Source organism: Emys orbicularis, chromosome 19, assembly GCF_028017835.1.
Source record: "Emys orbicularis isolate rEmyOrb1 chromosome 19, rEmyOrb1.hap1, whole genome shotgun sequence".
NCBI lineage: Eukaryota > Metazoa > Chordata > Testudines > Emydidae > Emys > Emys orbicularis.
The window spans coordinates 4,377,956-4,614,997 of NC_088701.1; the positions used below are offsets into that span (position 1 = coordinate 4,377,956).

General features: G+C 49.1%; 1 protein-coding gene and 1 pseudogene across 1 annotated transcript; both read right to left on the minus strand.

Annotated features, from left to right (window-relative positions):
* Positions 1–15,089: 15,089 nt before the first annotated feature.
* LOC135891771 (complement C3-like) lies at positions 15,090–169,479 on the minus strand (annotated as a pseudogene).
* A 5,844-nt stretch (positions 169,480–175,323) lies between these two features.
* LOC135891510 (complement C3-like) lies at positions 175,324–229,455 on the minus strand. Its single transcript, XM_065419054.1, has 40 exons — positions 229,385–229,455; positions 225,246–225,438; positions 221,915–222,077; positions 221,180–221,250; positions 220,078–220,172; positions 219,014–219,096; positions 218,763–218,853; positions 218,171–218,273; positions 217,957–218,077; positions 214,758–214,873; positions 211,024–211,170; positions 210,077–210,289; positions 208,645–208,839; positions 207,548–207,709; positions 206,267–206,396; positions 205,459–205,530; positions 204,255–204,455; positions 203,505–203,616; positions 201,491–201,576; positions 201,202–201,341; positions 200,249–200,461; positions 199,196–199,262; positions 198,610–198,696; positions 197,709–197,912; positions 196,003–196,078; positions 194,132–194,291; positions 192,501–192,596; positions 191,080–191,208; positions 189,436–189,633; positions 187,727–187,885; positions 186,328–186,478; positions 185,261–185,312; positions 184,951–185,038; positions 182,777–182,866; positions 182,213–182,318; positions 180,609–180,698; positions 178,655–178,741; positions 178,025–178,108; positions 176,942–177,077; positions 175,324–175,465 (listed from the first exon to the last, which is right to left on the minus strand). Exons 1-40 carry the CDS (start codon positions 229,453–229,455, stop codon positions 175,324–175,326), a joined length of 4,980 nt encoding a protein of 1,659 aa, XP_065275126.1.
* Between the last annotated feature and the right edge of the window lie 7,587 nt (positions 229,456–237,042).

A 237,042-nucleotide genomic window follows, 5' to 3' on the forward strand; every position in this document is an offset into this window, starting at 1 on the left:
AGGTGCTGGCCACAGATCAGAATGGAGGGGCACTGATCAATACCACAGTTCAGGCCTAGCATGGAGAGGGGAGGCTGGAAGTCAGGACTCCTGGTTTCTGCTCCCAGCTGTGAATGAGGAATAGGTTCAAATGGGTTAAAGCAGGGGGGCCTGGGAGTCAGGACAATTGGGTTATATTCCTAGCTCTGGGAGGGGAGTGGGATCTACTGGATTACAACGAGGGGGCAGGCTAAGAATCAAGACTCCTGGGTTCTGTTCCTGGCTCTGCCTTTTGACTCTGTTTTACTTTGGGCAAGTCCTGAGATGTTTCAGTAGAGAAAGGTTTCAGAGTGGTAGCCGTGTTAGTCTGCATCAGCAAAAACAATGAGGAGTACTTGTGGCACCTTATAGACTAACAAAATTATTTGGGCATAAGCTTTCATGGGCTAAAACCCACTTCATCAGATGCACTGAGTGGAAAATACAGTAGGAAGATAGCAGTACTGCTATATATATCTTCCTACGGTATTTTCCACTTCACGAAAGCTTATGCCCAAATAAATTTGTTAGTCTATAAGGTGCCACAAGTACTCCTCGTTGTTTCAGTAGGGAAAGCGGTCCCAGTCCTCAAGGGAGCCCCAGAAGGGTGGATCTCTCTGTCTATCCAACTCACTTGGATTGTAAAATCTTTGGGGCAGAAACTGTCTCTTAGGCCAGGACTCCGCTACACTCTATTAGGGAATCTACGCTGCTGGTAGCAATGGTGGGAGTGCTAATAAAGACAGGGCACCAGCATGTTCAGCCACCCATCATCTACACCTGCTCTGTATGTTTGCACAGCACCTAGCACAAAGAAGGCCTTTGGGTGCTACTGTCAGGTAACATAAAACTGATCAAAGGAAATAATAATGTGGAATTAGCCTGTGGAACTCATTGCCACATGATAGTCCTGCTTCAGGACATAAGACAATGGGTGTTAAGAGGTAATGTCCCCCCTGGGCAGGCTATAATTGTCCACAGTAGAGTTTCTTGCACCTGGCTCTGAAATGTCTGATCCAGTGTGGCAGTTCCTGTGCCCCTAAACAATACATGACGGTTGGCATCTTCAAAGCCACGTAGGAGATTCAGACACATTTTAATGGCAGATGGGTATCAAAATCCCTTTGGTGGCTTTGAAGCTTGAAACAGCAATTTGCACAGGCACCGGTTAACCGATCGCTCTTCACCTGCAATAACCCTGTAATCCAGTACCTGGTCTTTTAGAGGTTAACCTCCTTGATGAACCAGACCTTCAGATCTCTGGGCCAGATCCTCCGCTGGTATGAACCCGCCTCGCCCCACTGAGATCACTCATCTCAGAGTCTGTTTTTTCCTTCCTCTGGGTAAAAGCAAACCAGGGAAGGGTTAATGGGGGAGGGCAGGTTATCAGTAGGTTTCCAGAAACATGTTTCTTTTCCTGGCAGTGGTATTTGGACAGGGCTTCAGTCTGGACAATATCCAAAGACATCCAATTGCAACATATTTACTTACAGCTAAACAGCCAACTGGGCTTACCTAACAACGGGTGTCACAAGTCGGAGCGGTGACAATGCCATATGGCTAGCAGGGCCAAGGAGGGCTCAATAGAATGGGAGAGGTGAAAGTAAAAGCAACATGGTGTCATGCTAAGGCAGTCGCCTGGGACCCAGGAAATCTGAATTCTCTTCCAGGCTCTGCCACTGACCTGCGGTGTGACCTCTAGCATTGCCTCTGGATGATGAATCTCTGGGACAGAGCCACTGCCTCTTTCTATGTGTGACCAGTGCCTAGTATGCTGGGCCCTCGAGGTGCTAATGCTATATGAATAATAAATACAGAGCTGGGCAGATGCTGCCATCACTAGCTCCATTTAAGACCCGAAGACCATATCCTCAGCTGGCGTAAACGGCCCAACTTCCATTGACTTTGTTAGAGCAATGCTGGTTTGCACCAGCCGCGGCGCTGGCCCCAAATCCGTGTGTGAGCCCAAGGCCCAAGACTTGAATCTACTGTAATAATCAGCCTCGCCCTTTGTTTTACAAGCAAGATTTTAATTTTTCCATTAGGGTGACAGGGAGCAAGTCGTGTTTGTGGCCTGGTATTAGGGTAACGCCAGCTGAGATTGGGGGCCCACTGTCCTAGGCGCTGTACCTACACACAGCAAGATGCAGTCCCTGCCCCCAAAGTGTTAATTTATACACTCAGGGTCAGATCACAGGCTGGCCTCAGTGGAGTTACTGTATTGAATGAGTATTGAGTATTGAATGGAACAGGTCCTCAACTGATGTCAAGCCGTTTACCCCCACTCCCGTCAGTGGAACGACACTGATTTACACTGGCGGAGGCAATATCTGGTCCAAAAGGCACAGATTTTCACGAGACCAACTGATCATCCAGTCTGACCTCCTGCAAAGCACAGGCTATTGTATTTCACTCAGTTCCCCCTGTATTGAGCCCAATAACTGGTGACCCACTAAAGCATATACCTTCCAGAAAGGTATCCGGTCTTGATTTGGGGGTGAGTATACAATAATAATCCATAATCCACACACCAGCCTTGAAAATTTATTTTAGCAGGCGGGTAAAATGTCATTAGTTGCCCCATTATCAATGGGCAAGTAGATTTTGTGCTCTCATTAATGAATATTTGTATCACAGCAGTGCCTAGAGGCCCCAGCTGAGATCAGGGCTCTGTTGTGCCAGGCGCTGCACAGTAACTTAGTGAGGGACAGCCCCTGCCCCAGCTGAGATCAAGGCCCCGTTGTGCCAGGTGTTGCACGGATTCATGATGAGAGACTGTTTACAATCTGAATAAGGAAGACAGAGAACGGCTGGACCATGACCACTCTGCCAAGCTGTACTATACAGTAATTCTCTGACTATTCTAGGACTGGTGGGGGATGAGTGGCCCTGCAATCTTGCCCTTTCTGTCCTAACAATGACTTCCCAGCAGTGGAAAGAGGATTATTAAGATAAGAACATAAGAAGGGCCATACTGGGTCAGACCAATGGTCCTAGTCCAGTATCCTGTCTTCCAACAGTGGCCAACGCCAGGTGTTTCAAAGGGAATGAACAAAACAGGGCAATTATCAAGTGATCCATCCCCTGTCGTCCAGTCCCAGTGTCTGGCAGTCAGAGGCTTAGGGACACCCACAGCATGGGGTTACATTGCTGCTCATCTTGGCTAATTGCCTCTGATGGATCTATCCTCCATGAACTTATCTAGTTCTTTTTTTGAACCCAGTTATAGTTTTGGCCTTCACAACATCCCCTGGCAATGAGTTCCACAGGTTGCCTACATGATGTCTGAAGTACTGGTACTTCCTTTTGGTTGTTTTAAACCTGCTGCCTATTAATTTAATCGGGTGACCCCAGGTTCTTGTGTTATGTGAAGGGGTAAATAACACTTCCTTAGTCACTTTCTCCGCACCAGTCCTGATTCTATACACTTCTGTCATGTCTCTCCTTATTCAGTTCTTTTCCAAGATGAAGAGCCCCAGATTTTTCAATCTCTTCTCATATGGAAGCTTAATTCCTTAACCATTTTTGTTGCCCTTCTCTGTACCTATTCCATTTCTATTACACCTTTTTTGAGATGGGGAGACCAGCGCTGCAAGCAGAATTCAAGGGGTGTATTTCTACTTATGAAATGAAGTATTTGATTCATTTCAGCGCATACTTCTGAAAGGTCAGAAAAGGAACTACTGAAAAATGTAATTGGAAGTCAAGGGACTAGGTAGGAGGAGGAGTCCAGGCTTTTCCCAAAAACTCTTTCTGGGCCCCATTTCACAAAGCCTGCACTCATGTGCACACTAAATCACTGCTCTACAACACATCAAAACAAAGCTCTCAGTGAGATCGGAGCGATGATGAAAAGTGAAACGTGAAAACACAAAAGCTAAACAGTGCGACTTGGAAAATAGAAAGAAATGTCATAACAGTAAGTTTAGCCTGAGGCGGCCCCCAGGAACTGCAGTTTAAGATCTGCACTTTATACTATTTGCCACAAGTTGCTACAGAAAGAACGTAAAAGAAATGCAGCGTGCCCAATATGTGCGATTTGCAGAATTAGCGAGCCACCTTGTAGCTGCTGCGTGAAATATCCGGGGACTGCACGCTTCTAGGCACACTTGCTGAATTTCAGACACAGGCTTCTGGAAAATTCCACCTTTCACATTGAATAATTTAATATTAGATAGATTCAGATGAACATGGCCCTGACCCTCCAACCCACAGACAACCTGCACATGTTATTGAACAAACACATGGATGGACTGTGATTTCGGCTGTATAAAGAACTGGGTTCAATACTCGAGTGAGGAAGGATTTATTGGGCAACAGGTCCCTGCTGCAATTTTAAAACAAGGGGGAACATGAGAAGGGGAAACCTATGGGGATTTTCAGTGAAAGGCAGTGCCTTAGTACCAGGGGCTAAAAGCTGCTGTTACTGTGCTAAGAGTAAAGCTGGAAAAAACCCATTAGCTTTCAGAGGAGTAGCCATGTTAGTCTGTATCAGCAAAAACAACAAGGAGTCCTTGTGGCACTTTAGAGATTAAAAAATTTATTTGGGCATAAGCTTTTGTGGGGTATAACCCATTTCATCAGCTGCATCGAAAGCTTATGCCCAAATAAATGTGCTAGTCTGTAAGATGCCAAAACGACTCCCATTAGCTTTGCTACATGCTTCTGATTTGCATACCAATTTATTTTGCAAATTGGTTTATTGGCATGTCATACTACTATGTTTAACTGCATGCCCCAGTATTTGCAGATCGGATTATTTGCATGCCAGTTTGCTAGCAGCTGGACGGCCTTACAGCTCACCCGCTGTTTTAGCTGTGTCAGTTGGGAAACACACAACATCTCCGGCTACTTCAGAGGTGGGCAAACCAGCGGCTTTTCCTGAACAAGTGGCGGCCCAAGTTTGAGAACCACTGCATCAGACCACACTTGCCTCTCAGTGCTGAAGCTAGAACCCAGGAGTTCTGAGTTCCAGTATACACAGCTCTCTAACCACTAACCCCATTCTCCTCCCAGTGCTGGGGATAGAACCCAGGAATTTTGAGTCCCAGTATATAAACCACTCTAACCATTAGACCCCACTCTCCTCCCAGGGCTGCTGATAGCATCCAGGAGTTCTACGTACCAGTATCCACACTGCTCTAACCATTAGACCCCATTCTCCTCCCCTTGCTGAGGACAGACCCCAGCAGTTCTAAGTCCCAGCTGAAGGTCAGGGTCCGCAAGGATTCTAAAAATTAATACTGGCCACTCCAGGCTTGTATTAAACTTCCAAGGTTACAGGTTTTCTCTGACCTTGGATTGGTAGATGCTGCCACCACCCAAGTGCAGAATCCCTTTAAGAGCCCAGGAAGGAGCACTTGGGAATTCCTTCCTGTGGGGTACCCTCAAGCCCTTTCACACACCCCTGGGTGTGAGCTGATAAATTAAAAAAAAATCAGCTATTGCACTAGCTAATTAAACAACATGCACAAACCTCTTAAGACACAAAAAATTAATTCTGTTCTTAAAAACGGTACATTTTATTTAAAAAAAAGGGAGAAAATACATCTGGGAACTCAGGCTATTGCTAGATTTTAAAAGAGCAACTACAAGGATTAAGCACCAAGAATAGCTTTCTTGAGCTCCAGCTTAAAGGATACAAGCAAAACAAAAGCTCCAGGGTTAGCACATAGGAATCCACAAGCCATAAAGAAATAAAAAGGATAAACCTAATCATGTCTCCCTAGACATTTCCTGATCTACTTACATATCTGGGGTTTTACATGAGTAGTTTCTAGGTATGATACTAATGATTTTTCATACCTGGCCCAAGCGTCTTACTGCATAGCTCTGCCCTGTCTGCCTCTCCCCAGGAGAACAACAACAGAACAGACAAAAGGGGAGTTGTTCCAATTTTAAAAAGTTCTAGCCTTCCCATTGGCTCTTTTGGCCAGGCTCCCACTCACTTCCTTTTACCTATGCATAGCAGTGAGACTTATTAACCCTTTACAGGTAGAGCAATTAGAGAACAGCTACAAAGAGGGATTTTATAGCTACTGGCTGTCCATAAAAGGGGGCTACCCCCACCCCTCTTCATTTATCACAACACCACTCTAACCATGAGCCCCCACTCTCCTCCCAGTGCTGGAGATAGAACCCAGGAGTCCTGAGTCCCAGTATACACACCACTCTAACCACTAGCAGGGCCGGCGCTTCCATTTAGGCGACCTAGGCGGTCGCCTAGGGTGCCAGGATTTGGGGGGGCGGCAATTTGGCGGCGGGGGGTCCTTCCGCGCTCCGGGTCTTCGGCGGCAATTCTGTGGCGGGTCCTTCACTCGCTCTGGGACCCGCCGCTGAAGTGCCCCGAAGACCGAGAGCGCGGAAGGACCCCCCCGCCGCAGAATTGCCTACGACGACCGGGAGCGCGGAAGGACCCCCGCCTAGGGCACCAAAAACCCTAGCGCCGCTCCTGACCACTAGACACAACTCCCCTGCCAGAGCTGGAACAGAACGCAGGAATCCTGACGCCCAGCCCTTTTGCTCTAACCTACCCCACCCCCTACCCATTTAAGATACAGAAGAGGCAACTACTGAGTTTTCTTTTTCTGGGGTTTCCTAAGAGGCCGGCATGCCCCGCACCTCATGTCCACAGAGATTACAAGGAAATTCCAACATGTTGCTACACTGGAAGGTACGAGGCACTTCCCCCACTCTCCCCCAGATACCCTCCCATTCCTGAATCCATGTCAGCTCTGGCATTGCCAGTTCCTGTCAACCCCGCACAATCCTTGATTTCTTCACTATTTACCCAGGATTGATGGGAAATAGAGGAATTTTTACTCTCAAACGTATTCAGAGATTTCTCCAAATCTGAGGTTCATCGCTTTGGTGAGGAGGATTCTGGGAACCTGTGAGCAGATGGCACCCCCAGCCTGTCCAAACACATTACACACGGCCAATTGCACTCCCTTCCTGGAAGTTGGCTTTATTAGCAAACTAATAACTATATACACCTTTACCCCAATATAACGCGACCCGATATAACACGAATTCGGATATAACATGGAAAAGCAGCTCTCTGGGGGGCGGGGCTGCGCACACCGGTGGATCAATGCGTCAGCGTGTCTGGCTCTGACACGCTGCTCTGAGTAGTGTGTTAAGGGTGCCGGGCTGGGGCTGAGAGGTTGGATAAGGGGCAGAGGGTCTGGGGGTGGGGGGTCAGGGGACAGGGAGCAGGGGGAGTTGGATGATTCGGAGGTTTTGGGGGCGGGGAGGTCAGGGGATGGGGAACGGGGGCGTTGGATAGGGTGTGGGAATCCTGGGGGTGATTAGGGCCAGGGGGTCTCTGGAGGGGGTAGTCAGGGGACAAGGAGCGGGGGGGGGGGTTGGATGGGTTGGGGGTTCCGAGGGGTCAGTCAGGGGGCGGGAAGTAGGTGGGGGTCGGACAGGGGGCGGGGCCAGGCTGTTTGGCGGGGCCAAAGCAAGTTCAATATAACGCGGTTTCACCTATAACGTGGTAAGATTTTTTGGCACCCGAGGACCGCATTATATTGGGGTAGAGGTGTACCAGGCTTCCGAGGCCAGCTTCCTTTCCCCAGGGTTGGCTGTTTCTCAGGTTCCCCGGTAGGATCGCTGTGTCCTGGGCCGCGCTGACAAGGGGCTCTGCAGACGCTGAACCCCTGTAAAACTCAGGCCTTCATAGCTTACACTGGGCACCCCCAAAAATGGAGGCATTCAGAATTGAAGGCTGCTTTTGCTATTTTGGATCTGAGCATCTTGGCTAATATCACACAGTAAGCCCATGACAGGAACAGAACCAAGTGTCCTGCCCCACCCCCTTCTTCTCTAGCCATTAAACCATACTCCCGTAGCAAGGAGTAGAACCCAGAGCCCTGACTACTCATCCTCTTCTTTAACCCATAGATCGCAGTCCCCTCTCTAAGCTAGGAGTAGAACCCAGAAGTCCTGACCCTCAGTTCCCTTCTCTAACCATTAGATAACCCTCCCCTCCCTCAGCTAGGAATAGACCACAGGCCAGTTCTACCCACTCAATCCCACTCTCCCCCCGGAGCTGGAAATAGAACCCAGGAGTCCTGACTCCTTAGTTTTGTGTCTTAACCACAAGATCATCTTTCTTCCCCTTCCTGGTGCTTCCTTGATGTAGAAGGTAAACAAGACCTTATGGCACAGACAGGTTTATCTTGGCAAGTACGATCTCTGTGGATTGTACAGAGCACAATTGTCCCACCCTGCCTCTGTGCCAGCATTTCTAAGCCCTGACTCTGCTCCCTCCCCCTCACTGCATTGCCAGGGAACGGGCAGGACGTGCAGGTTGTTGAGGGGGTTGTCGTTTGGCTGAATGTCATTAAAAAGGTTCATTTCCCCTCCAAATGTCTGAAAGTCATTCTGGAATGGTGGGGGTGGGTGTTCCAGACCTCCCAACAGCCCTCAGGTTCATGGGACTGTCCCACTTTCACACACCCCCAAGCCCCCTGCCTTGGTTGGAGTGAACATTTCCTGCATTCTCGGTCGCCCAGAGGGGAGGGACGAAAGGGGCTGTTTGCCTTGGGCCCCCAGTTTGAGGGGCCCCCAAACTCTGTGGCACTGCGACCTGGTGCATGGGTTTGCAGTGCTGCTCAGGTTTGGCCTGCCCGCCCCTCTGACGCCACCTACGGAGGGGCGAGTGAGCCAAACGTGAGTGGCGTAGTGAGCCCGGGTGCTAGGCTGCAACATCACTCACATTTGGCTTGTCTGCCTCCGTCCAAAGAGGGCGAGTGGGCCAAACACCTGAGTGGCGCTGCGTCCTGCTTTAGCCACCTGAAATGTTGGGGGGGGAGTTCTCTGTGCAATACCTAGATAAAACGCGCCCGCGTTACAAAACCACAGGCACAAGTAGGCAGTGGAATGGACCAGAGAGCTGAAATTGCCCGTCCTGCCAATAGAAGACCTTATCTCCTAGATTAGGGGTGGAGGCACATTGCCAAGGGACGTCCTGTATCCCTGGCTATAAATAGAGACCATCAATCCATTGGTCTAGTACCTTCCCCCAGCAGGAAATTCACTAAGATCATCCTCTTAAAGTAGCCTCTTCTGCTTCCCGACTGAGCAGCAGGGACGCTAACCCACCCCACCTCCCCTGTACTGAGATCAAGTTAGTGCTGGAGGTATGGGAGCTTCTGCAATTATATATTGACCACTGCCCGGGGGTTAGCTCACAACAGAAGAGGCATCCGAACAAAAAGCAGATGTTTCTGGGAGAAGTGGCGTCTTCTAGTGCCATGGGAGGATCTGCTGTCTACCTGCTGGCTGTGTTTGCATTCAGCTTATCAGCCATGTCGCAATGATCAGTGGAGATCATAGTGTATGTGTAAGTGGGGGAATGGTCCCGCTATTGTGGGGAACTTTCCTGGCTTATACCCGACCCCAGTGAGAAGGGCTAGCGAAAGGATCTGAGTCCTCGCTCGCACTCCCTTTACCCAGAGGCCTGCCTGACCTCGAGGGCTCCCCTTCCACTATCCTGTGGGGCAGAGTCCTCGTAACCCCAACAAGGCTGAGCCAGGATTCCTGGGGTGCTCGACCCCCAACCGTGTCATGGTCACTTATGGCAGGGGCTAGGGTGTCCCCACTCCGGGGTGCTCTCTCTGCACTGGATGCTTCCCTGACCCACTGATCACTACATACAGTTCAAAGCAAATACAATTTACTAAACAATCAATTTTAAAAATAAGGAAAACATGGGAAAGGTTAAAGGAAAGCCCGTCACCCTGCTCTGTGGCACAGGGACATCACAGCCAGGGTCTCTGGGATGTCAGGGACGTTCAGTCTGTTCCTCACAAGTCCCAGGCCCCTTCTCAGGCCCTGGCTGTGCTGCAGGGATGCTGTGGGTTGGACACTTGCTCTGGTGGTGGCCACACACCCTCAGGCTCTAGGTGGCAGGACCCTTCTTCCCAGCATCGCCCCTGTCCCGTCGGGGTTATGATCCCCCTCAAAGTCTGGCTTGCAGGGCGCCTTGGCTGGGGGCATCTCACTGCGCTGGGCCTGCTGCCCAGGGTCCCCCTCGCTCCCCCCAGCTGCTCACCACACCCAACTCCAGACTGCCTCAGCTCCAGCTCCAGCTCCCCTCTGCCTCAGCACGGCTGCTGCTGCTGCTCTGCCTCCAGCTCCCTGGGCTGCTTCTCTGGCCCCCCTGGCTCTGGTTGCTACAGCTCTGCCCCCAGGACAGGTCTGCTCTGGGGGCTGCTTCTGTGACTCTGCTCCCAGCTCTGACCTGCTCCCTGGCCTGCTTTTCTGGCCCCTCTGGCTGGCCCGGCCCTGCTCCACAGCTCAACTTGGACTCCTGCTTTCTCCTTAGCTCAGCCGTACGCTGACTGACCCAGGCAACTCTAGCTAACACAGAGGACAAGGATGGGATCCCCCAGCCTCCTGACTCCCTGATTAGCCAGCCTGCCCTGTCAATTAGGCTGACCTGGGGCATTGGCCTCTCCCCATTGTTGCTGGGGACTGTCAGTCTCAGGGTCCTGATTTCCCATCGACCCTTCCCCTTTCTTTTGCTACTGGGAGCTAGCCAACCAAAACACCCCCACTGAGTTTTAGTAAGGGGACCCCTTACATATTTGTGGGAATGGGGCATTTCCCTGAAGAGACCCTGGCCAAGATTCGCAATAGGGAGTTGGGGGCCTGCAGATTTTAAGCGCCCAACTTGATGCGCTTTCAAGGCCTGATTTTCAGAGGGGCGGGTGCTCAATAACCCAAGACCCCTTATAAAGGTGCTGAGTCACTGCAGAAAAGTCTGGTCTTTGGACATGGCACAGCAGTGCCAACGCCAAGCCTTCAACAGATGAGTCAGGCCCCCAAAATCACGGGGTTGGTTGGACACTCACAAGATTTTTATAAAAACAACACACTGGAGGTTCTTTTTATTTATCTTTGGGTTTCTGAGCCTTTTAGGGTCCTGCTCAGGCCACATTTTCAAGCTTTCGTCCCCAATCAGCAGTGCTAGAAACTTCCATTTGATGTCAACAAAAGCCGAGATCCTCACATATTCACAGGACTCGGGGAAGCTGGCGGTTCAAGGGAAACACCAAATCTTGCGAGACTTGCAGTCAAATCATGAGAGTTGGCAACACTGGATGCATGCTCTCAGTTTTGACTCTGCATGTGGGATGGGGCTAGTGGGTGGCTGGCCTGTGAAGGGCTCGAGGTCTGGGGCCAGACAACCCTAATTACTAAGGTGGCTCACCTGAGCAGGGGTCAGCTGATTTCCCTGTAAAGAACTTAGAGCAGCAGGAATGTGGAGAGAGGAGAATTTCTAGGGAGATGGGGCCTTTTGTTCTATTTAATGTTAATCCTACTTCAGTGGGATCAGCTCTGTTGGCTTCAGTCTCAAGTTCAACAGAGTTATCTCTGTTTGTTCTGGATCTAGAGTTCATAGGAACACGTGTAACCACAGGTAAATAACACCGACAATTACAAGAGCGTCTGTCTTTTATTAGTTTTATTAACGTTACCAACAAAGTTATAAATGTCACAGCATATACAATTCCTAGAGATAAGTACCACGTACCAGTTATACCTACCGACATACTCACATCCTCCTAGATGGTGTTAGGGTCTGTTGGCCGGCTCATGGATGGATCAATACGGGTGTGGTTCCTGCGGGAGTTTCCCATAGGAAGCTCAATTTTCCTGCTCTGGGCACCCCTTCTTCTTCTGTGAGTCTGTCTATACCTACATCTGCGCATGTACATGGAAGTGTCACCCCGCTCTTTCTTACTGGTCTGTGTCCCCTGGAAACACAAGGGACTGTTCTCTCAAAGGGGAGCCGAGATAACTCTGAATGTGGATAGTGCTGTAGGTATTGGCATAGAAACAAGCCCCTGTTTCTCAAAGGAGCAGATTCGCCCTCTGCGGTGGCCTGGTGCGGATCTCCTCCCCTCTCCCCCGGTGTGGGGCACAATAAATCGAACTGACAAGAGAGAAGGGTCAGAACACAGAGGTCAATGTCTGAGGGGAGAGAATTACACAGACAGCGACGGGGTAAACGTAAGTGACTCAGAGCTAAATAACAAACCAGCCCAGTGACACAGCAGCTCTGCCCTGCCAGCGTGAGGCTCGGGCCCAAGAATGAAACTAAACCCACCTGGCATTCAGGAAACCTGACCCCCAACGCAGAAACCCCCATTGCTTTCTCACTCCCTTCCCAGCACTTGCGTGGCGGGGTGACGCCCAGGACCTCTACTCCGCAGGGAATTGAAACCCTTGGAGGAGGAGCACTGGGGAGTCCCTCGGTGGACGTCGGGGCGGAAGACGCGGACCAGGAACCCTCTGGATGGTGACGTTCCCCAGGCGCAGGACGGGCAAGATGGTAACGTGTCGTCTTCTTGTCCTTTCACTCCGGGCACGGAGGGTGTTCTTCGCTGACGCACGAGTGCCACAACGACCCGAAACCACACACACGGTCGCTGTGATGGACTGCCCCATCAGCCTGTGACCCCAGCTCTGTTACAGAATCTACGACGGGAAAACATGGTACGATCCGCAGAAAGGCGGGAAACAGTCTGAGGTGATGGAACCTTGGGGATCGCCCAGTGGCGGGAAAAACCCGTTCAGTCCAGTTTTATCCAGACCAGGCTGACAGTGTACAGAAGGTCACAAGATGGAGTCACAAGATGACAGTTTTCAGGCTCCATCTTGGATTGCCACAGTGTCCTTCAAATCACTGATCATTGGGTCTGATACCCACACATAATTTAATAAACCGTGTGTAATGAACCAGAGAACAATACAACAGTCCATACCCAACAGGACCCCGAATTCTATAGGCTGTGTATGTTCTCATTAACATTGGCGTACCACCTTTATCTTGTGGTTAAGGCATGTGTTAGAGACAATATCTGTTGTTACAGCATTTATTATTTAAATTTAAGACCTTATACTTTCACAATATTACCAGTTGATAACTCTTTCCCATAAGTTTTTGGGTTATTTCTCGGTCATGGACTTGCGCCATCATTTCTTGTCTGCAAGGCCTAAAATAGCTAAAGTCTTGCAGTCCTCAGTCTACAGGTTCTTGCGTTTCAGCTTGTCTTACTCATGTCTACTACATAGTTCCACTAAATACTGATCAATCTTATACAGCTTGGGAATATTTTCCAATGACCAGGAGTCATGACTTCTGGGTTCTAGCACTCCTAATTCTATCACTGCCCTGTTGTGGGTGAGTCACATGAGCATAACGTGCCTCAGTTTAGCCACCTGGGAAAAGAGTGGAGCTTCATAGCTGTGAAGTTGTTTCATTCTTGTTGTTACTCCAAGAATTTATTTGGTGTCCATCCCTGTGGTATCTCGGCATGGCACAAAGATTAACTGCAGACGTTTCAGATCTCAGTAAGCACAGGGGGGGAGGGATAGCTCAATGGTTTGAGCATTGGCCTGCTAAACTCAGGATTGTGAGTTTAATCCTTGAGGGGGCCATTTAGGGATCTGGCGCAAAAATCTGTCTGGGGATTGGTCCTGCTTTGAGCAGGGGGTTGGACTAGATGACCTCCTGAGGTCCCTTCCAACCCTGAGATTCTATGATCAGAGCCTTTCATCCCCTCCCGCAGTATGAGCTGACTAGGAGACCGGGGTTGAATCGGATGTGAAAGGCCTGGACTCTTGCAGCTTCGTCTGAAAGGGGCAGGATCATATAGGGGACAAACTCCAGATAAATCCCTGCGGATACCTCTGGGAAGGAAGCTGGCAGCTTTTTACCGACTGTGAAAACAGCTGTTTAGGACAGGAAGTGAAGGCAAATTCCATATGCAAAAGGAACTGCAGGGGGAAGTGAGGGAGATAAAATTGTACCAAAGTGGACACTGGAGCAAACATCCGGACTCTTGTCATAGTGGCACGGTATCTGTAAATACTACAGCATGGCCAGGCCCTCTGATTTCGGCCTTCTTGCTCAAGCCTGGCATCCCGAGCAGCACAGCGCCCCCTTGAGGAGAACACCCGCTACTGAGTCACCTCCGCTGCTTCCTAGCACCATGCTGGGACCGTGGGGTCAGCGCTGACCGCAAGGAGCACCCACTACTGAGTGGAGCTGCAAATGGGGGCGGAGCTGGTGTGGGGGCAGAGTGGGGCTGAGTCGTGCTCCCTCTCAGCCCCAGGTGGTGGGTGGTGCTCCCTGCCATGCGCCCCCCCCACCAAATGTTCCTCCACACACCCCTAGGGGGGCTTCTCCCACAGTTTGGGGACCACTCCTCTAATGAGCCTTTAACACAGTAGTTCTCAACCCATGGGTTAAAGCATGGATGGTAGCGGGGGTCAGCCATATGTTCTCAGCAGGTTCCATGAGTGCAGAGTTAATCAGGAGGGCAATCTGGGAGGAGGTGGACATGTGGAGCATGTCCAAGGGAGACTTCCTCTAAGGTTATCTGGAGCATGTCAGCAATTTGTTTGAAGAGATCCTTGAAGTTCCTGAGCTCATCCCCAGCAGTGGGTGGAGGGGGCATAACATTCTCCTCTGGCGAGAAGGAGTTACAGGTAGCAGGAGCTGCCTCCTGATCTAAGATTACTTCCTCCTGCTCAGAATTCTGTTCGGCAGGGGCATCTGGTGGCGCTGTGGATTTTGGTGGAGAGTGTCTGTGTACCTCCATGGTGCCAGCCGGGTCAGGGCTGAGAAAAGGGACTGTCCCGGCCAAAACGGGTTGTGTGGTCACTCTAGCCACATATAGGTACAGAAGATTCGGTCCCAAATATCCATCCATGCGTACGTATCTAGCCACCCATTCATGCTTGTCCATCCTAACCTATTTTAAGGTGTTTCTCATGCACCCATGATCCTAGTAGCTGGTTACTTATAAAGATATATTGCAGACTATGTAAAGATTGGTAAAAAGTCACACAGCAGGGCAGGGTAAGAATTCAGCCTTTTATATATATAGAAACAATAAGAAGAAAAGAGAGCGAAAGCCCCAAAGAGGACAGGGCTAGCGGCGAGTGTCAGCAGCATGGGGACTCTGAGTGGAGATGTCTCCACCTGAGTGTTATGCTCCGTCTCAGCTCAAACTGCCCCCTTGGGGCTGCTGGGAAAGCTGGGTCCAAGTTTAGGTTGGGCAGCCAAACATGGTCATGGCTTCAGAGAACTCAAGGAATTCCTGGCAGAGGTTCTGGAAATCCGGCTCCTGGCATTCGTCCTCGTTGGGCCACTTCTCGATCCAGGTGTCCTTGCCAATGATGTAGGATAGCCTGGGACGGACAGGCAGAAGGGTGAGCAATGAAGCACCAAATTTGTCCAACTTGTTTGCTCAGTTCCTTAGGGGCAGCCGGGTTTGCCTAAGGGCATGGGCAGCGGGTATGGCAGGCCAGGGGAGGCTGAGTCTCCTCAAACAGCCAGGCGTGGCCCCACTCATGCTCTGCACAGAGCTCCTTCCTGCTTCCCGCCGCTTCCCCCCGGCCACAGCCCATGCAGGCTGCTCCTCTTCACCAAGGGGGCTGGGGCTGGGGCTAGGGCTAGCACGGGCTGGCCTGTGGCTCGGGACTTGAGGCGGTTGGGTGCCCCCGGTGATGGGGCCTCCCAGCACTGGGGCTCCCTGGTGCTCCGGGGCTGGTGGCGCTTGAGGCGCTAGGGCCACAGCACACGGCACTCCTGGGCAGGGGGCACTGGGGCCGCAGCACCTGGTGCTCCAGGGCTGGGGACGCTGGGGCTGCGGCACCCAACGCTTCAGGGCTGGGGGCGCTCAGGTTGGCCGGCCAGAGTGGCCCGGGGCTGGCAGCCGCGCTGGCGGGCTTGGGGCTCCAGCAGGAGGGAGGGGTAGCTCAGTGGTTTGAGCATTGGCCTGCAAAACCCAGGGTTGTGAATTCAATCCTTGAGGGGGCCATTTAGGGATCTGGGGCAAAAATCTGTCTTGGGATTGGTCCTGCTTTGAGCAGGGGCTTGGACTAGATGACCTCCTGCGGTCCCTTCCAACCCTGATATTCTGTAGAGAACAGGCAGGGCTGGGGTCTAGCCTCCCCAAACAGGGAGTTCACACTCCACTATGCCTAAGGGCCACATCTGACTTCCAGAGAAACAGTGGGTTGCCTCCCCTCTCATAGGTCCAGCCCAGAGACTACAGATCCCAGCATGCAATGTTCCAGATACAGCATGAGGATGGAACTTTTAGCCTCTGTGAGCTGCATCTTTGTTGCTGAAGCTCATTTTTAGGTGCAGTTTCTACCCTAATTATTTATATTTCTACCCAGTTTAAACCTAAGTGATTTAAGAACAACTGTGGCTGGATGCAGGGACCATGAAATTGCACTGACAATGTGATTTGTGCTGGTGAAATAGTTGGGTAGCCCCTGTGAGGAATGGTGGTCCAGGGTTAGACTACGAGGTGAACCTGGATTCAATTCCCAGCAACTCCAGAAACTTCCTTTTGGTACTTTGGAGAGGTCGCCTAAGGCCAGTCAGTGGGAGTTAGGTGCCTCAATACCTTTGAGGACCTGGACCTTAGGCTGTATGTGCCTCAGTTTACCCATCCGTTAAAAGAGGGTAATAACGCTGCCCTGCCTCCCGTAGTGAGAATAAATATATTCCATATTGTGAGGTTCTCAGAAAGTACAGTAATGGGGGCCTGATAGGTACCTAAAATAGATAGGGTAATTACTTAAGGGCGTGTCTGCTTGAAACTGACTAACGCAGGGTAACCACAGGAGGCTACTTACTCAGCTTTCCTACGCCACAAGTCGGTGCTGAGTCCCCAGATCAAGTAGTCTTTGTTACGCTCCAGCCTCAGAGACTCCCTGCATTTTATGTGGCTGATGAATTGGCGGGTTTTTCCTTTTGGATTTTCATCAGTTCCTGGGGGGCCGGGGGAGGGTGAAAAAAGACATCACACATAAGAGCAGAGTGAGGAGGAGCTAGTACAGGGTGGAGAGGGATGAAGATGAAAGGAACAGAGAAGAGGAGACTCCTAGGTGTTCTCTTGAGATTTCAGTACAAATTCAGCCCCAGCGTGACTGCTACGATAACCAGTCACTGAAGCTCCAGAAGTCATTAGAGACAGGAAGGACTGTCTTGTGGTTGCGGCACCGGGCTGGGCCTGAAGAGTTCAGGCCTCAGCTCCTGTTTCTGTCACAGACTCCTGGTGTAACCTTGAACAAGTCACTCGATCTCCCTGTGACTCAATTCCCCACCCATGAAATGGGGCTAATAAATCCACCCAGTGTTGATTTAGATTGTAATCTCATCAAGGCAGGGGTTGTATCTGGATATGTCCAGTGCTTAGCAAAAGGGGTCCCTAATCTCAGGTAATACAGATAATTAGAACAGTCATATCAGCTCCCAGTGAGTGAAGCCGCTTTGAGCTCAGTTAGATCCCTGATTACTTTGCCTTTATATTGAGTTATAAAACTCAGCATTGATGAAGAGAGACTCCGCCTCCCCTATAGCAGCTTGGGCCAAAGGACCACCAAGTCTGGGATCTTGACTCCCACAATGGCCAATGCCAATTGCTTCAGAGGAAGGTTGAAAAAGCCCATAATGAGACTGGTCAATTGTGCCAGGCTGACCACAGGGAGAGGTTCCCCCCTGTTATTTTGTCTGCCTCTTCGTGGCATGGCTGCCCAGGTGGGTTGAGCAAATTCTTTCTTGTCCCCTTGTGGCGATAGGTTAATGCCCTGGAGCATGAGACTAGATTAGCCTTGCTTTAGCACTTTCTCTGTCTAAGAGAAATAGCTCTTATGCCGGCCTTTATCCCAAAGGCCATTCAAAGAAATTGCACCCAGATTGTAGAAGGGGAGCTCTTACCTGCTTTAATGATTTCCAAAATTTCCATGGTGTAGTAGTCAGACCCGCCCACTTCTTCACTTCTAACAAGCCTGGTTTTATACACTTAAAAAAAAGGAAGACATACAAAACACCAGTTGAAGGTCTGCAGTATTTTTCTGTAGAGAATTCAGTGTGTAACTGACTCCCCAAACTGGCTGTGAGAAAGATGGTCCCATGATGATGGCAATTGCTGGAGACCGGGGTTCATTTCTCTGCTCCACCACAGACTTGCTGCGTGACCTTGGGCAAGTCACTTAGTCGCTCCATGCCTCTGTTTCCCCTTTTGTACAATGGGGATAATTGCACTGCCATGCCTCACAGGAGGTTGTGAGGATAAACACATTAAAGATTGTGAAGTGTTCAGATACTATGGAAATGGGGGGAAGATAAATACTTAGGGCTAGACTGAATCTTAAACAGTCATCTGATCTTGTTCATTTCTGGGAGTTTAGGGCCCCAAAATCTCATGAGGTTTCTGCCCCAGAAGATCCACACCTTACCCCTGATTCAGCCCCAAAGGCAAACTTTACAATCCAAATCAAATTCCGAACCCTGTCTCTGCGCTCTCCTCATGGAAAAAGACTCAGCAGATCCAAATCACAGATTTACCATAATCCACTCCAGGTTCACAGGCTTCCTCTATTCGTTTGTTCAGTGTGATGGGACCCTCTAACTTCTGCTGCATGAAGCAGTTTTCTATGGGGAAGGAAGATGGGGTAGAGAATCACCAAGGGGGACCATAGTTTCAGCTTTGTTATTAGTGACCCACAGGTGCCCATCTATTTGAATCCTGGGTGAGCCGCGCTAACCCACACAGTGACAGGCCCACCTCCTCTGACAAGGGAGTGGCCATGAAGGCAACCACCTGTCACGTTATGGGGCATAGGCGCCAACGCCATGGGTTCTCTGGGGCTCAAGCACCCATGGAAAAAAAACGGAGTGCTCAACACCCACCAGCCACAGCCTTTCGGTGGGGCTGCTGATCAGCTGTTTGGTGGCTGGCAAGAGGCATTTGGCGAAGAGCAGCTGGCAGGGGCCTCGCAGGAGGGGGCAGAGTGGGGGCAGGAAGTGGCAGAGCGGGGGTGGGGCCTCGGGGGAAGGGGCAGAGTGGGGGTGGAGCACCCACCGGGAAAAATAAAAGTCAGCGCCAGTGCTATGGGGCATGGTAAAAGAAGAAACAAGGGATGGAGGGGTAGGTTGCAGGGTCTAAATGAGGCGATCCTGAGCAGACCGACTCAGACACTCTGCAAAGGAATCAGTAGACGTTGCCCAGAGGAACTCTGCCTGGATGTATGAAATAACCAAGGACCATAAATAGGCCTGGCAATCACAGCTCACTTCCCTCTCTGCACTGATGGATATCTGCCTGGGTCAGTGCCAGGAGGAGCCTGGTCACGGGACTTAGTGGAGCTGCAGATGGGGAATCAAAGGTGATGGGAAGGACAGATCCGGAGACTGAGCGCCTCTCTGTGTGCCTGGCAGACAGCCGGGCTACAGCAAGTTCCCCACTGAACAACGGCCCCACCAATGGGTCTCCACCCTCTTCTAGGGGATCCCCTCCTAAGAGTCAGCAGGGAGTGGAGCCTCCATGGCTCATTCAATACTTGGCCTCTGTGCTGAAACTGACAGCAGGAGGGCTGAGGGGGGCCAGCTCTGGGCATCCTGGAATGAGAGGGCCCAGATATGTTAAAGAAGTGCCTGACTCCATGTCACCCCCCCCCCCACACCCCGAGGCCGGATTCCAACCATTGAAACAGCTGGTATGTTTCCACTGAAGTTTCATAACCCGGGAGGCATATCCCCGTCGGAATGGCTGGAAACCCAGCAACTCCTGCATCCCAGACTGCCCTGCTTCCACGTGTGCAGCCCCACTCCACGGATCAGCTGGCTTGGCCCAGCCCCCAAGGCCCTGATGGGCAGAGAGGAGGAACTGACATTTCCAATTCCCGCTCCCTCCTGGTCACCCGGCTGGCTAGAGAAATTCTGCTTCTACATCCTGCTGCCAGCTCTCCTGCGATTGGCGGGTGGGGTTGCCATTGGAGAAGGGAGGGAGGGACCGCAGGTGAGGGTAGGTGGTCAGGAGGGTGGAAACCCTCTGTGAATGCAGGGGAGGAGGGATAGGAGAGGGAGTGAAGGAAGATATCGAGACTCTGCGGGGGTGAGGGGCAGGCTTCAGGCTGGGAAGGTGGGTCCCAGGGGTTCCTACCTCCTCCAAGGCCCATTCCAGCCCCTCTGGGTTCTGCTCCCTGGCCCGATCCCAGACCCTGCAGTCCCTTCTGGGTCCTTCTTGCCTCCCCTCCCCAGGCGTGCATGATTTAATGTGGGGGTGCATCCCCCACATAATCCACTGAGAGTGCCCTCACCCCGACCCTGGTCCCACCATTCCTGTATGTGGTGGTGTGTAGCAGGGACACAGCCGGCCAAGAGTCAGAGCTCCAGGCTGGGGGACAGACCCAGGGACCATCCTGCCTCTGGCTGCCGTGAGCCTGTATCGCACATGAGAATCACCCAGAGCCCACAGGGAAGGAGGGCCCTGATCGGCGGTGGAGAGGGCTGATGCTGAGGGCCCCTGGGAGTGCACGTTTGCTGATAAAGCTGACAGGGGAGCCCCCACCCGAGATGTAAGCAGAGACAGGACTCTCCTTACCTTCTGCACAGCGGCAGACGTCCCCGTGACAGATCTTATTGAAGAGCCCGCTCTGCTTAGACGGGTGGTAGAACTTGGTGCACCGGTCATCTAGAGAAAGATCAGAGACACGGATCATTCCCCCTCCCGTAGAACAACGGCCACGGTTTACAGCACCTAGGAGACAACCCTGAAGCCCTTACTCAAGCAGAAGTCCCACTGGGTGACCCCGGAGAAGGGAGCAGCAGTCTGTGGGAACGACTTTCTTAGCTATAGGAAACCATCAACTTGAAATGATGGGCTGGTGCTTGTTGGAGACACCCTCTTAATCACGCTAGCAGCAAATTCACCGCTGGAGGTAAAACGGGGGGAGAGGGCAAGTAGGATAATTATTGCCTGTAGTCAGAGGTTCCCCTTATTATTTTGTCTACCTTTGCATGGGTGTGTTAAGGTGATGAGTGTGACCATGTATTTCCAGCATGGAGTAATATTAGAACAGGAGGAAGTGGGAGGTGGCCAGGAAGTCAGACTAGATGATCAGGATGGTCCCATCTGGCCTTAAAGTCTATGAGTCTAAAACCCCTGTGTTCTAATCCAGTAGTTCTCAACCAGGGGGACACATACCCTAGCGGTACCCCAGGGTTATGTTAACTTATCTAGATATTTGCCTAGTTTTACAACAGGATCTAGAGCCCTGCAGCAGGACTGGGATCCCGCAGGGCCCGTTGCCATAATAGCAGGAGTGAGATAAAAATCCAACAAACAATGCAGGAGCGGGTGGGAGTGGGAGTAGATATTGTGAGGCGGGATGGGAGCAGGATTGAAAAAATAGTCCTCATTCGCCTCCAAGAACACGAACACCTCAACCAGCAGCCACCGCTTTCTGGCCTCTCAGCTCTGAAGGCAGCGCTCCCGCCAGCAGCAGCGCACAAGTAAGGGTGGCAATATCATAGCATGCCACCCTAACGTCTGCGCTGCTGCTGGCGGCGGCACTGCCTTCAGAGCTGGGAACTGGCCAGCAGCTGCCGCTCTCCAGCACCAAATGACCAGGCTCACAAGTGAAAACACGCTCCTGTCTCACACTGAAATGTAAGTACAATATTTATATTCCAATTGATTTATTTTATAATTACATGGTAAAAAATGAGGAAGTCAGCAATTTGTCAGTACTAGTGCGGCTGGGACACTTTCGTATTTTTATGTCTGATTTTGAAAGTAAGTCGTTTTTAAGTGAGGTGAAACTTGGGGTACGCACGACAAATCAGACTCCTGAAAGGGGAACAGTAATCTGGAAAAGTCGAGAAGAGAGCGTGAGCTAGTGTAGAGCAGGAGATGGGGATTCGGGACGCTTGGGTTCTATTTCCAGTGGTGGGAGGGGACTGTGTATGCAGAAGCTGTACTTAGAGCTCTGAACTGGCAATCTGCTCCCAGCTGTGCTACTAGCTGTCTAGGGCTTACCTGAGGGCAAGTCTCTTAACATCTCAGTGCATCCCCACTGTGACACGGGAATAATGATACCTAAGTACTGCAGCAAAAGACTGCAAGAGGTAATGATACCAATGTAACCCAGAGCAGAATTTGAAGCCATGGTGCCTTGAATGGTGAGGAGAGCTGCGATCTGTTACCTATGGTGTAATAGTCGTAGACTGTGACGGATGCTGGCTGAATGAGACCAACTTCGAAAAACTGGTGAGCTTTAAACTGCAGGCATTCGTCCTCTGTGTGAGAAACCTGGGTGCGGGGGAAATAACAGGATTGCTTAGGCCGAAGGGTGGCTGGATGGAAGAGAGAGAATGAAAAAGAATAAAAGAATGGGAGATGTTGGGGAAAGAAGAGGGCAAAGAGAAAGTGAGGGAGGTGGAGGAAAGAAGACCTAGTGAAGTCAAAGGAAAGAAGAAGTGAATGACACAGAGAAGCAAATTCAGCCTTAATGTCAGATGCTGCATTTCCCACTGAAGTCAATGGACCTACATCCACATACACCAGCTGAGGATCTGGCCCATTCAGTTGCTCCTAGTGGAAAACCTGAATCTGGGCCAGTGAGTCAAATTCAGCCATGGGTTGCAGTTTGTCAACTTGCTGACGTCTGCGGGGATGCCAGGGTGTATCTGGGAGAGCAGTTTGGCTCAACAGGAACCCATGAAATTAACACAGGATCAGAGAAGCCCCTTGTCAAGTCTTTACCTTGTCCAGGTAGATTATGAGGTTGCCTCTGTCGGACGGGGCTTTGTCGATTTCAAACTTGGAAATGTATCTGTCGACCCCTTGGGAAAGCTAAATGTGAACAAGGAAAAGCAAGAGGCATCATGGGTAAGGCAGCGTCTCTGTGAAAGTCCTGCAGCTGGGCGAAAAAACCCACCATCTTGCTACGTGACTCAGTGGTGTCGCGCTTGTGATCACATCTCCCATGATAGGCAGGGGCGGCTCCAGGCACCAGTGCAGCAATCGCGTGCCTGGGGCGGCAAGCCACGGGGGGCGGCCTACCAGTCGCTGTGAGGGCGGCAGTCAGGCTGCCTTCGGCGGCATGCCTGCGGGAGGTCCCCCGGCCCCCCAGCTTTGGCGGCAATTCAGCGGCGGGGACGCCGGAGGCGCAGCACCGACGGACCTCCCACAGGCATGCCGCCGAAAGCCGCCTGACTGCCGTGCTTGGGGCGGCATAAAACATAGAGTCACCCCTGATGATAGGATCTGCATGGAGGATACTAGCCTGCTATGTATTCAACAGCTAGGGTTGCCAAGCGTCTGGTTTTCGAGCGGAACACCTGGTCGAAAAGGGACCCTGGCAGCTCCGGTCAGCAGCACAACGGGGCTAAGGCAGGCTCCCTGCCTGTCCTGGCTCTGCACAGCTCCAGGAAGTGAGCGGCACGTTCGACTCCTAGGAGCAGGAGCGGCCACAGGGGCTCCGCACACTGACCCCGCCCCGAGCGCCAGCTCCGCAGCTCCCATTGGCCAGGAACTGCGGCCAATGGGAGCTGCAGGGCCGGAGCCTGCGGATGCGGGCAGTGAGCAGAGCCCCCTGGCCACTCCGCCTAGGAGCCGGGAGAACGTCACCGCTTCCAGGAGCCGCCTGAGGTAAGTGCTGCCTGGCGGGAGCCTGCACCATGAACCCCCTCCTGCACCAAAACCCCTTGCCCCAGCCCTAAGCCCGCTCCCACACTCCGAACCCCTTGGCCCCAGCCTGGACCCACTCCTGCACCTCAAAACCCTCATCCCCGGCCCCACCCTAGAGCCTGCATCCCCAGCCAGAGCCCTAACCCGCTCCCTGCACCCCAACCCCATACCCCAGCCCGGAACCTCCTCTCGCACTCTGAATGCCTCATTTGTGGAGCCACTCTGGAGCCCGCACCCCCAGCCAGAGCCCTCGTCCCCTCTCGCACCACAACCACCTGCCCCAGCCCGGTGAAAGTTGTGCTTTTCACGATAAAGGTCCCAGGTTCAGTGACCACAGTGTACGTATGCACAGCGCTTATGTGTGTAATGAAAGAGGTGCCGGGGCTCAAGCAATTTTTTTTTTAACTTTCATAACTGAAGCTGCAAGCCCAGAGATGCCGGGGCTACGAACTGCCAGGCCCAGAGGTTCCGGGGCTCTGAACTGCCAAGCCCAGAGGTGCCGGGGCTCTGAACTGCCAAGCCCAGAGGTGCCGGGGCTGTGAACTGCCAGGCCCAGAGGTGCCGGGGCTGTGAACTGCCAGGCCCAGAGGTGCCGGGGCTCTGAACTGCCAAGCCCAGAGGTGCCGGGGCTCTGAACTGCCAAGCCCAGAGGTGCCGGGGCTGTGAACTGCCAGGCCCAGAGGTGCCGGGGCTCTGAACTGCCAAGCCCAGAGGTGCCGGGGCTCTGAACTGCCAGGCCCAGAGGTGCCGGGGCTCTGAACTGCCAAGCCCAGACGTGCCGGGGCTCTGAACTGCCAGGCCCAGAGGTGCCGGGGCTCTGAACTGCCAGGCCCAGAGGTGCCGGGGCTCTGAACTGCCAAGCCCAGAGGTGCCGGGGCTCTGAACTGCCAAGCCCAGAGGTGCCGGGGCTCTGAATTGCCAGGCCCAGAGGTGCCGGGGCTCTGAACTGCCAGGCCCAGAGGTGCCGGGGCTCTGAACTGCCAAGCCCAGAGGTGCCGGGGCTCTGAACTGCCAAGCCCAGAGGTGCCGGGGCTCTGAATTGCCAGGCCCAGAGGTGCCGGGGCTCTGAACTGCCAGGCCCAGAGGTGCCGGGGCTCAGCCCTGGCACAAATGAAGCACTGCGTATGCAGCCAGAGATGACCTGTACCTGCAGATGGTGGCGGGGGGCAGACTGAGGGCAGCAGTGTCCGTAGATGTTACTGAGCATGCTCAGTACAAGCCAAGCAGGAACTCAGGGCACACTGTAGTTCTGGTTTGGCATTCTGGCTGATTTTATGCTGCTGCAGGAGGATAACACCAGTGCTGGAAACATCCCTGGGTTTGTTTGCCTAATAATCCACCCTCATTTTATACCAGGGCAGCAATTCACTGCAATGACTCCTTCGGGGCCTGGCTTTTCTGTGCAGCCTCTTTTTCTGTATCCACGGTTCTCCAGGCCCAAATAACTCTGCACCATGTAGGTCAGAGGATCTAAAGGGAAGTCACTTTTTAAAAACTCTGGCCCCACTGTACACTGGCCCCCCAAAACTGCCCGCTGGAGATGACATTCCATCACCGACCTGGAGAGAACTGGTTGCGGTTTCCTAAAGCTGTTACCAATCCTTAGAGCTGTCTGGTCTCCCTCCAAGTTTAACCCTGGAGCCTGACTGTTCACCTGCTGCCTTGGATTTTCTCATCTGAAAGCTCCAGCCGAGCCACTGCATTGTTTATTACGTTCCCTGTTCTCAGATTACACTGACGTACTCTCTTAAGATCCTCCACGTCCGGTGAGAAGCCAGTGAGCATAGAGACATCGATGATGGACATTGTGGCATCAACCACACCGAGGAACCTAACGAGGAGAAGAGAAAATACCCTTTTGATCAGAATTCATCACTTGAACATTGATTTTGTGATCGCTCCACCAGCTCTTGTTGCTTTATCATAACTTTTTTGGCCGTTCCATAGAAAAATTCATAGCCCGTCTCCATCTACCCCCTGCATCTGTCCATCTACTCACTGCATCTGTCCATCTATTTATCGTCTATCATTAAAGGGCATTGTTCTCACCTGATGCAGATTTTAATATAGACTGAACGCATTGCTCCTTCCGGCTTCTTAACTAGAAACATTGCAGAAGAGAAAAGAAATTAATATCTCAGTGTAAATTTCATGCCAAATAAATCCTCTTTTGTTTTTTAGGTGTACTAACATGGCTTAGTAATCAAACAGGTCCTACAGTAGGTGTGAGAAATCCCTCAATAAACCTCCCCGCCCCTTCAGCAATCCATAAATAATTCTTCCCGTCCCCTGGCACGCAAACTAAAAAGCCTCTCCCAGCCGGGTGGCACAAACGAAATATAGTCTTGGGTTAGCAGAAAGAGGAGACTGAAACAGAGAGAGCCAGTGGGTGTGAACTTGGACAGCTGGGAAAGTTAAGAACAATTTACAGCTGGCTCCTGTTTCTGTAAAAGTTGTGCCAAAATCCTAATGTGTGGTCATATCTCCCTCTACTGGCCAGCCCTAGCAACTAGCAATCAGCTACTCCCAGCTAAAGGAAATTACTCCTTTAGCCCAAACCACAGAGGCTTGTGTTTTGGGTGCTGAAGATCCTGACCTCTGTCCCATGCTGTCTGGAAATGTGTTCACTGGAAGTTTGGGTCTGTAACCAGACTTCCTGGCATGGGCTCATCTCTACTTTAGAGGGAGAAAATACCCAGAGTAGCTGGCCTGTGTTCCCATCCACATCCGATGCTCCACCTCTGCTGATAACAAGTGCCATGATGAGAGAAGGCAGCATCTGCTCCCTCATTAGTTGCAACTTAGAACATGTAGTAGCTGGAAATATTATTTAGTGCCTGCCCTATGGGTATAATTTTGTAGGACTTGGGAACTGGGAGAGTTTGAAGAAGCGTCACAAAAATACTTTCCAAAGTTAAGAATGTGATTGCAGAGATGGTGGTTGGTTTACACATTGGTGTCAATCCGCTGCTGTCCATGGAGTTAAACTGGTGTAACTGAGCCAAATTTGTCCAGATCTGAGGATTGACAGCAAGCTTCACAAGAGAAAAGACAGGCGGTTACTTACCACCCTGGGCTTCTTCGACCGATACCCTCAGGTCAAACTTCTTACACTGAGAATCATCCTCCCGTAGCTTTGCATTATAAACTGTCAATACAGTTAAGGTTCCTTGTCCAGTCCCTTCTGCCTTCACAGTGAAGTCTTCATTCAATTTGGTCTGTAAAGTTGATCCAAGGTTAATTTTCTTTTGTACTGGACTGACTATCCCTGGTCAGGGCCCAGGCCAGATGACCCCCAGGCACAAGTATTTCACTGTCCCCATCAGAGCTGAGAGTTACTCTGCACAACAGCACTAGTTGGCCAGGGATCTTCCTCCGGCCTTGCAGTGTTACAGACGCCCCAGGCTTCTGGCCTGCCCTTGACCCAGTTCCTGTTCCTGCCCCAGCCATGCCCCAGCCATGCCCGAGCCTTGTTCCAGCCCACTTCAGCCTCGTCTGTGCCCTGCTCTGACCTTGCTCCAGCCCTGTTACAGACCTGCTGCAGCCTGCATCCGCCTCCTGACCCCCCAGGCCCTCGGACTGACTCCAACCTGGCTTTGACCAGTGGCCTGCAACCGGACTCTGACTGCAATCCTGATTTGGCTTGTCTGTGGATTCTGACCCACGGCCTGTCCCCAGACCCTGATTTCAGCATTGCCCTTGGCCCAGTCCCGACTCTACAGCCAGCTCCAACCACCAGGCCTGACTGCCTAGAAGCTAGGGCCTGACAGGATGTGGTGGAATCTCCATCACTTCAAGTCTTTAAGTCAAGACTGGATATCTATCTAAGAGACATCCCACAGCTCAGCTAGAAGTTATGGGCTTGATTCAGAAATTAGTAGGTGAGGTTCTCTGGCCTGTGTCATGCCGAAGGTCAGACGGTCCCTTCTGCTCTTAAAAATCGGAGTCAAAAGTCTGGATTCGTTTGGATCTGGTGCCGGGAATATGAATTCCCCTCCCCCTCCCAAAAGGGTTTGGATAGGAGGTTCTAGTCAAATCCCCTTTCTCTATAATCAGTGATCTGTACTAATCACACAGAGAAGCATGATACCTCTGCTGTTCTGGCCACCAGAGCGTTCTGGTTTAAGATTTTGTAGTTTAGAGGATTAGCACGGCCCGGCAGGAGAATAGAAACGTCCAAATTCAGGTCTTTGTGCTGTGGAACGTCTATCTGGTACTGCGCAAGAGCCTGGAACACCATGATGGTCGCCTAGAACACCAGGAGGAAGACAAGAGGGTTACACCTTATTGTCCTCTTGCGCTGAACATCTGACAGCTTCTAAAGAGACTCTTTAATGAAGACGGTCCAAAAATACAATGAAAGAAAACACCAGGGTTCCACTGGGTGTCACGCAGGCAAAGGGTTATATGATAATATTACCTGGCTCTTCTGTAGTGTTTCATCAGTAGATCTCCAAGTACTTTACAAAGCAGTACAATATCTTTATCCCCATTGTACAGATGGGGAAACGGAGGCACAGGGCAGGGAATTAACTTCCCCAGGGTCATCCAGGAAGCCAGTGGCCAAGCCAGGAATAGAACCCATGGTTAATAAATAAATCGTGCATGGTCAATTAGCTTCCCATTGCCCCAGCTATTAACGGGCCAATTGTCAGCTGGACAGAGCGCAACAAGATAGTGGCTCCTTCTATGTATATGTAACCCACACACCTCCTGGTGGCACCGAGACCACTTAGAGAGAGAGATTATTGCTACAGCCTTGGCTAAGGGCCACGTGGCTTTTAGCTCATGCAGGAGAGGCTCATGCATTTAGCTCCAGAGGTTCCCAGGTTCGATCCCGCCCACCGACGACCGGGGTCTATCGGTATTACAAGTGGGGGCTTGTCCAGGACTCGAACGTGGGACCTCTTCCTAAATGCATAAACCTCTCCTGCATGAGCTAAAAGCCATGTGGCCCTTAGCTAAGGCTGTAGCAATAATCTCTCTCTCTAAGTGGTCTCGATGCCACTAGAGGGAACAGAGCACCATACCCAGGAGGTGTGTAGGTTACATATATAGAGACATCTATGCCACACACAGCACAGTGTTAGGGATAGAACACATGCCCATGACTCAAAAATATAGACCGCTCCCAACCGAGCTTGTAGCATCCATTTAGGTAGAGAAAAGACAAGACTCAGTAGCAAGGAATGTAAAGGGACTTCTCAACTGAGGCTGATGGACACAGACAGACCCTATAGTTCCTAGTGGCCCCCGTACTCCAGGGAAGGGAGGGATATCTGAGGACACTCCATCTTTATTTAGCTATCACTAGCAGTAGGGCTTTTATCCTCTCCAGTGCCTCGTGTAAGCACAATTTAAAAAAAAGAATCCAAAAAAACATAAGCTTACAGTTCTACTTAGAGATGGATTAAACCCAGATCGATTCAGATTAGTCATGATTCAACAATGGCTTTGTCATATGGACTCAGACCGTTGGTCCTACACGCCTGGTACCCTGTCTCCTGACCAATGGCCAAAAAACAAACAAATGCCAGAATGAGTCCAGATGCGCGTGTGTTTCTGCCCATGGGAAGAGAAGGCCCATTGACTCCCCAGGAACAACTCAGTGTCTTAAAGTGAAGCATGTGCTCACACCCATCATCTTGGCAGGATGGAGCCTCTAGTGAGAAGATTCGGTCATGCTCCTGTGCTGGTCTCTGCCTTAGGTTAACAATGGCAAAGACCTGATAGGTCACATTGCCCATCTCCCAGGCAATGCAGAATTGTTCTCTACTGGGCATTCCCCAGGGCTTTCTACAATGACTCAAGTGATCGGAATCCCATCCCTTCTGATGGGAGGCCTTCCCACAAAACAGTCTCGGAAGGATACCCGGGACTATAAGGATCATACTCACTTGGGTAGATCCATATCCCCCTCCGTAGTAGTTCTGCTCTCTCAGCCATCTGACTATGGGACCAGTCAACTCATACTTCTTCATTTTCAGCAAGGCTAGCAAGGCGTACGAGGTGCCCTCAATGTTGAAGGTGCGGGCGTTCCGCTCTTCCCAGCGATTTCCCTCTAGGCAGCAGCAAAGAAGGTGAGCTAAAGGACTCTTCCCAAGGACACCCATTTATTCTGAGCAGATCTGACTGGACCATACCATCACCTGACTCCTTCCCCAACTTTCTGCACGGAGGATCGGTAAGTCGAACCGATTGTTGCCCCTTTCAGGCCGAGCAGCTACAAAGTATTTGGGGTCTTGGAGGATTGTTTCAATTACAATGAGGAATTGGTGATAGCCCTCAGGTACGTTCTCTGGTGTAAACCTGATTGCTTACGAAAGTGCACAGAAAGTCCCACTTCCCTGAGCATGAGAGAAACCGACAGCAGGCAACTTACTTGCTGAGAAATCCCCAAGTCCGCCTCTGAAGTGAGTTCTAGGCCCAACAAGCAATGTCTCTCTCCTTGTTTCATAACACTTCTCCAGGCTTTCAGCTGGTTTCTGCCTCCAAAGCACAGGGTGCAAAACCAACATACTAGCCCCTATGTTTGCAGTCACGGAAACCCCTCAGCCCACATGGCTTAGCTGTTGACCTGCTGTGTGCCTTGGGCAGTCCCTACATTGTTTTTAGCTGTGTCTACTACAGAAAGAGGCTTGATTGCTCCCTCCACTGAGTCTGAAAGAGTGTCTGGCACACCCATTAACTTGAACAAGGGCCTGGTCTACACTTAAAACTTAGGTCGTCATACCTGTGTGACTCAGGGCATGTGAAAAATCTACACACACACACCCTTCCGGAGTGCTATAGCTATGCCAAACTAACCCCTAGTGCAGACACTGCTAAGTCAATGGAAAAATGCTTCAGTTGACCTAGCTACCGTTGACTATGGTGGTGAAGTTCCTACAGAGATGGAAAACCCCTTCCATGGGTGCAGTCTGCGTCTACAATAGGGGGTGATACCGGCATAGCTACAGCACCGTAGCTGTGCCGCTCTAGTCCCTGCATTGTAGACATGGCCAAGGTCTGTGACCGTTTGGGGATCAAAGACCCACCTGGCACCTTTCAACATAACATTGTTATATCTAGACAACAGCTTTGTCCTGCCCTGTTTTAACTATCCCAAACAATGGGGCAAACTCCATTTTCTTAGCGGGCAATATTATTCTATATCCTCTGAAATTCCCCTTTGTTCAGTTTCATCCAGTTACATCCTCTTGACCCACTCTTTTCTCTCTCTTTCTCTTTGGGGTTTACATCCTTTAGATATACGTACAGGGCTCTCCGATTCCTCCTGAGGTCAAGTAATACCATATATCTCTGCCACATCCAGATCTCAGACACATTGGTGTAAATCTGGAGTAACTCCACTCAACACACGAGAGTTACTCTGAATTTACACCCAGCCCAATCAATTTCAAATCTGGCCAAAAGGAACAATTCTATGCCTGTTATTCATTCTTCATAAATTAATCCCTCTCCAACCTAGAATATCAGGGTTGGAAGGGACCTCAGGAGGTCATGTAGTCCAACTCCCTGCTCAAAGCAGGACCAATCCCCAACCTCCTTTGCTTCTCTTCCCTGAACCCCATCCTGACTTGGCCACATCTTTCCAGTACTTGATAAGATGCCCTCATTTACCTGTCGAAGCTTTCATGAGCGCCTTCTCGGTGTCCAGTCTCCCCACCATCGCTAAGGCATAGGACGCAAGAGCCACAGTGTAAGGTCTGACTAGAGACTGGTACCTTTGGGCTAAGTAATCAGCAGCTTTGCTGATGCTGCCTTCCAAACTCTAGGAGGTGACAAAGAAAACAAAAGAAAATCAAACTCGTGAGTTAGGCTGAGGTCTTGGGTGGTGTTAGACTCATAGACTTTAAGGTCAGAAGGGACCATTATGATCATCTAGGCTGACCTCTTGCACAACGCAGGCCACAGAATCTCACCTACCCACTCCTGTAACAAATCCCTAACCTATGCCTGAGTTATTGAAGTTAATCTAACACCAACAGAACCTGGTCGTCGGCAGGCAGGATGGGACCTGCAGAGCTAAATGCATGAGCCTTTACTGCATGAACTAAAAGCCCGAAGTCTCAAGAGCAGACTCATTAATCTCTCGCTAAGTGGTCTCAGTGCCACTAGATGGGAAGAGAACACCACACCCAGGAGCTGTGTGGGTTACATTAAGACATTATAAATTCATGTGGCTTCCAGCTTTATTTAATTTCACAGTGAATTTTGTGCTGGTGAAAGATGGAGGAGGCATGAAGACATGGAAGTGAGATATTTGAAGGCAGCGAAAGGGGACATTTCTGGACCACATGCAGTATGTCATCAGGAGTGAGACCAAAGTCTGTAGCAGGGCCAGCCCTAGCCCAAATGGCACCCCAGAGCATCTTTGGCGTCCCCCCCCTCTATTTGTTACATTTTGAATACCTTATTTTTTATTGCATTTGTAGCCCATTTCACAACTTTGATGCACGATTCACATGCATGATTTATCCACCTCTTCCTGTCCCTGCCCTGCCCCCTCCGCTGAGGCCCCACCCTTCCTCTGTCTCTTCCTGCCCCCACTCCGCCCTCTCCCTCAAAGCCCCCCCCGCCAGCCTGCCACTCCCTCTTCTCTATCCCCTCCCCCTCGCGCTTTCCGCCAGCCGCTTGCTGATCAGTGGACAGCCCCAGGGACCTGCTAAACAGCTGATCGGCAGCCAGCCGGGGCACCCCCTATTTTTTTCCATGGGTGCTTGAGCCCCAGAGCACCCATGGAGTCGGTGCCTAAGATTCTCTTCGTCCCCTTTGTATGTGCCCACCACATCATCTCATCCTCCTCTTTGCAGCTTCTGTCTGATACCACAGACCAGGGCCAGATTTAGGGGCAGGCAATCCAGGCGACCACCTGGGGGGTGCCGGGCTCGGGGTGCTGTTTTTGTTGTTAAAGAAAAAGGGGAAATCGAATGTTTGAAGTAAAACATTTCCGGTATTCCGTATGTGGATTCATTTTTCACTAACCTCCTAGAATGTTCTGGACCCATAAGCTTTGTTTGTATAAGCTTAGAGGAAATTTTTTTTTTATTTGCTTATATATGGCATGAATAAATGCAGATTTACTAGCTCCTTCCCCAGCAAATTCCACATGCCACGGGGCGTGGTTCATAGGGGATGGAAAGATGGGAAAACCTGGGTATGAACATAGAAGTGCACATACGGTGCAGAGATACTCACGTTGACTTGATCCTTGCAGATGTCCTTGGCCTCTTCCAATGCAATAAGCACAAAAGCCGTTAAAGAGACATCAGGCTCAGCACCCTTGTACCCTCCCTAAAGGGAAGCGAAGGACAGATTTGGGATAAGAAAGTCCCCCGAGTACCATGAAAAGAAAGAATTAATCCCAGGCCCTCAGCATAGGAAATTAGAACACATGCTTCCTAGAAAGGTACCCAAGAATGGACTCTCAGTCATGGTTAGACCTATCGCTGAACCTCCCATTGTCTAACGAACACGTGTCGTGCAATGGGCCAGGTTCTGATCTCAGTTACTCCTTTGTCAGTGTGGAGGAACTCCATCCAAGTCAATAGAGACGCTTCGTATTAAACCAGCGTGAGAGAATTTAGCTCACCAGGCCGGTGCTCAGGTCCTACCACTAGCTCCCAGGCAGCTTCCCGTGCGTTAATGGATCAAGCCCCAGTGACATCAAAGACCGAACTTTGGCCTGTGAATCACCAAGACAGCTGCGCTCCTCTGGGACAATGCAAATCACTAAGCCCGGGACGAAACGCATGAGAGGCGAGGACAAGGCATTTTCAGTCGAGGGGAGTTGGCTGGGGAGACAATGCCCAGGGAACATCAGGCCAGGCCAGAGCCTAAGTGTCTTTAGTAAATGCTGCAAAACTATCCCCTTTGAAGACATCTTCCCACCACAAGAACAATACTCACATAACAAACCCAACCCCCTTCTATCTAATAAACCCACACACGGACACCCCCTAAACCCAGATATGGACACCCCTTCTGCCCTAAACCCTAACACTGATACCCCTAACACAGAGACCCCTTAAACCCAGACACTGACAGCTTTAAACACCAGAGGTGCAGGAACAATGTTTATAGTGGGGGTGCTGAGAACCATTGAATCAAACTGTAACTCTGTATATAATGGAAACCACTTGAAGCCAGGGGTTGTTGCAGCACCCCGCGCACCCCTAGTTCCAGCACCTCTGCTAAACCCTGACACCCCTTCAAACCCTAAAACCTAACACTGAGACCCCTAAACCCCACCACTGACACCCCTAAAACTTGACACTGATGCCCCCTAAATCCTGACACTGACACCCCCTTCTACACCTTAAACCCTGACACTGAAGCCCCCAAACCTTGACACTGACAACCCCTTCTACCCTAAACCTTAAAACTGAGACCCCTAAATCCTGACACTGACACCTCCAAAAGCCTGACACCAACACCCCCTTTTACCTTATAAACCCTAACACTGACATGCCCTAAATCCTGGCACCTCTAAATCCCAACCCTGACACCCCTAGCTCCAACAATGACCCCCCCTTCCACTCCTAAACCCCGAACAACAACACAACCAAAAATGATCTACCCCCAACAGAATGTTTACCCCCAACAAGGGAGAAGTGCCAAAGACTCCATGAAGTCCACTAAGGACTAAATAGATACAATCTGGCCCATTGGGCCTGAATCTCCATTCACTGCTGCCCAAGTAACTGCACTGGGTTGTTCCACTGATGGGAGAGAGAGACAGGAGATCAGTCTGTGTGCGCACAGACTTTGGGATGTAGCCCAATAAGATGTCCCTTTGAATTATGAACCAAGAAGTTGCTGTGATGATTGAGGTGGGTAGTGATTGGTGTGTAAAAGTCAAAGGAAACACATACAACCATCTCTCCGTGGGCTACAGGGGCATCTTCTTGGAAGACTCCGTCCGGTTTCTGCTTTTCCAGGATCAGCCATTTCACCGCCCCACAGATAACTTGGTTTTCAATGGGCACCAGTTTCTTAGCCATGGCAAAGACCTTCGCCACGTACGCCGTCAGCCTGAGGGCAGAATCAATCACATCACGGTCACTCCTGCCTTCCCGGAATTGCCTTCAGTGTGAAAGCTGGACCGTCTGCACTCAGGTATCAGTTGAGACATTTCACAGCAGTAAATGGAGTGAGGTTCATGTGGGTCAGTTTATGGTAATCTGAGTGAGCAGGAGCTAGGGAAAATGTCACCGCTTGTCTGGGAAAGCGCATCCAGACACTGCTCCCTATTACGGCTGGCTCTACTTGAGATGTGCCGAGCTCATGCCGCGTGCAGTGGTATGACCAGGATGGTGGGGTTGAGGGCCCGCTGTGGACAGCTGGCCACTGGGAACTGGACTGGAGAGTCATCAAACTCAACTTCACACAAGCCAATGAACAGTCGTCAAAATGGTAACGGTCATAGGTGCCGACTCTGTGGGTGTTCTGGGGCTGGAGCACCCACGGGGAAAAATTGATGAGTGCTTAGCACCCACCAGCAGCTCCCCGCCCCAGCTCACCTCCACCTCCACTCTGCCTCCGCCTCCTCCCCTGAGCGCACCACGTACCTGTTTTTTCCCCTTCGCTCCCAGTGGTTGCGCTGCGAAACAGCTGTTTCATGCAGCAAGCGCTGGGGGGGGGGGGAAGAGGGGGAACGCGGCACACTCAGGGAAGAGGCACAGCTGGGGCAGGGATTTAGGGAAGAGGTCCAATGGGGCAAGGAGGGGGTGGAGTTGGGGCGGAGACTTTGGGGAAGGGGTTGGAACAGGGGCGGGGTAGGGGCAGGGAAAGGGTGGAGTCAGGGCGGGGCCAAGAGTGGGAAAGTTGGCGCCTATGGTAACGGTTAGTCTGAGCAAGCTACAAATTAGCCACCTAAAACTGAAAGGACCTGGAGTTCATTACTAAGGCAGCTGCAGGCCTTAGGGCCACCCTGGGGGCAGTCTGAGCAGCGGCTGGAGCAGCGGCCCAGGAGCAGCCCCGGAGGCCGTTGGAGAGCAGTCCCCAGGGGCCTCGGAACAGCGGGCGGCCGGATGCAGTCAGACTCTGCCGCCGAAGCAGGAGCCAGCTGTCAGCCCCCGGGAATCCCCCAGAGCAATGGCGCTGCAGGGACCCCCCAGAGCAGCAGCACCCCGGGGACCCCCAGATCAGTGGCGCCCTAGGAGCAGCTAAGAATTAGTCAGGGGTGTGACACCCTGACGGGGTATTTCTGGTAAAAGTCATGGACAGGTCATAGGCCGTGAATTTTTGTTTATTGCCCGTGGCCTGTCCATGACTTTTACTAAAAATACCCATGACTAAATCTTTGCCTTATTCATTCCCAATCCCTCAAGCCCTCCGCTCGCCCCACACTGAACTGTCACTGAAATCACTGGGGGCCACATTTACAAGGTATTTAGGCACCTAAAGATGCAAATAGGCACCTAGCGGGATTTACCAAAGTGCCTAAGTGAGTTAGGCACCCAACTCCCATTGACTTTCAAAGGGAATTAAGCCCCTATTCTGCTCAGGTGATTTTGTAGATCCTGCCAGGTGCCTATCTCATCTTTGGGCGTCTTTCCATTGCCATCTGTGGGAGTTGGATTGGGTACTTTTTTCCCATTGTGTGTGTTAACCTTTGCCCTCTGGTTTTGGGCTGGAGACTGACTTGCTCTGGCTCATGCATTGCATGTGTAGGGTCAGGCTAACGCTGATCAAGAGGATGCAAAACCCACTGTCCTCACCAAGTGCTTGATGGCCGGGCGTTGAAAGCAGCATATGAGAAGTCGGGTTTTTTGAAAGCCATCTGCTGCGTGTAACCTGAAACAGGGAGAGTAAGAAGGAGCTGTGCAATGTCTGGCGAGTCTCTAATGAGGACTTTACATGCGTAAGGCAAACTAAGTCAGAGCTGTGACCCCTGCCGTGGCTGTCTGAGTTGTGTGGCTCTCCCTTTTTCTGCAGGCGTCTCTCAGGAGGGACACAGCACAGCAACTCAAGGGAAGCAAAGGCAGAAAGCTGTCTGGTGGGGAAGCCGATTGGCATGGACACTGCCCTGTTCCTCACCAGTATGAATCCTCCCTTCAGGGTGGGAGTGGGGCCAAGTGATTACAGTGTATGGGGACCTGGGAGGTGGGATGCCTGGGTTGTATGCCAGGCTCTGGGAGGAGAGGGTGGGTTAGTGTTTGGAGCAAGGTTCTGTGGGTCAGGACTCCTGGGTTCAGTTCTCAGTTCTGTCACTCATTGCGTGATGTGATGTTGGGCAAGTCACTACCTGCCTCAGTTTCCCCATATTGTAAAAGCTTATGGGATGTGATGTTTGTAGTTCAGATGCCGTACCTAATTTAGACACCCCGCGGTGTAGTGAAAGGGACACCTGTTGAAACCTACCAAGTTCTCTCAATGGTCATGAGATTCTCTATCCTTCCTCGCTACCAAGTGCCAACCTGACACGGATTTGAACTGTGGGTGAGTGGCCTCCACCCCACGACCATCCAGTCCACTGCACAACAGCCATAGACCAGCAATGAACTGGAGCCCAAAAGCCCAGCAGAACTGAAAACGGGGTTGGGCCTTTGTCTGCATAGGAAGGTCTATTCAGAGTTATCATGACTAATGCCAACGTACATTGTGGGAGGGATATTAAACCTCATGCTTCAGGTCTTAAACCAACCTCTAAAGGGAGTAGGAGACCAAATGTGGGAGGCAGATTCTCTCTCTATTTTAGGGGCTTATCCGGACCCCATTCCCATAGTACCGGGGTGCCTCACAATCTTCAATGTAACTACCAGGGGCGCCAGAACAGGTGGGGCCAGGGAGACATGGCCTTGCCCACTTTTTTCCTGCTTTATGGGTGAGTGATGGGGGAGGAGGGGGCGGAGAGGAGTGAGCGGCAGAATGTGGGTGGAGCAAGGGAAAGACCTCGGGGGGAAGAGGCCTACTGGGGCGGGGCCTCGGGGCGGAGCGTGGGTGGACGCATAGGGGGAGGGGCAGAATGGGAGCAGGGCCACGCTCCAGGTGACGGTGGGAGTTTGCGAAGCTCCTGCCATCTACCCTCACAACCCCCCTGTGCAGCAGGGCACTGCGACTCTCCCCATTTGCAGAGGTTGGAAATGGAGTCACAGAGCGATTAAGCGATTTGCTCAACATCACACCCAGAGTGTGTGGCAGAGCAGGGAACTGAACTGGTGTCCCCTGAGTGCCAGGCTACCTCCCTGATCCCTGGACTCTCTATTGCCCAATGTGCTTAACATGAGGTTTCTGAAGCATTTGGTACCAGGCACTCTCCGAGACAGGCTACTGGGCTAGATGGACCTCGGGGCCAGTCCTGTGCGGCAGTTCCTGTGTCCCTAATGCGAGCCTGAAGAGGGATTTGCTGTCTGGCATGAGAAGTACTTACCTCGCATGATCAACTTGATGGCTTCTGCCCTGCGTTCCACCCCGATCCTTTCCCACTGCTCGGTGCTGTCCAGGTAGATGGTGGCGATGACCGGGGGGGTCATGCCGATCATATTCTGTTCCCCACAGCCAGACGGCGTCACAATGAGGTGCTTCAGGTTGGCCCCGTCGATGGAGTTTTCTACAATGATTGTCACAGGGTTTCCTGGCCAAGGAAATAACACGGCGTGAATTCGAGCACCGAGAGCAGGCGCTGGTGGGGACAGAGAGACAGACAGACCTCTCTGCGGGCAGTGGCAGATTGAGAGCTCAATCCTGCACAGTGCTGAGCACACCCAAACCCCATGAAGGTTGGATCCTAACCCAGCAACAATTGATCCGGGCCCTGTGTGCTGACAAGGCCCTGGCAATGCTCTGAGCATTTCTCACCAAGCCCTCCTAGGCTACTTCACTCCAGCCCTGCCAGTGGTAGGGATAGAACCTGGATACTTCCACTCTGAAAGCACCAGCCCTTGCTGGTCAAGCTAAATGGGGTTAAAGGAAGGGCTATTATCCACATTTTACAGATGGGGCACTGAAGCACAGATAGGCTAAGGGTGCTGCCCAAAGTCACCAGGAACGTCTGTGGCCAAGCAAGATCTTGAACTCAGGCTTCCCAAATACTAAGCTGGGCGTCAAACCACTAGGCTATCCTGTCCAGAGACATAGGCTTCCCCCTGGGCGCTCCTTATTTCTTTGCACACATCTCTCCTGTGAGCATCTTGCTTAGCCACATGCCAACAATGACTTTGCTGTATCTTGGCCATTAATGCTCGATAGTGCACGTAGACAGTTGTAACAGAACCAAATGGGTAATCGGTCCACCTCCTGCGAATGTGGCTATCAGAGAAGAATTCATTGCTCCCTTCACTCTGTTTCTAAAGCATAAAACTCTTTCAAATCAGAGGCTCTTGCCTTGGATGCTGACTTTGGTCTCCGATTCTGTGTCTGGAACCCTGTCATCCATATCTGCCGCTTTCACCTTCTCTTCCTGGACTCCCCCTGAAAAGGAAGGACAAGGAGAAGAGACAGTGAAATGCCATCCGTCCAGCCGGCTGAGCTTTGCTGCTGGTTCTTGAATAATACTCTTCAACGCTCATAGAAAGCCCTGCACAATCCACTGATGTGCTAGGGCAAAGGGAGGGAGGGGGCAGCTGAGATGGGAATCAGGAAGCTATGAATACGGGGCAGGCAGAGGTGGCTGCATTTCAGTGGCAGCTGAATTGCTCTGCATATTGCTGATTCTAGTCTTCCGAGATGAGCCTGATTTTGACCTCCATCTCAGCCAACACGAAACCAATCCCTCTGAAATCTCCCACACAATATCGGATGCCAGGGTAGAATTTTTCAGGGAAGTTTGCTGCAGATTCGATTAAGGGTTTGGGTTAGATACAAGGGCTCCAAAAACAGAGATGCCCTCACTTAGATATAGATTGTGGAATTCTTTGAGACCTTCAAGATGAAAGGCGCCACGTAAACGCAATGCAGTGCGGCTACTCACCTGCTCCTTTCGCAGATGGATCCAATACTACAGACATAATTGTTTTGCTCATCCTCATCCCTTCCGGCTAGAAAGGAATGACAAGAGCATAGTAAGCACAGTAGCATTCAGAGACAATGAAGAGCAGTAGGAAAAGGTGAGCGACTTGCTGATCTTGAGATCAGCGTGAATCAGGAGTGACTCCACTGGAAGTCAGCGGTCAAGTGAAACTGAGATCAGGCTCCATCCCAATGAGTCTGGAATCTGACCTCAGGTTAGATGGACCTTTGGTCTGACCCAGTATGGCCGTTCTTATGTTCTTATGAATCTGCCCTACAGAGTCTGGCAGGGCGAGGAAGTGAGAAGCTCAATTCATTCCATCATTGCTCTGTGACCTCCCTGAAGGACCTTTCTACTCCCTGATCTTCAGTGGAGGATCTTCCTTTCACCCAGCATTGCAGTGATCTCCTGGGGCAGGCCAGTGGGACGCCCTTCACAACCCACCAATGCTGCTCCTTTGCTCAGCTCTCTCTGCCGAGTGATATGAGGTTCTCCCTGGGTGCACTGATTCCGGCACCCACTGGTCCAAGGAGCAAGACCCTGGGCCTGAGGAACTGACCCTAGGTCTTTTATATGACGGCTCAGAGGACTGAGTGTAAGATAACCAGGCCAGCCCCAGCCCTGCTGTAGTTGCCACAGGGAAGGGGAGGAAGTGGGATGAGGATGGAGATGCAGGGTGTTAATTTAACAGCTAAAGGTACAGCACCAATTCCAGAAGCCAGCCAATCTAGCCTCCAGCCTCTTGCCCTCCAGCAGACATCCCCCCCATCCCGTCACCTGATACCTACCACAACCTTCAGTTTCTTTTTCACGCCATCAGACACAAAACTGCGCAACACTGCTGCCTTGACCTCAATGTCGTGAGATCCTAGTTGCAGCGGGACAATCACTAATGGCACGGCCAGGGAGGACTTGGCTTTGATGTCAAGGATCTGCTGGTATTTAGCCTTGGAAGTGGATGCGCTGCAGAAAACTGGGTTGTGCAGCAGCTCCAGCCGGACCTGAGAAGAGAACAGAGATTCGTGAGCGGGCAGTCTACTCTGCACACCATGACACTGTAGGGCATTGATCCAAAATGCACCCTCTGACTGGAGTTTGCCTTTAATCTTAATAAATAACAGACAGGACTGTACTTACAACGCACATGACTGTATCCTGACCTCCTTCCTGAGAGGCCCTTCAGGACCCCCTCTAGTTCTGTCCTGCCTCAGAGAGGCCCTCAGCCTGTGGCGTTCCTGAGTGGAAGTAATGAGACCCACCTGGTCTGGCTACTGGTGTGAGTCAGCAGAAAGCTCTGAACCTGGTACCTACTCACAGATTTGAGGCCCAACCAGAGAAGAATGGCAGACAGAAGGGTATTTTTTTATCTCCCTCTATATCATGCAATCTTGCCAGAAGCTGGGAATAGGCAACAAGGGATGGATCACTTGATGATTACCTGTTCAGTTCATTCCCTCTGAAGCACCTGGCACTGGCCCCTGTCAGAAGACAGTATACTGGGCTAGATGGACCATTGGTCTGACCCAGTATGGCCGTTCTTATGGTCTTAACTGGGTGGATTCCATAGCCTGATCCTTCAAGGTGCTGAGCACCCAACAAGGTCAATGGGAGACAAGGGTGTCCAGCCCCAAAGGGATCAGGCCCTAGAAGAACAAGCCTTCCACCATTTTGTTTTGGTTTCACTGTCTGTCAAAGCATTGACACCTCAGGTCCACTGTAGAGCCCCATGAGGCGGTGAGCTTACCGTAATTGTTTGGTCCCGATAGTTGTAGAGAATAGCCCGGATTTCCACCTGCTCATTCCTCACTACAGAGTAGGGCAGCCGGAGGTCGATGAAAAAATCTTTCATTACTGTTATCTCATAGGGATCAGCCACACAGATCCCTGCAATGGGGAAAGACCCAGGGTCAGAGACTGGGGGGCTTATACTTTAGCCCTGAAATGTGTCTGTCTCCTCGATTGTTCCATCTCACTGTGACGTTTCCAAGGCCCATTGTGGCCTGGGGTCTTTTCCCCATTAGGGTGTTCCTCACCTTTGGTCTCTGAAAGGCTCACAGCCAGGACTTCCCAGGTGGTGATGGAATCCTTCAGGAAAATAGGCACCGTCTTGGAAGAAATTCTACATGGAAAGAGAAAGACAGAGTCTTTTACAGAAGGAAGGAGCTAGGACTCATGGACATTCCCCAGCTAAGGGTCTAGACCAAAGGTGGGCAAACTACAGCCCGTGGGCCACATCTGGCCTGCGGGACCCTCCTGCCTAGCCCTTAAGCTCTTGGCCTGGGAGGCTAGCCCCCGGTCCCTCCCCTGCTGTTACCCCTCCCCTGCAGCCTCAGCTCACTGTTCCATCGGCGCAATGCTCTGGGTGGCGGCGCTGCGAGCTCTTGCCGGGCAGCACAGCTGCAGAGCCTCGGCCTGACCCGGTGCTCTGTGCTGGGCGGTGGTGTGGCTGGCTCCAGCCATATGGCGTGGCTGCCTGTCCTGATGATCTGGGCGGCACGGCAGTAGCACCACCAGCCACCAGTGCTCCAGTCTGCGCGGTAAGGGGGCAGGGAGCAGCGGGGGTTGGATAGAGGGCAGGGGAGGTCGGGGAGTGGTGGTCAGGAGGCAGGGGTGTGGATAGGGATTGGGGCAGTTAGAGGGTGGGGAACAGGGGGGTTGAATGGGAGCAGGGGTCCTCGGGGGGGCAGTCAGGAAGGAGAGGGGGGTTGGATGGGGCGGCGGGGGGCAGTCAGGGGCAGGGGGTCCGGGGGCAGTCAGGGAGAAGGGGTGGTTGGATGAGGCAGGGGTTCCGGGGGGGCAGTCAGTAATGCGAGGAGCAGTTGGATGGGGCAGTGGGGGGCAGTCAGGGGCGGGGGCGGAGGTCCGGGGGAGGCCAGGGCACAGGGAGGGGTGGATGGGGCAGGGGACCCGGGGGGGGCACAAGGGGACAGGGAATGGGGGGTTGGATGGGGCAGGAGTCCCGTAGGGGCTGTCAGGGGGTGAGAAGCGGGGGAGGGGGTCGGATGGGGGTGGGGACCGGGCCACACCTGGCTGTTTGGGGAGGCACAGCCGGCCCTCCATACAATTTTGGAAATCCGATGTGGCCCTCAGGCCAAAATGTTTGCCCGCCCCGGTCTAGAACCTTCTATCTTAGGACTGACATCCATGGTAAAGCCTTCTTCACCCAACCACTGAAATATAGAACCATCTCTGAGGAGGAACTCAGTGGTCCAAGTTCTGCACCAGCCACAGGACACAATCTGTTTTAAAAATCTCAAGGGTAGGGATATTAGTTCTAGTGTCCCGGTCTAATTCCAAGCAGGGGAATTATATTCCACTCCAGTGGAGAGGGGCCTGACCCATCACTTCATTTACCTTTTAATAAAAAAAAAAAAAAAAAAAAAGGTTCAGCCGTCCAATTAGAAAGCACCATCAATATCACCATCAGCAACCCAATAACACACCCTGAACAACAAACAGAAATGAGGAATGGTTCCCGAACAGGATAAAAGGCCAATGCTAAACAGCCAGACACCTACATCCATATTCTAGCACCTAAATCAGCAGCCTGGTTTTTCATTAGGGCTGAAGCCAGGGGATACCGCTGGCTGCTCAGCACCTCTGGAAGTTGGGCCAGTTCTTTTAGGTACCTAAATATGGGCTCAAAACTGGAGTAACTGAATGAAATTCTCTGGTCTCTGTTATACAGAAGGTGAGACTAGATGATCTAATGGCCCCTTCTGGCCTTAAGATCTAGGAGTGACTATGAATATGGATCAGCTGCTGAATGCTGGCCCTAATTCATGACAAATACTCCAGCCGGCTCCACTGGGGATCTTGCTGTGGAGAGACACTGACTTCAGTGGGAGCTACACCATACCACGTCTGAATGTGGCCCTTTGATGAATGGGAGTGACACGGCCACATGCTCTTACCCCAGTTCATTTGGTCGCTCAGTCAGCTGCTCCACTTGCCACAGCCAGCTCTCTGGAAACTGGCTCCTTGAGGTGATATCTTCGTCGGACATGAAATCTTCGTCCAAGTCACCTGGGGAATCAAATCACAGACCGTCTGGCTTTGCTGTGACATTGATTGGGATGGGGGCAAACCTGAAAGGATTCGGGGGTTGGCCTGCTCTAGAACTGATGTGAAAGCATCCCTGATTTGACCGACGTAGCCAAGTTTTGATGCTGCCAGCCCAGAAAAGCATGAATTGGAGTTTGGCTTCTTCTCTCCATGCCTGCCTTGCTGTTTCCCCATGAGCTAGCCTTTTCTGGGCTCCTATAACACTGGTATAAGCCACTGGCTCCGTGCTACATATGTGCCCTCTACTGGATATTCTGCAAAGGGTAAGAGCCTACTACTATTCCTAGATAGGGGAGTTACCCCTTTAGCTCAAGTGGTAGAGGACTGTGCTTTAGAAACAAAGGTTGAACCTCAGTGGTGACCTGTGAAGAGGTTATTACCCTGACTCATCTGGGTCCCCATATCAACATGGTGCAACACTAACAGAATTGCTGCCACTGCATTCATGCCCATCTCCCCCATGGGAGATCTGTGAACATGAGCAGGGTTGGCGTGGTCTTATTTCTCTAACAATTCCCCCAGTCTTGCTCCTCTGAGTGATATTGAAACCCTGGTACTTGCTTCTTGAAAGTTCCAAGTGGAGCTCCCGTTGCAGCCTGTCCCGTATGGTCTTGATATAATTGCAGCAGTCGAGGAAGGTCTTCTTGCATTCATCCGTATCCAGGATGTACCCAACCCGCTTCTCGCAGCTGTGCCCCATGGGGTTCTCATACATCCCATCTTCACAGCATTTCTTCAGCTTCCGGTCTTGGTAATCTGCCGCTGAAATGTACAAGCCAGAAGGTCATTCCTACCAAGCTTCTTCTAGTCCTCACTCTCTCTCATTAATTTACTACTAGACATGGCCAAAGAAGGAACATAGGAACTGGCACTCTGCTCTAATCCAGTATCTTGTCTCTAACAGTCACTAGCACTAGCAGCTTCAGAGAAAGGTGCAAGAAACCCCACAGTGGAATTACCTGCCCACAGTGAAGTTCCTTCCTGACCCCAATCAGAGGTTGGCTCATGCCCTGAAGCATGAGGATGTATAGCTTTTCTTAAAAAATCCTATCCTATGGAATGGTGAACATCCTCCTTTTCCATGTAAATGGCTCATCCTTTTTTGAATCCTGCTAGGCCCTTGGCCTCAATACAATCCTGTGGTGGTGAGCACTATGAGTTAATTATGCATCGTGTATGAAAATAGTTCCTTTTATAAATTCTTAATTAGAAACCATTCAGATGGGTTGAGTGTCTCCTTGTGCTTATATGGGTAATGTAACAATGTACCTGTTGTTGTTATTTGAATAGTAGTAGCACTTTGGGTCCCCAGTCATGGCCCAGAACCCCACAGTGCTGGGGGCTTTACCAACACAGAACAGAGAGACGGTCCGTGCCCCAAAGAGCAATTTACCATTCATTATTTTCTATACCTCTATCGCATCCCCTCTATAAATTGACCAGTTCCAATCTCTCCTCATATGGAAGTCTATCCAGACTCCCTCATCTCATGTTACAAGAAATGCAGCTGGCAGGAGGCTGTAGCAGAATGAAACTGGTCACACTAGGGAATCACATTCCTGCTTCGCATGCTTGCTTTGACCAAGGACAGCAAACCCCCTGATTAGTACCTACTTTTGATTGCCTTATACTCAATGAGCTGAACGGAGCGACGTTGGCGTTTTGCTGGCTGGGGACACTCTGGATCTGCAGAAGGAAGTGAGAAACAGAAAATAAAACCCACCCACCGAGTGAGGCCTCACACTCAACTTACTGCCATTTCTGTCTGGATGTAACAGGGTAACTTTCGAACACCGCATCCGGTCAGTTCCCAAATTTCCGAGAATGGTCTATGGCTCAATGAGTGGAACCCCGTTGATTTAGGGGGAAATCAGAAAACCAGAAAAGCCATTTTGCCACATAACATATTGCTCCTTCCTGTCCCGGCCACATAAGACCTGTTGGGCAGATGCTCAGCCAGCCAGGGCAACCAGAAAGAGAGGAGAGAGAAGGAGGCTTCATTCCTTCCTCCTTCCTAGCGCGCTGCCCCCCAAAGCCTGCAGTCTGGGACAGAGAGAGTCAGAGAGAAGCACCAGCCATCTGCCTGTCCCTTCCAGGCCAGGGGGAAGAAAGATACTTTGGAAGTGGGAGAAACCCAGTGGTCTAGAAGAGAAACTCTTTGAATCCCATCCTCGGAACCATCCCATCCTTAAAATTAATCCCTCTTTTAATAGGTGGGAAGCCAGTGGGAATTCAGGACCTTATTCTCATCCCCCACGGTAACCCCAACATTTCCATTCCTAGGCCGTTCCAGTGGGATTTGCCCTGCTAGACTGATGTCCCTACCCCGGGCTCACGCTGTAGGTTACTGTGCCTTGCTTTGCTGACTCTTTCCTCCCTTCCTCCATCGCTCATGGCAACCGTTCAGCTCTATAGAGTGATACCTGTTCTCTGGACTGTGGAAATCCTATTGCTCGTCTCCAGGGCCAATCCAGCATCCGTAAATACCCCCAGATTGTTCTTTCCACTGCCAGCTGTACAGCCAATGTCACTCTTCTCCACGGAGTCCCAGATCTGTGAGGTGCAAACACAATGGTTGAGAGATTATTGTTAACAATGACACTTCCCATTTATACGGTGCCATCCAGCATGATCCCAAAGTATTATACAGGCTGTGACCAGATTCTGGTTTCAGGTACAGCTGTGCAATCTGCAGTAACTCCACTGACTTCCTTTGACTAGCTATGGGTTTGCAGCAGTGTAAATGAAAGCAAAATCTGAGCCGTAAGTAAAGGATTTATTGCAACTCAGTCCCCACTGAAATGCAGCCACCTCTGGCATGGAGCACAACAGCCATTCTGCACCAGCAACACAACCGATTTTAGGAGGAGAAAGAAAGAATTATGCAGCCAGTTGAACCCAGACAGAGGAGGATGTTAGGCAGAGAGAAATTAAATACCCAAATTAGAATTCAGCCAGAGCACCAGGGCCCTGACCCTTGTTGAAAGGGTCACAGGACATTTAATGACCAGAACCTCTGTTTGATAAGTCAGCTGACAAATGGCAGTTTCAGTAGCATTGCGTCCCCTAAAACCTTGATAGGGTCCGGGGACCAGCGCTGACTCAGAAGAAAGCCACCCTCTGTTGAGTCACTAACACTTTTCCCTGCAGCACAGCACCCCCCAATGTTGCACTGGGACATTGGCTTCAGCACTGACTGGGAGGGGACAGCACCCCCTGCTGAGCCCCCACTCCACTCAATGCAGCACAGCGCCCCCTAGCGCCGCATTGGGGCATTGGGTGCAGCTCAGACTGGGGAGGGAGAGCGCCCCCTACTGAGCACACCCCCACTCCCTGATGTACAGCACCACCATGGGCACTGGGGTGAGAACTGCCTCTGAAGGGAGAGCGCCCCCTACTGCATCACCCGCACAGTTCCCTACAGCCCAGCACCATCTGGGTCAACACTGTCCCAAGGGCAGGGTGTCCTTTAGTGTGTCCAGAACAGCTCCCTGCAGTACCCTGGGTTTCACTGGGTGTCTCCCAGCCAAGTACTGACCTGGCCTGGCCCAGCTCAGTTAAAGTACAGTGGAGCTCACACCCCAAGCAGCAGGTCTGCAAACAAAAGGCTCACTTCGCTTTGGGGCGTAGAGCAAGGGTAAGAGCCGAGCTGCATTTCCCGCTATAAAACATTACAAGTTACAACCAACATCTTTCATGCCCCACCTTAGATTGTGTAATTTTGTGTTTTTTGTTCAGAACGTAGACCCCTTTGTCCACGGCCACCAGGCCGACATAAGCTTTGTGGTCTCCTTCCAGTTTGAGTTTCATTGGAGTTCCCGGCTCATGGATTCTCCTGTCTTCGTTGCTGGCTCCTTTCACCACTAGCTGTATGAAAGAGAGTGAAGGGAGAGGTTTTGTTTTAAAGCAGAGGGAGCAGCTAAGAACCCGTCCTTTGCAAAACATGGGAGAAAAGGAGGTAAGACCTCTTGTTCCTTGAGCATCCGAAAGCCTGGTTCTGATCTCAGTGGCAGCTGTGTAAATCTGGAGTAGCTCCACTGACTTCAGAATATGTTACTCCATATTCATGCTGGTGTAAACTGAGAGCAGAATCAGACACAATGTCCATGAAGTCCCTTTGTTCCAGCCATGATGGAAAGGTGACTTTGTCCCTCAGGCAGCCCTGAGAAGTCTACAAAGTTTGAACTGTAATGGATCTGCTCTGTGGGCCTGAGTCTAATCTCACACTGGTGTAAATTAGGAGCAATTAACTGGAGTTACAGCAGCTCAGCATTGTAGTTACATCACAGTCAGGTCCCCTATAGGCATTTGGAGTCACATCTGCTGAATTCATGGGCCAAAAATAAGCATCTTACTGCTGTTAGCCCCAAAGAACGAGCCCAGCCCTGGGAGAGGGAGCTGGAATCAATTCTGACGGCCACCTCATCAGCAAAATGGCTAGTTATGGTGCAGATACAAAGCCAGATACTCAGCTGGTGCAAGTCAGTGTAGCTCCATCCACTTCAATCCAAAATCCACAGAGTCTTTATTGCTGAGCTAGAAGGAACCACAACTTGACTTCCGTACCCCAGAGTGGGTTGACAGCATTGGCTTGTGGGGACTGGGGAACATCTTTGTATGTGTAAACTGATCAAATCTGATTCAGAATTTGCTGGGAAACAGTCAATGAGAAGCCCCACGGTGCCATTTTTAGAGTCCCTTTTGAGAGTCAGTCGGCACTTTCAGGCTAGGAAAAACTCCCTCGTAATGACACCTTCATTGGAATTAACATGTAGAAGGCCAACTTGAATATCAACCTACCGTTCCCATGCAAGTGTCCTGGATGTCCAGCCAGACCGAGTCTGCTACAATCTCCGAATTTCCTACTTGGTAGTAAGCCACGATGCGGAATGAAGGGATGAGGTCTGGAGTGATGGGCAGGGACATGGTCAACAGATTTTGTCCCACCTGCCTGGCCTGTCTTCCTACATGAATGATCTTCCCTTTATTCAGGATCTAACAGGGAAACATGAGACGTGGATTGTTAAAGGCCACAAGGGTTAGCAGAATGGGTGATTCAGATTCCATGAATCTTCCCATCCACCTGTTTTCTACTAGTAAGAGACGGTCACTTGCAACTTTTCAGATAAGCATTTACATCTGAGCGGAGAGAGGAAAATAAGCTAAAATCCATGTGTTGCAGGAATAGGCTGTAATGGCAGTGTTGCTAATATTCACCAAATCTGATTCCCAAATCTGAGTATTGTTTATGTTTCACCAACAGAGACCACCCCTCCTTTCCCCCACCCCATTCGCCAAATATACTTCATATCCGCGCTATATGGCAACTTTATTATTTGATTTGTCCATCTGTAAAAATAACAGCGTTGACCTACTACTCTGTGCTGAAAATGTAGCACTGAAGTCTAGTGTTTAGAACAGGGAACTGACAGCAGGGACTCCTGGGTTCCATCCCCAGCTCTAAGAGGAAATATGCTCTAGTGCAGGGGTCTCCAAACTACGGCCCGTGGGCCGGATCCGGCCAGGGGCTTCCATTTGTCCGGCCCTCCAACCAACAGGGGAGAAGCGAACAGCTGAGCAGGCAGGGGGAGGGGCTGCCGGCAGCCGCTCACACGGGGCAGCAGCACAGCTGAGCTGTGCAGAGGGGTGAGTGGCTCTGGGAGCCAGTGTCCCCCCAAAAGGGGAGCCAACTTAGGGGAGAATCGATGCTGCAGCCGAACAGGCACAGACCCCTGCCTTAGAGTAAAAATACAACCCAGATGCTTAATTACATCTCCAATAAATGGAGTAAAGAAGATGGAAATTAACAATTTCATAATGGTTAAATTTTAACTACAGCACTAATAGAACCAAACAGTATTCGTATGATACAAATGTGTGAGTTTTTAGAAAAAAAATAAAAAAAATAATGTGAAATGATTTTTAATGTATTGACAAATATTTTGTGTGATTTCACAGTACCTGCATCGATTAACTTTTATACCTGATTTAGAATTTAATGCAACACTGACACAGTAGAGTAGTGTTGTTTTTTTAACGATTTTGCATATATTCGCATATATTTGCATACATTTAATTTCTTTCGCAGTTGCTTCGGCCTGCGAAGCCCCTTCAAAAATCTAATATGGCCCTCGTCTCATAAAGTTTGGAGATCCCTGCTCTAGTGCAGGGGTGGGCAAACTTTTTGGGCTGAGGGCCACATCTGGGTGGGGAAATTGTATGCAGGGTCAGGGCAGGAGGTTGGGGTGCGGGAGGAAGTGTGGGGTGTTGGATGGGGTGCGGTGTGCAGGAAGGGGCTCAGGGCAAGGGGTTGGGGAAGAGGGGGGTGCGGAGTGTATGAGGGGGCTCAAGGCAGGGGGTTGGGGTGGAGGGGTGTGGACTACGGAAGGGGGCTCAGGGCGGGGGTTGGGGTGCAGGAAGGGTGCGGGCTGCGGCAGGGGGCTCAGTGCAGGGGGTTGGGGTGCAGGAGGGGTGCAGACTGTGGGAGGGGGCTCAAGGCAGGGGGTTGGGATGGAGGGGTGTGGGGTGCGGTAGGGGGCTCAGGGCAGGGGTTGAGGTGCAGGAGGGGTGCAGGGTGCAGCAGGGAGCTCAGGACAGGGGGTTCGGGTGCAGGGTGTACGAGGGGGCTCGGGGCAGGGGTTGGGGTGCAGGAGGGGTGCAGGGTGTGGCAGGGGGCTCAGGGCAGGGGGTTGGGGTGCACAGGGGTGCAGGGTGCAGCAGGGAGCTCAGGGCAGGGGGTTGGGGTGCAGGAGGGGTGCGAGGTGCAGGCAGGGGGCTTAGGCCAGGGAGTTGGGGGGTGGGGTGCAGGCAGGGTTTGGGCTCCGGCCTGGCACCGCTTACCTAAAGCGGCTCCAGGGTGGCAGAGGAGGGCACCGGGGCCAGGGCAGGCTCCCTGCATGCCTGCCCTGGCCCCACGCAGCGCCGCTCCAGAAAGCGCTGCGGCCCCTGAGGAGGGGAAGGGCTCTGCGTGCGCTGCCCTTGCCGCGCCTCCAGGTACCTCCCCCGAAGCTCCCATTGGCTGTGGTTCCCCCTTCCCGGCCAATGGGAGCTGCGGGGGGCGGTGCTTGCAGGCAAGGGCAACGCTCGGAGCCCTCTGCCCCCCCGCCCGGGGGCCACAGGGAAGTGGTGCCGGCCCCTTCTGAGAGCGATGCGGGGCCCGCAGGGCCACAGGGGGCAATCCTGCGGGCCAGATCCAAAGCCCTGAGGGGCCAAATCCAACCCGCGGGCCGTAGTTTCCCACCCCTGCTCTAGTGAGTGCACGGGGAGAGTCAGGGCTCCTGGTTCCATCTGCAGATCGAAGAGGAAGTATGGTTTAGTGTTGAGTACAGAGGGATTATTGTTAGGACTCCTGGGTTCTATCTCCAGCTCCTGGAGGAAGTGGGCTCTATTGATCATCACAGGGCCTGGAGTCAGTAACCAGAAGTGGATAAGGGGTCGTCCCCATGGCTGACTTTATTTAATTCACACTGCGACAGGGTGCTGGGCAAAGGGTTGCAGCTTCAGCCCTCTGTCACGCCCACTCCTCATTAGGGAAACAAATTAGAACAGGCTGGAGGTAACCTGGCCCTAACTGGAGAGGTGGAGACAGCTGCTACCTAATTAGACTGTGGCTGCATAAAAATCTCAGGGGAAGGAAACCAGGGGAGAGCAGGAGAAAAGGAAAAAGGCAGGGAATGAAAGCAGGGAGGTAGCTCCCCCTCCCTCCTGCCTGCAGACAGTGAGGGTTACTTGTTCATGGTGAAACAGTGGTGGGAACAAGCCTGAGAATAAAGTGCACCAGTGCACCGTGGTTACTAAACCCAGGGTCTCAGAGTGACTTTGTGAACCTAGCAGAGGCAGAAGCCAAGGGGGCCCTGCCGCACTCTGCTACACACACAATGAATATACTGCCTGACGGGAAGAATTCTCTGCTACAGGTTCTCCTTACATGCAGTGGGAATATTAAAGGACAGGTGGAAACTCAGATGATGCTTAAATTCCAGGAGATCCCAGTACCCAGGGACGCAGCACTTACTATGTAGGTGAAATACTTGATCTGGTTCAGAACAGCTGGATTGTTGCTCTTCAGGTGGAAATTCACAGGTAAGTTGTCTCCAGGTTTGAGGTCAGAAGCCGTCACCGCCAGATGGAGATAGTTTTGAGACCCTCCTTGGGACTGATAGGCTTCAGCCACCATGGACTTAGAGGCCTGGCGGTTTGCTGGGAGGTTGGGATGGGCAGTTTTTACCTGCAGGGGCGGTGGAGATAAAATCTTAGTTGAATCTGGGAGTGAGCTTAGGGTCTATAGCCCCTCACGCTGGGTCACACCACGAGCAATAGCAAAGGAAGCTTCCCTGAGACGCCATTGTTGGTGGATTCTGCTGCTAACAGCCATTCTAGGCATGACACCTCAGGGAAACACCAAGTGCCACTTTTAACTGGCCTGTGGCTTCAGCACAGTCCTGCTGGGACTCCAGATTTCTGGACTGTCAGAGAACATGTCCCTGAACAGAGGAGCCTGCCTTGCCCCTTGCAGGAGGGGGGAGATGAATATAAAGAGGGACTCTCTCCTGAAGCGGCCGGACACAGATAGATCCAGTGTTCTCTTGGGCTTTGCAGCTTGAGCCTGGTGTCACCTCACAGGGTCTTCACACTCAGTAGCCATACGCTGTCCACAGGCTCCTTTGCTGCATGGTGGGTACCTTCAGTGTGGCAAGGGGACTAATCTGGACCTGCCTATGCCCATGTCAATGTTTTCTGGGATTTCTTCTGGACCCACGATAGAGCATTGGTTACATGGTGATCGGAGCATCTCCAAAACCAAATGGCATACAGGAAACTGACCCCAGGCACAGGTGGAATGCACAGAGCTCAGTTATCCTCCTGCTTAGTGCATGAGAGGGGAGTGAACGCCACCAACAGGGCATTGCCCTCTGGGTGCATATAGTACTTAGCTCAGCCTCAGTGTTTGAAGGTTACTCACCGTGATGGGAACCTGCTGCTTATCCCCGGGCATGTTTATAATCAGCTTGGCAGTTCCATCTCCCTGGGTCGACGCAGTCGACGGGAATCCTTCGGCCTGTACTGGGACACGGGGGGCTGGGGAGCCATCGGGGTTTGTGACGTAGACCTGAGAGGCACGATCAAAAAGGGATGCATCAAACAAGGGATGCAGCGCTCCCTGCATCCTAACTTCAAATCAAATCGCATGTACAGCATCTCAGGTCCATAGCCTCAAAGGTATTTAGGTGCCTAACTTCCATGGATTTCAATGGGAATTAGGCATCTAAATAACTTTGAGGAATGGGGCCTCAGTGATCTGCTGTATCACACCACAAAATGCACACACATTTTAAAAACTACAAGCATACAAAAATATAAAAACCACAACTTCAACCCTGCTCCTAAATTCAGTTTACACTTTTATATACCCAACAAAACAATATACAAAAATTAATACAATAAATTGATTCATGTAGGCCAGAGAGGAAATTAATGTCACACTAGTCTTTTCTTGTTTTGGCCCCAGGCAAATAAGGCAACTGCCCATCTAACCAAAACACGATCACTGCCAACAAATATTCTGCTTTTTGAGCTAATGAGTCAAAAGGCTTCTGAGCCAAGATTGGAGATAGCCATTTATTTCTCAAGTGGCAATTAACACACAGGAAGTGGATGGGAGTAGAGTTGTTTGGAGTAGTCAAGCCAGGTAGTCAAGACTTCCAAATATTTCTTGAATCTATGGATGCTCTTTAAATAAGGGAGCCAGGGAGACATATTTGTTGCGCTAACATCTGTCGTATCCAGTTGGTTACAAATATCTTCAACTCTGAGGTTAATTAAAGTTTTCACACTCTGACTTAGGGGATGTCTAGGCTGCAGTTGTACGCACGCCGTGCCGGCTGGCTGAGGTGCCCTGTGCTCCTCTAGTGGCACCTAAATCACTTAGCGATGAATGAGTCTACTACAGCCTTAGCTAAGTGCCATGTGGCTTTTAGCTCATGCAATAGCGGCTCATGTATTGAGCTCCAGAGATCCCAGGTTTGATCCTGCCCACCGACAGACCCTGGTTGTCAGCATTACCCAGTCACAGGGTGTGAACGCAGCTCGAGCTGACGTACCCACACTAGCTTTAATCTCACTCGCCCGGGTCCTGGAACGGTGAAGCCAAGGCAGCGTGAGCATCAGCGCGGGCTAGCCCCGTGAGTAATTGTCCAGGGTGGGACTGTATAGCTAGCGCTGCCGCGGTTTCACTGTTCCTGGACCCAAGCTAGGTGATGGAAGCTACTTCAGCGATGTCAGCTAGAGCTCCAGTCGCACCCCGTGACTGCAGTCTAGACATATCCTTCGAGTGCTGACTAGACCTGGGTCTGAACCCCTCAAGACTGCAGAGATCAATGGCCTTGCAAAAGCCAAGGGCATTTTAAAGGTTTAAACCTATTACGCTATTGCTCCAAACATAACCTTGGTAGGCGACGTAAATTCATTCCTACTCTGACACCAACCCTTACATATTGGGCTTTGGCTGATGTACAATATTCAGCAACCTCTGTCCTATGTAAATCAGCTGGGGTTTAGTTAAGAAGATCAAGTATTCTCCCCAAGAATGTATTTTGCACTACCTCTAACGACCTAAGCATAGGCACTGACTCTGTGGGTGCTCCGGTACTGGAGCACCCAATGGGGAAAAAAAAGTGGGTGCTCAGCACCCACCGGCAGGCCCCACTGATTAGCTCCTCCCCCTCCCTCCCAGCGCTGAGGATCAGTTCAGCAGTGGGCAGGAGGTGCTGGGGGGGAGGGGGAGGAGCAGGCAGGCAGAGCAGGGGAGGGAAGATGTGGGGTGGGGCCTTGGGGAAGGAGTGGAGTGGGGGCAGGGCCTGGGACAGAGCGGGGGGTCGAGCACCCCCGGGAAATCAGAAAGTCAGCACCTCGGACCTAAGATCTTTCCAGCCCCAAATTTCCACACAAAATCTGAGCATCCAGGTTAGCCCTAAGCATTCAGGGAGCCTGTGCAATTAAATTACCCCCATGCACACAAGAAAAACAAACAGCTACTTGCATGGATCTTATGGTTCAGCCCTTTGACTCCTTTTTATGTTTATCCCATTCACCACTGTATGTAAAGCAAATATCCAGATAAGAAAGGGACTTAACCTGCTCACTACTGTGGTCATCGATTACACGTTTATGCACCTTTGGTCTGCAGCCAAAGGTAATTGCTTCAGTTCTCTGCTAATTTAGAGTCTTACGCGCCTGCTGACAGAAAAATACTAAATTCCCTTCACAAACCCTTCAGCCCCAGAGGAGCGTGGGACCCCAAACCATATTCTCTGCGGACAAGAGGACTGAGGCTGATTGGTTCCGAATTTTAGGAGCATAATATTTCTCCCCCTGTAATGCAGCCTAACTCGCTGGGAGAAGAATCATTCTGTCAGTGCCACTTTTGAAATTCCCCCACATCCTCCTATCCGCAATGGTCCCTCTGCCCCCTATTTCTGCAAATGCCCCCCCTCTTTGGAACTCCTCACCTGTGCCCAATTCCCCTCTACAGTCAGAAAAGCCTGAAGCCCCAGCAACTAACACAGTCCAGGGAATATTATCCCGCAGTACACGAGTGACCCCAGGGCACATTTTGGGCCAAGCCTGTAGCTAGGTGCCATTCCACACCCTGTATTTGCTGTCAGATTTTGGGCCAGACTCTGCTCTTGTTAGTCTGGTGTAAATCTAGAGTGATTCCATTGCATTTAGTGGAGTCACACTGGAATTAGCTTGCTGTAACTGAGATCGGAATGTGGCCCTTTGTTTCTGGTCTAAGTTCTTATACCACCCTCATCACCCTAGTACTCATAGTTCTCTCCTGTCTATACACCTCAGGCAACAGTGGGCATGATCCAGAAGAAGAGATATTACCATGAGTTCAAAGGGCATCCCCGGCTTGAAGTACGTGGGTGTTTTTGTGAAGTGGATCTGATAGGGAGACGTCACAATGTTAATTCCGGTTCTCTCCGCTTCCACCATGTCGCTGCCTGCAGAGAGAAGCCATGGGTCAATTAAAACTGAGCGAGGCAATACAGATTTTGTCCTTAAGGGTAAAACACAAGGAATAGGCCATGGTCAGACGTTGATTCAGTGCTGCTGATTCTTCTGATTTGATCATGAGTCTCCTGTTTTAATTCCTTGTCTTCAAGCCACAGCTGCTAGAATCACCATATGGCATGAGAATCTCAGCTGTCGTTTAAAAGAAGAAATAAGTTTCTAACCCTCCTGGTTGCAGAGAAAAGCTTGAAAACATGTCCCAAGTGTGATCTAACACCTCAAAAGCCAGGAGGGAAAGAAAAAGCACCCAAAGTTCATTATTTTAAAAAAAAACCTCATGATTTTTTAATATGATCTCTTGATTTTGGGAGTGGGAGGACTGACTTGTGATTTTTGCACATTAGGGGTTGGCATTACTGCAGGACGTTGACCCTGATTCTGTTCTCATGCCAGTATAAATCAGGAATAACTCCCCTATAGTCAGTGGCACTATAGCAGTGAAAACAGAATCAGCCCCTTTCATGCTAAAACTACTTATTTTAGCTTTTAAAGAAGCAACAAGAAAGAACAAAAACAAAGTCTCTGGAGAGAGAGAGAGAGAGCACAGTGTGTGTGTATCTATATAATAAGATTCCAGGACTTTCATTCTGTCCATGTACCACTCTGAAGCCTAGAACGTCTGTTGCGTCTGTGTGAAGTGATGGAAGCAGCTATACAAACAAGAGAAGGGCTCTTTTTAGTTACAATATCACCAGGTTCAATCGTCACCAGGATTTGAAGTCCGTTACAGGTCAATTTTTAAGTCCCCAGCCATTTTGACTTTATCAGGCTGGTGTACAACTCCAGTAAGGCATGTGCCATGCCAAGAGTTCTAGACCATTGTGATATCAGACACAGCTCAACCAACCAATCACCACCTTTACTCTACTACTAATTTGCATTCAGTAATGTCACTGGTTGTTTGGATTACTTGGCCCAATTGCCAGACCCGTGCAATGGCACAGGCTTTCAGCTACTAGTTTCGTCATTAACAAGTTACAGCTGCTCGGAACAGAATGGCTGCTCCCTCTGCAGGGAACGTTTAGAAATCATAGCTATGTAGAGCTGGAAGGGAGCTCAAGAAGTCATCTAGTCCATCCCCCACACTGAGGCAGAAGTAAGTATGCCTAGACCATCCCTAAGAGCTGACCCAGAGCTCTTAGAAATGGAAAGGTGCAATGCACAGAAAACAAAGGGCCAACTGTTTCAAGCTACTTTCGCTGGTGTAAATCTGGAATTACTCCAGGTGTGACACTACACCCCATATTCTTCATAGAAATATTGTTATTATATGATTACAGCATAACTAAGATGTGTTTTATGCAAGATGGGTCTTGTGAGATATCATTGGAAAGGTTATGATGTACTGAATATGATTATCGCATTTGTATGCATATATCATTTTTGTATCTTAAGTTAGGAACATTTACTATACATCTGTACTACAAAAGTGTTTGCACCTGGACAACGCTCACCAGACAAAATGCAAACAGTCTGGCTGGCTAGCTGGATACAAGTCAATAGACTATTAGGGAGAACAATAGGACTTTGAAGAGGGTAATCTCCCATCTTCCTGGGATGCTGCAAATGGACTTTGAGTTATGGCTGCAGGGTCATGTGATTAAGTCACCTGATACTAGACTCCATAATAAAATTAGTACTTTTCCACTGGCCAAGGGTGGGAATCACACTGGAAGACAAAGGATTCCCACCATGTGTAAAACCTATTTAAGGCAGGGAAGTGAGATAATCAGGGTCGGTTCTTCACTGAATCCCCACCCAAGATCACTGATGAAAACACCTAAGACTGATCTGGGGAAGACGGGACTGAACTCAGGCTAGAGTGTGTCTGGCCTGTGAAAGAAATACCTGGAGTTTGAAGCTGCTAGCAAGAGCAGCTTGCCTTCAAAAAACTCTGCAATCTGTCTAAAACAACATTTAGGATGAGAAATTACTGCTTGTAACCAGTTTCTTTAGTATCTGATCTTATGTTGCATTTTTGTTTTGTTTGCTGGGTAATCTGCTTTGATCTGTTTGCTATCCCTTATAAACACTTAATATCTATCGTTTGTAGTTAATAAACTTGGTTTTGTTTTCTCTAAATCCAGTTTGTGGAATTCATAACTGGGGAGCAAAAAGCTGTGCATATCGTCCTCCACATTGAGGGAGGGGGCGGATTTCAGGGCTTACGCTGTACAGTTCTCTGTGCTGTGCAAGACAGTACAATTTTGGGTTTACACTCCAGGGGGGGTGTGCACTTGAGTGCTGGGAAATTCCTTAGCTGAAGCCTTCCCGTGCAGTGCTGATTTCAATGTCTGTCTTTCTGCAGCTGGTCGTGTCCCTACCTGTGTCTGTGCTGGAGGAGGCTTGAGAGGGCCTGGCTCAGCAGAACAGTGTAAGGGAGCCCAGGCTGGTGGAACAGTCAGGCTCAGTGGTACTCCAATACATCAGGTGGCACCCTGGAGGGGGAAGCAACCCTCACACCAGGTTTACCCCAGAGCGAATGAGATCAGAATCTGGCCTGCAGTCTTTAAGATCTGCAGAACCCTACGCAGATAGGGCTTTATGCATCTAAATCAACACCTTGAACTGCACTCGGCACCGGTTTGGAACACCCCGGGAATAAAGCACTTGGCTTTGCACTTATTGCTGATGCTCACCAGATTCTGTCAAAACGGTGACAGAGACATAGAGCGAGTGGCCAACCAGTTCATGCAGGTTGGCGAACCGAGCCCGCAGCATCGCTCTGGTCAGTGTTGCTTCCCCGTCTCCGTCTTCTATCTAGAGAGGGAGAGAGAGTTTCATGACCTCACCCACGCAGTTCCCCAGGAGGCGTGAATCCCTCCCCCCCACAGCCGAGAACAGGAATTACCGAGATTCTCTTGAGAGACTGCGGGATACTCCTCTTCTCATCATCCACCTTCACCCCAAAGAGGACAAAGGCATTGCCATCAAGTTTTTTCCCATATAGGTACCTGCAGGAGATAAGGATTGGTAAGTGATCAGAAACAGTCAGCATGGATTCACCAAGGGCAAGTTATGCCTGACTAACCTAATTGCCTTCTATGACGAGATAACTGGCTCTGTGGATGAGGGGAAAGCAGTGGATGTGTTATTCCTTGACTTTAGCAAAGCTTTTGATATGGTCTCCCACAGTATTCTTGTCAGCAAGTTAAAGAAGTATGGGCTGGATGAATGGACTATAAGGTGGATAGAAAGCTGGCTAGATCGTCGGGCTCAATGGGTAGTAATCAATGGCTCCATGTCTACTTGGCAGCCAGTATTAAGTGGAGTGCCCCAAGGGTCGGTCCTGGGGCTGGTTTTGTTCAATATCTCCATTAATGATCTAGAGGATGGGATGGACTGCAGATGACAATAAACTGGAAGGAGTGGTAGATACGCTGGAGGGTAGGGATAGGATACAGAGGGACCTAGACAAATTAGAGGATTGGGCCAAAAAAAATCTGATGAGGTTCAACAAGGACAAGTGCAGAGTCCTGCACTTAGGACAGAAGAATCCCATGCACTGCTACAGACTAGGGACCGAATGGCTAGGAAGCAGTTCTGCAGAAAAGGACCTAGGGGTTACAGTGGATGAGAAGCTGGATATGAGTCAACAGTGTGCCCTTGTTGCCAAGAAGGCTAACGGTATTTTGAGCTGTATAAGTAGGGGCATTGCCAGCAGATCGAGGGACGTGATCGTTCCCCTCTATTCGACATTGGTGAGGCCTCATCTGGAGTACTGTGTCCAGTTTTGGGCCTCACGCTACAAAAAGGATGTGGAAAAATTGAAAAGAGTCCAGCGGAGGGCAACAAAAATTATTAGGGGGCTGGAGCACATGACTTAGGAGGAGAGGCTGAGGGAACTGGGATTGTTTAATCTGCAGTAGAGAAGAATGACGGGGTATTTGATAGCTGCTTTCAACTACCTGAAAGGGGGTTCCAAAGGGGATGGATCTAAACTGTTCTTAGTGGTACCAGATGACAGAACAAGGAGTAATGGTCTCAAGTTGCAGTGTGGGAGGTTTAGGTTGGATATTAGGAAAAACTTTCGCTAGGAGGCTGGTGAAGCACTGGAATGGGTTACCTAGGGAGGTTGTGGAATCTCCATCCTTAGAGGTTTTTAAGGTCAGGCTTGACAAAGCCCTGGCTGGGATGATTTAGTTGGGGATTGGTCCTGCTTTGAGCAGGGGATTGGACTAGATGACCTCCGGAGGTCCCTTCCAACCCTGATATTCCATGATTCTATGAAGAGAAGCCACAAGAAAACCTATTGCAGAATATTATGGCCTAATGCACCATTCTCCTCTATAGGCCCAGCTCCTTGGTTGGTCTATATCTCCCATGATCCACCATGGTAAGGAGCAGGGGACCATCATGGCTACGGTGCATTATGGGAGTTCAAGACTTAGGTTTCTTTCTGCACTAAAACCTGTGGTTGCTACCCCACTCAGCTGATCCCTTCCACCCGCTCACAGACTCACCTCGCAGTGATAGAAACCCTGAAGTCTTCATTGCCATCGATGTATAAAAACTTCTCAGACGGTTCCAATATGACTTCAAAACTCGGCAACACTGGAGAAACAAGAGGGGAAGAAGAGAAAATTGAGCTTGTAGGAGAGGGTGGGTTGCCAGCAAAGCCAAGCCGAATGGAGAGTCTGCTCCAAGATGGTGTCAGGAGAGTAGAGACAGACCCGCTCCCTGAGCCTGGGCCCGGTGGGTGCTGGATTCTTACCGTACTCCTTAACATCAAATTGCGCACTGAAGGTCTGCTGAGGGGAGTCTTCATACCTGGCCGTGATCTTCCAGGTTCCCAGACTGGAGGAAGGAAATAAGAAGGAACACTGAATGCACTTAACACACACATTTCGCAAGGCCCACCTGGCTCACTTGTTTCTCCAGTAATTTTATCGGCTCCTGAAGCTAAATCTGAGCCATACATGGAACTCAAGCCGTCTTCAGGAAACGACAGGGAACCTCATACAAGTCATTTTTTTCTGCACCTTGATGTTTTCATGAACCAGAACTAGAGATAGGGACTTGGAACAAAACATTTGATCCACAACCCCCTCAATCTTTGGCCAGCAAGGTTTGAGAAATTTGGATCTAAACTTTGTGGCCGGCACTTGTTTCTACAGTCTGCCTGGACCAAAACCCTCAATCCAAACAACCCCAAACTTAAGGAAACTCCGATCCATATCAAAATCAGGCCCCTCGCTCATTAGCTCACTGACATAATTTTCAGAGTAGTTGAGCATTCATAAATCCCACAGAATGGGAGGTAGGGTGCTCAGCACTTTTGAAAAACAGGCCAACAGGGCCTAATCTTGCCTCCACATATTCTGGAATAAATCAGGAGTAATGGCAAGGAAGACAGTGCAGCTTCATTCTGGTGTCTGTGTAGACTTGGAAAGATTAGTTTTTTATCGATACGTGTCATTGATTTCACTGTGCACATGCATACCGACAAAAACACATTTACATCAATAATATCTAAATTTACAGATAGGCAAAGCAAGAAAAATGCAGCTTGAGAACTTACTACAGTTTGATTTAAGTCTTTATACTTTGTGTATTTGGCCATACGATGTTGACAATTTGGGTTTTAATGGCTATAAAGCTTTTTGCTTTTTTCAATCTAAGTGTCTACTGTCATTAAACAAGTATTGTCAGATCCCGCCCACCATGTTTTCCCCCACCTGTGAAAATTTAAAGTGCTAAAAATCAGAATGGGGGATGATAAAAACCCATAATTTATTTTTGCACAACTGAGCATTTGAAGTGATCGAAACTGGAAAAAAAGTCTTACGAATAAACATAATTATCCATCAAAACTATAACAAATACAAATCAAATTATGCCAAGACTGGGTATGTGGCAGGAGAGTTTCTTTTCTCCATGTCACTTGGAAATGCCTGTAGGAGATGATCTAGCTGATGGGCCACACACAGTAACTAGCTCAGGGGTTCTCAGACTTTTGAACTGGTGACCCCTTTCACATAGCAAGCCTCTGAGTGCGACCCCCCCTTATACATTAACAACACTTTTGTATATATTTAACACCATTATAAATGCTGGAGGCAAAGCGGGGTTTCGGGTGGAGACTGACAGCTCACAACCCCCCATGTAATAATCTCGCGACTCCATGAGGGGTCCCGACCCCCAGTTTGAGAACCCCTGAACTAGCTCCACATCATCCCTTCTGCTTCCCTGCCCAATTCCTGCAAAGCTCTGCTCCGTCCAGGCATAGTAACATCAGGGCAATCTACCTGATAATCTCCGGCAAGGGGTGGCTCAGGGAGAAGATGCCTGATTTCAAGGGGGCGGAGATGGGAATCTGCTTGACAATAATGGACTCAGGGGTCTGGAAAGGAAACAAGTTGAGAGTTTAGGGAGAAAAATGCTGTTAATTGCTCTTAACAACATCATCTGCCATGTTTACATTCCTGGGCCAGTGGAGGGTTCTCCATACTTCCAACAATAGCATGTAACAGTCTGGACTCCACTGATTGGTTTGAATTTCTTAACTAGCCAGAGACACGGGAAAAACCGACTAATCTCTCCTGACCTGGCTCAGCGAGGCCACCAAAGAACTCAAGGAAGAAGCTCGGAAGACTGAAGAGCCTCCACGGCAGAATCTTGCAGACGCCAGGCTTAACCCTGAGCTATCTGCAAACCTTGGAGCTACCCCAAGGGCTGTGTCGCTCTGCCAGCCACAGCTGCTCCCCATCGCAAGGCCCCAGCTGGTTATGCTGCTGCTCAGGGCAGAGTGTCAAAGAAAGGGGAAACCGAGTCAAATAGGAACTGAAGGGACAGATGTGTTCTCTCCACTCCCAGCTGGCTGAGGTGAGGAAAACCCCAGGGGATTATTGCCCAGGGGATTGCAGCTGATTTACTTTATTTTATGGACCATAAAGCCCAGTGGAAAGGGCCTTAACAGGACTAACGCCTGGAGCTATAAGCCCTGTTCCTGCCACCACTTTACACGTCCTTCAAAGGGCTCCTTGCAGGGGCTCCTTGTCTTCAGCCTTCCCAGACAAGCACCTGCCTGGCTCTTCCCAAAGAACTCCACGCAACTTTCCTCAAGCGTTAACACCATTGCAGAACCGCGGGACTTCCCCCAAGAGCTAGCTGGCTACCTCCCTAATGACTGGGGGAGAATTTGGACGCCAGAGGTTTGCAAGGAGGGACCTCAGACAATCATTTGCTTTTCTCCTGGCCATACCACATTGCTGCTACACGAATTGTGTCTATGCATCCTCCTCAGTCACAATAAATTGCTGTGCGTTACCCAGACAAGTGGCTAAACCCACCTATCCCCCCACGGGCTCACTCAGAACAGCCACCTCACCTCAAACTCCACAATCACTGTCTTAGACACTGGTTCCAGTTTGTGACCCACGGTGAAGATCCGGTAGAGGACTGAGAAAATAAAGAGAGAAGAGAGGGACGTCGTTAACCGATTGAAACCAACGGGAGTTTGGTGCCTAACTCCATGGAGGATCTGAGCCATCAGCCCCCATCATGGGTTGTTTCATGATAGCCTCTTTCTACAGTCCGAGATCTCCATGGCTTTTTTCTTTAGGGCGTTGTCTTGCTTTTCTCCCCTGTCGCTACGTACCAGGTGGGCGGGCTTTGTCATTGCAGGGACCTGTCCTGCTCTGAATGGGCTGGGATTAGCAGCCCCTATTTCACACAGGCTTTGGGACGGTCGTCAGATGGGGACATGTATCTTGGTACAAGATGGAGCAGAACCAGTCACTGTGATTTCAAAAGTTCCATCGCCCATTCTCAATCCCGTGGTCCACCCATCTTTCAGTATCTAACCCTCAATGGGACATCCCAGCTAGGATGATGGTGAAGGGTGAAATATTGCAAATTGGTGGTGGCAGAGTCTCTGATCCAATTCTCCTCTGTCTTCAACTAGACAATAAGCAAAGCAATATGCACAGGATATGACCCGGGAGCCCTGCTGTAGATATGGCATGACATCAACATCTCCCACCCCTTCCCATTAGAAGAGACCAGGGGAAGGCAGTACCTGTAGACCCGGGTGTATAGATGGTTTTATCCGTCTGGATAAAGATGTATCCACTGTGGAAATGGACCAGAACCACTTTCTCCAGGGTGTGCTGAGGGAACTTAGCCTGGACCACAACATACTGGTTTCGTTTGGAATCTTTCTTTATGTCTTTGGTGGGAACCTGCATGAGAAGAAGAGCATGGACGAGTTCTTCCTGCTTTTATTCACCACAAGGGATGCTCTACACAAAAGACCTTTGCAGAGTTAATGACACTTAAGCTATACATGGAAAGAAATCATGGACTTTTACTAGCCCGTTCCTGCAGCACCTTACACACCTACCATAAGATGGTGGGTCTCCTCACTGGGGAATACCCAGGATGGCACAGTCAGCATAGGTCACCACCAGTGAGTCAGGCCAGACCATTTGGACAGCCCTGTACCCATTGTCCGGTCACCTCCTGTTATATGGAATGTTTGTTAACCAAAGGGCATCCCCTGGTGCCCTGCTGAAGTCAGTTCTACTGCACTGATGTGCTCCTGACGATTCCTACTGTGCTCCCCTAAAACTGTAACATCTTGGGCTAGGTCTACACTGCAGCGGGGTTCCGACCTAAGATACGCAACTTCAGCTACGTGAATACCGTAGCTGAAGTTGCGTATTTTAGGTCGGCTTACCTAGTGGTGAGGACGCGGGAAAGTCGACCGCTGCCGCGCTGCCGCCGACTCCGCTGCCGCCTCCTGCCGAGGTGGATTTCCGGAGTCGACGGCAGAGCGATCAGGGATCGATTTTACCGCGTCTTCACTAGACGCGGTAAGTCGATCCCCGAAAAACCGATTGCTACCCGCCGGATCGGCGGGTAGTGAAGACAAAGCCTTGGAGACCTTCCCTCTGTCCCCCCAACTCTCCATTCCTGGCCAGGACTTTGGATCAACTCACAACGAGAATCCTGCTCCACCAGGGAACCCCACCCAGAAATGCTGCTGTGCCCAGCGCAGACTAGGGACAGGACTTGGCAAGCTCTGAGCAAGTTTCCCAGGCAGTGCAAAAACAAGCCATAGTGCATATGGTTATGTGCCTGACCTCAGAACCTCGGTGCATTGAACGAAGAAGCTCACAAGTCAGCTGAGACACCAATAATTAGCTTTGACGTGTTAACAGGAATTAAGACCAAAGTATTCACCAAAACTCTTGTGACTTTAACCATTTCATTGTCGTCTTTTTTTTTTATTATTTGCAATGGAAAATGCCAAAAAATGAACAAAATCATGTCATTTGCATGTTTTGTTCAGTACAGGTTCTTGTACCACCCCCACCACCGCAATACCTGAGTATCTCCCAGTCATGCTTTAAGCAACGGAACTACTATCTGTCCAATGTTGTTTGATGTCAGATCTCCCTGTGATTCAGTTTATCTATTTAAGTTATTATATGGCCCCTATTAACATGTCAGTATATTATTACCCAAGTGCCTCAATTTTAATGCGTTTACCCTCACAGCATGCCCCTTTCCCTCCCCTGCACAAAATTAAGAAGTACTATTATCTCTATTTCACAGATGGGAAAACTGAGGCACAGGACAATTAAGTGACTTACCCAAGGACTCAGAGAGTCTATGACACAGCTAGAAATCAAACCCAGGTCTTCTGAGTTCCAAGCTAGCACCCTAACCACTAGACCATCCTTCCTCTCAACATTTTCTTCTACCTCCTAATTTGGAGCACCTAGGGTGACCAGACGGCACGTGTGAAAAATCGAGACAGAGGGTGGGGTGTAATAGGAGCCTACATAAGAAAAAGCCCCAAATATCAGGACTGTCTCTATAAAATCCAGAAATCTGGTCACCCTAGGGGCACCTCAGTTTTTAGGTCCACAACGAGAGACCCCCACAGTGCTTATCTGACTAGTTAGCTATACGTCTCCCATCACTAATAGATTCGTAGATGTTACGGCCAGAAGGGACCAACACGATCAGCTAGTCTGACCTCCTGTATAACTAGGGCCCAATCAAATTCATAGTCCATTCTGGTCAATTTCATGGCCCTAGAATTTGAAAATTAGTCAATTTCATGTTCTCAGCTGTTTACATCTGAAATTTCAGGGTGAGGATCCTGACCCAAAAGGGATTCATGGGGGGGGGGGAGGGGGGTTGCAAACCTCTTGTAGGGGAATCATAGGATTGCCACCCTCATTTCTGCACTGCCTTCAGCTTCCTGCAGCTGCAGGAGGTTCCCGGAGGTGGAGGTGGGTCTGATCTCCCCCATGCTTCTGGGAGCACCCCAGCCAGGGGCTCCTAGCTGCTAGTCCCGGCCGGGCTGGGGAGGGACAGGACTTCCTTCTCCCCTGCACGGCCCTCGGGGGGAGATCAGACCCACCTCTGTGTACCTCCCCTGGCTGGGGCGATCCCAGCAGCACGGGGGAGATCGGACCCACCTCCACCTCTGGCAACCTCCTGTGGCTGCACGAAGCTCTGGAGCTGCTGCCCAGCCATGGAGCTTCCTACAGCCAAGGGAGGTCCCCAGAGGTGGGTCTGATCTCCCCCCAGAGAGCAGCTGTGCAGGGCAACAGTAAGTCTCGTCCCTTCCCAGCCCTGAGGGGACTAACAGCTGGAGCCAGGGACATCGTAGAGGCCCCCGTCTGGGGCACCCCCAGCCCTGCCCCTTCTCCTCCCCTCCAATAGCTAGATTTCACAGAGAAGATCTGATTTCACGGTCCGTGATGCGTTTTTCACAGCCGTGAATTTGGTAGGGCCCTATGTATGTAACTTTAGCGCCCTCGTGGCCAAGATGGAGTCTGCTCTGTAGGCAGCTCTGGCCAAGAGAAGGCGAGCGCAGGAATGCAGCAGGAGAAATCCCTTCCACCCCAGGGGCACCTGTTCCAACCCCCCCAGAGTGAACACACCCACCCACAGGAAAAGTACAATGGATATAACAAAGGGAAATATTTATTTACAGAGGGATGAGAGGAGAAAAACAACAAGGAGAAATATAGGGGGGAGCAGTAAAACAGGGTTGCATCCAAGCCGAGGCCCCACGGGCCCAGTGGTAGCATAGTCTGGAAGGGCAGACATCGAGCAATGTGTCTGCACACAGAGTTCAGGAGTCCTGCGCAAAGTTCCAGTCCAGTGGTGAGTCTTGGGTGCTCCTGGTCGTCTTTGGCGCCAGTGAACTTTCCGCCAACAAACCCCTCCAGTGCCCTCTTCTGCCACTCTCTGCAAAGCCACACAGAGCAACCACCTCCCCACTTAACTAGCTGCAGCCTCCCTCCTTGTTCCCAATGCAGAGTCCCAAGCCCCAGTACTCACAGCCCCATGCAGCTCTGGGCAGCCATGATACTGGGTCCAGCTCCCGCCTGTCCTTCTCAGGCGATTCCTCCCTGGCACAGTGCTCCTCCTGGCTCCTGTCCTGGGGTGTCCCCGATCGGCCGCCCTGTCCTTCCCACTTCCCAGGCTTCAGGCAGGTTCTCTCTTGCTTCCTTTGCGAGGGCCTGCGGGCTGCTGCTGCTCTCTCTCCCTCTGAGCTCCAGAGTCATCCCCTGGAGTTTCCCTCCTTTATTCTCACTCTCCCCCGCACCCCTAGGAAAAAGATTTAAAGGGGCCATGCTCTCTAAACCCCAAAGGGGTTACATGGATAACACAGGCGATAGACTTTCAGCCAGCACTTCCTGCTCATAACTTCATGCTGGGCTAGAGTGTGTCTTTTAGAATGACATCCAACCTGGACGGGGTCTGAACGTCTCAGTATTGCAGAGTTGGGGAGCCAAAATACTGGAGGCTCCTAAAATGAGTGGGTCATTGTTGAAAATGATACCCTTTGTTTCACTGGATGACCTGAGGCTGGGGTTTTACCCACCTTTATTACGGCTGTGCCCATCATCCCATTCGCAGGATTGAGGTCGGTTTGGACCTGGTATAAGATGTTTTTCTTAAGCGGGAAGTCCTGCACGATGACTGTAACCGCAATTGGGGCATTGAGACCATGGGCTTCCACCACGACCTTCTCTTCACTCTCCACCCGCAGGACGTTGGGCGTGATCAGGGAGTAGCTGTGAATGGCAAAAAGGTCGATGTGATTAATTCATTCAGTATTTAAAACCCCACTGGCTGCGATTCCCACATCCCCAAGGATGGTTTATACTAAGCTTGTTACTGCGGTTTACAATTTATTATTTGCTTTACAGCAGCATCTTGAAATCCCAACAGCGACTGAGGCACGGTACAAACACAGAGTAAGAGAGAGTTCCTGCCCCTAGGGGTATGTCTACACAGCCGCTGGGAGGCGTGACTCCCAATTTGGATAGACATAGGGCTTGTCTACACTACGGGCTTTTTCTGTCGGTGTAGATAATGCACCATCCATTCCTTCATCAACCTAGCCGCATCTACACCGGCAGTTAGGTTGGCTTAACTACAGCGCTGCTTAAACCCCTGGGCAATGTAGCTAGGTTGACCTAAATGTTAAATGTAGACCAGGGCACACAGGTGCTAGCTCTGATCGGGCTGGTGCCTAAAAATTGCAGCAGGGCCCAAGGTGCACAAAGACAAAGTGCACTAAGGAACTGTTAGTACACATTAACAGTGTCCTCACAGACAGTTAGTGTGCAGTGGGGGGTAGATTTCCACCTCAGTTTGCTGTGAACTAACTCTTCATGGAGACAAGCCCTTCCAAGTCCAGTTGACTTTGCCTCTAAATCACCTAGGCTGTCTGGAAAATCCCCGCTCAGGCAATGGCGTTAAAGCAAGGTTGCTGTCTTCCTGGAGAAATAATTGACTGATTACATCACCCACAGTGTTGTGAATTCACAAGGAAGTAGGCCTGGAGGGAAATAAAAAGTTTTGCTAAATATCAGCCAAGTTGTCTGTGTGTCACTCCAGTAGGAAGGGTGACGCAGGGCCGGCTCCAGGCACCAGCTTGGCAAGCAGGTGCTTGGGGCGGCCACTCCGGAGAGGGGCGGCAGGTCCAGCTATTCGGCGGCAATTCGGCGGACGGTCCCTCACTCCCGCTCGGTGCGAAGGACCTCCCGCCGAATTGCCGCCGCAGATCGTGACCGCGATCGCATCTTTTTTTTTTTTTTTTGGCTGCTTGGGGTGGCCAAAACCCTGGAGCCGGCCCTGGGGTGATGGACGATTGGACTTGAGTTTTTCATACCAGATAAAGATCATATACACACACACACACGTAGGTGAAAAGTTCAGGGCATAATGCACTCCTGTCCCTACTGAAAATTGCTGTGAGTGGATGTGTCCCCCGGCCTGATCCTCTGTCATAAAAGACATTGCTGTTGCCACTTTTCTGAAATGGGATGCCCCGCTGTACACCGATACAGTAGGGGATGCTCTTCCCTTTAAGTCAGTGCTGACCCCAATGCCCTGGCATGGTGCTGGGGGTGCTGCATTGCAACTAGCTAGGTGGTGGCTCAGTAGGGGGCGCTGTCTTCCAACGCTGTACAGATCTGCATGCCTCAGTTTGATGCTAGTGCTGTGCTGGGGGGGGCAGCCCCAGTTTAACCCACATGTACTCAGTGCTCTTGCACTGGGCCCCCATCTCCAGGGGTGCCTGTCCACCCGGGGCGGGGGTGAACAAAGCCTGCCAGATTATTTGTTTGGGCCCATCGAAGTCCAGTTTGGGGCAGGTGAGCCAATGGCGCCAGACCAGAATGGGAACAGAGGCCCCACCCCTGCCGGTGCACTATGGTGACAGCCAATGGGCTGGAGCAGGGAGCCAGGCCAGCCCCATGGGACTCATGTGGGGTAACTGTGGGGTGGGATCACTCTTCAATACCTTCCTAGGTCCTCCCACTCCCTAGGGATAGGACCCAACTCCCCCGGTCACACACTCCCCCACCATTTCCATAGTGCACACAGGGCCCCAGAATTATTTAATCTGGCACTGTGTGGGGTGCTCAGCAGGGGGCGCTCTCCCCCGGCAGTCAGTGCTGGCCCCAATACCCCAGTGCGGCGCTAGGGGGCGCTGTGCTGCAGGGAGCAGGCTGGGGGGCTCAGCAGGGGGTGCTCTCCCCGGCAGTCAGTGCTGGCCCCAATACCCCAGTGCGGCGCTAGGGGGCGCTGTGCTGCAGGGAGCAGGGTGGGGGACTCAGTAGAAGGAGCTCTCCCGTCTGAGCTAGTGCTGACCCCAGTGCCCCTTGGAGAGGGCGATACTGTGTCCTGCATTCCATCAACTGCCATCGTACGGTCTGCAGCCAGCATGTGTGACCCTGTTACGGAGCCCTCTGGAATGCGCTGCCCTTTGCACGGCCTGACCCTGCCTAGAGAGGAGCATGCTGCGCTGGGGAGTCGTCGAGCATGGGCCGTGTTTACTGCTCATCTGCTCCGCAGGCAATACCAGGAGCATCTAAGCAGGGCGTGTGCTTGGTACCAGCCGTCCACCAGAGCGCTGTCAAAATAGACCAGGTAGCCCCTGATGTTCCTCTTAGAAATCCTAGAGATGCAGGTCAGGGTTGAGACCTGGAGTGAGCGCTGCACGGTGGCTACCAAATCTCCTCTCTCCCTCCTGGGGGAACCCCCCCTCCTCCTTTCCTGAAAGTTGGCCCAGGCTCAGAAACAGGTTTCATAAATCTCTGGAACCCTTTGGGGAAAGCTGCACCGAAGTCTGCGCATCTGGCCTGCAGCCCACCGTGGTGCATTCCCAGTGGGGTCTAGCTGCAAAACCCAGCCCCACATCCTGTCTGTCTATCACCCCGAAGTCTGGCATCCGGACAGCAGCTGCTCCAGCACCATGGGGAAGGTGTGAACGTGACCCAGCCTCCATAGGTGAGTTGGGTCATCCTGACAGATCAATGCATCTCTCATGCAGCTTCTGGCTTCTCACTGGCTCAGCAGGCGTTTGGCCTGGCCATAGGGGACAGCACCAAATCAAACCAAACTACCTGTTCCTGCCTCCTCCCTTTTATCACTGCCACCCCCTGGCAACAAGATCCCTTCCCAGCTTTAGGGCCAAGCACATGGGCTATTGGTCTGGCTCTTGGCTGTTCATCTGCCCACCCCAGCACAGACATGAACAGGCCGGGAGGTGGTAACCATGCCAGGCAGCCAATCAGTCAGATGAACAATAGAAGCTTAGTCCAAGATCACACTCGAAACACTCGCCAGACATAGATCTCGCAGCACTTTACAGAGGTAGGTAAGTGTCATGATCCCCCTTTCACAGATGAGGGAGAGGCCGGCACAGAAAAGGTCACACAGCTAGTCAGTGACTCAGCTGGGAATAGAGCCCAGCAGTTTTGATTCCTAGTCACACCACCCGGCTCTAACCACTAGACTTCATTCCCCTCCTAGAACCCAGATGTCTCCCGGATATCCTCCTTGTGAGAGCGTCAGGTAGAACCAAGGAGTTCTGACTCCCATTCCCATGTTCTCGCCTGCGAGGCACATTCCCTCCAACAGCTGGAAATAGAACCCAGGAGTCCTGACTTCCAGTGCAGTGCCCAAGCTGTGGACCACTGTGCTTCGGAATCCCACCAGCCCCTTGGAAGTGAACTGGGTTCTGGTCTGCCTCATGCACCATCAGCAATCCCCTTAGCCAGTGGAGTTACTCCAGTGCCAGTGGAGTTACTCCAGATTTGCACCAGTATACACTGAAAATAGAATTTAGCCCCACTGGGTGTCTTGGCGATGTAGACACTGAGCAAGGAGTTCAAGATGTGGCCCTGTAGAACTTGATTCTGGTCTCTTTTAGGGCCTGATCCAAAGCCCACTGAAGCCAAAGGAAAGACAACCCCACTGATTTCAGTGCATTTCAGGGGGGTGCAACCCCATTGTTTTCAATGGAGTTACTCCCTGTCTACACCTGGTTCACGTAGATCAAGTGAGGCTCAAAATCCAGTTTATTCTTTAAAAAAAAATGCCATCCTCCAAACCCCCAAATTAGCCTCGGAACTGAGTGAGGGAGAAGAGGGTTGGACCAGGTGAGGAGGAGAATTTCTGCAGCCTGTTCCCACTCCACACACAGTAGCAGAGAAGAGAGGAAAATTGAGCTTGGTTTCCATTGGCAGCCATGTAACAAACACAGGTTAATATCCCCATCACCGTGGCAGAAGCGCGGGGTACTTACAGTTGGCTGTGAGAAACAGCCGGGAAGTAGAAAGCAAACACGGCCACCAGGCAGAGAGCAGAGCCCCCCATGGTGAGGACAGGAGGGTCAGGAGAAGGAGCTCCTCCGGGGCTATTTATCCTCAGAGTTGCCTGTAAGCTGAGCCCTCGTGCACACAGCTGGGCGGGTTAGTCAGTGGGGGGGGAGGAGCCCAGGAAACCTGAAAAGTTCAGAACAAACGATATTTTCTTCACTCCCTTGACACAAGGGTTTATTTGTCTTTCCAAGGGGGGAGTTGGAATTAGGGACCTGAGGCTGTGGTTGTGTTTACTCCACGCCAAGGTGCTGGCCACAGATCAGAATGGTGGGGCTCTGATCAATACCACAGTTCATGCCTAGCATGGAGAGGGGGGGCTGGAAGTCAGGACTCCTGGTTTCTGCTCCCAGCTGTGAATGAGGAATAGGTTCAAATGGGTTAAAGCAGGGGGGCCTGGGAGTCAGGACAATTGGGTTATATTCCTAGCTCTGGGAGGGGAGTGGGATCTACTGGGTTACAACGAGGGGGCAGGCTAAGAATCAGGACTCCTGGGTTCTGTTCCTGGCTCTGCCTTTTGACTCTCTTTTACCTTGGGCAAGTCCTGGGATGTTTCAGTAGGGAAAGCGGTCCCAGTCGTGAAGGGAGCCCCAGAAGGGTGGATCTCTCTGTCTATCCTACTCACTTGGGTTGTAAAACCTTTGGGGCAGAAACTGTCTCTTAGGCCAGGACTCTGCTACACTCTATTAGGGAATCTACGCTGCTGGTAGCAATGGTGGGAGTGCTAATAAAGACAGGGCACCAGCATGTTCAGCCACCCATCATCTACACCTGCTCTGTATGTTTGCACAGCACCTAGCACAAAGAAGGCCTTTGGGTGCTACTGTCAGGTAACATAAAACTGATTAAAGGAAATAATAATGTGGAATTAGCCTGTGGAACTCATTGCCACATGATAGTCCTGCTTCAGGGCATACGGCAATGGGTGTTAAGAGGAAATGTCCCCTCCCCACGCAGGCTATAATTGTCCATAGTAGAGTTTCTTGCACCTGGCTCTGAAATGTCTGGTAATGGCCATGCTTGGCCATGACCCTATGATCTGATCCGGTGTGACAGGTCCTATGCCCCTAAACAATACATCATGGTTGGCATCTTCAAAGCCATGTAGGAATTTCAGACACATTTTAATGGCAGATGGGTATCAAAATCCCTTCGGTGGCTTTGAAGCTCGAAACAGCAATTTGCACAGGCACCGGTTAACCTATCGGTCTTCACCTGCAATAACCCTGTAATCCAGTACCTGGCCTTTTAGAGATTAACCTCCTTGATGAACCAGACCTTCATATCTCTGGGCCAGATCCTCCCCTGGTATGAACCCGCCTAGCCCCACTGAGATCACTCATCTCAGAGTCTGTTTTTTCCTTCCTCTGGGTAAAAGCAAACCAGTGAAGGGTTAATGGGGGAGGGCAGGTTATCAGCTGCCTTCCAGTAACAGGTTTCTTTCCATGACAGTGGTATTTGGACAGGGCTTCAGTCTGGACAATATCCAAAGACATCCAGTTCCAATGTATTTACTTATGGCTAAACAGCCGACTGGGCTTACCTAACAACGGGTGTCACAAGTCTTAGCGGTGACAATGCCATATGGCTGGCGAGGCCAAGGAGGGCTCAATAGAATGGGAGCGGTGAAAGTAAAAGCAACGTGGTGTCATGGCTAAGGGAGTCGCCTGGGACCCAGGAGATGTGAATTCTCTTCCAGGCTCTGCCCCTGACCTGCGGTGTGACCTCTAGCATTGCCTCTGGATGATGACTCTCTGGGACAGAGCCACTGCCCCTTGCTATGTATGACCAGCACCTAGCATGCTGGGCCCTCGAGGTGCTAATGCTATATGAATAACAAATACAGAGCTGGGCAGATGCTGCCATCATTAGCTCCATTTAAAACCTGAGGGCCACATCCTCAGCTGGCGTAAACGGCCCTACTTCCATTGACTTCGTTAGAGCAATGCTGGTTTGCACCAGCCGCGGCGCTGGCCCCAAATCCGTGTGTGAGCCCAAGGCCCAAGACTTGAATCTACTGTAATAATCAGCCTCGCCCTTTGTTTTACAAGCAAGATTTTAATTTTTCCATCAGGGTGACAGGGAGCAAGTCGTGTTTGTGGCCTGGTATTAGGGTAACTCTAGCTGAGATCGGGGGCCCACTGTCCTAGGTGCTGTACCTACACACAGCAAGATGCAGTCCCTGCCCCAAAGGGTTACTTTATACACTCAGGGTCAGATCACAGGCTGGTCTCAGTGGAGTTACTGTATTGAATGAGTATTGAGTATTGAATGGAACAGGTCCTCAGCTGATGTCAAGCCGTTTACCCCCACTCCCGTCAGTGGAACGACACCGATTTACACTAGCTGAGGCAATATCTGGTCCAAAACGCACAGATTTTCAAGAGACCATCTGATCATGGAGTCTGACCTCCTGCAAAGCACAGGCTATTGTATTTCACTCAGTTACCCCTCTATTGAGCCCAATAACTGGTGACCCACTAAAGTATATACCTTCCAGAAAGGTATCCGGTCTCGATTTGGGGGTGAGTATACAATATATAATCCATAATCCACACACCAGCCTTCCAAATTTATTTTAACAGGCGGGTAAAATGTCATTAGTTGTCCCATTATCAATGAGCAAGTAGATTTTGTGCCCTCATTAATGAATATTTGTTATTATTTGTATCACAGCAGTGCCTAGAGGCCCCAGCTGAGATCAATGCCCCATTGTGCCAGGTGCTGCACAGTAACTGAGTGAGGGACAGCCCCTGCCCCAGCTGAGATCAGGGCCCCGTTGTGCCAGGTGCTGCACGGATTCATGATGAGAGACTGTTTACAATCTGAATAAGGAAGACAGAGAAAGGCTGGACCGTGACCACTCTGCCAGGCTGTACTATACTGCAATTCTCTGACTATTCTAGGACTGGTGGGGGATGAGTGGCCGTGCAATGAAAGGGTTAATCTTGCCCTTTCTGTCCTAACGATGACTTCCCAGCAGTGGAAAGAGGATTATTAAGATAAGAACATAAGAATGGCCATACTGAGTCAGACCAATGGTCCTAGCCCAGTATCCTGTCTTCCAACGGTAGGCAACGCCAGATGTTGCAAAAGAAATGAACAAAACAGGGAAATTATCAAGTGATCCATCCTCTGTCATCCAGTCCTAGCATCTGGCAGTCAGAGGCTTAGGGACACCCAGAGCATGGGGTTGCATTCCTGGGAATCTTGGCTAATTGCCATTGATGGATCTATCCTCCATGAACTTAGTTCTTTTTTTGAACCCCTTATAGTTTTGGCCTTCACAACATCCCCTGGCAATGAGTTCCACAGGTTGACTGCCTGATGTGTGAAGGATTTCCTTTTGGTTGTTTTAAACCTGCTGCCTATGAATTTAATCGTGTGACCCCAGGTTCTTGTGTTATGTGAAGGGGTAAATAACACTTCTGTAGCGGGGCGGTCACCCCGCTCCGGCTTAGAAAGGGTTAAAAGCCAGCCCTTGGAGGGGGCTGGGGCTGAGAGCCAATCTGAAAGAGGCGGGAGGCAGCCAATCAGAGCTGGCCAAGCAAGTATAAAAGAGGGAATACCAGACCACACTGGAGAGAGATGGGCCTGGCTACCTTAGACAGTGCAGTGCTGGAGAAGGGCAGGAGGAGCTCGGGGAGTTCCAGCCTGGCAAACCCCCAGGCAGAGGTCTTCCTGTCAGGGCCGGAGGAGGTATTAGGGCTGTGGGGAGGCAGCCAGGGAAGGAAGAGGCTGCAGGCCCAACTCCCTGGCCGATGATGAGTGGCCACTTCAGACTGCAGTTTGCCCCTGAGGGAAGGGGCTAGATGAAGACTGGCAGTGGGTCACTGAGGCGAGGTGAGCTTAAGGGATTGGGGTTCACTAGGTGACCCAGAGGAGAAGCCCAAGTGTGTGTGCACTGCTGCGGGGCGGTACCCAGGAGAAGGGGCACTGCAGGCCAGGAGGGACGTGGGGTCTGAATTACAGTGGTGGAGATTGATAATGAAAAGATAAGTAGCGAAAACAGGAGGTGCTCTGAGGCTAGGATGAGCTAATTCCCGAGGTAGCCAGCAGGAGGCACCACAGCAGCGAGTGCGCACTGTGTTACAACTTCCTTAGTCACTTTCTCGACACCAGTCCCGATTCTATACACCTGTGTCATACCCTCCTTAGTCATCTCCGAGCAATGATGAAACGTGAAAACACGAAAGCCAAACAGTGCGACTTGGAAAATAGAAATAAATGTCAAAACAGTAAGTTTAGCCTGAGTTGGCCACCACAAACTGCAGTTTAAGATCTGCACTTTATACTATTTGCCACAAGTTGCTAGAGAAAGAACATAAAAGAAATGCAGCGTGCCCAATACGTGCGATTTGCAGGATTAGCGAGCCACCTTGTAGCTGCTGCGTGAAATATCCGGGGACTGCACGCTTCTAGGCACACTTGCTGAATTTCAGACACAGGCTTCTGGAAAATTCCACCTTTCACACTGAATAATTTAATATTAGATAGATTCAGATGAACATGGCCCTGACCCTCCAACCCACAGACAACCTGTGCATGTTATTGAACAAACACATGGGTGGACTGTGATCTCGGCTGGATAAAGAACTGGGTTCAATACTCGACCGAGGAAGGATTTATTGGGCAACAGGTCCCTGCTGCAATTTGCAAACAAGGGGAAACCTATGGAGATTTTCAGTGAAAGGCAGTGCCTTAGTATCAGGGGCTAGAAGCTGCTGTTACTGCGCTCAGAGTAAAGCTGGAAGAACCCCATTAGCTTTGCGGCATGCTGCTGATTTGCATACCAATTTCTTTTGCATATTGGTTTATTGGCATGTCATACCACTGTGCTTAATTGCATGCCCCAGTATTTGCAGATCGGATTATTTGCATGCCAGTTTGCTAACATCTGGACGGCCTTACAGCTCACCCACTGTCTTAGCTGCGTCAGCTGGGAAACACACAACATCTCCTGCTACTTGGTCTAAGCTTAGCAATGAGTAATGAGCAAGCGATTGTAGTAATCCGGGGGGTCAGCCACTAGAGAGTGACATGACCACACCCGCAATGCCAGTGTATTACATCCTTATTTGTAAGAGTGCAATGGACTGAGAAGGGAAATGACAGCCAGGAGTTGCCCTGATCCTGTCTTCATGTGGCTAATGGGTAAATACCTATTGGCAGGGCCGGCTCCAGGCACCAATGCAGAAAGCAGGTGCTTGGGGAGGCCAACGGAGAGGGGCGGCACGTCCGGCTCTTCGGCGGCAATTAGGAGGCGGGTCCCTCAGTCCCTCTCGGAGCGGCGGTAGAGCTGCCGCCGAATTGCCGTCGATTGCGGTCGTGGCTTGGGGCAGCAAAAACGTTAGAGCCGGCCCTGCCTATTGGTAGGAACTTTGGAGTCTGCTTACAGTCCTGTCTTCCTCCCAGGGCAGTGACCATGTTTGTAAAGGGCACTGAACATGCCAAGTGTCTTCCGAGCTATGTGGGTGAAAAGAAAATTAGGAACCACTCAAAATCAAGAGTCAGGGTTAGAACCCAGGAGTTCTGACTCTCATTTCCCTATTCTAACCACTAGACCAGGGGTGGGCAAACATTTTGGCCCCTGGGTATGGAAATTGTATGGTGGTCCATGAATGCTCACGAAATTGGGGGTTGGGGTGCGGGGGGGGGGGTGAGGGCTCCAGCTGGGGGTGCAGGCTCTGTGGTGGGTCCAGAAATGAGGAGTTCAGTGTGCGGGAAGGGGTTCTGGGCTGGGGAAGGGGGTTGGAGTGCTCGGGAGGAGAGGTGAGGGCTCCAGCTGGGGGTGTGGGCTCTAGGGTGGGACTGAGGATGAGCGTTTGTGGTGCAGGAGAGTGCTCGGGCTGGGACCAAGGGGTTTGGAGGGCAGGAGGGGGATCAGGGCTGGGGCAGGGGGTTGGGGCGCAGGAGGAGGCCAGGGGTGCAGGCTCCGGGAGGCGCTTACCTCAAACAGCTCCCAGAAGCAGCAGTATGTCCCCCCTCTAGCTTCTACATGGCAGCGCAGCCAAACAGCTCAGCACGCTGCCCCGTCTGCAGGTGCCGCCCCTGCAGCTCCTATTGGCCAGGAACTATAGCCAATGGGAGCGGGGATGGCGCATGGGGCGGGGGCAGTGTGTGGCAGCGTCTCCCCCCCGGGCTTAACCCCGGCTCCCACCCCCCACCCCCAAGTTTTCCCCTTCAGCCCCTCTTCTGCCGCTAGCTACAGTAGCTTGAGCCTCCCTGGCCAGTAAATTTCTGCCCCCTGCTCAGACCCTGACAGCCCCCCCGCTGCGATTTGCCCCCTTAATCCTTTTAAACCCCTCCAGAGAGGTCTGATGCCATCACAGACCTAGGCCAGGCTGGCATCAGGCTCTGCCCAGGTTAATGCCATGGAAAGCAGCAGAGGCACCACAGGGACCAGACTGGCCTGGGGGTCTTTTCTGAGACAACAGCTCTGTGCCCACCCCCATGGGGTCTTGTCTTCCTTAGCACAGACAGCTTCGCCGTGTGGCACCATGCTGCACCAGCCCAGAGGGTCCTGGGGACAAGAGGGACAGTACCAGCTTGTTGGGGCTCCGGCGGGAGAAGACACGGCGTGGGCATTTGATGTGAAGGTGTCCTGAGCACCAGCTACGCATGTTGAGCCACTCAACGGTGCGGGAGGGGCTGGGGCCGTCCTCCCGGTGCAGCAGAATCAGCTGCTTCAGGGCACGCACGGCTGTGTTCTCCAGCATCTGCTCCAGCTGCAAGGGCAGAACAGGGGCCCCTAGAATGAGCCAACTCCCCGGTGGAATGATCCCCGCCCCGGCACAGCACAGCACACACAGCCCCATCCCAATGCACAGATGCCCTCCCCGCCACCCACGAGCCGCCATCCCTGCACGACATACACAGCCCCCTGCCTCTGCACAGCCCCCTCAGCGGGCAATTCCCCCCCACCCCTCCCAGCATGAGCCGCTGCAGCCCAGCCCAGCTCCCCCCTCAGGATGAGCTCCTACCCCTGCATGGCACGCACAGCCCTCCCCAGCAGGAGTCTGGAGGGAAGTTGCAGAAGGGACTTGGAAGCTGGTCACAGATTCCCACACCAGAAAGGCCCTGTGGGATGTGTGTGCTAAGCCCACCTGACCCCTCATCCCGTGATGGGTTTGCAGCCTGGGTCCCAGGTGGTGACATGCCACCATCACCCTGCCCTGTGCTTGCCACCTTGCCCCACACGAAGTCTAGAGGAGATGAACCTTTCCTCCACAGGGCCTGGATCTCGGCCTTGGCTGGCTGCTGGGCTCGGGTGAACGTGGTTTTAGGCTGCTCTCTGGACCTTTTGGCCTGAAGCCGTGGGGTACCCCCCGGATCCCTGGCTGTCCTTGGCAGTGCCCGCCACTGGTAGGCTGCTCTACCCGAAGGAGGAGGCGGGGGCACCCCAGCCTTGGTGCAGGGACCCATGGGCACTCGGGTTCTCACACAGGGGCACCAGCGGCCGTACCGGACCGTGTCTGCGCGGGTGGGCGAGGACTCCACAATGCTGCGGCTGCCGGTTGAGGCCTTCTCTGCCGTCTTCGAGAAGTTCCCCGAGAGCCTGGTGCGGGTGGTGCAGGTGAGTGCGGCCTCGGCCCCCGTCCCATGTGCTGATGCCCTCCCCTCCCCTGCATTGTGCCGCACGCTCAGACTCTCCCCTTCCCTTCCAGATCATCGTGTGTGTCTGCAGCGGGTCACCTTCCTGGCCCTGCACAATTACCTGGGGCTGACTAATGAACTCTTCAGCCACGGGAGTGATGGGCCCGGCCCTGGAGCTCCTCCCACGGGAGTGGTGGGTCCTGCTCCCTGCACCAGAACCTTCGTCCTTCCCATCCCCGGTCCCTCCTGCCCATGGCAGTTTGGGCCAGACTTGGGCCAGTGTCCAAACCCTGGTCCCACTAGCGGGGCTGGAGGCCGGCACCTGGCTGGGGAGGGGACAGAAAGAGCTAGAACCCCCCGAGCAAAGCCCCTGTGTCTGCAAGGGGGGGATCCCTGTGCAGCAGGGATGGAGCAGGGCCTGGCAGGGTGCCCCCTGCTGGCAGCAAGTCACAGTGAGAGGCCTTAACACCCGGCCTGGCGGCTCTGGAGAGGTGGAGAATCCTGCACCCAAGCAGCCCCTCCCCCTGGCACAGTCCTGCTCTGCTCTCAGACTTGGCTGCTGGAGCAGCGTTCCCTGCCTTGCTGGGTGGAGCACCTGGCTCAGGGTAGAGCCAAGGCCTGTGGGAACAGCCGGGTCCATCCTCTGATGCCAGAGGAACCAGCCCAGCGTTCAGATGGGTCACTGGGCCAGCGCTGTGACCCCCTGTGCCCCAGCTGCCAGGGAGCCAGGAGCCGAGAGCAAGCTTTGCGGGGCCATCGTGTGGCGGCAGCACCTGGCGCTCTGGGCTCAGCTGGGCTCTGCGCTCTCCTTGTCTACAGTGGCACATCTGGCCCCTCCCACGTTACGCAGCTCCGTGGACACGGGTCTCCCTCACATAAGCCATGCGGCTGCTGGCGTGGAGCATGTTCCCTCCTGGGCCATCAGCCAAGTGAGGGGAGCCAAGCCGTCCCTGTGCCCATCCCCGTCCCTGTGCCCGTCCCTGTGCCCGTCCCCGTCCCTCTGCCTCAGCTCTGCTCTGGGGTGGGGGCAGGACTCGCTGGGGGAGGTGTTGCCCCCTGCCTGATGGCCCCTATTGGCCTTGAGTGGTGGGTGTGGCTGGTCCCCAGGCTGGCACTGCCCAGCCTGGCCTGGTGCTGATGACAGCTGTGTCATGGAGGAGATGCAGCCGCTGCGGCTCTTCCCCCAGCCCAGCCATGCCTCGCGCACCAGCCCTGTCAGACACAGCAAGCGCGTCATCAGCGTCTCCTCCATCGACCACCACAAGGAGAGCTCTGGAGGCAGCCAGATGCCAGCGCCAAGGACCTGGGTAAGGGTTGCCCTGGCTCAGGGAGGGGAACGCAGCAGCTGTGCTCCCCCTCAGATCAACTGAGCTGGGCATGGACCGGACAGGGGTGAAAGAAGTCAAGGGTGCAGAAGGGCTCAGTACAGGGTGCTGTGCTGCAGGGAGCGGGGTGGAGGCCCGGGCACTCCCCTTGCACGGAACTGGTCCACACCTTCCATATGCCACGACAGCTGTGGAGTGGCTCTCGTCACCAATCCTGCCCCTGGAGGTGGCCTGGCTACAGGGTCCGACCCAGGGCAGGGGAGGCTCTGGACTCCGTGTGCTCGCTGTGTGTAACGGGATGTGTGTGTCACCCTCACAGCTGATCAGCTCAAGCTGGGGTCCCTGGAGCCCTCTGCAGTGCCACTGCTGAGCCGCTGCATCTCCATGCCAGTTGATATCTCAGGTAAGTGGAACTCTCCCAGGATGGGACCAGGTTAATTTATAAGGGGGGATTGCACTGATAGGCTTGCTGTGTGAAAGGGGTCACCAATACGACCTTCAGGGCTAACCCAAGCTAAGCAGGTAGCAGGTGCTCTGAGCTGGTGCTGCTGTTGTCTCTTGGCAGCTGGGGCCTGATCCCCACTGCCCTGCAGCAGCCCCAGTGTGGAGTGGGCAGGACATGCTGCCTGCCCGGGGGGGGGCACCTCACCCACTCTGCACCGGTGCTGATGGCTGCATGAGGAGCAGGGTCATGGGGCTGCCAAGCTGCCTGGAGTGGCTCACGAACGTGTGTGCCAACATCAGGGCAGACTGTACAAACCAGGGCACAAAACAGCTATTTTGTGGCGGCAAGTGCTGGGAGGTAGGTGGAGGAGGAGTGATGCAGCGCGCTTACGGGAGGAGGCAGAGGTGGAGGTGAGGTGGGGCGGGGAGGGAAGCTTGGCAGCGCCCTCGCCAGAGGTTCCCTGTGCGCTCCCCCTCCCCCCCGGGCTACATGCCTATTGGGCAGGTGGGATGGCAGCCCCCCCGTTCGTTCCCCCCCCCCCAGGCTACATGCCTATTGGGCAGGTGGGATGGCAGCCCCCCCGTTCGTTCCCCCCCCCCCAGGCTACATGCCTATTGGGCAGGTGGGATGGCAACCCCCCCCCGTTCGTTCCCCCCCCCGGGCTACATGCCTATTGGGCAGGTGGGATGGCAGTCCCCCCTCCGTTCGTTCCCCCCCCCGGATGCTGGGCCTCAGGCCTAGGAAACATTAAACCCCCGCACAGCTGGAATGGGGAGGGGTTGGTTCCCATGGAGCTGGGGGAATTTATGCTGGGCTGTGGCTCTGCCAAGGTTAGTGGGGTGCTCCAGAGAGTTCAGGCTCAGCCGGAGCTGTAGGCTGTCCCCCAGGTCTCCTGGCCGCCTATCTGTGGGTGCGCACCTTGGGGGCAGGCCTGCCCCTCACCCTGGTGCTGGGGCTGACGTTCCTCTCTATCCTCCGCCCCCATCCCCCAACAGGACGTCAGCCTTCACTTCGTGCTGCGGGGCTGCCTACACGTCTACCAGCGCATGATTGACAAGGCGGAGGATGTGTGCCTCTTTCTGCCGCAGCCTGGAGAGATGGTGGGCCAGCTGGCTGTGCTGACCGGGGAGCCCCTCATCTTCACCATCAAGGCCAACCGTGACTGCACCTTCCTCAAGATCTCCACGTCGGACTTCTACGAGTTGGTGTCCCCCTCCCCTCCACATCCTGTGGGCAGGCTCTGCCCACCTCCCACCCCACTTCCATCTAGGCTGGTGGCCTGGGTCAGATTGGGGCCAGTGCCACCTAGGGGGGAAAGGCACCGTGTCCCATTCCCCACTCCCATAAACCAGCCAGTCCCCTGCCCTGGGCTGGATTGGAGCTGCCTCCCCCTAGAGGGGAAAGGCCCCATGTCCCAGTCCTCCAATCGTGCCCCTGTTGCATGGGCCTGGATTCTCCTGCCCTGGGCTGTGATCTGTCCTGGTGCCATGTTTTCTTGGCTGGCTCTGTTCCAGAGGAGGTGGGGGACTCAGGGAGGGGGCGGCTGCAGTCAGCAGCGCACTGGCAGCAACGGGGCCACCTGTGCACTGACGAGCTGCCCGCTCTCTCCCCAGGATCATGCGGGAACAGCCCAGTGTGGTGCTGAGTGTCGCCCATACTGTGGCCGCCCGCATGTCCCCATTCGTGCGCCAGATGGACTTTGCCATTGGCCGGATGGCAGTGGAGGCCGCACGGGCCTTGTACAGGAGAGTGAGGCCTGTGCTGGGGGGTGCTTGGAGACCCTGGCTGGGGAACCCCAGCTTCTCCGCCTAGCCCAGGGCACAGCTGGGACCAACTCTCCCTGCTGTGTTTAACCCCTTCCACGCCAGGGTAAAGGGCAGCCCTGTTACTCTCAGCCTCGTCCATGCCCTTCCTGCAGCCAAAATGACTCAGGCATCCCAGTGCTCTGGGCGGGCGCTGTCCAGGCCAGCAGCCGTGCTGTTTCCAGAGGGGCCAGGCAAGACCTGACCAGCTGCCTCTGACCCCTCCATGGGACTCAGGTTTTCACCTGGGCTGACCTGACTTCAACCCCTTCCTGGCTGCAGGTGTTGGATTGAGAGCAGCCCGGGTGCTCTGGGGATGGGGGCGTCCCAGCCCAGGGTGGGTGCCAGCTGGGGCTGTCAGACTCGCCGCTCATTGCATGTGCTCTCCCAGCCTAGGTGGTAGGGGGCGCTCTCCCTGGAGGAGACACTGGCTCAGCTGACTGGCTCATTGCATGCACTCTCCCAGCCAATGTGGTAGGGGGCGCTCTAGTTCTAGGGCTGGCGGAACCCAGCCCTGGGGAACCTAGGTCCTGCAGGGTAGCTCCATTGGGAGGGGACTTGCAGAAGGAAGTAGAGCTCCATATGAACACACAAGTGACACAAGCAGCACCTTGATAGAATTACAGACCCCCCTCCCCCAGAAGAGTAACCCTAATCAATGAGCCTACCCCAAAGTGACGGGCACATCTGGTAACAGCATGCAAAAAGCCTGTCTCCTTCCTCAGGAAAGTTGGATCCCATGTTGGTTAATGCTGCTGGGAGATTGCTTTAGGTGAAAAAAATACTGTAATAATTGATTTTAGCCTGTTAAGGTAAAATGTAGACTCTAAGAAGCATGTTATGATTTTCATTTTATATGTAACCAGTTCTGTTTCCATTATCCTGACTCAGTACCTCTTAAATCTAAATCTTTGATAATAAATTTAGGATTGTTCCACTATACATATATCTCATTGCTGCGAGGTTATAAACGATCTGATCTTGAGCTGTACCAATCAAGCTGTTTGGATTCTGTTCCCTGGTAATTTCTGTGAGTGTCCTGTGACAGTAACCCGATGCTACTGGGGGACACTTTCAGAGGGACTTGGGGGCTGCGGTGCAACTACTGTTACCGTGCAAGGCAGAGCAAGGGCTGGCAGAGCCCTGTGGAGATTGGTAGGATGGCTAACACACCGGTGATGTTATGCTTGACTAGATATCAGCTCCCTGAGAAAATCTTCCTCTCGCCAGATGGGTAACAAGGTGACTCAGAGCCTGGGCACCCCAAGAAAGCTGCACACATACCCCTGTAACCTGCTTTCCCTCCTCCAGGTGCCTCTTTATCTTAGCCAAACCTCAAATATGTTCAAACCGGGTTCAAATATGTTAAGGACTGTTACAAAGAGGACCCTGATCAACTGTTCTCCATGTGCACTGGAAGTAGGAATCAACTTAATCTGCAGCAAGGGAGATTTAGGTTAGCTATTAGGAAAAACTTTCTCACTATAAAGATAGATAAGCTCTGGAATAGGCCTCAAAGGGAGGTTGTGGAATCCCCATCATTGAGGTTTTTAAGAACCCATTAGACAAAGAGCTGTCAGGGACGGTCTAAGTATAGTGCCAGACGGGATGATCTTTCTAGGACCCTTCCAGCCCTACATTTCTAGGATTCTCTGAACTGTGGAGTTTAACTGGTGAGCCCCACAGCGAACTGACCCTGCAGCGTTCACCCAGCTCTAGTCCAATGTGAATTATTAACAAAATGAGCTGGTCCCTGATACGGAGACATCACAAGACCAGTGAGCACAGCAGGACATACCCTATCAGAGATACCCAGTGACAGTCGTTCCCTTGTAGTGCAGTGGGGGAAGCTAGGGAATCCAATGGTTCCTCTCGGATAAAGTCTTGCAGTACACAAACAGGGACTTGGCTTAGAAAAGCAGAGATGCCTTCCCTCGCCCACTATTACAGGCACCTATCCTAAGTCTGTAAGTAAACAGACGCGGTTTACAGATAGCCTTCTGACCCAGAAATAGACTAGACAGGAGGGAGGATAACTCACCAGAACACAGTCCATTCCACTTACAACCCAGAATTCATCAGCAACACTGAATTCCCAGAAAAACAAAGATGAGAATATGATTAAGAACCAGACCCCAGATCACTAACTACAGGGATTAGATCTAGCTTTGTGGGTGTCACGGACTCACAGATCGTGCCCACTCGTGGCCCTGTGCGGTCCGTGAGGGGGGCACCCCTTTCAGTGAGACATCCCTTCTCGGGGGTCCACTCTCTCTCAGGGTTAGGCCCCTCCACCTCCTGGAGCCACACCTCTCTGAGCCTTAACACATCTGTCTCGCCGTGGGCCCCCTCAGGGAGTCCACTCGCTCTGGACCCCCCGGGGCCTCCCTCCCCCTGAAGGGGACGATGCAACCCTGTTCTCTACACCGGAGTGACTCTCAGCCAGTGTAAAACAGGAAGGTTTATTGAGCATTGAACACAACACAGGAAACACTCAGGGCCTCAGGCCTGACCTCCCTCAGCCCAGTACATCCCAGTCTCCTTGCATCCAGGTGGGCTCTGCCTGCCCCGCCTCTCCAGCCCAGAGCCCCCCTGCTTCCCAGCTGCATCTGAGATCACCGGCCCCAAGCCCCCCTCTGTCCATTGTCTTCTTTCCAGGTAAACAGGGTCGTCTGGGCCTCCTTTCTCTCTGCCCTCCTCTGGCTGGAACCGGCTGGTTGGGTCATGGGGTCCTCTCTTCACAGCCCATTGTCCTCCCACTGGCTAGAACCGGCTGTGACTCCTGAGCTGGGTCTCTGGGTCATCAGGTCACCGGTCACTGGGGTGTCCATCCTCCAGGCCATCGGCTGGGGTCCCAAGTTCCCTCTCTGGTCCTCTGTAACAACAAACTCCCTCTCCCCTCACCTCGTTAAACCAGTAACACCCAGGGGCACTGAGTCCCACTCCCTCTGCATGCAAACCATTGGAAAACCACAAAAATATAAGAAAATCCCCCATTTCATCACAGTGGGGATCCTGGAAGAGTGGTTAGAAACCCCAGAGAGGCACTGAACCGAGGTCTTCTTCCATCTCTGCAGAGAAAGGGTAAGGGAGGAAGCCCCCACATCATGGTTACAGTGGACATGCAGGAAGCCCCAATTTCTCTGAAAGAAGAAATCAGGACTCTGAGCAATTGAAACAGATACTTCAAACAGTTTAGTAGGAAATGTGTGCACAGAAAATCCAAAATCTGGGGCTGGGTTATTTACATATGACCTTCTTTGTGAGATACTTGGCCAGCACCTGAAAAAGAAATGTGAAGAGTCATGAGTATTTGTCCAGTGCCCCTTAATACACATAAACAGAGTGGCGAATACTAGGGAATACCAATCTGATAACATGGACCGGGAATAAGCTGCTGGATACGGTATAGAAAGCAATCACCAAAACAGGAAACACTACAAGATTAGGGGAACCCATATTACTTAATATAGTCGCTTTTGAATGAGCGGAATGGGTCAATTCAGCAGGGGTCTCTATTGATTTCCTTCCAATATTCAACTGTTACAGGAACATTGTCTCCCCATTGAGAGCTATAAGCAAGAACATCCCAGACTCCCTCTGCCTTTCGCCCTCCTCTGCTAACTGCTGCCTGGTGAATCCCCACAGGCCCTGAACCCAGGGGGACAGTAAACTGGAGAATGAGGTGGTGATGGAGACTAGAAGCCTGACCATTCAGTGACCTTTTTCTGTGAGGTGGAGGATCATAGTAGCTAACTTTGGAGGATGAGTTCTATCTGCTGAGCGCTTTCTCTGAAGGGCAGAGCATCCTTATCTCCCAATAACATCAGTGGGAGTTTGAGAACACTCAGCAACTCATAGGATTGGGCAATACAAATACAAAGGCCTTGGGTGGCTAAAGTTAAGCACTAAAATCTGCAGTTAGATGCCTAAATACTCATTATAGCCACCTGCAGCCGTGCTGATTAAATCTCTATCAGCATTGTGGTGTTTAAAATAGATATTTGAAAAACAAGGGGACTGATGTTTATAGGCATATTTGTCCTTTGGTTGACATCAGACAACTTTATGCCAGGTGACTGGATTTTCCAAACCTGGATACCTAAACTTTGACTCCTAACAATCACATGTAGGTGCATAAATAGGGGTGGGGTCAGTTGTAAAGTCACCTTTTTGCTGCCCTATGTTGCAGTGGAGCAGGACAAAGTAGCCATAAAGCTGCCCTAAGAGGCAGCTAGGAATTCCCCAGCAGGTGCAAATCCCTAACACACAGAGAACTAGCATATATAGTGTACAGCCAGTGTAGCTGGCTGTATGTCACCAACTCCTAGCTTCCCACCCAAGTATATGGGGTGTGAGCTGGAAACAGAAGATGGCACACACAGTGTGCGTTGTGCTACAGCAATCTCCAGTGCAGCAATGGCTGTTTCAAGACAGCATAATTTAGAACAACCCAGAGTCTAGAGCTCAGGTGCATTTGAGGATCTGGGCCGGTACTTGGCAGTTACTATAGTAATGACCCCTGAGCAAGCAGTATAATGTACATGCTTATCACTGAGCTTGTCCAGAGGCTGCATGTCCAGCAGAATGACTAGATGTCCTGATGTGTAATAAAAACGCTTTGAGTAATAAAAATCAGCCCAGGCTACTTTACAGGGCCTCATCCTTCTCTCACTTACAGCATCTGAGCAGTAGGACAATGGCGAATACTGCCCAGTATTATAGTTGCCTCTCTCTTCTTCCAATTCTGGGTAGCGGGAGTGAGTAGTATAAGGGCCTGGGACGGTCCACGCCCTTAAGGTTGCGAGCGGTGTGGACTATCCGCCACCGTCCGTCAAATAGTCCGTCGGTCCAGGGCAGTATGGCCTAGCGGCCAGAGTCTGTGACGTCCCCTTTTCCTCAAGGGGACGCGGCTTGACGGCAGGAGTCTGTAACCCAGCCCTCGGTTACAGGGCAGTAGGGCCTAGCGGCCAGAGTCTGTGACGTCCCCTTTTCCTCAAGGGGACGCGGCTTGACGGCAGGAGTCTGTAACCCAGCCCTCGGTTACAGGGCAGTAGGGCCTAGCGGCCAGAGTCCCAGAAGCAACCCTCGGGTGGAGGGTAGTGTGGCCTAGCGGCCAGAGTCCATGTCATTGGGGTGCGACAGCCCCAGTAGACCAGAGTAGCGTAGGGCTTTTTCACCAACTCAGCGGGGGGGTTCCAACCGAAACACGCTGAGTTTCCCCGGGGGAGGGGGGGAGATACCACTCTGTCACCCTCCCAGGGTCCCTTCCCACCAGAGTCTCCGTTGGGGTCTCCCAGGAGTCGTCGGGTCCTTGGTACTCGGCGGGTTCGGTCATCCCCTGGGTCTCCTCCAACCGCCGGGGCGCCAGCGGGCCGTGGACGGCGTCTCTTCCCGGCGCAGCCAACGGCTGTAGCTGGTCCGAGGCAGGCGCTTCCCCGGCAGGTCCTTCTCCTACGGGCTCCAGCCCAGAATGAGCTGGTCTCCCTCCCTTTATACTCCTATAGCACTTGGAGCATGCCCAGTCCGCCCAGGGAGGCAGGACTTCCGCTGTCAGTCCCTGGGGCTTAACTCCTTCCGGGCTAAGGTGGGGTAGCCTGGCCCCGCCACAGGGCCCTACTGTCAATCAAACATTAACCCCACACCTTGACCCAATAAGCCCTGCCCACCGGTCATTGGAAGTCCCAACCCATGGGGGTATTACTTCCGGGGTCAAGGCGGACACATGACCGGAAGCAAGGTGTGTCATGTGACCCCTCTAAGAACTCCTCCCACTGTCCTCTACCAATCAGGAGGGGTTTCAGCCGCTGGGGACCACCCCGAGAGATTTGACCAATTGGGGGGAATTCTGGGGTGGGGTGACCAGCCGGAAGTGGTTCATGTGACCCTTCTAAGAACTCCTCCCAACACTCTCTACCAATCGCGATGGGTTTCGGCTGCAGAGGATTGCCCTGAAAGGAGATTTGACCAAAATAGGGCAGGTTCTGGGATGGGGTGAACTACCCAGAAGAGGGTCGTGTGACCCCTCTAAGAACTCCTTCCAATGCCCTCTGCCAATCAGAATGCAGCACCATCACCCCATAAGTCCCAGCGCTGGGCAGAGGAGGCCATCTCTTACCAAGAAGACGTGTTTTAGAAATTATGGCAAGGCTGAGAGGAAACATGGGAGTCCTTTACCACCCCCGTGAGAACTTTGGACTTTGTTTTAGCTCTGAGGACCTTTGGACTTGTGTGGAAAAAGCGCTACAGCAGCGACAGTTCCGAAGAGGATGAGGGAGCAGCCGAGGGGATTCCTTTGGCCCAGCCATTGATGGATATGCCAGAAGCCGAACCCGAAGCCCAACCGCTCATGAGACACCCCGATGAGCATGGTGGCCTCTCGTCGTCCATCACCCTGGAGGAGGAAGGGGATCATGGCTTGGGGGAGTCACCTGTGGACAAGGTGAATGGAAAAGATGTCGCTCAGGTAAATGAATGATTAAGAAGTGACGGTCGATGATGGGGTGTAATGGGGTTAGGAAACTGGGGTTGTGTAAATCTAAAAACAAGTAGTGGGAACTTACACTTGTTTCTTGTCCGAAAATCTCTCGACAGCTCGACGATGCCTTTCTAGAGGACCCGGAGGCCCTGGTCAGCATTGCATCAAGCAGTGAAGATGAACTCCGAGGATGATGGCTATGAGGAGTTTAGGAGGAGGCTTGGGATAGAACTCGCTGAGCCAGTGCCACGTCGTGAGCGTAAAAAAGTTATGCGGACTATTGTACCCGTTGCTGTTTATGCCATTCTTAATCACTGTCTTAGGGAAAAGCTTTTTGAAGATTGTGAGGGCTGTGTCATAGATGCGCCAGCCCAACGGCACCATGACCGTGTGACTTGGACTTCAATGAATGTAAACTGCAAACTCCGGGGCCTGTGTGTGCTGAGCTGTGTTTGGAAAGCTTATTGAACACTATTATTGCCATAGGTTATGCTATGCACTGTCTGTGCCTAACCCAAGAACAGTTAGCGCAAGGGGTGACCTTGATAAATGCTGTGCAATTCAGTGGAGACCCTGGCCACATTTTAAAGAAAATGCCCAAACTGGAAGATCCCTGCTTACAGTGTTATATTGACTGTCTGGTCCGCACAAAAAGTGACAGAGCCCTGCTTAAGAAAAAGACTATTTGTAAGAAATCTAAAAGGATTAAGTTAGAGAATGGTGAGGGGACAAACAGGCAATATAAAACTTGGTAGCTGTAAATTTTAAAAAATCTATTGAAAAGGGCTTTGTGACTATCTGTGTTTCTGTTAGAAGGTCTCTGGTCCTTAAGTGAGCTAAAAGTTTTGATGGAACATCTTGGTTTGTTTTCAAGGAGCTGTATGTCTTTTCAATTTAAAAAAAAATGGTTTGTGAGAACCTAGCTCGTTTCTTTGTGTAAAAGAGACCCATTTACAGCAAAAAGCTGAAATGTATGTTGTGGAGTACAATAGAGTTGACTCATCCTGTTGAACTGAATGGTTTTAACCACACCCCCACTGAACAGCGAAGGTAATTATGATTACATACCCATGTTGTCATAGGGATAAATGTGATTGGTGTGCACCCATAGTAAGGGAGGTGGGTGGGCAAGTTCTGATTAATATGAAATGAAATAAAACCTCAGGAATTCGCAGATGCTATTGGACAGTTTAAATAGAACCCCTGGAGTTGGTAGAGCGATATTAGACAGTTAAAATGTCCCAGAAGTTGGCAGTACTCTATTGGACAGTTTAAATATGACCCCAGGAGTTGTTTGAATGCTATGGGTCACTCTTTCTAGCAATTCAATGCCATTAAATGTTTAAAATAATATATTTACCAAAAAAAACAAAAACAAAAAAAACACAACCCACACACAAGCGTCTAACTCAAAACTGAAATGTTTCAAGGGTTCACAAACCTTCACCATGCTTTAGAACAAGCATTTGCTCTAAAGACAATCAAACATTTAAAAGTTCTGGGTGCTTATTATGGTTGTGATACAACCATTTTATTTCAAACCCCCACCCCAAACTTTAAGCATGAAAGAAACATGTTTAAAAAAACAAGCCCCAAAGACATGTATTGATATCTGCAAAGGGTCCCCACTTGGGAATGGGGCAGTTACACTAAGGATTGGGGATTTACTGTTTAATACTGTAAGAAGGCCCTACAGAAAAATGTATTTTAACTAAAAGGAAAAAAATGTAGCCAAAAGCAGCTCAGGTGTGCAGACAGCTTAATCCCCCTACCCTAGATCACAAAAGGGAATGTTAGGGAGGGGGCCTAAAGTCCTTAAGTATCTATTATTTCAGAGTTGTAGCAATCAAATCAACCTGTTAGCTACTATTTTGAAGTCTGTTTGAAAGAAAGGGTTAGGATGGCATAAAAACCTCAGGTATTTTTCAACAGAAACTCTCTTGAACGGCTGCTGGACTGCAAGAGGAGGGATGCTCCCTGTTTTTAACTCTGAAAATATATATTATATAATATCACTTGTTGGCCATGTTGTCTTAGTAAATAATGATGCCTATGTTTATTGCAGTGTTTAGCATGGAACCAGTAACTTTAAATTGCATTTCATCACCAGGCCAAGGTAAAAACCATTTTAACTGTAGTTTTGCTTAATAACTTCAGGTATTACACAGGTTGTATAGGGATTTGGGGGTAATACTAACAAACATTTTTGCTTGTTCTTTAATCCAAAGGCCCAAACACACATGGGGGAAATCAGAACAAGTATGTGCCTGCAACACTTTATCCTGTAGTAGAAGGTAACTTTCTGCAATTGGCTTTTAAATGCATGTGGATTTATTGAACAGTATTTTGTTGCAAACTGTGTTTTTAACTGTGTGTGTGCGTGTGTGTGTGTGTAAAACATAGGTGGGTTTTTTTAAGTATATGGCTGCAAACTGATGGTAATGGTGTGTTTCAAACTAAGAGGGGTTTTTTTTTTTTCTGTGCAAAATGGTTTTAAACTGGATTTTAAAAGTTGATTTTAAAAGCAGTTTGGTTTTTATTTTGCAAAATGAGGTGTATTAAAAAAAAAATGTGGGTTTGTTGTTTTTTGTTTTAAAGTGGTAGAAATAAACTCAAAACTCCTGTTTGTTGTACAGCCTGAAATGGATTGTTTTGTTTTAAAGCTATGACTTTTTAAATAGAAAAACACCCAAATAAATATTTTATTCTTAAGTTTACAAGACAGTTTCATGTGATTTATAATAAAAATATTGTCTGCTCCACAGTACAGTCAAAACATGAGACCCTTAGACCAGAGGGTAAACAAGCTTAAAAGAAAAAGAAAAGAGACAGCTGGAAAGAAAATGTCACCAGTATCAGTGACTGATGGATGGATGAAGCCCAGTAAATATATAGTGTTTATTAGTTTGGTTAATGTATGAGGTTTTGTATTTTAAGTAAATGCAAAGGTGTGGGTGAGAAAGATGGTAAAGTTAAGTTTTGTAATATGTTCCTTCCCCCCTAATCAGGCATGTGCAGCTCTCCTGACAATGTTATAGTCAGAGCTACAGGGACACCTCCACCAGAACTGCCAAAGAACCAGAAATCTGCTTTGAGACCTTTAACAAGGCAAAACAGCACAAGAGTGCAGATGAAGCATCAGGGCAGTCCAAACCTCATATGCGTCAAACCCAAGGACAAAACAAAAGATTCTGGTAAAAACCAACCATGCAAACACCACTCCAGTTCCTCAGTGACCACCACTACACCAAGCCCTGAGAAAACTGAGCGAAAACACCCACATTCACAAACCTGCAGCACGCGCTCTAGGGGTTGTGAACGTGCACAAAAACACACACACAAAGTCACAAATCCGGAGCATGCGCTCTAGGGGTTGTGAATAAAAAACCAAGGACTGACAAACCATTCCCCCAACAACATAAGCTCCTCACAGCTCCCCCATAGTCTAGTATTTGGGAAAAGTATGATGCTTCATTCAGAAAACTGATGGACGCAGTATCCTCGGGGGTTCTATAAGAACGGTATTCTAAAAACATTTGGGAAAAATATGATGCTTCGTTCAGAATACTGGTGAACGCTGTATCTTCAGGGGGCCTAAAAGGAAGGAGGGCTGGAAACCACATCAAAAATGCAAAAGCTTTGGCGGGTGACTTTTTTTGAAAAATACTTCAATTTTTCCAAAGGGTGGCTCTGAGCAGGTGTGACTAGTTATGGAAAGGGGCCTGGGTAAAAGGGGCACCCTCAAGGCTACACATCAGCTCGGGTGTAAACAAAAGGGGGGACAGTGCTGGGTGGACAAACAAATGGCTGCCAAAAAGTTCCAGGCCAGGATCGCTGTAAAAATTTTAAAAAGGGCTAAAGAGGTAATGAGGGGGAAAAAACAAAAAGAGATGCCCCCTACTGGAGGCTCTCAAACTGGCTTGTCTGAAAACGGGGAGGTGGAATCAGACTCTCACGCAGAGTCTGGTTTAGAAAATTCCCCAGAGGGCTCTCTAGATGGGTCCCCATCTACTCCCGATGACCCTCACGGAGGCACCTCGGAGTCTGACTCTCAAATAGCATCTGATGTAGAAAGATGCCACTGATGGTCCCGTAGAGGAACCCCCAAGTAACCCTGAAAATGCAGAGTTGTATATGGAGAGAGTGAGATGTTGGCAACATGAATTACCTAGATTTGGGGGGGGGGGTCGGTGTATTGTGCGGAATTTCGTTTTGTCAATCTTGAGCGAATAAATTCAGCTCAGCAGGTTGTTGAAGCCATACACAGGGGAATACAGTTAGTGCTCGATGACGTTAATGGTAGGGTAGGCCCTGATGATTATGTTCAGCTATGTTTAGAGAGCCGTAATTTAACTAACCCTTTGTTTTTGGTCTGAAGAACTAGAGATGAGCTTTCTGCTGAGGATTTCTTAAATCAGACCTCAAAGCTGCTACAGAGCAATAGAGAGTTGCATGTTGATGGGACATTGGGCCTCGTTGTGACCGTTGTAAAAACCAGGGGTCGGGGCATTTGTAGAGTATCCTCAGTAGTCAAATCATCCATAAAAAGAGACAATGTTCAGTAGACCTGACTTACACGGGTACCAATCTGTGTTTTGCAGGTGGGCTCTTGGCCATCATGTCCGACCGTAAACCTAGGGACGTGGAATTGTTAGCGGGGGCGAGAAAGTTGTGTTAGAAACTGGGGTGGTCAGATCAAAAAAAGATTATGCTCAGTGACGTAGCAACGTTTGAGCAGCATTTAGGAGTCAACATACAGGTGGTGCTGTATGCGGCGAAAGGTGGATGGGGCTTTTTTAAAACGGGGGCCCAGTGTACCCCAAGACTTATTTCATCCTGTTGCATGATGAGCATTACTATGGGGTTCTGGATGTGAAAAAGTTGTTCGGAGAGAAAAATTATTGTGAGTTTTGCCACATGGTGTACAGTCACGACCACTCTTGCAGGTATCGTTGCCGCCTCTGCCTGAGCGTAACATACTCAGACAGCGTGGGCATGCAGCTGAGGTGTCCTAGCTGTAGACTATATTGTCAGTCCAAAGAGTGTTTAGACAGACAAATCGACTGTGCATCAAAAAAACTAGTCAAATGCCTGTCTAAAACTTTGTGTGATAAGTGTCAGTCTTACGTGGACAAGCGGCACAGGTGTAAAGGGAGGCGCTGTAAGCAGTGTCAGGCTTTGATCGCTGGTGATGTAGAAGTCACCTCTGTTTTATGGACAGCCTGAATCCTCAGAAAAGTATATATTTTTTTATGATTTTGAATAGACGGAGGAGACTGGGTTGCACACTCCCAATTACATTTTCACTATGTCCCTAAAGCCGGAAAAGTCCTGGGAATTTAAGGACGATGAGTGTCTTTCTATGGTTAAGACCTTTATTGGCAAAGAGTTCCAGGACTACACATTCCTAGCGCACAATTCCAAAGGTTACGATGCGTACTTCATCGTTAGACAGTTACTGAAGGAAAAGATGTGCCTAGAACTGATCACTCAGGGTAGTAAACTAATGTGTGTGGAAGTTAAGGCCCTGGGCATTCGTTTTATAGACTCTCTTTAAACTTCTTGCCCATGAAGCTTAGCAAGCTCCCACAGGCGATGGGGTTTCCCACAGGTGCAAAGGGTATTTTCCACATTTTTTTAAACACTTGAGAAAATCAAAATTAAGTGGGGCCTATGCCCGGTGTGGAGCACTATGGTGTAGAAAGCATGATGCCCAGGGAAAAAGCAGAGTTTCTCGACTGATATTGGGACCACAGGTATGAGACGTTTGACTTGCAGCAAGAGCTCGCGTACAACTGTCAGCAGGATGTCAAAATTTTGAGACAGGCTTGTATCCTATACAGAAAAGAGATTATGAAAATGACGGAGAAGGGAGATATAGTAGAGACAGAACCTGGTACATTCACTGAGATAAAACTGTGTATAGATCCATTCCGGTACATAACACTGGCATGTGTCTGCATGGCTATGTATAGGTTTATGTTTTTGGAGCCTAACATGGTAGCTCTTCTCCCTCCAGATAACTATCACAGGCAGAAAAAGAGATATTCGACCCCAGCTATTCAGTGGCTGTTGTATACCTCTCACAAAGAAAATATACATATACGGCATGCTTTACAGGGTGGGGAACTACAGGTAGGCCCCTACTTTTTAGACGGTTATGCCAATGTTGACGGGGTACACACAGCCTTTGAGTTCAACAGTTGTTTTTTTCCACGGTTGTGTCACTGTCATTGTGAAAAAGCACAAAACCCTATGACGGGGACAACTTTTGAGTTTCTTTATTACAAAATGCAGCTCAAGACCGACTGTCTGAAATGACTTGGTTTTGTAGTGAGGACTCTTTAGGAGCACGAGTGGCAGATGATGAAAGAAACAGACAGGAAGCTTGCAGGTTTCTTAAACCGAGCCCAGTTGCCCCAGCCTCTCGTGCCTAGGGATGCTCTTTTTGGGGGGAGGTCAAACGCTATCTGCCTATATTACAAGCCTAACCCATAATAGGGGAAGAAATCCACTATTATGATTTTACCAGCCTGTACCCTTTCGTAAGCAAAACCAAAGAATACCCTATCGGACACCCCAATATAATATATGACAAATTGGGACCCCTTGCAAATTATTTTGGAATTGCAAAAGTTAAAGTGTACCCCCCACGAGGCTTCTTTTTCCCATTGTTACCTGTCAGAGTAGGTGGCAAGCTTATGTTCCTGCTATGCTGAACCTGTGTGGAAACCAAGCAGCGGGAGACGTGCACCCATACTGACAAGGAGAGGGCCATCCTGGGGACTTGGTGCACAGTGGAATTGAACGCGGCCATAGCGAAGGGGTACGCAGTGGCTAAAATATATGAAAACTGGCATTTTAATGAAAAATCTGATGAACTCTTTTCAGAGTACATAAAATTACACCTCCACCAGAAACAAGAGGCTTCAGGGTATCCCAGCTGGTGCACAGACAAAGAAAAACAAAATAAGTACATTAACGATTTCTACCAGAAAGAAGGCATGCATTTATGCCAACATGAGATCAGGTTTAACACCGCTAAACGCCAAATTGCTAAACTGTTTTAAAATTCGCTGTGGGGTAAATTCGACCAAAGAACAAACCTACCCAACATCAGCATCGTGAGAGACCCTGACCAACTCTTTCAGTACCTGTTTCCCCCCAACTACGAGGTTTCATCCTGCGAGTTTATCGACGATGAAACAGCGTGCGTTTCTTGGAAACACACAAAAGACCGGTACTCTGTCTCTGGAAATACCAATGTTTTCATAGCCTGTTTCACCACTGCTTACGCCCGCTTAGAACTATGCAGCCTGCTAGACAGGTTGCAAGAGCGGTGCCTGTACCATGACACTGACTCGGTGATATCTGTGAAAAGGGAGGGTGACTGGAATCCCCCTCTGCGGGATTATTTAGGGGACCTCACAAGCAAGGTCCTGCCAGATCAACACCAAGTTTGTGTTGGCAGGCCCGAAAACATACAGGTATAAGCTGTCGGGAAGAAAGGCCTGCATGAAAGTCAAAGGTATTACCCTGAACATAGCAAACTGTGAAAAGACCAACTTTGACAGTTTGAAAGATCTAGTCCTGGACTATTGCACGAGCCTGCAAGAAAACACCTCAAAAAAGATAGAGGTGCAGCAGCCCTCTATCGTAAAGAACAAAAAATCAGTGGCAAATAGAGACAAAAACCCTTAAGAAAACACAGAACGTAGTTTACAACAAGAGGGGCCTAGGAGAAGGGTTTAAAACCTTGCCCTATGGCTTTTAAAATAGATATGAGGTGGAAACACCTCTTTTCTGCAATTCTTGTGGGACCTAGCAACTGTGGGAAAAGTTACTTTATAAAAAATGTGTTGGATAATGCCAAACAAACATTGTTATGCCTGAGAATATTGGATAACATGGCTATCAAAATCATTGCAAGATACGCATGTCTGGGCTTGTTGAAACATGTTTTGAGCAAGGCTAGGCATGCCCAAGAATTTAAATTTAGTTTTTACAAAATTCATCACCATCCGGTCATTTTGCACTAAAGTCATTAGAACAGAATTTTAAAATCCAGTCAAAAGATAAACCCTTGCTACGATGATATAAGAAAAACACGCAGTGATAGCCGCAGGCGACGGAGCAGGGGTCTTGTAATTGTCTATTGTGAAACACAATGTCTGTGGCATTTTTGTTTAAAAATTTCATAATGCTTTTAGGAAACAACACACTGTTTGGGGGGTGCCCGTATGAGTCAAAAAACTCTCCACAGTTATGCTCCGCCAGATACAAGGTGAGCCAGTGTTCACCAGGTTGGTTGTGTGGATGCGTGTTGACCACCAAAGCTAGGGGTCTCTGAGACAGCCTGCCGCCAGGGAGCCAATCGCAAAGGAGCACATCTAAGAAATTCTTTTTCGTGTAAGAGTCCGTTGATAAGACATGTGAGAGCTGCACGGTGTCCATGTTCACATATAGTCAAACAGAACGTTTCTCCTCTGATTTATCTCTATGACGTTGTCAAAAACTCCATACGCGATCATATTGACGGTGACGGTTAAAGCCTTCCCAAAACGTATTTCTGCTCTCAGGTTCCCGGTTTTAATCAGGGAATACTGATCGGCGCATTCCTGGTCGGGAGACGGGTCAAAGGCAAACAAGGTGTAACCCTGTGTAAACTCCTCACGGTCGATTAACAGAGAATGACCTTTCATGTGTTTACCAGCTGTCTGTACCAGATTCATGTATTCTCTCATGCAGCGTCCTGCCTCGAAGTCTGGTTGCAGAGGCTTGGTTGGTATCTGTTCACCATCTACATACAAGGCCACAAAATTAATATCATAATGTTTAAAATGAAAGGGATTTGTAGTGTAACTTCCGCTAAAGGCATCATTATCCACAAACCCTAGGACAAGCATTTTGGATTACTGTCCCCAAAACAGGTTCTCCTGGTTATTGACCCCGCTGCTCACGGGGTTGCTAAACACTTTCATTCCCACACGGTCCACGGGATATTTAGCATTAGGGGTAAGCAGGGCCTCTGCATGCCCCAGACGAACGCTCGGGGCCACCTGTACTTTTTTCACAAAAAGGGATGCTGATATAATACGCAATTTAAAGCCTTTGCCTGCACTGCCCATTAAACAGAAGGCGTCTTTACTGCGCGTCAGTTTAATTTTCACATCCACTCCGTTCAAGAAAAGTTTTTCTTGAAAAAACAGGTCGCTGCATAGATGACCCAGCAGCTCTGCCGTCCTGCTCTGGGCCGTCAGCTTTGCAAGCCTCACAAACCCTAGATTCCCGCCATCCAACTCTGTTTCTTCGTGTTGTCCGGTAGCATCTTTGTAAAACAGGCCAGCGGAAAATTGCGTGTCAAGGGTGTCGTCGCTGTAATTGAGCACCGATTCTATAAAGGCTCTGTAAGGGTAACAGTTGTTGCTTTGGCTTACAAGCGTGACATCCAACTGACTGAAAACAGAGGCCACGGGGTAATTCACCAGGCCCACTTCGGCGTCCATGGCGAGTTCAGTTCCGTCTCCTTTTACAATCTTGCAACATAGATACAGCAGCATGTTGTTTAAATCCATATAATCGATGCCATTCCCTGTTATAAAAACATCAATGGGGGCAGACTCCGAAACAGCCGATAGAGGCAGCACCTCAATGTAGATGCTTTTCTCAATGCTGGTCTGCGTAGGGGCTATTTGAAACAAGTCTAGTTCGGATTTGGTGCACGCTTCAGACCCGCAGTGAACAAAAGCCATGTTGATTAAAATATCTCTTTTTACCAGGCGGAGAGCGTCTTCTCTTTCGCCCAGGCTTCCTCTTGGACTTTTGCTTATGGCTGGCCCTGCGCACCAAAGCCCTTCTTTTAAAGGGTATTGGGGGACCAGTGCGTTGCAGGTATGATACATTTCTCTTTCTCTTCCTCCTTTTAATGTACATCAGCCCCGATCCTTCCTGTGAAGCTGTATTCGAGCCAGTTTGTGTAAAGTGTAAGCATTCTGGTCTGAAAGCCAAGCTGTTACCTGTCTTCTAGTTAAAGTTTTACTATGCTTTTTGGCCACTTGAAAAAGAGGATTCACCGCGCCAAGCTCCCAACTTCCCTGGGGGTGTAATATATTTTCTTTAACAGAGCCATAGGTGAAGACATGACTGTTCCCGGTACCATCTTTTACTAACACAAGTATGGAGGGGGACACATTCATATGGACACATTTAAATAAGTTTTATTCATTGCCTGGTTTAACACAACCTTTTACAGCCGCCTGTAAAAATGGATGCTATGACCCCTACAATGAGGGAGTCTGATCTGGTTCATTCTTCTATTTTGTCCTTTTCTGGATTTTCCTCTTGAGATCTGTGTCTCAGACAGGAGCAAAAACAGCTGATGCATGATATATTTACTCCCACAGGGCTACCGATTGTGTAAGTTCTCAAAGGCTTCTAGAAAGGCATCGTCGAGCTGTTGAGAGATTTTCAGACAAAAAACAGTGTAAGCACCCCACTGCTTGTTTTTAGATTTATGCAATGTTAGGTCGATTCCTAACCCCATTACACCCCCATGATCAACCGTCGCTTCTTAATCATTCATTTACCTGAGCGACGTCTTTCCCGTTCACCTTGTCCGCTGGTGACTCCCCCAAGCCATGATCCTCTTCCAACTTTAGGGGGGTGGACAATGAGAGGCCGTCACACTCATTGGTTTGGGTTTCGGGGTCGGGTTCCAAGGTATCTATCAACGGTGGAGTCAAAGGGCCCTCCTTGGAACTGTCACTGCTGTAGCACTTTCTCCATACAAGTCCAAAGGTCCTCGGGGCTAAACCAAAGTCTGAAGTTCTCATGGGGGTGGTAGAGGAGTCCATGTTTCCTCTCAGCCTTTCCACAATTTCTAAAACATGTCTTCTTGGTAAGAGATTGCCTCCTCTGCCCGGTACTGGGACTTATGGGGTGATGGTTCTGCACTCTGATTGGCAGAGGGCGTTGGGAGGAGTCCTAAGAGGGGTCACATGACCCTCTTCTGGGCGGTTCACCCCATCCAAGAACCTGGCCTATTTTGGCCAAATCTCCTCTTGGGGCGGTCCTCTGCAGCCAAAACCCATCGCAATTGGTAAAGGGTGGTGGGAGGAGTTCTTAGAGGGGTCACATGAAACACTTCCGGATGGGTCACCCCACCCCAGAATTCCCCCCAGTTGGTCAAATCTCTTGGGGTGGTCCCCAGTGGCTGAAACCCCTTCTGATTGGTAGAGGGCAGTGGGAGGAGTTCTCAGAGGGGCCACATGACACATCTTGCTTCTGGTTATGTGTCCGCCTTGACCCCGGAAGTAATACCCCATGGGTGTGGGACTTCTGGTGACCGGTGGGCAAGGGGTGGGGGTTAACATTCGATTGACAGTAGGGCCCTTATACTACTGGAGCGCCTTCTTCTGTTTATCTCCGTTCCGCTTCATTCCCCAATCACTCGAACAGAAGAGATGTCACTTATGATGTCAGTTGCCACTAGCTGGACAGTGGGACTTGGGTCTTTCTGTAGGACCTGGAGAGCTGAAATTACAGAGGACAACATGTTAGTGAACAGACTGTCAAATCACAGCTCAGTGTGATCACAGAACCTTGAACTACCTGAGCAGAATGATCACATGGAAAAATGTGAGACTGGGCTCAGTCCTTCTACTGGGATGGAAAATACACGAGAGATGAATATGCCTCACTTTTCATATAGTCACCTCTGCCTGAAATAGCTGGAGACTTATTACCTCTGAATACCACACTACAGCAGCTCTCCAATACAAACAAAGCTTTAGGTTCTTCCACTCGGTCCCTTCCATGCTCCCAACTGGGGGGAGACCCTGACTCTATCAGAAAGTCATCCACTCTGCTGTAAATGGAAGAAGGCCCATTGTTTCAATAGCTTCCACTTTTAAGTTTATTTTCCATCTCTATTCAGGAGACACTGCCTGAGCTCAAATAAACCTGGAATTTAACAGAGGCCAGGTCCAAGCTGGTTTATGCATGATACAGGGCACCTACTGGAAGAAAAATTGCTGGTGGGAAATTTGAGGTAGCAGAAAGTGGCTACAACTTCTTCTCACCTGGGGAGTCCACAGAGAGCCAATAAAGCCCAAAGAGTGGATAGCACTGGCTGTGGAGGGGGCATTGCCAGGACAACCAGGAGATGTACTGACTCATATCACACCTTCTGCAGCTTCCTCCTTTAGGGAAAATTAAAGCGGACTTTCTACTGGGCAAGAGTGAATTTGTCCTTTGCTGTGTGGCTGATGCACTTTGCACCAGTGGTATCGGTTACTGCTGCTTGCCAGCTAAATTCCTTTAGAACTCACTAATGAACAGGACTTCAGCTGTATTTATTACTTACACATCAGCAGATATTCCAGGTCCAGCCATTTCATACGCTGCCTGTCTGTGTGTTCCAGGATGATGCCTAAATACACAATGTAAAATAAATAACAACAATAATAATAAAACCTTCCCTTGTTGAGTGCAAAGTGATATTAGCAGCCCCTAGACACGTCTTTGGTGTCTCCTACTGTGGGCCTAAGGGTGAGCTGTGGGCAAGAGGATGCTAGAGCAGTTTAGAGTCCACACTGAAGAGAATGAGAGAGACATTTTTTAAAAAGAATGTTTCCATAAAACCCATTTGCTTGAAACAGTCTGTGTTCCTCTTGCCACTGCTGTCAGTTATTGGAGACATACTAAGATAGTGTCTTGGTCTAGTGGTCTGAGCAAAGGACTGGGGCCAGGAATAAGTGAGTTCTAAGCAGGGATCTCACAAGGTGACTGATAGGTGAGACGTAGGCCACAATGCCTGCCTGTCTCACAAGGGTGTGCTAGGGTGAAGAGGGCACAGGGCCAAAGAGGAGGAACCTAATGCTTCCTTGACAAGGTGGTGTGGCCAGGAACTTGAAACAGCAGGTGCTATGGGGAGGTGGGCTGCATGCCTCCCAATGATGAAGTAGCAGTGAGGAGCACTGAACAACACTGTGGGTAGGTCTGCACTTTGATCTAGGGGTATCACTCCCAGTTCAATGGGACATGCCCACACTGGCTCTGACAGCGATAGCATGCTAACATTAGAATGTAGCTAATGCAGCACGAGCAGTGGGAGGAGCTAGCCACCTTGAGAATAGACATTGGGGTTTGGATGGGATCATACTTGGGGTGGTTAAACCTCCTGCTGCTTCTGCCATCGCAACTACTCTCTATTTTTAGCATGCAGGACTAGTGCGGGTACGTCTCATCAAGCTGGGAATTATACACCCAGCTCAAAGTGTAACCATGCCCTACGTGACAATGTCCCTGCCTCTACTACTAAATGACTGCACCGCGCTTTCCCTGCAATGATCCCGAAGCACTTGATAGCAACTAATCCACCACACTGGGGAGGTAGGGATATTAACATCTCCATCTATGGATGGGAAGCTGAGGCACAGAGAGATTAATGGCAGCTCAGCGCTGCACAGTGGGATTGTTTCTGTCTCCCTCAATGGAAATACCAAAAGGGACACTGGGCATCATCTCTCACCAGCTAAGTTGGCTGCAGCTGCCCGGATCTCTTCCCAGCTGCTATGGAAGTACATGGTGGTGTTTTTGTACAAGTTCTCCAGCAGCTCTGCATTCTCTTTGGCCTAGAGGGAATCAAGGACACATGAGCTCTCTCTGGCTAGAAGTGCCCTTTGACTGCCAGCACATGCTTTTACGAACCACAGGTAAATAAGATAGAGAACAGGTGGCTGGGTAGAAGTGGGAACAATGGGAATCTGTGGCAGATTTACATTTCCCATCACCCTCAGTCATATATCCCACTCTTACAGTTATTTACATTATCCATCACACATCCCCCCCCCCCCACCTCTACACCACCACTCCAGTCAATAATCTCAGACAGTTCAACAGCTCACTCACAAGGTATCTGCAAATGTCCACCTGGAGCTGTTCAGGCTTCAGCTTGGCTGTGCCACCAAGGTGCTCGTTAATTGCACTTTGGAGTCTCTTCAGTCCCAAAAATGGGAAACAGAGGTGAAACGTAGCTCTGCATTCCTGAAAAAGAGTGTCGCACCATTGAATTGTTCCCTACCGAGTGCTATGTTCATTCAAAGGGAACTCATCTGCGTGACTGTTCATCTATTCCAGGATCAAAAAAAGGGATTCATCTAGATGTAATTGGCAGAAAACATGCAGGAATGACTAATAGATGGGAGAGCTTCAACTGAAACCTGGAGGTAGCATCAATGTCTTTTGGGAACAGATATACCGATGAAAGCTGCTGCACCAGGCATAGCTGTGGTCTCTCTGTTCTGGGGAGGCAGGGGCCTGGGGTGCAGAGACAGACAGGAACAGACACCTGTCGGGGTCAGACCCATGACCTCTCCTGGATTCTGGTGAGGCAGCCATGGACCAACCTGGCTGGAACTGACTCAGCAGGAGGGCAATGAACTGAGGGGAGAATTTGGGCCTCCACAGCAGGCAGGAATAGCAGAGGTCCCCTGGCATTGGGAGGAAGATTCCTTTTCCTTAGTAAATAAGTCACTGTCGGTCTTACCATTGAAACCTCAGGGTTTGGGTCTTGCAGGTGCAGCAGAAGTGTGACCCAGCTCTTTTTAACCTGGTCGGCGAAATAGGTCTTCCATTTTCTCTTTGGCAGCCGGGCCAGGATGCCAAATAGGACAAAGGCCATTGAGCGAAGAGCATCATCCTCCTACAGCCAAGAAAGCCCCGCAAGTTAGTAACTAAGAGACAATCACATCATGCACTTTGCACAGCCATCTCTTCTACGCTAAAGTAGAGTGATTCCAACTACAGCTAGTCGGAAAAACGGTAATTAACCAATTTTTTGTTCGAATTTGCTGATTCATCAAAATATTTTAGAGACAGTTCAGTTTTGATGAAATTCCTCCGGAAGCCAGGTAGGGGTCCTTAGAAACTTGCCTGGTGTCTTTCCAGTGCACCCATCCAGCTCTGTAGCAGCCAATCTAGCAGGCTGATTGGGATCGTGGGCTTCCAGGCCCCCAGCTTCTGGGACTCTGGGAGTCCTGGCTCTCAAATTTGCAACTCCCTGGCACCTCTAGCTCCCAGAGTTTCCTGGGTTCCCAGCACCGGGATAGTCTGAGAGAAGACTGCCCTGGGCCAACGCTTCCAATAGAGCTAGGTTGAGAATAGTAATTCTGTTTCACAAAGAGTTTTGAACTTTGGGGAGAGGGGTTCCCACAAATAGGAACAAAACCCAAATTTGAAATCTCTAAATTCTGTGCAAAACAGAATGATCATTCCAACCCTCTCACATAAAAATGGTATAGAACAGGCCCAACACTCTCCATTGTACTCTGTAACCTCCATTTCATGGTTATCTAGCTACCTAATCTAGTATTCAGACTTTCTTTGAGGTTCTCAGTGGCAATAAAGAAGAATAGAAGGGTGAGACTGTGGGAGCAGGGATGTCATCCCCATCCTCCTAATGTTCTCCTCCTCCGTAAAACACCTCTCTTCCCTGGGGCCTAAAATCTCTTCACTCCGACATGAGCAATGCCCAGGGAGTCCACATCACACATTGTGGATGGAGTCTAATCAAGATCGGTTGAACTGGGGTTGGAGAGATCTGTTCACATACATCGTCAAAGTAAGTCCGGATCTGTTGGGTGAGGTCTTTGAAGGAAGAACCTATGTCCTTCTCTTTCAGCTCCTTCAGGACTTTGGCCAGTGCTTTCATGCTCTCGCCAATGACTTCCGAACTGAAAATGTCATGTAAGGCCCCGATCAGTATGTCCAGAAGAAACTTCTTGTACTTTTTCACCTGTACAAACGTATGACATTAAAGAACACTTATCACTGATCACACTTCTAATAAGTTTTCTTTAGCAGTTATGAAGCTGTGGGAATTTCATCAACCCCGTCTCCCCCCCAGAGACCTATAGCTATATTTCAGACCAGGTGCTAGCTACAATGAGCCCAACTTGGTGCCATAATACACCTGTGTAATCCTATTATTAGATTCCTAGTTACTTAGATTCCAAGGCCAAAAGGGACCATTGTGATTATCCGGTCTGACCTCCTGCATAACATACAACTTCCCCGAAATAGTCTCTGTTTGAACTAGAGTGTATCTTTTAGAAAAACATCCAATCTTGATTTTAAAATTGCTAGTGACAGAGAATCCACCACCACCTTTGGTAAATTGTTCCAATGGTTAATTAAAATTGCCATTAAAAATGTATGCCTTATTTCCAGTCTGAATTAGCCTAGCTTCATTTTTCCCCATTGAATCTTGTTATACTTTTGTTTGCTAATGTGAAGAACCCATTATCAAAATTTATTCCCCATGTGAGTAGTTATAGACTGTCCTCAAGTCACTCCTTAACCTTCTCTTTGTAAAGCTAAATAGATTGAGCTCCTTGAGTCTATCACTAAAGGTATATTTTCCAATCCTTTGATAATTCTTGCGACTCTTCTCTGAATCCTCTCTAATTTATCAGCATCCTTCTTGAATTGTGGATACCTGATCTGGACACAGTATTCCAGCAGTGCTCACATGAGTGCCATATTCAGAGGGAAAATAACTTCTTTACTCTTCTTCAAGATTCCTCTGTTTATACCTCCAAGGATCATTTCAGCCACAACTTCATATTGGGAGCTTATGTTCAACTGATTATCTGCCATGACTCAAGTTTTTTTCAGCATCATTGCTTCCTGGGATAGAGTCTCTCATCCTGTAAGTATGGCCTGCATTTTTTGTTCCCAGATGTATACATTTACATATGGTCATATTAAAGTGCACATGGTTGACTTATGCCCAGTTTACCAAAGGATCCAGTTTGCTCTATATTTACTGCAAAGAGGTTACTAGGGTATATGAGAGAGCAGAATTTGGCCTAGTGCATTTTGTGCAGCCTCTGTAAACTCTGAACAACTCTCTCTCTTGGTTTCTCTAGTTATGCTGCATTCTATTCAGTAATCTCTCTTACCTTCTCAGGTGCCCCATAGACTAAATTTCCCAGGCCTCTCACAGCCATCTGGCGGACAATGCTGTTCCTATCATGTGTCCTTTCTTCCAAGATGCTCAATACAGACTTAAGGAACTTCTTCTCCCTGAGCATGGGATCACTCATTAGCTGAAATAAAATCAACATGTCCATTAGCCCCAATATGATCATTAAGATTGGGAATATAATTTGAGCAGACATGGAATACACTAAAAACAACAAGGAGTCCTCCTACAGCCACAGTCTTGTGGATACAGACTAATATGGCTACCCCTCTGATACTTGGCACATAAGACACTGTAACTTTATTATTCCACACAAATGAGAAAAGTCTTAAAACATGGAGCTTTCCTTTTGGGCACTATAATAGGGATCCACTCACCTCTTGAGAGCCTCTTAGTGGCTGGGTCTGGTACCACAGTCCTTTTCTCACCCCTGGCGCACCCTGCCAGCCGACCTCAGTGAGTCTTCTGTGTCTCAGGCCTCTGGCTGCATCCCAAAGTCCAAATGAACCCCTTCTGGGGTAGTCAAGAACAATCCCATTGCCCTCACTAGGGTCTCCAGCCCCAACTCTGGGTTCTTGAAATTCTGCCCTTTGTTCAAGCTCTCCATAAGCATTGTCCCCTCCGTGGGGCTTATGCCACTGTAGATGGTAGGGGAACCAGGGCCTGCCCATAACTCTGGGTTCCAAACCATGGACCCTGGAAACAGTAGCTAGGCACTGCTTGATTTCAGTTCATTTTTGCTTCTTCCTACCGGCCACTTTTAGCTTCACCCTCACCTCTGGGTTAAAGTTCTTAGGGACCCTCTTCCTGCAAATCCAGCTTAAGCAAGTGCTGCCAGAATCAAACTCTGGCTATCCCCTGAATTTCTGTGGCCAGAGAGCAGCACCCTTTCTTGCCCCTCCAGGTCCTGCCAGGAACTGACCTGCTAAGGCCCTGCAGCTCCTTTTAGCTGAGCCTGATGGGCTCTGATTGGCTGCTTGCATGAGTCCCCTCTAGTCAGACCCAGATTTGTGGCTGTTTTCCTGGGGCAGGGTGTAGTAGGACCACGGGGCCTCTTGTAAGGAGCCTCAAAGCCCAGGCACAGCCCATCACAGGCACAGATCGATTGTTTTTCTTAGAACCAGATGAGCCCCTAAGATAGTTGCTTAGCATAAGTGGGAAATATGATGCCGATGTTAGAGGAAGGCTGTGGAAAGGGCGGATGGTCCAGCTGTTATCACACTAGCCCAGGACTTAGGAGACCCAGGTTCAATTTCCTGCTCCCTCAAAGACCTTGGGCAAGTCACTTAGCCCTTCTGTGCATCAGCTCCCTGCCTGTAAAATAGGAATCATTGTGCTTCCCTACCTCCCAGGAGTGTCGTGGGGATACAGACATTAAAGAGTTTTGAGGTACTCAGATACTACAGTAATGAGAACCTAAGATAGATGTGAATGTATTTGTATGTTGCTTGTTTTATAGTATTAGGACACTAGGTTCATTCAGAAGACCTGCTGAGCTAAACCAAAATCAGGAGCTGTTGGTTAGTATCAGCACTAGGACTTGGCAGAAGAGGTCCAGGAATTCAAACTCTGTCTGTATCTCTCTCAGCCAGCACCAGTGGTTGTGTAGCTAGCATAAGCAATGACAGCAATAAAAATATCAGAGAGAGAATGACTCAGAAAGGTGTAATGAAATTCCTTGTGAGGTTTCCATATAAAGGAGGACCCATTCTACTATCTAAAATGACAATTACTCCTATGAACTGAACTGTACAACTCCCGAAAGAAAGGCAAACATGAGACAACAGTCTAATGGTGAAACTGCTCTTCAGAACTCTGTGTCTTACCTGGGCAAGGAAAGCTGTGCTGGTGACTCGGAGGTTTTCTGTTGGGGAATTCACCCAGGGGAGGAGGCTCTGTAAGATCTCAGGTGTTATTAGTCCAGATCTTAGCAGAACACTGGAAGACAAAATAAACCGCTTATGGGGTAGATTGCACACTTCAAAAACTCAGCTGCTCTGAGCATACAGCACTGATATCTAAGAATGGGAGCTGGGTGTTTCCACCCAGGGCACCCCCCACAAAGCTATAAACTGGAGGTTCCCTCTCAGCCACTCTATTTGCTACTGATTCCCAAGGATAAAATCATGCCTCCTAGATCTCTTACCTCACCAGCAGACACACTCCCTCATGGTGAGTCTTGGGGTTTTCAAGCAGACTCTGTGTTCTCTGCTCCCTGAGCGCTCTCACCAGTCTCTCATTCCCAGCTTTGAAAAGCACAGCCTCTAATGCTTGGATAGAAAGCCTGGGGAAAGAGAGGCACAGAACTGCAGCATTCAGTAGGAAGGTGCAGCCTGAACAGAGCGAGGAAGCCCCGGTTACTTGTCAGGTCTGCTGTTCATAGACAGTTCATCCATTGGCAATATCCTGGACACCAGTGTCCCTGGAAGGACTTGATGCCGGGAGGTAAGTTTCAGTCTCATACAGCTCATATGACTAGTTTTGCTAGGGACAAAATTTTGCAGTCATTTTCCCTTTCTGCAAGGAGTATGGGCACTAGCAGAGTACAATGATATGGAAAAGATACATGATCAGGACCCAAACACTGGGGACATAGAGTGTGGTGATCACTAATGCACATTTTGGGGTCATATCTCCAGATATGATGTGACAGAGTGCTGAGGGTTTGCACTTGAGTCAGCACTCTGGTCACTATTAGTACTAATTTGGTTCCTCACAGAAGGCCTAATTGGACAGAGGTGTACCTGATTACGAGGTCAGATTGGGGCTAGTCAGTCAAGGAACCAATCAGTCCATTAACAGGGAAACTGTATAAAAGGACATGGGCAGGAGTTCTTTGAGGGGAACAGACAGAGAAAGAAACTTGGGTGACCAGATGTCCCGATATTTGGGGCTTTATCTTATATGGGTACCTGTTACCCCCCACCCCCGACCTGATTTTTCACACTTGCTGTCTGGTCACGCTAGGAGAAACAGAAAGACAAAAAGCTAGGAGAGCCTGACAAAGTGAGGTTTCCTAGTGGAAACACCTTAGCCCCCACTTTTGGAGAAGAGTTTAGAAAGTTGAGATACGATATAAAGGTGCTATGTATTGGCTGGGCTCAGAGCTTCAGCTTTCTGCCCTAAGTCCCAGCTAGTCTAATGCCAGCCCTGCTTAGCAGACTCCCTAAAACCGGCCTGGTTGAGAACTGCTGGTGTAGAAGACACTACAGACCTTCCAACAATCCCACCATGCAGAAAAACAGCCTTTGCTTGCCTGGTAGGTTTAACAGCAAAAGAGCCTTCAGGAATTTATACAGGAGCAAGCCCAGGTCTGGCAACAACTCCTCCAAAGTTTGGCCAGTCCTGTGACAGGAAATGGAAACCAGGCACAGGAGATCAGACTCTGTAAAATGGGACTTGCGAACAACCCTGATGTGTTTTTGGTTACTCTTAAAGGAGCAGCAGTGAGACCTCATAGGGACAGAACAATGTGGGGCCTTCAACTGACACCCTATTTAACCGGGGAAGCACATATATGGGTCTTAGTGATTAGCAGGCAAGAGATTATGACATGATTAAGGCAGCCATGCTGGACTAGGTGGGGCCTGTCCACAGAAAAGTACTGCCAGAAATGGAGAGTTGAAAGATGGATTGAGGGATTATGCCTCTGTGCATTTGGACAGAAATTAAAAGATTGGGCCACTCATTGGTAAGGCCAGATACTCAAACTGTGGGGGAGATCATGGACTGCATGATTCTGGAAGTTTCTTCAGAGTCTCCCTGAGCATACCCGAGCATGGGTTACGTGGTGCCAGCCAGTTAATCTGGACCCCACAGTTAAAGTGACAGAGGAATTTGCAGAGGCAGACATTCCCAGAGTGAGTCAGTGGTTTAAGGGACTAGATTGGAGAAGGACCAGAGTGACTCCAGCTGGGAAGGGCAGCAAGAAGAAGAGGGAGGCGCCTCAAGGAACTGTAGTGGGAGCTTGGCCTACAGTGTGCTACCGACATAGACGTGAAGGACATCTAAAAAGAGACTGTCCTAAAATGGACTGTGGGTTTGCACAGTTTTGTGGCTGGGATAAGACTCCCAGGCAGGGAAGAAAAAAGAAAGTACCTACCATATCGGTATGGGTAGGGAGGAGCCACCAAAGGGACTAATGGACACAGCTTCATCCTGTTTGTTAATCGGGCAGGAGTTAGTGAAACCCCACTGGATACTTCCCAGAGGTAGGATCAAAACTGACTATGTACATGGGGACAATAAATTCTGCCCAATGGCAGAGGTGACTCTGGAAATCAAGGCGAAGTTTAGGCAGAAACATGTAGGGGTAGTGGATGGATTGCCCCACTGCCTTCTACTGGGCATGGACTGGCATCCCTTTCTAACAGGGACACCAAGGCATGTATGGAGGCTCAGGAGGGTGGAAACAAAACCTGAAGGGCCAGGTAAAGAGGAAATATACGTAAAGGGGCTGGAGGAACCTAGACACGAAAGTACAAGCCACAGAGAAGGTGAGGATGCAGAAGTCCCCTGAGAGACAAGAGGGAGGAGAAAGAAAACAAAGGTCAAGAGTAAAGGTGACTTAAGATCATCCATTGGGGTCAAACAGTCATCAGAGCCCTTACCACCAGGATCTCAGGAGCGGGCATCCCAAGAACACTTTGGAGGGACTCAGCGCAGTCTGTGTTCATGGAAGAGGCCGGGGCACAGCACACCACCCCTCACATATAGATACCTAAAATAGGCCTGCACATGGGCCAACAGCAGGAGCAGAACACTTGTGTCTGCAGCGCCAGCAATCACATAGCTAGGTACCCATCCATGTGAACAAATTCAAGTTTTGTGGCCAAAGCTTAGGCACCCATGTTTGAAAACCTGACTCACTGTGGCCACTACATAAGACCAGCCTTACTGGGTCAGTCCAATGGTCCATCTAGTCCAGTATACTGTCTTCCAACAGTGGTCAATGCCAGCTTCTTCGGAAGGAATGAACAGAACAGGGCAATCATGAAGTGATCCAATCCCTGTTGTCCAGTCTCAGTTTCTGGCGGTCAGGCCTAGGGACACCCAGAGCTTGGGGTTGTATCCCTGACCATCTTGCCTAATAGCCATTGATGGACCTGTCCTCCATGAACTTATCTAATTCTTTTTTAACCCAGTTATACTTTTGGCCTTCACAACATCCCTTGGCAATGAGTTCCACAGGTTGACCATGTGTTGTGTGAAGTAGTACTTATGTTTATTTTATAGCCACTGCCCATCCGTGAACAGAGTTTAGATCCTGGTTTCCTAGGAAAATTCAGAGACATTATAAAACCCTGAAGTCTGTAATTTGAGCACCTTGTTGGCACAGAATAAAGAAACACAACAATAATAGAAACTAATAATGTTGTGAGATTGGTGGGAAATGTACATTAATGGGCTATCAGAGCTGAAGTCAACTGATGACTCAGGAATCTCTTAGTGTTAACTGGCGAGGGGCACAGAGTGGGTGCCGAGTGGTCTGGTATGTACATTCTAGTTCACTAAAAGATTGCCATGTGAGTCTCAAATAAAAGCCCATGTCACCAATATCATTGTGAAACACATGTACAGATGCGGTGTAAAGAGTCATGTATATGCATTGAAAATTACATTCTTATGATCTGTGTCTAGGGACTAGTCACCAGGAAAGGTGAAAAAATGGTTTTCTTTCAGGGAAGAAATGTTTATCCATCTGTTTCTTTATCTGTAAATTAAGCATGTAGGGTTCACATTCAGTTCAGAAGGACTGTGAGAACTTCAAAGAAAGAAAAGTAACAGGAAGTAGACAGGGGGTGGGGACCCAATTTTGGGGTACACATCAAAGGTGTGCTCTAGTATATTTGGGGGACAAAGAAGACACCCTGGCATCTTTCACTTAGGAAGTAGATGGACAGTGATATGGACAGCGGGGTTGCTATCAGGCGTGGTTGAGAACTTTGGGTGAGAAACATCTTTAGACAGGAGGTTAAGCTGTTGGTTAAGTTTAGTCTCTAAGAGCATGTTATGATTTCATTTTACATGTAACCATTTTTTGCTCGCATTCTTACTCACTATCACTGGAATCTCTGTTCTTTGATCATCTCTGTTCTTGTTTGCACTATAAATATATCTAAGTGCTGTGTGTTTTGCTGTATAGTATAAGTAATAAAGTATAGAGTCTAAAGTATAAGTAATAAACTGGTGTGTACTGTTCCATTGGGAACAGCAGGCCTGGTAATTCTGTGGGTGTTCAGTGGATAAAGGTCTGGACACTATATGGAACGGTCAGAAGACTCGGGGGTTGGTGTGTGCCTATCACTAACTTGTACAAAGAGTCTGAGGAGGCCTGGATGGCAGTGTTTGTTTTGCCAGAGCCTGGTCGTTTCAGGGAACTGACCCACATCAGGCACAGACAAGACTTCCTCACTCTAAGGGCAGGTGATGGTAAGGTGCCTCGTAACCCTGGGAACTCCTGGGGAGTGTCACACAACTCTATTGGAATTCTCTTTGTTTCTCTCCCTTCCTTCTAATTACCGGCAAGGGTCGCCCTCAGTAGGTTGTAGGTCTTCTCGGAATAGCATCCCGCTGCTTCTCCTGGGCAAAGGCATCTCTTGTCCTAGGGTTCGGCTGACCTGCTGCAGGAGAACAGGAAACAACTCTGGGAGCAGCTCCTGCACAGCTTTGCTCGACTCCAGTGCTGACACCACCTCAGAGATGGCACATGTTGCCTGAAAGGAGAGAATGGTAAAAACTGAGAGCTCTTCCCAACACCATCACAGCCTCTCTCCCCTTCTGAGATCTGCTGTATGAAATTCTCACTTCTGCCAGTAACTTGAATGACTGCGAGCAACTCGCTTAACTCGTGGCTCAGTTTCCCACATCTGTACAAATGTGGATGACCTACCAAGGCATGTTGTGGGTCCTAAGGAATATTTGCAAAGCACGGTGAGAAACCTGGTTCAAAGACTTGCTAATTGCCAGATGTTATGAAGTAAATCAGCCACGTACTCTAAAACTGCCGTATTTGTTCCACAGGCAGCAGAGCTGGACTCAGGGAAACAGTACATCAGAGGAGAAGTGCCCACACAGCAATATTATACCACACTTCTAGCTTTCCATCAGCAGGATTGTCACAGGGCAGAGGAAAGCCCGAAAGACATGTCTGTCTTTACTTACTGAGAGAGGTTCAGCAGCTGCCAAATCCCTGTCGATTTCAGTCTCTGAGGTGATGCAGCCTTCTTGTCTTGTTGGAGTCTTTATCCTGTCTATCAGGATCTTTAGCACTTGAGTGGCAAGCAAGGGGTCTCCCCCCAGAGATCTCCACAGCTCAGTGATGTCACTGCAATTTAACAGAAGTTACATGTGACCCCTGGACACTTTTGTGGCTCAGACTGAATACGTCATATTTAAGTAAAGACCAAATTTTCTCCTTGCCAATGATGAGAAAGTTAGGAGTACTGTCCTCCTTTAACGCTCCTCGTGTTTAAATATTGAGTTTCCAGTTACAGAACTAGGTTAAGTGACCTAGTCTTACTGCAGCCTCACCATTAATACTAGACTTCAGAAGGACAGGACACAGAGCGCCAACCTCAGTTCCTGCTTTCCTATTTTCCAGTAAATATGGAATCATGAACATGTGGCTACAAAGATCTAGGGTTTGGAAGGCAAGTTGATGAAGGAAAAGCCATATTCCTACTAACTGGTGTGATATAGCATGGCCAGAGGACAGCAGGAGAGTGATAGATGGGAGATATGTAAGCCCCAGGATGATGAGAGCCTTAGTCCCTGTAGAGGGAAGAGAGGCTGCTACAGATTAATTAGAGCACCTGAAACCAATTAAGCCAATTAGAGCACCTAAAGCCAGTCACCTGATAAACCCCCCCTGCTTCAATCAGCCAGTTGGAGGAGTTGAAGCAGAGTGGTTTGGTGTTGGAGCAGAGAGCAGTTTGGAGGAGTTGAAGCAGAGTGGTTTGGTGTTGGAGCAGAGAGCAGTTTGGAGGAAGCAGTTTGGAGAAGTGCTGTGGCGGGCCAGAAGACCAAGACCCTAGGTAAAGGGAAACCCGGCTTGTGCAGAGCAGAGGGACTCTACAGACACAAGGGGTTGGGAGAAACTTGGCCCAAGCGGAGAGCGGGCAGGAAGCCCCACAAGCTGAAGGGCCGGAGAGGGAAGTAGCCCAGGGGAAGGAATCGCTAGTTCAAGTGGTTCACTGCTATCCCTAGAGCCCCTGGGCTGGGACCTGGAGTAGAGGGTGGGCCCAGGTCCCTCCCTCTCCACTCCCCTTTTCTGGGACACTAATGGGACAGTTGATACCCCAGTTCAGGGGTGAGAAACGGTGCCCTGCACCCCCACAAGAGGAGAAAGTGTGGGACGCAACATAATAGTGCCGGCAATTTGCCACACTGGACATACAACTATGAGACCAAATATTCGTGGCCATCCTATGTCCCCTTCACAAAGGGTGTCCCTATCCTCTGTTTGCCAGAAGCTGGGACTGGGCAACAGGGGACGGATCACTTGACAATTACCTGTTCTGTTCATTCCCTCTGGAGCATGTGGCACTGGCCACTGTCGGAAGACAGAATACTGGGCTAGATGGACCTTTGGTCTGATCCAGTATGGCCGTTCTTATGGTCTTAGATTCCAGCACTGATAACTCAGTTAGGGATCTTTAAATGAAATGATGGATCTGCTTCCAGTCCAGTTTTAATTACCCAGGACAGCAACTCTATTCTAGCAGCCGCACCCTGACTGATACCAAGCAGAGGTCTGATGATAATATTGGCTCTATTCTTTGTAATCAGCCAGGGATTTGGACTTGAAGCTGTCATGCTACCAGGAAATCAACAGCCACTGCTAATTTCCAGAGTGAGGTCAATTCAGGTGTCTAGAGAGGTAGATGTTTCCAACAATACACTCCAGTTATACCAGTAAAGATAGGTCTTTAGGATATCAAAGCAGCTATTAATTAATGGAAACAGAATGACACTTAGTTTCTCTCCGCACCCCACCTTAACATGCTCTTGAACCTTCCTGCAGAAAGACCCAGGCTATTAACCTTTAGGAATTATCCCAAACTGTCTGCTGCTTAAATAAAGCCCTACATCTCCCAGTAAAGCTGTGGGATCCATGTTTCACCAAGATGAATGCAATAGGTAGCGGTATATACCTGTCCATCGGCAGATGTTCGCCGAGGAGGCTGGAGATCACTGTCTCTAGGTCACGGTGAGCTAAAATGGACACCGCCTCCACCAGGAACTGCCTCAAGCTGCCCTCCTGGATAGTAGGCATGTGGCTATATATTATAACCAGGATATCTGGCACCTGGAAGGAACAAAACCAGAAAGAAATGTCCCTTTTTCTTTCTCGCCATTCATTCTACAGAATCAAAACCTTTATTTAGCCATTTAGCCAGTTGCTGCTTTTTTAGAAATTCTTCACTTCAAGAAACAAATGTTCAAATATGTCTGCATAAATTTAACCCACAAAAATTGCCCACACTTGGCTGTAAAAACTAACACTGACACACACATATACATACCAGGTAATTTAATGTGGTGGTGCCCAGCTATGCATTAAATAAACCAGTTCGCATGCACAAAAGAAGGCTTTGCTTGCCCACATTTTGCAGGTGTGATTTAAGCAGCCAAATCTGACCATTTGCCTCGAAGAATGCGGAGTTCATAAACAACCACAAGCACAAAATATGCAAGTGCTTTAAACACAGTGTGCAAATACCTGGGACTATGAACAGGTGATGACCTCTCATATTCACTCCTAGCCCTTCACATCTTCAAAACACTGTGCAAACATGGCAGTTCTGCTGCGAGGGTTCCCTGTCCTGAGACCTTTCACCAGCCTTGTTAGAAGATTGGTGGAGTGCTCCTTTCATCTAGCCCTAACGCACTGGGCTCCAGAATAAGGCATATAAATAGTGGATCCCAAAGACACTATAGTTTTCTCCCTCCCTCCCCCCTTCTATTCTTAAAGGGTACGTCTACACAGCAAAACAAAATCCCACAGCAGTGTAAAAGTGTAGCTGTTCCTGGTTGAGCTGGAGCCCAGGCTCTGAAACCTGGCAAGAGGGTGGGTCTCAGAGCCCAGGCTCCAGATTGACTGGGAATGACCACAGTGCTATTTTTATTCAGGTAGCCCTTAGCCATAGGCCTCCTAAGAACTGGATGATTCCAAGTGCCAGTCATTCTGTCTTGTTGTATTTTCCCCAGAGTCTGTTTTTTCAAGCCTTTCTTGGCTGAATACTGTGGCAACAAGCTAGACAAATAAATAACCAACCATCTTCCTTTTCCCTTGGATTATCTCTGTCTACTGCGATTGATTCTGCCATTGCCTATCTTAGGGTAGGAACAGAGATGGAATCGACTCTATGTCCGAGGGGGAGAAACAGCAAGATTTTTGTTCATTACACATAAGGGGAAAGAGCTAAAAGCCTAGAGTTTAGGCAGAAAACCTCTCGTTTCCCGTTTTACCTTGTCCAGCATGGCATCTCCACACTCCTTCAGGATGATCTTCATCCACAGTCCAGCTGCCGTGGCACAGGTGGGGCTGGCAGACAACATACCACCCAATGTGGCCTTAATAAAGTCTGTGGCCTGTTCTGAGGGAAAGTACTCACTAACAACCTGGGAACAAATCAAAAACAGGAGAGACTGCAATGATGTCTGGCTTTTTAAAAATGGAGGCCTAATATCTCTATGAAAAGATATATGCATCAACAAATTGTTAATTAGCCTCATGTCTAGCGAGCCATTTGTGATTACAATTCTCTCTATAGTCTATATACGACATTTTTGTATTCTACACTAATGATATCAGGTTAGAGGCAAAGCCTCTGTTGCACAGTTAGCTCAACATTGTACTGGATATGCAGGAGGTAAGTTTCCAGTTTGTATTCTCTTATATACACTGCATCTTTTTACAACTATAAAATGAAGTAAAGAGAGGCATGCACACAAATATAGGCTAAGGCAAACCCACAAAGTGACAGAATGAAGACTGGGTGGTTTCTCAGCTTGATGTTCCACTAACACAGTTTTTTCTCATGGATGGCTGGATAGGTACATGTGTGCGCAGCTGCGTGCGTATTTTCATGTGTGTGCAACATTCTGTGGAATCTGGTTTTTACATGGCATTCATAGCACACATCTATGAAAAGCATCTTGCTGGTTACTAGCAATGAATGCCCCGCTCCCACAGCTCACTCCAAGTACGGAAAGGCATCATAAAAGCTTAAATGTGAAATGAATAGTGCCCCGCCACTAAAACATCCGCACAAGCTTTTTGAGTCAGTTACCCTGGCCATTTTGGAAGATGCCTGAAACAGAGCCTCAGGGTCTGGAGCTGTTAGTGCTTCACGGAGACATCTCAGCTCCTCCGCCGCTGACCCCAGGTTCCTGGTCTGGCCTGGAGTGGAGAAAAGGAGAAGTACTGTAACGATTCATGAAACTGAACCTCTACTGCATGGATATTCATACAGAAGGATCCATGTGCTATGCTGTTATCAGCATAGTGTAAAATCTTGGCCCCATCGAAGTCAATGGCAAAACTCCTGTTGACTGTAATGGAGTCGGGATTACACCCGAAATGTCTGAAAGTTAACAGTAGTGCTATGTTATTGTGAATGATACAGGATTGAACAAGCACTGTATTCAGCTTGGAGCAGCTTTCTGGGTATGTCTGGTTTCAGTAGCCTCTCTGCTCTCAGTATTTAAATCTAATCTCATATTCAAGTACAACTCATGCAGGTAGATCTCAGGTTCCAATGTAGAGGTGAATCCCTCCACCAAACTCTCATTGTAAAAGAGATGGGTCTGGACAAAACCTTCGGCAGGAAACCCAGGCTCATCAGTCACTTCTAAACAATGCTGGGATTTCTATCTTGTACATTCAAAGATTGGAGTCCCTTCTTCTGTTTCTGAATCACCAACACTGTTTTTTAGGACTGACTAATAATAATTGGAAATAAGGTGACCAGATGTCCCGATTTTATAGGGATAGTCCCGATTTGGGGGGTCTTTTTCTTATATAGACTCCTATTACCCCCCACCCCCTGTCCCGAGTTTTCACATTTGCTGTCTGGTCACCCTAATTGGAAATGGCCTTAAATGATAACCAAGCCCTATCCCTTTACATCTAACCATTAGGTGAAAAGAAAATCCTACTCTTTCACAGAGGGGAAAATGGCCTACACTTACTCCAGTAGCTTTGAATGCTCATGACAGAGGGTTGCTGGAAGAACTTTTTGTTTAAAGAATTATTCCAGGAAACCCCTCCAATACAGCCAGTGGCAGGGTAAAGAGAATGAAAATGTTTAGTACCAAGGGCTTGTCAAGAAAGCTAATCCAAATTAATTTTCAAATGCATTAGTTAAACTTGATTAAACACCTATGGGGACACACTTATTTAGAATTAAAGGGGCCTTATTTCAGGTTAGTTTCATTCATGTAATTCACTAAAATTAATAAGGGCCATTTTAATTCAGAATCAGAGCATCCACACATGTGTTTAATGCCACTTTAAATTTACACCTTTAGTTCATTTGGATTAACTTTCCTTAGTGTCCCTGTGTAGACAAGCCCTAAGGAATTTAGCAGTTATCTACTTGTATGCAGACCATTTATTATTTGTACAGTTCCCAAAAGTGTGCTAGGCTCTTTACACATCATAATCTTCTCTTCTAATGAGGTATTTACAAGATGCCACCATTCTGTTATCTAAATGCTAACAGACAGGACAGAAAGAACTAGACAGGCAGAAAAATGGACATTACAACAGTGAAAGAAGGTGAAGAGTTACTTATACCTGCTAATGGTGAAGAATTACTTATACCTGCTAATGGTCTCCTCACCTTGTATACAGAGAAGGCAGCTGATACAGTCAACCACCCACTGACGGGACGTAGCCAGTGAATCACAGCTGTATGGTGCTATTTGTCCAATCAGAGATCCAAACCGATTAAAAGTTTCCTGAGTCTAATTACAAAAGAATGAAGAATGAACGTTCTCCAGCTGTACGAGACTTCACTTGCCATCCTTATTGTTGATACCAGTCAGCTCTGTGTTTTGGGGGAACCAGGGCGTAGTATCTAGCCTGTGTGACTCATGAAGGACACCCCTCACCCCGTCTCTGTTTGAACCAAAACCGATCGGAGAAAAGGCTTGCAGAGAACAATGAAGGGCATGGGGAGACACACCTAGACCCCTCCTGACAAGGGTGACAAGATTAAGATGTCTCCATTTTTGCATACAGAATGAAGAACAGAGACAACTCCCCTAGCCTCATCTGCATGAAAGATGGGATAGGGATTAGCATAAGGAATGAAGAACAGAGAACCGCACTGAACTCTTAGACCAGAAAAGAGGGGACGCACTGCATCATGGGAATCCCTGCTCCAGATGCTAATGAACTTACGCCTGCACACACCCAGCTCAGTAATTATCAGAGCAATTCTAGTAATAAATCTTTGATTGATATCCCAAAATACTGTAGCAGCCTAGTTGCCTTGTGAGCTCCCTGTAAGAAAACAACACCCATAGCCAAGAGTGATCAGCTCCTATTGTCTAGCCCAGGGATCGGCAACCTTTCAGAAGTGGTGTGCCGAGTCTTCATTTATTCACTTTCATTTAAGGTTTCACATGTCAGTAATACATTTTAACGTTTTTAGAAGGTCTCCTTCTATAAGTCTATAACATATAACTAAACTATTGTTGTATGTAAAGTAAATAAGGTTTTTAAAATGTTTAAGAAGCTTCATTTATAATTAAATTAAAATGTAGAGCCCCCCGGACCGGTGGCCAGGACCCGGGCAGTGTGAGTGCCATTGAAAATCAGCTCGCATGCCGCCTTTGGCACATGTGCCATACGTTCCCTACCCCTGGCCTAGCTTAACGAAAATCCTTGAGCCATCAGTTTACCCATAAACAAATCTAGTGTTCTCCCTTGAGCCATTGTATTTTCTCTACAAAACCCCCGACCTATGCCCAAGTAAGGGTTCTGATGTATAGACCCAAACTCTGCATCAGTTCCACTGGGATTCCATCTCCTGACTGATCGTACTGGGGGCTCTGCCTGTCTCCAGCACTCAGGACCCTGAGCTACCACCATCACCTGGGGACCCCGACCAGTTCAAGCCTCATGGAGTGGGTGAGATCCATCTCTCTCTCTCTCTCTCTGTTTTCTTTTCTACCTCAGGTATTAACCTTTAAAATGTAACTGTTATGTTTGTTTAGCCCTCCTTGTGTAGTTATCACTATTATTCAATAGATAACTTTTATGGTTCAGCTGGTTGCTTCTCTCTCTCTCTCTCTGAATTTTACTCTTTTGTGTTTTTAGCTTCCCCCATTTACTCTGCAGCAACGCTTCTTGCACCTAAGCTAAAGATCCCTGTAGTGCCCAAAAATACTGTGGGGTTTGCTCATCAAGTGTGTTACTCCCAGTACAATTGTAATGTGAAAGTGTGATAGGGACGTGTTAAACTTGGGGCACATAAGGGAGGGGCAGCTGAAAGTGCTGTTCAACCCAGCCTATTGAGACCAGGGGCACATAAGGGTACCAGCTTGAAAGTGCTGCTTAGCCCAGCCCACTGAATACAGGGACATATGAGGGGATCAGCTGGGGAGTGCTGATTGACTTGCTCTGCTAGTGTGTGTGTGTGTGTGTGCATCTTCATCTAGTTCTAGTTATTAGCCCTGGGGAACCTAGGTCCTGCAGGATAGCTCCATTGGGAGCTCCATTGGGAGGGGACTTGTAGAAAGAAGGAGTAGAGCTCCATATGAACACACAAGTGACATAAGCAGCATATTAATAGAATTACAGAAAACTCCCCCTCCCCCAGAAAAGTAACCCTAATCAATGAGCCTACCCAAAGTGACGGGCACATCTGATAACATTGTGCCTCTGATTCCTGTACTGAACTGGGTAATGCACATTGGAAAACATAATCCCAATTGTACATACAAATGGATGGGGTCTAAATTAGCTGTTATCACTCAAGAAAGAGACCTCAGAGTCATTGTGTACAGTTCTCTGAAAGCATCTGCTCAACATGCAGTCAAAAACCATAACAACATGTTAGTTACCATTAGGAAAGGGATCGATAATAAGTTTCACTCTATATGCATCTGAAGAAGTGGGTTGTAGCCCACGAAAGCTTATGCTCTAATAAATTTGTTAGTCTCTAAGGTGCCACAAGTACTCCTGTTCTTTTTGCGGATACAGACTAACACGGCTGCTACTCTGAAACCTGATAATAAGACAGTAAATATCATTATGCCACTGTATAAATCTACAGTACCCCCACACCTTGAATACTGCGTGCAGTTTTGGTCATCTCATCTCAAAAAAGATATGTTAGAATTGGAAGAAATACAGAGAAGAGCAACAAAAATTATTAGGCGTATGGGACAACTTCACGTACAAGGAGAGATTAAAAAGACAGGGACTTTTCAGCTTGGAAAAGAGATGACTAAGAGGGAATATGATAGAGAACTATAAAATCATGACTGGTGTAGAGAAAGTCAATAAAGAAGTGTTATTTAGCCCTTCACATAACACAGGAACAAGGGGTCACCCAATGAAATTAATAGGCAGCAGGTTTAAAACAAACAAAAGGAAGCATTTCTTCACACAATGCAGTCAACCTGTGGAACTCCTTGCCAGGGAGATGTTGTGAAGGCCAAAAGTATAACTGGGTTCAAAAAAGAATTAGATGAGTTCACAGAGGATTGGTCCATCGATGGCTATTAGCTAACATGGTCAGGGATGCAACCCCATGATCTGGGTGTCTCTAAACCTCTGACTGCCAGAAGCTGGAGCTGGGACTGTCCAACAGGGGATGGTTCACTTGACAATTGCCTTGTTCTGTTCATTCCCTCTTAAGCATCTGGCACCCACCACTGTCAGAAGACAGGATACTGGGCTAGATGAACCATTCTTCTGGGGGATCCAGGATAGCCACTCTTATGTTTTATGTTCTTAGCTGATTAAATAGAAATTCAGCTTTAGCATCCTGGGAGCATAAGAACCAAGAATGCATTTGTGACACTGGCAGACCAGTCAACCTGTGTATGACCCATAATAACTTAACAAGAGGCGCTTCTACTGTATCAAGACAGTTCACTTGCATGTGAATTTCTAAGAGATGTATTAGTCTAGCAATCATCAACCCATTCAAAAATGAACAATAGAGGCTAAGTGTATTTGTCTGTGTTTATCTATACCTGGTTAGAAGCTTTACAATGTAACCAAATTAGCTTGTAGATGCTAATTCCCTTTCATGTCTTAATTGCCTTAATTATGTATGCAAGGTGTTCAGTTAACCTTAAAATCAAAGATGTAAGACACTCCAGGAAACCAATCATTTCTACATTATCGTCAGCTTAACTATCTGTGTTATAATGGAAGAATGGCTAATTACCTTATGAGAAGGAATGTAACTAGTTTACTGTGTTAATAGAATGATAATAGAAGATTATCTTCAAAGCAAAATACAACAGGTGATCTGCATTGGGGGAAGGTCCTTCTGTGACAATTTCTGTGAGGTACGCTTGTCAGCCTGCTAGAATAGCTATAAAAGAGAAGTCTCGGGCCTGAGCCTATCATCTCTAGTCTGCTTAAACTTTGAACAGGGAAAGTGTAAGCCATAGGACAGAGATTTTCCAAATAATCATTTGGAATAACCTGGAAAGTGCATGGAAAAAACTAACAGACTTTACATCTAAGCTGCCTTTGGATTCTGATCTGTTGGGATGATTCCAGAGAGACTTTTACAAATCAGCAGTTTATTCCATCACTGTTGTGATCTTGAACTATGAACATTGAAAGTCACTTGTATGGATATTGATCATTTAACCATTTGTAACTCTCTTCCTTCTTTTAACAATAAATCTTAGATTTAGTTATTAAGGACTGGCTGACAGCATGATATTTAGGAAAGACCTGAGATTCATATTGACCTGGGGATAAGCATCCGGTCCTTTATGATCAGTGAACCTCACATATGGTGAGCCAGGTTTTCAGTAACCCCTCACTATATTAGACATAGAATATCAGGGTTGGAAGGGACCTGAGGAGGTCATCTAGTCTAACCCCATGCTCAAAGCAGGACCAATCCCCAGAGAGATTTTTACCCCACTTCCCTAAATGGCCTCCTTAAGGATTGAACTCACAACGCTGGGTTTAGCAGGCCACTGCTCAAACCACTGAGCTATCCCTCCCCCTTCTCCACAACATGGATGTTTAGATGGGAGCCAAGGTCTGGACTGCCAAAAGGGGACTGCGTTTGGCATCTTGTTAACTAGGGTGGGAGCTCTTCTGTTGTTGACTTGGTGAATCTAATTATAGAATAAGCCATCAGTTTGGGGGATTGTCTGCCCTCTACTTCTTGCAGTCTGCCCGGAGTGTGGTCACAGCATTGTTGTGTAAACCTCTCTTCTGGAAGCAGGGGGATCTTAGTCACCTTGAGATCCCAGCTGCTGCCCTGGAAGAGTTTGTCATGCATTTGCGTTGAGTGTCAGATCTGATATAAGCAGGGAAGTCAGCTCAAGGAAGAGTAAGAGGCTATACTCACTGTGCTATTAACTGCCTCTTGATAGGCAGTCAGCAGCTGGGTGCTGGCCTGCAAGGCCCTTTCTCTCTCCCACTCCTTCCCTGAACTGAACCATGTCGCTAGTAGCTGTTGGTAGAGCAGGGGAATGGACAGAGTTAGTACCAGAAAATCCCTCCCAAAAGTTCCTCTTAAACAGGTTTAATTGTCACTAAAATCCCTCTCCAAAGCATCTGACCTCGGTGTAGCAAAGGAATTACATGTCTAATGGAAGAGCCCCTTAGATATACAAGTCCCAGGGACCAGATTCACCTCTGGTGACTGAAGCCAAAGGAGTTACATGAGAGATGAATCTGGGCCCGTGTATGTGATGTCTGCTGTAGACTGTCTGATGGGAGCTGGCTAGCACATTGCATGCTGGTTGATGTCTGCTGCTGTGGTCTGTTTCCTGCGCAACTTCTCCCACGTCGAGTGGCAAAATGACAGAGAGGAGCATTTCTTTATATTAATTTGAATAAGAGCAGAGAAGTCCCCCCCGCCTTTTATAACTTCATTTTTATACTGAAGGCGCATTAAACTCCCCACCCCTCAGCTCTTCAAGATATTCTGTTCATGTCTGAGGAACAGGAAGTCTCCTCTGAATGAGTTTCCATACACAGGGCTTAACTCAATAGTAATGAATTCCTCTTAGAAAAAGTGATCAGTTTCAACTGGTTCTCTTGGATTTGGCTACTGCAGTGATGATTTTCTTGCCGGTCCAAGTAGTGTCAACTCCATTGTAAGAACTCGATCCCAATCCAGCCCTGGCATAAAATGGCATCGCTTCTGTGGATTTCAGTGGGGCACATGCCCGCTTATCCCAGGAAGAATTTGGTGCTTTCTCCCTAAAATTCACTCCATTGTGGAAAATTCCTCCACAACTGAAGCTTGACCCCCTAAATCTCTGACTCTTCCCTGCTGTAACACAAGAAACAATCTGCACCACGGTTCAATGGTCTACTCACTTCAAACATTTCCTGGAACCAGTCTGCGGTTGGTTCTTCCTCCAGCAAAGTCTTCATTAGCTTGCCAAGGGCTTCCAAGGACCTCACGTACAGTGACTGAAACCAGAAGAGAAGGAGTGAGGCTCAGCACAGATCATTTGTGTGTGTGGGCCGGGGAAAGCTAACCATAACCTTGCCAGGGAGGCCATGTGTGACTGCCATCACCCAGTGCCTGCTGGGCAGAAATACAGTGGATGGTGCCAGAGGAGAATTGTTGTCACGTACCTGTCTATGCAGAGCATCCTTTGCTGTCTCGCCTTCCTCTTTCGTCTTCTCCAAGGGAGGAAGGGGAAATAAACTTTTACAACACTCATCAAGGAGCTCACGGTTTTCCTCCAAGGTCAAAGATGGTTTGAGTTTGCTGGCAGAAGAAAGAGAGAAAAGTCATGCATTAGACTCAGTACCACCTCCAAGTAAAAGAGTGGGTCCAATGGCTAGAGATTGCCCCAGTCTAGAACCCCAAATGCAAACAACCCTTCACTTTGCAGCTGAGCACCTCTTTGCACCTCTATTAAGTATTGGCTCATCTAGAAGTAAAGCTAAAGCTTCAAGTCCCCTTTTTAGAGAAACCCACAAGCTTCCTTCCCCCTGCCAGCTAGCCAGACACCTCCCTCCCCATCTGAACTCTCCTCCATTGTACTGCATGCCCCTCAACCTCCAATCTTGTGTCTTTCAAGCACAAACCTCCAAATGGACACATTCGAACCCTCAAGAACGAAAGTTCTGCTGGTGAGCAGCATGTGAGCCAAACCCTGCAGGCATCAGACTGCCCCCAACCTGACACTCATGAATTAACAAATAAGAAGTCATCACAGTGCCAGGAAATATGGCAGAAAATAGCCTACCTCAGATGTCCAATGGCAAGAATTGCCTTGTAGCGAACTGGAGATGCCAGGGAATCCAGTGGTTCCTTTTTAATGAAGTCCTGAAATGCATTAATAGGGACATAAAAAATAGGAAATGGATTTGAAAGGCAGAGAGGTCTTCCTCTCACACCCTGAAATAGGGCCATATGCCAGACCTGTAATAAACAGACACCGGGCTCAGCAGGCTCTCTGCCTCTGAAATGGACCGTAGGGCCATCTGCAGGCTAAACGGAGGACAAAAAGATAACTCACCAGACAGAAGCCATTCCTTCCAGTTACAACCCACAATATGTCAGCATCTCTGCCGAGCTCAGAGTGGACCCAGCATTCGGGGTGCCATGCAGGTAGCTCATGAGACTGCAGTAGTACAGTCACAGCCAATGGATAAAATAACATCTCCCTGGAAAACCAGTCTTATTGCATTACAACAAACTCCTTTGTACTTCAGTCCTCAAAGCTCCTAATCACTCACCAGCATGTAGCCAAGGAGCTCCTGTTTGTAAGAGAATTCGAACTCCCGGGAGTCTCTGGTCTCCAAGATGGCACAGCTAATCTCCGTGACATTCTGGATGAGGGTTAATTTTAGGTACATGTCCTACATAATCCAGAAGGAGAAACAAGAGGATGTGGATGAGAAACTGAGAGAAGAACCAGAGTCCAGAAGATAAAGATCAGGAATTAAATCTAGCCTCAGGAGAGGAGAGAGGTGTCCACAGACCCCAGAAGGCAGAGGACCCCAGTTCTGCACCCACCTCAGAAGAAAAGAAAACCCAAGTTCATCAAATAAATCCAGGTCCACTTACACCAGAGCAGCCAGGACTCCTGCTTGATGTAGCAAGGAAATCAAGCTCTGTGCAATTTAAACAAGCAACTTGTGTATAGAAAATGCAAGACCTGAGAGCAGATTATTTAGAATTTACCTTGTTCGTAACAGTGATGCCCAGCACCTGAAAAACGAAATGCAAAACAGCTATTAGCAATGTATGTCCAACATAACACACAACCTCAAAATGTTCTGGCTGGTGAATATGGAGCAGAGAGAATCACTATTGTTAAATCTTCCAAAAGGCAGGAAATGTATCCAGAGGGGGTGTTTTGCAGAGGTCAATATCAGGGGCCACACTACATAATATTTGCATTTGTGAACTACTAGAAGATATCAGTTTGGTTCAACTGTTTTTGACAATGCCTAAATGAGAGTCTCAGTCAGACAGGGCAGAATTGAATGGCAAAGTGACATGGAGAGGTTGCTCTGAGATGAGAGTCAGTGCCAGCAGTCAGACACCTAGGGAACAGAAATAAGGAGCACACAGACAAACAAGAAGACAGATAAGAGGTAAGGGAAGTAGTGTGTCCAAGAAACAGAGTGACAGCAAATCAACTAAATACAAGCTAGCACTAGTCTCTCTTGGGTAGCGAAAGATAGCGCTAGATACACATACATATTAGGGGAGTTAGAGTGTTATTCTGAATAGCCTGAGTCTGACTGCATCTGAATTACTGTGTAGCTGTGGTCTACAGAATTTCAGAAGAATATAGAGAAACTAGAGAAAATACAAAGAAGAGCAACAAAAATGATACAACATGTGACAGCTCACGCTCCGTCCATTACAGTTTTAAATTTGAGTTATGTGACAAATTATTGCTCAAAGGAGAGTTTTAGAAAATACAAGCCCTCTCTCTATAAACTCAGAGGCAATGCTATAACTTCAGGGTAATGCCCCTAACACTTATCACACAAAAGCTCTTACCTGACAACTGGCTCTGTAATGGTGAAGGATGTTCCCTGTGATGTCTGCCTCTACTCGGGAGAGAAGCTGCTCTTTTGGAGCATGGACAGCCACATTGCTGTATGTCAGCATCAGGGTGCTGCGAGTCTTGCCTCTTTTTCCACGGTGGTAGTCCTAGACAATCGGAAACGTCACTAGAGACAAGTTCTTGTGATTCGTTTTGCCTTGGAATTCTGATCTGCTGCTGACCGAGGAATTGCTCACAGCAGCAATGGCAGTTTGCACTTGCAAAGCTCTTTTCAGCCAAAGATCTCAAACCACTTGCAAACAGTATTTAAGCAATATAATAACTGTGTGAGGTAGGGAGTTATTAGTATCTCCATCATTCCCACGGGTCACTCTGACACAGAGAGCCTAAAATGCTGAACCTACAGCAGTGAAGTACACCGGAGCTTAGTCATTGACACTGGTGGGTACAAGATCAGGCGCTAAATGTCTTGCCTAAGGCTGCACAGTGAGTAAATGCAGAGCCAGCAATGGAAGCCCAGAGGCCTAGTCTCCTGCTCTATCCTTTAGATCAGTGGTTTTCAACCAGGGGTACTTGTGTACCCCTGAGGGTCTGCAGAGGTCTTCCAGGGGTATATCAACTCATCTAGATATTTGCCTAGTTTTAGAATCATAGAATATCAGGGTTGGAAGGGACCTCAGGACGTCATCTAGTCCAGTCCAACCCCCTGCTCAAAGCAGGACCAATTCCCAACTAAATCATCCCAGCCAGGGCTTTGTCAAGCCTGACCTTAAAAACCGCTAAGGAAGGAGATTCCACCACCTCCGTAGGGAACCCATTCCAATGCTTCACCACCCTCCTAGTGAAAAAGTTTTTCCTAATATCCAACCTAAACCTCCCCCACTGCAACGTGAGACCATTACTCCTTGTTCTGTCATCAGGTACCACTGAGAACAGTCTAGATCCATCCTCTTTGGAACCCCCTTTCAGGTAGTTGAAAGCAGCTATCAAATCCCCCCTCATTCTTCTCTTCTGCAGACTAAACAACCCCAGTTCTCTCAGCCTCTCCTCATAAGTCTTGTGCTCCAGCCCCATAATCATTTTTGTTGCCCTCCGCTGGACTCTTTCCAATTTTTCACATCCTTCTTGTAATGTGGGGCCCAAAACTGGACACAGTACTCCAGATGAGGCCTCACCAATGTCCAATAGAGGGGAACGATCACGTCCCTCGATCTGCTGGAAATGCCCCTACTTATACAGCCCAAAATGCCATTAGCCTTCTTGGCAACAAGGGCACATTGTTGACTCATATCCAGCTTCTCATCCACTGTAACCCCTAGGTCCTTTTCTGCAGAACTGCTTCCTAGCCATTCGGTCCCTAGTCTGTAACAGTGAATGGGATTCTTCCGTCCTAAGTGCAGGACTCTGCACTTGTCCTTGTTGAACCTCATCAGGTTTCTTTTGGCCCAATCCTCTAATTTGTCTAGGTCCCTCTGTATCCTATCCCTACCCTCCAGTGTATCTACCATCATTTTACAACAGACTGCCTGCAGTTAAGCAGAGAGGAGCACAATCTGGAGCTGGGGTTCTCTCAAGTGATTTTTATCATCTGATGTCTCATGGCTTGAGCGCCCCTCCCATGCACAGTGTGTGGGAACTACATCAGTTGCTTGCATGGAAAAGACATCAGACGATAAAAATCATTTGAGAGAACCCCAGCTCCAGATTGTGCTCCTCTCTGCTTAACTGCAGGCATCACGCAGAACGCATACATTGGGGGACAATGCTAGCTGACCAGAGCAGACACTACCGCAGGGTTGCTGCCCCTGCTTTAGAGGGAGAGAAAGTTTGAGAGAAGCCCCTGGCTCCTTTACCTTCAGGCGGCCGATGAACCCAGAAATCTTAACCTTGCTCATTGCAGCCCCAAACTCCTGAAGTGCGTTCAAGGTGAGGTCCAAGTGGCTCTCAGCAGACAATGCGAGGATGGAAATGACTCCCTGTCACCCAAGAAAAATACTGGTTAGGATCTAACCAGGTGCCTGATAGACCCCACGAGTCCATTCCTTTCACCTGAAGTGGTGTAAAGTGCCAATCAGGCCTGAGACACATGGGCAGCGGGGGCTGAGTGAAATAGCAATGAAGAGGATATGAAGCAAAATGGCATCTGTCCCAGGCCAACTCAGAGCTGAGCCCCACAGGGAGCATTCAGGGATTACTTGGTAAAGTGGGGAGAGGGACAGAGTCCTCACCTCTCTCTCAGGGTCTTCCATATAATTTGTTGTCGTCAGAAATGTATTAATCTGTGATTTAACATGGACCAGGTCCTGACAAACTGCTAAGGACGTTCCTAGCGCCTTATACAGGAAACTCTGAAAGAAAGAGACCAGCCCTGAGATATCAGTAACACAACGTGCCTGTCAGTACAGACCCAGCTCAGCAACACTCAGGAAGGAACAAGATAGCCAAGTCCAAGCATCCATACTGCAGAAACATCCCATCATCTAGCCCAGCCAGAGAACCAACAATGCAGTACAGACAAGCAGCCTGTCCAAGCAAATATTGGAAGGGCGGGCGGGGGGCAAGAGAGCAGGGAACAAGTAAAAACAAATTTTATATGCAGAATAAAATATAAAGTAATGAAGCCTTGAGAGAAGCCTTATGCTGCCCCCCAATCAGAATTTCAAGGGAAATCAACTAGAAACTAAGCCTTAACAGATAACAAACCTTCTCTTTGGAGGGGCTGGCATAGCCGGCCATCTGCTGGCTCAACTCAAGGCTTATCTGGCTGCTCCAGGCACTGTCGCCTATCATCTCCAGAGATGTTCTTAGGAACTGAGTGTAAAACAAGAGTTAAAGCAGATGGTTAATTGCAAGAATTTGGGGGTTGTTGTGGGGTTTGTTTGTTTGTTTGTTTGTTTGTTTGGTGTTTTTTTTCTTCCTTGTTCTCTGTTGTAAACTTTCCAATATTCAGGTGTCATGGGAAGATTATTTCCCTATTGAGAACTATAAACATCAACAACCCAGACTTCCTCTACCTGTTGTTCTTTAACCTTTGCCTGATGATTCCGCTCAGTCTCCAAACCCAGATAGACAGTGAATTGGAGAATGAGATGGAGCCAAGAAATTTGACCATTGAGGAGTGATTTTATAGTGGATGGAGAATGGGTCTAATAAATTTTGAACAAAGGGCCCTGGACTATGAAGGACCAGGAACCTTCTCTGAAGTGTTATGGACCCTTTATGCCACCTCCCGAGGGTCCCCAGGATTGTGAGGTACCTCACTACCACCTGCCCTTAGCAGGAGGAAGCCTTCTCTGTGCCTGCCAGGTGTCAGCTCCTGACTCTGCCAGCCACAGGAAACACAAGCACACCCTTCTCACCCCATCCAGCTCCACTGTCCTTCTACAGATAAGCAATTGGTACACTCCAACCGCCGAGCCCTCTGTGCAGCCCCAGAATGTCCAGCCCCTGTTCCACTGGACACTCACAGAATTCATAGGTTTGCTACACACCACGTCACCGGTGTCACCTCAGCATCACCGCTCCATTTAACACACTTAGATACGTTTAGAGTGAAAACAACTATACTTCACTTAGATACGTTTATAGTGAAAACAAGTAGAGTTTAATTCACAAAGATCAGAGATTTGAGAAGCAGCAAGTAAAATTAATGTAAACAAATGGTTACATAAAAATAAAATCATAACATACTTCTAGAGCTTAAACTTAGATAACCAAACATTCCCCTGTCTCACAAAGGACAGCTCCCCCAAATCTCTCTCCCAGCATGAAACACCCAGACCAAACGTGATCCTCCATTCATGAGACAAGCCAGCTGGCAGTTCGTCCAATAGGTGAAGGATACCTGGTACAGGATACCTCTGGACCTCCAGATATAGTTCCAAGCATCCATTGTCTTCACTTGTAAACAGGGTACCCCCTATTGTTTGTTTGTTTTTCTTGTATCGAATCTCCTCTGGAGACTTTGCAATCACTTGATTAGAATGTTGCTCTATTGATTAGTATCCACTGTGAAGAATTACTCATCTACATACAGCCATTCAGGCAGATAAGCATCTCCTGCCTGAAAGAAACTTATTGATCACTTTCTGGTGACCAGCCCCAACTCACAGACCTTAAAAGCATAACTTTCAGTATACAACCATAACGCCTTATATATTATCCATCCAGTCACTGTGCAATGATTATGATGATCCGTGTGGCACAGGTATCCAGTAAAGGCTTTACATGACACCCTTTGATTATATGGAGATCAGATCCAGGGAATCCTGGTAATCCTATGCACTCCTGTGGCCTCTGCCACTGGGTACCCAAAGGACCTGGGGTCACACCCTCAACTCCCATTGAAGTCAGCAAGAGGTTAGTAACTCTCAGCACTTTGCTGTTTCAGGCCCGAATTTTGAACAGCAGCCAGAAAATATCAGAAACCTCACAAGAGAACCTAATCTTCTTTGATTTTTTAGCCCAAAGAATTTCAAATGAGGCTGGATCTGGAATGGGAAATTCTAGAGTGTAATCCAACCCCAAATGGAACTCCAAACCTTCTGGGGCTTATTTGTCACTAGGTCCTTTCCTTTCATTTTCAGCGTTCGCCATAAAAATGTTCCTTGTCTGGATTTACACGAGGCTGTAAAGAGCTCTTTCTGACCAGAAAGGCTTCTCCATGAGATACGGTCACCAAACCTTGTCTTGTCTCTTTTCCTTTTTGGGTTTCTCAGAGCAAATTTTCTTTTGAGTGGCAAATAGAAAAAAAGAATCCTTTAAATGTCCCCCAGTGATGCATTAGCACCATTAGCATGCTGGTTTTCTGGTTAAGTTTTGTGTTGTTCCCAGTGGTAATACAGAGTTATTTATAACTAGAGCTGGTTGAACAATAGTAAGTCCATTTCACAAAACAAGTGGGATTTTTTTGTTTCCTTGATTTTTCAACACACAAATGAAAAGTGAAAAAACAAAAAATATTTTGCTTTTCAAAATCAAAAATGACCGTTATTCAATTCTTTGTTTTCCCTCTTCCCTTCCCTTTATCCCTCGTCCCCATGCCTGTTTTCCCCTCTTCCACTTTGTGACTGAAAAAGCCGGAGGGGGGAGGAGACAAACAGGAAAGCAACTGGAAAAATAAAAAACAAAATCAACTTCAGTTTCAAAAAACTAAACATTTTCTATTTGGGTTGGGGTTGCTTTGTTTTGTGTTTAAAAAAAAAAAAAACTGAAAAATTTGAAAATGTCCCATGAAAATAAAAAAGGCCATTTTTCACTGAACAAAAGTTGCAAATGAAATGGTTTGACCAGCTCTGCTTATAATGAATAATTTATCATTATTCTTTCCCCAGCTGATACATTTGGAGGGTGGAGGGAGGGCTGTGACAATACAGCTGAAAGCCATCTTGTACCTGAAGCAGCATGTGATCCCACCATTCATGGTCCAGGGAATTCTCTGTGTTTCCTATAAAGCAGGAGGCAAAACAATAACGTCACCTAGGTTAGCAAGAAGAGTCGTCCCAGGTATCTCCTTTGCAATCAGTCCTTCTAAAACTCCTGGTCTGCCAAGCTGTAACATACCTGGGCTTTCAAGGCTAAATGGGACCTACGCCAACGTTCTTTGTTGGACCAACAGAAAGTATCACGTTATGTACCCTGCTGGCATTTTTATTCAGGGTCAGTCAACCCACCAGGAGTGAGATGCTGAGCACTCCCAATTCCTGTTGACTTTAATGGGAGCTGAGGGTGCTTAGCACATCACAAAACTGTTCAGCACATCAGAAGACTGGGTTTAATGTGAATACAAACTTTTCCTGCATAATAAGAGATTCTGGACTTGATCCTAACTTGATGTAAATCAGTGTAGCTTCACTGAAGTCAATGGAATTACACTGATTTACATCAGCTGAGAATCTGGCCCTGTTTCTGAATGTCCAGCTCTAACCTACCCTTCTTTAATGTCGGCACAATGTAATACTGGGGACTCTGTACAGCAACAACAACTAGGGAAGATACAGCTCATTTCGTAAATCTTTTTTTGAATATCAAACCCACTTGAACATTGTGGGGTCCGATGTTCCTCAGAAAGATATCGGGTTTGTGCTCCACATAGGGTCTGTCATACTCCACAGAGACTGTACTGGCACAGCTACGTCATTGGAGCTCTGCTGGCATAACCCCATAGTGTAGACACAGCCGACACCAGGGGTCGGCAACCTTTCAGAAGTGGTGTGCCGAGTCTTCATTTAGTCACTCGGATTTAAGGATTCGCATGCCAGTCATACATTTTAACGTTTTAAGAAGGTCTCTTTCTATAAGTCTATTATATATAACTATTGTTGTATGTAAAGTAAATAAGGTTTTTAAAATGTTTAAGAAGCTTCATTTAAAATTCAATTAAAATGCAGAGCCCCCTGGACCAGTGGCCAGGACCCAGGCAGTGTGAGTGCCACTGAAAATCAGCTCGCGTGCCGCCTTTGGCACGCGTGCCATAGGTTGCCTACCCTTGGCCTACACTGACTGAAGGGTTTTTTCCACGGAGGTCAATAGATTCATACCACTGTAAAATTGGTGAAAGACATTTTTAGGCCCATAATACCTAGATTCTACAAAGCGCACCCACTTGGCCAACCTAGCTTTTATGGCTCGGGTTTCCTTACAGAAAGAAAAACTCTGGGTTTTTTAATTGAATCACCCTTGAAAGTAAACATGGGGTTTAATTTTCAGAAAAATTCAGTTTCCAAAATCAGACTATATATGTAACTCCAAAATATTTCACTAACCTCCAGCTTCATGTGTATTCACCTTCCCAACTAATAACCTAGCAAAGGTGTGGGGGGAACTGCTGTAAAATTTCCATTCAGCTGAAACCTTCCTGGCCTGATTCTGCCCTGATTGAATTGGCCTCAGTGGTTAAACTCTGGATTTACCCCAGTGGTTCACAGTTATCCAGGTGAAGGAAAAGTGAGGGCCTAGAAGCCCAATTTCAATTCCCCACTGTTCCCATGTACTGCAGCAGGAATGGCACAACACATGTCAATACGAAGCTGCATTTTGTGGCTTCCCTTCTATTCTCCATGGACCGCACTCCTCCTAACTAGCACTTTACCTTCAATGTACTGCAGCAGAGGTGGGATATTTAGTAGCCACATCTCTCCCACTGCTTCATGGATATTGTGGTGCAGGGCCTCAAGTAATTGCAAGGCAGCACATCCATGTCCTTCTCTTTCATAAGGGGATGAGGCTACTACCTGTCAATGAGAGAGAAAGAACAGGCTAAGTTTTGTCAGCACAATACCAGTTTGTTCCTGAAGGAGGGAATAGTTCAGACTCTCTCATTGTTGAGACCATACAATAGAGTTGTTGCTTCTACTGCAGTGTCGTCCTGAAGAAGAAAGCATTCTAGCTAGTATGAGGATGCAGAACAGTGTGTCTCAGGAGAGGGCGGAGAGAGAGAGATCCAATCATACACATTCCTCAGCCTGTCTATAAGCATCTAGCTATAAAACTGATTTTTATAGTTAACTGTCCCACTTCATATTTCTCATGGTCTACTCACCAGGAGTCGTGCCAGCAGCCCCTGGGGTGTAGGGAGTTTCACTAGGGAAAGAAACAGACTATCATTAATTATGCCAGGTTTTGCAGAGAGTCCTGCTGATACAACAAGGAGTCTGGTGGCACCTTAAAGACTAACCGATTTATTTGGGCATAAGCTTTCGTGGGTAAAAAAACCTCACTTCTTCAGATGCATAGAGTGAAAGTTACAGATGCAGGCATTATATACTGACACATGGAGAGAAGGGAGTTTCTTCGCAAGTGGAGAACCAGTGTTGACAGGGCCAATTCAATCAGGGTGGATGTAGTCCACTCCCAATAATAGATGAGGAGGTGTCAATTCCAGGAGAGGAAAAGCTGCTTCTGTAATGAGCCAGCCAGCTGGCTGGAATTGACACCTCCTTGTTGTTTTTGTAGATACAGACTAACATGGCTACCCCCGATACTTGAGTCCTGCTGATGTTATTCACCTATCCATTTCCAACGTGCCCACCAGTGTTGAATACAGCTGATAATAATTTGCATTTCCATAGTGCTTTCAGTCTGAGCATCTCAAAATGCTTTACAAACAGGAATGAATTCCGCCTCACAGCACCTCTATGAGGTTGGCATTAATTACTCCTTCATTTCACAAGTGGGGAAGCTGAGAGAGAAAGATCAAGTGATTTCCCCCAAGGTCACATCAGAATTTTGGTGGCAAGCTGCGAACAGAACCCACGTTTCCTAGCTCCCTCCCATGGCCATGTTGTAATCACAAGACCATCCCTCATTCATTTTAGCCTCCTGATTGCAGACGAGAGAATTGGAGCAGACTGAACCTGTTCATTTCATAGTGTGCCTGGAGAGAATAAATGAAAGAGTTTCTGTTATAAACCTGGTCCACTGTAGTCGAGGCAAGCAGCTTCTTCTCCTTCCTGCTGCTTTTTCTCAGCCAGTTCCCTAAGGCATCTGCAGAGAGGCTTCAAAGTACCAGTGTACTGAGCTGGCACCACATACTCCAGCAGCCTTGGCCATAACACCTGCAGAGAAGAGCGAGACTGTTCAGTACACAGCTATTTCCATTCCCCCACCTCCAGTATCCTGCTGTCTGAATCCCTCCCTGTCATGTAGCTTCTCCTTTTATTCCTCACTGACCCTTCCCTAACCTATCACCTCATCTCTCTCTCCCCATCATCTCACTCTACCTGTCCGGTGCCCCCGCACTCTGTCTTTTAAATACACTGCCTTGTTTGGTGAATCCTCTTTCCCTGCATTAGAGCATTATGGAGCTATTTAGATAGCACCATAAACTCACCCAGAACTTTACAGACCTATGTAAGGCACAGCCCCAGCCCCAATATCTGTTCAAATCCAGGATCACCAAATCTAAATTTCAGAAGGGGGGGTTCAGACAGTGGAAAAGAATTAAGAGAAGATCTCTGCAACATGATTCCTTCCAGTTAAGTTGCTTTATATCTTTTCTCTAATGTGAACCACATACTCCATGATGAAGGGGTCACACCATCCATGACATGAATTTGACATGCTGTTCCTCCATTATGCTGACTGTGCAAAAAGCTTCCTTGTGGAGAGGTACAAGGAACGTAAGGAAGAACGTCCCTATTTCAAGAAGCAGTAGCAACAGGTCACTTACTTGGGTCATTCCACTGACTGAGGTGTCCAGACATTGCAGGATGTCAATGCACAGGGTTTGGATAGTGCTTTCTTCCTCAATAGCCTGGGTGAGAAGTGTTGTACCCTGCTGTGAGATAGCCATATAGAACTTATGAGCTAGTAGTAAGACACTGGCTATAGAATCAGTGTCCTTCTCTTACGAAGCCATCTTGAACATTGACCTATGCCTGCTTTTATATTGAACTGGAAGTGCACAAACGTCTGAAGGAAAGAGAATAATAGAAACTCCTAACTGGTGGGTCAGATCCCAGGCTTAGGAAAACCCTAAAGCGAAGGGAATGATTCACTGAACACAAAAGACTTTCCCCAACAGTGTTAAATTTTTTTAAATTTGAAAAACTGTTTCATCTTTTTATCTCTGAGGAAAAACATTCAGACTGAAACATCCCAGTGGAAATAAATATGCAGAACCAGGGGGATCCACTCTGTTTGTTCTGATGCCCCAACCAGCTTGGTCATTCTGTGTGTAGTGAGTGTCATAGAATCATAGAATATCAGGGTTGGAAGGGACCTCAGGAGGTCACCTAGTCCAACCCCCTGCTCAAAGCAGGACCAATTCCCAACTAAATCATCCCAGCCAGGGCTTTGTCAAGCCGGGCCTTAAAAATCTCCAAGGAAGGAGATTCCACCACCTCCCTAGGTAAAGCATTCCAGTGCTTCACCACCCTCCTAGTGAAATAGTGTGATTCTATCAATAACTTACTGTAAAGTTGAACTGTTTATGTTAATACATATCATGGATCCAGTCATGGAGCACAAAGTGTCTGGAGCCCCTGGCTGTGTCCATGGATAGAAATACGGATTGAAGATATTTTTAAACTAGTACATGTAGAGTAGAGTATGTAGTGAGGGAAATATGCAGCAAGCTTTTCCAGGCTCCTGACAGTCTGGGATGCAGCCTGCATAACCTCGGTGTTTTGCTGCTAGTTTATGTATGCTTCAACAGCCACAGAATTGGGCAGCATTATGTTCTCTGGAGAGTCTATTTAAAACAAAAAGATGTACTTCCTTGTACAAGAACATTTCACTGAAAAATGGTGTTTTCAGAATTTTCAATGTCTCATCAGAGGTTTGAGTAACCTAGATAGCTCTGTTAGATGTAAATACCCAGTGTGAGATTCTGATCTCTGTTACATTAGTATAAATCCAGAGTAATGCCACTAAAGTCAGTGGAGTTACCTTTACTTTACACCAATATAACTGATCAGATTCTGGCTCTAATCATTCATGTCCTTGAGTCAAAACTCCCACAGAAGGCAAGGGGAGCAATCAGCATGCAAGTATGGTAGGACCAAGTCCTAAGTGTTAAGAACTCTCCTTACCAGTTTGCTGGTGGACACACTGAACTCGCGGAAAACATATGCTACCATATCCCATTCTGCACAATTCTCCACACTTCCTGAACTGAACAGCTTCCTGATGAAATGAAGAACTGCCTTCCTCACCTGCAAGAGTAGAGATTACACACAAGAGTTATTGTTATCCCTTCTGCCTGAAATAGGAGATAGGATATGAGACTCCTTATGCTTTTGAGTTTATCTCCTTAGATTATAAACATGGATACATTTAACACTGGCAGGAGAATGACATGCCTTCTCTAGTCTGCAGTCTCTCCTCTGGATCTGAATGAAAGCTCCACCCAGATATCCATTCATCCTATATCATTGAAAAAAATGGAAATATTTCACTGCTCCACACACAATCTTACCTTAGCATTCTGATCACTGAGAGTGGATTTCACTGCCTTCACAATCAGAAACTTTTTAACTCTTGTCTCGGGCACTGAAAGATAAGGAGAGGTGTACAGTACTTCTTTGTTCCACTCACTCACTTTCCACATTGGAATTAATCCTGGATTTCAAAGGGCCCTATTTAAGAATAGTACCGAGCTTCTCTCATCTACAGAATCAATGGGAAAAACATAGGACCAGACTCTGGTCTCAGTTACACCAGTGTAAATCTAAAGTAATTCCATTTCTATAAAGAGTGCCATCATACTACCATGATGGAAATATTATAAAAGCGTTAGATAGACTGAGGTCACTGAAGTTAATCTGTGTTTACACCAGTATAACAGAACTCAGAATCTAATCTATAGTGTATAATACTGACAAATATCGAGTCAGGAGTCCTATTTTATTTGTATCTGATTATTGTTAACATGCATTAGCCCCAAGTTAACTTCTGTATTTGAAGTTGAAAAATATCTTGGGCTACATTCAGCACTTAGTTGAACCTGTTGATTTCTGGGTGGCCATAGGTGGGTAACTTAGGGCAGCATTTGGTCCCTTAGTGGAGATCCAAACCACTGGTGACTGTGTGTTATAGAGACTCTGTGCCCCATCTGCAGAGGCGATGAGTCTGTTACAGCCCTGCCGTGCCTACAAAGCCTTGGTTCTTTAGCTCAATCTATAGTAGCTCATGCTTTTAGCTCTGGATCAGGGCCGGCTTTAGGCCGATTCCCCCGATTCTCCTGAATCGGGCCCCGTGCCTAAGAGAGCCCCGCACCCCACGCCTAACAGGGCCCCGTGCCCAGTGGCTTTTTAAATTTTTATTCACCCAGCGGTGCTCCGGGTCTTTGGCGGCACTTCGGTGGCGGGTCCTTCACTCCCTCCGGCTCTTCGGCGGCACATGAAGGAGCCGCCGCCGAAGTGCCGCTGAAGACCCGGAGCGAGTGAAGGACTCGGCGCGCCACCTGGTGAGTACAAGCCCCACGAATCGGGCCCAGCACTTCCTAAAGCCGGCCCTGCTCTGGATGTCCCCACTCAACCCTCAGCATGTCGGCCAAGAGGGCAGCTGGCACAGTTGCTCCTGTGTTACTTACAGTCGGCACCAACAATAGTACTGAGCAGATTCAAAGAGGCCACACGAACAGCCTCATTCTCAATCTCCAGCTGCGAGAGCAGAAATGGTATCAGATCATCAGGAGAAGAACGGGCTGCAAGGGAACAAATCACATCCTCACTGACAACAGAACTCTTATTCTTACCATACCTGACAAAGGAAGTTACAAGGAAACCACTGTGTAACTCAGAGTCTCTTCCCCTTACCTAGCAGAACTACACAATTGAACAGCTCTGCGTGATTTTCCGTGCTGAGCGGCTTAGCTTGAGAACAGATCTGTGGGAAGAAGGGAAATGGTCAAAGAAAAACTAATCAGAAGCAATTGAAAAGAAAACGTTCAATTAATTTCTAAGCTTCCACTTCCTACTTGTCCAAATAGAGGTCTGAACCCCAGGTAGATGGTACTGAATGCACAGCAAGAATCAAACACAATGACCAATACATTAGATAAGAGAAGCTAAAGGGTTTTGAGCAGCAGAGCTGATCTAATCAAGACGCAGCCACAGTTTTTACTATACAACTCTGACTCCCCCTGATAATTGGCTTATGGTGAAATTGCTTTACAAACTGAGCTGGATATTAGCTAAGAAAATGAGACCACTACCTGCTTACTCTTGAGCCTGCAGAAATCAGTAAGGCATGAGGAGGTCCCCAGGCTCTGCACTATCATTCGATAGATTTTGATTGTTAATATGCTTCAGATCTGCTGTGCCTAAGCTCAAGGGATCCAAGCAAAACCACCCCTCACCTGGTTGTGCAGAGCACTGCAGATGGCTTGAAACTTCTCTTTAGGTAGAGGGATGTTATATTCACAAGAGACCTCCAAGAGCTGGCTCAGACTCTGCAACAGAGGGTGAAAGTCAGATGGTGGGCACACACAGGAGCAATATGTAGTGACTGAAGCAGCTTCAGGGGATTCGTAGATTCTAAGGCTGGAACGGATTATTGCCATTGTCTAGTCTGACCTCCGGTACAACACAGGCCATAGACCTTGCTCAGAATAATTCCCAGAGCAGAGCTTTTAGAAAAACATCCCAATCTCAATTTAAAAACTGTCAGTGAGGAAGAATCCGCCTCGGCCCTTGGTAAATGGTTCTAATGGTTAATTATCTCACCATTAAAAATGTACGCCATATTTCCAGTCTGAATGTGTCTAGCTTCAGTTTCTAGCCATTGGATCAAGTTACACCTTTCTCTGCTAGACTGAAGAGCCCATTATAAAACATGAGTCCCTCGTGTAAGATATTATAGACTGTAATTAAGTCACCCTGTTACAGGACAGGTCCACCCCGTCAGGTTGGTACCAGGTTGTGGAGGAATTGAAGTAGATCTGGGGCAGCCCCACTGGCCTAGTCTCCCTAGCCACCGCAGCAGTCCTGGCTCCTAGGGCAGCATAGCCTAATGGTCGGGATCAGCGCAGCAGCCCTTCGGTGAGGGTCCACGGCCCAACAGCACGAGTCACTAGAGCTGCCCTTCTAGGTATGGCAGTGCGGCCTAGTGGCCAAAGTGAATAGAACCACCTCTCGCGGTAGGGCAGTGCAGCCTAGTGGCCAGAGACAATAGAACCACCTTTTGCGGCAGGGAAGTGTTGCCTAGGCCAGCCCTTCTCCACTGGCTCCTACCTATTCCACAGGTCCCAGCCCAGGGCCCTGTCTTGCCGCAGGGGTATCTGCCTCCAACTCAGCGGGGATCCTTCCAAAACATGCCGAGTCAAAGCCCGGTACCTCAACTGGATCAGTGCTTAGTCCACCTAGGCTACTTCCCACCCGTTCTTCCGCAGCTGGTAGTCTCCGGGAGTCTGTGGTCTCTCCTCCATCTCTGGCACTGGGTGGCTGGGGGTCGGTTGCAGCCACAGTCTGGCTGGCCTCTGAATCCTAGAGCTCTGGCAGTCTCTCTGCGGGAGCCTGCAATGCACCTCTGCTCCCTTCGGCAGTCATCTCAGCCTGAGCTGAGCGGCTCTTTCATATCCTGGTTCCAGCTGAAGCATGCCCAGCAGAGATGGGGGGGCATGGCCTCCTCGGCCCACAAAGTATGATTAACCCCTGCTGAACCAATGCGGGGTAGGTAAACCCCATCACACACCCTTTTACTGTCTGTTTGTTAAACTAAATAGATTTAGTTCCTTGATTCTACCACTATAAGGCATGTTTTCTAATCCTTTAATCACTGTGGCTCTTCTGTCAATATCCTCTCCAATTTATCAACATCCTTTTTGAATTGTGGGCACTAGAACTGGACACAGTATTCCAACAGTAGTCACACAAGTGCCAGATTTAGAGGTAAAATAACCACTGTACTCCTACTTGAGATTCCCCTTTTTATGCATCCCAGCTTTAGCTTTTTTGGCCACAGCATGAGTTCGTGTTCAGCTGATTATTCATCATGACCCCCAAAATCTTTTTCAGAGTCACTGCTTCCCAGAACAGCATCCGCCATCATGTTATGTATGGCCTAAATTCTTTGTGCCTAGATGCATACATTTACATTCAGCCGTATTTAAATGCACCTGTTTGCGCCCAGTTTACCAAGTGATCTAGATCACTCTGAATCAGTGAGCTGTCCTCTCCATTATTTACCACTTCCCAATTTTTATCTCATCTGCCAACTTTATCAGTGATGAGTTTATGTCCTCTGCCAGGTTATTGATAAAAAAGATGAAAATCTAATTCCTTCCTGCATCTAAACACTTTTCTCCTTTGCTGCTTGAAGCTTCCAGAATGTCTCTGATGCCATCTACATATTTGACTATGTTTAAGCAGTTGTGTAGTGCCCTGATGCTATCAAACAAGTCCATGATGCATTGGTTCCCTCCAAATCATGGGTATTTCAACCCCAAAAGTGACCACATACTCTGTACCAGAAAGCTTCAACCAACAGAGATGGTGAGTAAATATCACTACCAAGAAGTTATAGCTGGTCTCATGACTTCATTTACAACTGTGTAGCCCCACTGAAGACAGAATATGGCCCATTACTTCTTGCTCATGTGGTACTGAGGTAGATGAAATAGAGAGACAAGGGGAGTGAGACAATATCTTTAATTAGATTATCTCACCCACCTTCTCACTCTAATATCTTGGGACCAACATGGCTACAACAGCACTGCATAGAACGGTAGATGAAATAGACAGGCAATGCTTTTATATCGATCTAGTTATATAAGCCAAAGAAATCACCCTCAAGCCTCCTTAGTATTAATTTTCAACCACTGACAGTTGGTTTGGTACTGACCAGAGACAACATATGGCAGCCCCTGCTCTGAGGAGCTTATGATCTAAAAGAGAGACACAGAGTTGACAGGATGTACTGGGAAATCACAAGGAGGGAGTATCTTGTTGGGGAGTGGGGCAGGTGTTTTGTTTATCATCTCCTTATCATCCTCCCCAGGAAACAGAGGATGCTTTTCATAAGAGGCATTTACCTACAAATCTTGTTGCCTGGGTCACCATGTGCATAAACCCAGAACTCGTGTGGATATTTATTATCTAACAAGTCACTGTCTAGACCAGGAAACCTCACTGGCAGCAAATTCCTCATGCAGTTCATACATGCACACGCATAGACAGTTACCTTAATGAGTGGTACCTCACCTTGGTGACGTGAAAAACATCAATGTCCTCCTTATATTGCTCAAGGAGCCATGAGATCCGTTCAAATACCCGATCGTGATGCTCCTCTTTGTGTAGCAGGAGGCTCATCATGGGACCAAGGGCTTTGATGATGGCCTGCTTGAGCTGCATAGATGAGATACAGAATTTATGTTCCTAAGAATTCATTCAATATCATCCAATGGGCACACCTTTTCTACTTCTAATGAGTGCAACTTCCCTTGTTCCACTGTAGGAACGGCCCTATCTCAATATTTCCTGGTAAAGAACCGGGATTCGTAGGGTTGGTTTCAGGATTATATTCTAATGCTCCTCACAACTATACCAGGTAAAATATTCCCCAGATTAGTATGCATTCTCAGCCAACTCAAAACTGCTGTAATTCCACTGGGGCTGAATGGACTTATACCAGGAATTAATTTAGCCCACTATCCCGTGTTCATCTGCACATTAGGTGCATAAAACTAGAAGCTATGTACACTGTGTACAGACAGAATTTCCATGATGTGGTGACATTATAAATATATGGGTTTTAGATGTTTTACATGACACTCTGTTCCATCCAAAAGGACCTACCATTAAATGCCATCATCACAGAGAGTGACAGATACATAGAATTTAACATTACAATTTCTGCTAAAGGTTTAGAAAGCCAGCAATTCTCACCTGCAGCTCCTCACATTTCAGCCAGTTGCTGGTCACATGACAATAGAATGGAAGAATTCTATCGAAGAATCGCAATGTACCTATGCTGGGGAATGTGTTCTTACCCCAGGTAGTCAAAAATAGATTGATTGCCCTTGACCATTTTTCCAGAACTGCATGGAAGGAGAGAAGACAGGCAATGTGAAAAGGACATAGTAGTAACGAGGAGAAGTTGCTTTATCAGTGAACTCACCCAGGCCTAAAGTTTACTACAATTCCATGGCAGCTACTGCTTAGTTCAGGACTACACGCTGAAATCCCACATCAATTTTGAGCTATTTCTCTTCCCCCCATTCCATGTCTTGTTTCTGAAAAGGCTTTTAAATTTGCATATCTCTCAATCTTTTGTCAATTACCATCATTTGAAGACAAATTTTTTCTCCCTTCCTTGTTACCTCTTAATTAGAGCTGGTTGAAAAAGCAGTTTAAATTCAATGAAAAATCTTTACTGATAGGTTTTGTTTTTTTTTCAAAATTGCAAAGCATAAAAATCATTGATATTTTTCAAAAATCAAAAAAATTCAGCCACCTCTTTAGCTGCTCCAAAACACTGGATGCACACTTCCTGATCAAAATTGTCATTGACATTTTTCAGGTTTGTTTTTCATCAAATTTGGAAAGAAAAATTATGGAAAATATAATTAAAAATCAAAATATTTCAACCAGCTCTCCTCTGAATGACTCGCGTCCTCTGCAGTTATTGTTTATTTAACCCTAACTCTGTATGATTTCATCTTGAGTTACAGTTTGTCTGAAAGATGTTCAGTGCCCCTAACATCCATTGGCTTTACTGGGATTTGAAGGTATTGGGGAGCACTTTGCCCTAAAAGTAGGTGTCCTTGCTAAGAAGAATTAGGGCCCAATCCTGTTCTCTAGGAAGTTGATGGCAAAATTCCCATTTACCTCAAAGGCACAGGATTAACCCCTTACTGAGCATCACCTGAAAAGCAAAGGAAGAGAGAAGTGGAGAGGAAGAGAAGACAGAGAAAGAGGGTGAAAGGAGATGATGATAAAGAAACTAAGGGGAGAGAATGGGTGGAGGAGTGGGAAACAGGGGCTTTTTAAATGTACAGTAATGAAATCTGCTCCCTTCACCTCCTCCCCCAGGAGCCTCCTGGCAGATGGGCAGCGTCAGCCTTTGTGTCTGTTTATTTTAAATTATATCCATGAGTCATAAAGGGCCTGAACTTACAAATGCTCAGCACCTCCTGCAAAGTACGGAGCACTCTCAATTTCACTGAGTACCACGGCAGCCAAGGAACGCAGCACCTGGTGCAATCCAGGGCAGGGAGCATAGTTCAGGGCCTGTTTGCAAACTTGGTCAGTCACTTCAATCTGTACCAAGACCCCCTCAATATCCATTTTGGGCACTACAGTAAGTGCTGCACTTACCACCACAAAATGCTTGTCTCAGCCTGCTGTCCTTGACTAACCCCAACATGGAGAACATGGCGTTCAGGGTCCTTCCCACATATGGGATACACTTAAGTGCTGCAGAGAAAGGCCAGAAGAGAAGGAAGAAAGATAATCAGCTGCTCTCTGCCTTCTTACAATACACTTAGAAACACCGTGGGGCAGGATGCTATGGGCTCCTAGGCCATTTTGTGCTGCGTAAGCAGAGCAGAATGGCTTTAAAGCAGCCATTGAAAGCCAGTGGGGGATTCACCCTGAAGAGGGGAATCCTCCACCAGGGTACAGCTGTGCCCGATGCCCAACTCACTCCCAGAGTAAGGGGAGAGAGCACTGGGGCAGGATGGGAAGTGGGGTGGAGAAGAGCTCCACTAGACCTGATCTTCCACTCATTCCCATCCTCAAGGAACTTCAGTCAGGGGCAGGAGTTAGAGCTTGCACCTCCGTCTGGATAGCTCATGATCTGGAAGCCAAGAACTAGCAACAGCAGTTAAACTTGTGTCTCTCCCCAGACACACACGCATGCACACACGCAAACAGAGCTCTGTTTAGCTGTAACATTTTTAGGTAGAGAGTGTAATCCCCTGTCCTTAAATGAAAGACAATAACTTTGAAACAAAAGATGGAAGTTACCATACCATAAGCTGATGACAAGTTGCCCAGCGTAATGAAAATATACTCTTCAGGCTTCTCCAGTTGTTTCAGATGACACTGCAGCTCTTCCATCACCTCATAGAAATAGCAGCGTGCCAGGGTCACTAAGGTGTTGCTAGCTGCCACTTTTAGTTCATTTGTTGCTTCCTAAAAAAAGAAACAGAGAGAGAGAGAGAGAGACTGAGGTGACTGAAGCCAGTTGCACTAGCCAGAGTTGTTTATATGAGTCAAGTCCTTATTTCTGTGCATAAGTTGTGAATGAACCCTCCCAACTTTCTGTGGATAGAGTCATTAGTCATAAATATTCATCAAGTCATTTGGCTAAACAATTTTCAGCCTTTGAGTTCCTTGCAAGCTGCTTAGTTAGACTATTTACTATTAGCTACTTGTGGTGGATGTCATATGATATTTTCCCCTGCTCTTCCCTGAGGAGGTAGTGAGACACAGACTGGGCAGCTTCAAGATATTCAGAGAGCTTTCCTGGAATAAACTGTCCCCCAAAAGGAGGCTGACTTCCTTTGGAACAAGAGAGGGATTTTTCCATGAGTTTTCCTGCTGGCAAACTATATTCTAAATCCAATGCTGCTTCTTTTGGAGATAGCTCAGATTCTGTCTGTCTTGGGGCTTTATACTGCCACTTATCGCTATAGTATCAGAGCGCCTTCCACATAACATCAGGATCAATAATGAAATCCCTAGTAGACTTCGGGAAAGACTTGCTCGTTAAGAAACCACAGGCCTCTTTCTGTGTCTGATATCATGTGTCTCGGGTCCTGATCCTGCAAAGCACTTAAGCACATGTGTAACTTTCGCATGTGAGTTCTCCCATCCTATGCATGTGCACAAGTGCTGTCTAGGACCTGGGCTTTGGTCTGGAGGAAGGTGTGGGCCTCTAACAGGAGAATATATTTTCATTTCAGTATATAGTTTACCCCCCAAAAAAGAGAGTTTTAATTAGTTAAAGCTTTGGATCCTTTGATTAGTATCTCGGGAGAACTAACTTACCTGAGTCTCTCTGATGTGGTTTGAGGCCAGGGTTATTATTTTGTTCAGTAGCCTTCTCTCTAGGCCCCCGGTGTCCTGCTGCAATACTTTCTCCAGGACACAGTAGATGTCTGCTCTGTTTTGCTGGGGACAAAACATAAAAGAGAACAAACAATTGGGAAAAGGTTTTCTTGATGACCACACAGTAATTTGGCAAATAAGCCCCTGCCCTAAAGAGTTTACAATCCACACGTGAAATGACTAGCCCAAGTCTTATCATAACAGAGCAGGTCCGTGGCCAGGAAGAGAATCCATGTCTCCTGAGTCATTATCCAGAGTTCTATCCACTAGGCCACACTGACTCCTCAGCCTGCATGCTCACACAACTAATCCATTGGCTTAACTGGTGTAAAACATGCCATGCCCTCCACAATCACTGCATTCAGCAGCACTTCAGAAGCAGCTGAGCAATTTACATATTTTAATCTTCCTGGAGAGAAAAGAGCCAGAATAAGCGCCCTTCACTGCCCCCTTATCTAGTTTCATTTATTTAAAACAAACAATAAAAATGAGCACCTTGCCCTTGCTCTATCCACTCCAGACAGAATTTGTAAATTTGTAATTACAAAATACCCAACTCCCGCAGTAAGTCCTCAACAGCTCCTAGGGGAAATTAGCTCAGCAGTTAGAACTACATTGACAGTCGCACACTCGAAGGTGTCTTTTATGAGGCCCATCAGTGTAGAAATTCACAGATGATACTAAATATGGAGGAGTTGTGGTATCAGTTGGGACAGAGAAAAACTAAAGAGGGACACAGAGAAATTAAAAACTTGAGCAGAGAACAAAATTCATTTCAGAAAACTGCCAACTAGCACATCTGGAAAGGAGGTAGAAGTAACTGACATAATGGGAGGGAGAAAAGTGGGAAGCAACAAGTGCCCTGGGGGTGACAGTGAAAAACAAAGTCAACACGTATATGCAAGGTGTGATGGCTCCCACAAAGAGCCATGTGGGTTGGGTCTTTTACACACAGGGATCATGGCACAAAGCAGGAAGACACCAGTTCCTCTCTGTTCAGCTGAGGTGTGACTGCATCTGGATTGTTGCATTTTCTAGCACCACATTCCCAGAGAGCGCAACAAATTGGAAGTAATTCATGGGAGAGCAAAAAAAGAATGCAGGGGGGTGGCGGAATTGACTTCTGAATAGAGCCCTGCAACCTGACCCAAATCCTACGGGACCTGACTATAGGCGTCAGGGTCAGGTTGGATGAGAAAATCCCTCTTGGGCTCGGGTCAGGTCGGCTCTCCTCCTTTAGCCCATGAGATCAGCACAACCGTGACCGCATGTTCCTGCCAGCCACCACCTCCTTTCTGCGCTGCATGCGCTGTGGAGTGAGGATGCCGAGGAGTCACAGCATCTCTCTCTCTCTCTGCAGCACATACCCAGGGGGCAGTGTCAGAGGATGCTGCACATTGTTGCCGCTGCGCCGGCCCCATGAGCAGGACGCGGTGACAGAATCCGGTTTGGGGGGAAGGGTTGGGATCAGGATGGAAAATGATTCAACTCTCTCAGGGTGAGGTGAGAGGGCTTGGGGCCAGTTCAGGTTGGGCTTAAAAATTGGGCCCAAGCAGACCTCTACTTCTGAAGACAGCCTGAAAGAGCTGCCTATGGCAGATGCGGCCAAGGGATGACTATGAGGGAGACATGATAATACTATACAACTATCTGAAGGGTGTGAACACCAAGGAGGGAGAGGAATTTTTTAGTATAATACATTTAGGTAAAAGTAGGAGTAATGGGATTAAACTAAAAAAAGACATACAATTTAATAACAGGAAAAATGCCCCAACTGTGAGACAGGTCTATTAGGCTATGACATAGCCTTCCTAGGAAAGTGGTGGACGCTCAGTCATTAGGGGATTTTAAAATTAGTTTGGCCCAAACAGTGAAAAATGACTGCTGGGAATTCTCCTGCATTAGCAGGGAAATGGACTGGATGATCCAATGGGTCTTTTCCATCTCTGTCTCCTGTGAGTCTCTAAATCTATGTGACCTGCATGCCAAGGTCATAAAGCACTTTGGAATGTTCAAAGCCAATCAGATCTCTTGACTGGCTAAACATTCCAGTGGTTCTGCTTGAAAAGGACTGCTTCTGCACACTGCAATCAGACCAGACAGCTCCACTGGGGAGAAGCTCCTTCCATTCATTGTTAAATGTAAGGAGGATTTGTTTAATTGAAAATTGTCTCTGATAACTTACGAATACATAGGCACTATGTAATTCAAGTAATTAATCAAATTAATTAACATAATTAATTGAGTAATTCAAATAATTAAAGTACTAGGAGGCCATGTTCAGTTCTGAACTGAACTGCTTATCTTGGCCTTCTAGTACTTTAATTGAAACTAAAATGCCTTCTGTGTTGGCCCTTAATAGAGAAATGGACTTTGTTGGATGCAAGTATTCATAAATGGAAAAAGGGGTCTGAATATTACTCCTGGGGGAATTCTGCACTACTGTGCATGTGCATAATTAATGAGCCTAGGATTTAGAGCAGGGAGTCCGTTCACTTGGGTTTTATTCACATTCTTTTACTAACTTGCTAAGTGGTGTTGAGCAAGTAACTTAATTCCCTGTGACACAAATCATCCGTAAATGGGGATAATGCTTACCATTCTCACAAGGGTGCTGTGAGTCTTAATTCATTAGTATTAGGTAAGTGCTTTGAGATTTTTGGATGAAGATGCTAAAGAAGGGCAAAGTATTATTGGAAGAGCTTACTGCAAGTCCTGTAGTGTACTTTTCCTATATCCAGCCCATGTACTCCACTGTGTGTAAAAGGACAACGCTTTCTTTATAGAGCATTATATCATCCTGATCTGTAATAACAGCATTTTGCATTCTGAGTTTATGCCTGAGGACAGAAGGATGAATACTGATTATACTGATGGTGCGCCAGGCCAAGTTCTATACTGAATTACCCCCATGCATTCCCCTATACCCCCCTGAAGTCAGGTAGAATTTGGTGTGGACACATGGAAAGCAGATGTAATTTCATGAAATTGCCCTACCTCATCGTGTTGCAGTTTCTCTAGCAGAACTGTCACAACGCTAGCCAGCTTGGTCTCAGCTATACAGGCAATCCTGAGGGCAATTTTGTCCTTATCTTGGTCATCCATACTTGCCAGGAGGGAAACAACCACATTATAAACACCTGAAATTAAATAAAAGGATTCGCCTGGTTACCACTGATAGTAGAAATTGATGCCGGCCTCTTTAATTCACTGTCCAGTAAAGATTCTGCAGGAGCCCAAACACTGTGAGAAGTAGACCTGGGAATCATGTAAATCCTCTTCCTTGCGCCTGATGACCAGGTTTGTTTGCTGAACTACCCAATGTGTTTGGGGGGAAATCATAATGAAGAAAATTTGCTCCTTTCAAGTAGATACCCACGTAAAATAATCTTCCTTTCCCTCTTTACTATCAATTCAAGAGTTTTGATCGCATACAGAATAATAATTTATGGTCAAAATTTTCAAAACTGGGTGCCTAAACTTAAGCTCCTAAATCCATATTAAGGCACCTATGCCCTGAGTCAGCATCCTAATCACATGCTTAACTCTAAGCCAACAAAGAGACCTACAGTTAAGCACATGTTTAAGAGTTTTGCTTAGTCAGGACCTCATTTTCAAAAATCCTGAGCACCCACATGTACCTATTGGCTATGCTGGGAACTTTTTGGGGCTCAGTATCTCTTGAAAATCAGGCCACTTTTTTAGACATCGGTATGAATTTAGAAGCCTAACTTTAGGCCCCCTGTTTTGAAGAAAGCCTTTAATCTTATTTTATGGTCGTTTAAATACTTGCAGAGAAGACTCATGGACCAGAGTTCATCCGGTTGCCTGTAGAGGTCATAAAGGACTTTTCCCCCCATGTACAATTGACTAGGTGTACGCTGTGAGTGGGGTCAGGTGGTTCCCTCCAACCTTCATCTGAAGCATCAGGGATTGACCATAGCAGGAGAAGGGACACCTGGTAAGGTGGACCAGTGCTCCAAGATGGTTCAGAGAATCTGTTTCCTTAGATGTTCTGCTCACATGCTCAGGGTCCAACTGATCTCCAGAGTTGTGGGTGGGAAGGAATTTTCCCCTGCTCAGATTGGCAGGGACCTTTGGGTGGGAGGATGGGGCACTGATCACCTGCTAGGATCATCTGGGTATATCTGACCTAATCAATTCTCTACCATTGCAAGGGCCTCAGGCATTGGTGGAATCACAGTCTCTCCTGTTCTCTGCCTATGGCACACAACAGTTTAGTCTCCTAAAGACTGAAATGTTTTAGTCCAAGACAAGTTTTTGGGTTCAGTGTAGGGTTGCTAGGTGAAATTTTAATGGCTGTGAAATACAGGAAGTCAGGCTAGATGATCTAATGGTCCCTGCTGGCCTTAAACTCTATGAAACTATGAAATAGCTGATATATGAAAAAAATCTGGATTTTATCTCCCATGTATCTCTTAGCTGTGGGCAGAAATTCTCCAGGAGACTTACTATTTAACAAGAACTCTGAAATGCCATATTTATCTGTCTCCATTGTAACAGCATTCCAAAGCATGAAGGAGGAACTAACAAGATTTCCCCTTCCCAGGAAAGACTGCTTGAGGTTAGGTGATTGCCCATCCTTTATGCAAATTGCATCCTTCAGTTCTAACACCCAGATGCAAACTGAATCATAACTATCCTACATTGCCCATCTAGCTGCAGTAATGATAATGTCGGATTAGAAGCACTAGTATTGCTAAGAAATGTGACCCCGTGCTTTCTTATCCTGCATTTAAGATATTAGCAGAGCTTCATTTAGACAGCTAGAGGAGAAGTCCTTCTGCATTTTTTGTTCTAATTTCCCCCATCTCTGATGGATTCCACAGCTAGATGTTGGCTCCATGGATGCAGAAGACACAAAATGAGGACCCATAATAAACATAAAACAACTGGGAGAAAGAAGGAAGATCTCCCCCATAGCATTCAATAGAAACTCAGATTCTCAGGAAAGTTTGCAGGTCCAGAGGCTGTAGGCCAACTCCTCAACTGGTGTAAATCAACACAGCTACAAGGAAGTCAACAGAGCGACACTGGTTTACAGCAGCTGAGGTTCTGGTCATATAAATGGAGAACATTACAGCTAATCTATCTGTATGCCTATGCTTTCTAAATGTGTTTGTGATTATAGAATGGATATCGAGAATACAATGCTGACCCTTACCTCTGTCGAGTACCTCCTGCTTACTCATAAATTTATTCATGTTTAATACTTCCTCCAGTCCGACCTCCAAAGAGCTCCCGTACTGATAGGCAGCTGGCCTCTCAGTCAGTCGTGTCCAGGATAACCAGTTAAGATTATGCAAGCACTATTATGACATCCATGTGACTGTGACACACCACATAAGCTGCTGCTGACCAGGTATGTGCTGTAATTACATGGTCAAGATCCTCAAAGTTATTTAGGCTCCTAACTCGCACTGAAATCAGTAGATGTTAGGAACCTTAATACATTTCAATATCTGGGCCCATACATGTAAGCAGTCCAATAGGTGGCTAAATTTGCTCCAGTGTCGAATTTCTCATTCTCTCTACGTCATTTTGAATTTTGGTTCGGTCCCTCTCTCAGTTTGCCACACTTTCCAATATCGGTTTAATCTGAAAATCTGCTCCTGGTTGAATTTATATAAAATAAAAGCACCAAAGAAAGAGAAGAAACTGCCTTGGAGAATGCACAGACACACTTGAGTGTGGTTGGTTGTTTGGTTGGTTTCCTTTGCTTTTTAATTTGGTTGATCAAAAAGCCAGATGAAACCTTATTGAACTGTATTACAAATATTGATTTTATATTGTTTTACAATGAATTGAAATTTATACTTCATTTCCATGTCCCGCCAAACAAATCAACGACATTAATTTTTATTGTGTTTAATACAGTGTGGTGTCATATGCATGGCCATATGTAGAGCCAACACTTGATTTTGGAAGTTATGTTGCCTTTAAAGCATTCAGAGTGATGACACTCTTTGCAGTAAACCATATGGAAAAAGAATTCCAATTACATTTGTCCCTTGCTATGCATAACTTATTTTGTGTCTTTCTACCCTTTCTGATCTTGTCCTTACACATATATGCTATTCTTTTGTACTCCGCCTTAGTAATTCGTCCACTAGTGCACATTTAATGTTGAGACTAATCACACATATGCACAAGATACCACCTACGATGCAGGACAGGTAGTGCAACTTGTGCATTATTCAGTTACACCTCTTACTGTAATATAAAATTCACCTGTTATCACTATAGGTCTCGGTGAGAACATGCACAACTGGTAAGCTGTGACTCTTACTGATGCATGCTGTCTCTGTGTTTAGCACTTCAACATGCAAGTTCTACACTAAAAAGCACACTTTTGCTGGAAAAATGAAAGACATGTTTTGCTACCAACTTCAACCTAGGACTTGCAACATCTGTACTGGTGCATACCTGTTTAACTGGAATATGCATGCTAATACAAGTTGATTACTGTAGCATTCAATAGTTGCACTAGTACAGATCCTGTTCAGAAATATGCAACACCTTTCTTGGTCAAATGAGTCCTGATCTAGTTACAAGGTTTATAGGCTTGTACACATTTTGGAACTGCAGTGTTGATTGTTGCTTAAACATAAAGAACATACCATTCCTGAGTTTCCCAGGTATGAAATACAAAACAATGGTGTGTTCATTTTTGAAAGATGCTGCAGAGTGCACAATTACATCATTCACAGGCCGCATGTGCTTCACAAGCTTGTATTCCACAGCATTTGGAAAATAACTTAAAAGATGATGCTAACGTTAATCCTTTTTGAATTTCCCACATAGTCCATAGCCCCGTTGGAGGGGGGGGGGGGGGGGAGGAAGATAGAAAAGTGTATGTTTGTACAGGTAGTCGGTTATTTTTATAATGTACTGCATGATAATATAAAGAATATGCCTAAACAGTGTCAAAGTTGTGGGGACACAGACAGCAATCAAGAACATTACATCTAAGGAGGATGTTTTATCTTTAACTCATACTTAGAAAAGCTGGGCCCAGCAGAGCCATTCTAGTAGCTCTTCCTTGCTCCTCAGTATAAGGGGTCTGGGTGGGGTGGAGTGGAGCAGGCTCTGGCTGTTCCTGGATGGCTCAGTGCAGCTAGAATATAAATTGAAGCACCTCTGAGGCTGCTCTTTTGTATAGTGGGGACTGGCCAGGCCTGTGAGTTTGGGTGGCACAGGGATGGCACAAAGATCTCTGCCTATGGCACACAACAGTTTAGTCTCCTAAAGACTGAAATGTTTTAGTCCAAGACAAGTTTTTGGGTTCAGTGTAGGGTTGCTAGGTGAAATTTTAATGGCCTGTGAAATACAGGAAGTCAGGCTAGATGATCTAATGGTCCCTGCTGGCCTTAAACTCTATGAAACTATGAAATAGCTGATATATGAAAAAAATCTGGATTTTATCTCCCATGTATCTCTTAGCTGTGGGCAGAAATTCTCCAGGAGACTTACTATTTAACAAGAACTCTGAAATGCCATATTTATCTGTCTCCATTGTAACAGCATTCCAAAGCATGAAGGAGGAACTAACAAGAATTCCCCTTCCCAGGAAAGACTGCTTGAGGTTAGGTGATTGCCCATCCTTTATGCAAATTGCATCCTTCAGTTCTAACACCCAGATGCAAACTGAATCATAACTATCCTACATTGCCCATCTAGCTGCAGTAATGATAATGTTGGATTAGAAGCACTAGTATTGCTAAGAAATGTGACCCCATGCTTTCTTATCCTGCATTTAAGATATTAGCAGAGCTTCATTTAGACAGCTAGAGGAGAAGTCCTTCTGCATTTTTTGTTCTAATTTCCCCCATCTCTGATGGATTCCACAGCTAGATGTTGGCTCCATGGATGCAGAAGACACAAAATGAGGACCCATAATAAACATAAAACAACTGGGAGAAAGAAGGAAGATCTCCCCCATAGCATTCAATAGAAACTCAGATTCTCAGGAAAGTTTGCAGGTCCAGAGGCTGTAGGCCAACTCCTCAACTGGTGTAAATCAACACAGCTACAAGGAAGTCAACAGAGCGACACTGGTTTACAGCAGCTGAGGTTCTGGTCATATAAATGGAGAACATTACAGCTAATCTATCTGTATGCCTATGCTTTCTAAATGTGTTTGTGATTATAGAATGGATATTGAGAATACAATGCTGACCCTTACCTCTGTCGGTTACCTCCTGCTTACTCATAAATTTATTCATGTTTAATACTTCCTCCAGTCCGACCTCCAAAGAGCTCCCGTACTGATAGGCAGCTGGCCTCTCAGTCAGTCGTGTCCAGGATAACCAGTTAAGATTATGCAAGCACTATTATGACATCCATGTGACTGTGACACACCACATAAACTGCTGCTGACCAGGTATGTGCTGTAATTACATGGTCAAGATCCTCAAAGTTATTTAGGCTCCTAACTCGCACTGAAATCAGTAGATGTTAGGAACCTTAATACATTTCAATATCTGGGCCCATACATGTAAGCAGTCCAATAGGTGGCTAAATTTGCTCCAGTGTCGAATTTCTCATTCTCTCTATGTCATTTTGAATTTTGGTTCGGTCCCTCTCTCAGTTTGCCACACTTTCCAATATCGGTTTAATCTGAAAATCTGCTCCTGGTTGAATTTATATAAAATAAAAGCACCAAAGAAAGAGAAGAAACTGCCTTGGAGAATGCACAGTGACACTTGAGTGTGGTTGGTTGGTTGGTTTCCTTTGCTTTTTAATTTGGTTGATCAAAAAGCCAGATGAAACCTTATTGAACTGTATTACAAATATTGATTTTATATTGTTTTACAATGAATTGAAATTTATACTTCATTTCCATGTCCTGCCAAACAAATCAACGACATTAATTTTTATTGTGTTTAATACAGTGTGGTGTCATATGTATGGCCATATGTAGAGCCAACACTTGATTTTGGAAGTTATGTTGCCTTTAAAGCATTCAGAATGATGACACTCTTTGCAGTAAACCATATGGAAAAAGAATTCCAATTACATTTGTCCCTTGCTATGCATAACTTATTTTGTGCCTTTCTACCCTTTCTGATCTTGTCCTTACACATATATGCTATTCTTTTGTACTCCGCCTTAGTAATTCGTCCACTAGTGCACGTTTAATGTTGAGACTAATCACACATATGCACAAGATATCACCTACGATGCAGGACAGGTAGTGCAACTTGTGCATTATTCAGTTACACCTCTTACTGTAATATAAAATTCACCTGTTATCACTATAGGTCTCGGTGAGAACATGCACAACTGGTAAGCTGTGACTCTTACTGATGCATGCTGTCTCTGTGTTTAGCACTTCAACATGCAAGTTCTACACTAAAAAAGCACACTTTTGCTGGAAAAATGAAAGACATGTTTTGCTACCAACTTCAACCTAGGACATGCAACATCTGTACTGGTGCATACCTGTTTAACTGGAATATGCATGCTAATACAAGTTGATTACTGTAGCATTCAATAGTTGCACTAGTACGGATCCTGTTCAGAAATATGCAACACCTTTCTTGGTCAAATGAGTCCTGTTCTAGTTACAAGGTTTATAGGCTTGTACACATTTTGGAACTGCAGTGTTGATTGTTGCTTAAACATAAAGAACATACCATTCCTGAAAAAATAACAGGAGTACTTGTGGCACCTTAGAGACTAACAAATTTATTAGAGCATAAGCTTTCGTGGGCTACAACCTCCGAAGAAGTGGGTTGTAGCCCACGAAAGCTTATGCTCTAATAAATTTGTTAGTCTCTAAGGTGCCACAAGTACTCCTGTTATTTTTGCGGATACAGACTAACACGGCTGCTACTCTAATACCATTCCTGAGTTTCCCAGGTATGAAATACAAAACAATGGTGTGTTCATTTTTGAAAGATGCTGCAGAGTGCACAATTACATCATTCACAGGCCGCATGTGCTTCACAGGCTTGTATTCCACAGCATTTGGAAAATAACTTAAAAGATGATGCTAACATTAATACTTTTTGAATTTCCCACATAGTCCTTAGCCCCGTTGGAGGGGAGGGGGGGGACGGAAGATAGAAAAGTGTATCTTCTTGAGAGCCTGGGAGGGAGGGGGAGAAGCGGCGTCCGCGCCGTGGCCACTCGGAGTCTCGCCCTCCCTCCCAGGCTCTCAAACCTGGGAGGGAGGGGGAGATCCCGAGCGGCCACGGCGCGCGAAACAGCAGTTTCGCGCGCCGCAGCTCCCCCTCCCTCCCAGGCTTCAGAGCCTGGGGGGAGGAGGCAGGGCTGGGGATTTGGGGAAGGGGCGGAGTTGAGGCGGGGCCGGGGGTGGGGTAATTAAAAAACGGGGAGGGGGCAAAATTGTTTTTGCTTTGGGCGGCAAAAATCCTAGAGCCGGCCCTGCTTCATCGGATGCATAGAATGGCACATATAGTGAGGAGATACATATACATACAGAGAACATGAAAAGGTGGGAGTTACCCTACCAACTCTAAGAGGCCAATTAATTAAGATGAGCTATTGTCAGCAGGAGAAAAAAAAACTTTTGTAGGAGGAAAAATGGGCTAACTCCCACCTTTTCATATTCTCTGTATGTATGTATATGTATCTCCTCTCTATATGTTCCATTCTATGCATCCGATAAAGTGGGCTGTAGCCCACGAAAGCTTATGCTCAAATAAATTTGTTAGTCTCTAAGGGTACGTCTTCACTACCCGCCGTATCGGTGGGTAGCAATCGATTTATCTGGGATCGAAATATCGCGTCTCGTTAAGACGCGATATATCGATCCCCGAACGCGCTCACCGTCGACTCCGGAACTCCACCAGCACGAGCGGCGGTAGCGCAGTCGACGGGGGAGCCGCGGCCGTCGATCCCGCGCCGTGTGGACCCCAGGTAATTCGATCCAAGATACTTCGACTATTCGCGTAGCTGAAGTTGCGTATCTTGGATCGATCTCCCCCCCCCCCCCCAGTGTAGACCAGCCCTGAGGTGCCACAATTACTCCTGTTCTTTTTGCAGATACAGACTAACACGGCTGCTACTCTGAAACCTGTACAGACAGTGTGTGGAGCGGACCTGCTGCTGCTGCGGGCATGTGGCAGTTCAGCTGGAGTCAGATTTGCACACCCGAGTGTGTCACACAGGGTCCTGCCACCACAGCCCGTCTCTGCTTCCTAACGTGGCAGCTGCTGTCAGCTACTTGCTGTGTTCTCTCGTCTAACTCTAGGCAGGAAGCCTCACATGCAGCAGCATTAATTTACCTCTCTGTTTCTTAGTGATTGTTGAGTTGAAAGGGGTTTACTAAGTCACAGAAAACTCATGCTTTTTTGCTGTATGCCTCTTAAGGGTGATAGATGTGACTTCTGTAAGGGCTGCCTTTACAGGTTAGGAAGGAGGAAAAGATGAATGGCACTAGATCTTTCCATTTTTTGTGGGCAGTGTGTTTGGGGACTTTTTCCCCTATCAAAGGACCAGTGCTGCTTTTTTAGTTTTTAAAGGTTTAGCACCAGTGAAAGGAATCTGGGAATGTATATACTCCTGTTTGTTCATAGAACTGGTAAATCGTGGGTTGTGGCTCTTCCAGACAGCTTGATGCTGTGCTGTTAAATGACTTCAGTGCTAACTAGTCAGTTCATATTAGGTTGACAAATTAAGCAGAATGTTCTTTATTTCTAGATTATAGTGTGCAGGGATGGTAAGCTCTGTGATTCTGCTTAGAGGCCAATGTTTTAAAAATGAACATAGGAACTCTTCAGAGCCACTAGCTAGTGATTCAGCGAGCCTTTTAAAATATACCAGCAAAAAAAAAAAAGCCTTTTATTTCTTTGGCTTCACCAGTTGGGAGGCAGGGAGAGGTATTGTAGGGTTGTTTATTTCATTTTGGTTTTGTACTGCTTTATTTTACAAATTAAAGGAACCTGGTTATTTGGTGCTGTTTTTAAAAGGTGGCATATAATATGATGGAGTATTCATTCTATAAGTTAGCTACCAGAGAGTGTTTATAGTGACAATAGTACTTTGAGCAGTCAAAAAAGTATTAAAGCATTTTAAAATGAGAGAGAGAGAGAGAATCAGAGGATAGTTCAAAGATTTCTCCTAAAATAGATGCTACAACAAACATGATCTTGGTCCAGAAGGGACCATTCTGATCATCTAGTCTGACTTGGTGCAGTTCTTTGGCTAGTACAATGCAGGAAGTCCATAATTTCTGTTGAAGCTATAGCATAACATTGGCTCAGACCAATGGTCCATTTAACATAAGACTGGCCATACTGGGTCAGACCAAAGGTTCATCCAGCCCAGTATCCTGTCTACTGACAGTGGCCAATGCCAGGTACCCCAGAGGGAGTGAACCTAACAGGTAATGATCAAGTGATCTCTCTCCTGCCATCTATCACTCCCCTCTGACAAACAGAGGCTAGGGACACCATTTCTTACCCATCCTGGCTAATAGCCATTAATGGACTTAACCTCCATGAATTTATCCAGTTCTCTTTTAAACCCTGTTATATTCTTAGCCTTCACAACCTCTTCAGGCAAGGAGTTCCACAGGTTGACTGTGTGCTGTGTGAAGAAGAACTTCCTTTTATTTGTTTTAAACCTCCTGCCCACTAATTTCATTTGGTGGCCCCTAGTTCTTATAACCCAATATTTAACCCAATATCCTGTCTTTTGACAATGGCCAGTGTCAGATGCTACAGAAGGAATGAACAGAATAGGGCAGTTGCAAGTGATCCATCCCATCCTCCATTCCCAGCTTTAAGGAGGTTTAAGGACACCTGGAGCACGGGGTTCCATCCATGACCATATAGGCTAATACCCATTGATGGACCTACCCTCCTGAACTTGCCTGATCCTTTTCGGAACCCAGTTAGACTTTTGGCCTTCAGAGCATCCCCTGGCAATGAGTTATATGGATGGAGTGTGCACCGTATGAAAAAGTATTTCCTCTTGTTTAAAACCTGCTGACTATTAATTGGATTGGGTGACCCCTGGTTCTTTTGTTGTGTGAAGGGATAAATAACACTTTCTTATTCATTTTCTCCATATTATTCATAATTTTATAGACCTCTATCATATCTCCCATAGAATCATAGAATTGGAAGGGACCTTGAGAGGTCATCTAGTCCAGTCCCCTTCACTCGTGGCAGGACTAAGTATTATCTAGACCCTTCCAGACAGGTGTTTGTCTAACCTGCTCCTAAAAATCTCCATTGATGGAGATTCCTCAGCCTCCCTAGGCAATTTATTCCCATGCTTAACCACCCTGACAGGCAGTTTTTCCTAATGTCCAACCTAAATGTCCCTTGCTGCAATTTGAGCCCATTGCTTCTTGTCCTATCAGAGGTTAAGGAGAACAGTTTTTCTCCCTCCTCCTCATAACAACCTTTTATGTACTTGAAAACTGTTATCGGGTCCCCGCTTAGTCTTCTCTTTTCCAGACTAAACAAACTGAATTTTTTCAGCCTTTCCTCATAGATCACATTTTCTAGACCTTTAATCATTTTTGTCGCTCTTCTCTGGACTCTCTCCAATTTGTCCACTTCCTTCCTGAAATGCGGCACCCAGAACTGGACACAATACTCCAGTTGAGGCCTAATCAGCGCAGAGTAGAATGGAAGAATTACTTCTCGTGTCTTGCTTACAACACTCCTGCTGAGACAGAGGTGGGTAAACTACAGGCAACCTCCAGCCCGCGGGACCATCCTGCCTGGCCCTTGAGCCCCCGGCCCCTCCCCCACAGCTTTAGCTCACCGTGCAGTCAGTACTCGGGGCGGCCGGGCTGCAAGCTCCCCATAGGAATGTGCTACTTAGGGAGCACCAGGACTGGCAGCCGTAAGTAGTACACCATAAGTACACATTCCTACGAGGAGCAATTTAATATATTACACCTAGGTAGGGAAGGCTGTGCCTCCCCAAACAGCCTGGCCCCCGCACACTAACTGCCCCCCTCATAATTCCCGACCCATCCAACCCCACTGCTCCTTATCCCCTGACTGCCCCCTCCTGTCCCCTGACTGCCCCGACCCCTATCCACATCCCTGCCCCCTGACAGGTCCCCCCGAGACTCCCACGCCTATCCAACCACCCCCTGCTCCTTGTCCCCTTACTGCCCCCCAGGACTTCCTGCCCATTATCCAACCCCCCAGCTCCCTGCCCCCTTACCATGCCGCTCAGAGTACCAGGACTGGCAGCCATAAGTAATACACTGTAAGTATCACATTCCTACGGGGAGCAATTTAGTACACTACACCAGCCCTCCATACAGTTTCGGAACCCCAATGTGGCCTTCAGGCCAAGAAGTTTGCCCACCCCTGTGCTAAGACACCTCAGAATGGTGTTTGCTTTTTTTGCAATAGAGTTACGCTATTGACTCATATTGAGCTTGTGGTTCTCCAACTGCCAGATTTCTTTCTGTAATACTCCTTCCTAGGCAGTCATTTCCCATTTTGTATGTGCACAACTGCTTGTTCCTTCCAAAATGGAGTCCTTTGCATTTGTCCTTATTGAATTTCATTCTATTTACTTCAGATCATTTTGAATTTTAATCCTATCCTCCAAAGCACTTGCAACCCTCCCAGCTTGGTATTGTCTGCAAATTTTATAAGTGTACTCTCTATGCCATTATCTAAATCATTAATGAAGCTATTGAACAGAACTGGACCCAGAACTGATCCCCGTGGGACTCCACCGGTTGACGCAGTTGTGGGTATAGGCGATCTAAGCCCTTTAGGAATCTGACGACCATCGGGTTCGAGAAAACCGAGGAAGCATGTTCTCCTGGATGGAACACCGAGATAGCTGCCAGGTGCACCCTGACAGAAGATATCGCCAGGCCCTGCTGTTTTAGGGATAGGAGATTCATAGATTCATAGATTCTAGGACTGGAAGGGACCTCGAGAAGTCATCGAGTCCAGTCCCCTGCCCACATGGCAGGACCAAATACTGTCTAGACCATCCCTGATAGACATTTATCTAACCTACTCTTAAATATCTCCAGAGATGGAGATTCCACAACCTCCCTAGGCAATTTATTCCAGTGTTTAACCACCCTGACAGTTAGGAACTTTTTCCTAATGTCCAACCTAGACCTCCCTTGCTGCAGTTTAAGTCCATTGCTTCTTGTTCTATCCTTAGAGGCTAAGGTGAACAAGTTTTCTCCCTCCTCCTTATGACACCCTTTTAGATACCTGAAAACTGCTATCATGTCCCCTCTCAGTCTTCTCTTTTCCAAACTAAACAAACCCAATTCTTTCAGCCTTCCTTCATAGGTCATGTTCTCAAGACCTTTAATCATTCTTGTTGCTCTTCTCTGGACCCTTTCCAATTTCTCCACATCTTTCTTGAAATGCGGTGCCCAGAACTGGACGCAATACTCCAGCTGAGGCCTAACCAGAGCAGAGTAGAGCGGAAGAATGACTTCTCGTGTCTTGCTCACAACACACCTGTTAATACATCCCAGAATCATGTTTGCTTTTTTTGCAACAGCATCACACTGTTGACTCATATTTAGCTTGTGGTCCACTATAACCCCTAGATCCCTTTCTGCCGTACTCCTTCCTAGACAGTCTCTTCCCATTCTGTATGTGTGAAACTGATTTTTTCTTCCTAAGTGGAGCACTTTGCATTTGTCTTTGTTAAACTTCATCCTGTTTAACTCAGACCATTTCTCCAATTTGTCCAGATCATTTTGAATTATGACCCTGTCTTCCAAAGCAGTTGCAATCCCTCCCAATTTGGTATCATCCGCAAACTTAATAAGCGTACTTTCTATGCCAATATCTAAGTCGTTAATGAAGATATTGAACAGAGCCGGTTCCAAAACAGACCCCTGCGGAACCCCACTCGTTATGCCTTTCCAGCAGGATTGGGAACCATTAATATCAACTCTCTCTGAGTACGGTTATCCAGCCAGTTATGCACCCACCTTATAGTAGCCCCATCTAAATTGTATTTGCCTAGTTTATCGATAAGAATATCATGCGAGACCGTATCAAATGCCTTACTAAAGTCTAGGTATACCACATCCACAGCTTCTCCCTTATCCACAAGACTCGTTATCCTATCGAAGAAAGCTATCAGATTGGTTTGACATGATTTGTTCTTTACAAATCCATGCTGGCTGTTCCCTATCACCTTACCACCTTCCAAGTGTTTGCAGATGATTTCCTTAATTACTTGCTCCATTATCTTCCCTGGCACAGAAGTTAAACTAACTGGTCTGTAGTTTCCTGGGTTGTTTTTATTTCCCTTTTTATAGATGGGCACTATATTTGCCCTTTTCCAGTCTTCTGGAATCTCTCCCGTCTCCCATGATTTTCCAAAGATAATAGCTAGAGGCTCAGATACCTCCTCTATTAGCTCCTTGAGTATTCTAGGAGGCATTTCATCAGGCCCTGGTGACTTGCAGGCATCTAACTTTTCTAAGTGATTTTTAACTTGTTCTTTTTTTATTTTATCTGCTAAACCTACCCCCTTCCCATTAGCATTCACTATGTTAGGCATTCCTTCAGACTTCTCGGTGAAGACCGAAACAAAGAAGTCATTAAGCATCTCTGCCATTTCCAAGTTTCCTGTTACTGTTTCTCCCTCTTCACTAAGCAGTGGGCCTACCCTGTCTTTGGTCTTCCTCTTGCTTCTAATGTATTGATAAAAAGTCTTCTTGTTTCCCTTTATTCCCGTAGCTAGTTTGAGCTCATTTTGTGCTTTTGCCTTTCTAATCTTGCCCCTGCATTCCTGTGTTGTTTGCCTATATTCATAGAGATAGTCCAGTATAAGTGGTATCGACGCCTGCAAGGAGTTGCTCATGAGAGTGGTCCCTGAAGAGGGACGGGGAGGGAGGATGGGGGTGGGGGGGAAAGAAAATTAGAGAGTGTATCCCCTTTCCACCGTGCGAAGAACCCATCGGTCCGAAGTTATAAGGGACCACGCACGGTGGAAATGGGAGAGGCGATCCCGAAATAAAGGGAATGGATCCTGGATGGTGACTAGTACGCCATCCTCGGGCGCACCTTCAAAAATTTTGCCTGGGCCCTGAAGATGGTCTAGGAGGGCCTTGGTTCTGACCGGGTTGGTGGCAGGTGGACCTCCTTCTACCCCCTCGTCCACGTCTTCTGGAAAAGTCTTGTCTTGGACGAGGGGGAGGGTAGAACCTTTGGGGCGGTGGTCTAAAGGGCCTGTGCTGGGGTCCTGGGACATGCATTCCCAGGGAGCACATGATCGTTCTGGAATCTTTAAGGCTCTGTAACCGAGAGTCCGTTTTGTCCAAGAACAGGCCCTGCCCATCAAATGGCAGATCTTGAAGGGTCTGTTGCAGTTCTGGTGGTAAGCCAGACACTTGCAGCCAGGAGATGCATCGCATAGCTATGCCGGACGCCAGTGTCCTAGCAGCAGAGAGTCTGCTATGTCTAGAGAGGCCTGTAAGGATGTCCTGGCCACATTTTTGCCCTCTTCCACTAAGGCCCCAAACTCATCCCTCGACTCTTGGGGGATCAACTCCTTAAATTTACCCATGGAGTTGCATGAGTTATAATGATAGCACCTCAAGAGCGCCTGTTGGTTTGCGGCTCTGAGCTGCAGACCCCCCGCTGAGTAAATTTTGCGTCCAAACAAATCGAAGCACTTGGCGTCCTTAGATTTGGGCGCTGCAGCCTGTTGACCATGGTGTTCCCTTCCGTTCACTGAGGACACCACCGGTGAACACGGCTGAGGGTGAGTATAGAGATATTCATAGTCTTTAGAGGGAACAAAGTATTTCCTCTCTACCCCTCTGGCAGTAGGTGGGATAGAGGCAGGGGTTTGCCATATTGTGTTGGCGTTAGCCTGAATAGTGCAGATGATGGGGCATCAGCTGAGAGGATGCTCACTACCGGGTCCTCCAACTCCACTATCTCCTCTGCCTGAAGATCCATGTTACATGCCACCCTATGTAAAAGATCTTGGTGGGCACGTAGGTCTATCGGGGGTGGACCCGAGGTTGTTGTCCCTGCCACCGCCTCATCTGGAGAAGATGAGGAGGATGCTTCAGGGGGTAATGGATCCTGTGGCGGTTCCAGTTGCGAGGGGTCCTGATGTCCAGGATCCATTGTACTGGGGTCTGGGGCCTGCGTAGGAGTGGGCGCAGGTGCCTCCATACCCCCCAGGGGGGGACGACTGATGGTGGCCTCCGGTACTTGGGGCTCTGAACGTGCCGAGCAGGAGGCCGCCGGTGGGGCCCCTTGGACTTGGTGATATGCCCACGGGGTCTAGAAAGACCAGTGTGCAGGATCCTGTCTAGGGTCTTCGGCCCCATCCTGCCAATGGCCTAGGTCGTCCGCTGCTTGACCTGGAGCGGGATAGGCTGAGCAGGAGGCGCCGTCAGACTGTGAAGAGCGTGAGGCGGATCGTGAGGGCCAGGGTGGTGCAAAGCGTGTCTGCGTTGACTCCGCTGGGAACGGTGCCAAGCGGTGCCGGCCCACAGGTGTGCGGTCTCTGCGCGGTGCCAGGGAGCAGTACCGGGATCGAGAATGGTGCCGATGGTCATGCCGGTACCGAGATCCAGACCTGGATCGCGATGAAGACCATCTGTGGGAGTGGTGCCGGGAGCGGCCTCTCGAGCGGGATCGGCGTTGGGACCGGTGCCGGGATCTGCGTCGGGAGTCCAAACGGTACCGAGGTGTGGGGTGGTGCCGAGAAGAGGAACGGTACCGGGAGGAAGATCTGGGCTGCGAGTACAACCGGTGCCGTGATAGAGAACGGCGCCGGGACTGCGAGCGGCGCCGGAACCTGCTCCTAGATCGGGAGCGGTGCCAAGAGTCCAGCTCGGAGATGGAGGGCATAATAGGGTTGGCTTGCCCCAAGATTGCACCATGCGGTTGGGGTGCAGAGCCGCAGTCTGAGATGGTGCCGGTTCTGTGAGGGCAATGAGGTCCCTCACCGTTGCAAACGTCTCCGGCGTAGACGGAAGACAGGGCTCAACCATGGTACGGGTCAGGGAGCCAGTCCTCACCGGACTCAACGGCCCTTCTGCCAGTGCCAGAGTCAACGGTGACGATGTCGGAGCCTGTATCCTCAGTCGCTCCGGTCCCAGATGCGAATCCGAGGTTGGCAAGGGAGGCGCCGGTGCCTGCTATTGTGAGGCAGTCCCCTCCAGTTTACGAGGTCTCTTCTGACCTGGAGACAGGGATCGGCGCCGAGGAGCTTGCGGAGGACGCGGTGCTGGTGGAGGTCGGTGCCGTGAGACTTTATCCGCGTCTCCTCGTGGTGCAGTACCAGAGGTTGCCGCCGGAGCACTGCGCACTGAGGCACTCAGTGCCGGAACTTGGCGTGCCGAAGGAGGATCCGGGCTGAGGGCCGCCTCCATGAGGAGCTGTTTGAGCCTAAGCTCCCGCTCCTTTTTGGTTCGGGGCCGGAAAGACTTGCAGATCTTACACTTTTCGGTCTGGTGAGACTCCCCGAGACACTTTAAACAAGAGTCGTGGGGATCCCCCGTTGGCATAGGCTTCGAACAGGCTGAGCAAGGTTTAAACCCCGGAGCCTTGGGCATGAGCCCGGGCGGCACGGCGAGGGGAAGGGGGAGGGGAACCCCCTTCCAGCCCGCTAACTTCATTTATAAACTACTCTAGAACTAGGAACTACTAAAATACACTAAATCTATAACTATACAACTAACTAACTAACTACAACAATATCTAACCGGAAAACAAGAGCTAGGGAGAGTGGAGGACAGCTACGCTGTGCTCCACAGTTCCAACGACTGTCACGGGCAGTAAGAAGGAACTGAGGGGGCGCTGGGTCGGCTGGGGTATATATCCAGCGCCATGAAGGCGCCACTCCAGGGGGCTCCACAGCCAACTCACCGGGTGTTGCTAGGGTAAAAATTCTCCGACGATTGTGCACGCGGCACGCGCACACTTAATTGGAATCGATATGAGCAAGCACTCGAAGAAGAACCAAGGAGTTCTGAGTCCCAGTATACACAGTGCTCTAACCACTAGATCCCACTCTCCTCAGTGCTGAGGATAGAACGCAGGAGTTCTGAGTCCAAAATATAAACACCGCTCTAACAAGTAGACACCACTCACTCTCTGTACTTGGGATAGAACCCAGGAGTCCTGGTTACCAGTATACACACTGCTCTAACAACTAGACACCACTGTCCTCTCAGTGCTGGGGATAGAACCCAGGAGTTGTGAGACCCAGTATACACACAGCTCTCTGGCCATTAGATGTCATTCTCCTCCCAATGCTGGGAGTAGAACCCATGCGTCCTGAGTCCCGGTATATACACTACTCTAACCACTAGATGCCCCTTGTGATGTTGCATTCTATATGTTTTTATGAAAATATGCTAATGAGTTTGAATATACTGTAACTGAAATATGCTTCATGCAAAAGGTCTCTTGTAAGGTATCATTACAAAGCTTATAATCTACTGAGTGTGGTCATCTCATTTGAAAAATGTATCACTCTTTTATCTGAAACTAGAAATATGAAATATAACTCTGAGGGCCTATTGTAATTATGCAAAGTGTGGGCCATGAATAGTGGTTTGGAATATTAATGGCTCCCATTAACCAGGACAATTACCTGTAGACGGATCTGTTTTACTTGTAAGTCTTCCTGTATACGTGTGTGCTGGCAAGTGGGTAATGAAGTCTTACAGTGACATGTGATCATGTCATCTGAATTGGAATCCATCTTTAACCTGCTGCTTTTCCATTAAGGAGGAGGGGTGGGAACCCAGAGGAACAAAAGATTCCCGCCTTATGCAAAAGATATATAAGTGGGTGGAACAGAACAAAGGGGGCGGCCATCATGAGAAATCCCCTAGCTACCACCTGAACTTCAACAAGGGCTGTACCAGGGGAAAGGATTGTGCCCAGATGAGGAAGGCATCCAGTCTGTGAAAGAAACTTATTGAAACATCTCTGAGGGTGAGATTTTATCTGTATTCAGTTTTATTACTGTCCTAGACTTAGGATTGCGTGTTTTATTTAATTTTGCTTGGTAATTTACTTTGTTCTGTCTGTTACTACTTGGAACCACTTAAATCCTACTTTCTGTATTTAATAAAATCACTTTTTACTCATTAATTAACCCAGAGTATGTATTAATACCTGGGGGGGCAAACAGCTGTGCATATCTCTCTATCAGTGTTATAGAGGGCGAACAATTTATGAGTTTACCCTGTATAAGCTTTATACAGGGTAAAACGGATTTATTTGGGGTTTGGACCCCATTGGGAGCTGGGCATCTGAGTGTTAGAGACAGGAACACTTGTTGAGCCGTTTTCAGTTAAACCTGCAGCTGATAGGGGACGTGGTTCAGACTTGGGTCTGGGTTTGTAGCAGGCTAGCGGGTATGGCTCAAACCAGGCAGGGCACTGAATCCCCAAGCTGACAGGGAAAGCGGGCTCAGGGGTAGTCTCAGCACACCAGGTGGCAGTCTCAAAGGGGGTTTCTGTGATCCAACCCGTCACAGGTTCATTTCCCCTCCAAGTCTCTGAAAGTCATTCCAGAATGGGGGGCGGGTGTTCCAGACCTCCCAACAGCCCTGGGGTTCATGGGACTGTCCCACTTTGACACCCCCCTAAGCCGCCTGTCCTGGTTGGAGTGAACATTTCCTGCATTCTCGGTCGCCCAGAGGGGAGGGACTAAAGGTGCCGTTTGCCTTGGGCCCCCAGTTTGAGGGGGCCCCCAAACTCTGTGGCACTGAGACCTGGTGCACGGATTTGCAGTGCCGCTCAGGTTTGGCCTGCCCGACCCTCTGACGCCACCTACGGAGGGGCGGGCGAGCCAAACGTGAGTGGCGTAGTGAGCCCGGGTGCTAGGCTACAACACCACTCACATTTGGCCCATCCAAAAAAAACCTGGGCAAAAAACCCGAGTGGCGCTGCATCCCACTTTAGCCATCTGAAATGTTGGGGGGGGGGAGTTCTCTGTGCAATACCTAGATAAAACACGCCCGCGTTACAAAACCACAGGCACAAGTAGGCAGTGGAATGGACCAGAGAGCTGAAATTGCCCATCCTGCCAATAGAGGGCCTTATCTCCTAGATTAGGGGTGGAGGCACATTGCCAAGGGACGTCCTGTACCCCTGGCTATAAATAGAGACCATCAATCCATTGGTTTAATACCTTCCCCCAGCAGGAAATTCACTAAGATCATCCTCTTAAAGTAGCCTCTTCTGCTTCCCGACTGAGCGGCAGAGACGCTAACCCACCCCACCTTCCCTGTATTGAGATCAAGTTAGTGCTGGGGGGTCTGGGAGCTTCTGCAATTATATATGGACCACTGCCCAGGGGTTGAAGAGGCATCCGAACAAAAAGCATATGTTTCTGGGAGAAGAGGTGTCTTCTGGTGCCATGGGAGGATCTGCTGTCTACCTGCTGGCTGCATTTGCATTCAGCTTGTCAGCCGTGTCTCATGGCCAGCCACTATAAGTAACCCCAGGATTCTGAAGCAATGATCAGTGGAGATTATAGTCTATGTGTAAGCGGGGGAATGGTCCCGCTATTGTGGGGAACTTTCCTGGCTTATACCCGACCCCAGTGAGAAGGGCTAGCGAAAGGATCTGAGTCCTCACTCACACTCCCTTGCTCCCCTTCCACTCTCCTGTGGGGCAGAGTCCTCGTAACCCCAACAAGGCTGGGCCCAGGATTCCTGGGGGGCTTGACCCCCAATCTTGTCATGGTCACTTAGGGCAGGGGCTAAGGTGTTCCTACTCCGGGGTGCTCTCTCTGCACTGGATGCTTCCCTCACCTACTGATCATTGCATACAGTTCAAAGCAAATACAATTTATTAAACAATCAGATAAAAAATAAAATTAATATGGAAAAGGTTAAAGGGAAACCCGTCATCCCGCTCTGTGGCACAGGGACATCACAGCCAGCATCTCTGGCTCCAGGTAAGCCAGAGGTAAGATGGCTCCGGGATGACAATCCCATGGGCCGGATCCAAAACCCTGAGGGGCTGGATCTGGCCTAAGGGCCGTAATTTACCCACCCCTGGGCTAGTGGGTGGCTGGCCTGTAAAGGGCTAGAGGCCTGGGGCCAGCCAACCCTAATTACTAAGAACAGGAGTACTTGTGGCACCTTAGAGACTAACAAGGTGCCACAAGTACTCCTGTTCTTTTTGCGGATACAGCCTAACACGGCTGCTACTCTGAAACCTAATTACTAAGGTGGCTCACCTGAGCAGGGGTCAGCTGATTTCCCTATCAAGAGCTTAGAGCAGCAGTAATGTGGAGAGAGGGGAATTTCTAGGGAGAAGGAGCCTTTTATTCTATTTAATGTTAATCCTCTTTCAGTGGGATCAGCTCTGTTGGCCACAGTCTCAAGTTCAACAGAGTTATCGCTGTTTGTTCTGGATCTAGAGTTCATAGGAACACATGAAACCACAGGCAAATAACACCGACAATTACAAGAGCGTCTGTCTTTTAGTAGTTTTATTAAAGTTACCAACAAAGTTATAAATGTCACAGCATATACAATTCCTAGAGATAAGTACCACGTACCAGTTATACCTACCGACATACTCACATCCTCCTAGATGGTGTTAGGGTCCGTTGGCCGGCTCATGGATTGATCGATACGGGAGTGGTTCCTGCGGGGGTTTCCCATCGGAAGCTCAATTTCCTGCTCTGGGCACCTCCAACCCCGACCCCGCTCTTTCTTACTGGTCTGTGTCCCCTGGAAACACAAGGGACTGTTCTCTCAAAGGGGAGCCGAGATAACTCTGAATGTGGAAAGTGCTGTAGGTATCGGCATAGAAACAAGCCCCTGTTTCTCAAAGGAGCAGATTCGCCCTCTGCGGTGGCCTGGTGCAGATCTCCTCCCCTCTCCCCTGGTGTGGGGCACAATAAACCGAACTGACAAGAGAGAAGGGTCAGAACACAGAGGTAAATGTCTGAGGGGAGAGAATTACACAGACAGCGACGGGGTAAACGTAAGTGACTCAGAGCTAAATAACAAACCAGCCCAGTGACACAGCAGCTCTGCCCTGCCAGCGTGAGGCTCGGGCCCAAGCATGAAACTAAACCCACCTGGCATTCAGGAAACCTGACCCCCAGCGCAGAAACCCCCATTGCTTTCTCACTCCCTTCCCAGCACTTGCGTGGCGGGGTGACGCCCAGGACCTCCACTCCGCAGGGAATTGAAACCCTTGGAGGAGGAGCACTGGGGAGTCCCTCGGTGGACGTCGGGGCGGAAGACGCGGACCAGGAACCCTCTGGATGGTGACGTTCCCCCGGCGCAGGACGGGTAAGATGGTAACGTGTCGTCCTCTTGTCCTTTCACTCCGGGCACGGAGGGTGTTCTTCGCTGACGCACGAGTGCCACAACGACCCGAAACCGCACACACGGTCGCTGTGATGGACTGCCCCATCAGCCTGTGACCCCAGCTCTGTTACAGACTCTACGACGGGAAAACATGGTACGATCCGCAGAAAGGCGGGAAACTGTCTGAGGTGATGGAACCTTGGGGATCGCCCAGTGGCGGGAAAAACCCGTTCAGTCCAGTTTTATCCAGACCAGGCTGACAGTGTACAGAAGGTCACAAGATGGAGTCACAAGATGACAGTTTTCAGACTCCATTTTGGATTGCCACAGTATCCTTAAAATCACTGATATTTGGGTCTGATACCCACACATAATTTAATAAACTGTGTGTAATGAACCAGAAAACAATACAACAGTCCATACCCAACATGACCCCGAATTCTATAGGCTGTGTATGTTCTCATTAACATTGGCGTACCACCTTTATCTTGTGGTTAAGGCACGTGTTAGAGACAATATCAGTTGTTACAGCATCTATTATTTAAATTTAAGACCTTATACTTTCACAATATTACCAGTTGGTACCTCTTTCCCATAAGTTTTTGGGTTATTTCTTGGTCATGGACTTGTGCCATCATTTCTTGTCTCCAAGGCCTAAAATAGCTAAACTAAAGTCTTGCAGTCCTCAGTCTACAGGTTCTTGCGTTTCAGCTTGTCTTACTCATGTCTACTACATAGTTCCTCTAAATACTGATCAATCTTATACTTTTATAATCAACAAATCAACTCCGGTGAACTTACAATGATTATATATATTATATAACATACTGATTAATCATAACATCACACAATAAATGGATACTAAACTAAAATCATTGGCTACAGAGACTAGCACAGAGACTGCAGGGTGTGAGTAGACTCCAGTGGAGCCAGCTGGGTCTTGGGGAGTGGGACAACAGGCAGGAAAAGTCTGGGGGTGACCTGATAAAGAGGTGCGCATGGATGCACTTGAGGAAGGACTGGCAAACTTTATTTAGAAATATTTGTTAATTTAATAAACCCAAACCTGAGATGGGCTGTGAAAGGGCTTGTGAGTTATTGCAGAAGCCCCTCGAAAGGGGGAAACTGAGGCAGGGGGCTGCCTGCTGGACTGGCTTGAGGCCATGAGGGGGTGCGTGGGAGGAGGCCGCTCCACAACAGGGCTGTTGCAATAGGACAGTTCTAAGCACTGAATGTTTGCAAGGCGGAAAGGTGACCAGAGTTTGGTGTCACCGGGCTGGGAGACAGCACCAGCTGCTCCAAATTTACCCCTGTAATTGACAAGAAATTCAAAGACAAAGCTGAAGCTGAGGTAAACATCCCTAATACTCAGGCCCTGAACCTGCAAACACTCATGTGCTTAACTTTCCAACTATGACCCGTCCCTCCCGCAGGGTTACGTTGCTCTCCAGGGCAGAGACTGTCTCTTTGTTATACGGGTGTACAGCACCTACAACCTGGTACCTCCCATTTTTGATCGGGGCCTGTAGGTGCTCCTGTGATACACACAATAAATAATCAGACTGTAAGATCTTTGGGGCAGGGACTTTTTGGTTTTTGTTCGTACAGTGCCTAGCACAATGAAGGGAGGCAGATCCTATGTGCCACTGTAATATACCTAATAAATAATCTGAATTTGCAGATTGCTGCAATGTGATGCTGGCTTCTCCCGTTGCAAAAAAAGAAAGAAGATACATTTCAGCCCCTTTCTTGCCTGTGAACGTAACTAAAACAGCTCTGACAAACAGGCTAGACATAAAAATACAGACACAAAGAATGAGCAAGAAAAGCAAAACATATAGGCCAAAAAAAATTATAAAAACACAAGAGGTGCAAATTGTCTGATTTATTTGCATAATCAAGGCAGGAGACAAAGGTCTCCTGGGTTCTGCTTCTGAGTGTGGGAAGCTGTGTCCATGTACATGGGAAGTCTATTGGTTGAAACAGGGAACTAGGGGTCTGGACTCCTGGGTTCTGTACTCTAAACGCTGGACAATATTCCCTCACAGTTCTGAGCAGAGAACCCAGGAGTCCTAGCTCCTAGCCTGATTCTCAGAACAGCTTGGGAATATTTTCCAGAGTTTAGAGCACAACGACCAGGAGTCAGGACTCCTGGGTTCTAACACTCCTAATTCTATCACTGCCCTGTTGTGGATGAGTCACACGAGCATTCCGTGCCTCAGTTTACCCACCTGGGAAATGAGTATAATCCTTCTCTCTTAGTGGAGCTTCATAGCTGTGAAGTTGTTTCATTCTTGTTGTTACTCCAAGAATGTATTTGGTGTCCATCCCTGTGGTATCTGGGCATGGCACAAAGATTAACTGCAGACGTTTCAGATCTCAATAAGAGACCAGAGCCCTTCATCCCCTCCCGCTGTTTGAACTGACTAGGAAACCGGGGTTGAATCGGATGTGAAAGGCCTGGACTCTTGCAGCTTCGTCTGAAAGGGGCAGGATCATATAGGGGAGAAACTCCTGATAAATCCCTGCGGATACCTCTGGGAAGGAAGCTGGTGGCTTTTTACCGACTGTAAAAACAGCTGTTTAGGACAGGAAGTGAAGGCAAATTCCATATGCAAAAGGAACTGCAGGGGGAAGTGAGGGAGATAAAATTGTAGCAAAGTGGACACTGGAGCAAACATCCGGACTCTTGTCATAGTGGCACGGTATCTGTAAATACTACAGCATGGCCAGGCCCTTTGATTTCGGCCTTCTTGCTCAAGCCTGGCATCCCGAGCAGCACAGCGCCCCCTTGAGGAGAACACCCGCTACTGAGTCACCTCCGCTGCTTCCTAGCACCATGCTGGGACCGTGGGGTCAGCGCTGACTGCAAGGAGCACCCACTACTGAGTGGAGCTGCAAATGGGGGCGGAGCTGGTGTGGGGGCAGAGTGGGGCTGAGTCGTGCTCCTTCTTGGCCCCAGGTGGTGGGTGGTGCTCCCTGCCATGCACCCCCCCACCAAATGTTCCTCCACACACCCCTAGGGGGGCTTGTCCCACAGTTTGGGGACCACTGCTCTAATGAGCCTTTAACACAGTAGTTCTCAACCCGTCGGTTAAAGCATGGATGGTAGCGGGGGTCAGTCATATGTTCTCCGCAGGTTCCATGAGTGCAGAGTTAATCAGGAGGGCAATCTGGGAGGAGGTGGACATGTGGAGCATGTCCAAGGGAGACTTCCTCTAAGGTTATCTGGAGCATGTCAGCAATTTGTTTGAAGAGATCCTGGAAGTTCCTGAGCTCATCCCCAGCAGTGGGTGGAGGGGGCATAACATTCTCCTCTGGCGAGAAGGAGTTACAGGTAGCAGGAGCTGCCTCCTGATCTAAGATTACTTCCTCCTGCTCAGAATTCTGTTCGGCCGGGGCATCTGGTGGCGCTGTGGATTTTGGTGGAGAGTGTCTGTGTACCTCCATGGTGCCAGCCGGGACAGGGCTGAGAAAAGGGACTGTCCCAGCCAAAACGGGTTGTGTGGTCACTCTGGGCACACATAGGTACAGAAGATTTGGTCCCAAATATCCATCCATGCGTATCTAGCCACCCATTCATGCTTGTCCATCCTAATCTAATTTAAGGTGTTTCTCATGCACCCATGATCCTAGTAGCTATAGCATGCACCCATGCACCCATGATCCTAGATATAGTTATAAAACTATATTGCAGACCATGTAAAGATTGGTAAAAAGTCACACAGAAGGCCAGGGTAAGAAATCAGCCTTTTATATATATATATAGAAACAATAAGAAGAAAAGAGAGAGAAACCCCCAAAGAGGACAGGGCTAGCGGCGAGTGTCAGCAGCATTGGGACTCTGAGTGGAGATGTCTCCACCTGAGTGTTATTCTCCATCTCAGCTCAAACTGTCCCCTTGGGGCTGCTGGGAAAGCTGGGTCCAAGTTTAGGTTGGGCAGCCAAACATCGTCATGGCTTCAGAGAACTCAAGGAATTCCTGGCAGAGGTTCTGGAAATCCGGCTCCTGGCAATCTTCCTCGTTGGGCCACTTCTCGATCCAGGTGTCCTTGCCAATGATGTAGGATAGCCTGGGACGGACAGGCAGAAGGGTGAGCAATGAAGCACAACATTTGTCCAACTTGTTTGCTCAGTTCCTTAGCGGCAGCCGGGTTTGCCTAAGGGCATGGGCAGCGGGTATGGCTGGCCAGGGGAGGCTGAGTCTCCTCAAACAGCCAGGCGTGGCCCCACTCATGCTCTGCACAGAGCTCCTTCCTGCTTCCCGCCGCTTCCCCCCGGCCACAGCCCATGCAGGCTGCTCCTCTTCCCCAAGGGGGCTGGGGCTGGGGCTAGGGCTAGCACGGGCTGGCCTGTGGCTCGGGACTTGAGGCCGTTGGGTGCCCCCGGTGATGGGGCCTCCCAGCATTGGGGCTCCCTGGTGCTCTGGGGCTGGTGGCACTTGAGGGGCTGGGGCCGCAGCACACGGCGCTCCTGGGCAGGGGGCACTGGGGCCGAAGCACCTGGTGCTCCAGGGCTGGGGACGCTGGGGCTGCGGCACCCAACGCTTCAGGGCTGGGGGCGCTCAGGTTGGCCGGCTGGAGTGGCCCGGGGCTGGGGCAGGGGGGCTGGCAGCCGCGCTGGTGGGCTTGGGGCTCCAGCAGGAGGGAGGGATAGCTCAGTGGTTTGAGCATTGGCCTGCAAAATCCAGGGTTCTGAATTCAATCCTTGAGGGGACCATTTAGGGATCTGGGGCAAAAATCTTCCTGGGGATTGGTCCTGCTTTGAGCAGGGGCTTGGACTAGATGACCTCCTGAAGTCCCTTCCAATCCTGATATTCTGTGGAGAACAGGCAGGGCTGGGATCTAGCCTCCCCAAACATGCAGTTCACACTCCACCAATGCTTAAGGGCCACATCTGACTTCCAGAGAAACAGTGGGTTGCCTCCCCTCTCATAGGTCCAGCCCAGAGACTACAGATCCCCGCATGCAATGCTCCAGATACAGCATGAGGATGGAACTTTTAGCCTCTGTGAGCTGCATCTTTGTTGCTGAAGCTCATTTTTAGGTGCAGTTTCTACCCTAATTATTTATATTTCCACCCAGTTTAAACCTAAGTGATTTAGGAAGAACTGTGGCTGGATGCAGGGACCATGAAATTGCACTGACAATGTGATTTGTGCTGGTGAAATAGTTGGGTAGCCCCTGTGAGAAATGGTGGTCCAGGGTTAGACTACGAGGCGAACCTGGATTCCATTCCCAGCAATTCCAGAAACTTCCTTTTGGTACTTTGGAGAGATGACCTAAGGCCAGTCCATGGGAGTTAGGTGCCTCAATACCTTTGAGGACCTGGACCTTAGGCTGTCCTTGCCTTAGTTTACCCACCCGTTAAATTAGGGTAATAACGCTGCCCTGCCTCCCGTAGTGAGAATAAATACATTCGATATTGTGAGGTTCTCAGAAAGTACAGTAATGGGGGCCTGATAGGTACCTAAAATAGATAGGGTAATTAGTTAAGGGCGTGTCTGCTTGAAACTGACTAACGGAGGGTAACCACAGGAGGCTACTTACTCAGCTTTCCTGGGCCACAAGTCCGTGCTGAGTCCCCAGATCAAGTAGTCTTTGTTACGCTCCAGCCTCAGAGAGTCCCTGCATTTTATGTGGCTGATGAACTGGCGGGTTTTTCCTTGTGGATTTTCATCAGTCCCTGGGAAGGCGGGGGAGGGTGAGAAAAGACGTCACACATAAGAGCAGAGTGAGGAGGAGATAATACGGGGTGGAGAGGGATGAAGATGAAAGGAACAGAGAAGAGGAGACTCCTAGGTGTTCTCTTGAGATTTCAGTAAAAATTCAGCCCCAGTGTGACTGCTACGATAACCAATCACTAAAGCTCCAGCAGTCATTAGAGACAGGAAGGACTGTCTTGTGGTTGCGGCACCGGGCTGGGCCTGAAGAGTTCAGGCCTCAGCTCCTGTTTCTGTCACAGACTCCTGGTGTGACCTTGCACAAGTCACTCGATCTCCCTGTGACTCAATTCCCCACCTGTGAAATGGGGCTAATAAATCCACCCAGTGTCGATTTAGATTGTAACCTCGTCAAGGCAGGGGCTGTACCTGGGTATGTCCAGTGCTTAGCACAAGGGGTCCCTAATCTCAGGTAATACAAATAATTAGAACAGTCATATCAGCTCCCACTGAGTGAAGCCGCTTTGAGCTCAGTTAGATCTCTGCTTACTTTGCCTTTATATTGATTTATAAAAGTCAGCATTGAGGAAGAGAGACTCCACCTCCCCTATAGCAGCTTGGGCCAAAGGGCCCCAAGTTTGGGATCTTGACTCCCACAATGGCCAAAGCCAATTGCTTCAGAGGAAGGTTGAAAAAGCCCATAATGAGACTGGCCAATTGTGCCAGGCTGACCACAGGGAGAGGTTCCCCCCTGTTATTTTGTCTGCCTCTTCGTGGCATGGCTGCCTAGGTGGGTTGAGCAAATTCTTTCTTGTCCCTTTGTGGCGAGAGGTTAATGCCCTGGAGCATGAGACTAGATTAGCCTTGCTTTAGCACTTCCTCTGGCTAAGAGAAATAGCTCTTATGCCGGCCTTTATCCCAAAGGCCACTCAAAGAAATTGCACCCTGATTGTAGAAGGGGAGCTCTTACCTGCTTTAATGATTTCCAAAATTTTCATGGCGTAGTAGTCAGAACCGCCCACTTCTTCACTGCTAACAAGCCTGGTTTTATACACTTAAAAAAAAGGAAGACATACAAAACACCAGTTGAAGGTCTGCAGTACTTTTCTGTAGAGAATTCAGTGTATAACTGACTTCCCAAACTGGCTGTGAGAAAGATGGTGCATGGTGAGGCCAATAGCTGGAGACCGGGGTTCATTTCTCTGCTCCACCACAGACTTGCTGCGTGACCTTGGGCAAGTCACTTAGTCGCTCCATGCTTCAGTTTCCCCTTTTGTACAATGGGGATAATGGCACTGCCATGCCTCACAGGAGGTTGTGAGGATAAACACATTAAAGATTGTGAAGTGCTCAGATACTAGGGAAATGGGGGGGTAGATAAATACTTAGGGGTAGACTGAATCTTAAACAGTCATCTGAGCTTGTTCATTTCTGGGAGTTTAAGGCCCCAAAATCTCATCAGATTTCTGCCCCAGCAGATCCAGACCTTACCCCTGATTCAGCCCGAAAGGCAAACTTTACAATCCAAATCGAATTCCAAACCCTGTCTCTGTGCTCTCCTCATGGAGAAAGACTCCGCAGATCCAAATCACAGATTTACCATAATCCACTCCAGGTTCGCAGGCTTCCTCCATTCGCTTGTTCAGGGTGATGGGACCCTCTAACTTCTGCTGCATGAAGCAGCTTTCTATGGGGAAGGAAGATGGGGTAGCGAATCACCAAGGGAGAACATAGTTTCAGCTCTGTTATTAGTGACCCACAGGTGCCCACCTATTTGAATCCTGGGTGAGCCGTGCTAACCCACACAGTGACAGGCCCACCTCCTCCGACAAGGGAGTGACCATGAAGCCAACCACGCATCATGTTATGGGACATAGGTGCCGACTCCATGGGTGCTCTGGGGCTCAAGCACCCATGGAAAAAAAATAGGGAGTTCTCAGCATCCACCAGCCACAGCCATTCGGCGGGGCTGCTGGTCAGCTGTTTGGCAGCTGATGGGAGGCATTCGACGGAGAGCTGCTGGCAGGGGCCTCGCGGGAGGGGGCAGAGTGGGGGCAGGAAGTGGCAGAGCGGGGGTGGGGCCTCGGGGGAAGGGGCGGAGTGGGGGTGGAGCACCCACCGGGAAAAATAAAAGTCAGCGCCAGTGCTATGGGGCACGGTAAAAGAAGAAACAAGGGATGGAGGGGTAGGTTGCAGGGTCTAAATGAGGCGATCCTGAGCAGACCGACTCAGACACTCTGCAAAGGAATCAGTAGATGTTGCCCAGAGGAACTCTGCCTGGATGTATGAAATAACCAAGGACCATAAATAGGCCTGGCAATCACAGCTCACTTCCCTCTCTGCACTGATGGATATCTGCCTGGGTCAGTGCCAGGAGGAGCCTGGTCACGGGACTTAGTGGAGCTGCAGATGGGGAATCAAAGGTGATGGGAAGGACAGATCCGGAGACTGAGCGCCTCTCTGTGTGCCTGGCAGACAGCCGGGCTACAGCAAGTTCCCCACTGAACAACAGCCCCACCAATGGGTCTCCACCCTCTTCTAGGGGATCCGTTCCTAAGAGTCAGCAGGGAGTGGAGCCTCCATGGCTCATTCAATACTTGGCCCCTGTGCTGAAACTGACAGCGGGGGGCTGAGGGGAGCCAGCTCTGGGCATCCTGGAATGAGAGGACCCAGATATATTAAGAAATGCCTGACTTCATGTCACCCCCCTCCCACCCCGAGGCTGGATTCCAACCATTGAAACAGCTGGTATGTTTCCACTGAAGTTTCAGAACCAGGGAGGAGCATCCCCGTCGGAATGGCTGGAAACCCAGCAACTCCTGCATCCCAGACTGCCCTGCTTCCACGTGTGCAGCCCCACTCCACGGATCAGCTGGCTAGAGAAATTCTGCTTCTACATCCTGCTGCCAGCTCTCCTGCGATTGGCGGGTGTGGTTGCCACTGAAGAAGGGAGGGAGGGACCGCGGGTGAGGGTAGGTGGTCAGGAGGGTGGAAACCCTCTGTGAATGCCGGAGAGAAGGGATAGGAGAGGGAGTGAAGGAAGATATCGAGACTCTGCGGGTGTGAGGGGCAGGCTTCAGGCTGGGAAAGTGGGTCCCGGGGGTTCCTACCTCCTCCAAGGCCCATTCCAGCCCCTCTGGGTTCTGCTCCCTGGCCCGATCCCAGACCCTGCAGTCCCTTCTGGGTCCTCTCTTGCCTCCCCTCCCCAGGCGTGCATGAGTTCATGTGGGGGTGCATCCCGCACATATTCCCATATTGGGGTGCCCTCACCCCGACCCTGGTCCCACCATTCCTGTATGTGGTGGTGTGTTGCAGGGACACAGCCGGCCAAGAGTCAGAGCTCCAGGCTGGGGGACAGACCCAGGGACCATCCTGCCTGTGGCTGCCATGAGCCTGTATCGCACGTGAGAATCGCCCAGAGCCCACAGGGAAGGAGGGCCCTGATCGGCGATGGAGAGGGCTGATGCTGGGGGCCCCTGGGAGTGCACGTTTGCTGGTAAAGCTGACAGGGGAGCCCCCACCCGAGATGTAAGCAGAGACAGGACTCTCCTTACCTTCTGCACAGCGGCAGACTTCCCCGTGACAGATCTTATTGAAGAGCCCGCTCTGCTTAGACGGGTGGTAGAACTTGGTGCACCGGTCATCTAGAGAAAGATCAGAGACACGGATCATTCCCCCTCCCGCAGAACAACGGCCACAGTTTACAGCACCTAGGAGACAACCCTGAAGCCCTTACTCAAGCAGAAGTCCCACTGGGTGACCCTGGGGAAGGGAGCAGCAGTCTGTGGGAACGACTTTCTTAGCTACAGGAAACCATCAACTTGAAATGATGGGCTGGTGCTTGTTGGAGACACGCTCTTAATCACGCTAGCAGCAAATTCACCGCTGGAGGTAAAACGGGGGGAGAGGGCAAGTAGGATAATTATTGCCTGTAGTCAGAGGTTCCCCTTATTGTTTTGTCTACCTTTGCATGGCTGTGTTAAGGTGATAGTGTGACCATGTATTTCCAGCATGGAGTAATATTAGAACAGGAGGAAGTGGGAGGTGGCCAGGAAGTCAGACTAGATGATCAGGATGGTCCCATCTGGCCTTAAAGTCTATGAGTCTAAAACCCCTGTGTTCTAATCCAGTAGTTCTCAACCAGGGGGACACATACCCTAGCGGTACCCCAGGGTTATGTTAACTTATCTAGATATTTGCCTAGTTTTACAACAGGATCTAGAGCCCTGCAGCGGGACTGGGATCCCACAGGGCCCGTTGCCATAATAGCAGGAGTGAGATAAAAATCCAACAAACAATGCAGGAGCGGGTGGGAGTGGGAGTAGATATTGTGAGGCGGGATGGGAGCAGGATTGAAAAAATAGTCCTCATTCACCGCAAACAATATGAACGCCTCAGCCAGCAGCCACTGCTCTCTGGCCGCTCAGCTCTGAAGGCAGCGCTCCCGCCAGCAGCAGCGCACAAGTAAGGGTGGCAATATCATAGCATGCCACCCTAACTTCTGTGCTGCTGCTGGCGGCGGCGCTGCCTTGAGAGCTGGGAGCCTGGCCAGCAGCTGCCGCTCTCCAGCACCAAATGACCAGGCTCACAAGTGAAAACACGCTCACGTCTCACACTGAAATGTAAGTACAATATTTATATTCCAATTGATTTATTTCATAATTATATGGTAAAAAATGAGGAAGTCAGCAATTTGTCAGTACTAGTGCGGCTGGGACACTTTTGTATTTTTATGTCTGATTTTGTAAGCAAGTCGTTTTTAAGTGAGGTGAAACTTGGGGTACGCACGACAAATCAGACTCCTGAAAGGGGAACAGTAATCTGGAAAAGTCAAGAAGAGAGCGTGAGCTAGTGTAGAGCAGGAGATGGGGATTCACGACGCTTGGGTTCTATTTCCAGTGGTGGGAGGGGACTGTGTATGCGGAAGCTGTACTTAGAGCTCTTAATTGGCAATCTGCTCCCAGCTGTGCTACTAGCTGTCTAGGGCTTACCTGAGGGCAAGTCTCTCAACATTTCAGTGCATCCCCACTGTGACACGGGGATAATGATACCTAAGTACTGCAGCAAACGACTGCAAGATGTAATGATACCAATGTAACCCAGAGCAGAATTTGAAGCCATGGTGCCTTTAATGGTGAGGAGAGCTGCGATCTGTTACCTATGGTGTAATAGTCGTAGACTGTGACGGATGCTGGCTGAATGAGACCAACTTCGAAAAACTGGTGAGCTTTAAACTGCAGGCATTCGTCCTCTCTGTGAGAAACCTGGGTGCGGGGGAAATAACAGGATTGCTTAGGCCGAAGGGTGGCTGGATGGAAGAGAGAATGAAAAAGAATAAAAGAATGGGAGATGTTGGGGAAAGAAGAGGAGAAAGAGAAAGTGAGGGAGGTGGAGGAAAGAAGAACTAGAGAAGTGAAAGGAGCAAGGAAAGAAGAAGTGAATGACACAGAGAAGCAAATTCAGCCTTAATATCAGATGCTGCATTTCCCACTAAAGTCAATGGACCTACATCCACATACACCAGCTGAGGATCTGGCCCATTCAGTTGTTCCTAGTGGAAAACCTGAATCTGGGCCAGTGAGTCAAATTCGGCCATGGGTTGCAGTTTGTCAACTTGCTGACGTCTGCGGGGATGCCAGGGTGTATCTGGGAGAGCAGTTTGGTTCATCAGGAGCCCATGAAATTAACACAGGATCAGAGAAGCCCCTTGTCGAGTCTTTACCTTGTCCAAGTAGATCATGAGGTTGCCTCTGTCGGACGGGGCTTTGTCGATTTCAAACTTGGAAATGTATCTGTCGACCCCTTGGGAAAGCTAAATGTGAAGGAGGAAAAGCAAGAGGCATTGTGGGTAAGGCAGCGTCTCTGTGAAAGTCCTGCAGCTGGGCGAGAAAACTCACCATCTCACTACGTGACTCAGTTGTGTCGTGCTTGTGATCACGTCTCCCATGATAGGATCTGCATGGAGGATACTAGCCTGCTATTTATTCAACAGCTAGTGTTGCCAGGCGGCTGGTTTTCGAGCGGAACAGCTGGTCAAAAAGGGACCCTGGCAGCTCCAGTCAGCAGCACAGCGGGGCTAAGGCAGGTTCCCTGCCGGTCTTGCTCCGCACAGCTCCCGGAAGCAACCAACATGTTCGACTCCTAGGTGCAGGTGCAGCCACAGGGGCTCCGTGCACTGACCCTGCTCCGAGCAACAGCTCCGCAGCTCCCATTGGCCAGGAACTGCGGCCAATGGGAGCTGCAGGGGCGGTGCCCGCAGGTGCGGGCAGCAAGCAGAGCCCCATGGCCACTCCACCAAGGAGCCGGGGGAACATGTCACCGCTTCCAGGAGCCGCCTGAGGGAAGTGCTGCCTGGCTGGAGCCCGCACCATGAACCCCCTCCCACACCTCAACCCCCTACCCCAGGTCAGAAACCCCTCCCACACCCTAACTCCCACCCAGAGCCCACACCCCTCATCCCCTCCAGCTCGCCAACCTCTTGCCCCAGCCCTGAGCCCTCTCCTGCACCCCAAACCCCTCGGCCCCAGCCCCACCCTAGAGCCCGCATCCCCAGCCGGAGCCCTAACTCGCTCCCTGCACCTCAACCCCATACCCCACCCAAGAACCTCCTCCCGCACCCTGAACACTTCATTTGTGGGCCCCACCCCAGAGCCCGCACTCCCAGCCAGAGCCGTCGGCCCCTCCCGCACCACAACCACCTGCCCCAGCCCGGTGAAAGTGAGTGAGGGTGCAGGAGAGTGAGCAACGGGGGCGGGGGCATGGAGTGAGCGTGGGGTCAGATGTTGGAGAAGGGGCGAGGCAGGGGCGGGGCCTCAGGGAAGGGGCGGGGCAAGGGTGTTTGGTTTTGTGTGATTAGAAAGTTGGCAACCCTATCCATAGCTAAGGGAGCTGGTACTCTCGCTGAAACAGTTGTGCTTTTCATGATAAAGGACCCAGGTTCAGTGACCACAGTGTACGTATGCACAGCGTACATACATTACATTTGTCATGAAAGAGGTGCCGGGGCTCAAGCAATTTTTTTTTTTACTTTCATAACTGAAGCAGCAAGCCCAGAGGTGCCGGGGCTACGAACTGCCAGGCCCAGAGGTGCCGGGGCTCTGAACTGCCAGGCCCAGTGGTGCTGGGGCTCTGAACTTCCAAGCCCAGAGGTGCCGGGGCTCTGAACTTCCAAGCCCAGAGGTGCCGGGGCTCTGAACTGCCAGGCCCAGAGGTGCCGGGGCTCTGAACTGCCAGGCCCAGAGGTGCCGGGGCTCAGCCCTGGCACAAAGGAAGCACTGCGTATGCAGCCAGAGATGACCTGTACCTGCAGATAGTGGGGGGGGGAGTGAGGGCAGCAGTGTCCGTAGATGTTACTGAGCATGCTCAGTACAAGCCGAGCAGGAACTCAGGGCACACTGTAGTTCTGGTTTGGCATTCTGGCTGATTTTATGCAGCTGCAGGAGGATAACACCAGTGCTGGAAACATCCCTGGGTTTGTTTGCCTAATAATCCACCCTCATTTTATACCAGGGCAGCAATTCACTGCAATGACTCCTTCGGGGCCTGGCTTTTCTGTGCAGCCTCTTTTTCTGTATCCACAGTTCTCCAGGCCCAAATAACTCTGCACCATGTAGGTCAGAGGATCTAAAGTGAAGCCATTTTTTTTAAATTCTGGCCCCACTGTACACTGGCCCCCCAAAACTGCCCGCTGGAGATGACATTCCATCACCGACCTGGAGAGAACTGGTTGCGGTTTCCTAAAGCTGTTACCAATCCTTAGAGCCGTCTGGTCTCCCTCCACGTTTAACCCTGGAGCCTGACTGTTCACCTGCTGCCTTGGATTTTCTCATCTGAAAGCTCCAGCCGAGCCACTGCATTGTTTATTACGTTCCCTGTTCTCAGATTACACTGACGTACTCTCTTAAGATCCTCCACGTCCGGTGAGAAGCCAGTGAGCATGGAGACATCGATGATGGACATTGTGGCATCAACCACACCGAGGAACCTAACGAGGAGAAGAGAAAATACCCTTTTGATCAGAATTCATCACTTGAACATTGATTTTGTGATCACTCCACCAGCTCCTGTTGCTTTATCATAACTTTTTTGGCCATTCCATACAAAAATTCATAGCCCAGGATTCTCCAACTACCCCCTTCATCTGTCCATCTACCCACTGCATCTGCCCGTCTATTTATCGTCTATCATTAAAGGGCATTGTTCTCACCTGATACAGATTTTAATGTAGACTGAACGCATCGCTCCTTCCGGCTTCTTAACTAGAAACATTGTAGAAGAGAAAAGAAATTAATATCTCAGTGTAAATTTCATGCCAGACAAACCCTCTTGTTTTTTAGGTGCACTAACATGGCTTAGTAATCAAACAGGTCCTACAGTAGGTGTTAAAAATCCCTCAATAAACCTCCCCGCCCCTCCAGCAATCCATAAATAACTTTTCCCGTCCCTGGCACACAAACTAAAAAGCCTCTCCCAGCTGGGTGGCACAAACGAAATATAGTCTAGAGTTACCAGAAAGAGGAAATGAAACAGAGAGAACCTGTGGGTGTGAACTTGGACAGCTGGGAAAGTTAAGAACAATTTACAGCGATCTCCTGTTTCTGTAAAAGCAGTGCCAAAATCCTGGATCCCTCTATCCTATACTGGTCTAATGTGTGGTCATATCTCCCTCTACTGGCCAGCCCTAGCAACTAGCGATCAGCTATTCACAGCTAAAGGAAATTACTCCTTTAGCCCAAGCCGCAGAGGCTTGTGTTTTGGGTGCTGAAGATCCTGACCTCTGTCCCATGCTGTCTGGAAATGTGTTCACTGGAAGTTTGGGTCTGTAACCAGACTTCCTGGCACAGGCTCATCTCTACTTTAGAGAGAGACCATACCCAGAGTAGCTGGCCTGTGTTCCCATCCACATCCGATGCTCCACCTCTGCTGCTAACAAGTGCCATGATGAGAGAAGGCAGCATTTACTCCCTCATCTGGAATGACCCTGCATTAGTTGCAACTTAGAACATGTAGTAGCTGGAAATATTTTTTAGTGCCTGCCCTATGGATATAATTTTGTAGGACATGGGAACTGGGAGAGTTTGAAGAAGCTTCACAAAAATACTTTCCAAAGTTAAGAATGTGATTGCAGAGATGGTGGTTGGTTTACACATTGGTGTCAATCCACTGCTATCCATGGAGTTACTCTGGATTTAAACTGCTGTAACTGAGCCAAATTTTTCCAGATCTGAGGATTGACAGCAAGCTTCACAAGAGAAAAGACAAGCGGTTACTTACCACCCCGGGCTTCTTCGACCGATACCCTCAGGTCAAACTTCTTACACTGAGATTCCTCCTCCCGTAGCTTTGCATTATAGATCGTCATTACGGTTAAGGTCCCTTGTCCAGTTCCTTCTGCCTTCACAGTGAAGTCTTCATTCCATTTGGTCTGTAAAGTTGATCAAAGGTTAATTTTCTTTTGTACTTCATTAATTATTAATTATTATTATTATTATTTAAAGACAGGGTAAATGAATTTAATGAAGAAAATGAAGCTGGTGAGATTGACAGTCACTCACCCGGAGGGGCTGGGGGGACTCTGCAGAGACAATAGCATGAAGGAGAAAAAAGGTCACTCCCAGGCAGTAACTCTTTGATCTCCAGACGTATTGCTTCTCCAGAGCCAAGCCTAAATAGCAACCCATCCCCTCCTACTTCTGGATTCAGCTCAAAACCACACACTCCAGGTCACTAACCCTGGAACAATTTACCTTGGGATGTGTGAGGCAAACCCCAGCCAGCCCAGGGCTGCTCACTCAGCTGCGGCGACTCACCCCTCCAACGGAGCCTGCAGTAACTATCCCTGGTCAGGGCCCAGGCCAGATGACCCCCAGGGACAAGTATTTCACTGTCCCCATCAGAGCTGCGAGTTACTCTGAACAACAGCTCTAGTCAGCCAGGGACCTTCCTCCGGCCTTGCAGTGTTACAGACGCCCCAGGCTTCTGGCCTGCCCTTGACCCAGTTCCTGTTCCTGCCCCAGCCATGCCCCAGCCATGCCCCAGCCATGCCCGAGCCTTGTTCCAGCCCACTTCAGCCTCGTCTGTGCCCTTGCTCCAGCCCTGTTACAGACCCGCTCCAGCCTGCATCCTCCTCCTGACTTCCCAGGCCCGCGGACTGACTCCAACCTGGCTTTGACTTTTTGACTGTTGGCTTGCATCCGGACTCTGATTTGGCTTGTCTGTGGATTCTGACCCATGGCCTGTTCCCAGACCCTGATTTCAGCATTGCCCTTGGCCCAGTCCCGACGCTACAGCCAGCTCCAACCACCAGGCCTGACTGCCTAGAAGCTAGGGCTTGACAGGATGTGGTGGATTCTCCATCACTTCAAGTCTTTAAGTCAAGTCTGGATATCTATCTAAGAGACATCCCACAGCTCAGCTAGAAGTTATGGGCTTGATTCAGAAATTAGTAGGTGAGGTTCTCTGGCCTGTGTCATGCCGAAGGTTAGATGAGATGATCATAATGGTCCCTTCTGGTCTTAAAAATCTGAGTCAAAAGTCTGGATTCGTTTGGATCTGGTGCCAGGACTATGAATTCCCCTCCCCCTCCCAAAAGGGTTTAGATAGGAGGTTCTAGTCAAATCCCCTTTCTCTATAATCAGTGATCTGTACTAATCACAAGGGAGAAGCATGATACCTCTGCTGTTCTGGCCACCAGAGCGTTCTGGTTTAAGATTTTGTAGTTTATCGGACTAGCACGGCGCGGCAGGAGAATAGAAACGTCCAAATTCAGGTCTTTGTGCTGCGGAACGTCTATCTGGTACTGCGCAAGAGCCTGGAACACCATGATGGTCGCCTAGAACACCAGGAGGAAGACAAGAGGGTTACACCTTATTGTCCTATTGCGCTGAACATCTGACAGCTTCTAAAGAGACTCTTTAATGAAGAGGAACCAAAAATATAATGAAAGAAAACACCAGAGTTCCACTGGGTGTCACACAGGCAAAGGGTTATATGATAATATTACCTGGCTCCTCTGTCGTGTGTTTGATCAGTAGATCTCCAAGCACTTTGCAAAGCAGTACAATATCTTTATCCCCATTTTACAGATGGGGAAATGGAGGCACAGGGCAGTGAAGTAATTTTCCCAGGGTCACCCAGGAAGCCAGTGGCCAAGCCAGGAATAGAACCCATGGTCAATAAATAAATCATGCATGGTCAGTTAGCTTCCCATCACCCCTAGCTATTAACAGGGGCCAATTGTCAGCTGGACACAGTGCAACAAGATAGTGGCTCCTTCTATGTATATGTAACCCACACACCGCCTGGTGGTACCGAGACCATTTAGTGCGAGAGATTAATGAGTGTGCTACAGCCTTAGCTAAGGGCCACGTGGCTTTTAGCTCATGCAGGAGAGGCTCATGCATTTAGCTCCAAAGGTCCCAGGTTCGATCCCACCTACCGACAACCGGGGTCTATCGGTATTACAAGTGGGGGCTTGTCCGGGACTCGAATGCAGGACCTCTTGCTAAATGCATGATCCTCTATTGCCTGAGCTAAAAGCCATGTGGCCCTTAGCTAAGGCTGTAGCAGATGCAATAATCACTCTCTCTAAGTGGTCTCAGTGCCACTAGAGGGAACAGAGCACCATACCCAGGAGGTGTGTGTAGGTTACATATATAGACACATCCGTGCCACACACAGCACAGTGTCAGGGATAGAACACATGCCCATGACTCAAAAATACAGACCACTCCCAGCAGAGCTTGTAGCATCCATTTAGGTAGAGAAAAGACACTCCATCTTTATTTAGCTGTCACTAGCAGTAGGGCTTTTATCCTCTCCAGTGCCTCGTGTAAGCACAATTTAAAAAAAAGAATCCAAAAAACCATAAGCTTACAGTTCTATTTAGAGATGGATTAAACCCAAATCAATTCAGATTAGTCATGATTCAACAATGGCTTTGTCATATGGACTCAGACCGTTGGTCCTACACGCCTGGTACCCTGTCTCCAGACCAATGGCCAAAAACCAAACAAATGCCAGAATGAGTCCAGATGCGCGTGTGTTTCTGCCCATGGGAAGAGAAGGCCCATTCACTCTCTGGGGACAACTCGCTGTCTTAAAGAGAAGCATGTGCTCACACCCATCACCTTGGCAGGATGGAGCCTCTAGTGAGAAGATTCAGTCATGCTCCTGTGCTGGTCTCTGCCTTAGGTTAACAAAGGCAAAGACCTGATAGGTCACGTTGCCCATCTCCCAGGCAATGCAGAATTGTTCTCTACTGGGCATTCCCCAGGGCTTTCTACAATGACTCAAGTGATCAAAATCCCATCCCTTCTGATGGGAGGCCTTCCTAAAAAACAGTCTCAGAAGGATACCTGGGACTATAAGGATCATACTCACTTGGGTAGATCCATATCCCCCTCCGTAGTAGTTCTGCTCTCTCAGCCATCTGACTATGGGACCGGTCAACTCATACTTCTTCATTTTCAGCAAGGCCAGCAAGGCGTACGAGGTGCCCTCAATGTTGAAGGTGCGGGCGTTCCGCTCTTCCCAGCGATTTCCCCCTAGGCAGCAACAAAGAAGGCGAGCTAAAGGACTCTTCCCAAGGACATCTACTCATTCTGAGCAGATCTGACTGGACCATGCCATCGCCTGACTACTTCCCCAACTTTCTGCACGGAGGATCGGTAAGTCGAACCGATTGTTGCCCCTTTCGAGCCGAGCAGCTACCCAATATTTGGGGTCTTGGGAGGATTGTTTCAATTACAATGAGGAATTGGTCATAGGCCTCCGGTATATTCTCTGGTGTAAACCTGATTGCTTACGAAAATGCACAGAAAGTCCCGCTTCCCTGAGCATAAGAGAAACCAACAGCAGGTAACTTCCTTGCTCAGAAATCTCCAAGTCTACCTCTGAAGTGAGTTCTAGGCCCAACAAGCAATGTCTTTCTGCTTGTTTCATAACACTTCTCCAGCCTTTCAGCTGGTTTCTGCCTCTAATGCACAGGGTGCAAAACCAACATACTAGCCCCTGTGTTTGCAATCAGGGAAACCCCTCAGCCCACATGCCTTTGCTCTTGACCTGCTGTGTGCCTTGGGCAGTTCCTACATTGTTTTTAGCTGTGTCTACTACAGAAAGAGTCTTGATTGCTCCCTCCACTGAGTCTGAAAGAGTGTCTGGCACACCCATTAACTTGAACAAGGGCCTGGTCTACACTTAAAACTTAGGTCGTCATAGCTGTGTGACTCAGGGCATGTGAAACATCTACACACACACACCCTTCTGGAGCGCTATAGCTATGCCAAACTAACCCCTAGTGCAGACACAGCTAATGGAAAAATGGAAATGGAAAAATGCTTCAGTTGACCTAGCTATCGTTGACCATGGTGGTGGAGTCCCTACAGAGATGGAAAACCCCTTCCATGGGTACAATAGGGGGTGATACCGGCATAGCTACAGCACCGTAGCTGTGCCGCTCTAGTCCCTGCATTGTAGACATGGCCAAGGTCTGTGGCACCTTTCAACATAACATTGTTATATCTAGACAACAGCTTTGTCCTGCCCTGTTTTAACTATCCCAAACAATGGGGCAAACTCCATTTTCCTTGTGGGCAATATTATTCTATATCCTCTGAAATTCCCCTTTGTTCAGTTTCATCCAGTTACATCCTCTTGACCCACTCTTTTCTCTCTCTTTCTCTTTGGGGTTTACATCCTTTAGATATACGTACAGGGCTCTCCGATTCCTCCTGAGGACAAGTAATACCATATATCTCTGCCACATCCAGATCTCAGACACATTGGTGTAAATCTGGAGTAACTGTCTCCACTCAACCCACGAGAGTTACTCTGGATTTATACCCAGACCGATCAATCTCAAATCTGGCCAAAAGGAACAATTCTATGCCTGTTATTCATTCCTCATAAATTAATCCCTCTCCAGCCTCCTTTGCTTCTCTTCCCTGAACCCCATCCTGACTTAGGCACATCTTTCCAGTAGTTGATAAGATGCCCTGATTTACCTGTCGAAGCTCTCATGAGCGCCTTCTCAGTGTTCAGTGTCCCCACCATCGCTAAGGCATAGGACGCAAGAGCCACAGTGTAAGGTCTGGCTAAAGACTGGTACCTTTCAGCTAAGTAGTCAGCGGCTTTGCTGATGCTGCCTTCCAAACTCTAGGAGGTGACAAAGAAAACAAAAGAAAATTAAACTTGTGAGTTAGGCTGAGGTTTTGGGTGGTGTTAATGTAACACCGACAGACCCTGGTCGTCGGCAGGCAGGATCAAACGTGGGACCTCTGGAGCTAAATGCTTGAGCCTTTACTGCATGAACTAGAAGCCCGAAGGCTCTAGAGCAGACTCATTAATCTCTCTCTAAGTGGTCTCAGTGCCACTAGATGGGACAGACACCACACCCAGGAGCTGTGTGGGTTACATTAAGACATTATGAATTCATGTGGCTTCCAGCTTTATTTAATTTCACAGTGAATTTTGTGCTGGTGAAAGTCGGAGGAGGCAGGAAGACATGGAAGTGAGATATTTGAAGGCAGCGAAAGGGGACATTTCTGGACCACATGCAGAATGTCATCAGGAATGAAACCAAAGTCTGTGGCAGGGCCAGCCCTAGCCCAAATGGCACCCCAGAGCATCTTTGGCGTCCCCCCCTCTATTTGTTAAATTTTTGAATACCTTATTTTTTATTGCATTTGTAGCCCATTTCACCACTTTGATGCATGATTCACATGCATGATTTATCCACCTCTTCCTGTCCCTGCTCCGCCCCCTCCCTCAAAGTCCCTCCCCTGGCCCGCCGCTCCCTCTTCTGTCCCCTCCTCTGAGCGCCTCCCGCCAGCCGCTTGCTGATCAGTGGCCAGCCCCAGGGACCTGCTAAACAGCTGATCGGCCGCCAGCCGGGGCGGAACCAGTGTGGCTGGTGGGTGCTGAGCACCCCCTATTTTTTCCATGGGTGCTTGAGCACCAGAACACCCACGGAGTCGGCGCCTAAGATTCTCTTCATCCCCTCTTAGTACATGCCGACCACATCATCTCATCCTCCTCTTTGCAGCTTCTGTCTGATACCACAGACCAGGGCCAGATTTAGGGGCAGGCAATCCAGGCAACCACCTGAAGTGCTCGGCTTGGGTGGGGGGTGCCGGGCTCGGGGTGCTGTTTTTGTTGTTAAAGAAAAAGGGGAAATCGAATGTTTGAAGTAAAACATTTCCGGTATTCCGTATGTGGATTCATTTTTCACTAACCTAGAATGTTCTAGACCTATAAGCTTTGTTTCTATAAGCTTAGAGGAAACAATTTTTTTTTTATTTACTTACATATGGCATGAATAAATGCAGATTTACTAGCTTCTTCCCCAGCAAATTCCACATGCCACGGGGCGTGGTTCATAGGGGATGGAAAGATGGGAAAACCTGGGTATGAACGTAGAAGTGCACTTACGGTGCAGAGATACTCACGTTGACTTGATCCTTGCAGATGTCCTTGGCCTCTTCCAATGCAATCAGCACAAAAGCCGTTAAAGAGACATCAGGCTCAGCACCCTTGTACCCTCCCTAAAGGGGAGCAAAGGACAGATTTGGGATAAGAAAGTCCCCTGAGTACCATGAAAAGAAAGAATTAATCCCAGGCCCTCAGCATAGGAAATTAGAACACATGCTTTCTAGAAAGCTACCCAAGAATGGACTCTCAGTCATGGCCAGACCTATCGCTGAACCTCCCATTGTCTAACGAACACGTGTCGTGCAATGGGCCAGGTTCTGATCTCAGTTACTCCTTTGTCAGTGTGGAAGAACTCCATCCAAGTCAATAGAGATGCTTCGTATTAAACCAGCGTGAGAGAATTTAGCTCACCAGGCCGGTGCTCAGGTCCTACCACTAGCTCCCAGGCAGCTTCCCGTGCATTAATGGATCAAGCCCCAGTGACAACTTTGGCCTGTGAATCACCAAGACAGCTGGGCTCCTCTGGGACAATGCAAATCACTAAGCCCAGGATGAAACGCATGAGAGGCGTGGACAAGTCATTCTCAGTCGAGAGGAGTTGGCTGGGGAGACAATGCCCAGGGAACGCCAGGCCAGAGCCTAAGTGTCTTTAGTAAATGCTGCAAAACTATCCCCTTTGGAGAAGTCTTTCCACCACGAGAACAACACTCACATAACAAACCTGACCCCCTTCTATCTAATAAACCCTGACATGGACACCTCCTAAACCCAGACATGGACACCCCCTTCTGCCCTAAACCCTAACACTGAGACCCCTAACACTGAGACCCCTTAAACTCAGAAACTGACAGCCCTAAACCCCAGGGGTGCTGGAACAATGTTTATAGTGGGGGTGCTGAGAGCCATTGAACCAAACTGTAACCCTGTATATAATGGAAACCACTTCAAGCCAGGGGTTGTTGCAGCACCCCATGCACCCCTAGTTCCAGCACCTCTGCTAAACCCTGACACCCCTTCAGCCCCTAAACCCTAACACTGAGACCCCTAAACCCCACCCTGACACCCCTAAAACTTGACACTTATGCCCCCTAAATCCTGACACCAACACCCCTTCTACCTAAACCCTAACACTGAGTTTCCTAAATCCTGACACTGACACCCGCAAAAGCCCGACACCCACACCCCCTTTTACCTAATAAACCTTAACACTGACACACCCTAAACCCTGGCACCCCTAAATCCCAACCCTGACACCCCTAACTCCAACAGTGACCCCCCCCCTTTCACTCCTAAACCCCGAACAACAACACAACCAAAAATGATCTACCCCCAGCAGAATGTTTACCCCCAACAAGGGAGAACTGCCAAAGACTCCATGAAGTCCACTAAGGACTAAATAGATACAATCTGGCCCATTGGGCCTGAATCTCCATTCACTGCTGCCCAGGTAACTGCACTGGGTTGTTCCACTGATGAGAGAGAGAGAGAGAGAGAGAGAGAGAGAGAGAGAGAGAGGAGATCAGTCTGCGTGAGCACAGACTTTGGGATGTAGCCCAGTAACACGTCCCTTTGAATTATGAACCAAGAAGTTGCTGTGATGATTGAAGTGGGTAGTGATTGGTGTGTAAAAGTCAAAGGAAATACGTACAACCATCTCTCCATGGATTACGGGGGCATCTTCTTGGAAGACCCCATCCGGTTTCTGCTTTTCCAGGATCAGCCATTTCACTGCCCCACAGATAACTTGGTTTTCAATGGGCACCAGTTTCTTAGCCATGGCAAAGACCTTTGCCACGTATGCCGTCAGCCTGAGGGCAGAATCAATCACATCACAGTCATTCCTGCCTTCCCGGAATTGCCTTCAGTGTGAAAGCTGGACCGTCTGCACTCAGGTATCAGTTGAGACATTTCACAGCAGTAAATGGAGTGAGGTTCATGTGGGTCAGTTTATGGTAACCTGAGTGAGCAGGAGCTAGGGAAAATGTCACCGCTTGTCTGGGAAAGCGCATCCAGACACTGCTCCCTATTACGGCTGGCTCTACTTGAGATGTGCCGAGCTCTCGCCGCCTGCAGTGGTATGACCAGGATGGTGGGGTTGGGGGCCCGCTGTGGACAGCTGGCCACTGGGAACTGGACTGGAGAGTCATCAAACTCAACTTCACACAAGCCAATGAACAGTCGTCAAAATGATAACGGTCATAGGTGCCAACTCTGTGGGTGTTCCGGGGCTGGAGCACCCACAGGGAAAAATTGGTGAGTGCTTAGCACCCACCAGCAGCTCCCCGCCCCCCGCAGCAGCTCACCTCCGCCTCCTCCCCTGAGCACACCACATACCCACTTTTTCCCCCTCGCTCCCAGTGGTTGCGCTGCGAAACAGCTGTTTCGTGCAGCAAGCGCTGGGAGAGGGGGGGAAGAGGGGGAACGCGGCGCGCTCAGGGAAGAGGCACGGCTGGGGCAGGGATTTGGGGAATAGGTCCAATAGGGGCAAGGAGGGGGTGGAGTTGGGGCAGGGACTTTGGTGAAGGGGTTGGAACAGGGGCGGGGTAGGGGCAGGGAAAGGGTGGAGTCAGGGCGGGGCCAGGAGTGGGAAAGTTGGCGCCTATGGTAACGGTTAGTCTGAGCAAGCTACAAATTAGCCACCTAAAACTGAAAGGACCTGGAGTTCATTACTAAGGCAGCTGCAGGCCTTAGGACCACCCTGGGGGCAGTCTGAGCAGCGGCTGGAGCAGCGGCCCAGGAGCAGCCCCGGAGGCCGTTGGAGAGCAGTCCCCAGGGGCCTCGGAACAGCGGGCGGCCGGATGCAGTCAGACTCTGCCGCCGAAGCAGGAGCCAGCTGTCAGCCCCCGGGAATCCCCCAGAGCAATGGCGCTGTAGGGACCCCCCAGAGCAGCAGCTCCCTGGGGACCCCCAGAGCAGCAGCACCCCGGGGACCCCCAGATCAGTGGCGCCCTAGGAGCAGCTAAGAATTAGTCAGGGGTGTGACACCCTGACGGGGTATTTTTAGTAAAAGTCATAGACAGGTCATAGGCCGTGAATTTTTGTTTATTGCCAGTAGCCTGTCCATGACTTTTACTAAAAATACCCATGACTAAATCTTTGCCTTATTCATTCCCAATCCCTCAAGCCATCTGCTCGCCCACACTGAACTGTCACTGAAATCACTGGGGGCCACATTTACAAGGTATTTAGGCACCTAAAGATGCAAATAGGTACCCAGCAGGATTTACCAAAGTGCCTAAGTGAGTTAGGCACCCAACTCCCATTGACTTTCAAAGGGAATTAAGCCCCTATTCTGCTCAGGTGATTTTGTAGATCCTGCCAGGTGCCTATCTCATCTTTGGGCGTCTTTCCATTGCCATCTGTGGGAGTTGGATTGGGTACTTTTTTCCCCATTGTGTGTGTTGACCTTTGCCCTCTGGTTTTGGGCTGGAGACTGACTTGCTCTGGCTCACATATTGCATGTGTAGGGTCAGGCTAACGCTGATCGAGAGGGTGCATTAGAAAACTCACTGTCCTCACCAAGTGCTTGCTGGTCGGTCTTTGAAAGCGGCATATGAGAAGTCGGGTTTTTTGTAAACCATCTGCTGCGTGTAACCTGAAACAGGGAGAGTAAGAAGGAGCTGTGCAATGTCTGGCGAGTGTCTAATGAGGCTTTACATGCGTAAGGCAAACGAAGTCAGAGCTGTGACCCCTGCCGCGGCTGTCTGAGTTGTGTGGCTCTCCCTTTTTCTGCAGGAGGGACACAGCACAGCAACTCAAGGGAAGCAAAGGCAGAAAGCTGTCTGGTGGGGAAGCCGATTGGCGTGGGCACTGCCCCGTTCCTCACCAGCATGAATCCTTCCTCCAGGGTGGGAGTGGGGCCAAGTGATTACAGTGTATGGCGACCTGGGAGGTGGGATGCCTGGGTTCTATGCCAGGCTCCAGGAGGGGAGGGTGGGTTAGTGTTTGGAGAAAGGTGCTGTGAGTCAGGACTCCTGGGTTCAGTTCTCAGTTCTGTCACTCACTACGTGATGTGCTGTTGGGCAAGTCACTGCCTGCCTCATACAAAAAGTTTCCCCATATTGTAAAAGCTTAATGGATGGGATGTTTGTAGTTCAGACTCCGTGCCTAATTTAGGCAGCCCACAAGGGGGCCTGCGGTGTAGTTAAAGGGACACCTGTTCTTTCAGGAGCTAGGCTGAAACCTACCAAGTTCTCTCAATGGTCATGAGATTCTCTATCGTTCCTCGCTACCAAGTGCCAACCTGACACGGATTTGAACTGTGGGTGAATGGCCTCCACCCCACTGCCATCCCATCCCCCACACAACAGCCATAGGCCAGCAATGAACAGGAGCCCAAAAGCCCAGCAGGACTGAAAATGGGATTGGGCGTTTGTCTCCATATGAAGGTCTATTCAGAGTTATCATGACTAATGCCAGTGTACACTGGTGAAGGGATATTAAACCTCATGCTTCAAGTCTTAAACCAACCTCTAAAGGGAGTAGGAGACCTAAAGTGGGAGACAGATTCTCTCTCTATTTTAGGGGCTTATCTGGCCCCAATTCCCATAGTACCGGGGTGCCTCACATTCTTCAATGTAACTACCAGGGGCACCGGAACAGGGGGAGCCAGGGATCATGGCCCCTCCCACTTTTTTCCTGCCTTATGGGTGACTGATGGGGGAGGAGAGGAGTGAGCAGCAGAATGGGGGCGGGAGGAGGTGGAGCAAGGGCAAGACCTGAGGGGGAAGAAGCCTAGTGGGGTGGGGCCACGGGGCAGAGCGTGGGTGGGCCCTCAGGGGGAGGGGCAGAGTGGGGGTGGGGCAGAGTGGGGAAGGGCAGAGTGGGAGCAGGGCCACGCTCCAGGTGCCGGTGGGAGTTTGCGGAGCTCCTGCCATCTACCCTCACAACCCCCCTGTGCAGCAGGGCACTGCGACTTTCCCCGTTTGCAGGGGGGAAATGGAGTCACAGAGAAATTAAGTGACTTGCCCAACATCCCACCAGGAGTCTGTGGCAGAGCAGGGAACTGAACCGGTGTCCCCTGAGTGCCAGGCTACCTGCCTGATCCCAGGACTCTCTATCGCCCAGTGTGCTTAACGGGAGGTTTCTGAAGCATTTGGTACCGGCCACTCTCCGAGACAGGCTACTGGACTAGATGGACCTCGGGGCCAGTCCTGTGCCGCAGTTCCTGTGTCCCTAACGCGAGCCTGAAGAGGGATTTGCTGTCTGGCACGAGAAGTACTTACCTTGCATGATCAACTTGATGGCTTCCGCTCTGCGTTCCACCCCAATCCTTTCCCACTGCTCGGTGCTGTCCAGGTAGATGGTGGCGATGACCGGGGGGGTCATGCCGATCATGTTCTGTTCCCCACAGCCAGACGGCGTCACAATGAGGTGCTTCAGGTTGGCCCCGTCGATGGAGTTTTCGACAATGATTGTCACAGGGTTTCCTGGCCAAGGAAATAACATGGCGTGAATTCGAGCACCGAGAGCAGGTGCTGGTGGGGACAGAGAGACAGACAGACCTCTCTGTGGGCAGTGGCAGATTGAGAGCTCAATCCTGCACAGTGCTGAGCACACCCAAACCCCATGAAGGTTGGATCCTAACCCAGCAACAATTGATCCGGGCCCTGTGTGCTGACAAGGTCCCTGCGATGCTCTGAGCATTTCTCACCAAGCCCTCCTAGGCTACTTCGCTCCAGCCCTTGCTGGTCAAGCTAAATGGGGTTAAAGGAAGGGCTATTATCCACATTTTACAGATGGGGAGCTGAAGGACAGATAGGCTAAGGGTGCTGCCCAAAGTCACCAGGAACGTCTGTGGCCAAGGAAGGTCTTGAACTTAAACTTCCTAAATACTAAGCTAGGGCTCAAACCACTATGGCATCCTGTCCAGAGACATAGGCTGCCCCCTGGGTGCTCCTTATTTCTGTGCACCTGTCTCTCCCGAGAGCACCTTGCTTAGCCACACGCCGACAACGACTTTGCTGTATCTTGGCCATTAATGCTCGATAGTGCACGTAGACAGTTGTAACAGAACCAAATGGGTAATCGGTCCACCTCCTGCGAGTGTGGCTACCAGAGGAGAATTCATTGCTCCCTTCACTCTGTTTCTAAAGCATAAAACACTTTCAAATCAGAGGCTCTTGCCTTGGATGCTGACTTTGGTCTCCGATTCTGTGTCTGGAACCATGTCATCTATATCTGCCGCTTTCACCTTCTCTTCCTGGACTCCCCCTGAAAAGGAAGGACAAGGAGAAGAGACAGTGAAATGCCATCCGTCCAGCCGGCTGAGCTTTGCTGCTGGTTCTTGAATAATACTCTTCAACGCTCATAGAGAGCCCTGCACAATCCACTGATGTGCTAGGGCAAAGGGAGGGAGGGGGCAGCTGAGATGGGAATCAGGAAGCTATGAATATGGAGCAGGCAGAGGTGGCTGCATTTCAGTGGCAGCAGAATTGCTCTGCATATTGCTGATTCTAGTCTTCGGCGATGAGCCTGGTTTTGACCTCCATCTCAGCCAACACGAAACCAATCCCTCTGAAATCTCCCACGCACGATCGGATGCCAGGGTAGAATTTTTCAGGGAAGTTTGCTGCAGATTCGATTAAGGGTTTGGGTTAGATACAAGGGCTCCTAAAACAGAGATACCTTCACTTAGATATAGATTGTGGAATTCTTTGAGACCTTCAGGATGAGAGGCGCCATGTAAACGCAAAGCAGTGCAGCTACTCACCTGGTCCTTTCGCAGATGGATCCAATACTACAGACTTAATTGTTTTGCTCATCCTCATCCCTTCAGGCTAGAAAGGAATGACAAGAGCATAATAAGCACAGTAGCATTTAGAGACAATGAAGAGCAGTAGGAAAAGGTGAGCGACTTGCTGATCTTGTGATCAACGTGAATCAGGAGTGACTCCACTTTGGAAATCAGCAGTCAAGTGAAACTGAGATCAGGGTCCGTCCCAATGAGTCTGCAATCTGACCTCAACCTCAGGCAGCGTCCCCTTTCATTTTGGATCCTGGTTAGGATGCATCCAAGGAGAAGTCCCTAGGCCAAATTCATCCCTAGCATAACACCACTGATTCCACCACAGATGAACGGGACAAATATTTCCCAGAAGCTGGGAATGGGCGACGGGATGGATCACTTGATGATTGCCTGTTCTGTTCATTCCCTCTGGGGCACCTGGCATTGGCCACTGTCGGAAGACAGGATACTGGGCTAAATGGACCTTTGGTCTGACCCAGTATGGCCGTTCTTATGAGTCTGGCAGGGCGAGGAAGTGAGAAGCTCAATTCATTCCATCATTGCTCTGTGACCTCCCTGAAGGACCTTTCTACTCCCTGATCATCCCTGGAGGATCTTCCTCTCACCCAGCATTGCAGTGATCTCCTAGAGCAGGCCAGTGGGACGCCCTTCACAACCCACCAATGCTGCTCCTTTGCTCAGCTCTCTCTGCCAAGTGATATGAGGTTCTCCCTGGGTGCACTGAGTCTGCATTGATTCCAGCACCCGCTGGTCCAAGGAGCAAGACCCTGGGCCTGAGGAACTGAACCTAGGTCTTTTATATGACGGCTCAGAGGACTGAGTGTAAGATAACCAGGCCAGCCCCAGCCCTGCTGTCATTGCCACAGGGGAGGGGAGGAAGTGGGATGAGGATGGAGATGCAGGGTGTTAATTTAACAGGTTAAGGTACAGCACCGATTCCAGAAGCCAGTCAATCTGGCCTCCAGCCTCTTGCCCTCCAGCGAACATCATCCCCACCCCCCATCACCTGATACCTACCACAACCTTCAGTTTCTTCTTCACGCCATCAGACACAAAACTGCCCCACACTGCTGCCTTGACCTCAATGTCATGAGATCCCAGCTGCAGCGGGACAATCACTAATGGCACGGCCAGGGAGGACTTGGCTTTGATGTCAAGGATCTGCCGGTATTTAGCCTTGGAAGTGGATGCGCTGCAGAAAACTGGGTTGTGCAGCAGCTCCAGCCGGACCTGAGAAGAGAACAGAGATTCGTGAGCAGGCAGTCTGCACACCATGACACTGTAGGGCATTGATCCAAAATGTACCCTCTGACTGGAGTTTACCTTTTTAATCTTAATAAATAACAGACAGGACTGTACTTACAACGCACATGACTGTATCCTGACCTCCTTCCTGAGAGGCCCTTCAGGACCCCTTCTAGTTCTGTCCTGCCTCAGAGAGGCCCTCAGCTTGTGGTGTTCCTGAGTGGAAGTAATGAGACCCACCTGGTCTGGCTACTGGTGTGAGTCAGCAGAAAGCTCTGAACCTGGTACCTACTCACAGATTTGAGGCCCAACCAGAGAAGAATGGCAGACAGAAGGGTATTTTTTTATCTCCCTCTATATCATGCAATCTTGCCAGAAGCTGGGAATAGGCAACAGGGGATGGATCACTTGATGATTACCTCTTCTGTTCATTCCCTCTGGGGCACCTGGCACTGGCCACTGTCAGAAGACAGGATACTGGGCTAGATGGACCATTGGTCTGACCCAGTATGGCCGTTCTTATGTTCTTAACTGGGTGGATTCCATAGCCTGATCCTTCAAGGGGCTGAGCACCCAACAAGATCAGTGGGAGTCAAGGGTGTGCAGCCCCAAAGGGATCAGGCCCTAGAAGAACAAACCTTCCACCATTTTGTTTTGGTTTGGCTGTCTGTCAAACCATTGACACCTCAGGTCCATTGTAGAGCCCCATGAGGCGGTGAGCTTACCTTAATTGTTTGGTCCCGATAGTTGTAGAGAATAGCCCGGATTTCCACCTGCTCATTCCTCACTACAGAGTAGGGCAGCCGGAGGTCGATGAAAAAATCTTTCATTACTGTTATCTCATAGGGGTCAGCCACACAGATCCCTGCAATGGGGAAAGACCCAGGGTCAGAGACGGGGGGGCTTATACTTTAGCCCTGAAACGTGTCTGTCTCCTCGATTGTTCCATCTCACTGTGACGTTTCCAAGGCCCATTGTGGCCTGGGGTCTTTTCCCCATTAGGGTGTTCCTCACCTTTGGTCTCTGAAAGGCTCACAGCCAGGACTTCCCAGGTGGTGATGGAATCCTTCAGGAAAATAGGCACCGTCTTGGAAGAAATTCTACATGGAAAGAGAAAGACAGAGTCTTTTACAGAAGGAAGGAGCTAGGACTCATGGACATTCCCCAGCTAAGGGTCTAGACCAAAGGTGGGCAAAGTACAGCCCGTGGGCCACATCTGGCCCGCGGGACCCTCCTGCCTAGCCCCTAAGCTCTTGGCCTGGGAGGCTAGCCCCCGGTCCCTTCCCTGCTGTTACCCCTCCCCTGCAGCCTCAGCTCACTGTTCCATCGGCGCAATGCTCTGGGTGGCGGCGCTGCGAGCTCTTGCCGGGCAGCACAGCTGCAGAGCCTCGGCCTGACCCGGTGCTCTGTGCTGGGCGGTGGTGTGGCTGGCTCCAGTCGGATGACGTGGCTGCCTGTCCTGGTACTCTAGGCGGCGCGACTGTAGCACCACCAGCCACTGGTGCTCCAGTAAGGTAAGGGGGCAGGGAGCGGGGGGGGGAGGGGTTGGATAGAGGGCAGGGGAGTTTGGGGTGGTGGTCAGGGGGCAGGGGTGTGGATAGGGGTTAGGGTGGTCAGAGGGCGGGGAACACGGGGGTTGAATGGGGGCAGGGGTCCCGGGGGGGCAGTTAGGAAGGAGAGGGGGGTTGGATGGGGTGGCGGGGGTCAGTCAGGGGCAGGGAGTCTGGGGGCAGTCAGGGGTGGATGGGTCCCGGGGGGGCCGTCAGGGGACAGGGAATGGTGAGGTTGGATGGGGCAGGAGACCCGGGGGGGCCATCAGGGGGCGAGAAACAGGGGCGGTCAGATAGGGGGCGGGGGCTGGGCCACGTCTAGCTGTTTGGGGAGGCACAGCCTCCCGTATCCGGCTCTCCATGCAATTTCAGGAACCCGATGTGGCCCTCAGGCCAAAAAGTTTGCCCGCCCCTGGTCAAGATCCTTCTATCTTAGGACTGAAGTCCATGGTAAAGCCTTCTTCACCCAAACACTGAACTATAGAGCCATCTCTGGGGAGGAACTCAGTGGTCCAAGTTCTGCACCAGCCACAGGACACAACCTGTTTTAAAAGTCTCAAGGGTAGGGATATTAGTTCTAGTGTCCCGGTCTAATTCCAAGCAGGGGAATTATATTCCATTTCAGTGGAGAGGGGCCTGACCCATCACTTCAGTTACCTTTGTTTTTTAAAAAAAAAAAGGCTCAGCCATCCAATTAGAAAGCACCGTCAATATCACGTGTCTCAGCAACCCAATAACACACCCAGAATAACAAACAGAAATGAGGAACAGTTCCCGAACACGATAAAAGGCCAACACTAAACAGCCAGACACCCAGGGCCACCCGGGGGCGGGCAAGTGGGGCAATTTGCCCCAGGCGTCAGGCCTCACAGGGGCCCCCACAAGAATTTTTCGGGGGCCCTGGAGCGGGGTCCTTCACTCGCTCCGGGGGCCCCGGAAAAATCTCGTGGGGCCCGGGCCCCCGGAACTTCTTCCGCTCCGGGTCTTCGGCGGCAATTCGGCAGCGGGGGGTCCTTCCGCTCCGGGACCCGCCGCCGAAGTGCCCCTTGAATCCTCTGGGCGGCCCTGCAGACACCTACATCCATATTCTAGCACCTAAATCAGCAGCCTGGTTTTTCATTAGGGCTGAAGCGAGGGGATACCGCTGGCTGCTCAGCACCTCTGGAAGTCGGGCCAGTTCTTTTAGGTGCATAAATATAGGCTCAAAACTGGAGTAACTGAATGAAATTCTCTGCTGTCTGTTATACAGGAGGTGAGACTAGATGATCTAACAGCCCATTCTGGCTTTAAAAAGTAGGAGTGACTCTATGAATATGGATCAGCTGCTGAATGCTGGCCCTAATTCATTGCAAATACTCCACCTGGCTCCACTGGGGATCTTGCTGGTGGAGAGACACTGACTTCAGTGGGAGCTACACCATACCACGTCTGAATGTGGCCCTTTGATGAATGGGAGTGACACGGCCACATGCTCTTACCCCAGTTCATTTGGTCGCTCTGTCAGCTGCTCCACTTGCCACAGCCAGCTCTCTGGAAACTGGCTCCTTGAGGTGATATCTTCGTCGGACATGAAATCTTCGTCCAAGTCACCTGGGGAATCAAATCACAGACCGTCTGGCTTTGCTGTGACATTGATTGGGATGGGGCAAATCTGAAAGGATTCGGGGGTTGGCCTGCTCTAGAACTGACCTGAAAGCATCCCTGATTTGACCTATGTTGCCAAGTTTTGATGCTGCCAGCCCAGAAAAGCATGAATTGGAGTGTGGTTGAACGGCTGGAGGGGAAGCCACAGGCTTCTTCTCCTCTCCATGCCTGCCTTGCTGTTCCCCCATGAGCTAGTCTTTTCTGGGCTCCTATAACACTGGTATAAACCACTGACTCAGTGCTACATGTGCACCCTCTACTGGATATTCTGCAAAGGATAAGAGCCTACTACTATTTCTAGATAGGGGAGTTACCCCTTTAGCTCAAGTGGTAGAGGACTGTGCTTTAGAAACAAAGGTTAAACCTCAGCGGCGACCTGTGAAGAGGTTATTACCCTGACTCATCTGGGTCCCCATATCAACATGGTGCAACACTAACAGGATTGCTGCCACTGCATTCATGCCCATCTCCCCTCAGGGGGCTCTGTGAACATGAGCAGGGTTGGTTCATGTGGTGTGGTCTTATTTCTCTAACAATTCCCCCAGTCTTGCTCCTCTGAGTGATATTGAAACCCTGATACTTGCTTCTTGCAAGTTCCAGGTGGAGCTCCCGTTGCAGCTTGTCCCGTATGGTCTTGATATAATTGCAGCAGTCGAGGAAGGTCTTCTTGCATTCAGCCGTATCCAGGATGTACCCAACCCGCTTCTCGCAGCTGTGCCCCATGGGGTTCTCGTGCATCCCATCTTCACAGCATTTCTTCAGCTTCCGGTCCTGGTAATCTGCCGCTGAAATATATAAGCCAGAAGATCATTCCTACCAAGCTTCTTCTAGTCCTCACTCTCTCTCTCTCTCTCATTAATTTACTACTAGACAGGGCCAAAGAAGGAATATAGGAACTGGCACTCTGCTCAGTGGGTTGAGCATTGGCCTGCTAAACCCAGGGTTGTGAGTTCAATCCCTTAAGGGGGCCACTTAGGGTTCTGGGGCAAAATCAGTACTTGGTCCTGCCTAATGAAGGCAAGGGACTGGATTCAAGGTCCCTTCCAGTTCTAGGAGATAGGATATCTCCATAAATTTAACCCAGTATCTTGTCACTAGCACCAGCAACTTCAGAGAAAGGTGCAAGAAACGGCATAGTGGAATAACCTGCCCACAGAGAAGTTTCTTCCTGACCCCAATCAGAGGTTGGCTCATGCCCTGAAGCATGAGGATGTATAGCTCTTCTTAAGAAATCCTATCCTATGGAATAGTGAACATCCTCCTTTTCCATGTAAATGGCTCATCCTTTTTTTGAATCCTGCTAGGCCCTTGGCCTCGATACAATCCTGTGGTGGTGAGCACTATGAGTTAATTATGCATCGTGTATGAAAATAGTTCCTTTTATAAATTCTTAATTAGAAACCATTCCGTTGGGTTGAGTGTCTCCTTGTGCTTATATGAGTAATGTAACAATGTACCTGTTGTTGTTATTTGAGTTGTAGTAGCACTTTGGGTCCCCAGTCATGGCCCAGAACCCCACAGTGCTGGGTGCTGAACCAACACAGAACAGAGAGACGGTCCGTGCCCCAAAGAGCAATTTACCATTCATTATTTTCTATACCTCTATAAATTGACCAGTTCCAATCTCTCCTCATATGGAAGTCTATCCAGACTCCCCCATCTCCAGTTACAGAAAATGAAGCTGGCAGGAGGCTGTAGCAGGGTGAAACTGGTCACGCTAGGGAATCACATTCCTGCTTTGCATGCTTGCTTTGACCAAGGACAGCAAACCCCCTGATTAGTACCTACTTTTGATTGCCTTATACTCAATGAGCTGAACGGAGCGACGTCGGCGTTTTGCTGGCTGGGGACACTCTGGATCTGCAGAAGGAAGTGAGAAACAGAAAATAAAACCCACCCACCGAGTGAGGCCTCACACTCAACTTACTGCCATTTCTGTCTGGATGTAACAGGGTAACTTTCGAACACCGCATCCGGTCAGTTCCCAAATTTCCGAGAATGGTCTATGGCTCAATGAGTGGAACCCCGTTGATTTAGGGGGAAATCAGAAAACCAGAAAAGCCATTTTGCCACATAACATATTGCTCCTTCCTGTCCCGGCCACATAAGACCTGTTGGGCAGATGCTCAGCCAGTCAGGGCAACCAGAAAGAGAGGAGAGTGAAGGAGGCTTCATTGCTTCCTCCCTCCTAGTGCGCTGCCCCCAAAAGCCTGCAGTCTGGGACAGAGGGAGTCAGAGAGAAGCACCAGCCATCTGCCTGTCCCTTCCAGGCCAGGGGGAAGAAAGATACTTTGGAAGTGGGAGAAACCCAGTGGTCTAGAAGAGAAACTCTTTGAATCCCATCCTTGAAACCATCCCATCCTTAAAATTAATCCCTCTTTTAATAGGTGGGGGCCAGTGGGAATTCAGGACCTTATTCTCATCCCCCACGGTAACCCCAACATTTCCATTCCTAGGCCGTTCCAGTGGGATTTGCCCTGCTAGACTGATGTCCCTACCCCGGGCTCATGGCGTAGGTCACTGTGCCTTGCTTTGCTGACTCTTTCCTCCCTTCCTCCATCGCTCATGGCAACCGTTCAGCTCTATAGAGTGATACCTGTTCTCTGGACTGTGGAAATCCTATTGCTCGTCTCCAGGGCCAGTCCAGCATCCGTAAATACCCCCAGATTGTTCTTTCCACTGCCAGCTGTACAGCCAATGTCACTCTTCTCCACGGAGTCCCAGATCTGTGAGGTGCAAACACAATGGTTGAGAGATTATTGTTAACGATGGTACCTCCGATTTATAGGTGACATCCAGCATGATCCCAAAGCATTATACAGGCTGTGACCAGATTCTGGTCTCAGGTACAACTGTGCAATCTGCAGTAACTCCACTGACTTCCTTTGACTAGCTCCGGGTTTGCAGCAGTGTAAATGAAAGCAAAATCTGAGCCGTAAGTAAAGGATTTATTGCAACTCAGTCCCCACTGAAATGCAGCCACCTCTGGGATGGAGCACAACAGCCATTCTGCACCAGCCACACAACCGATTTTAGGAGGAAAAAGAAAGAATTATGCAGCCAGTTGAACCCAGACAGAGGAGGATGTTAGGCAGAGAGAAATTAAATACCCAAATTAGAATTCAGCCAGAGCACCCGGGCCCTGACCCTTGTGGAAAGGGTCACAGGACATTTAATGACCAGAACCTCTGTTTGATAAGTCAGCTGACAAATGGCAGTTTCAGTAGCATTGCGTCCCCTAAAACCTTGATAGGGCCCGGGGACCAGCGCTGACTCAGAAGAAAGCCACCCTCTGTTGAGTCACTAACACTTTTCCCTGCAGCACAACACCCCCCAATGTTGCACTGGGACATTGGGTTCAGCACTGACTGGGAGGGGACAGCACCCCCTGCTGTGCCCCCACTCCACTCAGTGCAGCACAGCGCCCCCTAGCGCCGCATTGGGGCATTGGGTGCAGCTCAGACTGGGGAGGGAGAGCGCCCCCTACTGAGCACACCCCCACTCCCTGATGTACAGCACCACCATGGGCACTGGGGTGAGAACTGCCTCTGAAGGGAGCGCGCCCCCTACTGCATCACCCGCACAGTTCCCTACAGCCCAGCACCATCTGGGTCAACACTGTCCCAAGGGCAGGGTGTCCTTTAGTGTGTCCAGAACAGCTCCCTGCAGTACCCTGGGTTTCACTGGGTGTCTCCCAGCCAAGTACTGACCTGGCCCGGCCCAGCTCAGTTAAAGTACAGTGGAGCTCACACCCCAAGCAGCAGGTCTGCAAACAAAAGGCTCACTTCGCTTTGGAGCGTAGAGCAAGGGTAAGAGCCGAGCTGCATTTCCCGCTATAAAACATCACAAGTTACAACCAACATCTTTCATGCCCCACCTTAGATTGTGTAATTTTGTGTTTTTTGTTCAGAACGTAGACCCCTTTGTCCACGGCCACCAGGCCGACATAAGCTTTGTGGTCTCCTTCCAGCTTGAGTTTCATTGGAGTTCCCGGCTCATGGATTCTCCTGTCTTCGTTGCTGGCTCCTTTCACCACTAGCTGTATGAAAGAGAGTGAAGGGAGAGGTTTTGTTTTAAAGCAGAGGGAGCAGCTAAGAACCCATCCTTTGCAAAACATGGGAGAAAAGGACGTAAGACCTCATGTTCCTCGAGCATCCAAAAGCCTAATTCTCATCTCAGGGGCAGCTGTGTAAATCTGGAGGAGCTCCACTGACTTCAGTGCTGTTACTCCATATTCATTCTGGTGTAAACTGAGAGCAGAATTGGACCCAATGTCCATGAGGTCCCATTGTTCTGGCCATGATGGAAAGGTGACTTTGTCTCTCAGGCAGCCCTGGGAAATCTACAAACAAGTTTGAACTGTAATGGATCTCCTCCGTGGGCCCAATTCTGATCTCACACTGGTGTAAATCAGGAGCAATTAACTGGAGTTACAGCAGCTCAGCATTGTAGTTACATCACAGTCAGGTCCCCTATAGGCATTTGGAGTCACATCTGCTGAATTCATGGGCCAAAAATAAGCATCTTACTGCTGTTAGCCCCAAAGAGCCAGCCCAGCCCTGGGAGAGGGAGCTGGAATCAATTCTGACGGCCACCTCATCAGCAAAATGGCTAGTTATGGTGCAGATACAAAGCCAGATACTCAGCTGGTGCAAGTCAGTGTAGCTCCATCCACTTCAATCCAAAATCCACAGAGTCTTTATTGCTGAGCTAGAAGGAACCACAACTTGACTCCCGTACCCCAGAGTGGGTTGACAGCATTGGCTTGTGGGGACTGGGGAACATCTTTGTACGTGTAAACCGATCAAATCTGATCCAGAATTTGCTGGGAAACAGTCAATGAGAAGCCCCACGGTGCCATTTTTAGAGTCTCTTTTGAGAGTTCGTTGGCACTTTCAGGCTAGGAAAAACTCCCTCGTAATGACACCTTCATTGGAATTAACATGTAGAAGGCCAACTTGAATATCAACCTACCGTTCCCATGCAAGTGTCCTGGATGTCCAGCCAGACCGAGTCTGCTACAATCTCTGAATTTCCTAGTTGGTAGTAAGCCACGATGCGGAATGAAGGGACGAGGTCTGGAGTGATGGGCAGGGACATGGTCACCAGATTTTGTCCCGCCTGCCTGTTCTGTCTCCCTACACGAATGATCTTCCCTTTATTCAGGATCTAACAGGGAAACATGAGACGTGGATTGTTAAAGGCCACAAGGGTTAGCAGAATGGATGATTCAGTTCCATCCACCTGTTTTCTACAAGTAAGAGACGGTCACTTGCAACTTTTCACATGAGCATTTACATCTGAGTGGAGAGAGGAAAATAGGCTAAAATCCATGTGTTGCAGGAATAGGCTGTAATGGCAGTGTTGCTAATATTCACCAAATCTGATTCCCAAATCTGAGTACTGTTTATGTTTCACCAAGAGAGACCACCCCTCCTTTCCCCCACCCCATTCACCAAATATACTTCATATCCGCGCTATATGGCAACTTTATTATTTGATTTGTCCAGCTCTAAAAATAACAGAGTTGACCTATTCCTCTGCGTTGAAAAAGTAGCAGTGAAATCTAGTGTTCAGAACAGGGAACTGAGAGCAGGGGCTCCTGGGTTCCATCCCCAGCTTAAAGAGGAAATATGCTCTAGTGAGTGCACGGGGAGAAGTCAGGACTCCTGGTTCCATCTGCAGATCGAAGAGGAAGTATGGTTTAGTGCTGAGTGCAGAGGGATGGTTGTTAGGACTCCTGGGTTTTGTCTCCAGCTCCTGGAGGAAGTGGGCTCTATTGATTATCACAGGGCCTGGAGTCAATAACCAGAAGTGGATAAGGGGTCGTCCCCATGACTGACTTGATTTCATTCACACTGCGACAGGGTGCTGGGCAAAGGCTTCCAGCTTCAGCCCTCTGTCACGCCCACTCCTCATTAGGGGAACAAATTAGAGCGGACTGGAGGTAACCTGGCCCTAATTGGAGAGGTGGAGACAGCTGCTACCTAATTAGCCTGTGGCTGCATAAAAGTCTCAGGGGAAGGAAGCCAGGGGAGAGCAGGAGAAAAGGAAAAAGGCAGGGAATGAAAGCAGGGAGGTAGCTCCCCCTCCCTCCTGCCTGCAGACAGTGAGGGTTACTTGTTCATGGTGAAACAGTGGTGGGAACAAGCCTGAGAATAAAGTGCACCAGTGCACCGTGGTTACTAAACCCAGGGTCTCAGAGTGACTTTGTGAACCTAGCAGAGGCAGAAGCCAAGGGGGCCCTGCCGCACTCTGCTACACACACAATGAATATACTGCCTGACGGGAAGAATTCTCTGCTACAGGTTCTCCTTACATGCAGTGGGAATATTAAAGGACATGTGGAAACTCAGATGATGCTTAAATTCCAGGGGATCCCAGTACCCAGGGACGCAGCACTTACTATGTAGGTGAAATACTTGATCTGGTTCAGAACAGCTGGATTGTTGCTCTTCAGGTGGAAATTCACAGGTAAGTTGTCTCCAGGTTTGAGGTCAGAAGCCGTCACCGCCAGATGGAGATAGTTTTGAGACCCTCCTTGGGACTGATAGGCTTCAGCCGCCATGGACTTAGAGGCCTGGCGGTTTGCTGGGAGGTTGGGATGGGCAGTTTTTACCTGCAGGGGAGGTGGAGGTAAAATCTTAGTTGAATCTGGGAGTGAGCTTAGGGTCTATAGCCCGTCACGCTGGGTCACACCACGAGCAATAGCAAAGGAAGCTTCCCTGAGACGCCATTGTTGGTGGATTCTGCTGCTAACAGCCATTCTAGGCATGACACCTCAGAGAAACGCCAAATGTCACTTTTAACTGGCCTGTGGCTTCAGCACAGTCCTGCTGGGACTCCAGATTTCTGGACTGTCAGAGAACATGTCCCTGAACAGAGGAGACTGCCTTGCCCCTTGCAGGAGGGGGGAGATGAATATGAAGAGGGACTCTCTCCTGAAGCGGCTGGACACAGATAGATCCAGTGTTCTCTCGGGCTTTGCAGCTTGAGCCTGGTGTCACCTCACAGGTCTTCACACTCAGCAGCCATGCGCTGTCTACAAGCTCCTTTGCTGCATGGTGGGTACCTTCAGTGTGGCAAGGGGACTAAACTGGACCTGCCTATGCCCATGTCAATGTTTTCTGGGATTTCTTCTGGCCCCACGATGGCGCATTGGTTACATGGTGATCGGAGCATCTCCAAAACCAAATGGCATACAGAAAACTGACCCCAGGCGCAGATGGAATGCACAGAGTTCAGTTATCCTCCTGCTTAGTGCATGAGAGGGGAGTGAATGCCACCAACAGGGCATTGCCCTCTGGGTGCATATAGTACTTAGCTCAGCCTCAGTGTTTGAAGGTTACTCACCGTGATGGGAACCTGCTGCTTATCCCCGGGCATGTTTATAATCAGCTTGGCAGTTCCATCTCCCTGGGTCGACCCAGCCGACTGGAATCCTTCAGCCTGTACTGGGACACGGGGGGCTGGGGAGCCATCGGGGTTTGTGACGTAGACCTGAGGGGCACGATCAAAAAGGGATGCATCAAACAAGGGATGCAGCGCTCCCTGCATCCTAATTTCAAATCAAATCGCATGTACAGCATCTCAGGTCCATAGCCTCAAAGGTATTTAGCTGCCCAACTTCCATGGATTTCAATGGGAATTAGGCATCTAAATAACCTTGAGGAATGGGGCCTCCGTGATCTGCTGTATCACACCACAAAATGCACACACATTTTAAAAACTACAAGCATACAAAAATGTAAAAACCACAACTTCAACCCTGCTCCTAAATTCAGTTTACACTTTTATATACCCAACAAAACAATATACAAAAATTAATACAATAAATTGATTCATGTAGGCCAGAGAGGAAATTAATGTCACGCTAGTCTTTTCTTGTTTTGGCCCCAGGCAAATAAGGCAACTGCCCATCTAACCAAAACACGATCACTGCCAACAAATATTCTGCTTTTTGAGCTAATGAGGCAAAAGGCATCTGAGCCAAGATTGGAGATAGCCATTTATTTCTCAAGTGGCAATTAACACGCAGGAAGTGGATGGGAGTAGAGTTGATTGGAGTAGTCAAGCCAGTGAGTCAAGACTTCCAAATATTTCTTGAATCTATGGATGCTCTTTAAATAAGGGAGCCAGGGAGACATATTTGTTGCACTAACATCTGTCGATCCAGTTGGTTACAAATATCTTCAACTCTGAGGTTAATCAAAGTTTTCACACTCTGACTTAGGGTATGTCTAGGCTGCAGTTGTATGCACGCCATGCCTGCTGGCTGTGGCGCTCTGTCCCCCTCTAGTGGCATCTCAATCACTTAGCGATTAATGAGTCTACTACAGCCTTAGCTAAGTGCCATGTGGCTTTTAGCTTATGCAGTAGCAGCTTATGCATTTAGCTCTGGAGATCCCAGGTTCGATCCTGCCCACCGACAGACCCTGGTTGTCAGTGTTACCCAGTCACAGGGTGTGAACGCAGCTCAAGCCGATGTATCTGTAGTAAGATGAGGCTCTGAAACAAACCCTTGTATAAGAGGCCTGGTATGAGGCCTAAGGCCTGAACTAAAGTAATGGTCGAGACTTTGCTAACATAAAGCAAAGTTAAGCTGTGAGCCAGAGGCAGGCCCTGCTCACAGAAGCTGGCAAGGAAAGGGGTGATGTTGCAAAAAGACACATACCTAAAAGGTACCAGAACACTCAGATACTTGCACATTCCACACAGATAACAAAGAACAGGCTGACCCATCCTAAAGATGGGCAAAAGGGTAACATGATGGATAGAGTTGTTTTGTTCGAACCAACATGTACAAGGTGAGAGGCGGCACCTTACTGCGTAGAGGGGTTGTATCTTGCTACATAGAGGAGTTGCACCTCAGTACGTCAGGAATGATGTGTAACTTGTTTGTACCTGTGTATAAGAATACATCTCTGGGGCAGTGTCTTTGTCTGGCCTAGGGGGTAGTGGAGAGTCCCGCCACTGACTGAGCCGGTCCATTGTCAGGGGGCACATAGTCATAGTATGTCCTGTAGAGACTGCTGGAAACTATTACTGTGCTTTGTTTGACAATAAACCTGGCCGGGTGCCTTCGTACCTTATCGGAGCCTGTGGTCATTGGGGGTTCTCTCGGGGTCTGTTGTGTCAGCAATCTGCGCAGAGACAGGGCAGCACACAGAGAGAACACACACACACAGCTGACTGTTATCAACATTAAACAGAGCAGAGCACCACACCGGTGGCGTCTGACAACAGTACCCATGCTAGCTTCAATCTCACTAGTTTGGGTCCTGGAACGGTGAAACAAGGCAGCGTGAGCATCGGCGCGGGCTAGCCCCGTGAGTAATTATCCAGGGTCCAGGGTTGGCTTGTATAGCTAGCGCTGCCGCTGTTTCACTGTTCCTGGACCCAAGCTAGGTGATGAAAGCTAGTTCAGGGATGTCAGCTAGAGCTCCAGTCGCACCCCGTGACTGCAGTCTAGACGTACCCTTCGAGTGCTGACTAGACCTGGGTCTGAAAACCCTCAAGACTGCAGAGATCAATGGCCTTGCAAAAGCCAAGGGCGTTTTAAAGGTTTAAACCTATTACGCTGTTGCTCCAAACATAACCTTGGTAGCCAACGTAAATTCATTCCTACTCTGAAACCAACCCTTACATATTGGGCTTTGGCTGATGTAGAACATTCACCAACCTCTGTCCTACGTAAATCAACTGGGGTTTAGTTAAGAAGATCAAGTATTCTCCCCAAGAATGTATTTTGCACTACCTCTAATGACCTAAGCATAGGCGCCGACTCTGTGGGTGCTCCGGGACTGGAGCACCCACGGGGAAAAAAATAGTGGGTGTTCAGCACCCACCAGGAGGCCTCACTGATCAGCTCCTCCCCCTCCCTCCTAGTGCCTCCATCCCAGTGCCTCCTGCCCACCAAGGATCAGTTCAGCAGTGGGCAGGAGATGCTGGGGGGGCAGAGGGAGGAGCAGGCAGGGCAGAGTGGGGGCGGGAAGAAGCGGGGTTGGGCCTTGGGGGAAGGAGTGGAGTGGGGGCGGGGCCTGGGACAGAGCGGGGGGTCGAGCACCCCCGGGAAATCAGAAAGTCAGCACCTCTGACCTAAGATCTTTCCAGCCCCAAATTTCCTCACGGTATAAAATTTGAGCACCCACGTTAGCCCTAAGCATTCAGAGAGCCTGTGCAATTAAATTACCCCCAGGCACACAAGAAAAACAAACAGCTACTTGCATGGATCTTATGGTTCAGCCCTTCGACTCCTTTTTATGTTTATCCCATTCACCACTGTATGTAAAGCAAATATCCAGATAAGAAATGGACTTAACCTGCTCACTACTGTGGTCATCGATTACTTGTTTATGCACCTTTGGTCTGCAGCCAAAGATAATTGCTTCAGTTCTCTGCTAATTTAGAGTCTTACGCGCCTGCTGACAGAAAAATACTAAATTCCCTTCACAAACCCTTCAGCCCCAGAGGAGTGTGGGACCGCAAAACCATATTCTCTGCGGACAAGAGGACTGAGGCTGATTGGTTCAGAATTTTAGGAGCATAATATTTCTCCCCCTGTAATGCAGCCTAACTCGCTGGGAGAAGAATCATTCTGTCAGTGCCACTTTTGAAATTCCCCCACATCCTCCTATCCACAATGGTCCCTCTGCCCCCTATTTCTGCAAATGCCCTCCCTCTTTGGAACTCCTCACCTGTGCCCAATTCCTCTCTACAGTCAGAAAAGCCTGAAGCCCCAGCAGCTAACACACAGTCCAGGGAATATTATCCCGCAGTACACGAGTGACCCCAGGGCACATTTTGGGCCAAGCCTGTAGCTAGGTGCCATTTCACACCTTGTATTTGCTGTCAGATTTTGGGCCAGACTCTGCTCTTGTTAGTCTGGTGTAAATCTAGAGTGATTCCATTGCATTTAGTGGAGTCGCACTGGAATTAGGTTGGTGTAACTGAGATCGGAATGTGGCCCTTTGTTTCTGTTCTATTCCTACGTTCTTATACCACCCTCATCACCCTAGTACCCATAGTTCTCTCCTCTTTATACACCACAGGCAACAGTGGGCATGATCCAGAAGAAGAGATATTACCATGAGTTCAAAGGGCATCCCCGGCTTGAAGTACTTGGGTGTTTTTGTGAAGTGGATCTGATAGGGAGATGTCACAATGTTAATTCCGGTTCTCTCCGCTTCCACCATGTCGCTGCCTGCAGAGAGAAGCCATGGGTCAATTAAAACTGAGCGAGGCAATACAGATTTTGTCCTTAAGGTCCAGAGTAAAACACAAGGAATAGGCCATGGTCAGATGTTGATTCAGTGCTGCTGATTCTTGTGATTTGATCATGAGTCTCCTGTTTTAATTCCTTGTCTTCAAGCCACAGCTGCTAGAATCACCATATGGCGAGAATCTCAGCTGTCGTTTAAAAGAAGAAATAAGTTTCTAACCCTCCTGGTTGCAGAGAAAAGCTTCAAAACATGTCCCAAGTGTGATCTAACACCTCCACAGTCAGGAGGGAAAGAAAAACACGCAAAGTTCACTATTTTAAAAAAAAACATGATTTTTTTAATATGATCTCGTGATTTTGGCAGCGGGGGAATGACTTGTGATTTTTGCATGTTTGGGGTTGGCATTACTGCAGGCCATTCAGCCTGATTCTGTTCTCGCACCAGTATAAATCAGGGATAACTCCCCTGTAGTCAGTGGCACTGTAACAGTGAAAACAGAATCAGTCCCTTTCATGCTAAAACGACTTATTTTAGCTTTTAAAGATGCCACAAGAAAGAACAAAAACAAAGTCTCTGGGAGGGAGAGAGAGCACAGTGTGTGTGTGTTTGTGTATCTATATAATAAGATTCCAGGACTATCACTCTGTCCATGTACCACTCTGAACCCTAGAATGTCTGTTGTGTGTGTGTGAAGTGATGCTATATAAGCAAGTGAAGGGCTCTTTTTAGTTACAATATCACCAGGTTCAATCGTCACTGGGATTTGAAGTCTGTTACAGGCCAATTTTTAAGTCCCCAGCCATTCTGCCTTTATCAGGCTGGTGTACAACTCCAGTAAGGCATGTGCCATGCCAAGAGTTCTAGACCATTGTGATATCAGACACAACTCAACCAACCAATCACCACCTTTACTCCACTACTAATCTGCATGCAGTAATGTCATTGGTTGTTTGGATTACTTGGTCCAGTTGCCAGACCCGTGCAATGGCACAGGCTTTCAGCAACTAGTTTCATCTGTAACAAGCTACAGCTGTTCGGAACAGAATGGCTGCTCCCTCTGCAGGGAAAGTTTAGAAATCATAGCTATGTAGAGCTGGAAGGGACCTCAAGAAGTCATCTAGTCCATCCCGCACACTGAGGCAGGAGCAGGGCCGGATCCAGGCATCAGCTTGTCAAGCAGGTGCTTGGGGCGGCCGCTCCGGAGAGGGGCGGCACATCCAGGTATTCGGCGGCAATTCGGCGGACGGTCCCTCACTCCGCCTGGGAGCGAAGGACCTCCCGCCGAATTGCTGCTGCCGATCGCAATCACGATCGCGGCTTTTGTTTTGTTTTGTTTTGTTTTGGCTGCTTGGGGCGGCCAAAACCCTGGAGCCGGCCCTGGGCGGGAGTAAGTATGCCTAGACCATCCCTAAGAGCTGACCCGGAGCTCTTAGAAATGGAAAGGTGCAATGCACAGAAAGCAAAGGTGCAACAGTTTCAAGCTACTTTCACTGGTGTAAATCTGGAATTACTCCAGGTGTGACACTACACCCCATATTCTTCACAGAAATATTGTTATTATATGATTACAGCATAACTAAGATGTGTTTTATGCAAGATGAGAAAGGTTATGATTTACTGAATATGATTATCCCATTTGTATGCATGTATCATTTTTGTATCTTAAGTTAGAAATATTGACTATACATCTGTACTACAAAAGTGTTTGCACCTGGAGAACGCCCACTAGACAAAATGTAATCAGTCTGGCTGGCTAGCTGGATACAAGTCAATAGACTATTAGGGAGAATAATAGGACTTTGAAGAGGGTAATCTCCCATCTCCCAGGGATGCTGCAAATGGACTTTGAGTTATGGCTGCAGGGTCATGTGATTAAGTCACCTGATACTAGACTCCATAATAAAATTAGTACTTTTCCACTGGCCAGGGATGGGAATCACACTGGAAGACAAGCAACAAAGTCTCCTGTGGCACCTTATAGGCAGATGTATTGGAGCATAAGCTTTTGTGGGTGAATACATCTGTCAGTCTATCAGGTGCCACAGGACTTTGTTGCTTTTTACCGATCCAGACTAACACGGCTACCCCTCTGATACTGGAAGACAAAGGATTCCCGCCATATGTGAACCTATTTAAGGCAGGGAAGTGAGATAATCAGGGTCGGTTCTTCACTGAATCCCCGCCCAAGGTGACTGCTGTAAACACCTAAGACTGATCTGGGGAAGACAGGACTGAACTCAGGCTAGAGTGTGTCTGGCCTGTGAAAGAAATACCTGGAGTTTGAAGCTGCTAGCAAGAGCAGCTTGCCTTCAAGAAACTCTGCAATCTGCCTAAACAACCTTTAGGGTGAGAAATAACTGCTTGTAACCAGTTTCTTTAGTATCTGAGCTTATGTTGCATTTTTGTTTTTTTTCTGGGTAATCTGCCTTGATCTGTTTGCTATGCCTTATAATCACTTAAAATCTATCTGTTGTAGTTAATAAACTTGGTTTTGTTTTCTCTAAATCCAGTTTGTGGAATTCATAACTGGGGAGCAAAAAGCTGTGCATATCGTCCTCCACATTGAGGGAGGGGGCGGATTTCAGGAGCTTACACTGTACAGTTCTCTGTGCAGTGCAAGACAGTACAATTCTGGGTTTACACTCCAGAGGGGGTGTGCACTTGAGTGCTGGGAAATTCCTTAGCTGAAGCCTTCCCGTGCAGTGCTGATTTCAATGTCTGTCTTTCTGCAGCTTGGCGTGTCCCTACCTGTGTCTGTGCTGGAGGAGGCTTGAGAGGGCCTGGCTCAGCAGGACAGTGTAAGGGAGCCCAGGCTGGTGGAACAGGCAGGCTCAGTGATACCCCAATACATCAGGTGGCACCCTGGAGGGGGGAGCAACCCGTCACACCAGGTTTACCCCAGAGCGAATGAGGTAAGAATCTGGCCTGCAGCCTTTAAGATCTGCAGAACCCTAAGCAGATAGGGCTTTATGCATCTAAATCAACACCTTGAACTGCACTCGGCACCGGTCTGGAACACCCCGGGAATAAAGCACTTGGCTGTGCACTTATTGCTGATGCTCACCAGATTCTGTCAAAACGGTGACAGAGACGTAGAGCGAGTGGCCAACCAGTTCGTGCAGGTTGGCGAACCGAGCCTGCAGCATCGCTCTGGTCAGCGTTGCTTCCCCGTCTCCATCTTCTATCTAGAGAGGGAGAGGGAGTTTCATGACCTCATCCACACAGTTCCCCAGGAGGTGTGAATCCCTCCCCCCCCCCCAGCCGAGAACAGGAATTACCGAGATTCTCTTGAGAGACTGCGGGATACTCCTCTTCTCATCATCCACCTTCACCCCAAAGAGCACAAAGGCATTGCCATCAAGTTTTTTCCCATATAGGTATCTGGAGGAGATAAGGATGGATAAGAAAAGCCACAAGAAAACCTACTGCTGAATATTATGGCCTCATGTCACCATTCTCCTCTATAGGCCCAGCTCCTTCAGTCTATATCTCCCATGATCCACCATGTTAAGGAGAAGGGGACCTTCATGGCTATGGTGCATTATGGGAGTTTAAGTCCAGCTAGCAAGCCCAGCCCCTGGAGAAGAATGGAAGAATGAAACACCCGAATGGCAACTCCCATGAGGCACCGCACCAGCATTTCTGAATCACAAGGTTTTCAGACATTTTTTTTTTTTTTTCCATTTTTGGACATTGGTTTCTGGATGAAAAAAAAAAATTTTTTCCATGGAAAAAGGATGCTCTTCATTAAAAAAAAATAATTAATGGAGAACATTCCCAAAGTGATGCAAGATTTAGGTTTCTTTCTGCACTAAAACCTGTGGTTGCTACCCCACTCAGCTGATCCCTTCCACCTGCTCACAGACTCACCTCGCAGTGATAGAAACCCTGAAGTCTTCATTGCTATCAATGTATAAAAACTTCTCAGACGGTTCCAATATGACTTCGAAACTCGGCAACACTGGAGAAATGAGAGGGGGAGAAGAGAACATTGAGCCTGTAGGAGAGGGTGGGTTGCCAGCAAAGCCAAGCCGAATGGAGAGACTGCTCCAAGATGGTATCAGGAGAGTAGAGACAGACCCGCTCCCTGAGCCTGGGCCCGGTGGGTGCTGGATTCTTACCGTACTCCTTAACGTCAAATTGCGCACTGAAGGTCTGCTGAGGGGAGTCTTCATACTTGGCCGTGATCTTCCAGGTTCCCAGACTGGAGGAAGGAAATAAGAAGGAACACTGAATGCACTTAACACACACATTTTGCAAGGCCCACCTGCCTCACTTGTTTCTCCAGTAATTTTATCAGCTCCTGAAGCTAAATCTGAGCCATACATGGAACTCAAGCCGTCTTGAGGGAACCACAGGGAACCTCAGTCAAGTCATTTTTTGCTGCACCTAGATGTTTTCATGAACCAATACTAGAGGTAGGAACTTGGAACAAAACGTCAACCTTTGGCCAGCAAGGTTTGGGAAGTTTGGATCTAAACTTTGTGGCCGGCACTTGTTTCTACAGTCTGCGTGGTCCAAAACCCTCAATCCAAACACCCTCAAACTTAAGGAAACTCCAATCCATACCAAAATCAGGGCCCTCGCTCACCAGCTCACTGACGTAATTTTCAGAGTAGTTGAGCATTCATAAATCCCACAGAATGGGAGGTAGGGTGCTCAGCACTTTTGAAAAACAGGCCAACAGGGCCTAATCCTGCCTTCACATACTCTGGAATAAATCAGGAGTAATGGCAAGGAAGTCAGTGCAGCTTCATTCTGGTGTCTGCGTAGACTTGGAAAGATTAGTTTTTTATCGATACGTGTCATTGATTTCACTGTAGCACACGCATACCGACAAAAACACATTTCCATCGCTAATATCAAAATTTACCGATAGGCAAAGCAAGAAAAATGCGGCTTGAGAACTTACTACAGTTTGATTTAAGGCTTTATCCTTTATACCTTGTGTATTTGGCCATATGATTATCCATCGAAACTATAACAAATACCAATCAAATTATGCCAAGACTGGGTATGTGGCAGGAGAGTTTGTTTTCTCCACGTCACTTGGAAATGCCTGTAGGAGATGATCTAGCTGATGGGCCACACACAGTAACTAGCTCCACATCATCTCTTTTGCTTCCCTGCCCAACTCCTGCAAAGCTCTGCTCTGTCCAGGCATAGTAACATCAGGGCAATCTACCTGATAATCTCCGGCAAGGGGTGGCTCAGGGAGAAGATGCCTGATTTCAAGGGGGCGGAGATGGGAATCTGCTTGACAATAATGGACTCAGGGGTCTGGAAAGGAAACAAGTTGAGAGTTTAGGGAGAAAAATGCTGTTAATTGCTCTTAACAACATCATCTGCCATGTTTACATTCCTGGGCCAGTGGAGGGTTCTCCATACTTCCAACAATAGCATGTAACAATCTGGACTCCACTGATTTGTTGGAATTTCTTAACTAGCCAGACACACTGGAAAAACCGACAAATCTCTCCTGACCTGGCTCAGCGAGGCCACCAAAGAACTCAAGGAAGAAGCTCGGAAGACTTAAGAGCCTCCACGGCAGAATCTTGCAGACGCCAGGCTTAACCCTGAGCTATCTGCAAACCTTGGAGCTGCCCCAAGGGCTGCGTCGCTCTGCCAGCCACAGCTGCTCCCCATCGCAAGGCCCCAGCTGGTTATGCTGCTGCTCAGGGCAGAGTGTCAAAGAAAGGGGAAACCGAGTCAAAGAGGAACTGAAGGGACAGATGTGTTCTCTCCACTCCCAGCTGGCTGAGGTGAGGAAACCCCAGGGGATTATTGCCCAGGGGATTGCAGCTGATTTACTTTATTTTATGGACCAAAAAGCCCAGTGGAAAGGGCCTTAAGAGGACTAACGCCTGGAGCTATAAGCCCTGTTCCTGCCACCACTTTACACGTCCTTCAAAGGGCTCCTTGCAGGGGCTCCTTGTCTTCAGCCTCCCCAGACAAGCACCTGCCTGGCTCTTCCCAAAGACCTCCATGCAACTTTCCTCAAGCGTTAACACCATTGCAGAACCGCGGGACCTCCCCCGAGAGCTGCCTGGCTGCTGCCCCTGCAAACTTTGTAACCTCCCTCATGACTGGAGGAGAATTTGGATGCCAGAGGTTTGCAAGGAGAGACCTCAGACAATCATTTGCTTTTCTCCCGGCCGTAACATGTTGTTGCTACACGCAGGGGTTCTATGCAGCCTCCTCAGTCACAATAAATTGCTGTGCGTTACCCAGACAAGTGGCTAAACCCACCTATCCCCCCACAGGCTCACTCAGAACAGCGACCTCACCTCAAACTCCACAATCACTGTCTTAGACACCGGTTCCAGTTTGTGACCCACGGTGAAGATCCGGTAGAGGACTGAGAAAATAAAGGGAGAAGAGAGGGACGTCATTAACTGATAGACACCTTGGCCCAGATCCTCAAATCTACTTAGGTGTCTAAGTCTGATTGAAAACAACGGGAGTTCGGTGCCTAACTCCACGGAGGATCTGAGCCATCAGCCCCATCAGGGGTTGTTTCACGATAGCCTCTTTCTACAGTCGGAGATCTCCATGGCTTTTTTCTTTAGGGCGTTGTCTTGCATTTCTCCCCTGTCGCTACGTACCAGGTGGGCAGGCTTTGTCATTGCAGGAACCTGTCCTGCTCTGAATGGGCTGGGATTAGCAGCCCCTATTTCACACAGGCTTTGGGACGGTCGTCAGATGGGGACATGTATCTCGGTACAAGATGGAGCAGAACCAGTCACTGTGATTTGAAAAGTTCCATCACCCATTCGCAATCCCATGGCCCACCCAGTCTTTCGGTATCTAACACTCAATGGGACATTCCAGCTAGGACAATGGTGAAGGGTGAAATATTGCAAATTGGTGGTGGCAGAGTCTCTGCTCCAACTGTCCTCCATCTTCAGCCAGACAACAAGCAAAGCAATATGCACAGGATGGACCCGCAGCTGCTGTAGATATGGCATGACATCAACAGCTCCCACCCCTTCCCATTAGAAGAGACCAGGGGAAGGCAGTACCTGTAGACCCGGGTGTATAGATGGTTTTATCTGTCTGGATAAAGATGTATCCACTGTGGAAATGGACCAGAACCACTTTCTCCAGGGTGTGCTGAGGAAACGTAGCCTTGACCACAACATACTGGTTTTGTTTGGAATCTTTCTTTATATCTTTGGTGGGAACCTGCATGAGAAGAAGAGCATGGATGAGTTCTTCCTGCTTTTACTCACCACCACAAGGGATGTTCTACGGAAAAGTTTTAATGATCCTTAAGTTATACATGTAAAGAATCTATAAGAAACCCTGGCCTTTTACTAACCCGCTCTACATGCAGTTCCTCCAGCAGCTTACACAGCTGCGAGAAGATGGTGGGTCTCCTCATTGGGGAATACCCCAGGTGGAGGGGGATTCCCAGGATGGCACAGAGTCAGCATAGGTCACCACCAGTGAGTCAGGCCAGACCATTTGGACAGCCCAGTACCCATTGTCCGGTCACCTCCTGTTATATGGAATGTTTGTTAACCAAAGGGCATCCCATGGGTGCCCTGCTGAAGTCAGTTCTACTGCACTGATGTGCTCCCGACTATTCCTACTGTGCTCCCTTAAAACTGTAACATCTTGGAGAACTTCCCTCTGTCCCCCCAACTCTCCATTCCCGGCCAGGACTTTGGATCAACTCACAACGAGAATCCTGCTCCACCAGGGAACCCCACCCAGAAATGCTGCTGTGCCCAGCGCAGACTAGGGACAGGACTTGGCAAACTCTGAGCAAGTTTCCCAGGCAGTGCAAACACGAGCCATAGTGCATATGGTTATGTACCTGACCACAGAACCTCGGTGCATTGAACGAAGAAGCTCTCAAGTCAGCTGAGACACCAATAATTGGCTTTGACGTGTTAACAGGAATTAAGACCAAAGTATTCACCAAAACTCTTGTGACTTTAACCATTTCATTGTCGTCTCTTTTTTTATTATTTGCAATGGAAAATGCCAAAAAATGAACGAAATCATGTCATTTGCATGTTTTGTTCAGTACGGGTTCTTGTACCGACCCCACCACCGCAATACCTGAGTATCTCCCAGTCATGCATTAGGCAACAGAACTAATATCTGGGAGGGATAGCTCAGTGGTTTGAGCATTGGCCTGCTAAACCCAGGGTTGTGAGCTCAATTCTTGAGGTGGCGATTTAGGGATCTGGGGCAAAAATCTGTCTGGGGATTGATCCTGATTTGAGCAAGGGGTTGGACTAGATGACCTCCTGAGGTCCCTTCCAATCCTGATAATCTATGTTAGATCTCACTGTGATTCAGTTTATCTATTTAAGTTATTATATGGCCCCTATTAACATGTCAGTATATCATTACCCAAGTGCCTCAACTTTAATGCATTTACCCTCACAGCATGCCCCTTTCCCTCCCCCCCACAAAATAAAGAAGTGCTATTATCTATATTTCACAGATGGGAAAACTGAGACACAGAGCAACTAAGTGACCTACCCAAGGACTCAGAGAGAGTCTGTGACACAGCTGGACTATTGTTTTAGTCAAAACAATAGTTAAGAATAAAATTGTCAGACACGGAGAAAAACATAAACTGTTGAGCAATAGTCAACATGGTTTCTGTAAAGGGAAATCGTATCTTACTAATCTATTAGAGTTCTTTGAAGGGGTCAACAAACTTGTGGACAAGGGGGATCCAGTGGACATAGTGTACTTAGATTTCCAGAAAGCCTTTGACAAGGTCCCTCACCAAAGGCTCTTAGGTAAATTAAGTTGTCAAGGGATAAAAGGGAAGGTCCTTTCATGGATTGAGAACTGGTTAAAAGACCGGGAACAAAGGGTAGGAATTAATGGTAAATTCTCAGAATGAAGAAGGGTAACTAGTGGTGTTCCCCAAGGGTCAGTCCTCGGACCAATCCTATTCAACTTATTTATAAATGATCTGGAGAAAGGGGTAAACAGTGAGGTGGCAAAGTTTGCAGATGATACTAAACTGCTCAAGATAGTTAAGACCAAAGCAGACAGTGATGAACTTCAAAAAGATCTCACAAAACTAAGTGATTGGGCAACAAAATGGCAAATGAAATTTAATGTGGATAAATGTAAAGTAATGCACATTGGGAAAAATAACCCCAACTATACATACAATATGATGGGGGCAAATTTAGCTACAACAAGTCAGGAAAAAGATCTTGGAGTCATCGTGGATAGTTCTCTGAAGATGTCCGTGCAGTGTGCAGAGGCGGTCAAAAAAGCAAACAGGATGTTAGGGATCATTAAAAAGGGGATAGAGAATAAGACTGAGAATATATTATTGCCCTTATATAAATCGATGGTACGCCCACATCTCGAATACTGCGTACAGATGTGGTCTCCTCATCTAAAAAAAGATATACTGGCACTAGAAAAGGTTCAGAAAAGGGCAACTAAAATGATTAGGGGTTTGGAAAGGGTCCCATATGAGGAGAGATTAAAGAGGCTAGGACTCTTCAGCTTGGAAAAGAGGAGACTAAGGGGGGATATGATAGAGGTATATAAAATCATGAGTGATGTGGAGAAAGTGGATAAGGAAAAGTTATTTACTTATTCCCATAATACAAGAACTAGGGGTCACCAAATGAAACTAATAGGCAGCAGGTTTAAAACAAATACAAAGAAGTTCTTCTTCACGCAGCACACAGTCAACTTGTGGAACTCCTTACCTGAGGAGGTTGTGAAGGCTAGGACTATAACAGCGTTTAAAAGAGAACTGGATAAATTCATGGTGGTTAAGTCCATTAATGGCTATTAGCCAGGATGGGTAAGGAATGGTGTCCCTAGCCTCTGTCTGTCAGAGGATGGAGATGGATGGCAGGAGAGAGATCACTTGATCATTGCCTGTTAGGTCCACTCCCTCTGGGGCACCTGGCATTGGCCACTGTCGGCAGACAGGATACTGGGCTAGATGGACCTTTGGTCTGACCCGGTACGGCCGTTCTTATGTTCTTATGGAAATCAAACCCAGGTCCTCTGAGTCCCAGGCTAGCACCCTAACCACTAGATCATCCTTCCTCTCAACATTTTCTTCTACCTCCTAATTTGGAGCACCGAGGGCAGGGGTGGACAACCTGCGGAGCCACATGAGGCTCTTCAGAAGTTAATATGCGGCTTCTTGTATAGGCACCGACTCTGGGGCTGGAGCTACAGGTGCCAAATTTCCAATGTGCCGGTGTGGGGGCTCACTGCTCATCCCCTGCCTCCACCCCACCCCTTCCCGCCCCCTCCCCTGACCCTGCCATGCCCTCCCTCTTCTCCCTCCCCCCCCAGAGCCTCCTGCATGCCATGAAACAGCTGATGGGGAGTTTTACCCACCTTTATTACGGCTGTGCCCATCATCCCATTCGCAGGGTTGAGGTCGGTTTGGACCTGGTATAAGATGTTTTTCTTAAGCGGGAAGTCCTGCACGATGACTGTAACCACAATTGGGGCATTGAGACCATGGGCTTCCACCACGACCTTCTCTTCACTCTCCACCCGCAGGACGTTGGGCGTGATCAGGGAGTAGCTGTGAATGGCAAAAAGGTCGATGTGATTAATTCATTCAGTATTTAAAACCCCACTGGCTGCGATTCCCACATCCCCAAGGATGTTTTATACTAAGCTTGTTACTGCAGTTTGCAATTTATTATTTGCTTTACAGCAGCATCTTGAAATCCCAACAGCGACTGAGGCACGGTACAAACACAGAGTAAGAGAAAGTTCCTGCCCCTAGGGGTATGTCTACACAGCCGCTGGGAGGCGTGACTCCCAATTTGGATAGACATAGGGCTTGTCTACACTACGGGCTTTTTCTGTCGGTGTAGATAATGCACCATTCATTCCTCCATCAACCTAGCCGCATCTACACCGGCAGTTAGGTTGACTTAACTACAGCGCTGCTTAAACCCCTGGGCAATGTAGCTAGGTTGACCTAAATGTTAAATGTAGACCAGGGCACACAGGTGCTAGCTCTGATTGAGCTGGTTCCTAAAAATTGCAGCAGGGCCCTGGCAGCTGGGGCCCAAGGTGCACAAAGACAAAGTGCACTAAGGAACTGTTAGTACACATTAACAGTGTCCTCACAGACAGTTAGTGTGCAGTGGGGGGTAGATTTCCACTTCAGTTTGCTGTGAACTAACTCTTCATGGAGACAAGCCCTTCCAAGTCCAGTTGACTTTGCCCCTAAATCACCTAGGCTGTCTGGAAAATCCCCCCTTAGACAATGGAATTAAAGCAGGGTTGCCGTCTTCCCGGGAAAACGCTTGACTGATTACATCACCCACAGTGTTGTGAATTCACAAGGAAGTAGGCCTGGAGGGAAATAAAAAGTTTTGCTAAATGTCAGCCAAGTTCTCTGTGTGTCACTCCGGTAAGAAGGGTGACAGACGATTGGACCTGAGTTTTTCATACCAGATAAAGATCATACATACACACACACACACACACACACGTGGGCGAAAAGTTCAGGGCCTAATGCACTCCTGTCCCTACTGAAAATTGCTGTGAGTGGATGTGTCCCCTGGCCTGATGCTCTTCCCTTTAAGTCAGTGCTGACCCCAATGCCCTGGCATGGTGCTGGGGGTGCTGCATTGCAACCAGCTAGGTGGTGGCTGGCTCAGTAGGGGGCGCTGTCTTCCAACTCTGTGCAGATCTTCATGCCCCAGTTTGATGCTAGTGCTGTGCTGGGGGGGGGGGGGGCAGGCCCAGTTTAACCCACATGTACTCAGTGCTCTTGCACTGGGCCCCCATCTCCAGGGGTGCCTGTCCACCCGGGGCGGGGGTGAACAAATCCTGCCAGATTATTTGTTTTGGCCCATCAAAGTCCAGCTTGGGGCAGGAGAGCCGATGGCGCCAGGACCAGGATGGGAACAGAGGCCCCACCCCTGCCGGTGCGCTATGGTGACAGCCAGTGGGCCGGAGCAAGGAGCCAGGCCAGCCCCATGGGACAAGAACCACCATATGGGGTAACTGTGGGGTGAGCTCACTCTCCTATACCCTCCTAGGTCCTCCCACTCCCTAGGGATAGGACCCAACACCCCAGTCACACACTCCCCCACCATTTCCATAGTGCACACAGGGCCCCAAAATTCTTTAATCTGTCACTGTGGGGGCGCTCAGCAGGGGGCGCTCTCGCCTGGCAGTCAGTGCTGACCCCAATACCCCAGTGCAGTGCTAGGGGGCACTGTGCTGCAGGGAGCAGGGTGGGGGGCTCAGTAGACGGAGCTCTCCCATCTGAGCTAGTGCTGACGCCAGTTCCCCTTGGAGAGGACGATACTGTGTCCTGCATTCCATCAACTCCGATCGTACGGTCTGCAGCCAGCGTGTGTGACCCTGTTACGGAGCCCTCTGGAATGCGCTGCCCTTTGCACGGCCTGACCCTGCCTAGAGAGGAGCATGCTGCGCTGGGGAGTCATCGAGCATGGGCCGTGTTTACTGCTCATCTGCTCCGCAGGCAATACCAGGAGCATCTAAGCAGGGCGTGTGCTTGGTACCAGCCGTCCACCAGAGCGCTGTCAAAATGGACCATTTTACTGATGTTCCTCCTAGAAATCCTAGAGATGCAGGTTAGGGTTGAGACCTGGAGTGAGCGCTGCACGGTGGCTACCAAATCTCCTCTCTCCCTCCTGGGGAACCCTCCCTCCTCCTTTCCTGAAAGTTGGCCCAGGCTCAGAAACATAAATCTCTGGAACCCTTTGGGGAAAGCTGCACCGAGGTCTGCGCATCTGGCCTGCAGCCCACCGTGGTGCATTCCCAGTGGGGTCAAGCTGCAAAACCCAGCCCCACATCCAGACGTCTGTCTATCACCCCGAAGTCTGGCGCCCGGACGGCAGCTGCTCCAGCACCATGGGGAGGGTGGGGACCCGACCCACGCTCCGTAGGTGAGTTGGGTCATCCTGACAGATCAATGCATCTCTCATGCAGCTTCTGGCTTCTCACTGGCTCAGCAGGCCCCTGAGGTGGGATGAACCTTTAAGCAGCCCCCTCCCCCCAGTTCTGAAGGGGGGCATCCCTCGGAGTTTCCCTCTGTCACCCGCTCAGTGTCACGTCCATCGTTTGGCCTGGCCATAGGGGACAGCACCAAATCAAACCAAACTACCTGTTCCTGCCTCCTCCCTTTTATCACTGCCACCCCCTTCCCTTCCCAGCTTTACAGCCAAGAACATGGGCTATTAATTTGTCTCTTGGCCGTACACCTGGCCACCCCAGCACAGACATGAACAGGCCGGGAGGCGGTAACCATGCCAGGCAGCCAATCAGTCAGAGGGACAATAGAAGCTTAGCCCCAGGGTCACACTCAAAGCCAGGGCCGCCGGGGGGGGGGGGGGGCGGAAAGTGGGGCAATTTGCCCCAGGCCCTCGGCCCCAGAAGGGCCCCCATGAGAATATAGTATTCTATAGTATTGCAACTTTTTTTTTATGGAAGGGGCCCCTGAAATTGCTTTGCCCTAGGCCCCCTGAATCCTCTGGGCGGCCCTGCTCAAAGCACTCGCCAGACATAGATCTCACAGTACTTTACAGAGGTAGGTAAGTGTCACGATCCCCCTTTCACAGATGAGGGAGAGGCCGGCACAGAAAAGGGGAGGGACTTCCTTAAGGTCACACAGCCAGTCAGTGATTCAGCTGGGAATAGAGCCCAGCAGTTTTGACTCCTAGTCACACCACCCGGCTCTAACCACTAGACATCATTCCCCCCCTAGAACCCAGGCGTCTCCTGGATATCCCCCTTGTGAGAGCGTCAGGTAGAACCAAGGAGTTCTCTGGCCCCCCAGGCACATTCCCTCCAACAGCTGGAAATAGAACCCAGGAGTCCTGACTTCCAGTGCAGTGCCCAAGCTGTGGACCACTGTGCTTCGGACGCCCACCAGCCCCTTGGAAGTGAACTGGGTTCTGGTCTGCCTCATGTACCATCAGCAATCCCCTTAGCTAATGGAATTATTGCAGTTTAACTAACTACCCATTGAAGTCAGTGGAGTTACTCCAGGTTTGCACCAGTATACACTGAAAATAGAATTTTGCCCCACTGGGTGTCTTGCGGACATAGAAACTGAGCAAGGAGTCCAAGATGTGGCCCTGTAGAACCTGATTCTGGTCTCTTTTAGGGCCTGATCCAAAGCCCACTGAAGCCAAAGGAAAGACAACCCCACTGATTTCAGTGCATTTCAGGGGGGTGCAACCCCATTGTTTTCAATGGAGTTATTCCCTGTCTACACCTGGTTCATTTAGACCAAGTGAGGCTCAAAATCCAGTTTATTCTTTAAAAAAAATTCCATCCTCCAAACCCCCAAATTAGCCTCGGAACTGAGTGAGGGAGAAGAGGGTTGGACCAGGTGAGGAGGAGAATTTCTGCAGCCTGTTCCCACTCCACAGACAGTAGCAGAGAAGAGAGGAAAATTGAGCTTGGTTTCCATTGGCAGCCATGTAACGAACCCAGGTAATATCCCCATCACCGTGGCAGAAGCGCGGGGTACTTACAGTTGGCTGTGAGAAACAGCCGGGAAGTAGAAAGCAAACACGGCCACCAGGCAGAGAGCAGAGCCCCCCATGGTGAGGACAGGAGGGTCAGGAGAAGGAGCTCCTCCGGGGCTATTTATCCTCCGAGTTGCCTGTAAGCTGAGCCCTCGTGCACACAGCTGGGCGGGTTAGTCAGTGGGGGGAGGAGCCCAGGAAACCTGAAAAGTTCAGAACAAACGATATTTTCTTCACTCCCTTGACACAAGGGTTTATTTGTCTTTCCAAGGGGGGAGTTGGAATTAGGGACCTGAGGCTGTGGTTGTGTTTACTCCACACCAAGGTGCTGGCCACAGATCAGAATGGAGGGGCTCTGATCAATACCACAGTTCAGGCCTAGCATGGAGAGGGGGGGCTGGAAGTCAGGACTCCCAGGTTCTGCTCCCAGCTGTGAATGAGGAATAGGATCAAGTGGGTTAAAGCGGGGGGGCTGGGAGTCAGGACGCTTGGGCTTTATTCCTAGCTCTGGGAGGGGAGTGGGATCTACTGGGTTACAACGAGGAGGCAGGCTGAGAATCAGGACTCCTGGGTTTTGTTCCTGGATCTGCCTTTTGACTCTGTTTTACCTTGGGCAAGTTCTAGGATGTTTCAGTAGGGAAAGCGGTCCCAGTCGTGAAGGGAGCCCCAGAAGGGTGGATCTCTCTGTCTATCCCACTCACTTGGGTTGTAAAACCTTTGGGGCAGAAACTGTCTCTTAGGCCAGGACTCCGCTACACTCTATGAGGGAATCTACGCTGCTGGTAGCAATGGTGGGACCAGCATGTTCGACCACCCATCATCTACACCTGCTCTGTATGTTTGCACAGCACCTAGCACAAAGAAGGCCTTTCGGTGCTACTGCCAGGTAACATAAAACTGACCAAAGGAAATAATAATGTGGAATTAGCCTGCGGAACCCATTGCCACATGATAGTCCTGCTTCAGGACATAAGGCAATGGGTGTTAAGAGGTAATGTCCCCCCTGGGCAGGCTATAATTGTCCATAGAGTTTCTTGCACCTGGCTCTGAAATGTCTGGTAATGGCCATGCTTGGCCATGAACCTATGATCTGATCCGGTGTGGCAGTTCCTGTGCCCCTAAACAATACATCATGGTTGGCATCTTCAAAGCCATGTCGGAGATTCAGACACATTTTAATGGCAGATGGGTATCAAAATCCCTTCGGTGGCTTTGAAGTTCGAAACAGCAATTTGCACAGGCACCAGTTAACCTATCGCTCTTCACCTGCAATAACCCTGTAATCCAGTACCTGGCATTTTAGAGGTTAACCTCCTTGATGAACGAGACCTTCAGATCTCTGGGCCAGATCCTCCGCTGGTATGAACCCGCCTAGCCCCACTGAGATCACTCATCTCAGAGTCTGTTTTTTCCTTCCTCTGGGTAAAAGCAAACCAGGGAAGGGTTAATGGGGGAGGGCAGGTTATCAGCTGCCTTCCAGTAACAGGTTTCTTTTCCTGGCAGTGGTATTTGGACAGGGCTTGAGTCTGGACAATATCCAAAGACATCCAATTGCAACATATTTACTTATGGATAAACAGCCGACTGGGCTTACCTAACAACGGGTGTCACAAGTCTTAGCGGTGACAATGCCATATGGTTAGCGGGACCAAGGAAGGCTCAATAGAATGGGAGCGGTGAAAGTAAAAGCAACGTGGTGTCATGGCTAAGGCAGTCGCCTGGGACCCAGGAGATCTGAATTCTCTTCCAGGCTCTGCCCCTGACCTGCGGTGTGACCTCTAGCATTGCCTCTGGATGATGAATCTCTGGGACAGAGCCACTGCCCCTTGCTATGTATGACCAGCACCTAGCATGCTGGGCCCTCGAGGTGCTAATGCTATATGAATAATAAATACAGAGCTGGGCAGATGCTGCCACCATTAGCTCCATTTAAAACCCGACGGCCACATCCTCAGCTGGCATAAACGGCCCTACTTCCATCGACTTCGTTAGAGCAATGCTGGTTTGCACCAGCCTAGGCGCTGGCCCCAAATCCATGTGTGAGCCCAAGGCCCAAGACTTGAATCTACTGTAATAATCAGCCTCGCCCTTTGTTTTACAGGCAAGATTTTAATTTTTCCATCAGGGTGACAGGGAGCAAGTTGTGTTTGTGGCCTGGTATTAGGGTAACTCTAGCTGAGATCGGGGGCCCACTGTCCTAGGCGCTGTACCTACACACAGCAAGATGCAGTCCCTGCCCCAAAGGGTTACTTTATACACTCAGGGTCAGATCACAGGTTGGCCTCAGTGGAGTTACTGTATTGAATGAGTATTGAGTATTGAATGGAACAGGTCCTCAGCTGATGTCAAGCCGTTTACCGCCACTCCCGTCAGTGGAACGACACCGATTTACACTAGCCGAGGCAATATCTGGTCCAAAACGCACAGATTTTCAAGAGACCATCTGATCATGGAGTCTGACCTCCTGCAACGCACAGGCTATTGTATTTCACTCAGTTCCCCCTGTATTGAGCCCAAAAACTGATGATCCACTAAAGGATATACCTTCCAGAAAGGTATCCGGTCTCGATTTGGGGGTGAGTATACAATATATAATCCATAATCCACACACCAGCCTTGCAAATTTATTTTAACAGGCGGGTAAAATGTCATTAGTTGTCCCATTATCAATGGGCAAGTAGATTTTGTGTTCTCATTAATGAATATTTGTTATTATTTGTATCACAGCAGTGCCTAGAGGCCCCAGCTGAGATCAGTGCCCTGTTGTGCCAGGCACTGCACAGTAACTTAGTGAGGGACAGCCCCTGCCCCAGCTGAGATCATGGCCCCGTTGTGCCAGGTGCTGCACGGATTCATGATGAGAGACTGTTTACAATCTGAATAAGGAAGACAGAGAAAGGCTGGACCGTGACCACTCTGCCAGGCTGTACTATACTGTAATTCTCTGACTATTCTAGGACTGGTGGGGGATGAGTGGCCATGCAATGAAAGGGTTAATCTTGCCCTTTCTGTCCTAATGATGACTTCCCAGCAGTGGAAAGAGGATTATTAATATAAGAACATAAGAACGGCCATACTGAGTCAGACCAATGGTCCTAGCCCAGTATCCTGTCTTCCGACAGTGGCCAACGCCAGGTGTTTCAAAGGGAATGAATAAAACAGGGCAATTATCAAGTGATCCATCCCCTGTCGTCCAGTCCCAGTGTCTGGCAGACAGAGGCTTAAAGACCCCCAGAGCATGGTGTTGCATCCCTGACCATCTTGGCTGATAGCCATTAATGGATCTATCCTCCATGAACTTATCTAGTTCTTTTTTCGAACTCCATTATAGTTTTGGCCTTCACAACATCCCCTGGCAATGAGTTCCACAGATTAACTGCCTGATGTGTGAAGTACTTCCTTCTGGTTGTTTAAAACCTGCTGCCTATTAATTTCATCGGGTGACCCCTGGTTCTTGTGTTATGTGACGGGGTAAATAACACTTCCTTAGTCACTTTCTCCGAACCAGTCCTGATTCTATACACCTCTGTCATATCCCTCCTTAGTCAGCTCTTTTCCAAGGTGAAGAGCCCCAGACTTTTTAATCTCTTCTCATATGGAAGCTTAATCCCTTAATCATTTTTGTTGCCCTTCTCTATACCTATTCCATTTCTAATACACCTTTTTTGAGATGGGGTGACCAGAACAGCAAGCAGATTTCAAGGGGTGTATTTCAATTTATGAAATAAAGTATTTGGTTCACTTCAGCGCATACTTCTGAAAGGTCAGGAAAGGAACTCCTGAAAAATGTAGTTGGAAGTCAGGGGATTAGGTAAGAGGAGGAGTCCAGGCATTTCCCAAAAACTATTTCTGGGCCCTATTTCACAAAGCCTGCACTCAAGTGCACACTAAATCACTGCTCTTCAACACATGAAAACAAAGCTCTCAGTGAGATCGGAGCGATGATGAAAAGTGAAACATGAAAACACAAAAGCCAAACAGTGCGACTTGGAAAAGAGAAATAAACATCATAACCGTAAGTTTAGCCTGAGGTGACCCCCAGGAACTGCAGTTTAAGATCTGCACTTTATACTATTTGCCACAAGTTGCTACAGAAAGAACGTAAAAGAAATGCAGCGTGCCCAATACGTGCGATTTGCAGGATTAGCGAGCCACCTTGTAGCTGCTGCGTGAAATATCCGGGGACTGCATGCTGCTGAATTCCACCTTTCACACTGAATAATTTAATATTAGATAGATTCAGATGAACATGGCCCTGACCCTCCAACCCACAGACAACCTGTGCATGTTATTGAACAAACACATGGGTGGACTGTGATCTCGGCTGGATAAAGAACTGGGTTCAATACTCGAGCGAGGAAGGATTTATTGGGCAACAGGTCCCTGTTGCAATTTGCAAACAAGGGGGAACATGAGAAAGGGAAACCTATGGGGATTTTCAGTGACAGGCAGTGCCTTAGTATCAGGGGCTAGAAGCTATTACTGCGCTCAGAGTAAAGCTTGAAGAACCCCATTAGCTTTGCTAATTTGCATACCAGTTTTTTTTTTGGGGGGGGGGGTTTGCATATTGGTTTATTGGCATGCCATATCATTGTGTTTAATTGCATGCCCCTGTCACGGAGTGTGGGGGGACACAAGGCCCTGCACCCCCGGCTTCCTGCGATTTACCATGACTCTCAGCCAGCCAGTAAAGCAGAAGGTTTATTTAGACGACAGGAACACAGTCCAAGACAGGTCTTGCAGGCACAGACAACAGGATCCCCCCCAGTTAGGTCCATCTTGGGGTCCCAGGGCACCACAGCCCCCTTGGGAGGTCAGAGCCCCGTCTGCCTCCCAGCCATTCCACCAGCCAGCTCTGAAACTCCCCCCCCCCCAGCGACCCCTCCCACAGCCTTTGTTCAGTTTCCTGAGCAAAGGTGTCACCTGGCCTCTAACCCCTTCCTGAGTTCTCATGTTACATGCTCAGGTATCTTCCCTCGGCCAGTCTCCCATCCCCCAATGCAGACTATCCCAGCCACACTCCCCTGCCTTCCCAGCCAACACTCCCCACTCAGCATTCAAAGACCACATTAAGAACCGTCCCAGTTCGTCACAGCCCCATTATTTGCAGATCGGATTATTTGCATGCCAGTTTGCTAGCATCTGGACGCCTTACAGCTCACCCGCTGTCTTAGCTGCGTCAGCTGGGAAACACACATTCTTGTGCGTCTTGATAGTGCTTTAGGGAAGTAATATTGCAAGATTCTCCCCATACTGTATTTAGCCTCCATGCTTTGGATCCAGTCCTGTAAGGTAGGGAGCGCCCTCCACCTGGTAAGATTCCAACATGGGGCCTGTGAGCCAAACACAACATCTCCTGCTACTTGGTCTCACCTTAGCAATGCGTAATGAGCAAGCGATTGTAGTAGTCCTGGGGGTCAGCCACTAGAGAGTGACAGGACCACACCCGCTATCAGGGCCGGCTCCAGGCACCAGCTAAGGAAGCAGGTGCTCGGGGCGGCCAATACCAAGGGGCGGCACTCCGGCCGCTCTTGGGGCGGCACGGACGGGCCTTCGGCGGCGGGTCCCTCGGTCCCTCTCTGAACAAAGGACCCACCGCCGAAGAGTGGAGCAGCGCGATCGTGCTGCTGTTGCTTTTCTTTTTCCCGCTTGGGGCGGCAGAAAACCTGGAGCCGGCCCTGCCCGATATACAAGTGTGTTGCATCCTTATTTGTGGGATTGCAGTGGACTGAGAAGGGAATTGACAGCCAGGAGTTCCCCTGATCCTGTCTTCATGTGGCTAGTGGCTTAATACCAATTGGTAGGAACTTTGGAGGCTGCTTACTCCCCTGTCTTCCTCCCAGGGCAGTGACCGTGTTTGTAAAGGGCACTGAACATGCCAAGTGTCTTCCGAGCTACGCAGGTGAAAAGTAAATGAGGAACCACTCCAAATCAAGAGCCAGGGTTAGAACCCAGGAGTCCTGACTCTTCATTTCCCTATTTTAATCACTAGACCCCATTTTCCTCCCTGTGCTGGGGCTAGAACCCAGCCGTCCTGAGTCCCAGTATATACACAGCTCTAACCACTAGACCCAACTCCCCTGCCAGAGCTGGAACAGAACCCAGGAATCCTGACGCCCAGCCCTTTTAACATACAGAAGAGCCTCTGTTTTGTTGCTCTTTGCCAGGCAACTGCTGAGTTTTCTTTTCCTGAGGTTTCCTAAGAGGCCGGCATGCCCCGCACCTCACGTCCACAGAGATTACAAGGAAACTCCAACATGTTGCTACACAGGAAGGTACAAGGCACTTCCCCCACTCACCCCCAGATACTCTCCCATTCCTGAATCCACGTCAGCTCTGGCGTTGCCAGTTCCTGTCAACCCCGCACAATCTTTGATTTCTTCACTGTTTACCCAGGATTGATGGGAAATAGAGGAATTTTTACTCTCAAACGTATTCAGAGATTTCTCCAAATCTGAGGTTCATCGCTTTGGTGAGGAGGATTCTGGGAACCTGTGAGCAGGTGGCACCCCCAGCCTGTTCCAAACACATTACACACGGCCAATTGCACTCTCTTCCTGGAAGTTGGCTTTATTAGCAAACCAATAACCAGATACCAGGCTTCCCAGGCCAACTTCCTTTCCCCAGGGTTGGCTGTTTCTCAGGTTCCCCGGTAGGATCGCTGTGTCCCGGGCCGCGCTGACAATGGGCTCTGCGGACGCTGAACCCCTGTAAAACTCAGGCCTTCATAGCTTACACTGGGCACCCCCAAAAACGGAGGCATTCAGAATTGAAGACTGCTTTAGCTATTTTGGTTCTGAGCATCTTGGCTAATATCACACAGTAAGCCCATGACAGGAACAGAACCAGGTGTCCTGCCCCGCCCCCTTCTTCTCTAGCCATTAAACCATACTCCCGTAGCAAGGAGTAGAACCCAGAGCCCTGACTACTCATCCTCTTCTTTAACCCATAGATCGCAGTCCCCTCTCTAAGCTAGGAGTAGAACCCAGAAGTCCTGACCCTCAGTTCCCTTCTCTAACCATTAGATAACCCTCCCCTCCCTCAGCTAGGAATAGACCACAGGCCAGTTCTACCCACTCAATCCCACTCTCCCCCCCGGAGCTGGAAATAGAACCCAGGAGTCCTGACTCCTTAGTTTTGTGTCTTAACCACAAGATCATCTTTCTTCCCCTTCCTGGTGCTTCCTTGATGTAGAAGGTAAACAAGACCTTATGGCACAGACAGGTTTATCTTGGCAAGTACGATCTCTGTGGATTGTACAGAGCACAATTATCCCACCCTGCCTCTGTCCCAGCCTCTCTAAGCCCTGACTCTGCTCCCTCCGCCTCACTGCATTGCCAGGGAACGGGCAGGACTTGCAGGTTGTTCATGGGGTTGTCGTTTGGCTGAATGTCATTAAAAAGTTTCATTTCCCCTCCAAATGTCTGAAAGTCATTCCGGAATGGGGGGGCAGGTGTTCCAGACCTCCCAACAGCCCTGGGGTTCATGGGACTGTCCCACTTTGACACCCCCCAAACCCCCTGCCCTGGTTGGAGTGAACATTTCCTGCATTCTGGGTCGCCCAGAGGGGAGGGACAAAAGGGGCTGTTTGCCTTGGGCCCCCAGTTTGAGGGGCTCCCAAACTCTGTGGCACTGCGACCTGGTGCACGGGTTTGCAGTGTCGC

What these genes read in the sequence shown, in the direction of transcription:
- LOC135891510 (XM_065419054.1), bottom strand. Translation starts at nt 229,455, where the DNA reads ATGGGGGGCTCTGCTCTCTGCCTGGTGGCCGTGTTTGCTTTCTACTTC. An exon ending in GGACACTGAACACTGAGAAG is followed by an intron (nt 189,634 to 191,079) that starts GCGCTCATGAGA and finishes GTCCTTGGGAAG; the next exon opens with AGTCCTTTAGCTCGCCTTCT. An exon ending in TCATGATCTACTTGGACAAG is followed by an intron (nt 182,319 to 182,776) that starts GTAAAGACTCGA and finishes CCCCGCACCCAG; the next exon opens with GTTTCTCACAGAGAGGACGA.